Source organism: Phascolarctos cinereus, unplaced genomic scaffold, assembly GCF_003287225.1.
Source record: "Phascolarctos cinereus isolate Bilbo 61053 unplaced genomic scaffold, phaCin_HiC Scaffold_5;HRSCAF=322, whole genome shotgun sequence".
Lineage (NCBI taxonomy): Eukaryota > Metazoa > Chordata > Mammalia > Diprotodontia > Phascolarctidae > Phascolarctos > Phascolarctos cinereus.
In genome coordinates, this window is record NW_027555958.1 from 168,146,691 (window position 1) to 168,435,048 (window position 288,358).

General features: G+C 35.6%; 2 protein-coding genes and 1 long non-coding RNA gene across 5 annotated transcripts; 2 read left to right on the forward strand and 1 right to left on the reverse strand.

Annotated features, from left to right (window-relative positions):
- Positions 1–17,541: 17,541 nt before the first annotated feature.
- Positions 17,542–106,261, reverse strand: MANEA (mannosidase endo-alpha). Of its 2 annotated transcripts, XM_020998284.2 has the most exons (5): positions 106,164–106,261; positions 74,260–74,845; positions 43,586–43,695; positions 30,431–30,507; positions 17,542–27,139 (listed from the first exon to the last, which is right to left on the reverse strand). In XM_020998284.2, the coding sequence occupies exons 2-5, from the start codon at positions 74,804–74,806 to the stop codon at positions 26,503–26,505; spliced, it is 1,371 nt and encodes a 456-aa protein (XP_020853943.1). In that variant the 5' UTR covers positions 74,807–74,845; positions 106,164–106,261; the 3' UTR covers positions 17,542–26,502. The 2 variants fall into 2 exon arrangements, with proteins under 2 accessions (XP_020853943.1, XP_078011358.1); XM_078155232.1 differs by lacking the exon at positions 74,260–74,845 and having other exon boundaries at positions 106,164–106,247.
- A 9-nt stretch (positions 106,262–106,270) lies between these two features.
- On the forward strand, positions 106,271–108,445 carry LOC110216465 (phosphoglycerate kinase 1-like). 2 transcript variants are annotated; one of them, XM_020998285.2, is made up of 2 exons: positions 106,271–106,393; positions 106,852–108,445. In XM_020998285.2, the coding sequence occupies exon 2, from the start codon at positions 106,917–106,919 to the stop codon at positions 108,168–108,170; it is 1,254 nt and encodes a 417-aa protein (XP_020853944.1). In that variant the 5' UTR covers positions 106,271–106,393; positions 106,852–106,916; the 3' UTR covers positions 108,171–108,445. The 2 variants fall into 2 exon arrangements, with proteins under 2 accessions (XP_020853944.1, XP_078011359.1); XM_078155233.1 differs by having other exon boundaries at positions 106,855–108,445.
- A 17,362-nt stretch (positions 108,446–125,807) lies between these two features.
- Positions 125,808–198,278, forward strand: LOC110216509 (uncharacterized). Its single transcript, XR_002326792.2, has 3 exons — positions 125,808–126,416; positions 144,840–145,018; positions 197,196–198,278. It is a non-coding gene; the product is annotated as an uncharacterized LOC110216509 (long non-coding RNA).
- The last annotated feature ends 90,080 nt before the right edge of the window (positions 198,279–288,358 follow it).

Here is a 288,358-nt window from a genome sequence, read left to right on the forward strand (position 1 = left end):
ATCAGTAAAACAACCGACCTGGAAAATTGACTCAGGAGAGATAACTTAAAAATTATTGTACTACCTGAAAATCATGATGAAAAAAAGAGCCTGGACAGAACCAGAAGGGAAAATAACCATAGAAAGAATCCACCGATCCCAAATTGACAATGCCAAGGAATATAACAGCAAAATTCCAAAATTACCAGATGAAAGAGAAGGTGCTGCAAGCAGCCAGAAAGAAACCATTTAAATATCATGGAACCACAGTCAGGATTACACAGGACCTTGCAGCTTCTACATTAAAAGACCGCAGGGCATGGAATATGATATTCCATAAGGCAAAGGAGCTTGGAATGCAGCCAAGGATCAATTATCCAGCAAAAATGAGCATCATTTTTCAAGGGAGGAGGTGGATATTCAACGAAATAGGAGACTTCCAAACTTTTCTGATAAAAAGACCAGAGCTCAACAAAAAATTTGCTCTTCCAGTACAGGACTCAAGAAGGACTTAAAAAGGTAAATGGGACAGAAGGATACAATATGTTGTTAATAAGGGGGGGGGCTGTTTAAACCCCTACAAGGGGAATATGAGACTTGCAACCCTTGAGAACTGTATTGTTATTACACCTTGTTAAAGGAGTATACATAAAGAGGGTGGATATTAGTTGACTTTGATTAATGATAAAAAAAAATCTAATCAAGTGGGTTAAATGAATCCAAGTAAATGGATTAGTCTGATCTTAGAAAATGTACTGAGAAAGGAGGAGGCAGACAAGGGTAAATTACATTACAGAAAAAGACACAAAATCCTATTACAGCAGAGAGAAGGTTTATGGCCACTGTGCATGCTACAGTATCTTGGAGTCACAGGTGAGAGTTGGGTGAAAGGTGCTCATGAAAGATTGATGAGCAAGACCTCACTCCAGAGGTGCTAGTCCTCCCTGAACAACTCCATCTCCTCAGAAAAGATAGACAGGCCTGGATTAGACAATAATATAGCTGGATGGGTTTGAAACTGATTGAATGGGTAGACTGAAAAAGCAGTTGTTAATGGTTCAATGCCATTGTGGCAAAATTTTTCCAGTGGAGCAACCCCAGAGACCTATGATTGGCATTGTAATAGTTAATATTTACATCAATGATTTGGGTAAAGGCATAGATGACATACTCATCAAATTTGATGATGGCACTAAACTGTAAAGAAAATCTAATATTCTGGAAGACAGAATCAGAATCCAAAAAAAAAAAATCTTGATAAATTGAAGCTTTGGGCTTAATATAACAAGAACAAATTTGAAAGAGATAAATAAAAAGCAAAATAATCAACTTCACAAATACAGGATGGGGAAAGCATAGTTAGAAAATTTTTTTTTCTGAAAAAGGAGCAAGGGATTTTGGTGTGCTGCATGTTCAATATGAGCAATATGATATGGAAGCCAAAAAAAATGCCAACTTGAGCATCATTGGGAGAGGCATTGTCTCCAGGTGATGCTCCCTCTAAATTTGACACTGATCAGACCACTTATGGAGTATTATGTTCAGTTCTGTGTGTCATAATTTAAGAAGAACATTGATAAGCTAGAGGGCATTCATTGAAGAGCAATGAGTATGGCAAAGGTCCTTAAGTCCATACCATATTATGATTACTTGAAGAAACTGGATATGTTTAATCTGAAGATCAAATGACTCAGAGCAGATATGATTGCTGTCTTCGTGTATCTGAAGGGCTGTCACATGGAAGAAGAACCAGATTTGTTCTGTTTGGCTCCAGAGAACAGAACCGTGAGTGATAGGTGGAAATTTCAAAGAGGAAAATGTAGGCTTGACATCAAGAAAAACTTTCTGACAACTGGAGCTTGCTCACTTATGCAATGGTCTCTTTGAGAGGTGGGAGGCTCCCTCTCATTGTAAGTCACCAAGCAGAGTTTGGATGGCCACTTGTCATGTGTGTCATAGCTGGAATTCCTTTGGGGTATTAGTTCGACTAGATGGCTGCTAAGGTCCTTTCCAAATCCCCAGTTTTATGATTCTGTGAACTGGGAATAGGGTATCCTTATTTTCGAATATTTGTTAGTTTGTTTACTGTAATAGAGGCCACTCATAAATGCAGCAGAAAACAGATACTCTTTGGCTTATTCACCTATCTCAGCATAAAATACCCACTTATCCTTAGATCCTCTATGCCCCAATAGAACGTAAACTTCTCAAGGAGAGCAACTATTTTATTTATGTCTTTGTACCTCTAATACCCACTGTAGTGCCTGGTACACTTTGGGTACTTAATAAAATTGTATTGAATTGAATATTCACAAATCACTTCACCCAAGATGAGAGTTCATTGTACTGAAAGTACCACAGATTAACTAGAAAAAAAACCCATGGTGATATTGAGGAAATATATTAACAATATGCACTCCTAACACCCATAGCCCAAGAAAGCCAATGTATTTCATCCCAAATCTCCAGCAAAGACACCCATTCAATCACAAGGAAGGTAGCAACAGAGTTGGAAAAAAGGGAGATTTATGAAGTATTTTTCAGGAACACTTAAGAACAAATTGGTACATACTGAAAGTAAATTTGCCACCAAGAAAAATATTTTGCATAAAAAGCCTTTTGTAATGCTTCCAGTCTGGAGGAGAACCAAGCTGACTGGCAACACTTTTGATAGGGTAGGAAATCTTGTGAAATTATCTAACCAGTTATTTTTCCTCAGCAAGAACCTTGGCATCTAAATGGAAAAGGACCAGCTGTTGGGAATATTTTTATAAACCTTAGCAAAATCCATTATAATCCTTCACAGAATCAAACCTGTGTTCCTTTGGTAAATTTGAGATGCCTCTAGTGGTGAATATAGGTAGGGCTCCCAGACTCATGAGTGCACAAAGACCATGTGACTATGAAGGACATATTGTACCAGGAAATAGTCACTGCTTTCTTTATTTCAGCAAGGTGACAGGCTCAAGAGCTACATTTGATGTTCCCCAGTCAAATGCAAAATAATACAGTAAAGCAGATCTCTGAAAGGGAAATCTAATACCATGGAAACACAGAATTTAAGCTTCCTGAGGATGGAGACTTTTTTTTTTCTTTCAGTTTTTCCATCTCCAGCACCTTGCACAGTACCATACATATATTATTGTGGTGGTGTTGTTCAGTAATTTCAGATACTCTATGACCTTATTTGGGGTTTTCTTGGCAAAGATACTGGAGTGATTTGCCATTTGCTTCTCCAGCTCATTTTACAGATAAGAAACTAAGATAAACAGGGTTCAGTGACTTGCCCAGGGTCAGAGAGCTGAGGCCAGATTTGAACTCATGAAAAGTCTTTCTGACTTCAGGCCTGGCATGCTATCCAATGTGTCACCTTGCTGCCATACATATAGTCAGTACTTAAAAAACATTAAGTTGAATGAAATTAAATTGAGTGCAAGACACATAGGATACATAAGAAAGGAGGAGCCTAGTTTCTAAATTCAGTGGTGTGGATTCCCAGGAAGCTTAGCTAAAGTGATAGTTACTATACAACATCCAACATTTTGAGTTGTTCTCTGAGAGAGATATTCAAGCTGTACTGACAAGGAGTTATGTTAAGACAAGCAAGCAAGGCTTTGAGCTCCATACTGTTTCTTTATATTTGTAGCTGTGTGTGCTAGCACTGGAAGGTTGAAGCTAAGGTTTGACCCTACTGGACATAGATGTGTTAATGAGGGGATTGTTTGCTTATCTGCAACATGTGTGCTTTCAGTCCCCGGACAGTATGATTTCTACAACCTGGCAGTTCAGCACCACAAACAGTGTCTGGCAGCTGGCAGCAAATACCAAACTGCTTTAGTGATTAATTTTTGCAGCAAGTCTAAGCAGTGACAGGCAGTGCTTATTCTTTCCCAGGGATACATTCTCCAAAACGTCAGCCTGTGGTTTGGACAAGAATACTGACTCCAGGAAGGCAGATCCACACTTGATATGCCAGGAGATATGCCTAAGAAGTAAGGAATCAGTGGATAGAGCACCAGCCCTGGAGTCAGGAGGATCTGAGTTCAAATTCGGCCTCAGATACTTGACATTTACTAGCTGTGTGACTCTGGGCAAGTCACTTAACCCCACTGCATAGTTAAAAAAAAAAAAGAAAGAAGTAAGGAATCTGGGTTTATTTAACTAACAACAGAACTTATGTGTTTGTCTTAGTCATGGTTCTACAACTTTAAGTACAACTGATACTCAGATTTAGAAGGTTTAAGTAAACAACACCTTTAATAAAAACATCTGATAACCCCCAAGTAAAAGTAAAAGGTAATCCATTCGGTGATTAAAAAAAAAAGTAGCCTGGGAAAGTAAAAAAAAAAAAAAGATAAAAGCCACCATCCCAGAAATTAAAAATAATTTGGCAAGAGGGAAGTTCAGAACTCCTCCACAAAAATCCTAAAACTAGTTTTTTCATATATTCTTGCCCAAAGGATCTATCACTGCATCCCAAATCAATCACCTTGGGGCAAAGTTTTCTTCCGTAGTTTTTTTTCCTCCAGTATTATGGAAATTTGTGAAGTTAACTCAGCTTCCCCAATTCCACCAGTATTCTGGCCCACAAGTCTCAATCTTATTACTTTTAGCTTCCAGTAACATTCAAGCTGTACTGACAAGTAGGTACATCAAGAAAAGCAGCAAGACTTTGAACTTCATGTTGTTTCTTTGGCAGCCAGGGTCATAATCATCAACTTCACAGTACAATCTCACCTGCCAGGGGATAAAAACAGTAAACCCCCTCTTCCCAGCTAGGCTCTGTACACAACCGGTTATGACTCACCTAGGGTAGCTTATAGTCCATGGGCCCAAATGCTCCTCAGCTGCTTCTCGCCTGCCTAGATGTGGCTGTTGCCTACACTTGTACCCAGCCATATGGCTAAGCCCTATAAACTAGGGTGCTACTGACCTTTCCATGATCCCACTAAGAGATGAGATGCTGCCTACAGGCAAGGGGTCATTAACAATGTAGGACTGTCTGCTATTGGAGCTGCTTCCCCTATTATCCTGTATTGCCAGTGCTACCCAAACTACTTTCTCCTGAATAAAATGTCACTGCCTTTTTCACCACCTGGGCTCTAGACTGAGGGCCAGGGCACCACTACTCCTTTATTATCTACATTTTTTTTCCCAAAGAAAGGCAATTTCACCATATCTCATCTTCCCAATTTTCCTAGTTTGTGGTTTCACATCTGCAGTCGTGTATCACTAAGAGCCCAAGGATTCAAATAAATGATCCCTTTAATAAAAGCATCCTACAACCCTCAGATAATAGGTAACCACCCACAAGATGTTTAAAATTAAGCTTAGGAAAGCAAAAGCTGGTAAAAAGCTACTAGCAATGAAATGGAAAAGTAACTGTCAAGAAAGTTCTCTGGGTTCTCAGGAAGTCTCCCACCAAAGTCCTGAACCTGTGAATATTCTTCTTGCCCAAAGTGCTTACAGCTGAGTCCCAAAACAAACCAACAGGGGTGCAGGGATGGGGAGGGGGTGCAAAGTTAACTTAAACTGCCCTGGGTCTACTCTATAGCTTCTTTTCTCACAATAGCTGTCTTGGCTCAACATTACACAGTGGGGAGCCACAAGTAACACAGAGTACAATACAGAATATGAAGCCATTATATTTCACTGAACAGAGAAGAGATCATATCTGTACCTTAGGCGCATCACTTTGGTAGCTCTGTGGAGGATGGATTGGGGTGGTAGGACGCTTGAGACACAGGGACCAGCTGGATTACACAGGAAAGAGGTAATGAGGGCCTAAACTGGGGTGGTGGTTTTGTGAGAGGAGAGGAGTTAATAGATAAGAGGTGTTGTTGAGGTAAATCAGTACTGATTCTAATTATGTTCATCATAAGATATATTGATCCACAGGGCACATTGAGTACTGGAGAAATAAGGTTAATATTTAACATGTGACTCATGAATTCTTAGAAATGATTTTAAAATGTCAATATTTACTCTTTGGTTCTGTTTTTAAAACTGTGCTAAATTTAATAAAATACTTAGTGGAAAAAACCCAGGGATTATGCAAATAACTGAGAAGCTGCTTCTAATTTTATTGAAATCAGCAACCAAACTTTTATTATTCTGTAACAAAGTTTATGTACTGAAACGTCCCTGAATCTGGTATTTGCTGTGTTAAACAAAAAAAAACAAACAATGACCTTATGCTCTTAACCTTATAAAATAAAACCTGAACTTCGTTAATGTTGTTTTACAAAATTCCAGAGTCAGAAGGGACCTTAAAAATTATAAAGTCCTGCCAGTAGTTGAATAGTAATTTCTTCTGCAACATCCCTGACAAAGTGTTGATCCAGCCTTCTCTTAAATGTCCAGGACTGGGAAGTCACTACTTCATGGGACAGTTCCCTCTCTAACCATCCCTCAGAAGACATGATAGGAATGGCCATGGAATCTGGGGGAATGGGGAAACAAAGAAAGAGAGGCAATAAAAGAGAACTACTGATGGAGTTGAAGGGGATCTAAAAAACACCAATAACACACATTTATCCAATACTTTGATGTTTAGAAAGCACTTTATATAAATGGTTTTGAGTCTCCAAATCATTCTTTTCCCTAGGTAGTATGAAAAGCAGGCATGACAGAATATGAGCTTACTGAGGGAAAGGGCTGCTTCATTTTTTTTTTTCCATATCACCAGCATCTAGCCTATAGTGTGGTACATAATAGGTACTTAATAAATGATTTTTGATTAATTACTTGATGGACTAGTGGCAAGAGCAACAGATTTGGAACAAGTCATGCTGCCTCCATGAACTCTTAAAGAGTAGGGACAACCTTACTTTTCAATTCATATTCCCCAAATTTGGCACATGGCTTAATACTTTTTTTCATTCATGCAGGTAGGCATGGATTTGAATCCTAGTTCTTTTACTTATTAGCTGTGTGACTTTGGAAATAATTTAATTTCCTTAGACTTTAGTTCACTCATCTATAAAATAAAGGGATTAGATGTCTAAGGTCCTTTTCAACCAAATTGTTCATATTACCAAATCGTTACCAGATCATTCATATCTCCATTTTATAGCTGGGGAAACTGAGGCTCAAAGAGATTAAATGATTGAATTTAAGGCCCCGTGACTAACTGGCACAATCAGCTTGTAAGTCCATATATTCTGACTCCAAGTCCAATTTTCTTCACACTAATAGTAAGGGAATTATAAACTGATCACTCTTCAAGTAAGTTTGCAAAGCTGTTTGATTTTAAGATAAAGTACTTTTCCCCCAGTGTGTAAACTTTTGAAAGTGAGGAAAGTAAGCTTTTTTGGAAACATCATTGAATCTTTCGGGTCACTAACATGCTGCATTAATCATTTAACAAAGTGTACCCTAGTGGGCTGGGAATGTTAATGAACCTTTCTCAGAGTAGTGGCCTTCCTCTCAGGGTGCTGCAGTGAAGGAATCTGACAGCACTACGTTGTAGAGGTAACCTTTGCTGCTCAGGGGAATGAGTGAATTTGGGTATGCTTAGAAGCATAAATTTTGATCTAACCTCGAAATATCATGTGCCTCCTAACTCAAGAAAGTTTACAGTGAAAATTTATACTGTCATTATGTCACCAAATAGAATAATGGACTGGTACAGCTGGAAGAGACTTTCAGGATCATCTCATCCAGGGGTCTGTGAACTTGTGAACTATACACAAACACAGATTGTTCTCTGACTCTTTGAATTGGTTTACCTCTGCCTGCTTCTGAGCAAATATTTGTTCAAATGGTAATATATACGTGTATATTAATATATATACATACATAATCACTTTATTTCAAACAAATTAGTTTCCTTTGAAATTCTATGTATTTTACCCTATACATTTAAAAACATTATTCATAGACTTCACCAGACTACCAGAGCTGTCCATGGCACACAAAAAGGTAAAAAGCCATGATCTAGTTCAAGATTCTCATTTTACAGGTGGGGAAACTGAGGCCTGGATTGATGAAATAATTTGCCTGTGGTCATGTGGCTGGCTAATGGTCAGGACTAGAATTCAGGTCTCTTGGCTTTTAGGTTGTTGGTCTTTCTATCCTCAGCTTTATCTCACCTTATTTCTTTGTAAAATACAAACACAAAAACCCAACAATATTTTTACTTTATATCACCTTTATTTCTAAATATATATATTTATCCTCCCTTACTAAGTGAATTATCACTTCTAACACAGAATAATAAAAAGTAAACATCAGTTTATGAAAATAAACTAACACATCAAACAAATTTGTTAGTAAATGCAATGTTTCTTGTCCCCTCACAATGTTCCATAGTACTTCGCTTGTTCAAAGAAGAAAAACATCAGCTTATTTCGCAATTGCATTTGGGTGATATGATTTTTGTTGTTGTTCAGTCATTTTTCAGTTATGTCCAACTCTTTATGATCCCATTCGGGGTTTTCTTGGAAAAGATACTAGAGTGGCTTGCCATTTCTTTCTCCAGCCCATTTTATCGATGAGGAAACTGGGACAAACAAGCTTAAGTGACTTGCCCAGGGTCGCACAGCTAGTAAGTGTCTGAGGCTAGATTTGAACTCAGGAAGATGAGTCTTCCTGACTCCAGTCCCAGCACTCTGTCCACTGAGCCACCCAGCTACCCACGTGATGTAGTATTGAATGACTAAGATTAATTGAAGTGAGAGTGGATACCTCAACAAATACTTTATTCATTAATTCTTTCCTTGCCTATTTGTTGGCATGTTTCTATGTTCTTAGGGAATATATCCTTGAGGTTGGCTTTAGCTGAATCCTAAAAATTTTTATATGTGGTTTTAGCATTATCAGTTTTTCAAATTAAATATTATTTCTAGGATTTATTTTTGATACACTCATTATTTAGGATTGAATATTTTAATACATTTCTATTGATAATTTGTTTTCACATCACTTAAATATGCCCATGTATTTTTCCTCCTCTCCTTACTCCTCCCAAAGAGCCATCTGATATAGCAAAATTAAAGAAAAAAAAGAGGAAGAGGAAGAGGAAAAAAGCAATTAGCAAAACTGATCAATATATGAAAATAACAAAAATATATGCAATATTTCATACCCATGGACCTCCCACCACTGCAATTGTTTCAGGGGGAGGGTCTCACATTTCTTCATTAAGGCCTTGCTTATTCTTTTGCAACATTCACTTTTGATTGCTTTGTCATCATTATTCTTTCCATTTACATTAAGTCATTGTGTATATTGTTTTATTTGTTCCGCTTACTTCCCTCTGTATCAGTTCATGTAAGCCCATATTTCTACGTATTCACATATGTTATTTCTTAAAGTACAGTAATATTCTATTTCATTCATGTACCACAATTTGTTAGGCCATCCTTCAATTGATAAACATTTCTAGTTCTTTGTTACTACAAAAAATGCAATCCTAAATATCCTCATATATATGAGGACCTTCTTTTTATCAGTAGCTTCATTGCAACATACGATTAATAGTGGAGTCTCTCAATTAAATGGTATGGATATTTGAGTCATGTTATTAGGATATCTGTAAGTGCCTTTCTCAAATGATTGCATTAATTCATAATCCCACCAATGGACTAGCATGCCAATCTTCCCAAAACAGAGACAGATTGTGGCACATTGGATAGAGTGGTAGGCCTAGAATTAGGAAAAATGAGTTCAGAGACACTTAGAAGCTATGTGACTCTGGGCAAGTCACTTAACATTATGCTCAGAGGAATAATAGAAAACAAACTAGCATGAATATTTATCTTAAATGCTCCAAATGCCTTAACATCTAAATTAATAAAGGAAAAATTAACTGAATTACATAAAAGCATAGATGTTTCAGTTTCCTTCTACCTCACAGGGTTGTTGTGAGGATCAAATGAGATGACATTACAGCCTGGCACCTCACAGGTACTATACAAATACTTATCACCCTTCCCTTCCCCTTCACCATTGACTATTCTTATCTCTCTAATCTAATAATTTGCTGGGTGTGAAGTGAAACTTTAACATCGTTTTGATTTCCATTTCTCTCATTATTAAATGCTGGGAGAATTCTTATACATGGTTGTTTGTTAATAGTTTCCAACTCTTTTAAGAACTGTTTGTTCATATATATCGACCACTTTTCTATTGGGGAATGGTTTTTGGTCACATTTGCATATATTTATTATCTATATAACTTGCATAACAAAATCCAATTTGATAAATTTGCTGCAACTTTTTTTCTATTTGATTATTTGCATCCTTTTCCTTATCTTAGAATTTAATTATTAAGTCTCCGTTTAGGTCTATGCCTTTTGTCTGTGCTCTCCAAACATTGCTATTTTTATTGGATCATGATCTATAAACAATATTTGTATTTTGGCTTTTTTTATATTTAATTGTAATATGTGTCCTTGAACTTGGTTAATTTATTAAAATTCCATGAAGTTCTGAAAAAATGTACATTCCTTAGAAATTTAATTCAGAATTCATCATAAGTATGTATTTCAGCTTTCTCAAACAATTTATTCAACTCTATATTTTCCCTTTTAGATCTGTCCAAATCTGACAGAGGGACATCAAAGTGTCCTATTGTCATTATGTTGCCATCTATGCTTTTAAGTGATTCAGTTAATTTTTCCTTTATTAATTTAGATGCTGAAGCATTTGGAACATTTAAGATTAATATTGATACTAGTTTATTTTCTGTCATTACTTTGAGCATAATGTTAATGTCATTCTTTTTCTCTATTTCTATTATGAATTTTTGTACTTGTTTTGTTTGATACCATGATTGCAACTCTTGCTTCTTAGAATTTACCTGAAGCTTGGAACATTTAGTATTTTATGTATGACTTTGTTAGATATTTCTTATTTTTTGGTTTATTATATTTATTTTTCATCATTGAGTTTTTAAAAATTATTTTTGGCACTGGTCAAAAAAAGGAAAAATTGATCAGTAGAGCAGATTAGGTACTAATCAGTGACAATGGTGAATGCCCACTTACCTGTTCCCCACTGAGCAAATTAATTACAAAACAAAACAAAGAAATCTCTCACTATATATCCACATAGTCTGGCAAAACAAATTTCCACATTAACCATATCTGAAAATGTATGTCTTTGCATTTTGTTGTGTTCATCAAGTCAGGAGATGATCAGCATGTTTCATATTCAGTCTTTTCAACTTGTAGTTTATCATTGTGCTGATAAAAGTTCTAAAATCTTTCAATGTTTTCCTCTATAATTTTGTTAAAACTGTATACATTTTTCTCCTACTCCTGCTTAGTTTACTCTACATTAGTTCCTAAAACTCTTCCCATTTTTTTTGAAGCTGACCATTTCATCATTTTCTGTGCCACAGTAATATTCCATTATATTCACATGTAACAATTTGATTGGACGTTCCCTAAAGGAAGATACCCCCTCCCCCTTCCGTTTCCAATTTTTGGCTACTATGAAGAGATGCTGTAATTATTTTTGTACATTTAGATCCTTTTTTTCTTTCTTGGATTTTTAGAGACATAGATCAAGTAGAGGCATAGCTGGCAGGATTCCAAACTCCTTTTCAGAATGGCTAGACCAACCTAACAGCTTTACCAACAGTTCATTGCTGTACCTGTTTTCCTACAGATGCTTCATATTTGTCATTTTCCCTTATGTGATCTTTGCCAGTCTGATAAGTACCAAGTAGAATCTCAAAGTTGTTTTAATTTGCATTTCTCTAATTATTAGAGCTTTAGAGCATTTTCATGTGATTATTGATCCAAATCAAAACTGATAATTTTATCTTGTGTGATTCTATCACTTGTTTAGTTGTAAACTCTTCCCCATCCTTAGATCAAAAAGGGAATTTCTTCCTTGCTCTTTTAATTTGTCTATGACTTGGTCATGTATTAATTTAGAGCTCATCTTAGTATATAATGTGAATTTTTTGGCCTAAACCTAATTTGTGTCAGACTGCTGTCCTGCTGTCCCAAGGTTTGTTTGCTTGTTTGTTTATTTTGAGGGATAGGTAAATAATAAGTCCTTTCCCCAGTTACTGAGGTCTTTGAGTTTATCAAACACTATTTTACTGTATTAATTTGCTTCTTGTCTTCTGTACCTAATCTGTTCTACTGATCAATATCTCCCTTCCCCTCTTTTAAACTAGCATTATATAGTTTTAATAACTACTGCTTTTGTAGTAGAGTTTGAGATCTGGCACTGATAGACTTATATCCTTCTATTTTCTTTTTTCATTATTACCCTTAAAATTCTTGAACTTTTGTTACTTTATGTGAATTATTTATTTTTTTCAAGCTTTTGACACAGCATTGAATAATTAATTTAGTGAACATCACCATTTCTGTTTTATTGGCTTGATCCTATGGGCAGCTATGTTTTCCCAATTATTTAGATATGTTTTTATTTATGCAAAGTATTTTAATTAGATTCATATAGTCCCTAGGTTAAACATGGTAGATACCCTCTCATACTTCTGTAATTATTTTGAAAGTAATTTCTCTTTCTAGGCCTTCCATTTTGGATTTTGTTGGTTATATAGAGGAACACTAAGGGTTTATGGAGATTTATCTTACATTCTGCAACTTTTTGAATTATTTCAATTAACTTTTAGTTGATTCTCTAAGTACACCATCACCTATTTGCAAAAAGTGATTCTTTTCTCTTTGCCAGTGCTTATTCTCTTAATTTCTTTTCCTTTTTTCCCCCCTTCTTTTTTGGTCTTATTGTTATAGCTAGTATTTCTACCACAATATTAAATTGCTATGATAATGGTGAACTTTACCCCTGATCTTGCTGGACATACCTCCTAACTTTCTTCCATTATATAATATTTACTCATGGACTTAGATTATTCATATGTACTTATGTATATTAATATTACACATATGTTATAGCCATGATTTTTAGAGTTTTTAAGAGAAATGAATACTGGATTATTAAATTCTTTTGTCATCTATTGCTGTAACTGCATGGTTTTTTATTATTTACATTATTGTTATGGTCTAGATATTGCTTGTTAGTAACAGATTGTGGGATTTCATTTTCTTATCCAATCTGTCATTCCCTTCCATTTTATTGGATTGTCTAATCCATTCACATTTAAATTTATGAGTAAGGTTTATATTTTCCTTCTGGTGTGCTACTTTTATTATTTTTTTTCTCAATTTTTTTTAATCTTTTTCTCTTAAGGCATTATGCTTTCCCTATAATTATTTTTGCTAATCTATGTAAAGGAAACTTTATTCCTACAGCTTCTTCCCCCCCCCCCATGCCCTCAACCACCTGCCCCCACCTTTGTCCCCTCTGGGCCTAGCTTAGAGTTTTACATACCTTAGAGCTTTTCTTTCTTCCTTTTATTTAGTTATCCAACACCTCCCTCCCTTTTCTCTGTTAATGAAGATCCCCCATTTTCCCCCTTTCAACTTGTTAGTTTTTTTCATTTTCTGCTATCTCTATTTATATATATCTACTTTATTCTAGTCTTTCTCTTCCTTTCTGCCTAAATATATTCTTTGATTGATAGTCTTTCTCTCTCTTTGTCTCTCTCTCTCTCTGTTTCTTTGTGTTCTTCATGAAATTAATGCTTCTAAAGTAACAAATTTGAGTTTCCTCTTCTAAACAATTTCTATCTTGTTGCCTTCTAAATCTTTCTCCCTCCCTTTTTTTCTTGTTCTTCACTCTTCAAAGCATCAATTACTATATGTAGCACATAACGCAGACTGTCCCTTGGTAGTATTGTCATCTGGTAAAAAGAATTTCCATGTGTCTTTATGTATGCGTTACAGTTCTACCCTATGTCTTTTCAACATTTTCTTTCCCATTTCTCATGAAGTCTTCTTTCTGGCCTCATGCCCTCTCACCTTTTGGGACGCCAGTTGCCCAGGGACCTTCGCTTTGTCTTCTCCTGAGGCAGAATGGTCTCCTAAGAATTGTTATTCTTGGGAGCAAATGTGTGAATGAGACCTATTGTAAGGTCTCCATCTCCCATTATACAACAGCCACTCCCCAATGGAGTGTTCTTCAGTGGGACCCCTTCCCACCAATGAGTATTGATTGTCCCACTTTTTTCTGGTTTGAATCATTCCCTTTACCACCACTCCCATTCTTTTGTAGCCTCTCCTTGCTGAAGGATTGTCAAGTTATTTTCCCTTTTGTTTACCATTGATTAGGGTAGATCACATTCTCCTCTATTTTCTTTCTCCTCCTTTCACCTTCTTTGTGTTTACTCCCACAAAAAAATAAGGACAAAAATATGATTCTCCTATAAGGTGGGCTGTTGTGAGTTTTATAGTCTTCGGTATTTCAGGCCTGTTCTTCTATCCCAACTTCCATTTAAGTTTTGCTTTCACCCCTATTTCTTTTTTAGAAAAAAAATCACAAAATGACATTTCTATTATTATTTTTCTTGTTGTGGGATCACAAGTGCTTGTATGTAGTTTTGCTCCGGAAAGGAACAGGGGATTTTCTTCATGTGAGACAGAACAAAGATAGTGGATGAAGGCATCTGAGTGACATGACGGGAAAAGAGAAAGTTCTTGGCAATTGGTCTTTTTTTTTCCCCCAGCAAAATGTCAGGCAATATTCTTATCTGAGAGGGTGAAGGGGAAAGGAGACATAGATTTGAAGAGGGATGAAAAGGTTTGAGAAAAGCCACTGTAGTGAGTGGGATAATGAATCAAGTACAGAAGTCTAAAAAGGATTGACTTGCCACAGTGAGGGCACAGTTAACATTATGTAACATAATTGTGTAGTGGACCTACTCAGCAGGGTTTCATGATTTTCTCCAACGTTATTTGGCAGCCCGTGAATAGCAATGAAGGCAGCAGATGGTGTGAATAATCCAAGGCTGGGGCTTGGCAGGACAAGATAGGTAATAGGACAAAGTAGCAAGGAACTCAGAGGACAGGGTAGGCTTGCTTTGGTACACCAAGGAATTAAGATGGGGTATGAAGGAGATGATAGTCAGTATAGGGGTGATGGCCTGAGAAAGAAGAATCAAAAGACAGGAGATCATAGTGAGAACAAAGAATAAGGTATGGAGTTGCAAGACAGAGTGAGAATTGGAATGATGATGGACTGTGATCAGACACAGGAATCTTGAAATTCACGAACATGGAAATGGAGGTATATTTGTGAGTAACGGCAAGAACAAGGGCATGGCCTCTATGTGTTATTGATGTACTGATGATACTGATATACTGTGATACTAATAAGAGTAGCTCATGGGGAATGAGTAAATTGAGGAATTGGGAAATTAGATGTTTGAGAGAGTATCATTATGTATACTGAAGTCCTTAGTTTAAGGGCAGGAGTCGTGGAGGAAAAACTGTGAGCTAGGAAGGAAGGAGAGTGCCTTGGAGGTCTGTAGACAAAAGCTACCAGAATACTGATTAAGAGATATATATGAACCTCAAAAAAAGGGAGAAATTACTGACCGATAATGGCAGAAAGAATCTGGAAGTGGCAAGAATAAGGAGTATTCAACTCCACTGCCACAACTAGTAAGTTGGGGGGCAAGGTAAGAGTGAAAGTGCAGCCAGTTCTGGAAAAGGGGATATATTTAGGTATGTGTATATATAGACAGATAGTATCATATATAGTACATATAGTATCATGCATCCATCCATCCATCCTTCTTTCTCTCTCTTTCATATAGTTTATCATAAGGACCTTTTGCTTCATTATTGGGGGTATTTAGTTGTAATGTATTATATATTTGGCACCACTCTGTATGTTGCCTGGACCATTTTTCAATCACATATCTAAACTTCTATCATTTGCTCTCCCAAAAACATTGCCTAATGATAATGCATGCTAAATCTCCATTGTAATTCATTGCTTAAAGTTGTTTTTGTTTTTCCTTTTGGTACACAAGGGGCAGTTTTTAGAGATTTGCCTGGAAAAAGCATGAGAGAAGGAACATTTGATCTAGGTTTCAATTAACTTTGTCACTGATTTCTTTGTAACAGGAGAGGCCACAGGGTGTGGTGAGAACTGGACCTAGATTTAGGAGAGCTAAGTTCAAGCACTGGCTGCCATTTAGTACCTCTGTGATTAGAAGGCCTCTTGAGCCCCAGCTTTGTTTTATAAAATTAAGATGAAACTGGCCACGATCATTTCTGTTATGAGACTAAAATGAGACAATATATATGAAATAACTTTGAAAATTATAAAGAACCACCAAAATGTAAGATGGAATTCTAATTCCTTAATAATAGTAACATGGGTAGAAATATGAAAGATTAATGAAGGTCCTTCCTTGTGGCAGCAGAACTGAACCCAGATGTTAAATCATTTCCAATTTCTTGTTTCAGACTGAAAAACCTCAGGAGAAAAAGAGGCAGGAACAATGATTCATGTAAACACATATTACACTTTGTGATAAAATTAAACTATTGATTATAAGCATATGATACTAAGAAGATGTGTACAATACATCAAGTTGTAAGTCCAGCTATTTCTTGTTTATATATAGCAATAGTTTTCAGTTCAATGTTTACTTCCTAAGAAAGAAAAAAAACAAAACTTCAAGGTATAATTTTCAAAGCAAACTTTATAAATAAAAATTTATAATAATGGTATTTACTACGGACTTGAGATTTGAAGTCTAATATTATGTCTCCTTCCTTCCTTTCTTTCTTTCTTTTTTTTTTTTTTATTACTGCTTTACTGTGTGCCTGAGTCTTGTTGGGTTAAATGAGAGAGGTTAAATTTATGGAACAGCAGTATGATTAATCCTGTTTGACCAAAGGAGGCCTCTTTATTTTCTAACTTCATAAAGGAAGTAGTCTCTTCTACTGTTAGTTCCATTACCCTCAACCTACAATTTGCATTTTAACATGAAATCACATTCTCAGACTGACATAAAATGATGAAGATACATTGAAAATTACTGAAGTCAGGTAAGCTTAATAAATATATAAATTAATTTTTAAATGAATGCTATTAAAATTTTTGCTTCATTGTTTTGACAGTTTTTACCAGGTCAAAGTTTCTGGCATAGGTATACCTGGAGGGAAAGGTAAAGTCTTGACTTCAAATTTCAGACAAGTGGCAGGCAACTGATTAGAGACAGCTCAGTATTACCCCTACAGGAGTGGGATCTCCAGATGCTTCACCCAGAGCCGGCACCTATGCTGAGTGGTTACCCTCCTTGCCTGGCACAAAGTGGGCCTAAATGCCTTATGTTCTTACTTGCTGCTGTCAGGATTCAATACCATTTTCCTTCTAAATGATCCCTTCTTTCACTTATATTTTACAGAAAATACAACACACATCAAGATCACGAATCAATAAACCATTTCTAAAATGGTGATTAAGTCATCTTCTAAATTAATTATTCTTTCACAGTCAACTGACAATTCCAATCTTATCAAAGAAAATACACTATACCACTACTTGTTATGTCCCAAGATGACAAAAATCTATGCTTCCTTGGGTTTGAAATCCTAAAGGAAATGAAATATTTTCCTTGACATTCCATACAGTACAATTTCCCTGAGGAAAAAGGAAATTTCAACTGAGTGTTTTCAGAGAAATCTGATTTCATAAAACCCAAGCCACAAGCAACAATTTAATGAAGATATCTCTTTTATTTAGCAAAGGCAGGCATAAATAAAGAACAAAATTCCATTTGCTCAGTAATTACATAACAAATAAAATATATTGGAAAATATTCTTAATCTTGCAGTTTCAAACTCCAGGGATTGTGTTTATTTTTTCTTTTTGCATTTTCTGAGACATGCATAATATAACATTACCATATAATAAATACTTAAACATAGGAATATTCCATGTTTTCTGTGTTACTTATTTTAGTGGTAGAGTGAAACTCAAAGATACATGCTTTCTGGAATGTAATTACATTAATTATAATCTTATTCCATCTAAATTTTAGACTTGTGCACTGGCTGCCTCAAAAATAATAAAAATTTTATTAGACATGATAGCTCACTCAATATAATAATGTATGGTCTGATTATGCCTAGACATTTAACTGAAATATTACATAGTCATGGACTGGGATTGATTTAAACTGTTGTTTTCTGAATTTTATAGGCAGTATAATGTAAAGAGTACTAGATATGGAGTCAGAGGAACCTGAGTTCAATTCTGGTGCTGCTATTTACCTTACTTTCCTCATCTCCCTCGTTCCTAGATGAACTCTGAGGTCCTTTCCAGCTCTAAATCTACAACTCCTACTTATTTTGTAGACCACATTTTTCCTGTTTTCTACCTTCTGGAAGCTTTGAAGTGGCCTTTAACTTAAAGCAAGAGTGTTCTAACCTATTCTTCCTTAAAGACAGAAAAAACTAACACATATAGTAACAAACATTATATATCATAATTCTAAGTGAATCCCTCCCCTACTTTTTTTTGACAATGGTACATCTGATGCAGTATAATGATATAAATACTTCAGTCTGACCACCTCTCAATGGGTCTTGACTTCTAGTTCACTCAGACAAGAATGAAATATCTAACATACTTTTAAAAACAAAATTGGATCATGCAAGTTGAAAATATATGCATTTTATTTGATTTTAGTAAGCTTTGGCTGCAAAAACTACCTGATTTTTTAGCCCTTAAAATATAGATTAGTCATCAATGCCCTAGTTTCAAATAACACTACTGAAAAATGAGACTAAATAAAAACTTTAATGTTTTTAATCATGTGCCTTAGCAAGCACTCTTCCTTGCAAGCTAGAGTATAAAGTAACCAACAGTACTATTAGGTTCCTTTGTCCTTAAGGAAAAATAACTCACCAATGCAATTAAGGCAAAATCACACCTAAAACTGCAAGAACAATACCTTATTTTAAACTCTATAATATTTAGGTGAAATCACTGATACATAACAAGGTGTGAATTACTTTATTTTCTTTTGATCGCTTTTGTTTTTTTAATGCAGAGTTACTGATACCTAAAAGATCTTAGGTTTGGAAGAAGCTAAGTTGTCATTTTAGTATCATAACTACTGCTAAAATGATAGAAATGTGCTGGTTTAAAATGATACATTACTCTTCTAACATGGGAGTGCCCTTTAATCTGAATTGAAATGTTGGAAGTGGAATCACCAGTGCAGGAATGTGTTTATAGGTTCTAGAGGAATAAAGACCAGCATATATGCTTAGTAAAATGGACCAGATTTGTTGAGAAAGTACATGGTAAAGGATTTGCTTGGCATTTAAGATGGTTTATTATAAGTCAGCTTGATGTGAAATGTCAAATCCTGAAAAAAACTTCAGGTCCACTGGATTGATAAAGTTTATCAACAGAAATTAAAAAACTTAAGTCCCAGACATTAGATTTTTTTTCTAAACAACTAATGATAAAATAATTGTGCACAGTGAAACTTGATATGCCTGTCAATATTTGCATATTTAAGTAAGGAGAGTAAATTAAAAGGTATATGCTGTTACTCCTTGGTAATTAATCACCAATCAAAAAGAAACTTATACATAAAAAATAGTATCCCATATCTCATAAGTAGAATACTTATGCCCTGTACTGTTAGTAAGATAAAAAAATGATATAATAAACTAGTTCATCTATACAGTGAAATTCATATTACATATAAACATCAAATCTTTTTTTAAAGCTCTATTTTAAAGGATCTAAGAAATAGTGGTTATAGTAGATTCCAAGGTTATCTTAAAGGGACTAGTAAACATTGTCTGCTATACCAGCAAGTTACCTACAGTAGAAAACCCGACGTGTTAAAAACATGAACAGTTACTAGGAGTGCTATTACAGCCTAATTATGTTAATCTACTATTTTGTATTAAAAGCTAATCTAATGAATTTAAATAAATGAAGTAAATTTCATTATCCTATTCATGTGTCATATAAGAAATCTTAAAACCATGTTGTTTGAAAAACATGCTGCAGAGAATACCTGAGAAATAGTTTATAAACTTAATTTCCTAAGAATCAATGAAACATGACTTGGGAGAAAATATTCACTAAAATCTCTAAGAAGGAAGTACATACTGATTTCCAAGGAAATCTAAACTATTAAACTGGTATCAATTCAGAGTGTGATCATTAGTTCCCTTGAAGAATAACTTTCATTAAAGCTCAGAGCATTTCATAAAACAATTATTATCTGTCAGAGTTCCAGTGGTTATTTCAGCAATGACCAATATTGGTAGTAGCTACTTTAATAAATCCAATCAAAGATGAACAGATGTGACCACACTATATTTTGCAGATGGAAGTTATCTTCTCTTCAGTTTCCACAGCACTTTTTAATTCTCTTATATTCTACTTGGTACTATAGTTATGATTTATTCTTTGTGCCTCACATAGCACTGTCACAGGGCCTCACGTAGCAGGAGTTGGAAAAAATATTTGCTGATTAAAGGAATAAAGTACTAACTAGATAGTATCCTTTCAACTATCTGTTGATTTGATAGGCAGTGTGTGATCCAATGGAAAAAACACTGGATATGAAGAGGAACTGGATTCGAATCATATTTCTGTCACTTATTACCTATTGCATCACCTTGGGTAAATCATTTATTCTCTTGGCCTCAGTTTCCTCATCTATAAGACAAGGGGTTAGCCTAGATAATCTCTAATGTTTCTTCTAGCTCTAAATTCATCATCTTATGATTTAAGAATTTATTTTTTTTGGAAGGGGAACAAAGCAATGAAATTCTTGTTTACTTGATTTTCTTTTTCAAAAAATTAAAAAAAATTTTAACAGATGTTTTTAAAACTTTGGGTTACAATACTTGATTCTCTTAAGAGTATTTAGCCACACCAAGTCATCAACATGGTGACAACTGGGTCACAATAGGATTTTGTGGGGGCCTAATTAACTTTAGGGAAATGGCAAAACTTCAAACTACAAACAAGTTTATATTAAAAACAATCTGACATACTTTCAAGGTTATGAAACTCTACAGTACTGTTTTATTTTAGGTAAATGGCTTACCAGAAAATATTCTTTTTCATTTCTCACTAGCTTATCACTAAAAATCTCAGAGAAGACTAAGAAAATAGAGGTAGCCTTAATCTAAGTGTTACATGCCTTGAAGACTATATACACCAGTAAAAATGAAACATGCTCAGAGATACATTGGAGAACACAGGGGATGAAGATGTGTTAGTTAAAATGAATAGTATGAATTCTCCATAAGAAGTTAAAATTTTGCAGTGGTATTGTGTAAAAAGCACTGAACCTCAATGAGAATTAGGAAAATGTGGCTGTAGTATCGGCTTTGCTACTTATTACCTACATAATCTTGAACAAGACACAATGTTTCATCATCTATAAAATGACAGGAATGAACTAGGTGGTGTCAAAGGTCCCTTTTATGACTGAAATTCATCTTAGTATGACTAATCATCTTAGCATAGCTCCTGTACAGCCAGGGCATGGTTGTAGCTCAGCCTTTTTCAAACTGTTAAAAGCAAAAAAACAAACAAATCAGGGTTTACCCTCCTGAAATATAAAGCAGCTGTGACTAAAGAATTTGAAAAATCCTGCTTTACCTAGTGCTTTGCACAAGTTAGCATGGGACTATATTGTGCAAAATGAAACCAGGCTTTAGATTTTTTTTTTTGCATGAGAAATCACTAGTATTCCCCTCTTCTGCCCTTCCCCTTACTTCAAGTAAGACTATGATATCTGGATGCTGGTCTCCCCTCCCGCCCTTTACACCTCCAAGTTATTTCCTCAGCTTCAAATAATAGTAGTGCCCTTGCTTACAAGTACAACTAAGAACTACAGCAGAAAGTGAAGAGGAAGATACTTGTTACTATGTACAAGCAAAATAATTTATTATGTTTGTGTTACTGTGACCCAAATAAGGAACATAAAGAGAAAATGTACAATATCCCTACAACCCTTGCCTTTGATCCTACTTTATGAATACATGTGTGTGTGTACACACACACACACACACACACACATATATTTATTATTCTAGAATGATCCTCCTGTGGATTGAGTGTTATTTACCATAAATTTTGCACTTTTTGCCATTAAAACTTAATCTCTTTAACAAGGTTTATAAATTCTTTTTATATGAATATAAAGCCCTATCCATTCCCATGTCCACAAAATGTGGTAGGTCTTTCCAAACTGGGAGGACTTCTAGTACAGAAGTTATCACCAGGTTGGTCATGGGGTAATGGGATTTCAATCATCACATCTCTTTTAGACCATTTAACTTCTGAGTCTTAGAATGGGGTTGTGATTTATATGGAAACAGGACACACCAATAATGATGAAGTTATATACCCATGGAAATACTGGAACAAAAATACATGTTCCATAATTTCAAAAAGTGTGAAAACCCCTGTGCTAAGCTACTACAATAATTTAGAAATCTAACTGAAATGACACAAAGGGTTACAGAGCAGAAGCTGCAATGTGGAAGCATTAAGGCATCTTCCAAATATGAAATATATATTTGTATTATACACAGAGCCAATAGCAAATATTTATTTTTTCCAGGGAGGGCACACAAATAGTAGGGTTAAAAACACAGAATTTTAGATTTGAAACTAGATCATATAGTTGAACTCCTTTTTGTAGATAAGCAAACAGAGGTCAGAAAATTAAGTGGGACTTGTCTAATGTCACAGTCAGTGGAAGTGCTAGGACCTGGAGTCATGTCTCCAGCCTCCTTAACACTGACTCTCTTTAGCCTACACTTTGTTTCCTAATTTTCAAATGTGCTATACTGGCTCCACTGAATTTTTTAAATGTCATTGAAATAGGTTTTTTTTAATAGATTAAATAAATGGGTTTACTTAATACATAATTATTTCAATATTATAATAGTTTGTGATAAACTGTCTTAATGGAAGTGCTGGGTGGAATGGGATATTCTATTTAACTGGCTTCTTTTGAAACCTCTTTTTGTTTCAACCCTGTTTATTGAAAATTTAAAAAAAAATTCATTCCCTACCTCTGCCTTAGTGAACAAAATTAAGGAAACACTCTGAAACCTTCTTTGTTGACTGAGAAACCTGCCCTGCCTCAAGGTTATACAGTCAATTCTCAACATTTGTGGTTTAACTTTCATGATTTCAAACATTTGTGTGATGTTATTGGTAACCCCCTTTTTACTTCTGCATTGGCAACCACACACATTAATAGTTATGTGTAGCAGAGAAAAAAAAGAGAGGTACAATGCATGCAAGTTTGTGGAGCTGCTGGTATCCTATTAAGAGCTTCACTGGTCTTGTTCACACTACTGTTGAAGAGTTCCCTGTGCATTTGTTGCATATTTCATTGTTTGCCTTTAAAATTCAAGTTTTGTGTTTGAATTTTGCCTCCAAAGCGTAGAACATGTCTGTTGGGCTCTAAAGCTCAAGTCTATAATTGTATTAGTGAAAAAATAAAAGCATTAGGTAAACTTTGTCCCAGAATGTTGTCTGCGAGTTTGGTGTTAATGAATCAATGATTCATTACACCCATAAAAAGGAAGAAAGTATACCACCCAACACCCTCACACTGCCACCTGACACAGCAGAAGGCAAGGTTCAGATTAAAAAAAGTTTTAGTCTTAAGAATTGTGTTTGCGGTACAGTATTTATAGTACTGCAGACTTCATGTGTAATAAGAACTGAATACTGTCTGAAATCAATGTTAGTTTTTAAATTGAGATGTTGGTGCAAAAGGTCACAGAATTCTAGGGAATTACTAGTGAGAAAAACGTTTTGCATACTACCAATTTTGTTTTGTGTACCTCATTTTATTGGTTATTTCATGGTTAGGAAAAGTACATGTTATAAGAATTAATGTTTTGCTATAAAGAATGGTATGGGGGCAGCTGGGTGGAGCAGTGGATAGAGCACTGACCCTGAAGTCAGGAGGACCTGAGTTCAAATTCGCCCTCAGACACATGACACTTACTAGCTGTGTGACCTTGGACAAGTCACTTAACCCCACTGCCTAACCAATAAATAAATAAATAACTGTATGCAGAAAAGTGTATTGTCAGCAATGTCTGATGAAAGATTAGAGTTTTTGGTGGTTGTGGGAACCTAACTCCCTATTTGTCTTAGGTTCAATGTGTCAACATTTGCATTTATGACTTTCATGTCATTTCATAGGAATGCCACCCCTGTGAAAGTTGAAGATTAACTGTCACTCAGAATATAAAAATTTAATGCATGATCTTGTAGTTGTAGAAAAAATATAGCACAAATTAAACCTGTATTGATAACCTGCAAGTAACTTTAAAAAATTAATACAGAATTTGGATTTGGAGTAGCTTTTTTGGGGGGGAGTGGGGTTAGAGTAATTTCTTTCTCCTAAAGATGGAATTCATAAAGTAATTTCATTTAATGGAAGGTTCTGCTTTATTGGGAGGCACAGTGGTACAGTGAAAGGATTGTTAGATTTGGAGTGAGAAAATGTAAGATCAAGCCACTTAATTTCTCTAAATCTCTGTTTCTGAGCTATAAGATGGGGATAATAACACTTGTACTCCCTACTTCACAGGTCTTCGTGAGGATAAAATGAATAAGGTACGTAAAGCATTCTGCAAACTGTAAAGCATTAGAATAATATCAGCTATCATCATTATTATTGCTACAATTACTATGTTCTTCTAATTTATACAGCAGTCTATTATTTTTTCTGGTGTGATGAAGGCACTGGATACATCCCTATATATCGAAGAAACGTGTAAAAGTGATTAAGCTAGACTACACTGTTGTTCATTTTTCAATTATCTGTGATAACCTCCCTATCATTACCTCCTACTCTACATGCCCAGATAAATCCAGAACAAGCTACCTTGAGGCTCATGATGTGTTTGCCTCTGTATCCAAATGTGTGTTTCTAACTTCTTTTCAAAGACAAATACTGATACTCTGGATGACCTATTGTTTATTGTTTTATTTGATTCTCATCTCTTCTCCCCTATATGAGATTCTACATTTAACTTTAACTGTATTGTTCTGACAGCGGATTCAGTATATTTTGCTGACTGGGGTTATAGTACTAGTTAAGGTTGCATTTTGACATCCTGGTTTTGGTGGTAAGTTAATAGATGAATTTCAATACTATGAGTGATTAATATCTGACAACAGGTTATTCTTAAATAGCAAACATCTACTGTTAATAACCACATATCTCAATATTTAAGTGTTTTAATTCTCAGATTAAAGGTGCTATGAAAGTGCCAAGTACTAAGTTGCAGATATATTTCTATATATTAAAAGGATTAACACTATTCTTGTTCTTACCACAATAAAACTAAACTTGGGTAAAAGTAAAATTGTCAAAATAAAATTAATCCAAATTCTTTACTCAGTTTTTTCTATGTACATTTAAATAATTTTATACAGTATCATATCAATCTGTATATAGGCCATTTCCTAAAATGGACTGTGCCTTTAAAATTAGAGTTGAAAATAAAATAATATATACATAAATGCTGACTACAGGCTGTACTCAAGTTTTACATGAATTAGATATGTGGGAAAAAAAGAAGTCTTACATTCAGACTAATTTAAAATCTCAATGCTGAATTCAATCCCTAAGGAACAAGAATAATAAAACATGATAGATACCACAGTCTAGGAAAAAAATGATTTTTTGGTACTATTTGCACCGCTTTAAAAAACACATCTACATGCATATCTATACATATAGATGTATATATGACAGAGATAAACTTATATATGGTATTTTACTAATCATTTTATATCTAAAATTCAGGATATTAAAGACCCCAAATAAAACCTTTTCTGCCACAGAGAAGGCATTTACGACTTGCATAGCATACAGTATAGCATAGGTACTTAGAAAATGGCAAAATGACAATATACATCGAGCTATGCAGAAAGGGCCCTTTATCTTTAACAATGATTTAGTAATGCTAACTTATGGAACAGATTATGTGTATGTTGTATCTTATAGAAATGTTTTTGCTATTTTTGGTTCCAGTAACCAATAGCCTCAATTCTTAAGAAGGAATGAAGTTAGCCAGCCGAGTGACTGGAGGGAAATGGCTTTCAAAACTGAAAAAGGAAACACATACATTAACAATTCTTTTATAGTACCTTGCTTTTTTCTACCACAGTGATTTCTACCACAGACAAACCAAAACTGGTTTCTGTGTCCAGGAAGTAAGTAGCCTCTAATTAGATGCTAATTACTTTCTGCACAATGGGCTATAAAATAAAAATTAAACTGTCATAAAAGCTAAATTTCATTTTCAGACCTAAATGATACAAACTATGCTAATATTGTACATAAGTGTTTCACAAATTATCTTAGGTTAGTTAAATCTAATTTACAGAATATAAAAAATTGCACAGCTTTTTTTCTCAAATACTTTCAAAATACAACCTCCAAGAAGTTGACAGTAACAATATTGCTATTTCAACCTTTTACAAAAGTCAATATTCATTCTAATAAAGATACAAGAATAATGCATGTTGACTTAAAGATTTGTTCTGTAGACCTGACAAAATATTGTGCATAATCTGATATGTTGGACTGTTTTTATTATGACTACACTTTGGACTAAGTATGTTAAAACGGCTAGTGGATTCATTTCACGCAAGCCACTGTTCCTTTTCCTTACTGTATTTTTCGGACCATTTACGAGTGAGTTCCAGATAAATACCTGGTTTGTGAGGCTGGTAATCAAGGTATACTATGCGTTCAGTTTTCTTGGGAACTGCTTTTTCAATCTGAGTTCCTTCGTGCCACTCATTAAAGGAGGTGATGGAAATAACATCAGGATGCACTTGAAAAGCAGCACTGAAAGCAGTTTCAAAGTACTTCCCATTGACTCGGTTCCGAGTGTTGTGGTTGTTCCAGGGTCGGACTTTGGTGTCTATGTATCCTGGCCCCACACTCGGGATAAACAGTAAGCTGTTGCTGTCACAAAAGGCTTTTAGATCTGCCCAGTTGTGATGTGATGAGCCATAAGAGAAGCCATTTGTGGCAAAGTATGTGTAAATTCCATCAAAACCACTTCTCTGGATTTCCTGTTTGTGTCTTTCTTCTACAAGAAGAGCAATAAACAATCCATCATAGGGAGTGTTACGAATACTCAGGGGCCCTGAGGCAGTTAGAAGATTGGCCCAGGTTTCTGGCTTCGTGAAATAAGAATCATACACATAAAACATGGGCAAGACTCTGCCACTGTTGGTCTTATACCTGTAAAAAGCCGGATGGCTTCCATATCTAGAAAACAAACATATACAATACTAATGTAAATAGTCAGAAATAACTAATGAGAGAAAAGTATTTTTTTCTTACCAACCTGATTACCAGGGCATTTTAAAGCCAATGTTCTTATCTTTCATCCAAAAGCTGCTACATCATTATATTTTAAATTTTTCATAGAGTCAAATTAGATCTCAGATATATCAATAAATAACAAAATTATACATAAATAATCCTTAAGCAAACATGGAAACTAAAATTGCTAATATTTTAAAATACTCTACTAGGGCTGATTAGGTTCTTTGTAAGAGCATGATATATCCATTATATCCTCTTATCCTTTGAGGAGAAATAGAAATTTCTTTTTCCCTGCACTTGGAGTGATTTTAAATGATTACACTATAAATCCTTCAATTTGTACCACAGCAGTCAATATACCATGTTGTGATGCATTTTTTGAAAAGGTAGAATTGTTAGTAGTACACTAATCTGAAGACAAAAACATTGAAAAATGTTCTTCCAAAAGGAGAAGTCTAAAGAACTTACTAAATAAATTAAATGATAAAGCCAGTTGTAGCTTTCTTGCATTCATTTTGTTGTTGTTTAGTTGTTTCAGTTATGTCCAACTGTTAGAGGGCCCATTTGGGGCTTTCTGGGCAGATACTAGAGTGGTTTGCCATTTCCTTCTCCAGCTCATTTTACAGATGAGAAACTGAGACAAATAGGGTTAAGAGACTTACCCAGAGTCACACAGCTTGTATGTGAGCCCAGATCTGCCTTCAGGCCCAGTACTCCACTGTGCCACCTAACTGCCCCATTGCTTGGACTGATACTATAACTGAATGTTTTAGTCCTTCTGAAATGTTTTACTTTGTCATTTGTGAGATGGTTCACAAATTATAATGGAAAATTAATTAAATAGCAAATAATTTTGTTGCAGACTGTGAAAACAACTTCAAATCTTATTTTTAAAATAATTTTTATTTTTCAACATTTACTTCCACAAACTTATACATTCCTAATAAACATATTTTCACATTAGTCATGTTGTAAAGAAGAATTAGAACCAACAGGAGGAACCACAAGAAAGAAGAAACAAAACAACACAGAAGAAAAAAAAAAGAGCAAATAGTATGCTTTGGATCTGCATTCAGACTCCATAGTTCGTTCTCTGGATGTGGATAGCATTTTCTATCATGAGTCTTTTGGAGATGTTTTAGACCCTTGCACTGCTGAGAAGAGCTAAATCTATCAAAGTTAGTGATCTCATAATGTGGCTGTTCCTGTGTACAATATTCTCCTGGTTCTACTTCACTTACATACAAGTCTTCCCAGGTTTTTCTGAAGTCTGCCTGCTCATCATTTCTTGTAGCACAATAGTATTCCATTACATTCATATACCACAATTTGTTCAGCCATTCCCCAATTGATGGGCATCTACTCAATTTCCAATTCTTTGCTTCCATAGAAAGAGCTGCTTTAAAGATTTTTGTACATGTGGGTCCTTTTCCCATTTTTGTGATCTCTTTGGGATACAGCCCTAGAAGTGCTATTGCTGGGTCAAAGGGTATGCACATTTTTATAGTTCTTTGGGCACAGTTCCAAATTGCTCTCCAGAATGGTTGGATCAGTTCACAACTCCATAAACAATGTATTAGTGTTCCAATTTTCCCACATCTTCTCCAACATTTATCACTTTCCTGTTTTGTGATAGCCAATCAGAGTTGTTTTGATTTGCATTTCTCTAATCAATAGTGATTTAGAGATTTTTTTATATGACTATAGGTAGCTTTCATTTCTTCATCTGAAAACTGCCTGTTCATATCCTTTGACCATTTATCAACTGGGAAATGACTTATATTCTTACAAATTTGACTTATTCTCCTCTATATTTTAGAAATGAGGCCCTCATCAGAGACACTGGTTGTAAGAATTATTTCCCAGTTCTCTGCTTCCCTCTTCATCTTGGTTGCATTGGCTTTTGTTTGTGCAGAAACTTTTCAATTTAATGTCATCAAAATTATCCATTTTGTATTTCATAATGTTCTCTATCTCTTGTTTGGTCATAAATTCTTCTGTTCTCCATAAATCTGACATGTAAACTATTCCTTGTGGTCTCATTTTGCTTATAGTATCAGCCTTTATATCTAAATTATGAACACATTTTGACTTTATTTTGGCATATGGTATAAGATGTTGGTCTATGCCTAGTTTCTGCCATATTCTTTTCCAGTCTTCCCAGCAGTTTTTATCAAATAGTAAGTTCTTATCCAAGAAGATGGGGTCTTTGGGTTTACCAAACAGTAAATTACTATAGTCATTGACTGCTGTGTCTTGTGTACTTCATTGATCCACCACTCTATTTCTTAGCCAGTACCAAGTAGTTTTGATGATTGCTACTTTATAATGCAATTTAAGATCTGGTATGACTAGGCCACCTTCCCTAGCATTTCTTTTCATTAGTTCCCTTGATATTCTGGACCTTTTGTTCCTCCAGATGAATCTGGTTATTATTTTTTCTAGCTCTATAAAGTAATTTTTTGGTAGTTTGATTGGTATGGCACTGAGTAAGTAAATTTAGGTAGCACTGTCATTTTTATTATATTAGCTTGGCCTACCCAGTAGCAACTGATGTTTTTCCAATTATTTACATCTGACTTTAATTGTGTGAAAAGTAATTTGTAATTGTGTACATATAGTTCCTGGTTTTGTTTCAGCAGGTAGATTCCTAAATATTTTACAATATCTATAGTAACTTTAAATGGAATTTCTCTATCTCTTGCTGTTGGGCTTTGTTAGTAATATATAGAAATGCCAATGATTTATGTGAGTTTATTTTATATCCTGCAACTTTGCTAAAGTTATTATTTCAAGTAGTTTTTTACTTGATTCTCTAAGTATATCATCATATCATCTGCAAAGAGTGATAGCTTTGTTTCTTCTTTGCCTATTCTAATACCTTTAATTTCTTTTTCTTCTCTTATTGCTAAAGCTAATGTTTCTAGTACCATATCAAATAACAGTGGTGATAATGGACATCCTTATTTTATCCTCAACCTTTTTGGAAATGCTTCTAGCTTATCCCCATTACATATAATGCTTGCTGATGGTTTTAGGTAGATGCTACTTATCATTTGAAGGAAGACTCCATTTATTCCTATGCCTCTAGTGTTTTTAATAGGAATGGGTGTTGCATTTTGTCATAAGGTTTTCCTGCATCTATAACTTCAAATATCATTAAGTAATATTAGCTTGTTATAAGAGAAGGTAAAAGAGCAAACAATAATAATAATTATTAAAGAAACTCACTTGTCTATAATGTACTTGATACTTTTGTGCATACTGTGATCATCTCGATTTTTATATGGTTCAATGTGGAAAGTAACCTAAAAAAAAAACCAGTAAGAATATTATGGGGGGTAAAATGGAAAATTTCTATTAAGTCCAGAATAGCTCAAAGTCTATCTCACATCAGGTATAAGTTAATTGATATTTTCAGTCATAGCTTTCAATGAACGGTATTGAACCCGAGTGTGAAATACAGCATTAACTGTAACCAATTACAGCATTAAATTAGCAGCAGGTTAACTTGCTTTGTATGCTATGCTGATACATAAAACCTGGATCTTTATGAGGGAATTTGGTCTACTTTGAAAAAGTTTCAGCCACAGGACACTTCAATGGAAAGCTTGTTTGCAACACTGAAAACAAGAAACAAGACTAATGTAAATAGTATGTATGCCTACAACTTATGCTAAAATCCAGTGGTTAGACTATCAATTGTATAGGAGGTATACCAGTATTGTAGAGGTATTCTCCTAGTACCATAGTCACTGATATCACATACATCTTAAATGTCTAAACTGTATTAAGGAAAAATCTGTAGGGTAGTTTTCAGTATCCTGAGGCTACTGTAAATAATATAGTAGGAAAAAGAAATGAAAATAACAGAATTGCTCTATACAGAGGATTCTAGGTTATTTAACTAAACAAAGCTTATCCATTTACCTGCCAATAAAACTGATTATGGCTGAGGAAAACTTTTTATATTTCATTTCTGTCTAACAATGCAGAGTAAATGCTTTATGAGATATTTCTCTGAAGATAAATCAAGTCATGAAAAACAGATTTTTAAAACACAGAATGTAAAGATGTTCACTTTCACTTAATATTTTATGGACACATCACTAGCAATAAAAAAACACTTAAAACAGTCTAATATACCATATTTCACTGTTTTGAATTTTAGGCCCCAGGCTCTTATGAAAAAATGTCTCCTACAAACTTCAGATCATTCCAATGTAAAACTCTCTTGTTTTCAATTGCCCAATTAAAGTAAACAGTATTTTACATTAGTCAGTGCTACTAGTTTTCACATAAGTAATTTTACAGCTAGACAGCATTTAATGAAAACAACATTATGCTACAGTTATGAATGAAACATAGTTAAATTATAAAGGAAAGAATTTTTTTCTGTTCATCATGAACCAAGGTCAGATAGTTGTAGCTAGAATTATTAACTTCCCCAGTTGCTATATTTTTTAAACTTTAATCTAACAGATTATATTTGATAAAGGCACAGCTAAAAACCTTGAATTTTTCCATTAGAATTAATTCAATATTTTCTATGTATGATGATGTTTATTGTAGCCAAAAAAACAAAATCAATTTCATTTACATTGTGATTTATTTCAGAGAATCTATAATTTGCAAGGGACCTCAGAAGTAATCCGGTCCAAACTCAACCTAAAGAAGGAGCCTCTTTCAACATCCCTGAAGTGGCCAGCATGGGTCAAACTGTTGAAAATTGCTTGGTTTTTAAAGTAGAGGGCCTCAATTTGGACAATACCATGAGAAGAGGAAGCATAAAGGTAGCATGGATAGTAAGTCAACAACCATTTATTAAGTGCCTACCACGTGTCAGATACTATGTACGCACTGAGAATACAAAGAATGATTAAAAAAAATAGTTCTTACCCTCAAGAAGATGACAGTTTAACTAAGGAGACAACATGCAAACAATTGCATATAAGCCAGACTAATTCCTTAAAAATTAAAATGGGTGAAATGGAAGCTAATGACTCCATGATAACTTAAGAAACAAGAAAACAAACCAAAGGAATGAAAAAATAGAAAATAATGTGAAAATATTTCATTGGAAAAACAACTGACCTGGAAAATAGATCAAGGAGAGATCATTAAAGACTTATTAGACTACCCAAAAGCCACAATTAAAAAAAAAAAGAACCTAGATATCATATTCCAAGAAATTATAATGGAATCCTGCCCAATATTTTAGATCCAGAGGATAAAATAGAAATTAAAAGAATTGGAGGCGGAGCCAAGATGGCAGAGTAAAAGCAGTGACTTGCTTGAGCTCTCCTCCAAACCCCTGCAAATACTCATAAAAAATGGCTCTAAACAAATTCTGAAGCAGCAGAACCCACAAAAAGACAGAGTGAAACAAACTTCCTGCCCAAGACAACCTGGATGATTGATCAGAAAGGTGTATCGCACAGGGCGGGGAGTGCAGCGCAGCGTGGGCGCGCAGGCCCTTGCGAACCTGGAGCAGGCCTCAGAGGACTGAATCTCTGGCAGCTGTGGAGGTTTCCAGACTCCTCAATCCACCAATGCCAAAGACAACTTGGAAGGTCAGTGGGAAAAGTCTGTTTCTGTCGGTGCTGAGAAAGGAAGGTAGGGTTTCAGCTCCATTCCCCAAGAACCTGGCGCTGGGGGGGGGGCAGCTGCTTCCCGAGCTTCCAGTCCATAGACTGAGGGGGAACCCAGTGGCTGATCAGAGAGGGATTGCAGGGATCTCTTTGCCAGTGCTGAGGTAGGAATCTCTTGCTTTGCCCGTGTTTGGATCTGGGCCACAGTTCTGGGCGGCAGTGCTGGGGTGAGGAGGAGCGCTGGCTTGGTGGAGCTTGTAGTGATTGTAGAGAGAGGAGCCCCTCCGCACAGTTACAGGACAGAAAGGAGTACTTGTAGTCGCAGGCCAGGAAAGGAGTAAACACCTTGCCCCTTATCATACCACCTTGGAAGAACTGAAAATTTACAGGGCCCTACAAGTATCTCGGAAAACAGCTGTACAACCCCACCCCAAGCTCGGGACAGTACATTCTCCACATTGGAAGCAGATTTGTACCTTAACAAAGAGTTTAAAACTCAAGTAATTGGCTGGGATCATGAGCAAGCAGCGCAAAAAGAGTCAAACTGTATTATCTTACTTTGGTGGAAAAGAAGATCAAAATATACAACCAGAAGAAGACAACAAAGTCAAAGCTCCTACATCCAAAGCCTCCAAGAAAACTATGAATCAGTCCCAGGCCTTGGAAGAGTTCAAAAGGGATTTTGAGAAGCAAGTAAGGGAAGCAGAGGAAAAACTGGGAAGAGAAATGAGAGTGATGCAAGAAAATCATGAAAAACAAGTCAACAGCTTGCTAAAGGAGACCCAAAAAAATACTGAAGAAATTAAAAGAATCCACTAATCACCTTCTGAAAGAGATCCCAAAATGAAAATTCTCAGGAATATTATAGGCAAATTTGAGCTCCCATGTCAAGGAGAAAATATTGTAAGGAATCTGGAAAAACTAATTCAAATATCATGGAGTCACAGTCAGTTCTTTTGTTTTTACTTGGAGGGTTTTTCTGATGGGTTTGAGACCTGTTGGGTACCCTCAACCTGGTTAGCTTGTCTGCTAAACCAGTTTTACCAGTTTGCAGCCACTACTTGCCACAGCTTCTTAGAGCTACAGGAGGGAGTTGGTTGAAATGTAGACCCCAAAGGTAGATGAGTAGACCTGAAAAGGGCTCAGCAATCCATTACACCAGAGGAGCTAGTTCTCCCTGAACACCCCACATACCCGTAAGATCAGCAAATAGCTGAGCTGGTATTTGAACCTAGGTTCTCCATATTTAGCATTTATTTTCTATGATGACAACTCATGCTTCATTGGGACTAGAGAAACCCATATGTGGTAAATGATTAATAAGTCTTGGAATTGCTTTGCACTTCAAAACTGAAGATCCTGTAGGTTCAGCTCATATTCTTGAGATTTGAGCAGGTCTATAAACAAAGCATTGTTGGTCTTCAGCTCAGTGTAGAATTTCATTTAAAATGAGGGATATGGTAGATATTCATCTTACCTAAGTCAGAGAAGCATTTTGCTTATAATTACTTCTTGTTCAAATGCTTAAGGACTCGGTTGAAACTTGGAGTTTCAGCTTTCCACGACAACATATAACATTTATTCTTAGTCTCTTGAATCCTAATTATCCAACAAGTGCTACCTGATTTTCAGAAGAGGAAAAGCCAAAGAACATTTTTCTCAGACATTAGATGTCTTAACAACTCTGAGACACAGAATAAGCATTTAGTTTTTAGTTTCTAAATAGCAATTTTGACCTCATGTGAAGAATTTAAGATTCCATTATTATCAAAAAGGAAATATGAATATATCATGTAGAACTTTTCAATTTATAACTTGTAGCCTGTGTAGTTTGCTACAGAGTAGGAACACTAAACCAAAACATGAAGAGACTTTAAGGTATACTTTACTTAACCAGTCTCATCAAAGAAAGAATTATCTTGTATAAGTAAATTTTCTAAATAGTTTCCAAGTAAACTCTTTTTTTTTTTGTGACTTGCCCAGGGTCACACATCTAGTGAGTCTTATGTGTCTGTGGCTGGATTTGAACTCAGGTCCTCCTGACTCCAGGGCCCATGCTGTATACACTGTGCCACCTAGCTGCCCACTGTGCCACCTAGCTGCCCAAGGTAAACTCTTTAAGTATGAACATTTTGATGAAAATCTTAGATTGAAAAAGCTGCCTACAAAGAATTGGAAATTGAGGGGACGCCCATCAATTGGGGAATGCCTGAATAAAGTGTGGTGTATGAATGTAATGGAATACTATTGTGCAAAAGAAATGTTTATGAGCAGGTAGACTTCAGAAAAACCTGGAAAGACTTGTATGGACTGATGCTGAGTGAAATGAGCAGAACCAGGAGAACATTATACACAGTAACAGCCACGCTGTGCAATGACTAAATTTGATAGACTTAGCTCTTCTCAGCAATACAAAGATCTAAGATACCTCCAAAAGACTCAGAATGGAAAATGCTATCCACATGCAGAGAAAGAACTATGGAGTCTGAATGCAGATTGAAGCATACTATTTGCTCTTTTTTTCTTCTGTTTTATTTTGTTTCTTCTGTCTTCTGCTTCCTTCTATTGATTCTCATTCTTCTTTACAACAAGATTAATGTGAAAATATATTTAACAGGAATGTATATGTACAGCCTTTATCACATTACATGCCAACTTGGGGAGGGAGGTGGGGAGGGATGGGAGAAAATTTAAAACTCAAAAGCTTATGGAAGTGAATGTTGAAAACTAAAAATAAATTAATTGAAAAAAAGCTGCCTACACTTGTTGCCTCAAGTTTTTCACTTCCCATGGACTTCTTAACTTCTTATAGCATTATGACTTTACTACCTGATGTTGTGTAGTGAGGAAGCTAGAGGATAGAGCCCTGGGTCTGGAGGCAGAAAGATCTGAGTTCAAATCTTGCCTCAAATCCTTACTCGCTGTTTGATTCTGAGCAAATTATTTAACCTCTGTCTGTCTCTGTCTCCTCACTTGTAAAATTAGGGGTATTAGCACCTACCTCACAGCACTGTTGTGAGGATCAAATGAGAAAATATTTGTAAAGTGCTTAGCACAGTGTCTGGCACATAGTAGATGCTTAATAAATGCTTATTCTTCTCCTTCCCTATTCCAGTGATCCCTTTATTACTCAGTCCGGTGACTTTTTCTGAGTCCTAATTCTGCTTTTCCTACCCATAGTCTTGGGTACTTTTGACTACCCCATCCTTCTGAATACTTTCTCCTTGAATTTTTATGGCATTATTTTATATATTACATATTATTCGATTCTGTTCAAACTTCAAATTCACTCTTTTAATCTCTGTAATACACTCTTGGGTTTTGCTTTCTTATCCATTCTGTTATATTCCTCAATTTTATGGGTAAATACATTCATTGTTAGGTTTATTTTTCTTTCCATCAAATCCTATTATAATATTTATTCTCTTTGTCTCCCTGAACCTCTACCCTATTCTTTATAAGAAAAAAGAACTGAGACAGAAAAAAGGAATGAATTCAATACCAGTAATTCAACTAGTAATTGACTCTAATAATTCAATGCCAAATGAAACTGTCTGATTTCAATGCTAAAATCTTCCCCTCTTCACACAGACCTATCATTGATTATTTTCTTCTCCCTCCTTTTAACTGATCTTTGTAAGTAGTACTACCCTGGGAAACATTTTTCTTTTTCCTTGTGACTATTGTTTGTTCACTTCTATAATTTTCTTCTTAAACCTCTCTCATCTCACATCCACACTGCTGCTTATTATATTTTTAAACTTTTTTTCCCCAATCTTTCATGTTCATGAAATGTCTGCTTCCTCTACTTGTCTATAACATTTTTTATTGCACCACTTCTGAAAAACAGTAAGTTCTGAGTCTTCTTCCTCATTTCTCTTTCCCAGTATTTTTCTCTATACCCTCCTATCTTCTCTGTTTTAAGAAACACACATATACAGAACCAAAATTTGTCTTTCTTTGTTCTGATTTTGCCTCCTTAAAGATGGTAGAGTTTGGAAAGACAATATTGCCTTTTGACCTCCGACACAGTAGAGGAACAGGGCTGAGGTGTACAGGGATGAGAACATGAGATCTGGTGGCAGAGGAGAAGGTGTAGGCAGTGCGTAGCCATAGAAAATGCAGTACCTTTGGGCTAAGCCTCACTCTTAAATGGCAGAAGGTAATTCAGTTCTTTTTAAGTGTTAGAAAACAGGTTAATCTTTTGATTAAAGCATTTGATTATCATTTATCTCTTTCAAGTTGCTCAAACATATTTGTCTTCCTAGATTTCCCTTGTATCCTGTGTTTCTGTTTTAAAGATTCTCCTCAGCTGTGTTTTCCCAAGAGGAATACATGGGAGTCAGTGATTTGAATAAAAGTCCCTTTTCCTCTCTATAGGATTGAGATATGCTGATTAAATTATTTTTGGTTAGAGTTCTTTTCCTTTAGCCTTTGGTATTACAAGCTTTCCTTTCCTTTCTTTTATTTGCTGAATAATCTTGTTTGATACTGACTAGGTCTCTTAGGTACTAGGGACTTTTGGATTTGGAAGTTTTAGAATTTTGGAATCAAGTTTCATGCGGTGTTACATTTTGAATTCTTTCAAAGGGTAATCTGGGAATTCTGTTTATTATCACTTTATCCTTCTGATATGTACTTTGCCCTACAGCCCAGTGTGTAGCTAACATATCAGTTCTTAAAAGTTCAGCTAGGGACTAAACTATCCCATTCAAATCTGAAATCTTTGCTTAAGTTGCTAGCTGTACTACTATACTGTAAAAGACTTATGGAACCTCAGACCTCAAGATCAAATTAAATGATCTTTTCTCAATCCTCATCTTTCTCTGTCTCATTTGCTATTATTGATCACTGACTCCTTATAGATACTCTCCTCTTTGGATTTTTTTTTTTTTTTGCTTTTTGGTGAGGCAGTTGGGGTTAAGTGACTTGTCCAGGGTCACACAGCGAGTAAGTGTCAAGTGTCTAAGGCCAGATGTGAACTCAGGCCCTCCTGACTTCAAGGGCAGTATTCTATCCACTGCACCACCTAGCTGACCCACCTCTTTGGATTTTCACAATATTGATATTGTTCTCTCCTGATTCTCCTCCTGTCTCTTCACCCACTCCTTTGTATACTTTGTTGGCTCATCATCCATGTCACATCCACTAACCGTGGAGGTACCCTAAAAGCTTTGTTCTCAGCTTTCTTCTCTTTTCACACTATACCATCTCATTTCATGATCTCATCAGCACCCATGGGTTCAATTATCTGAAGATGACTCCCAAATTTATACATTCAGCCCTGGCTAGAGTTCCAATCACCAACAGTCTCTTGGACATCTTGAACTGGATATCAAATTCCAAATGTCCAAAATTATCATTTTGTTAGAACTGTTCAGGGTATGGCCATCCTCTCAGTCACCGAAGATCTTAACCTAGATTTCATCCTTGACTCCTTACTCTCATTCACCCCACATATTCAATCTGTTGTCAAATCTTCTATCTCTTTCTTTATAGACAGTCACAGTTCTAGCTCAGACCCTCTCACCTAGTGAGATAGCAATAGACTGAAATAGCCTTATAATTGATATTCTTGCCTCAAATCCTTACTCTAACCCATCTTCCACTTGGCTGTCAAGGTGATTTTTCTAAAGTACAGATACGACCATATTATCCTCCTAATCAATGAGCTCCAGTGGCTTTCTATTACCTTCTTGATTAAATAAAACTTCCTTTGGTTGGCATTTAAAGTTTAAGACTTGTTTTTTTTTTTCACATTTTATTCTGCTCAATGTATTCCAATACCTAAATGCAATTTAGTACTTGCAGTTCCTCATACACAGTACTCCATCTTCTGTCTCTGTACCTTTATATTGGATCATTATACATCTGGAATGCTTTACCTTTAATGCTCAGCTCAATCTCATCTTCCACAGGACATTTTTCCATTCCCTCCACCCCCTACCTCTTTAAGTGCTATTAGTCCCTTCTCTCAAATTATTTTCTTTTTACTCTGTATGTATCTTGTATGTACCTAAATATTTACATGTTGTCTCCACCATTAGAATAAACTCCTCCTTGAGGGTGGTGACTTTTTTAGTTTTTGTCTCCTTAGTGCTTAGTACACTGCATGGCACATAGTAGTCACTTAATAAACATCTGTTGCAATTTAACGGTACTTGTTTCCTAACACTTAAAAGGAATCATTTACAGGACTCTTAAGAGTTAGGCTTAGCCCAAAAGTACTTCATTCCCTATGGCTACACACTGCCTACACCTTCTCCTCTGCCACCAAATCTCCTTTTCTCACCCCCATACACCCCAGTCCTATTCCTCTACTATCCAGCTTTCTCTACCTCTTACATTGTCCCCGCTGAAATCTTTTCCATCGCTAACCAACTTTACCTTAAATCTCTTTTTCTCATGCCTTTTCTAATTACTAGCATTCCGAACTGGTTTTTATATACACACACATATACATGTGTGTGTGCATATATGTTATGTATGTATATGTTTATGTACATTTCTGGCCCATCCTTTTAAATTCTGGTTTTAAACTCTGGTTTAAATTCTGGTCTCTCACATCTCTTTGTCCTGTGGGCTTCTCAAATTCAACACGTCCAAAATAGAACTCATTATCTTTCCCCCCCAAACCTAATTTCTTACTAACTTCTCTATTTCTAGTAAAGGGTCAACTCCATTTTAATCACCCAAGTTTCTAACCCTGAAGTCATCCTTGAGTCCTCATTGTCATACCACATATTTTGTTGATTCTACCTTTCTAACATATTCACATCCATCATCTTCTTCCATGTACATAGCCACTTCACTAGTTCAGGTTCCTATCAAATCTCACCTTTGCTTCTCTACTTTACTAGGCTCCTAATTGCCTATACTCCAAAAACCTATTTTTGATAGGAATATCACAAAATGATATTCCTAAAAAGCACACATTTCATTATCTCACTCGCTAAACTCCGGTGGCTAATCATTACTACTAGAATCAAATACAAACTCCTACAGTTGGCATTTAAAGCCCTTCTCAATCTTGCTTCAATTCATCTTTCCAGGCTTTCTATATATTACTCTGGTTCATGAACTTCATGGACTAAACAAAGTGGCTTTCTTGCAGTTCATTATACATGCCAATTGATTGCACATTTGTTGTCTTTGTACCTTTGCAAAGATTTTCTCCCATGCCCAGAATACATGCTCCCTTCTTTACCTCTGACTCTTAAGAATCCCCATTTTTCTTCAAACATCAGTTCCTAATCTTCAAAGCATACCTCTTACATATGGTCTTTCCTGATTCCCTCACAAGTGTTCTTCCATTACCTTATATTTACTTTACATATGCTCATTTTGTATGTAAATTGGTACATGCTATTTTCATCTTTAGACTCTAAGTTCCTTGAAGATATGGATGGTCTCATTTATGATTTGCAACCACAACACACAGTACAGTGCCTGGCACATAACAGGTGCTTAATAAATTCTTGTTGATTGAATAATTGGTTTCACTACTTCTGTGAAGTTTTCTTTTATGGACTTGGGCAAGTTATGAAACCTGTTTGCCTCAATTTTTTCAACTGTGGAATGGAAATAATAGCACCTACTTCGTAGGGTTGTTGTTAGGATCAAATGAGGCAATATTTGTAAAACACTCAGCACAGTGCCTGACAAACAGCAGGGTCTCTTATGAATGTCAACTATTATTATTTCTTAAAATATGGCAGAAGCTTCCTGTTTTATCAATGCTTTCTTAAATGATCTCTTCTGATTCTGTTTTTTAGTTCTACCATTTTTGACATTACATATCTCATATATTCTTTAAATTCTCCAAGCATTTGGCTTTGTTCTAAATATGTCTTGTATTAATTTTACAGTGATGTTTATTCCATTCTATTTTTCATGATGTACTTTTTTTGAGTAACTTTTTTGCCTGCTATTCTTTCCTTTTTCATGTCCCTCCAAGAAAACAAATTTCATTCTTTATCACTTACTAAAACTCTTCATTTTTTCCAATTATTTTTTGGTCACAGTAGTCAATCCTGAAATAGGGCAGCTGTGAAGGCTGGATAATAACAGGTTTTTGGCTCTGTTCCATTTAGAGCTATTGGTGTGTGAACACCACGACAGGGAATATGATCTTCAATGGGATGAATGAATCTAGGATCCTACTCTTTTGTGTCCTTATCTAGTGCTCCAAAATTCTATTTGGGATAGCTAAGCTGGAATCTATTGTTCTTACTGGTCATCCCTGCAAAAAATGAGAATCAATACCACACCACACACCATCATCCATTTCAGTCTGTGAATACAGTCCAAGGTCATGCCTTGCTCTCTGCCTTGGTACTAGATTGGGATGCTAACCTTTCTGATCACTGCCTTTGATATAAGTTCCTTCTCTTTGATTGTCTCTTCCTTCTTTAATCTTTCCTCCATCTCCAGCAGAAAGCCCTTTTCTTCAAGGTCAAATTCATGACATGTCCCTCCTCCATGAAGCACTCTTTCATCACAAATGTACCCTTTCCCTCTTCAAACTTCTCATAACAGTTTGCCTAAGTCTCTCTTTTGCACTTCTCATTTTACCATGTACCATAGTTGAGTACTTATTCTCCCCTTTCAACTCGACTGTAAATTCCATAAGAGCAAGACTTGTATCAAATCTATATTTATATATTTGATCTTTCTTATAGAAAGTGCTTATTATTTGTTGAATATGAATTTGTGCACAAAGGAGTAAAGTAAAATCCATTTACATTTCCACCAAAAAAAACCAAACCAAAAACTGTACTTAGGCTATCAGGGGCATTCAAATTGAGAAATTGGGTAAGTGGCTCAGCAATGAAGTGCCTATGGGGCCTCCAGGTGGGAATGGGCTAAATAAATGAAAGACGGCACCACAAAGCTGCAAAAAATATCAAGGGAGAAGTGTCTAAGAATATCATCATCCCTTCCTCTCTCCCCTTTTCCATCTCTAGCACTGCAATTGTAAATTGGCCTTAGAAAGAAGGGAGAAGTGAAGTCTAAGTGCTAGGGAAGGATCAGCAACAAGGAGAGTTCCAACAGCCTTTCACAGGTAGTCATACAGGCACAAAAGCTGTAGATAAGGCAGATGCACATAAATAGGGACAGATCTAGCAACAGATATTATAACAAGGTTGTAGAGTTTATGTAAATTTCATAATAATGTAACATAGGCACAAAGCTAGTTCGTTTATGCTAATTATTCCACAGACTAAATATACATTTAATAAACTTCCTCAGAATTACATATATGACAACAGGACCAGTATGATTAAAATATATCATGATTTTAACTCACCAATAACATTTTATAAAAAAAAAAAGGAAGATAAAAAAATACTTAAAACTGTAGATGTCATTTTCTATACCACATGTCAAATCAGAACTAACATATTTTATATATATCTTGCAAGTTAAATTTTTTTTAAATTGGATTTTGGAGTAAGCTTTACACATATCTAGTCCCAAACATCCACTTATATTCTTGCTATTAGAGAAAAAAAGGTTGCAGAATGTAAGTACTCATAATATTTGTGGACATGGCTAAGGAAAATTTATAGGCAGAAATAATAATTTTAATGAAACCAGACTTTTTTCACCTGGTTGCAGGACTGGCATAGCCAAATATCTGGCAGAGAATTTTTTGTCTTAGGGCCAAGAGTTCTTCAACTTTTTTGTGTCATTTTCCTTTGTGTCATTTCCTTTGGGGAAGCCTCTGGACTTCTCAGAATGTTTTAAATGCATAAAACAAAATACACAGGATTATAAAGAAAAATAACTAATGAAATGATTATAAATAGAAATAACTAATATATATATATATTAATCAGCATATGTATATGTGTATGTGGGTATATGCACACACATATACATACATGTACACACACATACATATATGCACACACACACACACCATATACATTGTAAGTTAATAATCTCTATCCTAGAGCTACTTCTGGGCTTTCAAATATTAGGAAAGTATATTCAAGTTCGGTATATATATATATCATTTGAGTAAAAAATTATCCTAACTAGAAATATAATTTTCCCATTTTTATGGGAGTTAATTTCCTTTTGATATTAAATTAGTGTCACAAAATCTTAAGAAACTCACATAAACAATTTTTATAGTTCGAAGAGAAAAATAAGGACAAAATATCTAAAATCAATCAATTTCTATTTCTGATCCCCATAAGTTCAGTAGTCTTGTACAACTCTTTGTGACTACATTTGGGCTTTTCTTGCCAAGGATACTGTAGTAGTTTGCCATTTCCTTCTCCAGCTCATTTTACAGATAGAGAACTGAGACAAACAGGGTGAAGGGACTTGTGCGGTGTCACACAGCTAGTAAGTGTCTGAGGCCAGATTCGAGATCAGGAAGATGAGTTTTCCTGACCCCAGGCCTGGCACTCTATTCACTGTGCTACCTAGCTGCCCTTCTATCCCCATAATAAAGCCAAATTTTCATCTTTCATTAATTTTCACCTACTTTGTTGCTAAAATGTTTGTGATTATCCATAAGGACATATATACATGTAAAAATTATTTGAAAAAATATTCATCATCTCAAATACATACAAAAAACCAAAAGATGTGAAATTTAGCTCCAAATTATATTTCCCTATGAACAGAAAACATTTGTAGCAAAATGATATAAAGTCACATTTTGCAATATAAATCAAGATTCTAATTGGAATGGTTATAAAATTTATCTACTTCCTGGGCTATAATTATTATCTTGCTTATTCAAAATAATTACTTATCTAAATCTTGGTGAAAATACCTTTAGATTATATTTATGAGCATTATCCAAAATAGCAGGCACCAACTCATCTGTAGATTCCCCATTATTATCAGCTGAACCACGTGGGTACCATGACAAGGCTACCACACCTAAGAGACAAAGGGAAAAAAAAAGAGAGAGAAAGAGATGACAGTTGGTACTGCATCAACTGAAAGTAGTAATTTCTTTTAATAGTTTAATAATCAACATTCAAGAGGAAATGCTATTTTGAAAGCAGTACTAGAAGATCAGTCTTCATAGAGAATATGACTGTACAAAAGGAAACCATCCACTAGTAGAAGATGTTATATGGATCTACATATTGAAGATCTTTTATTAAAGTTCAATTACTTTTATATATACTCATATACACAAAATGCAGGTTGAATTACCTGATATTATTGAAAGCTGTGTGCAATAATTTACTTAAAAAAATATATTTTCATATGATGATGCTTCACTGTCTCATTAATGACACTGAGTGAATATACGGTAAGTACAAAACACTTTAAAACAGACATGGAAAGAAACCAGGAGATGATGGTGATTGCCATGGTTAAAGCTATAGAGAAGTGAAAAAAAAAAGCAATGAGGACTCAGAAAAGATCGTAAGAAGTTCAGGTTAGTCTGAAACAACCTACTATCTCTCTGATCTAAGGCGTGTCAGAGCAGATGTCTCTTATGATTCCTTTAAAATTCTGTTTAGAGAGCGAATTCTCTAAAGAATTTAAGTAAAAGCAAAATGAACAAAAGATGTTTCACAAGTCAATGATAGCCAAAAGAATACTCCTTGTCCTCTAATTTTCATTATATAATGTTTATTATATAACTCCACAATTCCAAAATACTTTTAATATAACACCCAAATCTACATTTATTCTTTAAAATCCCACTATTGAGCTGTTACTAAGGAACTTAATGTCCTGTATATGACGAGCACTACTCTGACCTAGCTAAGTGAGGTTTCTTCTTAGATCAAATACATGATGCTGGGTGTCCATCACATAGTCAGCTCCTCCACAGGGATGTTACTGGGACCTCCCCTTGCTGACAGTAGCACAAACTCAACTACATTCGGTTTTTCTGTTGCTTCAAAATTCATTTTGCTACTATGTTGTGACTTCTGTTGTCATAGTATTCTCAGCCCTCAGTTTACAGCTATTAAACATTTTACTGTTTTAATACCAATTTACATTTTTTTTTAATCTAGCATCAATTTCAGGAAAGCATGTTTACTTTGTGTTATGAGTTTTGAGGCTTAATTTTGGGAAAAAAGTTCACTTTCCATTATATTTTGAGAGGAAGGGGCACAAGTGTAAAACAATGGCCTAGTTGTTATTAATTTACTCTGGAACCTAAGGGGTATCTATAAATATACCTAGTGGAAAAGTTCCTTTGATATTCAAAAGCTATTTAGAAATATAAGCTTATCTTCATTTAGTTAAAGACTTAGAGTACATTCCTTGGAGATTTATCAATAAATATGCCTTTGTAAAAAACTGATAAATGATTAGTTGTATTTGGTACCACAAAGTACATGAAATTATAAACTTGCAATTGGCATTGATTTAATTACTCTAAGTATTATGATTATTTTAAATGAAATTCTTTTATTGTAGGTTGGCTTTCTTGGGATAATACACAATGAGAAACAAGGAAACAAAAATCCTTCAAGAAAAATTGACAAGAATAAATGACTACTTATTCTACTTCAATTGATCTTATCAAGTTTCTTCCTAGCTGCATGCTCTGAATAAACTATTCTTGCCAAATATCATGGCAGTCAAGGAAAATGGAAATCTGCTCTGGCAGCAACGTTGTCAAGGTTTACTGGAGTTGTTAAAATATCATAGAACACAATTTAACTGTGAGAACATGTTAAGAGGCTTGGGATTGAGAGCTGGGAGTTGGAATCTTCTATTTGAAGTAGCTTAAAGTTCCTAAACACTGCTTTCTAAAGTCTAATGATAGTAAAACAAGGTAGGTTCTTCAAGTGAGGGAGAGACAGTTTTCAAGTTTTTTTTTTTATGAGAATCCAGAAAAGTATTATGTTTAGAGAAAATAATTATATTGTAAGAAGTGATAAAAAGGGATAGTTTCAAAGAAACTTGGGAAGACTTGTGTGAACTAATGAAGGGTAAAATAAGCAGAATCAGGAGAAAAATTTATACAGTAATAACATTTATAAAGAAACGGAACTTTGAAAGACAAGAACGTCAAAGGATACGAACAGGCAGATTTCAAAGGAAAAAAAAAATCCAAGCTATCTACAAACCTATGGACAAAGATGACAAGAAAAGAAGGCCAAATGTTAGAGTAGTTATGTTAAATCAGGCACACTAGTGTACTGTTGGTGAAGCTGTAAATTAGCTCAGTCATTTTGGAAAGCAATTTGAAACTATGCCCTAAAAGATACTCTTTGACCCACTACTGATCCATATTCCAAAGAAACCAAAGAAAGAGGAAAAGGATCAACTTACACAAATATATAATAGCTTTTTGTTGTAGTAAAAATTTTAGTAACAAAGGGAGTGTCTATCACCAGGGGAGTGGTTAAACAAACTGTTATATATGAATCTAATGGGATATTATACCATAAAGAATGATGACATGAACAGTTTCAGAGAAGAATGGAAAGACCAATGAACTAATACATCTCAAAAATAAGCAGAACCAGGAGATCATTTCATAAAATAATAACATTATTAAAAAAATACTGAAAGGCTTTAGAACTCTGGTCAATACAATAATAAATAAGTATAAAAGAATGATGGTGAAACAAACCACTCTCTCCCAGAGAGGTGATGAACAAAAAAAGCAGAAACACGTATTTCTGGACATGGTCAATATGGCAATTTGTTTTGCCAATCTATGAATGTAGTTTTGAGGTTTTTATTTTTCATCCCTGTTCCCCCTTCAGTTCAAGGAAGGGGATGGTAGGAGGGGCGAAGTAATTAAAAAAAATGTGAGAGTTTGTAGTAGAGACAGAGATTTGTAGATGGTGATAAAATGGTCTCTGAAGAGAGAAGAAATGAAATAAATTAGCATCAATGAAACATTTAAATATGCACAGAAGTTCATGATTGGACAAAGACATACTATACAGTATTGTAGTAGTTTCATATATAATCCTCTTTTCTATTCTTATTTATATATTACACTGTTAGTGTTTGTTGATGTCTATTAGCTTTGCAATAAAAACTGTATCAATTGAAACTGTTTTTAAAGATTTAAAAACTCTGATCAATGAAATGATGAATGAAAACTACATTGAATCAATGAAGATGCATGGTACCTATCCTACCTTACAGAGAAGTGATATAGTCAAGATGCAGAATGAAATAATATATTTCTGGCCATGGCCAGTGTGGGTTTTGTTCTGCTTGACTATGCATATTTTTGCAAGAGTTTTTGTTTTCTTTTTCCCCCCAATGGCGTGGATGTAAAGGATGGGGTGGGTGTAAAGGATGAGGTGGGAAGAAAAAAGAGAAAAAGAGAAACGACATTAATAGAAGGTCAGTCATAGACTAGGAGGCCTACTTTGAAAATTATATACTTAATTTAAAAAAAATTGGATTCCATTCTTGAAAGACCAATAAAACCTTTTTTTAATCATTGAAAAATTATACGTGTATGTATGTACACATATATGTAGTATGTGTGACTATAATATCAATATTCTCCTTGATACAGAGGCATATCTTTTTAATAATTAATATTCTTCCAGTGCATCTGTCCATGGCATCAATTTTGTAATATTATAACCCACTAAGAATTTGAGTTGTAAGTCATGTAAGGGTGAAAGATGCTTGAGTAAAAATGAATAGGCTGCAACATTATCATTAAGTAGTTAGCATAGAAGGAGTAGTTTAAAGAATGCTCTGAGAGAGATAGATGGCAAGTTTTAATTCTAAATCAATCAATCAATCGGGGGGCAGCTAGGTGGAGCAGTGGATAGAGTTCTGGACTTGGAGTCAGGAGGACTTGAGTTCAAATCCGGCATCAGATACATGATACTTACTAGCTATGTGACCCTAGGCAAGTCACTTAACCCTGACTGCCCCATCAAAAAACAAAAAAAACCCTAAATCAATCAATGAATCTATCTATCAAATGCCATACATGTAAATTCACAAAGGAAAAAACTAAATTATGAAAAGACATAGCAAACTTATAATTATAGGAAACTTTAATGTTCCTCTTTCAAAGCAGGACAAATAAGACAGATAAACAAAAGAGAAAATATTGAAATGAATCACCTGTTGGAGATGTTAGAGCTGAAAGGCTTAAGGCATTTTCAGAATGGGAACATTAAAGAGTATACACTTTTTTCTTAAAAAAAAAGTGATATAAATGAAATGAAAGCGCTTGAGAAAAGAAGTGGAAAGGAAATGAGAAGTATGGAGGAGAGATTTGGAGAGAATTAACAGCTTAGCACAAAAGACAGAAAATGTTACCCAAGCAACATGCTCCCTAAAAATCAGAATGGATCAAACAGAAGTTAATGACTTCAGGAAACAATAAACTATTAAAACAAAGTCAAAATATTGAAAAAAAAGTATGGCATGTCATATAAAAACAAATGACCTGGAAAACTGATCAAGGAGAAATCATTCAAAAAACACTGAGTTACCTGAAAACTATGATTTATTTATTTTTTATTTTTTATTTTTTGGGGGGGAGGGCAATTGGGGTTAAGTGACTTGCTCAGAGTCACACAGCTAGTTAGTGTCAAGTGTTTGATCTGAGGCCAGATTTGAACACTCAGGTCTTCCTGACTTCAGGGCTGGTGTTCTATCCACTGCGCCACCTAGCTGCCCCAAAAACTATGATTTTAAAAAAGCCTTAATATTTCTGAAAATCATAAATGAAAAATTTTCATATTTTTAGAATAAGAGCACAAATTGTCAATATAAAGAACCCACTGGTTACCTCCTAGAACAAAGGTCAGTAAACTATAAGGGGCCAAATCCAATCTACTGCATGTTTTGTACAGCCCAGGAGCTAAGAATGATTTTTTTATATTTTTAAATACAAGTAAACTTTATCTTAAAATGTAAAAACACATTCTCACCCTTTTTTTTGGCGCTTTTTCCTGATGAAAAGACCAGAGCTAAATAGGAAATTTGATTTTTGATTTTCAAACACAAGACTCAAGGGTAGCATAAAAAAGCAAAAAATTAAAGAGAATTCATAAGGGACTCAATAACATTAAACTGTTAACGTTTCTATATGGAAATAAGATACTTGTAACTCCTAAGAAATTTATTATTATTATTCTGGCAGTTAGAAGAATTCTACATATGTGTGAACTATCACGGGATTATCTCAAAAAATATTAAGGGGTGAGAAAAAAGGATGTACTGGGATAAGGGGAAAGGTGAGAAAGAACAGGGAAAAATATCCCCCATAAGAGAGGCAGCACAAGGAAGATGGGGGGATTGGCAATATTTGAACCTCACTTTCATCAGAGAGAATAACATACAAATAACAAATTATAGAAACGACCAATAATTTAACTAAAGAGAATGACAACAATAAGACAACATATCAAAATTTATGGATGCAGTTAAAGTAGAACTTATGGAAAAATTTATATTTTTAAATGCTTATATCAATAATAGAGAAAGAACAGATCAATAAATTGGGTATGCAATAAAAAAAACACTAGAAAAAGTGCAAATTAAAAATCCACAATGAAACACCAAATTAGAAATTCTGAAAATTAAAGACCAATAAAATTGAAAGTATAAAATAAAACAAACAAAAAAAAATAAAATTGATAAACAGTTGATTAAAAAAATAAAGAAGAAAAACCAAAATACTAGTATCAAAAATGAAAAAGATGAATTCACCACCAATGAAGATGAAATTAAAGCAATGATTAGGAGTTATTTTGCCCAATTATATGGCAGTAAAACTGACAATCTAAGTGAAATGGATGAATATTTCTAAAAATATAAATAGGAAACAGAATACCTAACTAACTCTATCCTAGAAACAGAAACTGAACAAGCCATCAATGAACTCCCTAAGGGGGGGGGGGGGGAAACCAAGTTCAGGGAAAGATGGATTTACAAGTGTATTCTGCCAAACATTTAAAGAACACTTAATTCCAATACTATATAAACTATTTGAGACAACAGATGAAGGAGTCTTACCAAATTCCTTTCATGATATAAATACGGTGCTAATACCTAAACTAGGAAGAGCCAAAACAGGGAAAGAAAACTACAGACCAATTTCCCTAATGAATACTGATGCAAAATTTTTAAATAAAATGCTAGCAATGAGATTACAGCAACATATCACAAGAAAAGAAAAAAAAAATACAGCAATATATCAGAAAGATCACACACTATGAGCAGAAAGGATTTATGCCAGAAATGCAGGGCTAGTTCAATAGTAGGAAAACTATCAGGATAAGTGACCATATCAATAATAAATACAACAAAAATAATATGATTATCTCAATAGATGCAGAAAAAGCTTTAGACAAAATACAACACTCATTCCTATTAAACACTAGAAAGTATTGGAATAAATGGAGCTTTCCTTGATTGATAAGTAGTATCGATCTAAAACTATCAGCAAGCATTATCTGTATTTGGAACAAGCTAGAAGCCTTTCCAATACAATCGGGGTGGAGCAAGGATGCCCATTGTCATGACTATCATTTAATATTGTACCAGAAATGCTAGCTATAGCAATAAAGGAAGAAAAAGAATTGAAGGAATTATAATAGGCAATATGGAAATAAAACTATCACTCTTTGCAGATCATTTGATGATATACTTAAGAGAATCCTGGAGAATCAACTAAAAAATCAGCTGAAACAATTAACAACCTTGTCAAAGTTTCAGGACATAAAATAAAGCCACTTTAATAAATTATCAGCCTTTCAAATACCAACAGAGTCCAGCAAAAAATAAGATAGAAAAAGAAATTCTATTTAAAAGACCTGCAGACAGCATAAAATACCAAGGAGTCTATGTGACAAGACAAACCCAGGAACTATATGAACACAATTACAAAACATTTTTCACATAAAGTCAGATCTAAACAACTGGAAAAATATTAATTGTTACGTGTACACTGAGCCTATATAATAAAATGACAGTTTTACATACATTTATGCAGTGCCATACCAAACTACCAAAAAATTATTTTACAGAGCTAGAAAAAATGTCAAAATTCATCTGGAAGAACAAAAGGTCAAGGGTATCAAAGGAATCGGTAATTAAAAAATGTGAAGGAAAGTAGCCCTAGCAGTACCAGATCTCAAGCTGTATTACAAAGTGGTAATCTTCAAAACAATCTGGTATTGGCTAAGAAGTAGAGTGGTGGATCAGTAGAATAGATTAGGTACACAGTAGTAAATGACCAGAGTAATCAAGTGTTTGATAAATCCAAAGATCCAAACTTTGGAGACAAATACTCACTATTTGAAAAAAATTGCTGAGAAGGCTTTAGAATAGGCAATGAAGAAACAAACTCCTTACAGATGATGTGATGGTATACTTAGAGAATCCTAAAGAATCAACTAAAAAAACTACTTGAAATAACTAATTTTAGCAAAGTTGCAAGATATAAAATAAACCCACATAAATCATCAGCATTTCTATATATTACCAACAAAGCCCAGAAGCAAGAGATAGAAAGAGAAATTCCATTTAAAGTAACTGTAGACAATCTAAAATATTTGGTAGTCTATTTGCTAAGACAAACCCAGGAACTATATGAGCACATGTACAAAACTGCTTTTTCACACAAATAAAGTCAGATCTAAATGACAGGAAAAATATCGATTGCTCATGGGTAGGCCAAGCTAATACAATAAAAATGACAATTCTACCTAAATTAATTTACTTATTTAGTGCCATGCCAATTAAATTACCAAAAAAATAATTTCATAGAGCTAGATAAAATAATAACAAAATTCATCTTCTGGAAGAACAAAAGGTCCAGAATATCAAGGGAAATAATGAAAAAAAAAATGCAAGGGAAAGTAACCTACCAGATCTAAAACTGTATTATAAAGCAGAAATCATCAAAACCACTTGGTACTGGCTAACAGAGCAGTGGATCAGTGGAACACGTTAGGTATGCAAGACAGTTGTCAATGACTATAGTAATTTACTCTTTGAAAAAAACCAAAGATTCCAGCTTCTGTGATAAGAACTCATTATTTAATAAAAACTGTTGGAAAACTGGAAAACAGTATGACAGAAACCAGGCATAGAGCATCTTACTCCATATACCAAGATAAAGTCAAAATGGGTACATGATTTAGACATAAAGGGTGAGACTATAAGCAAGTGAGGAGAGCAAGGAATAATTTACCTGTCAAATCTATGGAGAAGGGAAGAAAGAATTTATGACCAAACAAGATAGAGAACATTATGAAATACAAAATGGATAATTTTGATTACATTAAATTGGAAAGTTTCTACACAAAATCAATGTAAACACGGTAAGAAGGGAAGCAGAAAGCTGGGGAACAATTTTCACATCCAGTGTCTCTGATAAAGACATCATTTATAAAATATAGAGAGAACTGAGTCAAATTTATAAGAATACAAGTCATTCCCCAACTGATAAATGTTCAAAGGATATGAACAGGCAGTGTTCAGCTGAAAAAAATTAAAGCTATCTCTAGTCATATGAAAATATGCTCTAAATAACTATTGATTAAATGAAAATCAAAACAACAAGTTACCACATCACACCTATCAGATTGGCCAACATGACAAAACAGGAAAATGATAAATGTTGGAGAAGATGTGGGGAAATCGGAACACTAATGCATTGTTGGTGGAGTTGTGAACTGATCCAACCATTCTGAAGAGCAATTTGGAACTATGCCCAAAGGGCTATGAAACTGTGCATACCAATCAGAACACTACTAGGTCTGTATCCCAAAAAGATCACAAAAATAGGAAAGGGCTCATATGTACAAAAATATTTATAGCAGGTCTTTTTGTGGTGGCCAAGAATTGGAAATTGAGGGGATGCCCATCAATTGGGAAATGGCTAACAAGTTATGGTATGTGAATATAATGGAATACTATTGTTCCATAAGAAATGATGAGCAGGTAGATTTCAGAAAAAACCTGGAAAGACTTACATGAACTGAGGCTGAGTGACGTGAGTAGAATGAAGAGAATGTTGTATACAGTAACAGCAACACTGGGCAATGACCAACTTCGACAGACCTAGCTCTTCTCAGTAACACAATGATCTAAAACAATTCCAAAAGACTCATGATGGAAAATGCTATCCACATGCAAAGAGAGATTTATGGAGTCTGAATGAAGATCCAAGAATACTATTTTCTCTTTTTTTGTTTTTCTTTCTTGTGGTTTTTCCCTTTTGTTCTGATTCTTCTTTCACAGCATGACTAATGTGGAAATATGTTTAATATGATTATACATGTATAACCTATATCAGAGTGTATGACTTTTTGGGGAGGAATAAAGAGAGGGAGGGGGAAAATTTAGCACTCAAAATCTTATAAAAGAGTTGAAAACTAAAAATAAATAAATTAATCCAAAAATTGCTGGGAAAACTGGAAAGCAGTTTGGAATAGAACAATATTTCATATCACATGCCAAGACAAGGTCAAAATAGGTACATGACTTAGATATAAACAGTGATATTATAAGAAAATTAGGGAAGTACGGAAAAATTTATCTTTCATATCTAAGGATAAGTGAACGATTTGTGACCAAAAATTAAGAAACAGAGAGGATCATAAGATATAGAATTAATAATTTTGATTAATTTAAATAAAAAGTTTTTACAGAAACAAAATTAATGTAGCCAAGATTAGAAAAAAAGCAGGAAACTAGGAAAAAAATGTTTACAAGTTTCTCTGATAAAGTCTCTAATTCCCAAATATACAGAAGAACGAGTCAAATTTATAAGACCTCGAGTCCTTTCACAATTTATAAATGGTCAAAGGATATGTACAGGCAATTCCAGAAGAAATAATCACAGCTATCTAGAGTCACATGAAAAAAAAATGCTCTAAAATCACTATTGACCAGAGAAATGAAAATTAAAACAACTCTGAGGTACCACAGAGGAACTCAAAGAAAATAAGCATAAATATATCAAAGGATCACATAAAATGCCTTATTAGAATAAGTCTGAATTATCTGGCTATAGCCTTTGAAGAATTGCATCTAATCAAACACATGCCTGAAGATGAACCTTCCCCATGGCATCCCTGAGGATCAGAGTCTACTTACATACCTTCCCCAGGATGGGGCACCCCATTTTTATTTGAGATCCTCTTCTTTTAGAGAGGACAGTAAGAAGATAGTTAGGAAGCTTTTTTTTTCTCCCACATCCAGAGCTGAAATCTGCCCCTGCAAATTCTACTCATTATTCTTAGTTCTATTGTTGTACCGAGAAATCAGCAAGCGAGACCCAGATGTAATTTAAAATGTGGATTCATTAGCACGCGGCTGCCAGGGGTATGCACAGCCAAATCAAGCAGCCCCAATCAGGGGTCGAGCTAGGGTTTATATGGAAAAGAGTATGGGAAAGAAATGCTAGGAACACTGATGAGGTAATCCAAAGGTGCAGGTGTCTTTGGGGGCTATGGATGGGAAAGTGCAGGGAATATACCGGACAGGGAGGGGGATGGATCTTTGGAGTCTGGCAGAAGGAAGAGTTCTTGGGCTGGTCAAGGACACCCCTCTCCCTCTGTCTTGGTGAGACAATGCTCTGCAACAAAGGAAAGCTTTCTCACAACTAAGGAATTGGGAGGCTTCCAGAGACATGATCTGAGGGCTGGGGCCTGAGCAGCCAGATAAAGGTCGTGCTGAGGCCCACGTATGAATAACTGCTAGGCACAGTGTCCTTGGGCTGGGAAGTGGTTGTCAGAGATAATGTTTTTGAGACTAGGGAGACATTTGGGGCACAAGTATAAGCACAAGCACCCAAGCACCACATCATTACAGGTCAGGGATCACACGAACCAGACCAGGTGTCCTGGTCTCTGGTGTAAACATAATTATCTAAAGCAATTATATTGCAAGCTTTCTTATCCATTTGCATTGGGCTATGCTGAGCTATGCAAGAGTACATTTCACTATTGTTTAGATTTAGGAGGAAAGAGGTCTGGGGCAAGATTAAGCACCAATTTTTACTTTCCATGGCTTAAAGGGACCTACTACCTAAATGGCAAAATAATGTTCTGCATTACACTATACACTGAAGCCAAGCCAAGCAGAGTTTCTTTTTCTGCATGAAAATCCTTTAAGTCCTTAAGACTGAGGACAGTCATCAGTCATCACATCCTTACTAAACCTTCAATTTTCCAGGTCAAACATCCTCAGATCCTTTAACAAATCCTGCTATAGCATAGTTGACAAGTCCCTTCCCCTTCCTCACTCCTCTCCTTTGGACATGCTCACGTTTATCAACAATGGGAAAAAAAAGAAACATTTCCTCTGTTTCTTTTTTATAATAGTATATTTAATGTTTTTCAAAGATTCAACATTTTTTTCACTAAAAATGAACAAATTCCTATGAAATCTGGGAATATACTGTCTACATTCTTATAAAACTTTTATTTGGTCTGAGATAGATAAATAGCTTTTTCTAGACCTTATGCAATCTATTTTAATTGTATTCACTTGCTAATTGGCTCCCTTGGCTCTTTTACAATTCTAGTGAAATTTACTGATTTGCTATTGTACTCAAGTGCTGTAAAATTTTCTTAGATCCTAAGAGTTAGAAAAATTCACTGGCATACAATTTCTAAGGGAAAAATAGAATGAAGTCTTGGGGTTAAGGTAACGTATCTCTAGCTTCTCTAATTTTAACATAATTAGAGATCATATATATGTATATATATATACACACACATATATACACATACACACATATATACATATATACATATAGACACATGCATATATGTATATATGTATATATGTGTGTATGTGTATATATTTGACAATACCCTATAATGCTATAGGTTATCACACTCAGGGATCAATTTTAGCCCCAGAGGTCATTTTACCCTTCTTCTCAGTGAAGTTAAACTTCACTAACAAGAAACAATGTTTACTATGTTTTTACTATCTCTTAACCAACAACTCAGTCAAATATTTACTGAGTGCAATTAACTATGATCTGAACAACAGGGAGAAACTCCCATAAATCACTGTGCTTGCTATCAAAGGGCAAACAGTACTGTTCAAAGTTAGCATCTTGAAGTTCTGCTTGGGGAACCAAGATGATGGAGTAAGTAGGAAGTCGCTCTGACCCTCTCCTACTGACCTCTGAAAACCCAGAATTTCGCTCCAGGAAAAAATCCTGGAACAGCTTAACCAGCTGAAAGCCAGGATGCAGCAGTCTTGTAGCCCAGGAAGTTTGAGGGATTAACAGAAAAGGACCCTCTTGCTTTGGTGAAGGAGGGGCAGTACAGAACGGGAGGTGGCCCACCCAGCAAGCTAGCAGAAAGCTCCACTTCAGCATACCAGGGGGAGATCCTGAACCCCAGAGTGGTGGAGCAGGCAAGCACCAACACCAGGACCCCTGAGTGCCTCAGTATGGGCAGGGGAACTGGTGGAAACCAGTCTGGAAAACTGAGTTCTATTGCAGCCAAGTTCCTGGTGCCTCTGCATAACTCTGGGAAGCATAACTCCAAGAGGGAAAGCTCCATGCTGAGAGACATCCTGCAGCAGGGAAACATCCCTGTGCAAGGCCTGAATAAGCAGGAGCCGAAGTAAGTAATGCAAGGCCTAGGTGAGCAGGAGCCAAAGAAAGCTCAAAGCCCAGGTGAGCAGGTATCCTCCAGGGGCAAGATTCCCCACCCCTACCCCTAGAGTTCCAGTGTTGTTGATTCCAGCCCAACACCAGGTAAGCCACCAGACTTACTTCCAACTGCCAGTACCCTGAGGCCCAGCACACAAAGCTGTGACTAGGCCCTGGCCCCCAGCACAAGAAGCTTGGGTCAGTGGTCCCTGCTCTCTAGCAGGAGAGCTAAATTTTTTTTAAAAGTCAGGAAATAAGCAAGCACCATGAGCAACACGACTAATGTGAAAACATGTTTAATAGGAATGTATATGTACAGCCTATATCAGATTGCAATGCCATCATGTGGAGGGAGGCAAGAAGGGTGGGGGGGAAATTTAAAATTCAAAAGCTTATGGAAGTGATTTTTGAAAACTACAAATAATTTTTAAAAAAGGAAGAAAAGGAAGGAAAAAAAGTTAGCATCCTGTTCAAGAACTTAACAAATATTTAAGTGCCCATTATGCATAAAATATTGTTCTAAGCACTAGAGATATAAAGACTAAAAAGAAGCAACCTCTTTCTACTCAAGGAATTTTAACTCTACTAGGGAGATGGAATACACACACATACACACATATGAATAAATATACGGTAATTTGAGGAAGGAGCATTAACAACGGGTGACATCAGGTAAAACTTCATCACAGAGGGTGAGGATGAGGTGGGGGAAACTCAGTCAGAGGAAAGAATTAAGGATGACTGTTTAGTGATGAACCTGGGTGAACTGGAGGATGACAGTGCCCTCCCCACAAACAGGGAAGATTGTAGGAGGGGAAGATTAAGAGAAAAAGATGGTTATATAGGGAATGTTTGTTATATGTGTGTCTCTTACACCTGGCATACAGTAGATGATTAATAATACTTATTGATTGCCTGCTTGTTTTATACGGACCTTACACACCATTTAATCCCTCCATTTTACAGATGAGGAAACTGATACCTATAAAGGGAGACTAGCCTACCACAGGCATCACTGGTAGTAACTAGGATTCACACTCAGGTCCTTTGATTTTAAGTCCAATTCTATATAAGGCTACCTTAGTACCATTTTAGACAAATTTGATACAGTGCTGTAGGGCCTATTGTAGCCCTCAGGAAATGACCTACTACTTGTTCTTTCATTGATGTTGCTCTACTATGTAACTGAATGAAATCCTCTGAATAAATGTTCATCTATTTACTGAACTACAGAATACTTTAAAAACAGGAGACTGTCTCAAGCCTATTAAGATTTAGGCTTAGAATTTAAGGCTATAAGTCTAAGAGCACTCTTGTCCTTTGGTATCTCAATCTTTGTGAAGGAAGTTATCAGTTCTGTGAAAGTTTCTTGGAGTTGATGTACGAAAGAAGGCATGATAAATCTACAGTCAGCCACCGGCTGTTAGACTCTCTCTTCACTTCCTCTTTTTTCTACTTCATCTTTCCCCACTCCCCTAATCAATACAATGCTCAAAGATTTTAAAAAGTACATCTGGCAGTAGAAGAAACAAATTAGTTCCTTTCTAACTAAGCGCTCACTGAGAAGCCCTGGGAAGCACAAAATACTGGTAAGGCTTCCTTAATACACATCAAGGATGGGCCCCATGGTGTTAAAAAAGGAAAAGTCAGGGGTCATCTTTATTGCCGCACTCCCATAACTTGATCTGATACTGTAAACATCCATCTAGAGGGCTACTGGAAGACCATCTCAAGATGCAGACTTGGACAATTAAAGCATCCCTCATCTCCAGCCCTTCAGAAGCTATAGAGAAAAATCTTACATATATTACTTGAATATGTAAATTTTGTGCATGGGCTTTCTTTCTCTTCTTGTTATAAACACTGATTGATAACAAAATCACTATTCAGACAAGAGTTTGCTGTTAATTGGTAGGAAGTAAAATGAGTAGAAGAAATATCATGAATTCAGGTGATAATGTGGCATCCAGGTAGAGCGGTCCAGGAATTTAAGGCAAAAATCAGAAGTGGATATAGAGATTTGGGAGTAATCCACAGAGGTGATAATCAAACTACTGAATGCTGATGAAATTACCAAAGGAAAGAGTATATAGAGGGAGGTGAAAAGGGTGTAAGATAGAGGCTTAGGGAAACCTATGCTTAGGGGGCTGACAACAAATGATCAAATAGCAAAGACTACTAAGTAGTGTTCATAAAAGTAGGAGAAAAATAGAGGGGGACAAAAACAAAACAAGCAAACAAACAAAAAAACACTGTCAAGATGAATACGGAATAAAAGTTACAGGATTTAGTATGCAAGGATCTGTAGCAAGTAACCTTGGAGAGAACAATTTCATTAGAGTAACAGTTATAACCAGATAGTTAAGGATTAAGAAATGAGTGAAGAGAAAGGAAGTGGAAATAGGGAGAATATAACTGAATTAGTATATCCTTCCTTGGGCCTTGGCAGTGAAAAGGAAGAAAGACCCCAAATAGTACAGCTTGTGGGGATAGTAGCTAAACAATTATACCCAAGTCTCTCATTATGTGGTAGAAATGCTAATATACAATGAGAAGGAACTAAATAGACAACAAATCCACAAGATAGTCAATTGTGAATTATTTAAAGAAATAGTATTAATTATTGATAATTCATAGCAATGGATTAAAGAGATCCTGTGGAAACCTGGAAAAACTTTTATGAAATGATTCAGAGTGAAGTGAGCAGAGGTAGGAGACAAATTTATATAAGAAACAACATAGTAAAGAAAAAACAACTTCCATTGTCTTAAAAACTCTGATCAATAAGAATATCCACAATTTGAGAGTACTGAAGGCAAAGCGTATGTTACATATGCTATATCTATCCATATACTTCTCCTGACAGAGAACCAATGGAATGAATAAACAAATAAGACATACATTTTGGGACATGGCCAATGTGGAAATTTGTTTTGTTTCACCATGCATATTTGTTACAAATTTTTGGTTCTCCGTCTACTCCTCATCTCCCCACCATGAAAGGGTAAGGAGAGGAGAGGCACTGGGAATACGATCCCTTCTTTTCTTAACAAAAAAGAGGAGACAATTGAAATATGCCCAGAAAGAACCAAAGATAAGTAGGAAGCTTTGAAAATTAATTGTTGAATTTACTATATACTTAAATGGAAAAGTAAGCTCTACATAATAAAGATAACCATTTCATATATAATCTCCTCCTTTTGTTCTACAATGCATATGGAAATGCTTGCTTTATTTCATGTTTGTTTAGTTTGGAATAAAAAAAAATTTTAAAAAGCACACTGGGGATAAAAAGTTAATACTATAATTTGTCATCACTACCTAAAGACTGTACCCCTTGTTATATTTCCCCCCTTTTTCTGGTAAAAAAAATGCTTGAAAATGTAATAAACCATTACTGTAAGCAATGTTCTGCTTAGAGTCAAATACACATAAAAGGTACAAAGCAGCAAAAGTTCAACTTGAGGGTATCTTCTGTGAGTATATGACCTACAAAGCAGATATAAAATGTCCAACAATGGAGTCACAGAATCAAAAACTTGTAAGTGATCTCAAAGGTAATTTTGTCCTAAGATCAGTTCAAAGCAGAAACTTTCTCTACAACATATTGACAAATGGCCATTCAGTCTCAAGTTGAATAAGGAGACCTGAGGTGCTGTTCTATCTCTGATACTAATGTGACCTTATAAAAGTCATTTGGGGTTCTAATATCATTTCTCAGATGGGTTAGATGATATCTATGGTGTCTTATTAAAAAAAAATCTGCCTTCTTGTGATTTCTATTAATCATCTTAATCTAATCCTTTTCTGGCATTAAAATTTAAATATATGAATAAAAATCCACATTTTTCTTCCCCAGGGCAAAAATAAAGTATATTGGCAGGAATTAAAGAGTAATCAGTGAGTAATATCTAGCATGTATATAGCACATTAAAATTTACAAAGTGCTTCGTATAACATATTCACATATGAAGCTTATAACAACTCTATAAGGTAGGGAAAAGTATTTTTACTTCCATTTTATGGATGAGAAAACACAGGTCTATAGATTTTTAAGCTGAAAAGGACCCTCAGAGGTTATCTAGTCCAACTCCATTATTGTACAGATGAGGTAACTTAGGCCCAGAGAGCTTGACTTGCCCAAGGTAACACTGGGATTAAATGGCAGAGTGGAATTAAACTCAGATTTCTTACTCCCAGTTCAACACCTGAAGTTCCATGCCCTTTTTTGCTATTCATTCTCCATTTCTTTCCCTGCTAACTTTGTTAAGAGTAAAAAGTCTTTCCTAATTAAAAAAAGGATTCTAGGTTAGGAGTTTGGTAAGGGTATCTTTTTGAAAGCTACTTCTCTGCCTAGTTATTACCTTACTTCTCCTAGAATTGAGTGAATCCCTATGTAGGATATATATTCAGTCATTTGAGGGTTGGCCACTCTTTTAATTTATTTATTTACTTATTTTTAGTTTTCAACATTCATTTCCACAAGATTTTGAGTTTCAAATTTTCTCCCTATATCATCCCTCCCCCCACCCCAAGATTGCATGCATTCTGTATACCCCCTCCCCTAATCTGCCCTCCCTTCTATCTCTCTCCCCTCCTTCTCTTATCTCCTTCCCCTTCTATTTTCCTGTAGGGCAGGATAGATTTCTATACCCCATTTCCTGTATTTCTTATTTCCCAGTTGCTGTGAAAACAATTTTTTTAAACATTTGGATAATAATTCTACCTAAACTTCAATTGCAAAAGTTCTCTCATTTTTTTTATATTACCTATAGGGAGTATGTTTCATGGACTATAGGCCACCTAAGCTCTACAGTACCACAAACCTAACTGCTATTAAAACATCTTAACCCCTCCATCAAACTATTAAAGTCAATATTAAAAATTAATTTAAAAAATTCCTCCCTCAGTATTCTATTCTAATATAGTTCACTGTGCTAAGGAGGTGACTAACCCTAGTTTCTCAAAGACTAAGATAACAGAGCACAAACACTAGTAGGTCCTACCTAGGTAGAAAGGCTTTGCATACGGACCTGCTATGGTTGTTGTCTAAGGACCAGCTCAGTTTGGAGAAGCTTATCACCTAGTTAAAATGCAGTGGGATAAATGTGTCTAACACAGTAACTCTCCATATCATCTGCTATGAGACAGAAGTTGTTGGAATATGTATTACAGAAGAAAAACTCACACTGACAAAAATCATAAGTCACTTAAGTATTAAGGGAGCAGTAAAAATGGCTTCTACCATAAACCTGCCTCTAGATATTCTTGAGAAGCTATTTCTCATAAAATAAGTCATCAAAGTAATAGATGATCTCACATCTTTGAAATGAGTTATCAATGACAATTCATAAAGGAACAGTAATTCAAGAGATCTGTAGGCTTTAGATAGGTCCACCTCCAAAAAATTTTGGAAAATCAATAACTAATACCCTATAAAATTGAATCAAGAAGAATCAATTATAACAATAAAAAAAAATGAATGAAATTTGCCATCTAAAGAAGTAGATCACTTCTGCAGACGTGAGAGAGGAGAGCTAGGATTGAGTCAGGGCTTAGCAGAGGACCTGGCACAGAACAGGTACTTAGTAAAAATTTACTGATCAATCAATCTGATCATTGCAAATAATTAGATCTATGCCCTTAGATTTTAATTATTAGGACCTTAATTTTATTATCTATAAAATGAAGGCATTGTAATAGGTAATATCAAAAGTCCTTTCAAATTCTAATAATCAATGAATTTAGGATTTATAAATGTATTGTTAATGAGGCTAGGGTGCTTTCCAAATCTTAAAGAACTAATGATCTCCCAAATTCCACTAGGGAGAAACAAATCTAAATATAAATAGAAAAAAACCCTCATAATCTTAGAAAATATAATATTAATGATAAATACAAAAAGGGCAATAGTTAATAGTCACTTCAGGCTAAGTCACTTGCCTAGGGTCACAAAGCTAGTAAATGTTTGAGGCCACATTTGGACTCAGATCTTCCTGACTTGAGGTTCAGTTCTCTATCGGCACCACCTAACTGCCTTTACAGCCTTGTATCACACTACCCCCTCACAGGGCTGTTGTATGATGAAAGCACTTTATAAATTTCCAAGCACTACATAAATGTGAATTAGTAGTAGTAGCAGCAGTAGGGGAATCAAAATATACACAAATGGATATAATACAAATTAATAACATTTTAATTTATAAATCAGCCTCCTGTGAGTTTGATTTACATGAATTGGTTTCTCAGAATCTGCTCACCTGGATGCATCTTTTCTGAATTTGCAAAGCTGAGGACTAGACCCTGGATTTGTGAGGACCCTACCAAGGAAAAGGATCTGTGAGGTTCAATCTAAGCTACCAACCAGTCACTCACAAATACTATCTTAGCTACAGAAGTCATTGATTCCCTTTGAAAATAACATCTTTGGTTATCTTCCTTTCTCTCCACTTGTTCCCTCTCCTGACTGACCCATCTTCTTCTCTAGCAGTAATAGTCTCTTTTTCTACCTCTTTTACTGATTTTACTAATTTTCTTACTGATATTATGGTTTTTACCCACCCCCATTACTGTCCTCATCTTGTTAAAGCCTGGGGAAATTTGTCATTAACAGTAGTAGAATTATAGCTAATGGCTTATGCAAGGCTAATGGAATCATTTGCTAAGTATCCAACACCCATGAAATCATTCATATTCTTACATTTTTATGACTTGCTGGTTCACTGAGTAAGGAATGTATCTACCTTTATATTCCATGCAATGTTTAGCTAATGTTCAATAAATATTTATTACCAATAAAATAACAGTAGTGATATATACTAATTATGATAGTCCACTTTTATTACTCAGAAGTAAAATTTATGAGTATGATAACTAGGCTGGTGATGATTATCAACAAAGATATTAAGAGACCCACAGATTAAGATTATAAGCAGGATCTGCCTCTCCAAAATAGAATCTTGTGCAGCACCTGAATATACGTACCTAACATATTAGATCAAAACATCAAAGTTAATCTAAATACTTTCATACTTCAAAAGATGGAATAAGTGATGAGAGAAACTGCTAATTTGTATGAAATTCTGACCAGCAAGGAAGTGGCTGACAAAGCAGAAATGACAAAAACCTTGGGAAGAAATTATCTCACTGTCTTAAGAATTTATAGTGCATAAAATGAGAGATAGGAATAGTAGGACAGATAACTTATCTTTGGGGAAAGCAGATGTCAGAGTTCAGAGAAAGGCTAGGCCCTCAAATGGCCCTTGAAGAATAACAGCTCAAGGGGAATGGGATCCCTTCTAGAATGATATCCTGATAATATGAATGGAAAAGATTCTGACAAGGAAAAATGGGGAGCTACATAAAGAAAATGATGCAGATAGAGAGAACCCATCAACTAACTCAGGTTTTTTTAAAAAAAATGTGTACCAAAAGGAGATAAGCAAAAGGAATAAAATGAATACAAAGAATGGTACGCTTCTGTAAAAATGTCTGAACAACCAAAGCTGAGGCTTACAAAAAATGAAAAGAACAACCAAAAAAGTCTTTTTTAAGCTAGATTAGGTTCAAGAGAAAGATCACGGGGATAAGATAACTACTTGCAAAATAAATGAGGGAAATAATGTTAATCAAGGACAAAGAGAGAATACAATCATTCAATTTTGTATCTATAATTCAATTTAACAAACAGTGAGAATGTACTCTATACAAAGCTGTATGCTAAGTTGTCAAGTACTGAGGATATAAAAATAGATGACACTGGCCCTACTTTCAAAGAATTTACAATCTAATGAAGGAGAGAACAAGTGTACACAATAGTACAAATGAAAGATTTTCTCTCTCAAGGAGAATAATACCCAGATAGTAATGCATGTAATAAATATGGTTAACAGGGAATTAAGACCCAAGATAAGAAGACTAGATTCCCAAGGACACAGGAATGAGTGTATAATGAGGAAGATGAGGCAGTAAGTGTAAATGAGTTTAGCAGTAAAAGGCAGAAGAGATATGATAGCTTGAGGGATTATCAGGGACAAATGAAAGTCACTGTTATCCCTTTTTAATGCTAGGGAAGACCTGAGCATAATATATGTAGGCAGAGGTAAAGCAACCAGCAGTCAGTGAGAGAAAGAATATGAATGACTGGACAAGTTACAAAAAAGATTCGATGGGACAAAGGCTCATTCCAGAAAAGAGGGCTCAGCTGATGTGAGGATGATAGTCCCATTGTACTCTACCTGAAATGGAAAACTCGAATCCATGCCACTGGAATATTAGCTGAAAGGACTAGAGACATTTATCTTTCAGAATATGACAGGGGCTAGCATGGTCACTGTTCTCAAGTATTTGAAGGATTGTCATTTGGAAGAAAAACTGGACATGTTATATTTGATTCACAGCAATACATACATTTTATAAAGAAAGATTTACGGGATATTAAGAAAATCTCCATATTCACAAGAGCTCTCCAGAAATGGAATGGGCAGTCTTGGGAGGCTGTGAGTTTCTCATCACTGGAAGCCTTTAAGTGAAGGAAAGATGACAACTTCTAGGTTTTACATAGAGATTGTTGGTCACACATAGCTTGGTCTACCCTTTACTTGGTGTCTCTTTCAATTTTGAGATTCTATATTTCCATATGTTAATTCTCACACTCTGCCTAGAATTGTAGTTTCCCATAAGTTTATATCTTCCATTAGATTGTAATCTCCTTAAAGGCCACATTTTATTTACCTTTTTATCACCCTCCCCACACTTCTCTTACAGAAGGGTAATCAATAAGTATCCATTGCATGAATGAATGAACAAATGGAGAAAAGCAACCAAAAATAGTGTTTCTTAACCAGGTTTTCAGGGAAAAAAAATTCCTAACGAACGCAAAAGAAATCCCTTTGTGTGGCATTTAAAACACTTCATATCCTAGCCACAATCAAAAAGTATTTAATAATCACCTACATGTGCTAGGGATCATGCTAGGCACTGGAGATCTAAGTACAAAGAATGAAATAATTCCTCTTCATTATGGGTTTACATTTTAATGAAGGTAGACAACAAGTATACATTACACACACACACACACACACACACACACACACACACACAGAGAATATAAATAAAAATTATTAAATATAAAGTAGTTAGAGAGGGAGGGCAATAGCAATTTGAGGAAACAGGAAAGGTTTGTTGCAGAGGTTAGTACCCAGCTTGTACCTTAAAAGAAAAGAGAGGGACTCATTTTATGAGGCATAGGTAAGGAAGGAAGACAGGAATACAGAACTAGACTACGAATACAGAACAGCCTATGTCAAAAGTATGGACAGGAGATGCAATATCAGTGAGGAAAAAAAAGGGTCAGTTTGACTAAATGTTAGAGAGCAAGAGCAACTGAACAATGCCCAATATGACTGAAAAAAAAGTGGGGAATAAGTTGTATAGGCTGTAAAAAAGGAGTATAAAAATAGTACATATTTTATCCTAGAGACAGTAGGGAGCCAGTAGAGTTGAGTGAGTTAGGTAAATTACAGTCAAATCTGTGCTTAAGGAAAATTACTTTGGTAGCAGTATGTAGCATAGACTGGAGTGGACAGAGGCCTCAGGGAGTCCAATTAAGGGGCTGCTGCAATAATCTAGGGGAGAGGTTATAAAGTCCTGAACCAAAGTGGCAGCTGAGTGAGTATGGAGGAGGTACATTCCAGAGATGTTGTGAAGGTTGAAAAAAACAAGATTTAGAAATTGACTGTTCTTCAGTCTCACTGTGTACTTCACGCACTCTACAATTTAGCCTTTTACTGTTTCTCATAATCAGAACTCTTTTTTTCCACCATTTCTGTGTCATTGCACTGCTATGCCCCATCATGCCTGGAATGTACTTCCTACCACATCTCTGGAAATACCTTACTTCCTCCAAATCTGAGTTCAAATGCCACCTCCAACATGACCCTGATTTACCCAGTTGCTAGTCCTTTCTTCATCTAATTATCATCTTGTATCTATTTTGCATATACCAATATATGCAAATATATTTCCTAATAGGCTATAAACTCCTCAAGGGAAGGAAAAGTGTTGCTTTTGCCCTCGTATTCCCAGAGAGTGTCAGGCACAAAGTAGCCACTTAATAAATATTTGTTGATTGAGCAATTGATTGATTGAATGTAGTGTTCCGGGAGATAGGTGGATATCTGAAAAGTTGTATGCAAAGCAGCAGAGACATTTAGCCATAAATAGCATAATTTCCCCCTATTTATCACATTAATGTTTCTCTCAGAAAATAAATCTGAAACACCGGATAGCTAAGCCCTATGAACTAGCACACAAAATTTTGGAGAAAAGCTCCTAGAAGGGATATCATCAAATGCATTCTCTTGACACTGAAAGGAATATCAGGATCCAAAGCATAGGTAAAAAGGCATGAGACTCTTCACTGTGAACTCCTTGAAAAGCCCCATTTAATGCTGCATCATGCATCAGACTGGGAAGACTATGAGTTCTCATAGCACAGACAACAATGTGAAACGCTAAAGTTTTAAACTTACCTGAGAGGCAGCGGTATATCTTACCTAACGAATACATAAATAAATATAAGCTTATCACAAACGCAATTATTCCACAAGAGAACTTTAAGGACAGCATCAAATTAGGTGACATTTAATAAGTGACATTTAAACTTGAAAATGTAGTTCATCTAATTATATTTTCCATTTCTACCAATTCATTTCATGGTTTTCAAAGTCACTAGGTCCAGAAATTAGAATTCTGACCTTTTGAAAGAAGCGATATGATGATTTTAGCAAGTAATCCAAGGCTGATTTCTAGTTACAGTTTTTGAAAGTAGGAACTATGACGGACAAAAGAAACAAAGAGGAAAAGTTAAATTTTTTAAAATTATAAAGTAGAAATATTGAAGCTTTTCTAATTAAATAAAAAATAGCATTTTACTGATAACACTGGAATCATAACATGACAGTACAAAAGATGATGCAACACATGTTTCTAACCCTTTTGATATGAGAATCAAGGGGTTTCAAAACAGCTATTACTAATAGCAAGGCTACAACACAATGGATACCACATTAGACTTGAAGCCAGAAAAAGTAATCCTACCTCTAACACTTACTATCTGCATGATCATGAACAAGTCATTTCATCTAAGCTTCAGTTTCCTAATGTGTAAAAAGAGGAAGTTGATGTGTAAAAAGAGGAAGCTGGAATCAATGACCTCGAAAACCCCTTTCAATTCTAAACATATATTTTATGATTCTATGACAAGGAAATAATTCAAAGATGCAGAAGCTGGAAAGTAGCTCCAGAGATTATTTTTGCCCCCCACAGTCAAGTAGGTAAAATATTATCTCCATTTTAAAGATGAGGTAACTGAGACCCAGAGAGGTTAAAGGGTCACAGTAAGTGGTAGAACAGTCTAGGAAAGAGCTATTATTTTGGTAAGATAATTATTGAATCTAAAGTTATTATAATTTTAAATGATTTATTTTAAACTAGTTCAACGTAACATTGATGCTTACAATTTACCCACTAAACTTTGTATAGAAACACACAAGATTGTGAAACACAGAGTTTTCAAGTTTGAAAGCAAAATATTAAGCTGATCTTTGTTATATTCATGCTGAAAGAAACTCTGCAATAGTACAATATAATTAATTCATATTACCATTCAATGTAAGGATCAAATGAAGTATATTTCTATCCAAGAAAACCGCACTTTGAAAAGCTTTCCGCCAAGGCCTTTTGCACTTCCAAGAATGTCTATTACAATCAGGTACCATTTGACCATCTGGATCTAGAGCCAAACTTCCTAGAGAATGAAGTCAAGTGGTCCTTAGGAAGCATTTACTAACACTAAGGCTAGTGGAGGTGACAGAATTCTAACTGAGCTGAAATCCTAAAAAATGATGCTGTTAAATTGCTACACTCAGGGGCAGCTAGGTGGCGCAGTAGACAGAGCACCAGCCCTGGATTCAGGAGGACCTGAGTTCAAATCCAGCCTCAGACACATAACACTTACTAGCTGTGTGACCCTGGGCAAGTCACTTAACCCCATTGTCTAGCCAAAAAAAAAAAATTATAATAAAGTGCTACACTCAATATGGCAGAAAATTTGGAAAATACAATAGTGGCCACTGGGTTGGAAAAGATCAGTTTACTTCCCAATCCCAAAGGCAATGCAAGGAATATTCAAATTACCAAACAACTGTGCTCACTTCACAGGCCAGCAAGGTTATGCTTAAGATTCTGTAAGCCAGGGTTCAGAAATATTGAGAATTACCAGAAGAGCAGAATGGTTTTCAAAGAGGCAGAGGAACTAGAGACCAAATTGCCAACATATAATGGATTATGGAGAAAGCAAGGGAATTCCAGGAAAAAAACAAACAAACAAAAATCTATGCCTGCTTTATCACTATACTGAAGCCTATGACTATGTGAATCACAACAAAATATGGCAAGTCCTCAAAGACGGGAGTACCGGATCATCTTACTTGTCTCCTGAGGAACTTTTATTTGGGCCAAGAAGCAACAGCTAGAACCGAACACGGAACAAGTGATTGGTTTAAGATTAGAAAAGGAGTGCAGCAAGGCTGTATGTTGTGACTTTGCTTATTTAACTTATATACAGAGTACATCACGTGAGATGAATCAAAAGTTTGAATTAAGGTTGCCAGGAGAAATATCAACAGATATTGACAATACCACTGTGATGGTTGAAAGTGAAGAGAAATTAAGAAGCCTCAATAAGGGTGAAAGAGGAGAGTCTAAAATGTGGCTTAAAGCTTAACATCAAAAAAGTAAGATCTTGGCAACTGGTCCCATCACTTTCTGGCAAACAGAGAAGAAATAGAAGCAGTGCCAGATTTTATACTCTTGGGCTTAAAGATCACTGCAGATGGCAACTGCAGCTATGAAATTAAAAGATGCTCCTTGGAATGAAAGCTATAGCAAATTTGGACAGCATACCAAAAAGCAGAGATACTACCTTATTCACAAAGGTCGGTATAATAAAAGTTTGGTTTTTCCAGAAGCAATGAATGGCTGTGAGTTGGACTATAAGGAAAGCTGAGTGCTACAGAATTAATGCTTTTAAATTGTGATGGTGGAGAAGACTTTTGAGAGTCCCTAGGCACAAGGAGGTCAAATCAGTTAATACTTAAATTAATTCGGAGTATTCATTTAGAAGGTCAATACTGAAGCTGAAGCTTAAATACTTTTGGCCACATAATAAGAAGATGGGATTTACTGGAAAAGACCCTGATGTGGGAAAGATTGAAGGCAAAAGGAAAAGGGGACAGCAGAGCATGAGATGGATAGATAATATCATGGAAACAACATGAACCTGGACAGACTTTGCGAGACAGTGAAGGATAGCAGGGCTTGGCATGCTATAGTCCATAGGGTCACGAAGAGTTGGACATGACTGAACAACAATAACCATCTGGATCTTAGTGACCTCACATCACTCCATTTTACTGTGCTGCTGTAGTAAGGGCAAGTTCCATGGTTCAGAATGATGAGTCCCTGGTTTAGGCAAGTAAGAGAATGTAGCAGCAATAGGGAGGGACTAAAAATATCTGTCCAGAAAAAAAAAAATTAGGATATTTAAACAAGATGAATCACAGAGCTAAGGAGTGGTATTTGGACTGAAAACAGGGTCAATGCCAAAATCAAAAGCCAGGAGGCTGAGTAAGAAGGTCAAGGGTCAAGCTTAAAGGTTCAATATACAGGTGAACAACATGGATCAATTTGTCAGTTAATGGTCAAAATGCTATACTGAATGTTTTAGAGGCTTGGAAAGTTTTTTAATGAGTGTGCCTGAGGGGACAGCTCCACCCTTGAACTTTCTCTAAATTCAACTCTATTAGTTAGATTCCACTGCCATTGCTATTGCTGCCATTTCTGTCCATAATCATGTTATTAAGAAACAGGGTCTCTATTAGAATAAATATAACCATGGAGAGCAGTAGCAACAGATAAGTTGGTGAAAATCCTTGGGTCTCTAGGACAGGGGAGGAGGCAACAGTATTTGCCACTACAAAGATTATAAAGTCTCAGGTATCTGGAAAGACCTAATTTAAGCTTTTATAGTACCAAATTTGATAGATTAGGAAATGGTTGAGATAGAAATAACTGCACTGCAGACAAAGTATTTGAGTAAATTATGCTCATATGCTTTGGAAAAACAAAAAAGTTGGGGCAGCTAGGTGGCACAGTGGATAGAGTACTGGCCCTGAAGTCAGGAGGACCTGAGTTCAAATCCAGCCTCAGACCAAACACTTGACACTTACTAGCTGTGAGACCCTGGGCAAGTCACTTAACCCCAAATGCCTAAAAAAAAAAATCATCCATCTATTAGTCAATAAACATTTATCTAAAAGCAACAGACTGGCCCTATGAATATACAAAACCTAAATTTTTTCTCGTCAAAAAATGAAAATATAAAATAATCTTTCCAGAAAAAGCATTGTTTAGTTTGTATAAAAATCAAAGTAAGACTAAGCATTTTCTCAATCCAACTTGGTGCTCACAGCCCAAAGAAACAGAGCCCAAAGTGATCTATAATGAAGAGAGCTCTACATGACTGCTACTCTTTGTAACACGGAAAATAATTTTTTTCCCCAAAGCATTTGTGCTATCCAAAATTAATAAGATTAACTGTTTCATGACATAGCATGTACAGTACTTCAAAATCATATTAGTTAGATCCTGGGAAAGAGTGATTTTTTTTTAATTTTTTAATTAACTTGTCCACAGACTGAGACTCAGCAATCTTTCCACATGGGATCCAATTCTGCGTCCTTTGCAGTGTTAATGCATACAAAACAAAGATCTTTGTTCCTTATCCTCTTATCTTAACTCTATGGGGATTTTTGGTTCTTTTAAATTATAAGAATATCTTTTCAAAATGAGTGGCTAAACTAGGGGTTTTCAATATTTTGCTGTTGTTGTCATGGATTGCTTTGGCAGTGTGGTAAGGCCTATGGCCCCCATCTCAACAATCATGCTTGAAAATGCATAATATAATATACACAGGATTACAAAGGACACCAATTACATCAAATTAGTTATCAAAATATTAAAAACTGTAAGTTGCCAAATCTCAGGTTAAGAACTCCTGTTCTATATAAGGATTAAAATGTTAGAAAAAACCATGCCTTGTAAAAAGGTTGGTTTGTTTTTATAAAAGGTTTTCCTCTATAAATTATTCCAAAACATATCACCTCTTCTTCTTCTTCCCCTTCTCCATCCCAAAAAGAAACCTGATATAAATTAATATGTTCTTGCAGGACAGAGTAGAGGACTATTAAAACATCATCACTTAAGAACTTCCTTAAGACATTGTTAAGGAAGTGGGAAATTTTAAAAAAACTTAAAAGGAATTAAATTTGGATATGTGGAAAATTCTTTATAATATGGTAGTCATTGAAAACAACCAGTTTAAGAAAATATTTTAAATTTTAAATTTTTAAATTTTAAAAAAAATTTAAAATTAAAAAAAAGTATATGTGGTGTCTTGTAGACATTAATGTATCTCTTCTAAGGCTATAAGGCTAGGAATATATTAAATTCACTACTTCTGAAAACCAGCAGGTTTAGGTTTATCTAAGTTCCTGTTGGCCTAGTTCCCCTCCTATCAGTTGTTGGTACCTCAGAAATGGACAAACTCCCTCCCTTGTTCCTACCTATTTGGTTAGAAGCAACAAGAAGAGATGTAAGAGCTCAGAAAATAAAGGGGAAAAAATTACTTTTTTTTCATTTTAGAATGATGAAAAAAATAAAGCTTGAGTGATAAAATGCTAAAAATCTTTGTGACAAACCATTATTATACAGCTACCTAGCCAAAATTTAGTCTAATAATGAGATCTGGATGTAATTACATTATCAGACTGTATATTGAAGAAGTAGTAAAGAACAACCCACAAGATGCATTTCTGTTTCTACATAACATTGCTATTTTCATGTCAGGTTATGACAATTTAAAAGATTTTTACTGCTTATACCCTAATACGGGGCTCAAAGTTCAGGCTCCAGATTACCATAGTGAATAGAAATTTAATCCTGATATCCTGAATTTTTAACAGCAATAATTATAAGATAGTAAAATATGAACAGACAGATTCAAGTTCCAATATTAAGCCATATGCATTAGGGTACTCAAAGTATTCTAATAGTATGAGATCCTCTTAAAACCTAGAAGAACCAGCTGTCCTGTTCATCAAAGGGATAAAACAGGAGTTACCTAGATCTACTGCTTTCACCACCCAGGGCTGCTGTTGCTTGTAGACATGAGATGGAGTTAGTACTATGTCCCAAGTACTGAAATGGCCAAGCCACGGCATAAGGCATAGTGGTAATGGTGAATAAGAGTAGGGGAAATCACAGATCTTTGCAAGCCTGTTAAAAACCATATTTCACATTATAGAGAACTCAAGCTTATTTCTTCACCACCTGCTGCTCTCCAACAAAAACAACAACAAAAACTCCCCAAAATAAAAACTCAATCATTTTCATTTCCTAAACATCTCAGCAGTCCTGACTTCCCCATGCCATTTTTAGTACTGAATGTGAGGATTCTATCATTTGCTACTCATGTTCTCCCAAGCTGGTAAATCAGAAAGAGTGTATAAACTTCCCAGGGCCTCCCTAACTTTATCCTGGAAAATCACATACTGAGTTCATAAAGCTCCCTTTTCTTAAGTGTTTTTAATAGATGTTCATCATCTCAAAATATTTAATTGGTGATATTACAATACTATAACAATTCTGGGACAGATAGGTCAATATTTGAGTAGGCTACATCTGCCTGGAATGTGGTTAATGCTTCTCATAATTAATTCCTACTTTACTTTGGAACCCCCATTTCTCTAAGAGTTCCAAGTTGTTTCTCCTTCCACTTAAGCAATCACTTAAAGTAAGGTAAATCCCTAAGTTTTATGGATTTTATCTTAGAGAATGATGAAGTAAAAATTGAGATTTCCATAGCAGACAAATTAAAGAACAATTATTTATTTTGCAAAAAGGTTTTCAATAGGATTCCTTTGAAAAGCATCTAATGTATTCAAAAGGAATACTTGAAACAACCTGAATTGGAACAGTTTAAATTCATGTTAGAAAACTTTTTTTTTCTGGTTACTGTCAACTTGCTACATTTGATCTTACTAGATCAAGTTAAAAAGGGCAGCATTAGCTAATTTGAAATTTATCACTCCTACCTTCCCTAGGGCACTATTAAATAATTTTTGAAACAGACAAAATGAAAGGAGAAAAAGGAAAAAAAAAACGGAAAAGAAATAGAAGAGCCTGTATAATTAATTAACAGCACTGTTGAAAGGTAGTTTTCCCTGGGTTTTGAGAAAACTGACTAAAAGCCAAAAGGTTTCAATTTGGGTTATGGTCATAACAACAAACAGCAATTCACACTTTAAGGGTTTACAAGGGGCTTTAATCACAAAAGCCCTGAGAAGGAGGTAATGGAAGTATTATCTCTCCATAAGATATCACAGGATCAGGAATTTATTGAGAGGGTGCTTAGAAATTATCTAGTTTAACGTCTTAATTATACAGACCCAGGCAGAAGAAGGGATCTGCCTAAAATGAAATAGCTGACAGCACTGGATTTTGAACTGGTTCCTTCCTATAATTCCAAATCTAGTGTTCTTTCCACTGTACCATGAGAAACTTAAGCGACATTAAATGATTTGCCCAACGTTATTTTGAGAACTGGAATTAAAACCCCGGTTTCCAGTATCTAGATCTAGAAATCTTCCTACTACTCCATCGCTACCTTTAGGCACCAAGATGCCTTATAAAGTAGAATATGATTACTAAGATCTAAAGTCTAAATTATCAATGGACTGACACAAACAAATCAAAATAACAAATAAAAAAGTCATTACCAATTGAAGCTGAGCGCATTTGCTTCATATGAGTTTCTATGATGTAAGGGTCTCTGGAGCTGTAAGTTCCCAACTCAGGGTAAAAGTTGGACCCAATGTCATCTGGAGGAATGTGGTCGCCCTCTGGATAATTTTTAGCAATTTTGGGATCCCAGTGTGGTAAGATGGGATGGTTCCAATGTAAATATTTACCATCAAATTGTGGATTTCCATACCAACTATAGTAAAATACATGAAAATTATAATTAGGGGATGGAAGCTTTTCCATGTTTATCTCAGGCACCACAGGAAATTTTAGGCTACTGGCAGCAACACTCTTTATATTCTTGCTGTTTGTTATACTATCATCCCTGGCACTATTTGGCATGTCAGGCTTAGTTTCCAAGTGTACTTTGCGTTGGCGAAGTTCTGGTAGAAGATCAAGTCCAAATGGATCCCCAAAAACAGCTCTATCAGGTCTCAGAGTTTTCAAAGCCATCATCAGGGAGCAAATAAATAAAACAAAAAGTGACAAAATGATGCATGTTCTTCTTCGAAATCTTGCCATGATGACATTATTTTAGAATCCAAAGAGACAAATGTCCAGCTGCAATTTATTAAAGAAAAAAAATTAGCAAATAGTATTAACGATACTCTCCTATATAATCTAAATTTAAAAATATATACTTTAATATTCACAGCACTAAGAAACTCATGAAAAAATGTGTTAATACTAATTTTAAGTAGTAATTTTGATGAAAGTCCGAGACTTACATTTTAATACGAATTGTAAAAATAGTCTGGAGTTGTCAATTTCATTTAAATGCTAATTAAATTTAGTAAGGATAAAGTCAAGTCTATTTAACTTTTTATATATAAATTACTACTAAGACAGAAGGAATCTTATTATCTATGTGTGCTAAAATTTCCCAAGTATTATTTTTAACAGGAAGATCTAATAATTAATTAACAGAAACTACCTACAGGTTAATTAAGTTTGTATTCAAAACCCACATCAAAAGGGATTACTCTGTATCTTTCTTCTAAAGAAGTCTTCACATTCTATAAATGAATGTAATCAAAGGAAAAGATAGCGTTTAATAAAAAGGGAAAAAAAGGTGAAAGGTATTAGTTCCTGATTTCTTACTACCAAGTTTTGAAGTCTCAAAGAAAAGTATTCCTAAGAAATGACAATAATTAAATGTTCACAATTTAAAAGTTTTTACAAATAATTTTTCAGCATGAAGCTTAAAGTTCCAAGAGTTATTACAGGGAATAAAAAAAAGTTAGCTGATAGCAAACCATTTTGGTTTTTGCTGTAGAAATTTACAAAAAGTATATTTACTCACGGGCTATCTAGGACTTACTATATATGTTCTAAACAAAGGAAGTTAGATTAGATGCCTTTAAGTCTTGCTTACTTAGAAAATTTAGATAGACAAACAACTAATGGAAGGTACAGACTCTTCAATTAATAAATTTCCCATACCCTTAATCTCCACAAAATTTCTCAGCATTCTTCTTGTTCTTATTCTTCTCTCTCTCTTTCTCCCAGCAATCTCAAAGAAAGACTTTTTATATCTCATTCCACTACCTCCATGACCTTGTTAAACCTCACTCTTCTAAAAGAACCTTCAGACTCTATCCACTCACTCTTCCCAGTTGCTGGCAAATGTGTAGCATTTTTCCAGGAAACAAACAAACAAACAAACAAAAAACTAGGCCTTCAATTGACTAGTCTACACAATCAAGTACTATTCCATCTTTCTATTCTTTGGGAAAAGCTATCCATAGCTAATGCTATGACTTTTTCCCAACTTTTGTCCTTGTGACTGGTTTTCAATGAATCACTCTCACTAAGATCACTAGTTATACTTCCTTATAGCCAAATAAAATAGTTTACTCCCCCCAGTCCTTGTCCCCTCGATGTCTCCATAGCATATATTACTGACCACCATCTTTCCTGCCTCCTTTGCATTCTGCATCACCACATTCTCTTGATTTTCTTCGCCACTTCTCTAAATGTTCATTTGCTCTTCAAAACTTTTTTCAGGCTATTAAGTTGCTATCCTTAACATTTTCTTTCGCTGTTGCTTAGCAATCTTACTTGCTACTACTGTTCCAACTATCAGTTCTATAAGTAGAATTGTATGCAATATAATATGTCCAAAAGCAAGTTTATTATTTTTCCCCAAAAAAACTATCCTTTTTATAAGCTGACTATTTCTGTCAGTAGAACCACCCAGGTTCCCATGTTTTAAATTTTGGTGTTATCTATAACTCCTTCCTCTTCTCTCATCTCTCATGTAAAGTTAAATTTAAGTCATTTGTTCTACCTTCATACTGATACTATCCTAATATAAGGCCTTATTACTATTTTCCTTAACAATTACAATTGCTTCTTTTTTTTAAATTTAGTATTTTAATTACAATAGCTTCTTAACAGGTCTTCATACCTTCATTCTCTCCACTGTCCATTCCTAATAATATGTTAAGACATATTTTCCTTAGCTATATAGATGGTCATAGAGCTTATTCTGCTCAAAACTCTTCAATTTTGCTTACAAGTTTAAACTCATTACCTAGAATTCTTGTATCATATTTTCCATGATCTAGGAAATCTGTACTACTCAAAGTTCTCTGTACATGCCCTGTACTTTTCCCTGGATGTTTATGATATTTCCTGTGTTGTTCCTAATGTTCTCTATTGTTGAAGTCTTGTTGATAAATTTAATTAAGAAACAACTGATCAGCAAACATTTATTTAGCACTGGGACACTCTTTGTCAGAGATTGGGGAAAAGAGAAGAGTTGAAATTAAGGAGGTTAGAGGTAAAGAGAAAAGGAAAAAAAGATCTCAGATGGAATGGCCTCAGTAAAGTAAGAGGCAAAGTCATCAGCTGAGACAAAGGTGGAAAACAAAGTGTGAGAGCCTTGAGGAGGAGGGAATGTTTTGGAAGAGCTTCCATGGGGAGTGAGATATGGAATCATTTAAGGAAGAGATTGGATAACATGACTTTGTAAGTTACCAAGTCAGTACAGTAATGAGATTTTTTTCTACCTTCTTTTATCAGATGAGGTGGATAATAGGAGCAATCCAGAGTTTAGTTTAGTTCCGAGAAGAGATGCGTAGCCATAGGACAGAGGCAAAGGATTTGAGAATAGAAAACAGTGAAGAGTTGAAATGGCTTACTAGTAGGCTGAGAGAAAAGTGAAGTTAGGGCTTCAGAAAGCACTGCAGGGTAGAGAGAGTTAAGGTCTCACTGAAGGTGAAGAATTAGGAAAAATGAGGCATAGAGAAAGGTAGAATGATAAATGTCTATGGTCAGATGGGGAGAATATCAGATTTTCTAATTGGAAGTGGAACACACTGGTAATGATGAAATCTATTGTGTAACCATCCCTATGTGTGGTTAAAGTAGTCTGAAGGAGTGGGTCAAGGGAATGAAGAATAATGTTTTCCAAGTGCTTTAAGTATTTTCATTCTCCATAGTCATGGGCTTCCATTTAATGACACTATTGCCTCATCTCTCTTTCCCAATTTGTTTCTTCTATCACAGAAGTCCTTTACACTACAGTACCAAATTTGTTTAGCTATTCCCCAATGATGAGCACCTAGTTTGTTTCTATTTCTTAGCTACCAAAAAAAAAAAAGACTGCTAGGAATATTCTGATGTACAAAATATTTACAGTAGAACGGTTTTGGTAGCAAAGGACAGGAAAATACAAATGGGGACCCACTGATTAGAGAATGACAGAACAAACTGTAATATATGAATGTAATGGACTACTACTGCATCATAAGAAATATGAAGAATTCAGATAAACTTGGGAAGAATAATATAAAGTGATACAGGGAGACATAAGCAGAACAAACAGAACAACTAATCAATGACAATAATAATGTTAAAGTTAACCTAGTAAAATTTCAGGACTCTGGTAATGCAGTCACTAATAAGACTAGGTAATAAAAGATGCCTCTTGCTTCTCAGCAGGCAAGTGATGAATAATGAAGGTACAAAATAATGCATGAGTTTTTAGACATTTCTTTTACTTGATTGCATTTTTTTTTGAAGAGGCAGTTTGGGTGTGTGTGTGTGGGAATCCTTAAAAAGATACAGTAATACAAAAAGAAAGAACAATACAATTTTTAAAGGACAACAATCACTACCATCACCACCACCACAAGAAGCCCATAACTATAGAGAATGAAAATGTCTAAAGCAGTTGGAAGGCATTATTCCTCATTTTACCATTAACTTATATTGTCTTCCAAATTTTCTACCCCTATCTTATGCTTGGTCTCATTTTCTTAAGTTCATCCTAAGCATAATTAGATATGTAGTTTGTAGGTAAGTTTCAGGATTTCATTATATCACTGTAGTAGTTCAGTGGTTTGGAGAAATGTTTTATTACTACTAGTAGTAGTATAAAAGGTTTATTATTACTATTAATAAAGTTTATTTAATTCTCTCACCTAAATTTTAAGGATCTTACTATACAGAATATCCCAAAAGTCTTAATGAAGATTTAAGCTTATTAGCTTAAAACTATTAGAAGAGGTGGGCAGGGTTGGAGAAGGACATAGGTAGGGTTAAGGTTAGGGAAGATAGAAATCCTCATGAGAGGAGGTTAGGGATAGTTTTCTCTTAAATGATTAATTATGAGTTTAGAAAAAGAATAAGGGGAGAAACAGAAAAGGCCATAGCTGTAATCCTGGGTAGCAAATGAACAGTGAAGCTCACAGTTTCCAAGAGGTATTACTGAAAGAGCTCACTCAGGCCTTGGTCTGCTCTTCCTTTTCTGTAGCTAGCAGGACAGGGTCATATCTTCAGCTATTGGCTCTTGGTTCCTCAGCTGCTCCATTCAGATGGTTTTTCCCTTGGCCTATACCCTCATCTTTCCTTTTTCCTTCCTGTGTCTGTGCTTATAGATTGTAGTAATTTTAGGAGTTTAAGCTTTAATGCTTAAAACTCCACAGACTTTTGAAGGAGGACTCTACATATACGAGGCAGTTAGGTGGAACAGCAGATAGAGCACTGGGGCCTACAGTCAGGAAGACCTGAGTTCAAATGTAACTACATACACTAGCTCTGTGACCTTGGGCAAGTGATTTGGATAAGTCACTTAACCTGTTTGCCTCAGTTTCCTCAACTATAAAATGGGGATAATAACAGAACCTACTTCACAAGACTGTTAATGAGGATCAAACGAGATAATATTTTTACAGTGTTTACCACAGTATCTAGATGCTATAGAAATGCTTCTTCCCTTCCCTTTCTCCCTATACAGGTATATTTTCAAACTCTCCAAAATGTATTACCATGTTTGGGCTCCCCTTACTGTCATCACCAATATAATCATTATATAAGTGAACAAATTATAAATACAACTTAAAGGTTATCCTATTCTGAGTAGGTAAAATGTTAATAATTCATCAACAATTAGGCATATGCCAATAATCACTTGAGAAATGAACATATTTCTCTTTAAAGTCAGGCAGTTGAAGCACTAATCTTAGAATCAATCAGTATTTTCCTCTACCCGCCTGTGCTTGTTTACTAGCCAGAGGATTCTAAAAAACATAACACAGGGCGTTAGTATTAAATGTTTACTTTATATCCAGAATATGTAATAAATAATCCAGAAATAATACAAAGTATTAAAAATATTAACACCTATGGCGTTTAGTTTATCAGTCATTTATTGAGTATATTCTATGTGCCCAACACTATGCAAAGTGCGGTAAAGGGATATTAAAAACCATGCAAGACATGTCCTGGTGATCTAAGAGTTTGTCTCAGTGGTGTCCAATTTTCATGACCCCTTTGGGGTTTTCTTGGCAAAGATACTTAAGTGATTTGCCATGTCCTTCTCCAGCACATTTTACAGATGAGGAAACATACACACAAAATAATTTCAAAATTTAAAACATTACAAAATAAAATACACTATAATTTATATAGAAGTTGAGAGAAGTGAGAGATGAACCAAAGCTAGTGTAGTTGAAGTTAAGATGATCCTTAAAGGATGGACAGGCATTAGGGATTAAAGAGGGCATCCCGGGTAGGAAGCAGAAAACAATATAAACAAAGCCATAAATACAATAACATTCATGAGGTATGGAGGAGAAAATGCTAACAGAAATGGAAGAACATCATTACAGAGGGGGAAACAGAAACAAACAAACAAACAAACAAAAAAACCAGAGGGGGGAACAGGGTTTGATAACTTACAGGGATAGGTGGAAGCATGGAGAGCCTTGAAAGTCAGATGGATACATTTTGACTTGCTATGACACGCAATGTGAGACATCATGGCAGAGTAGATAGAAAACTAACTTTCTAATTAAATTGAGTTGATGGCAGGTAAAGGAATAGTAGATAGAGTTCTGGACTCAATCTGGAAGACCTGAGTTCAAATCTACTCTCAGACAGTTAAGTAGCTCCTGTATACCCCCATCAATTACCCTCTGTTTGACTCTCAACTGTAAAATGGGCATAATAATAACAATACTTACTTCAAAGGATAGTCCTGAGGAGAAAATGAGATAAGAAATGTAAAGTACTTTGCAAATCTTAAATCTCTATGTAAATACTAGGTATTCTATGCTATGCTATGCTATGCTATGCTATGCTATGCTATGCTATGCTATGCTATGCTACGCTATTCTATTCTACTCTACTCTATTTTATTGGAGTCAGATTCAAGTCTCACCTAACATAGCCATATACTGGCTGTAAGTCACTTAACTTCTAAGACTATCAGTTTCAGGAAAGATGCAAATGTGTATTGGAAAAGAGATTTTCTTCATCAGGAATTCCCTATGCTAATGAAATCAGAGATTCAGGTCACTTGTGATTACTTAGGAAAGGGCACTTGAGCACCCAAAGAAGAAATTAAGTAGTTTTAGGAGATTAAATGACTATTTTCTGTTAAGAATAGAATGCTAACCCTAAGCCATATTGTTTTATAGTGTGATCTTTTTCTGGTTTAAGATAGCTATAGTGGTATAATGAGGTCCCCAGCTATTATGGTTTTATTATTTCTTTCTTTCTGTAATTCATCTTTTGCTTTAAATAGTTGGATGCTATGCCCTTTGGTGCTTATATATGAAGTACTGATGTTAATTCATTTCCTGTCATGTCTTTAATGACAATGCAGTTGCCATGTTTATCTCTTAGGCAAGTCTATTTTTGCTGTGGATTTGTTTGACATTATAATTGCTAACTGCTATTCCAGCTTTCTTTCTTTCTTTCTTTCTTTCTTTCTTTCTTTCTTTCTTTCTTTCTTTTCTTTGTTTGTTTGTTTCTTTCTTTCTTTCTTACAGTTAAAATAACAGATCTTGCTTCAATTCTTTATTTTATATCTGGGTGAATCATTATCGTTCCAGTGAGTTTCTTATAATCAAAATTTGGTTGGATTCTGACTTCTAATCTGTTCTGCTATCCTGATCCATTTTATGGGAAAGTTCTACACGCAGTTACAAACTGTTAATTCTGTATTTCCCTCAATCTTTTCCTCTCAATTATTTCCTCTCTTTTCCCCTTTACAAAGAAGAAAAGAATGGTGAAAGTGGAGTCTATCAATACTACTGATCTGTTTGAAGCAATCTGCTTCCGTTGCCCTTTATTTCTTCTCTTCGCCTTACCATGAACCCAATTACAAGTTTTTAGCATTTCTTTTAAGCTTCATCATCCATTCTCTGAAGGTGGAGTTTATTTTCCTTATGACCAATTCTCCCCTAGACCTACCCTCTTTCTTATTCCTTCTTCTCCTCCCACTTCTCCCAGGTCCCTATAGATGTGAGAATATTGCACCAAATTTTGTGTGTACGTGTGTGTATGCTGGTATGCTTGTATTTTGAGGTTACGGAGCCCACTTCCACAAATATTTCCTCCTTGTTTGTATAGCTTCTATTTACATACTCTAATTATATGAAATTGTAAACCTTCTCTCTCCCATTTTCCATTGTATATTCATTTTTTCCTTCCCTTATCTTTCTGCTTTTAAGTTGATCAAAACATAGCAAAACCCACTATCTTACTAAATTCTCTCTATGACCCTTGACAACATTAGGGTTTAAACTTAGGTCTTCCAGCTAGGTGGCACAGTAGAAAAAGTGCTTGGCCTAGAGGCTGGAAGACTCAACTTCCTGAATTCAAAGCTGGCCTCAACATTTACTACCTGTGTGATCCAGGGCAAATCACTTAACCCTGTTTGCCTCAGTTTTCTTATCTGTAACAATGTGCTAGAAAAAACAAAACAAACAAACAAACAAAAAAACCCCCACAAACCCAAATGGGGTCATGAAGAGTTGGACACGACTGAAAACCAACGAACAACAACAACAACAACTTTCTGAGTCCAGGCCTAGCACTCTACCCATTGAACCATTAAGGATCTAGTAAGGGCCAGGCAATATGCTAAATTCTGGGGCTACAAAGAAAAGCAAAAGACAGGACCTGCTCTCAAGGAGCTCAAGGGGTCAACAGCAAAGAACTATTTGTAAACAAATTCTGTATAAGATAATTTGAGATAATTAACACAGGGAAGGCATTAGAATTAAGGGGGATGAGGAAAGGCTTCCTGTGGGATTTTTACTGGGATTTTAAGTAAACCAGGGAAGCCTGGGGACAGAGATGTAGTGGGAGCAAATTCCTGGCATAAAATTAGTAAAAATGCCCTGAGCTTGGAGATGCAGTTTCTAGCGTGAGCAGTAGCAAGAAGTACAGTGTTACTGCATCCCAGGATACAAGAGACAGTGTAAGAATATTGGAAAGGTGTGCCTGTGGTAGGGGAGGAAGGTTGTGAAGGGCTCTAAATGACCAACACAATTTCACATTTGATTCTGGAGATGATAGGGAGCCATTGGAGTTTATTAAGCAGGGGAGGGGGAGAAAGAGGAGAAGGGTGGGGAGAAGAGCAGGGTTAATATTCACTTTAGGAAGCTCGCTTTTATAGCTGAATGAAAGATGGACTAGAGTGGAGAGAGACTTGTGGTAGGGAGAACAAACAATAGGCTATTGCAATAGCCCAAGTATGAGGTAATGAGGATCTGCAGCAGGGTGGTGAAGTATCAGAGGAGAAAAGGGGTTTGTGAGAGATGTTATGAAGGCAAAATCGACAGGCTTTAGGTACACATTGGATACAGCAGGTGAGAGCAAGGAATCAAGGATAACACCTAGGTTGCAAGCCTGAGTGACTGGGAGAATGGTCATACCCTCAACAGCAACATGGAAGTTTAAAAGGGGGAAGGATTTCGGGGGAAAGATAATGAGTTCAGTTTTGGACATGTTGAATTTAACACCTTTGGGACATTCAGTTCAAGATTTCTGACAGACAGTTGGAGATGTGAGACTGGAGGTCATAAGAGAGATTAGGGCTGGATAAGTAGATCTGGGAATCATCAGCTCAGAGATGATATTTAAATCCATGAGGGCTGATGAGACCACCAAATGAAATAGTGTAGAGGAAGAAGAGATGATGATCCAGGAGAGAGCCCTGAGGGATCCCCACATTAGAAGATGGGAGCTGGAAGAAGATGCAGTAAGGAAGACTGGGAAAGAGCAATTAGATAAGTAGAAAAACCAGGAGCATAGAGAGCAAAGAGTATCAAAGGAGAAGGAGGTGACTGGCAATGTCAAAGGCTACAGAGATCAAGAAACATGAAGACTGAGAAAGGTAATTAAATTTGGCAATAAAAAGATCATTGGTAACTTTGGAGAGAGTAGCTTGGGTTGAATGATGAGGTCAGAAGCCAAAATGTTGAGAGTTAAAAGGGTGAGCATAAAGGAAGTAGATTGTAGATGGCCTTCTCAAGGAGTTTAACCACAAAAGAGAGAAGAGAAATAGGATGATAGCTAGTGGAGAAGAAAGGAACAAGTGAGGGTGTTTTGGGGATGGGGAGACATGAGTATGTGTATGGACGGTAGAGAAGTAGCCAGTAGACAAGGAAAGATCAAAAATAAGAGAGTAGGGATGATAGAGGGGGTAATATGCTGGAAAAGATAGGATGGAATGGGACCACTTTGTAGAACAAACAGTATGTGGAAAACTGGAAAGGTAAGAAGGGACCAAATTACAAAGAGCTTTAAGTGTCAAATGGGGGAATTTATATTTGATCTTGGAAACTACCAGAAGTCACTGAGTGAGCAAGGGTGACAAAATCAAGTCGTTGCTTTAGAAAAACCCAAAAACAACAACAACAACAACAGAAACACCCTGGTACCTGGTTGAAGAGAGATGAGGAGTTTTTAAAAAGTTGTTATGTAGTCTCTTATAGTCTTTTTGCTACTCTTCTCCCCTTCCCCTGCCCAGTAAACTCCAATGGCTCCCTAACATCTCCTCCTATTCAGGAGGAAAATATTATTTTCCTTGATGCATTTAAGGCCCAGATGAAATTTAATTTAAAAAATTGTACTAGGTCCAATAAGCATATCCTCTAGCTTCATTTCACAGCATAAGAAGACCAGTGAGTATAAAGGTGAGGTACTTCACCATGGAGTCAAGATAGGGAAAGGAAATATATGCAGCCAGTATAGATGGAGGTCATGGTGGGGATAAAGAACATGGTTAGGGAATTTAGGGAATGGGGAACAACAGAATCATAAACAATTATGATCAGATAGTTTGTGAACAAGGAAATTCAACATATATAAGTGATAGTGTACCTGAGATGGATTGGAGGAGTAGCTCATAGGAAGTGAATAGATTTAACAACTGGAAATTTAGGATATTTTAAGGAGTATCAATATGTACGTTAAAGTCCCCTAAATAAAGACAAAAGATGGAAAAGAGAGAAAACTATAAGCCAGGCACTGAAATGACAGAGGAAGGAAGGAAAATATACTTGGAGATGATAGAGAAGAGTCATTAAGATCTCCACTGGGTCATAAATTTAGATGGTATGAACTCCAAACAAGAAGATGTTTCGTGGTGGTGGTGGTGGTGGTAGTGGTAGAAGGAGAGTCTGAAAGTGGCAATGAGAAGCAAAGAGCATTTGCATTCCCTGCCATAAAGAGTGAGAAAAAATGTAGCTGGTACTGAAGAAAATGGTGAAGGAACTGGTATCATCAGGAGGAAGCCGGGTCTCAGTGAGTCCCAGAAGACAAGCACTTCACTAGAAACCTTATTCCTCCAAGCTAACACTGAATATTCTTTGGGTTTGGCCACTCAACCAGATCTGAATGCATCTATTATCATTAGTCCATTTCTTTTCATATTACCTACAAATATAGGATATATTTGTATAAATATAGGACTTTGCCTAATATAGTGTTTATCAAATTTCTCTGATTTAACAGCCCAATTATTTTGTTATGCTGGCTCTTAAAAAATTTTACTTCCTGTCCTAAATGATCCCACACCATCCATACATTTTAAATTTTTTCCACGAATCAAAGCCATGCTTACTAATCTAAGATTTGCTGGTTCTACTGTCTGGTGTTGTTGTTGCTGCATTTTTTTTTTGGTGGAATATCTGTACATCTCAAATCCTGCAGCAAGGCCTCTCTTATTGTTCATGATTTTTCAAACATCAGTGAGAATGGCTCAGAAATTACCCTGCTTGCTCTTTCAGCATCTTGAATATAGTCTGTCCATATCTAATGACTTTAGCTGAGGGTGGCTAAAGTTAATTGAGGGCAGCTAAGGGGTTCTCTTATAGTCATTTCCCTTAACATTGTTTCTAATATCCTGGTAACTATTTTTGTTCTATTCCAAAGGTCATTCCCCTTTACAGAAAAAAAAAATAATGATAAAATCTGGAGTTAAACAGTTCAGTCTTCTGTCACCTATTATCCTCAACTTATTCACCCCAAATCGTAGTCCTATCCCTTCTCACACTTCCAACATGGATTAAAGAGTCATTTTTATTGTCCTAGGATTTCATCACCAGCCTAACATTCTGAGCTTTAGCACTCCAGACAGTATTCTTAAGAGATTTTGACTGTATTTTGTATTCACATTCAATTACCTTTGATTTTTTTTCCCATTTTTTCTATACATCTTTTTAAAATACAAGCTGTGTTATTGAGATTACCAAGGAGTGCAAATGGGTCTCTTTATATTGCACTTTCTTTTCTTCAACATAGGAAATTGCATTTGTCATCAGAATTCCACTTTTTAGATTCACCATCTCTCTTAGATCAATTCCTATATCATCATCATCATCATCATCATCATCATCATGTCACGGGATATTATCCACTCTTTTTCAGTGACAGTCCTGGTCAGCCTGGTGTATCACAGAATAGAAGTGACACAGACTACTGAAAGATCCAAGCATGAGTCAAACACCTGAACACGGACATGAGAAAGCTTGCTCTTCCTCATTTGATTCAGCATTTTATATGTTCATTTTTATAAACTGACTGCATTTAAATATTTATCTGCCTATGTGTCATACCTTATATTAGACTGAAAGGTCTTTGAGGGCCAGGACTTCATCTTCTTCTTCGTTTCCCCTTCAGAATTAAGCAATTTGCTTCTCTAAAAATCTGAAAAATTCCTATATTCTTTACCTCAAAAAGCAGTTGTGAGTGTAACCCCTAAAGGTAATAGTGTATATTACAATGATGGTGATGATGACCATGATGACAATTATGACAATTATGATGATTTAGACAAATACCTGAAGAATAAAAAGAAAATCTAAAATCTGCCCTCACAAATTTTAGGTTACATGTCAGACTGTGACCAACTTTTTTCTCCTTAACCATCAAGTTAAAATGAAATGTTTACATTTCATTCCATGGTGTCATAATACCTCAGTCATGAGTTCTTCCTTATTGGTCAGTATTGGTTTAAAACAGCAGCATATTCTCATTTCCTCTACCTTTAAGAAAATAAAATCATCAAGACAAGCTGAGAATTTAAGTCACTGCTCAGAAAGGGATCCAGTACATGGCAGTTAAATACTCCATCACTTGCCCCTTGTTTGTTAAACTTATCATCTATTTCCTCCTTCTGGCCAACTGATCAGTAGTATACTACTAAAATAATAATTACTTAAATTTTTTTTTCTGTCTGTTGATCCCCACCAATCTTTCCATCATGCTCACCACCCCCACATCTAGTCATGAATTTCTATATGAGTATACTACACTACTTCTTAACATGCAATGCTACTCTCTCACTCATTTTATCAAATCTGGTCCTTATATACTCTTCTTAGCCATGTTCTAATAAAAAAAAAAATTCAACTAAAGCCCCAGTGATACTTGTGAGATAGAATTTATTTGCTTGTGTTAATCTTTTGTGCATCTTATTACCCACATTTTGCACTTTTGTTTACAGATATCAAAGCCATGCATTTTACTGCTGCTCCTATTCCCAGATACTGGCTTCTGTGCTATTGTTTCTGATAATGTTGTGAAATATGATTTGCAAATGTATTTGCAGTTTTCTTTTTTCCTGTTATCTCAGTTAAAAGTCCTCTTGATCAGATTTGTAATTCTCTAAAAAAATTTTTTTTATTGTTCTTCATTAGACAGACCCCATTTCTAGTCCATAAAAATCCTATATAAAAAGGCATGGCCCAGAAATCAAAATCTTTCTCTCAGGTATTTTCTCAACCAGCTGTTTACTTCTCAAACCAGCCTTTCCCTTCTAAATTCACTATCTTCAAGCAGTAGCTTGAAAATCCTTCATAACCACTAGCAATGCATTGTAAATTCCTGGCAGTTTCATTTTCCCAGTTTGGCTCTAGAAAGACAAGGATCTGCACCTAACCAGCTTCCCTTGAAACTTCTAATGAGCTTTTAGATGAGGTTCATTTCCAAAATCTAGAATGAGAAGATACCAGTTGACATTTCTATCTCCTCAAGCTTTACTGCAAAGATTAAATGGTAACATCTGATCTCTTTACTTCTTTTTTGAAGTCCTTAAAAATTTCAAAAAAAATGTTCAAAGAAATCCACAACTTTTCCAATAGAGCTAGAATTGTGATAACTATTTCCTGAGAGTAATTTTTCTAATTTATTTTTATATACCTAACCAGGGTCTGTTAAGTGTTTATTCCTCACTGAAAGAGAAGCATGGTATATAAAGAGTTGCAAGCTATAAAAGTTGCCATGGAAGGGAAGAAGTTTCATATTATATTTATTTACCTATCCATATAAGGTAGGCACTTTACAGAGAAACTGAGATAGGATCTTACTTGCAACAGCCAATTTAAAAGTATTTAGTATCATGAATAACATGTATTTTATTAATATGAATTAGGTTTTATTTCACTTTTTTTTTCTTTTTTGGGAATTGGGGTTAAGTGATTTGCCCAAGGTCACACAGCTAGTAAGTGTCAAGTGTTTGGTGTGAGGCTGGATTTAACTCAGGTCCTCCTGACTTCAGGGCCACTGAGCCACCAAGCTGCCCCAATATGAATTAGTTTCATTCAAAACTCTCCCTCAATTATGCCATAAGAAATGCAGACAGAAAAATATTAATTAACCTAATCAGACCATCTTTTATTTAGATAAAGGACATGACACACTACCACAAGTTTTCTCATCTCTAATATTCACTCTTACTTGTCTCTTGCATTTGGCACATCACAGTGAAGTCAGTGGATAATGAATGTTTTTACTTCTAAATAATGTTTTTTGAAAGTACAAAAGTTATAAATATATAGAAAGAGGTCCTTTAATTTTTTAAATTAACTAAAGCAATATTATAACCATTCTCACAAGTTTTCAACTAATATTACATAAAAAACCTGTGATGAGTTGGTGCAGCTGACATGGTTTATTGTCTACCAGCAGTTGATATTTTAATGTCCTTATTGATTTGGGACCATATTCAGGATGCATATTAAATCAAATAATGTGACTTTTTTCTTGTTTGGCAGGAAAAAAAAACCCTCTCATTCTAATGTGACAACCTCTAAAATGATCACCATCACAATATTTACTGTCCTTTATACTTCCTGACTTGCCAGGATCATCTAACACTAACACTAAAGACCACTACTTTCTTCTAGACAACCTCTTCTCCCTTGACTTCTAAAATACAATGCTCATTATTCTCCTCTGTGAGAACTGATTTTTCTCTCTGGTATTGACAACTAATTATTGCATTAGGATCAAGGTTCTTCCCTTTTTCTAGTTCTTCATCCAGAAGCCAACCAGTGTGGGAAATCTTTCTAAAAGACTTACCCAGCCAGGATGGCAGAGATCCAATCAAAGACAGTAAAAGAAATTCTAAGTTTAAGTCTATAGGGTGCATTCCTGGTCGCAGTGTTTGCTCATACAGATCTGGGAAGAGTTGATTCTCCCTTCTGTCAAGACAGGTGATAGGGAAATTGATAAGTCTCTTTGACCAAGATCTGAGTAATAAAAGTCATGTACCCCAAGACCCTCACTGTAACATAGCTCATCCTCCCATTGAAATATTTACCTTCTCATTAATTATTAACCAGTTTCACAACATCTGTAGAGTTGATTGCCACCTTCAAGAACATCTACTCTTTCATGAGCATATAAACTGTGAGTACACCACCATGAGGGGTCAAAGAGAGACACCCAAATGACCATCTTTTTATTAAAAAACATGATGGCCTTACTAATAAAATGATGAAATTACCCAGAAACTGTGTCTCTCTAACTTTTTAAATGCCACACCTCTATGTCTCTCATTGTTCTTTCACTACACCCTTTGGGGTCTCAGCATTCTCTCCCTTAAATGTAGGCACTATTTAGACAAGACTCTGTCTTTGGTCCTCTGTCCTTTACTCTCTCTGTTTTTCTTGTCATGCTCTTCTGTAGTGACCTCCAATATGTAAGAGTCCCAAATCTATCCCCATCTTCTCGAATGAGCTACAGACTCTCATCTCTGCTATATATCACCAGCAATATATTTCACTGGCATCTATAATTTAATATTTTAAAAACTAAAGCATTATCTTTTCCCTAACATCTGCTACTTGAATCTTCCCTATTTTTGTTAATGATGCCAACATTCTTCTAGGCTTCAAAATTTGATTAGTTCTTCCATTCCCTTACTACCTATATCCATCCAATAATTGTCCAAGACTTGCCCATTTTAAGACCTAAAAATTTTGTCCATCCTCCTGGTTATAATTTCTATCATGATTACTATAGTTCCCTTCCAAATGGTCTACTTGTTTTCAATCTCTCCTTACTTTTAAAATCTATTTTATGTACAATTGCCAAGAATTTTCTTATTGCACAGGCTGATCATCTTACTTCCCTGCTTAAAAAAACAAAACAAACAAACAAAAACCAAACAAAAAAAAATAAAATAAAAAACCCAAACCCCAAACCTTTCATTCAATGTCAAAGAAAACTCAAACTCCTTAAATCATCTTTAGGAGCCTTTATGACCCAGTTTCAAAATTCCATAATTGGCTTATCTTATAATATTGCCCTTCACACTTTACAATCCTACCAAATTAAATTACTTTAAACAGTTCCCTGACATTGTCCAGTAAAGTTTTGTTTCCATTATCTGAAAACAGAGAATTTCAGAGTTGGAAGGGACCACATTGACTATTTAGTGCAATGTATTCCCAAAAAAGAATTTCCTTTTACAACATACCCAAAAAGTGAGCAATCCCTTCGCTTTACAAACTGAGGCTGACTATTCCACTTTCAAATACTCTTTAATTGTTAAGATTTTTCTTTACATTAAGGCTAGGTTTAACTCTACAAATTACCCATCTTAATAGTGCTGCCCTCTGGGGCCAAACAGAACAGGTTTAAGAGGCTTCTAAGTAAGGGGAGCCTTTTAAATACTTAAGAACTATCTTTTGTTCCCCTCCCCTTTCCACCCTGGCCCTAATGGAGTCTTCTATCTTCAGTATAAAACAAACCCAGTGGTTTCAACCAGTCCTCATACAGCATGAAATTCAAAGACCTTCACCATTTTGGTCACCCTTCTCTAGACATTCTCTAGCTTAGTTTATTAATGTCCTTCCTAAACTGTGATTACTAAAACTAAACACAGTACTACAAATATGGTAAGAACAAAACAAAGGGAAAAATCACCTTCTAGATTCTAGAAGCCATGAATCTTAATGCAGCCCAAATTTTATTAGCTTTTTTAGTTGCTCTAACATCCTAATGACTAACAAATTTTCCAGCCTACAAAAACATTCCTTTCTTTCCCAGTTAAGCTGCTATCTAAGCATTCCTCTTCCATCTTCTTGTGAAGTCAACACTTTAAATCCAAGTATGACTTTATGTTAATCCCTGTTAATTTCATCTAAATTGGGTTTAAGATCTTTTTTGCATCCTGATTGTCATACTGTAAGACAAATACCCCCCAGTTTCACAACATCTGTAGATTTTAATAAGGATGCAATATATGTTGTCTAAGTCACTGAAAAAAAATGCCCAAGCCAGCTCCCTGTGACATTCCACTAGACACCTTCCAAGTTGGCAATGACTATTCTTTGAACACAGCCATTCAATCAGTTCCAAACTTATCCTATTATACTACCATATAGCCCACATTTTGATATCTTTTCCATAAGAAGAGTATAAAAGATTCTATTGAATCTTTTCATATTATATCCTTCCTAAATTTGAACACTATCTAAGAAGGCCTTTCTAACTACCATACTACACTTATGACATAAGGAGCCTGCAGTCCACTAAAACTCCACTGTCTTTTTCAGTCTCTTTCATGTATTCTCCATGTTGAACTTGTGAAACAGATTTTAAACTCAAGTTTAACACTTTACATTTATATTCATTAAATTTCATCTTTGTTAGAGTCAGCTCAATATTTCAGCCTGTTAAAAATCTTTCTGTATCCTGACTCTGCCACGCAATATATGATTAGCTAGCCTTCTTGGCTTTGTGCCATAGGCAAATTTGATAAGCATGTCATTTATGTCTTTATCCAAATCACTGATAAAAATGTCATATGGCACAAGTCTGAGCACAGATACTTGAGGCACTCTATTTTAAATTTCTTTCCAAGCTAACATTGAAACATTAATAATTATTCTTCACATTTGGACATTCAATCAACTCTGGATCCATCTAATTTTAGTATGATCTAGCTCATTTCTTTTCCATTAGAGTATGGAGTCTTAATCAAATAAATGCTTTGCTAAAATCTAGGTAAATGATACCAGCAGCATTCCCCAATATACCGATTTAACAATGCTTTAAAAAAAAAAAAGGAAATAAGTATTAGTTATTCTTGAAGAAGCCACAGTGACTCTGGTCACTATTCCCTTTCCAAGATATTTTTAAACAATACATCCTAAATACATCTTAAAATTTCATCAGAAATTGAAGACAAGCTCACTAGCCTATGTTTGTATACTCTATTGTCTCTCTTAAAAAAAAAAAAGGAACTTTTGCCCTTCTCCAGTCCTGTGATACCTCTCGTCTCAATGATCTTTCAAATATAACTCACAGTGATTCAGTAACATACCATCAAAATTCTTGTCATTTCTTTTAGTATCCAAAAATGACGTTCATCTGGGCTAGGGAACTTCATTTCATCAACAGCAGCTTGGTACTCTCAATCTCCCTACTATATGTTTTATATTCCCAGCAGAATATAAGGTCTTTGAGAACAGGAATGATTTTGGTTTTGTGTCTGTATTCCAAGCCTTTAGAAGGGCATATGCACAGAGCATATGCTCAATGCATACTTTGGAATTTAAAAAAAAAAAGATATTCACACAAATTGAGAAGAATTGGGGTGGATGACAGCTACTGCACTGGGATACTATAAGAATGTAATGGTCTAGGAATCATGGTGGCCTGGCTCTGGTTTACTACTTCAATAAAAGAATACATGGAAAACAACCAATGAAAAAATAACTTTAGTAAGTGAATGTAAAACAGCATTCATTAAGCACTTAAAATGTGCCACCATCTATATTACCTGTTAGAGACACAAATACAAAAATGAGACAGTAACTACCATGAAGGAGCCTAAATTGTAATGAGAGAGAACACCCATAAATGGGAGTGGTGACCAGAAAAGGGAATGACTGAAGAAATCACAAGTATGGTGAATCTATCCATAGGGCAATTAATTGATATATCCTTTCCAAGAGTAGCACTGATTTGATTACAGAGCCCTGAGCAAGAGGTAAAAATAAAAACAATCAACAAAAACAAAAACAAACTAATGGGAAACTGCCTGAGGAGAAGGAGAGGGAAGAAGAAGAGGGAGAGGGAAAAGGGAGAGGGAGAAGAAAAATGGCAAGATGGCCAGACAGCTGGATGGTATGTGAAAGGGTGTATGCTGAGGCATGCTAGATAGAGGGTAATTGAGTCTGTACATGCTCACTCACAGGGAAACCTTGATGCCTGAAGAGGACAGAGAGGACTTCCTTCTTACTCCTCCCACCTATCTCCTAGCCTGGCCTGACTGCAGGGACAGAAGAAAAAAGTTATTCCAATAGTTCCCCCCACAGGATCCTGTTAACTGAGCTGTCTAACACCCAGGGAAGACATCACCCTGAGGCAGAACCTCTAGTAATGCTAGTAACCTTTAGTTAGTACCTGCCTTCCAGGGTTGTTGTAAGGAGAAAATAAGATAATCTTTGTAAAGCATTTAGCATGGTGTCTGGGACCCAGTAAGTATTTAGTAAATTCCTTCATCCCTCCCCCATTCCTTCCCTTCCTTCCCATCCCAATGATGCTTAACCCAGGGTTTGTCATTATTCAAATCTCATTCTCTATCCCCACAGCCAACTCTCTTATTCCAATTCTCTTCAATCCAATCTCTACAATAATGCACTCTGAAACACCCCCAACCTTTCCACTGAGGTCTCTGGAATACATGCTCAGTAAATAACAAACTTTCATCTTAAATCTTCTCCTTTCTTAGTGCTTCCATATTCTGGCTCTCACTGAGAGCTGGCTCCCTCCTGATGACACACACTAGCCAGCCACCCTTCCTAGTATTGACTGTACTTTCATTCATACGAGATGGGGAAGTTGTAATACTGCTTGCTTCCCCTTTGCCATTTCCAAACTCTCTCTCTATGTTTAGCACTCAGTGACTTCTACTGAGGTTCACTAAGTCACGAACCACCCAGTCAAAATTCTGGTAGCTGTTGTCTACCAATCTCCAGGACACTCTCCTTCTTTCCTCAACTAGTTCTGGGACTGGTTCACAGTCCATCTCTCCTCTCCAACTCCTGGCCTTATATTAGGAGACTTCCCTCACACACCCTTCCCTGCCAATTGCCCCAACTGTACTTTTTCCACGGCCTACTCCTCCACTCCACCTCAACTACACACAAACACAGTTACACTTATAATCTCCCCATCACCAACAAATGTTCCCCTTCCATATTTATGAATTAACCTGCTGTCATTACACTTCTCCCTTTGCCTTGCAATCTCAAACTATGTTCCTCATCCTTCCTGTGACCTCCAATCACTTTACTCTTTAGTTCTTTGCCACGCCATCATCAAACCACTTGCTAAATTCTCCTCCTTTATTCCTTAGTGAGCCAGTTCAAGTATACACTGTCCTCTTCTCTTGAATCTCTTGTTGCTTAATTGTAATGCTGATCTTACCCTGCCAAGCCTTAGTTAGCCTCCAGTCAATCTCACCATCTGACTTCATTTCTGTTGAATAAAGCTAGAGAAAAGTCACAAAACTCCTGACTGGATTCACTAAAAATTTATGTTGCGTAATCTCAACTGCTCACTGAAGCAAGGCAATCCTTTTTATACCTCTCTGATTAACTCACTATCTCATTCACCAAAGTGGCATTTTCTCCTACCATCTCAACTGAGAAGTCTGCTTTATATTTCATTAAAAAAAAAACCTGAGATTATTTGCTAAGAGTTTCCTCTTCTCTCCTCTTCCGCCTAAATATACTTTCCCTAGATGCCTTCTGATACTTTTGTTTCCACCAATACTCTCCCACATAATGAGCTGGTCATTTTCCTTGGCAAACTCCTCTCCACCTGCACAAGTGAACCCATTCTATCCCATCTTTTGTAGCAAATTACTCTCTCTATCATCTCCACTCTCTCATTTATCTTCCATCTTTCTCTTTGAACTTTTGCATAATAAAATTATCAAAACCAGGAGGAAAATTTAAATAATAACAAACCATAAAAACAAACAAAAAAAAACTTTAAAAGATTTAACTTTGACCAATGCAGAGATCAGCCACCATTATCCAGTATCAATATAAAGCAGCTACCTGCCTCCTGATAGAAAGGTGATAGCCTCAAGGTACAGAATGAGACATATATTTTTGGAAATGGCTAATGTAGGACTTTATTTTGGGTGATTGTGCCTATTTGTTACAAGGGTGTCTTCCCTCTATTATCCCCCATAAAACAAATGCTTGCTAATTGAAATAATTAATTATTATAATTTTTATATATAAGTATATATTATATACTATTATATATTATATATTTACATATAATTATAATTATTATGAAATTAATTTTTTAAAAAAGTTGTGAGGGGCAGAGTAGGGAAAACCTATGGTTTTTAAGTTAAAAGAATATAGCAAGGCTTGCTCTTTCCCTGGAGAATGCCAGGCATTTCATGAGTCAGAAGTATAAGACAGTTAACAGTGCCTGGGAAACTATGTGGGAAAGCAGTGTTCATTCCAAGCACACATACACTTGAGTGATATCAGTACGTGGTTATGATGCCAGTACAGTGGATAACTGGACTTACAGGAACAGTATGACAACATCTTTGGAAAATCTCAAAAGCCCTGTATCAGAAGCATTAGTTGCTTCTCCACTATTTCCCCTGGCCACAAGGGCTCCCTATATTGTATAGTTGTACGACAGATATACTGTACATCTGTGTTCCCTATGTATTACATATGTTCAATAAATGCCTCCGCTTGTTTTTCTTTTTTTAAGAGTGGAGATTATTTGATGATTTCCTGAATGATTTTAATGGGGCTCTCACACTTTTACTTCTTCCTACATATGGACTCTGCAGTCTTTGCTGTCAGATTCGTGTCTTCCAGAATACAGGCCATTCACTTACAGTTGGTAGAAAACAGTGGGTAGCAGCCAATGTCCCTCCATCATCCCCTGGATGTAGCCTGTGCTTGGTTCCACTCAACCTCCTTGAGACCCCGTCAAGACAGGGAGAGCTCTATGCTCCTTGCCTGCAGGAAGCAGTTTCAGAGGCCAAGATATCTGTCCCTTACCCCAAAAGAATTTGAGTCCCATTTGTTTGAGGGGGGAATGATGGGGATGGGATCTGGACCCCTAAAAGGAAAAGACCATGTCTTGGGATCTGCACCCCAAAATTGAAAAACCCAGGACTTCCCCACCTCACCAAATCTCTGGCATTGACTAGAGGCTATAATCCTATCAACTGGCCTTTCATTGTGGCTACACCTAATCTCCCAATTCAGTTTGGTTACCTCCCAATTGCCCCTGGACACTTCCCACCTTTAATCCTATTTAGACTCCATTCTCCCTTGGCCAAGTGGTCCAGGTCTCTGGTCTTCTATTCACCCCAACTTCCTGATCACTCCCATCAAGATCTTCCTTAGACCCCTTGTACCCCTCCCCCAGTCACCTCAAACAACTTGGTCACTCCTAAATCCCTCCCACAGTCTTTCTGTATATACGGTCCATCTTGTCTCCAATAAGGTGCTCAGATTCTTAAAATCTAGCCAAATGCTCATATTCTTAAAATGTAGCCAATAGCTCACTAATGTTCAGACTCCTTAAGAGTCTGCCCAATATGACGGCTGTTCTAATAAACCTTGTCTTTGGCTGAAAAAAGAAAAAAAAAAGGTTAACAAATCTGGAGGCAGCTAGGTGGTGCAGTGTATAGAGCACCGGCCAGGGAGTCAAGAGGACCTATGTTCAACTGCAGCCTCAGACACTTGACACTTACTAGCTGTGCGTCCAGGGGCAAATCACTTAACCCCATTGCTTAGTCAAAAAAGAAAAAAAAAAGACTAACAAATCTGATAAGCCATAAGCTAGCTTGATCAAAAAAGTGAGGGAAACAAACTACCAAAATTTAAAAAAGAGAACAGGTTAAATTCAATGAAAACAGTGAATGTATGTTTTTATTTAGTTATTTATTATTTAGTTTTTAAAAATCAAACTACTAAATACAACTAAAGGTCCAAAAAACAGAACAGGAAATAGTTTATAAAACATCCTAATTAACAAAGTAATAGAGAAAATAAATGAAACTCAGAAACTCAGAAATATAAATTGAGCAAGCCATAAAGTTACCAAAGTAAACAAACCCTGTTCCAAACAGAATTAAAAGTGAATGTTATCAAATGTTTAAGAGCAATTAAAAGCTATATTACTAAAATTCTCAATAATTTCTAGAGGACATTCTAATGAACTCCTTTTAAGGGACAAATGGGGTTCTATTATTCAAGACAAGGGAAGGCAAAAAAAAGCAAAGCGAACTACAGACTCATTTTACTAATACTAATGCAATAAATAAACAAGTAACTGAAATCTTTGCAAAGAGGATAAAGCTTACATTTGAAGCAACCAACTGTGTATCAGTATGGCCTCCAAAGGACTATCAGAACAACTGTTCACTGAAGCACTTTACCTAGCTGTTGCTACTAGCCTCTGTAGTGCATGGCCTCTTTATAAAGAAAGAGACCCCATAATCTGAAACTAACAGCAATTCCTGAGAGAGAAGAACTGAAGTTTGAGATGGCTAAGGCAGGAACCCCAGCTCTGAACCATCCAAGAAGCTAGGCCTAGATAATGAAAGCTTTACAAGATCATAGCCTTCTTTTGCACTGTTATCTTTCCAAGACCACAAGTGATGGGACCATCTCCAGTCATCCTGATCTATATCTTGCCCCTGAACCCAGAGGGCTTTGGAAGAGAAAGTGAGGATGGTGACTTTGCACAGCCCTCTTTCACTTAAATCCAATTCACTTGCATGTCATTACATCACCTTTCTGATGTCATGGTTCTCTTCGAGAATGAAGGATAAAAAACAACCACAAGTGATAAATATGCCATATATCTCTGAGTCCCTAATAACTAGCTTCAGGAATCCCTCAAAACATTCAATTTCAGAAACCTAAGTGAGTCAACAAACTCTGAGACGACAAAAAAAGCCTTTCACATATATCATGTATACAAGCTATTATGTTAGGTAACAAGCATGTCCCTCGGAGGCTGGGAGCAGTTTCTGCTGCTACACACCCAAATCCTCTATACTTGCTCTTTCACTGCCATTAAGTCACAGAGGTAAGCTTGACTTTCTGAACCTCTGGAACTGGGTTTCAATGAACCCTTTCCTTTCTTAAATTCAAATGAGATGTGGTCAGGATTAAAAAAAACAAAACAGAACACTGACTAAGGAAATAAATAAAACAAAAATAATATACAAATGCATAAGATTATCAAGACAAGGGAGAGTCTATTAAAAGCCTTTCATTTATCCCTATCCAACCCTTTCCCTTGACTGTGAAGTCCTAGGACAGATTCTAATTTCTATTATGTCTGTATTGAAGTAGCTAGCATGCTCAATGAGTCACAGAAAAGGCTAATTCTTTCTTGTGAAGCTCAAGTTTTTACCTGTTAAACAGCTACTTAAGCAAGGCTTAGGCCAAACTTGTTAAAACTAAACCTAACTCCAGTTCATTTGATTTTTACTGATTTATTTTTACATAATTTAGATTTCCCCCATACTCCTTTCTGTCCCTCCTCCCAGAAGTTCACTACATATAACATTACTTATAACAAAGTTTTAAGAAAAAAATCTAGGGGTTGCTAGATGGCACAGTGGATAGAGCACCAGCCCTGAAGTCAGGAGGACTTGAGTTCAAATGTGCCCTCAGACCACACCTACTAGCTGTGTGACCTTGGCAAGTTACTTAACCCCAATTGCCAAAATACTAATTAAGACATTGAAAAAAATCTAACATGAGATTCAACGTTACACATCAGCGGATCCCAACCTCTGCAAAGGCAGGGAAGGAGGAGACAGTCTGTTATCATACTTCTTCTTTGGGACCAAACTTTTTTTTAAAAATAATTTAACAACTTTTGTTAAAGATTTCCCAATTACAGTTAAATCTGGTTTTCCTGAGCCTGAGTTTGATGCCTCTTATGTACCATATACTGTTCTAAATCATTCATTTTGCAGCATTCCACCAAATTTTTTGACACTCTCTGTATTCTTCTCTGTATCACTTTTTAAAACACAGTAATATTCCATTACATTTAAGTCTACAATTTGTTTAGCCATCACCCAAACAATAGATGGGCATTTATTTTGTTTCCTACTTCCTCTCTACTACAAAAAGTGCTACTGTAAATATTTTGGTTACATAATTTTAAACTCAGGACCATGAAAAATGTCAGGCAAAAATGTGTGTATTAATGTTAAAAAACAAACAAACCTCGTACATTTTAATTTTCATTTCTAAAAATGGGAAAGACTGATTATCTACTAGATGCTATTACTATTAATAAGAATTATTCTAAAACTTCAAAATATCTCATTTCATCAGCTTAGGCTTTTCCTCCAGTGTTTCCATGGCCAAAAATTATTCAACATTTGGTGGTCAACCTTCCAGTGCTCATACACTGTCTATACTTTTTCTAGCTTGGTAGGACCTATCAAAATTCACATTTTCTTAGTATGATTTTTGGGAGTCCAGGGTCATCACTGCACCATGGTGACTCCTCTTCTTTCTTCAATGTACTTGGCCTATAAATTTTCTCTCCTCTCTAATTTCTGCCCTCATATACATATTGCTTCCCCCTCAAATACCATAATAAAGGAATGAAAATTATAGCTGGCATTTACAGAATATTTTATTATTTTCCAAGGGGTTTCTACAGAAAAACCCTACAAGGCAAGTAGTATGATGATTATTATGTTTATTTTACAGAAAAGGAAAATAACTTGTCTCAGATCACACAACCAACATGTTTCAATCCCAATGAATTACAAGTCCAAGGTTATTTCCACTACTGTGTGTATACAATGCTCCTTTATCTATACTTTGTTAGTATCTTCCTTAAAATAATAGCTCATATTTATACATCACTCTCAAGTTTACAAATCATTTCTATGCCAAACCTTTCTTGCCCTATATACTTTGCAAGTACTCCCCCAATAAAAGAAACAGAGTTTCAGAGAAATGATTTGCTCAAGGTCAGAGAACTAGATAGCATTAGAGTCTACATTCTAATTCGAGTCACTCCAAACTTCAAATTCAGGACTCTTTGCATTATACCACCATATTGCCTCTCTAACAATATGAAGTTCTTTCACATTACCACCTAGTGGTAAATTATAAACTGCTTACTAGCATATGCCACGCTAAATTGCTCTTTGTATCCCTAACTAACATAATGCCTTACACATAAGTTGTGGTCAATAATTTTTAAGTGAATAGACTATGTATTAAATACTGTTTTTGTCTAAACTTTCCCCAAAAAGCATAATCAAAGGAACAGTGTACAGTTTCTAAAATTCTCAAAAGAATTAGTATTCTAACCTTAATAAAAGGATCTGTTTGGTAAAACTTGGATTCAGTCAAAAGCTTGCACTCAAAGACCCAGAAGGCCACATGTGGCCTTGAGGCCACAGGTTCCCCACCCCTGGCTAAGCCAAACATTAAGGTTGTTACATCTGTATTTTGTTTTTATACTCCATTTTTCTCCCAGGAACTTTAATGGTTTTACAATATAATTCAACAATATTTACTTGAAAAAACACATCTTGAACACACAACTATAGAGACCTGGCCTAGGTACTGAGGGATTTATAAGTAAAGGAACTTAAAATTTAGTAAAGAAGATATATTCAGATAAATATAGAATTTAAGTTAGAATATAAGTGTACAACAATATACAATATTATATATGTATATGACATAACAATAATATAAGATATATGATATGATATGATATGATATGATATGATATGATATGATATGATATGATATGATATGATATGATATAGTACAAAAATATGCTAAAAGAGGAGAAGTGCCTAAAGAGATAAAGGGAAGTCTCACTAAAGATTTGGCACTTAAGCTGGATAGACAGAATTTCAATAGAAGGGAGAAAAGAAAATGATGTGGGGTGTAGCCTATAAAGATAATCCCATTTCACAAAAGGAAATTGAAAATACCTGTAAGCAGCAAACTTTCCTTTATTTTAAATCTTCTCCATCTACTAGCTTTTATTGATTTGGCTTCCCCAAGATGACACAGCCTCCCTGGCCACCCTTTCTAGTACCAGAAGCACTTTCACTTCCTCTCCTCAGTTCTGCAGAAGAGTTGGAATACTCTGTTCCTCATTGCCAATTCCAGATTCTTCTCCCTTTCCTCACCACTCAGTAACCTCTCTTCCTTTGAGGTTCATGCTATGCATATCTACCAACTAATCAAAATCCAGGAGGCAGACAGGTGGTGCAGTGCATAGAGCACCAGCCCTGGAGTCAGGAGGACATGAGTTCAAATCTGAACTCGGACACTTGACACTTACTAGCTGTGTGACCCTGGGCAGGTCACTTAACCCCTCACCAAAAAACATAAAAATAATAATAATAAAAAAATCCAAGTAGCTGTTGTCTACAGACCCCAGGTGATTCGACTTCCTTCTTCAAAGTACTTGGGTTACAAATTTTCTCTCTTCCCCAATTCCTGCCCTCACATACATAATGATTCTTCCTCAAATATCCTAACCACTCGGTTCCTTATCCTACTTACCTCCCATGAACTACTCCTCCACTCCACCTCAGCCACACAAAAAGGTCAAAACTTTGAACTTGTCATCATCCACAAATGTACCACTTTCGTATTCAAGAATTCTGAAATCTCCTTATCTGACCATAATTTATTAGTTTTTCACATCTCCTTCTGCCTTCATTACTCTTCATCTACACTGTGACCTCCAATCTCTTGACTTCCCAATTCTTTCCAAGGTCTTCTTTCCTGTACTAGTCAGTCCTCTTGTCCCCATCTTGACTCCTTGGTGAAGCAATTCAAATCAACACTGCCCTCCTTTTATGACTCCCTAGTCACCTTATAATATCTTGGATTCAGCCTGGCCAAGCCTCAGCCTGGAATCACTTTTATTACTGGCTCCAACACATGTGCTACTGAGCAAAGGTGAAGAAAATCCCACAACCTTCCCACTGGGTCCACTAAAAATTTATTTAAATTGTAATCCTATATACCTCACTTATAAACTCACTAGCCCATTCTCCATAGTGGCTCTTGTAAATCTTTTCATCCTTCCTCAAACCTCCCATGGCTCTACTTCCCCCCACTTTCTCAGCTAAAAACCAAGCCTCTTATTTTACAGAAAAAAAAAATTGAGGCCATTCTCACCATTAACTCTATCTTCTTCATTTTCCATCATTCTGGTGCCTTCTGCTACCTTCTTCTCCTTCACCTCTGTTTCAGAGCTGGCCTTACTCCTTACCAAGGCTGTAACACCCTCTACTTATTCAAGGATCCCATTTGATTTTCTCTCCTCCAACAAACTGCCTCTTCTGTCATCCTCACTCTTTCACTTACTTATTTTCAGTATTTCCTTCTCTACTGGTTTATTTCCTACTGACTACAAACATACACATGTCTCCTCCTACCCTAAAAAAATCCTCACTTGATCATTAGATCACCTGATAACTACTCTTCTGACGTTTGTAGCCAGACTTCTTGAAAAGGCCACCTACAGTAGTAAGTACCACTCTCTTAACTCCTTGCAATCTGAATTTTGACTTTCATTCCACTAGAACTGCTATCGCCAAAGTTACTAATGATCTTGTAGCTGCTAAATCCAATGGCCTTTTCTAAATTCTCATTCTTCTTTCCCATAGCCAATTCAAAAATTTTCTAACACATATGACTAAGTTTGAAGTCTTGGCAAGTTTTGCAACTTAAACAATTGATAATAAAAACTATTATTTTTAAGATGTGTAATGTTATTTTTTTTGTACTGCCATCATTTTGAATCCTAAGTAATGTGTAACTACATGGACTGAGAGACTAGTTTTTAAAAGCTATAACAAAAGTAATTTAAATTTCATTTTTGAGACAAAATAAACGCTTCAAAATAGAATTATTTTTATGCAATGGTTTCAAACTTTTTTTTTTCCAGTGGCATGGATTTTATTACTATGACAAGGACTTGAAGGGATGAGAGCAAGGTAAACATTCCCTAACTGATGATGTTGATGACAACTGGCACTGGTGGAGAGCTTGTGGAGAATAAGGCTTTAAAGTTTATTTTTATTAAAAAAATGACGTTTCCACTACTTAAATCAAGGACAATAATCACAGCCCTTAGGAAAGCCTGACTTTCTATAATACAGTATTGAGGTCTTAATGACACAAAATTTACAGTCATGCTTACATTAAAATTTTATGAAGAATTATTACACAGAGACTGTTGGTTAGCCAAAAACTAAAGGCTTTGGACCATCCATCCCATTTTATCCTGCAACACAATAGGAAAAATCCAGAACTTAAATAAGGTCAACATCAATGTAACTAATAGTGTCTTATTTTTATGGAATAGGAAAATCCCTAATATTTGTGCTATAATAGTAAAGCTGATATTTTCTAGTCTTGTTTCAAACATGTTTTTTAAACACTTTACTTAAATCTTAATCACCCCCATTCTGTTCTTATGTTTTGAATGCTTATATAAGAAAAACACAATTTTTAAAAATTCGGGTTGTTTTTTTTTTTTCAATACTGAAATAAACCTAGATAGATGCCAGTAGTTTTGTATACACCATATTTAATATCTTAGCCCAACTCTTTTTCAGTTTATTTTTAAAATAGAAACTAGAACCCTGGCCAAATTATAGATGAACACTCTCAGAGTTGGAAGGTACCTCAGAGGTAATCTAGTCCTATCTATTCCTAAATATTCTATTCTTCATAATCAACAAGTGGTCTCCTAGCCATTTTGAAAAACAATAAACAAAAAAACCTTCACTAAGTATTTCCAGAAGCAATCTCTCCCTACTTCTGGAATTGTTAGAGAATTTTTCCTCATCTTGAATTATAATTTATCTCAATACAACTTTTAGTGATTACCCCTGGATCTGTGCTATTACTATGGGGCTAAAAGACTGTATGCAATTGCTTTTCCAAATGACCCTGGCTTCAGATATTTGAAAAAACCCCATTCCCTCGAAATTAACATATTTGAATTAGCTCATAGGACCACAAATTTGGAGAAGGAAGGGGCTTCAGAAGTTTTCTCAACCCTATATTTTACAAGTAGAAAACAGGTCCAGAAATGACTTGCCAAAAATCAAGACAAGTATAAGTACCTGAACTGGGACTAGAACCCAGGTTTTCTAACTCTAAACCTATCACTCTTTCCACTCCATCATGTTTGATTTCTAGGGTCCCTTCTAAGCTGTAAATCCTGTGTAATTTTCAAGTCCTAATACTGGGTGAGATATTAATTTTAGGATTTAAAATCACTTATCCAGATCATTATCACCTTTTTTGGTTCACTGAAAAAACCTAAACAAACTGGTTGAGTCCTCACTTAATGGAGTTTATTTCTTATTTTAATGACATTTATTAACTCCTTTGTTTCTAAAATGAAAAGGTTGTGAATTGCACTTGATTTCCCCCTCCTCAATCTCTCAAGCTTCTAGTTTGTTCCTTCCTATGCATTTTTCTCATTCCAACAGATATAACATTTCTGTAGACGCCTATCCCCCCATTAGATATAAGTTCCTAGAGAACAAGACCTTAACTGTCCCATCCACAGTGCCTTGCACATTCTTGCTGCTTGATAAATGTTAGTGGCTTGTTCTGCACAATTTTCAATTTGGTACTCTTAGCACATAGTGCTAATTGAGAGACTTTCAACTTTGATAGTACAGGAAAATTTTCATCCCTTGTATTCCTCAAACTACCAACATACTATTTCAAGAGAAATTCTGATCTAGGATGGGGGATTTGTTGCTACAGATTTTGAGGGAGGAAAACAGGCTCATGCTAGCCACAAGAAACAGGCAGTGGGCCATAACCTTTCCCTCTCTTCACTGGGGAATTCTCAACTTAGGAACAAGATTCCCAGAGTTGGTCACCTAATGATTTCAAAACTGAATACTATGGGGATGCTATCTCAAATCCCCAATTAGCTAAAGTCATATATAACTGCAATAACACAGAGATATTTCTCAGAAGGGGAAAGGCAGTAACAACTCAAAACTGAGTTTCAGAAAGGGGTAGGAAGACTAGGTGTGCCTTAGGGAGGTGAAAGGTTGCTACAGAAGTGAGCATGGGAGGGAGGGAACTAAGAGAGAGCAAAGAGAAAAGGAGGGAGGAAGCAGGAAGATTTCAGTTGAAGATAAGGAATAGCTCTCTTAACAATTCCAAAAGTTGAAGATATTTAGTTGCCTATCACTAACGTTTTTCAAACTGGAATGAAAGAAGAGAAGACAAGAGGAAGGAAAGAAAAGAAGGAAAAACAAAAGACGGGTAAGAAGGAATGGAAGAAAGGAGGAAGGGAAAAGAATTAAAGTAAAGGAATGGGAAAAAGGAGGAAAGGGTATCAAGGGAGGAGGAAGGGAAAGGATTAGAAATTAAAGAAATGAGGGAAGAATTAAAGGAAAGGAAGAAAGTGAAAGAACGTCAAGAAAGAAGGGAGAAGAGGAAAGAATAAAAGGAGGGAGGAAAGGATAGAAAGATTAAAGGAAAGAAAAGAGGAAATGAGAGAAAGAAGTAGGAAGGATAGGAGCAAAGGCTAGGAAAGATGAGAGAAAGGAGGAAAGGATGACAGTTCCGGAGATCAAGGAAGAAGTCCGAGCTGGCAAGGGCGCGGGGTTTGCGGGGTTCGGCCCAGGCTCCCCCAGCCGCCTTGGTGGGGGGGAGGGCTAGGACCTCGGGAGCAGCTAGGCGATTGGGCAGCAGCTCGGCACAACATGCTGACTACAAAGCGCCGGAGGTCACTGCGCCCCAACCTTGGGCAGCTCAAAGTCTCCACTACTCACCCGTTTGGAGGTAGAGAGAAATCGCCTACGCCAGCAGAAGAGCTACGGAGCGCGGGAGGCAGCAGCCCCAGCGAGAAGCCCTTCGCGCGGGACTAAGCCTCCGCCCCGCCCCCACTGCCTTCCAGGGCACGCGCACGACCAGGCCCTGGCCCCACCTCCCACCTAGACCCCGCCTCCTCGTGGGAGTCCGCGGGAACGCGCTCTGCTGGATCAGCGTCCGTGCAAGGAGCGTAAGTGTGGTTGGCAGGGTGGTGGCGCGGTGAAATTGTGTGTTTGTGTGTATAGGCCCGTGGGGAGGTGGGGAGGAGGGAAGGCAGAGCTGGGTTAATGATGCGAGTTCCCTCCGCGAGCCGTGCCCGCCGGGCTTGAGTCCCGCGCGAGCCCGCGCAGGGTGAACGGCTGCCGGGTTACGGTTGGGCCGGCTCCAGGCTCCGGGCTCCGGGCTCTGGTGGGAACTGGCCTCCGCCTCCGCGGGTTCAGTACCCGCCGCTGCCTCCCGAAGAGCCCGAGCTCCTGTGGGTGCCTGCACGCAGTCCTTCCCACAGCAGGACCCCGCCTGAACAACTTCTTTCGTGTTTCTCATCACATTGTTGCTATTTGTAGAACACACATGCATATTTTGACCTTAGAAACAAAGTTAATAGAAAGCCAAAAAAGCTGTTGACTGTGTTTTACTTTTCTTTTGAAGTAGGTTGCAGCAGAACCAGCAGAAGCAGCCCCGTGGGCCTTCCATCTCCCAGTGCCCCCGAGAAGATGTCTCTTTCCCAAAAGCTCACCTTGGACAAGGTAGATGTGAATGGAAAGCGGGTTGTGATGAGGGTGGACTTCAATGTGCCCATGAAGAACAACCAGATCACCAACAACCAGAGGATCAAGGCCGCCATCCCTAGCATCAAATACTGCTTGGACCATGGCTGCAAGTCGGTTGTGCTCTTGAGCCACTTGGGCCGTCCCGATGGCATTCCCATGCCAGACAAATTTTCTTTGGAGCCTGTGGCGACCGAGCTCAAATCCTTACTTGGCAAAAATGTTGAGTTCCTGAAGGACTGTGTGGGACCTGATGTGGAGATAGCCTGTGCTAACCCTGCGCCTGGTTCATTGTTCCTACTGGAGAATCTCCGCTTCCATGTGGAAGAGGAAGGGAAAGGCAAAGATGCATCTGGGGCAAAGATCACTGCAGATCCAGCCAAAGTAGAAGCTTTCCGGGCTTCCCTTTCCAAGCTGGGGGATGTCTATGTCAATGATGCTTTTGGTACAGCTCACCGGGCCCACAGCTCCATGGTTGGAGTCAACCTTCCCCAGAGAGCATGTGGTTTCCTAATGAAGAAGGAGCTAGAGTATTTTGCTAAAGCCCTGGAGAATCCAGTGCGACCTTTCTTGGCCATCTTGGGTGGAGCTAAAGTTGCAGACAAGATTCAGCTGATCAACAACATGCTAGATAAAGTCTGTGAAATGATAATTGGTGGTGGGATGGCTTTCACCTTCCTTAAGGTTGCCTCCAACATGGAGATTGGCAATTCTCTATTTGATGAAGAGGGATCCAAGATTGTTAAAGACCTGATGGCTAAGGCTGAGAAGAAGGGTGTGAAGATAACCCTACCTGTTGACTTTGTCACTGCAGATAAATTTGATGAGCATGCGAATGCTGGTGAAGCCACCGTGCAGTCTGGCATACCTGCTGGGTGGATGGGTTTGGACTGTGGTCCTGAAAGCAGCAAGAAATTTGCTGAAGTTGTGGCCCGGGCCAAGCTAATTGTGTGGAATGGTCCTGTTGGAGTATTTGAGTGGGAAACCTTTGCACAGGGAACAAAAAAGCTAATGGACAGTGTGGTAGAGGCCACCACTAAGGGCTGCATCACAATCATTGGTGGTGGGGATACTGCCACTTGCTGTGCCAAATGGAACACTGAAGATAAGGTCAGCCATGTGAGCACTGGAGGTGGTGCCAGTCTAGAGCTTCTGGAAGGCAAAGTCCTCCCTGGGGTGGCTGCCCTGAGCAATATCTAATGCATGCAGTTTTCTACCTATTGGTTCCCAAAAAAAGTCCTTAAGACTGTGGGACTCTACTTTAACTTCTTCAGTGTTTCTAAACACATCTTTGTGGTTTGTAGAATGTGTGTGTGTATTTTGACCTTACAAAGTTAAAAGAAAGTAAAAACAAATGTTGACCGTGTTCTGTTACTCTTTTGAAATATGTTGTGCCATTCAGCTTTGTTAGTATATTAGTGACTCTTTTTGTCACTGCAGTATGAAAACAAAATAAAACATTGTTTTTCCCCCCACTGTTGTGATTTGTAGAATATGTATGTGTTATATATTTTATCTTTATAACTGAAAAAGTTAAAAGTGCTATTACTCATATTCTCTTTCAAAGCTGTACAGTTCAGCATTGTTAGTATTGTAGCAGCTATTTTTATCATTACCCATGGTATAGAAACAAGACTTGACCTCTTAGAATCCAGATCAGCCACAGCTGAGCTTCAGCTCCTCTGGGCTTAGAACCGATCTGCTGTGTATTTGGTTCTGCAGCTGTGTGTTTGGTTCTGCAGCACTGCAGTGTTAACTTCTTTTCCAGCTCCTGCTTGAGGTCTCCCTTTATTCCCTTTATGCTCCTTATTTTGCAGGGACATTGAGGGACTCCCCTAATGAACTTAAAATCAGCTTTATCTCTAAATTTTGGGTTCTTTAGAAGGATACAAGTGATGTAGGTATGTCATCTGCTCTTTTCCATGTCAATTTAAAATTTGATGTTAGAGGGACTGAGGTGATGACCTCGACCAAGGGTGGCCGATTCCACAGAGATGGAACAATAGGACTTTTTGCTGTTAGGTTTCTTCATTTTGCAGCCAAGTGCACAGTTTTCCCCCCCCCATAAAATAAGCCAATAAACAAAATAACACAAAATTCATTTATAAGAAAACATCGAGTTTTTTTTTATCCTGTGTAATTAATTATGTATTAACATGATTATTTTTAAGTTTTGGTGGTTAAAATAAACCTGATTCGAAATGAGGAAAAAAAATTTTGTCTATTACCTGTATATGTGTGCTATATACAAAATTTTCCTTGTAATAGCTACCTTCCAATATTGACAAATGTACCAATATCATCAGATTTTTAACATTGATGAAGATATTTTGTTTGATCACTTGAAAATGTACGATATTGCTTAAGGCTTCTTTTAAAATGAATCATCAACAAAAATAATAATTATAAATAAAATATTAATATTTATTCTCTTTATTAAGTTACATGTATTATATACTCCAACATACTTGTTTTTACTATATATATTTGGCATTAATAAAGAGCTCCAGGCTTTAGCAGGTACTCATATAATCTCATGTGATACAAGCTGATGAGATAGGCTATTTTATCCCCTTGCCCAAGTCAACACACCTAATAAATGTCCAAGGTAGAATTTAAAACTATTGTTTGTTTTTTTCTGACTGCTAATGAATTGCCATCTACTGTATTGCCTCCATAGATCACATCTCACTGACAAAGGTATCCAGCAGTACAGGACTGTAATCCAATCATGCTATCCATCCTATCTCTGGCTTTCCCATAAATCTACCACCAGGTGTCACCCTATATATGGAGGGGGCGGGGGGGGGGAGAAGGCGGGCGTAGAGTGGTAGGACTAGTGGATCATGAAGGATGCCCATCAGTTAATCCTTACTCTTCCTATGAAATCGCCCAATTTTTTTTGTTATACATTTTTGGTTGCATTCTTTTATCCTGCTATTTCTGTGTAATTTTTCATTTACAGTATATTGGAACCTCACTATCTTTGCTCCTTTCCATTGCGCTTCCGGAAAATCTTAATTTCATTTATTTGGAGATTGAAGTATTCCTTGATTTTCAGATATACAGCAATACCAGAAGAATATTAACATTAAAGAAATATAGGCCTTTGCTTCAGATAGAAGCTAGGGATGATTGAAAGAACTGTAGTACTTTCTAAAGGCAATCTAGCCAAATCCATCTAATTTTATAATAATGTATCTTAGGGAATGGGAATTGAATTTCAATGGCATTTCATAAATACCTTCTAATAACTGAATTATCTAAAGATTTCTATTTGAAGAAATTACTGTGATGTGTTTAGCAAAGGATCTATAGTAATAATGGCTCATCTAGTTTATACAAAACTGGCATAGTGAGTATCAAGCCAACCTTGCAGTTAGGCAAACCTGCATTCAAATCTTGCCTCTGATGTATAGTACCTATGTAATCATGAGCAAGTCACTTAACCTCTCGTATACCGGTCATCTCAGGCTGTAAATCATAGAACAGGTGCCAAGATACATTAGGAAAGAGAGCTTCCCATTACAATGAAATGGAACCAGTCTAGAAATAGTTAAGAGATTTACCTAGATTATAATTCATTAAATTTATTCAATGCTTTTACCCCCAAAGTGATTGTCAACTATATTGCTTGCTTTCATACTAACCCTGCGAGGTAAGAAAGGATTATTTTCTCTTTAAATCCCAGCTCTGACATTAGGTATAAGACCACAAGTCCTTTAATTTTATTTGCACTATGCGACTGCCTAGAGTTAATTTTCAAAGCCATAGGATGGAAGATTTTTGAGCTGAAAGGGATTCCATAGGTCATCTGTCATTTTGTAGAGAAGTTAACAAAGACCCAGACAAATTAAGTTAATTGCCAAGGTCACAAGGGTAGCAAGTAACAGAGCTGGAATTTGGACTCAGGTCATCTGACTCTAAATCCAGTGCTCTTTCTACTATGCTACACTGTCTCCCTATGTGAATCCCCACATAGAGAGCTAAGTGGCAAGGCAAGAAGGCCTGCATCCACAGGGTACTTTCATCTCTTCATTCTCTTTTTTTCCTTCCCTTGGCTGCTTGACTACTCACATGGCTTGGACGAGATAGAAGACACAAATTCTTATTTTTTCAATTAAAATGGAGGCCCACTGGACCTCACCATCTGCCATACTGCTGCCTCCAACTGTCTAGGCCATAACATCTACTATGTCTCATATCTTTCATGGCCAACTCATTGTCACATCTGACCTACTTGAAGCATGCATGGGTCTTGCCAATAGTTCCTTTCTTGAGCAATTAGGACTTCTGCGTTTTTTCCATCTGCCCTGCAGCTGAATTTACTTTTATATATTGTCTTCCCCAATTACAGTATAAGCTCCTTTGGAGTTTAGCTTTTTCTAGTTGTATCTTCAGGGTTTAGCAAGTGATTGTCACATAGTAAGCATTTAATAAATGTTTTCATTCATAGGTTATCAATCTGTGATAATTGAAAGAGAAGTCTCATACGAGGAGAATTTTCACTTTTAGAGATCATTATGCTGAAGAAATCATAAATCCTTCAAGTATTTATAAAATAAGATAACAGAACTATAGAATATCAGAACTAGAAGGAACTTAATTAGCATTGCTTTTCAATAGATGATATACAAGAATAATGTCCCCACTTAATTTATAAACTGGAATTAATACTAAGTTTTGAGATGGTCTGTACTTCGTATACAAAACATTTCTTATATGAGGATACCTCACCTAACATCATAAATCAATTCTATGAGACCTTGATTTTAAGGAATGCTCTTGGTCAACTATTACAACAATACTATAAATGGAAGATAAGTTCCTAGATGACCAAAGCTGTAAGTATGAAACTTAAAATCAGAGATTCAGCACGATGACAGGGTGGAACAGGAACTGGTTGGGGATGGGGAGGGGTTGGATATCTGAGAAGACAAGTGGTATGGACTAGGCTCATCAAATTATCAGGCTTATCAATCTCCCCTGAGATTATAGCTGGTCACCAATGAAATTGGGATTGGGTTTGGGATAAGGCAAGAGCAGCAATAGTCGGCTTAAGGATAAGAATCAGAAGGAATGGGAATAGGGGTCATCTTCCCCCAGAAATCCTTTGATTTATAGATAACTTTCAAATGAGTTTGGACATTAATTTAAAAAAGGAATAGAATCAGTTGCCTAAGATATGAATTTTTGTCTTTAATCTACAACATTAATCATTATTCTCTGAATTGTTTATTTTGGACCAAGTACAAAGAATAATAACAAAGGAATGAAAAGAAAAACATTATACATAAAATGAATAATGTTATTGCCATTTCCTTTTAAGTGAACATTGCTATTATTGATGCCATTAAAAAGGTCAATAAGAAAAAAAAATAAGCTGAGTTTCAACTAAGGATACAATATATTAGTACTTTGATGGAGCTATGATTTCATCAATTCCAGTTTATGTTGTTCTCAGTAAATTTTATACCCCAAATATACTCTGCAATTCAGTGACACTGGCCTCCATGCTATTCCTTGAACAAGACATTCCATCTCATGACTCTAGGCATTTTCACTGGCGACAGTGAAATTCCATTCCTGGAATGCTCTCCCCCTTATCTCCACCCCCTGGCTTCCATGGTTTCCTTCAATTCCCAGCTAAAATCTTTCCTTCTACAGGAACTTTCCTATCCTCCCTTAATGCTAGTGTCTTCCCTTTATCACTTATTTCCAATTTATCTTGTATATAACTTGCTTTTATGTGGATTTTTGCATATTGCTCTCTCATTAGACTGTGAGCTTCTTGAAAATAGGGATTGTCTTTTGTCTTTCTTTGTATCCCCAGCCCTTAGCACAGTGTTCGGTACATAGTAGGTTCTTAATACTTATTTACTGACAAACTCATTCCCTTGAGCACCAGTCCTTATAACTGGATTCTTTCTCACCACTTCTAGAGCTAACCCACTTAATGATAGTTGCTTGCCTGTATAGATTTTCTTCTCATTACCTACAGCCAGAATCCTCAACATTCTACTCCACTTACCAGCTAACATGTGTATATTGCTGACCCTCTCATAATAATAGTCTTCTTGATCTATTTGGGTCGTCTTCCTATCTCTTTCTTCTTGGACCTCCCTTAATTCTTTGCCTTTTCTCTGTGAGTTTGTCTAGTATCTAGATGTTGAGTCTACTATAGAATAGACTCTGATTATCCTTTTCATAAAATGATGATTCCTGAAAGTACATTCCAAGTCTAATTCCTATGAACTAATTGTAGGGAAGAATTGTAGTACAATTGTATAAGTGTTGACTGGAATCAGAGGACCTGAGTTTAAATTTGACCTAGGCTAATGATCTATGAGAGTTTGAACAAACCCTTTAACCTCCCTAGATTTCAGTCTTCCCTTTTGTAAAATGAAGAAGCTAAATTATGTGGCTTTTGAGAGTCATTATAGGTCTTGATCTATGATCCTTTGTAGTACTGAAACTTAAAGGTTTGTGGCTAGACTATGTGGCTTGCTGTGTGACCACAGGAAAGTTATTTCTCCATAAAATTTGATGTTCTCAGTAGGTCATCAATTTTTCTAACTTTAAAATTAAGGAATTTGACTAAACAATCTCCAAGGAATCTTCCAACATGTTTGTTCTATAAGCATATAATTCTAGTTAGGAGGAGAATCAGGATGAAAGGGGGAAAATCGAGTTTATCAGGGTCAGGGGATTTTTTAGGAGAGATGAGAATTGAGAACTTTCTAGTTTGAGGAAAAAGAGGTAGGGAAGAGGGAAAAATTGAAGAAGCAAGGGTAATTTATAGAATAAGGTCCTGGCATTAGGCATGAAGAAATTGTATCAAGAGTAAAAGTAGAAGAATTAAGAGAAAATGTGAGTTGGAGAGCAGAACCTTGATCTTTTCCATAAAATAATCAAGGTTATCTGCTGTGAGGGAGGAAGGTAGAGATTAGGGACTAAAGTGTATAGCAGATGTAAGAGTAAGTGAACAACAAATAATGCCAAGATTTGCTAAGTGGCCATAATATCCTAGGAAATATTAAATAGTATATAGTTGTAATGGACCCAGTAAAAGCTTTGTGGCTTTTCCCAGCAATGCTTAACATCTGAAGAATAGGAGTAGAAAAAACAAAACAAGTCTGACCTATTGTTCAGAAATGATATGGAAGAACACCAAGAGGGAAGGAATTCAAGGGCTTTCATTTTTAGTAAGCTTGAATGGGAGGACATTAATTGACAATTTAAGTTGATGGAGAACATAAATGTTACATGTAAAGACTGCTAGAAATTGTCCACAGTGAGTATTCACTTTACCATTTGCATTTTAATTAGTTTATAGATCTTAGCTTGCTCTTAAAAGCCCAGGTAATAATAGGCAGATATCCAAAGCAAAGGTGAACTGGGTGACAGCTAACTCCTGGATAGAGACAGACATTTGAGTAACAGGTATAAGGCAGCTGTAAAGATTGATATAAATTTTTGCTCACTAAAAAGTCTCAAGGCCAAGCCATATATATCAGAAGAAGATGTAACACTAGTTATTAACTTCCTTGCAAGTTCCCTTGAGTTAAATACCTTTGAAAATCCAAATTTACTTAATGCAATCTACTGGTGCTATTTGGTAATTTTTTATGCTTTCTAATAAATGATAAGAACTAAATTAAAGTGTGCTGAAGGGAGCTATTAGCTTAGCACAGATCTAGTTCATAGAGTAAAACCAACTCTGATTAAGGACAATTAGTATGCAATTATGATCCGATAATCATAACTATCACTAAATGAATACTTTTGCATACATCTGTGAGGAACCAGCAACCTCTCAAATGTGCAGACAGCATCACTGGAACCTATGCTTCTGGAAGCCTTTTATTGTATTACTGCAGTATTTTCTATTGGGAGTTACTATTAATTTCAGCCCCAGAAGGATTCAGCAATTCATTAGCTTAAGGATCAACCTCTACCGAATGGAACTTGAACCACTTGCGCTACAGTACTAATATTTGCTGACAACTTTTTGAGAAAAATTTGAAAAAGGTACACTTTCTTCAAAGGCAGGCTTTTTCCTTGTTTCTACACTTGGAAGGTATAGTATCTGAATATGTCAAATGACTTGGTCATAACATGGGCCATCTTTGCAAGAATCTGAATGGCTTTTACTCTCTCCTCTGGTGATTTTTTTAATGCACTTGTTTTGTTTTGTTTTATTTGGTTTGGTTTTTGGTTTTTGTTTTTGTGTTTGTGTCTCTAGAGCCTAGAATATTACCTGGTATATTATAGACAGTGAATAAATGCTAACTATTTGGTTAGCTGTATATGAACTATAGAGTTATGGGGCAAAACAATGATTTTGTAAGTTGGTATACAAATATTTCAGATACTTTAGAGCTAACCTAATCAGTCTTCTCAGTGATTTCAGCCCATTGCCATTACATCAAATCTCATATATAAATACAGAATTCCCTATGAAAAAAAATTAACATAAAGGGTCTGTATTTCTGAATTATATAACTGTGTTTAGATATTATGCCCATGGATTTCATGACATTGTATTTGATTCATTTCTGTACAGTGACAGCTACCCATGTATACCTAGATTCTTTATACTAATCAGTGACAGATTTCTTTACTTCTGTATCAGGAGATAAATGATCCTATACAAACCCTCTTCTTTAATGGCTTATCAAGGCATGGAGGTAATACTTGCTTATGAAAGACTATACAAGCAGATAAAAAGCTCTGGTACATAGTATGTAGGTGAAAAAGCTTCATATACTGCTATAGCAATGGACTGTGCTGTGTATCTGTAATCTAAGGATCATCCTTACTGTGTGAGAAAGACATCAACAGAAGGTTGACCACTTGTTGATGAATTTCAACCATTGGAGTCTTTGAAGCAAAATAAAATTATTAGACCCCAAAGAACCTTAGAGATCCTCTAGTCCAGTTCTTAACCTTTGCTGTGCCATAAACTCCTGTGGTAATCTAGTGAAGCCTATTCACTCCATCTCAGAATGTTTTTAAATGCATAAAATAAAATACGTAGGATTACAAGGGGAAAATTATATTGAAATGAAGCTATCAAAATGGTTTTTTAATAAATTAATGGACAAACCCCCTAGGTCCAATTTTCTCTCTGACTAGTAGTATTATCTAACATTTACAGTGTTACTTTAAGGTTTACAAAATGCTCTCCTCCCAATAACAATTTGAGTTAGATAAAGCAAGTATTATTGTACTTATTTTGCAGACGTGGATACTGAGGTAAAAAGAGATTAAGTGACTAGATCAACATAACACATAGAAGGTGGCAAAGACAGAAGTCTTATATATCTTCTGATTCTGAATCTAGCACTTTTTCATCCACACCATACATAATGTGACTATGAGCTAGGTAAACAAGGAGTAAAATTTTGCCTTGAAGTAAATATTATCTATCAGTAAAAATAATTTTTACTTAAAATCCAGCTGTAACTTAAGTGAGGCATGAGCTAGGCTTTTAATGAAATTCAGAAATCTGCCAACCAGTATAAAGTTAAAAAAGATGCATTGCAATTATAACCTACTGCTTGAAGTTTAATTTCAATAAACACCTTGTTTGCAATAAAATGTTTTCTGAAATTACTTTAAAAAAGTGATTCCTTAAATCAGAAGTCAAATCAAAGAAGATTGTGGAAATTTAAAATTGAAGCATCAGGACCACCTGCTGTTTGACTCACAAAAATCTAATTGTGCACCAAGATATTTTTGTCAAGTGCCTAATGTAAAACATCACGTTACTGTCATAGTGATCAGGGAGAACATACTTCTTTATGATTTTCAACTGCTTGGCATTCAAAAATCAAAGGTAAAATTATTAACATATTCATCTGACTACTTGAGCTATTACAATCTGCTGTATTTTTCATAATTAAGTAGCTGGTATTTATTTTCCTTAAGTTCAATTATATTAAAATACATTTTATTTATGCCTTCTGTTTTTATATCCCAATCATATCTAGATATATTCAGAGCATTGAAAGTATTCCTTTCCTCACCCCATATATAACAAAGAAAAAGTTAAGTACAACAAATGAATGTGGTGACTGGGCCTGACTTAGTTTACATTTTGAACCACCTCAGCTGAGAAAATCAAAGGAACATAGCATCCTAGACTTAAGAGTTTGAGGGGACATTTACAGATTAGGAAATTGAGGCCTATAGAAGTCAAATGACTGGCTTAAGGACATACAAAAATGAACAGAGGTAAGAAGATGGTATGTTTTAAATTTTTTGTCTGGGACTAAAATTTGGTCATTATGATCATTCAGGTTATTGTTATTGTTATTTTCGTTTGTATAATTAGATGTAGTAATTGTATTTATCTTCTGGTTCTGCTTAATTCACTAAATCATTTCATATGTTTTCCCAAATTCACTGAAATCTTCATATTTGCCATTTCTTAGTTTGTAATATTCTATTACATTAATATACCATAGTTTGTCCATCCCTTCTCCAATCAAAGAATACCTGTTTTGTTTCAAGGGAAACAAAAAGAGCAAGTATACATATTTGGCATATATGGAGGTTTTCCGTCTGTATTTGACCTTTTTGACATATGTCCAGTAGTGAAATCTCTGGGTCAAAGTTTACAAAGAGCTTAATCATTACTCTTGCATAATTACAAAATACAGAATGGTTAGATCAGTTCACAACTCTATCGATAGTGTATGCCCATCTTCCCACAGCCGCTCCAACTCCAATGATTTCTATCTTTTCCAATTTATTGAAACTTCCATATTATTTTAATTTAAGTTTCTCTTATAAATTGTGATTTAAAGCATCTTTTTATATGGTCCTTCCCATAATTCTTTTGAAAACTGTTCATATCCTTGGATTCCTTACCTTAGAGGGAAAAATTGTTGGTCTTATATAATAGGTTTAATTTCCTATGCATTTTTATATGAAATTTCAGTTGATGATATTTGTTGTAAAGGTTTCCTCCTTTTCAGTTTTTCTTTTTATTCCAGGTGCCTTTATTTTTTTTGCCAAATCTTTAATTTTATAGTGTTGAAATTAGCTATTTTGCCTTTCTGATAATCTATATCCCAGTATTTTTGATGATTACTGCTGTATACTTTGAGGTCTAGGAAGGGTATACCACCCCATTCCTACTTTGATCATTATTTCTCTAGGCATTTTATTCTTCCAAGTGAAACTTGTTACAATTTGTATGATTTTAAAGTAACCTTTTACTAGTTTGATTAATATAGCTTTAAAAATGTAAAATAATTTAGATAATATCATTGTTCTTATTATATTGGCATAACCCAAACATGAACAATTGAATATTTCTTGAATTGTTTTACCTTTATATTTGTAAAGTGTTTTGCAATTGTACTTATACAATTCCTGAGGTGTTAAAAAATTAGTTAACCTGTACATATCACGAATTTTTTGGGTTTTTTTTGGAATGACATTTTTCTTTTGATTATCTCTTCATGGTTTTTGTTAACATATAGTATGTGGATAATTTTTGTGAATTTAAATACTACCACTTTATTAAAATTATCTAAGGAACTGATCAGAATTCATAATGAGGCATTTCCCAAGTGATAAATAGTCAGAAGTTATAAACAGGCAGTTATCAAGGAAAGAAATTGAAAATATCTATAGCCACATGAAAAAATGTTTCAAATCACTAATAGTTAGAAAATGCAAATTAAAACAACACTGAAGTTCATCTTCATACTCATTAGAATGGCAAAGTTAGTTGGGGAAAAAAAAGAAAATGACAAATGTTGAAAGGGCAGGGAAAAAACAAACATACACCCGTTGATGCACTCTTTGTAGAGCTGTGAATTGGTATAGCTATTCTGGAAAGCAGTTTGCAATTATACCCCCCAAATTACAAAACTGTGCAATTTTTGACCCAGAAATACCACTACTGGGCTTCTATCCCAAGGAGATTAAGGAAAGGGGGAGAAGGCCTATATATACAAAACATGTTTATAGAGCTCTTTTTGTGGTGGCAAAAAAGCCCTAGAAATTAAGGGAATGTCCATAAACTGAGGAATAGCTGAATAAATTGTGAATATGAACATAATGGAATACTATTGTACTATGAAAAAATGAAGGGGGCAGTTTCAGAGGCTCTAGGGAGAACTTGTATGGACTGATGCAGAGCAAAATGAACAGAATCAGGAGAATGATTTATACTATAGCACCAACATTTTAAAAATTAATAATTTTGAAAGACTTAAGAACTCTGATCAACACAATGAATGATCATGATTCCAGAGAACCAATGATGAAGAATGCTACCTATCTCCTGACAGAGAGGTAAGGGACTAAATACACAGAATGAGACACATTTTTTGAAATGGCGAATGTGGGAATTTGTTTTGCTTGATTTGCTTGTTATAATTTGTTTCTTTTTTCATTGAGGGGGTGAGAGGGAAAAAATATATGCTAGATAATTTAAAAATTAATAATTAAAAAAAGCGAAAGTTAAGGTAGTGATACGCAATGGACTTTAGACACATGCCAGAAACTTGCTCACTAATAATAATAATAATAATAATAATAATAACTTGTATCTCTGTAATAATAATAATAATAACAATAATAACTCGTATTTCTGCAACACCTGATGGCAAGAGAGGATTTTAAAGACTAAGGTCACACACTGGAGCCTCAAAGCAGTGCTGAGAAGATAGGAATGATGTGATATTCCTTAATTTATATGAGAATGTAGCAGATCCTCAGAGAAGTTAAGCCAGGTACTGAAATTCGTACGGCATGTAAGTGACAGAATCAGGACCGCAACCTAGGGATACAGATTTAAAGCCCAGGAATTTTGATACACTATCATTCTATCTCTTCACTCTACTGTGATATGATTTAGGCCCTCCCTTATTAGCTCTATACAATTGTTCCAAAGTTCAGTCCTCCCTAAATTAATGTTATTTGCTGAAGCAGAATTGCAGAATTAAGGTGAGTAAACATGCCCAAGAACTGACAAATAGATGTGCTTAACTTTAAAAAAAATTAAAACTATTAATCTCAATTAGTTTCTTCCTTGATTTTCTGGGGTTTCCTAAGTGAACCATCATGCCACCTGCAATAGTGACAATTTAGTCCCTTCTTTGATGATGTTTTTACTTTAATTTCCCTCTCTTATCTTTAATACTTGATGTTTTGTAACTAGAAGGAGCAGTGGATGTAGGGCTGAACCTGAAGTTAGGAGGATCTGAGGTTCAAATCTGGCCTCAGACACTTCCTTGATTTGTGACCCTGGGCAATTTACTTGACCTCAATTTCCACATATGGGGATAGGAATAGCACCTACCTCCCAAAGTTGTTGTGAGATAATGAGATAATAATTGTATAAAGCGCTATGCACAGTGCCCAGAATATAGCAAACTCTATATAAACATTATCTACTATTACAATTTTCAATAAAATGAGTGCTGTATTTTTGAAGACTTTTTATGCATCAAGTAATAAGATAATTTTTAAAATTTTGTTGATTTATTTTATTTTATATCACCTTGACTTCCAAATATATCCAACCCTCTCCCCACCTTACACACACACACACACACACACACACACACACACACATTCTAATAAAGAATAAAAAAAGAAATGCTTTGGCAAAACTAACCAATACCTCAACTTTAATTGTCAGTATATGCAATATTGGACATCCATAGTACTCCCTACTCTACTTTTCTGGATCATCATATATATATTCTACCTCCTAACTGGTTATACAGTGTAAAGAATAAGAGAGTTTCTATTCTTGTCTACTCTGCCTTGGTTAGAATGTATCTCGAGAATTGTATCCATACCATATTGTAGGAAGTATATTGTCAGACTTGATCAAATACAGAAGAATAGGTTGTGAATAGTAAGGATTTTAAGCTGCGACAATTTTTTGAAGAAATTGATAATGTTTACTGTGGAGAAAAAAGACAAAATAAAAATGACCACTGTCTTCCAGGGTATGGTGAGTTTTGGACCTTTCCTTCACTTTCCAAAACCAGATTTGAGGTTTGTCCACAGGGATATGGGTGCAGCTGGTATATAGGGGGAGGAAAAAATCACTGTTAGTAAGAGTACAAGGGTAACAGGAAGAAAAGAAAACGACTAATGAGGATTTTTTGCTCTCATCACCAGGAGATGTTTTTAAGGATTAGGGAACTATCAATATTTACCAACCTCACCTGAGTAACTACCACATAGTATGCTATGGAGATTAGAAGACAGAGTGAGAGAGAAATAAAGATAAACATCAGTGCCTCTAATCCTTACCTCTTTTATATTCCTTAGTTATCTGAGGGCCAAGACTAGATTTTTAAGAAAAACACTCATAAATGAGCCTCCTGAGTGACTAAGAAGATTTACATACATCTTTGTGATTAATGCTATTAAATCAAGAATTTCTTTTGCTTTTCTCTTTTTAACATTTTCCCTATAATAATTGTGAGCTACATTCTAATAAGTTCAGAATCAGCTTCATCACACTGTGAATACTATATATAAAAGTTGTTCCAAATTTCAGAGGTGAGTCCTATAGGCTAAGAAAGTGATACAATCTCTCAGCCCAAAGTATACCTTTGTCATTTGGGTGATGAGAGTTTATTATAAAGATTACAAGTTTTTGAAGGCCTGTTATGTAGAGAAGGGATTAGATTGTTCTTCTTGGCCCCAGAGGACAGAACTAATAGCAATGGATAGATATTGCAATGAGTTTTTTTCTCCCTTGACATTGAGGAAGAATTCTAACAAAGTTTTCTGAAATCAGCCAATTTGCTTTGAAGGTAGGGCGGTCCCCACCACTGGAGGTGTCTAAGGAGGAGACTGCTTGTCAAGGATGTTATGAGGTAATGCCTGTTCATTAGTGGGTTGGACTAGATGACCTCTGAGATTCCTTCCACCACTGAGATTCAGAATCACACAATCACAGAATCAGAATAAAATAATTTTAATCTATGGAATTTCAGACTTGTTCAGTGCATATCCCCAAAGGAATCCTTTCTACAATAACCTTGACAAGTGGTCATCTAGCCTTTGTTTGAAGATCTGCATTGAAGGTGAATCCACTATCTCTCAAGGCACTCCATTCTACTTTTGGATAGTTTTGAAAGAATTTTTTTCTGTCATTTATACTCCTCTTAATCTAGCCCAAGATTGAATTACATTTTTCTTAAATTACCTTTTCTTACATTGTTGGCTCATATTGAGCCAGTTGCAGTTGATTCAAACCTCCAGGCCTTTTTTCTATAAATTGCTATCTAACTCTGAATTCCCAGTATCTCATCTGTGAAGTTGTTTGTTTTCATCCAAGCATAATACTTTATATTTTATCTTTGTTGTATTTCATCTTATTAGATATTGCCTAGTGCTCTAGACTGTTAATATTTTTTTGGAGGGGAGGCATCTTGACATTATCATCTAGTGAGTTATGTTTGTGTTATCTTGTAAAGTTGATAAATATGTCATCTATCCCTTTATCTAGGACATTAGAAAATGTTAAAAAGGAAAGAATGAAGCACTGAGCCTTAGAGCACTTCAATGAAGATTTCAAGGTGACATCAAAGTATTAATCACTCTTCTTTGTGTTCAGTCACTCAATCAATTTTAAATCTATAATCTAACCTACCTCTCTTCATCTTGTCAATAGGAAGGGCATATTAAATTTTACCAAATGATATGCTAAAATCTATGTAAATTACAACTCCATTCTCCCTGACTTAGCAGTCTAGAGACAATCAAAAGGGATGCTTAACACTTTTCTTGTTGTCAATATTCAATGATTATTAGATGAAAGGTATAATGAAAAATATGCCTTTATTTGTCTTCTATGATTCTGATGAATGCTTTGTAACACATATTTTCTGATGGGAGATTTCAAGGATGTATTTTCTTCTATTATGTTAAAAATTTAAATAAAAAAGTAATAGGACACAAATATATTTTATACATATATGTACATATATCCTGCTACTTATTCATATAGCTATATATATCTGTGTGTATATATGTATATATATGTGTGTTTATATACATACATATATACATATATATGCACATATACATATACACACACCTATCTGTCTAGGTGGCACAGTGTGCAAGACTTGGAGTCAGGAAGATTCATCTTCCTGAGTTCAAATGTGTGTGTGTGTGTGTGTACACAATACATACATATATACATACATAATACATACATACATACATATGTATGTATACACACACATACATACATACACATATACACATATGTGTGTGAATGTGTTCTGTGTAACTCTGGGCAAGCCACTTAACTTCTGCAACTTCTGTTTGCCTCTGTTTCAGCAACTGCAAAATGAGGATAATAATAGCACCTACTTTGAATGGTTTTGAGGGATATATGAGATAATATTTGTGAAAAGTGCTTAGCATTGTATCTGGCACATAGTCAGTGTTATATAAATGCTTAATTTTCCCCTCTTTCACCTTTATGCCTCTCAGTTTATGACCATAAAGTAAGGGTAAGTATTCATGCAATGCTTTACAGTTTGTAAAGCACTATATACACATGTGCATATATAATTCCATTTGCTAAGGATCTAGTTTTTTGTAGAAAATCAGCTGCAACAACCTTATTTGTATATCATAATACTTTCGTTGAGTATATATTCAATATCTGATTCTTATTAAGCGTGTATAGAAATTAAAATATAGTATATGAGTGCTAGTCACCAATCCCTTCTTGGTTGCTTTAAAAAAACAGCCTCATTTCTAAAATGTATAGAGAATTGAATCAAATTTGTAAGAATACAAGTCATTCCCCAATCAATAAATAGTCAAAGGATATGAATAGGCAGTTTTCAGAGGAAGAAATTAAAGGTATCTATTGACATATGAAAAAATGCCCTAAACCACTATTGATTAGAGAAATGCAAATCAAAACAACAAGTTACCACATCACACCTATCAGATTGGCCAACATGACAAAATAGGAAAATGATAAATGTTGGAGAAGATGTGCCAAATTCCAACACTACTACATTGTTGGTAGAGTTGTGAATTGATCCAACCATTCTGGAGAGTAATTTGCAACTATGTCCAAAGGGCTATAAAACTGTGCTTACCCTTTGATCTAGAAATACCACTACTAGGTCTGTATCCCCAAAAGATCATAAAAATCCAAAAAAGACCCACATGTACAAAAATATTTATAGCAGTTCTTTTTGTTGTGACAAAGAATCAGAAATTGAGGGTATGCTCATCAGTTGAGGAATGGCTAAACAAGTAATGGTATATGAATGTAATTGAATACTATTGTTCCATGAGAAATTATGAGCAGGTGGATTTCAGAAAAACCTGGGACTTATATGAACTCATGAACTGATGCTGAGTGCAGTGAGGAGAACCAGGAGAATGCTGTACACAGTAACAGCAACATTGTGTGATGACTGACTTTGATAGACTTAGCTCTTCTCGGCAATGCAATTATCTAAGACAATTCCTAAAGAATCATGGTGGAAAATGCTATCCACACGCAGAGAAAGAACTATGGAGTCTGAATGCAAATAGAAGCATACTATTTTCTCTTTTTTTTTTCCTTGTGGTTTTTCCCTTTTGTTTTGAATCTTCTTTCACAACATGAATAAGGTGGAAATATATTAAATATGACTGTATATGTATAACCTATATCAGATTGCATACCTTCTGGGGGAACGTGGAGGGGAGGGAAGGAGAAAAAAAAATTTGTAACTCAAAATTTTATAAAAGCGAAAAAAGTTGAAAACTTCTTTACATGCAATTTGAAAAAAATAAAATACTATTAAGTGGGGAAAAAACAACTAAACTTCATTCCTGATCTTTGCCAGTCTTTCAGAATATTATTATATTAGAAATGCCTTTAAGCTCTCTATCCATGAATATCTTTACAGTTGTAGCATTTCTTCTGTTTGTTCTTGCTTAGCTCTGGCAGCTTTCTCTGACTTTGCCTTAAGTGGCAGTAAAAATTCTTTGTTCACCATAGTGTCCCAGCTATATATAGAAATGGTAGAATCCAAATATGGTGATTCCATTATAATTACTGATGAGAATAGAAGATGCTAGTAAATTCTAATTCATTTTCTCTTCATTTGTTGCATTCCATATGGTTTCACCTACAAGTGATTTTGGTATAATATAGCTTAGCTGCGATGATGCACATTGAATTTCCTATTGGCTTGTTTCTCCTCAAATGCTTTTTGTTCTTTTGCGAGGCTATCCTACTTTAAAAAATTTGTAACCTCAACCAGCATTATTCTTGGCTTCCACATCTTTCCATTTAGCAAAGAGATTAAATGTTTATTGACTAGAAGTGTTTCTTTGGGGGAAAAAAAAAGACCTCACTGTTGCCTCAGCTTTGCATTAATTAAACTTCTCTAAGCCTTGGTAAAGGCTTGGTAAAGTCCTGTGGTACAAGGCAGCAATTTTCGAAGTGTAGTATAATCCTTTGAGGGGGATCCATTAGGACAAAAATTCTTTCATAACAATACTAACATATTTTAATTTCTAATATATTAAACATCTAGATATAACCCTCATAAGCAAAAGCTGTTTGAAGAGTCTTCAATAATTTTTAAAAGTGTAAAAGGGTCTGTCTTGAGAATAAAAAGTTTGAGAACTACTAGTGTAATGGATAGAGAGAGCCCTTAAATCGAGATCTCTGACACATACTTCCTGCGTGATCTTGGGAAAGTAATTCAGATTCTCGGTGTGCCAGTCAACTCACTAAGACTCTAAGTTTCAAAACAGGCACTAATGTGCATTCATTAATGGACAGTTTCGTCTCAGGGAGTTCCCTATTCTGGTGAAATTAAAGTTTCAGCAAACAAAAGAAGTAGTGGTCAAAAGAAGTAGGAGGAGTGATCCCATTTTCATTTTTCAGTATTGACAGCTTATTTAAACTGGTCAGGTCACAACTGTGGCAATCTAATTTGGTGCCTTTTCATTTGTATGCATGTTCCTCTCCTGGTCTCTTTTACTTTTGTTCTTACCAGCTGATGTTCTGCCTGCACACTTAACGCTGATCTTGAAATCTGTAACCAGTTTGTTTCTCTTTGCTTAGTTACAGATATTTTCATTTGTGGGTGCATATGTGTGTGATTGTGTTGGGTGCATCTAGCACTTCTCTTCTTTGTAGTATCTAAGTTTAACAATCTTGAATTGAATTGTCTATAACTAGCAGAACTCTGCCATCCTCTATACCTACTTTAAGGTTGAAGTATTCTGAGCATAAAAGTGGAATTTGACATAGCTTTGGAAGATCACATTTATCAGGTTCTCCGTTGAACTTAGTCTTCTAAATACTCTGCACTGGAGTTGATTGTAAGCTATAATCTTGTCTGCTGGCATTCATCATGAGCTCTGCAAGGTGAAACGAGAAAGTGCTTAAAAGAAATGATTCTTTTCCCTCACCCTTGGGTAAGTAATAAAACCAATTCTGCTAGCTTCTTTATTCACCTTTCTGAGGAGAACTTGTGATGTGTCTTTGCACTTAGCTGCAATTTCTTTATGCATTTTCATTTGATTTATAACCAAAATGTTAATAGGACTAGGCTTCAGAGTTCCTCCAGGAATGTGTCAAAGCATTAGTAATGGGATAGAGATTTCCTACTAAGTACCGACATTTAAATTAATGCTTGATGATTGTGTGATTCTTAGCATACTTTGTCTGTTTCTGAAAGGCTGCTACTCTCACTTTGTAAGCAGAAGTCAGTTGCCTGAGACTAAGGATCATTTTAAATATGATATTTTTATTATAAACATAATGGTTCAATAAAAGCAAATAAGAAAAATAGCAAAATAAAGGGTATAATATTAAATAAAATCCTTAGCATTGGAAAGATATCAAAATAAATTTAAAAAAAAGCAAAGAATATGTTTTAATACTATGTTCCCTTAACTTTATGCTTCTTCTAGCTTTCCTTCCTTCCTTCCTTTTTTTACTTCCCCTTTTCTGTTTCTGTTACCTTGCATAACATGCCTCTCTTAACGTAGCTAAAGATTACATTAGCCTTTTTGACTGTTGTATTGTTCTGATTATTCATGCAGTCCAACATATTCTTTGCTTTTTCCACTGTCTTTTCCAGATCTCCATCATATCTAGTGCATTTAGTTCTATAGTTTTTTATCTTTTGTTGTTTCAATCAGATATTAAAAATGGAGTATTAAAGTCTCCCACTATCTTTAATTCTTTTTTTTTTTGTTAAAAGTCTAAAACTTTTCTTCTATAAATTACTGCAAAATCACTAAGTTCTTGTAAGAGTGTACATGTGCATGTGTGTGTATGTACATGTGTGGATATATATGTATATAACTGATACACTTTAATTTTGTATAAATGCTTTTAGTATAATATTATGCCTTGTTTGTTTGAAATTCAGTTTTACTTGGTATCAAAACTGTGCCTCCTGCTTTTGTGTTTAGTCAGTAGCATGGCAAATTGTAGATTACTCTTTCATTTTGAATTAAGTTTTTGTGGTTTAAATGTGTTTTCTGTAAGTAGAAATTGTTAGATTGGGCTTTTTAATCCATTATATGAACATTTTTATTTTATTGAGGAGTTTACTTCACTTTCATTTAGTGTCATATTTGTTATTTTGGTCTTTTCTTCAATCATTCTATAGGAAAGGTGCACACGGATTCTTATTCTTATTTCTATAATTAATAAGAACAAATTTCCTCTGCCATATTAATAACCAATAGATTACTTTTATTCAGATTGCATTTTGGGATAACTCTGATTTCTATCCCCCCCCCAACATCTCTCCTATTATTTTACTTTTCTTTTTATTCCCTTCTGTTTCTTTGGAAAAAGCTTTTGAAACCATTAGATATTTAGATACTATAACACCCTGAAAATTCTCACTTTTTGTTTGAAAATGTTTTAATTTGTTTTAAATACTTAACTTTGTTTTTCTAGGAAACATTTGGTAAAATACTTTTTTTTTTGAAGTGGATAGGTCTTTATGCAAACTTTTCATACTCTTTTTGCTTTTCAAAGTTTTTTTTTTCTTTCCCCATCCCCATGCTGGGTTTTGCTGGTAGATTCTGAGTTTGTAGACCATCTCTCTGAGTTATATAAACGCTGTATTTCCATTTATGCGATTCTCTCTTGTCCTTGAAAATTCAATTATGCTATTAATTAGTAATTATTGTTCATTCATAGATGATTTTTGTATTACTTGTACTAATACTTAACAGAGTATTATTGCAGTTTATTATTGCCTAGGTATATTAAATCTGGGGTTTTTCTTCAGTAGTGTAATGTGCATTCTTTCTATTTGTATTTTTTGGTTGTTTCCAACAATTCTTGAAAATTTTATTTCCATGAAACATTGTGTCCAGATTCTTTAGCTTTTTCTAAATTATCTGAAATATTAGTAATCCTGACTACTATATCATAAGTCTTTTCAGCCTATCATCTGCATCTGAGTGATTTGTAATAGTTTAGATGATTCAAAGATTTTTTTTTGAGTCAATATTTTTAGACACAAATCCATTTTACATTGTAGTTTGCCTGTTTTGGGCTGCTTTTTTTTTTTTTTAAGTTTTTCTATTGTTTTCCCAGTATTAGTCCTTTTGATTTATGTTTGCTTAGTTTTTTAAAAAAGCATTTTAAAATTCTCATTTGTTTGACTTCTAAGATTAAAAAATCAAGTTCTTATTTTGATATTTTGATTATTTTTAGCAATGTCATTCTTTGCTTAATTTTATTAATCTATTTTTGTTTATTTGAGAATACCTTGTATGGTTTCTTTCACTATTTCCTTTACCTATGATACTGTAGCTTCCATTTATCAATTTACTCTCTTTAATCTAAGGTATCAGTCGTGGATCAGGCTCCAAAGATCACTTTTATGTGTTTCTTGGATTTCCACAGTCTCTCTCCCCTTCCTTCCAAAAGTATTAACATGGGATAGACATTTTTAATGAGTTCTGTGCACTTAGCTAGAGTGGATCTTGATGGCAGATACATCATCTACTCAAAGCCTTTATGGCTTTGTGGCACTTGCAAGAGTTTGTGCCTTTACAAATAATGCTTGCTGATGGTTTTATGTAAATGCTTTTTATCACTTTAAAGGAAAAATCTATTTATACCTATACTTCCAAGTTTAATAGAAATGAGGGTTCTACTTTATCAAAAAGTTTTTATGCATCTGTTGATGTAATCATGTGATTTTTGTCACTTTTATTATTGATATAATCAATTATGTTAATAATTTTCCTTATGTTAAACCAGTCTCCCTAACATAGTCTTACATAGCATCGCCTTCACACCAAAATGAGATATCACAGTCATATTTTACTGGAGCGCTATAAAACTAAGTTGGGTAAAATACCATTCTAGTATTTGTTGTAAGCTCTAACTGTTGGAACAAAGAAAAAAAGCAAAACAAAAAGAACTAAAAAGAGTAAAAACAGCAATATTGAACCACAAAACTTATTGGCATATACACATAACAAATGTTTTAATTTTTTCCCTTAGGAGTAATTCGTGTTTGTATTGTCAAAATTCCATTTTTAAATAACCATCATTTCTTGAATTATCTTTGCTTTTACCTGCTTTTGTTAGCCACAGGATCATACCTATTATTTCTTTGAGCTTTTTGAAATCAGTTCCTCTAAATTCTAGCATACACATCTGACCATTATCAGCATCTCTATCTTTGGCTAATATATATTTTCAGATGTTGTGATCTTTTCCTCCCAAGTTTTCTATTGCTTTCACTTCACCAATCAATTACCATTGTTGGTACTCTAGAGCTGAGTTGAGTATCAGCTTCCCTTATTGAATTCACAAATTTATGAGAAATAAGTTATTGATATTTCTTTTTCTAGGATGATTAACTTAGTGTGTTTTTTCAATACAGTGCCTTTTATATAGTAGCTGCTCAGTAAATATTTGTTGAATCTGAATTAGTACAATTAGTAATCGGACTAACAAATATTGCTGCTTCATTATATAAAATTAGTCTTTTTTAACAGTATTTTATTTTTTCCCCAATTACATGTCAAGGCAATTTTTAGCATTCATTTTTACAAGATTTTGAGTCCTAAATTTTTTCCCTCCCTTCTTCCTAAAATGGTAGACAATTTTATATGGGTTATACATGTGCTATCATGGATAACATATTTCCATAGTAGTCACAGTTGTGTAAGAAGAAACACATCTAAAGGGAAAAAATGCAAAAAAGAATTAAGTGAAAAAAATACATTTTGATCTGCATTCAGAGCCTGTCAATTTTTTATTCGAATGTGGATGCATTTTCCTTTGTGAGTCCTCTGGTATTTGTCTTGGATCAATGTGTTGCTGAGAAAAGCTGAGTCATTCATAGTTGATTATCACATAATGTTGCTGATATTGTGTACAGTGTTTTCCTGGTTATGCTCATTTCATTTTGCATCAGTTCATACAAGTCTTTCAATAATTTTCTAAAAACTGTGTTCCCCTCAGTTTCCAATATTTTGCCACCATGAAAAGGGCTGCTATAAATATTTTTTGTACATGTAGGTCCTTTTCCATTTTTTATGATCTCTTTGGGATATAGACCTAGTAGTGCGATTACTGGGTCAAAGGGTATTCACAGTTTTAGAGCCCTTTGGGCATAGTTCCAAATTACTCTGTAGAATGATTGAATCAGTTCACAACTCCACCAACAATGTATTAGTGTTCCAATTTTCCCACATCTTCTCCAACATTTATCATTTTCCTTTTTTGTTATATTAGCCAATCAGATAGGTGTGATGTGGTACCTCAGAGTTGTGTTAATTTGCACTTCTCAATTAAAAATGATTTAGAACACTTCTTCATATGCCTATACATAGCTTTGATTCTCTCATCTTAAAACTGCCTATTCATATCCTTTGGCCATTTATCAATTGGGGAATGGCTTGTACTCTTATAAATTCAATTCCATATATATGTGAGAAATGAGGACTTTATCAGAGACGTTTGCTGTATAGATTGTTTCCCACCTTTCTGCATTCCTTCTAATCTTGGTTATATTGGTTTTGTTTGTGTAAAAGCTTTTTAATTTAATATGCTAAAATATCTATTTTACATTTCAAAATGCTCTCTATCTCTTGTTTGGTCATAAACTTGCAAATCACTTGACTTCTCCTTTAAGAATTTGGATACTATAACACTTGATGCATATGTGTTTAGTATTGATATTACTTCATTACCTATGGTACCTTTTAGCAAAATGTATTTTCCTTCGTTATCTCTTTTAATTAAGTCTATTTTTGCTTTTGATTTGTCTAAGATCAGGATTTCTGTCCCTGTGCTTTTTTTTTTCTTCAAGTGAAGCATGATAGTTTTTCTCTAGCTCATTACCTTTACTCTGGGTGTGTCTCTCTGTTCAAGTGTGTTTCTTGTAAAGGACATATTGCAGGATTCTGAGTTTTGATCTACTCTGCTATCTGCTTCCATTTTATGGGACAGTTCTTCCCATTCACATTCAAAGTTATAATTATCAGCTGTATATTTCCCTCCATCCTATTTTTCCTCCTGCTTGTCCCCTCTCTCCTTTCCCCTTTCCCTTCTCACCAGTGTTTTGTTTTTGTCTACCACCTCCCCTGATCTGCTCTCCCTTCTGTCAGTTCTCCCTCTCCCCCCTTATTTAATCTCCTCTTCTTCTTCCCTGTCAGGTAAGATAAATTTCTTTATTCTACTGGTTGGATATATTATTCCCTCTTGGAACCAATAATGATGAGAACAAGGTTTAAGTGATGTCCGTTTCCCACACTCCCATCTTCCTCTCCACTGTTACAGATCTTTTGCACCTCTTCATGTGAAATAATTGGCAACATTCTATATCTCCTTTCCTTCTGTACCTAGTGTACTCCTCTTTCTCATTCCTTATTTATTTTTTATTTCATTCTCTCAAATTCACTTTATATCCTTACCCTCTTTCTATGTATATTCCTTCTAGCTGCATTTTTAGTGGTACAATTTTTAAGAATTACAAATATTACCTTCCAATATAGGGATGTAAACAGTTCAACTCCATTGAATCCATTATGTTTTCTTTTTGCTTTTTACCTTTTTAGGCTTCTTTTGGGTTTTGATATTGGAGATCCAATTTTTTGTTCAATTCTAGTCTTCTTGTGGAAACTTGAAATCCTTTTATTTCATTGAATGATCATTTTTTCCCCTTGAAGTATTATGCTTAATTTCACTGGATAGGTGATTATTGGTTGTAGTCCTAACTCCTTTGCCTTCTGGAATATCATGTTTCATGGCCTCTAGTCCTTTAATCTTGTAGCTGCTTAATCTTGCGTAATCCTGATTGTGGTTCTCCAATATTTGAGTTGTTTCTCTCTGGCTACTTGCAATATTTTCCCCTTACCTGATAGTTCTACAATTTGGCCAAAATGCTCCTCAGAGTTTTCATTTTGAGATTTTTTTCCTGAGGTGATTGGTGGATTTTTTTCAATGTCTATTTTTCCCTCTGGTTCCAGGATATCAGGGCAGTTTTCCTTGATAATTTCTTGAAAGATGCTGTCCAGGTCTTCCTTTTGATTATGGCTTTCAGGTAGTTCAATGATTCTGACATTGTGTCTCCTGGATGTATTTTCCAGGTCAGTTGTTTTTGCCATAAAATATTGTATATTTTCTTCTATTTTTTCATTCTTTTGAATTTGTTTGATTGATCCTTGATGTTTCATAGAGTCATTAGCTTCCAGTTGCCCAATTCTAACTTTTAATAAGTTGTTTCCCTCAGTTAACTTTTTGTACTTCCTTTTCCATTTGACAAATTCTATGCTTTAAGGAGCTGTTTTCTTTTTCCGACTGTTGGCTCTTCCTAATTCTCTTTCATCATTCACACTTCTTTTCCCAATTTTTCTTCTGCCTCTCTTATATGATTTTAAGCTCCTTTTTGAGTTCTTCCATGAATTCTTTCTGGGCTTGAGACTTCCTGTTTTCTTTGGGGTTTTGCCCATAGGTGTTTTGACATTGTTGTCCTCTTCTGAATTTGTGTCTTGATCTTCCTTATCACTATAATAACTTTCTATAATCAGATTCTTTTTTGGTTGTTTTTTGCTCATTTTTTTTTGCTTTTTTCCTTTCTTTTAAATTTGAGCTCTGCTTCTGCGGTGGAAGGGGCACTGTCTCAGGCTTTTTCTGCCAGTGGCTGCAGGCCCTGGCTATTTACCTAGGCTGCATTGATGTTGTACTGAGGCGCATGGGGGACCCTCATCTCTGGTGCTGCACTGAGGGTGTGGGGCGAGGGTGTCTGGTGGTACTCAAGGTCACAGGGGTCTGGCAGCTTACCTTGTGCTGAGCTAGGATCTAACTGCTGGTGTCTGGCATGTGCTGAGGCCTGTGGGGGTGTTTCTGCACTTTTCTGAGGCTACATGGAAGCATATGAGTGTCTGGCTGCTGGGATTTGCTGATGGCAGTTACTGGAGCTGGAGTTTGACCATTCTCTTGGCTATTCTGAGGCATGTGGGGGAGGAGGGGTCCTAGTATTGGCATTTGCCTACACCACTGCACTGGGGCTCAGGATCTGCTGGTTTGCTGAGGTGGGACTTGCTGTTGGCTTTCTGGGATGCTTCTTGTCCTGGACTGTGCTCCTCTTTTACCTGAGTGAGAAAGACCTTTCTTGGGGTTCCTCCTAATTTTTGGGAGTAAGAGATTATTTCACCCCATCTTTTTTGTTGGTTCTGCTGTTCCAAGATTTGGTTTGGGGGGGGGACAACATCAGTGCAGCCTAGGTAAATAGCCAGGGTCTACAGCCACTGTCAGAAAAAGCCTGAGACAGTGCCCCTTCCACCGCAGAGGCAGAGCTCAAATTTAAAAGAAAGGAAAAAAGCAAAAAATATGGTTGTTTGGAAGTGAATATGGGAGAGTTATGGTGATTTACTGCTTACTCTGTCATCTTGGCTCCTGGAAGTCCTCCTGCTCAAAATTAGTCTTTTGAGTAGAGAATAATTTCCCCATAATTAAGAAACATCTTTCTTATCTGGTGCAATCTGCTTTCAGCATTTACGTTTTCCATTATTACACTGTAATTTGCATTTGTATCCTGACTCACTACAACAGCTTTAAGAAGCATTCATTCATTAATTTGTTCATTAAACAAACAGGGTTATTGAAATAGTCTTGTTGAAAGAATGTTGGCCTGAGAGTTGAGATGTATAACTGCTTCTGTACCTAACTCACTCTTTTAACTTGAATTTTAAGTTCAGTTAAAATTAACTTCACTTTGCAGGGACTCAGTTTTTTCCAATGTAAAATGAACCTGATGGACTAGAAGATTTCTAAAGTACCTTGAAGTTCTAACATTCTATTTGTTGAGGTGAAAGAACATTTTAGATTAGTAACACTGAAAGACAGAAGGAAGGCAAGTGAAAAGGTCAGTATTTGAAGTTTTGAATTCTGAGAGAATCTATGGGTAAATTTATTGCAAGGCATATTTCTGTGAATAGATTCAATCTATTATGTCTTGGAATTGTCCTATTCCCCACTGAGATCCAAATGATTCAGAGACAGATATTAATACTAACAATTGTGTTTGTGTACAAGTAGTTGCCCTCAAATCCCAAAGGATCTTATTTTTCTAATTTCATAAATCACACATTTTAGACAAAAAAATTTAAAGTCAAACTACTTCTCTTTATAACCTTACCCTAAAACTTTGATTTAAGTGTTTATGAGGATACCTTCAAATGAAATGCCAAAAAATATTATGTCCATTGACTTAGGTGAAAGTATCAATTTTAATACTTATTATACTAGCATTTACAAGTGTCAGTCAAAGTTTGCAAGCTTCTAGTCTGTATTGGAAGCCAGGTTCCAGCCATTGCAACAAAAATTTAAAAAAAAATCTGCTGACTGGCATACTGTTGATCTAGGAAGCTGCTTTCAGTTTTGCCTGGTGTCAAGTTTGTCCATGGACCCTACCCAGGACTCAGTGCCCTAGATTCTTGGATTTGCCTCTGTCTTGACTCTCCATTCCCTTCATATTCACTGATTGCTGGTTTGTTGAAATTCTCTGCTCACTTTTAGAGATCCATCCTCTCACTTTGCTTGCTGTGGGTCCTGTCTGCTATTCTTTAAGGCCATATAGCTCTATTCTGTTAAAGGCTGGTTCATCTACTTATGCATTCTTCCATCAACATCTTGTTTTCTCATTTCTAGAGAATTCCAGATGAACATCCCAATGATTATAAGGAACATAACAAAAGAAATATGAAGAACATGGAAGCCTGGGTTGTTTTTTTTTTTTTCCTGCAAGGTGGCCTGCATTTCCTTTAGCTACAACAATTAACCAATGCTCCTCTGATTATTTTTGAAAAGTTAAAATGATAGCTTTGTAATTTCCCCCCCTATACTTATGAGATATCTTACAATAATAGCTCCTGTGGAGAACCAATATAATTTAGTGAAACTAAACAACATAAATTTATTTCCCAATGTAAAATAAACAGATTTGCCAGATACACAGAGGCTTCACTTTTGTTCTGAAATATATGATCTGGTTCACTTCCTAACTCTTCTGACTGTTCCTTCTCTGTAGTTCTTTTTCTCTTTCCCAGCTCATGAAATGGTGTTTGTGTTCTACAAAGCTCTATACTTGGTGTACCTCATTGATAGATAAATCTTTCTATACATTAGCTTCAATTGCATCACTCTCCTATTAAAAACTATAAAATAATGACATATGCATGTATATATGTATATACACACATGTGTGTGTGCATGTTCACAAACACATGGAGTGATATATATTTCTATCAGTCAGACCTATGATATCATTAATATAGAGAGCTCCTAGTGGGGAAAGTCCTTCCACTAACACAACTAATCATGTTACTTATACTCTTAGAGAATTTCTTGAGGCTTTGAGAGGTTGAGTGATTTGCCCATGGTCACTCTGTCAGTATGTGTCGAGTGTAAGGCTAGGAGCTCTGTTGAACTTCCTGGCTCTGAATTGACCCCATCTGTTCACTAATTCATTCTCTCTCTCTCTCTCTCTCTCTCTCTCTCTCTCTCTCTCTCTCTCTCTCTCTCTCTCTCTCTCCCTCTCTCTCCTCTCTCTCCTCTCTCTCTCTCTCTCTCTCTCTCTCTCTCTCTCTCTCTCTCTCTCTGTCTCCTCTCTTTTTCTCTCCCATAGGAAGGACAGTGTGGCACAGTGCCAACAGCAATAAAATGTGAGCCGGAGGATACAACCTGTATCACTTATGACCTGTGTAACTTTTAGCAATTATTTAATGTCTCTGGTCTCAGTTTTCTAACAAGTAAAATGAAGAGACTTGAGTTAGACAATCTGTAAGATCCCTTCCAGCTCTAAATATATGATATCAAGTCTTTATCCACTATATGTACCACAGAGTTTCTCATCTATAATCTGTACATATGAGAAGCTTAGGTTCAAAATCATTAAGTGACCTGTCCAAGGTAACAGAGTTAAGTAAAATTCTAGTGCTCTTTTCTCTATACAGCACTTATCTTATGGCAACAATATAATGTATCCTGACAAAGCATTTACAGAACCAAGTTGAAAGTCAGCAATCAAAATCCTCCCTGCTGTTAAGGAATATTGCTTAGATAAAATGTCATTCCCCAAATCACTTCTCTTGCTCTGTGAATATTAATGGAAAACTGCCTAGCTACCTTGGGTTTCAAGTATCAACACAACCCAAGGGGTCATAAAGTCTTTCTCATATCAATAATGGTGATTATTTGTTTGGTGGTTGCATGGAAAATAATTTCAGTGGCAGAGAAAACTATAAGCAAGATGAACTAATACAGTATGCATTAAATTGTAAATGAGAAAAATGAAGGTGGTGAAAATGAAAAAGCAGGGAGTAAGAAGAATGTACAGGAATAGAAAATATGGCTGACAGATAAAGTGTTTTATTATGACTCAGTAAAAAACTAAAAAAAAAATCAATTGAGTGAGAATCTTACATGTAGAATGCCATAGAAGCCCCTAGTTTTTATCAGGTGAATTCAAGAGGAAGTTTTATGTAGAAGAGATAAAGCAATTCCATCTATCTCTATGGTTTAGAGCACCAAGAATCCATGTAAGGTAAAAACCCAATGAACTAACAGCAAATGAGGCTAATGTCTAATTCCTAATGCATTTAGCACTTGTCTCCCACACTCCCTGCTACATGTGTAAGGATTCAAAAGCTTGCCCATATACTTGCCACCAAACTCAACTCTATCTTTCTCTCCTTCCATTGCCTCAAAAAAACCAAAAGGAAGAAACTTGTCCTGGCTGAGACAGCAATATGGTGGCATTATACTGCAACAGACTTCTGAGAACTGAAGAACAGAGGGAACTGGGACAGGACAGATATTGTGTGGCTATGGGGGCACTCCACTAAGCCTGAGGGGAAAATGACCAGTATGCAGCTGGACAAGTTCTATTCCCTGTTCCTTATCACCACACCAGAAGTGATTTGGGGCAGTGACTGGAACAATGGATTATGAATTTCCCAGCGTGGGAGGGAGCTGAGGTAGTTTCAAGGCTCAGAGAAAACACCATCAAAGGAGAAGGAGTCAGAAAATGAGGAATAAAGGAAAAACATTAAAATTACCAAAGATCTCAGGAGGAATAAAAGTCAAACACCTTGAGTGTAAGCAGATAAACAAATAAGATGTTACTAGTAGAAGGGAATAAGGCCTCCAGATCAGCTAAAAATGTTGAAACATTTATGAATAAATATTGCAAGAAAGAGGAAAATGAATCAACAACTAATATGGATTCCAGAAGCTCATAAAACTATAGCAGGATGGTCCTGAGTGTTTAAAACAGAATTAAAAAATTGTGAAAGCAAAATTTATGGCATCTACAGCCAACGTAATTGGCAGAATAAAAAAAAATCAATTCATTGTGGTGAGTCTCATAAAAGAAACCAAAGAAGGAATAACTGGTTGGGAATACAACTACACACAAATGAAGGACAATCTGGAATAAAAGAAAAGCAATGATGTTAAAACACTATCACATTACAAGCGGAACATACTGATCTTGAGGACAGGATGTGGAGAGACAACATAACAACAGATATTATACAAGAAAGCTGGCCAGACCTTCTGAACACAGATAACAGAGTACTCATTGAATGAATCCCCAAATCCACTCTCGAAAAACAAGCAAGCTGTTCTGCAAATTCAAGAACACATAATGGTTAAATTTAATAATTCTAATGTCAAATTCTGCAAGTAACTTGGTGAAAGGCCTTCAAACATAATGAGAGGAAATTTGAATAACATAAGACTATTCTATAGACACTAGAAACTGTAGAAGGGAATGGAATAATGTATTATGAAGAGTAAAAGAGATTGATATGCAATTCAAGGTGATGTATCCTGTAAACCTGAACCTAAACATAAATGGAAAAAAGATAGATATTCATTAGAGCAAGTCCAAAGTATTTCTAGAAAGAAAACCAGACCTGAACAAAAGATTTGTTTTGCAAATGTTTCAGACAATAAATAAAAGAAAGGTAAACAAATACAGCAACTAAAGGCAAACAAAATAACAAAGGAGAGACCCTGAAGAGATTTCTTTCTAAAAGTACACAAAAAGACAAGAGTGAGAGCAGAAAGCAAAAAAAAAAAAGAGTGTAGAAAACATGGAGGATAAATCCTCACAACACTGCTTACAGGTGAATTAATGAGTTTATTTTGTGAGACAAAAGGAGAAGCAGGACATGTAGAATAGATAAAGGGGAATATGAGATGTACTCTAATAAAGTCAAAAGCTAAAAATGAAGTAAAAAATAACTCCTGTCAATCAGGAAGAAGAAAGCCTCCAAGAAAATGGTCAAGTAGACAAAGGAAGAGATTTGAATGGAGGAAAGGAAGTAAATATTATTTAAGCAGTAGATGGGGATACCAATAATAAACACTCCCATGGAGAAGAAATAGTCTATTAAAAGTGATAGGGTTGTTACAACAGATGTAATGTGTAGTGATTTGGTATTTAGAGAGACCACTAAGCCTGTAGCTAGGGGATAAGAGGAATAAGAGCCTTGGGGATAATTGACACCCAGAGGAATGGGAGGCATGGATTCAGGGCAGAGATTGTATGGCAAATAGGGAAAAAATGACCGGTAGGAAGGCAAATGTTAATAATGACTTGCCTAATAAGAAACATAGGAGAATTCCTACCATTGCAGCAATATTTTGTCTATCACTTGTAGTATTTCTAAGACTAAGGTACATCATAAAATTGGGATCTAGAAAATGATACCCACAAGACAATGACAAAGAAACAATTTAGAAGATAAAATCCAAAATAAGTACCTGAGACATTTTAATTCCATGAGAAATACTAAAAATATAGAAGGACTAATTAATTATGATCAATTAATTAAATAATAAAAGTCTAGAATAGACAGATAGGAAAGACAGATGAAAAAGAGAATGAAGAAAATAAATCCTTTTTAGCAAAAAGTACAGAAAATGTTAAGAAAACAAATTGAAGGGGAAATGAAAAAAGGGGATTTTACCTGACTAAATGGGAGAGGAAAAGAAGAAAGAATAAATTACTAGATAAAAGGAAGAAGAAAAAGGGAATTAATAAGTTAAAAAAACCTCCAAACTAGGAAAAGGGATATTAAATGGGCAAAAGTAGAACTCAAGGATGAGGGGAAGAGAACCAGTGTAAGTAAGTAGGGTAAGCTAAAATAATGAAGAAATAAAGTAGAGTGTTTGTAAAGGAAGAAGAGGAGAAACTCTAATTTATTTTTTTGGGAGAAAAAACAATACTAGAGACAAATGAAGAAAATATAAACCTAAGTCTCATAACTTTAAATATTATTAGATTAAACACAATCCAATAAAATGCAGAAAGAGTGACAGATTGGATAAGAAAACAAAAATCCACAATCTGATACTTCAGAGAAATACATCAAAAAAAAGACTTGTACAAAAAAAAGAGAGACTAGAAATACTTTTTTTTTTCACAATGCATCAAGTGAATAAAAAAAGAGCAGTCACTATCATGCCGTCAGACAAAACAAAAAACAAATAATTAGAACATAAAGAGATAAGCAAGAAAATTTACATTATACTGAAAGAAACCACAAACAACAAACCAATATCAAAATTAAACTTACATGTACCAAATGTCTTAGCACCTAAATTTATTGAGGGAAAATTAACTGAACTACCAGGAAACATAGAAAGTAATACAGTAGTAGAAAAAGGGTTTAATGTCCTCCTCTCCATTTTGGATAATTTTGACTGAAAGATAAACAAAAAGAAATACATAATTGAATGAATTGCAAAGACAAAAACAAAAACAACCCAACAACCTAGTGTTAAAGACTCATGGTATTTTCTAAATTTGCTGGGTGAAGAATATTTCTCAGAATCATACGGAACTTTTCCAAAAATCAACTACATACTAGGACATAGCAATATTGCCATTTTTCTTTTCAAAGGATAAACACGTCCTTTCATAATACAATAAAAACAGTAATCTTAAAACTGTAGCAAATATGATTAAAACAAAGAGGGTAGAAAATTTAATTTGTTTGAATTCAAAAATTCAAACAAAGTAGCAAAGTGAAACCACAATAAAACCAGAAATAAAATTGTCAGAACATACCATGCACAGCTGTATGCTTAGAAAACTGAAAAGGAAGTAGAGCAATACCTTAAAAAATATTAAATACCCAAACTAGCAGAAGATCAAATAGAAAAAAAAATTAAATAGTTATCAAGGAAGTCACAAAGTTGGGAAAAAGCCACATTTCCTGATAGATTCATAGGAGAATTCTATAAAACTTAAACAAACATTAGTACCAATACAATAAAAATTATTCTCAAAAATTTAGAGAGTACCCTACAAAATTCTTTTTAGGAAACAAACATAATCCTAGTACCTAAAGTATAAAACAATAAAGTACAGAAGGTGAACTATAAGCCAGCATCATTAGTCAATATGGATTCAAAAATTAAAAAAAAAATCCTGAAATACAGATTACAGTGATTCATCAAAAAAGTCATTTATCATAACTAAGTTGGATTTATACCATAGTCCAAGGATCTTTCAACATTAAGAAAATAATCAGCTTATGCATATAAAACCAAAAACCTTCCAACCGCATGATTATTTCAACGGATGCAAAAAAGCTTTTGACAAAGTACAAAAGTTATTTATTTATGCTAAAATCTCTACAAAGTACAGGAATGGAAGGACCTTTCATAAATAGGTGTCTGTCTAAAACTGAGAGCAAACAAAATATGCAATGGGTTATTCACTAGAACCTTTTGCACGAAAACAGTAGTAAAGCAAGGATGCCTGTTCTTCCATTATTACTTGATATATCTCTGGAAATGCTAGCAACAACAATGAGATAATGTGATGTGATAGTCTACTAAGAAAATACTGGGGAATCACCAAAAAATACTAATTGAGATAATCAGTAGCTTCAGCAAAATTGAAAGCTTCAAAATAAACCCTTAGATATCAATAGCAGTTCAGGATAGTAATTTTCAAAATGAGGCAACCGTAGAAAGGGAAATCTTATTCCAAATAATTACAAAATGTATATAATACCTAGGACTCAATCTACCAGAGCACAAAAATATTTGTAATGATTTAATTACAAAGTACTCCACCAAGAAATAAAGAACTACTTTAAATAGGTGGAAAAATATTCAGTGCTCATGGTTGGATCATGCAATAGAATAAAAATGGTAATAGTACCATAATTAACTTGTACTTTTAATGATATACCAATCAGATTATCAAAGGGATACTTTATAGAACTTGATAAAATAATGACTAAATTCATTTGGACAATAAAAGATCTAGAATATCAAAGCAAATGACAAAAACAGAGGTAGGAATGGAGAATAGCAGTTTTAGGCTTAAAATACAGTATAAAGCAGCAGTCCTCAAAACCATCTGGCATTGGTTAAAAAATAGAATGGTAAATCAATGGAACAGACTAGACAAGGGAGAATCAGAACTAATGGACTCAATAAACTTAATTATTTAGAAAGAACTTCTCTTTTTTAACACAAAAATTTTATTTTAAACATTCACTTAAAAAAATTGAGTTCCAGATGATCTCCCTCCCTTCTGTTCCTCCCTTGCCCATTGAGAAGGCAAGCAATATGATACCAGTTAAACATGTGAGGTCACACAAAACATATTTCCTTAATAGCCATGTTGCAAAACGAGAGAGACAACAATAAAAAGCAAGAATCATAAAGAAAGTGAAAAAGTATGCTTCAATCTGTCCTCAGTCCTCAGGAAGAACTCATTAGTTCTCTCTGGAGGCAAATAGCATTTTTCATCATGGGTCTTCTGGAATTATCTTAGATCGTTATCTTGATCAGAGTTGCTAAGTCTTTCATGGTTTACTATATTGCTGTTGCTGTGTATAATGTTCTGCTTTTGTTCACTTCTCTTTGCGTCAGTTCATATAAGTCTTCCCTGGCTTTTCTGCAACCATCCTGCTCATTATTTCTTATAGCACAATAGTAGTATTCCATAATATTTATACACCATAACTTATTTAGTCATTTCCTAATTAATGGGCATCTCCTCAGTTTCCAATTCTTTGCCACCACAAAAAGAGCTGCTATAAATATTGGGATACAGACTTAGTAATGGTATTGCTGGATCAAAAATTACGCATAGTTTTGTAGATTCTGTTCCTCAGGGCCCCTGCCTACTTCCTTGAAAATGTTACTTTCTGCTCTGAAAAGCTGACATGGAAGTGGATATTGAGAGACGCATCCTTGACCCAGTGCTAGCAAAGGATTCCGTTGTTGTCTCTTTCTGACCAGTTTCTGGATCCCCTTACCAATTTTGGCTTAAGAACTTCTGAAGCTGCTGCTGCTGCAGTTGCTGCCTCCCAGGCCTGCTCTTGGTGTTGCCACCATGTAGGCTTCAGGCCAGCCCACACCCCTGTGTCACAGACCTCTCCTGCTGACCTCCTAAGTTATCTTGGACTTGAAAAAAATGCCTAGCCTTAACCTTTTGTTGGTTGTGCCACTCTGGAATTTGATTCAAGGCCTTATTTTAAAGTTGCCTGGAGGGGATATTGGGAGAACTTGGTTGCTTCCTCTACTCTGCCACCTTGGTTCCAAAACTTCCTTTTTGATAAAATAGTGCTGGGAAAACTGAAAAGTAGTCTGGCAGCAATTAGACTTAGGCCAATATCTTATACCATATTCCACAATACATTCTAAATGCATATGTGACCTCAATATTATAAGATCATATAATTTTAAATCATCAGAAGAGAAACACATCATAAGCCTCTCATAGCTTTAAGTAGAAGTTATATTCTTAATCAAACAGAGATAGAGGCAGAAGATAAAGTAGATAACTTTGATTACATGAAACTGAAAAGTCTGTGTCCAAACAAAATTAATGTATAGGAAAGGAAGCACTAGAATGGGAAAAAAATCTGTGTGAGTTAGGGACAAATCATTTAACTTTTTTTAACCATTAGTTTCCTCATTTGAAATAAGGGATAATAATACCTATAACATGTACATTACTATGTTGTTAAAAGAACTAAATGGGGCATTTTCAAATAAATAATTTTATAAAATAAATATTTTATGTATTTAAAGCACTATATAAGTGTCAGTCAATATTACTATAACATGGTAGGAACAGTTGCCCTTCCTCTATCCCTTTCCAGAGCTGTCTCCAAGCTGCTCTTGGTCAATATTCATAGCCTGGCCCACCTGCCCCATAAAAAGAGAGTAGTGGACAAAACAACTGAAATGGAGATGGAGTACTCCTCTTAACTCTCAATGACTAAGTAGAAGTTGCTGACAGTGAGAAGCACACTAATTGGATCCTGGAGAAGGGAGACAATAATTAGGCCAGGTTTGCCATAATGGTGCCAAGTATGGGAAATGGAGAGAGTCTCAAGCCATGTAAGTAAAAGATAATTTCTATAGCTCCTAAAAAGGCCCTTCAATTGTGGAGTAGGACTGTGGGACACCATATAAAGGAAGAGGAAGGGCTATGAAAGATATGTAGCATTGTCAGCTAGGATTTCAAATAATCCCTCCATGTTTTGTTCAGCTGTAAGAGCTATTACCAGTTCCTAGGGAGGAGCAACTGTAGAAAGCAGCTTTGAAAAGACAGTGGAACATATGTTGAATAGATTAAAAAAAAAGAGAAGGATATATACATATGTATATAAACATACATATATACATGCATGTGTGTGTGTGTGTGTGTGTGTGTGTGTGTGTATAGCTTGGCACCTAGTAGGCACTTAGTAAATTTTGATTAATTGATTGAACAAGAGCTGGGAAGAATCATGGAATCATAGAATTTAGTTGGAAAAGATCTAAGCAGCCATCTACTGCAATCCATACCTGTAAAGAATACCCACTATAACACATTTTAAAAGTGGTTGTTCATCCTCTGATTGAAGACATCCTTTAAAAACCACCACCTCTCAAAGTAGCCCTTTCCATGTTTTGACAGCTATAGTTATTAGGAATTTTCCCTTCAAATCAAACCTAAATTTGCCTCTTTGCACTTCTACCCATTGATGTTGGTTTTCTCAGGTCAAACAACAACAATAATGACTAGCATTTACATAGCACTTTAAGGTTGGCAAAGTACTTAATAAATATTAACTCATTTCTTCCTCACAACAACCCTGGAAAGTGGTACAATTATTATTTCCATTTTACAGACAGGGAAACCAACGCATACAGTGCTTAAGTGACTTGCCTAGGTGCTAAGTGCATGAGGTACAAGTCTTCTCATCTCCATGTCCAATGCACTATCCACTGCACTACTTTGCTGCCTCATCACATTATAGCCGTTCAGGTACTTAAAGACAACTATTACATCTCATCTAATTCTTCTCTTATTCAAGCTAAACGTCCACCAGTTCTTAACATGGAAGAGGAGGATAAAAGATGCTCACTAGCACAGACACTGACAAGTAGACTAATGAAGAATCTTTGGATAAACTGAGAGCTGAATAGAAGGAATTAATGAAGTAGAACCAAAGACAGCAACAATTGAGAGAAGAACTATTATGCTGGACTAGAGGTGAGGCCAAAAACCATAACAAGATGGAAGCACAGATACTTGTCAGGAGTAGAGCTCTTGGTGAACAATGGGAAAAGAGATATCATAGTATAGAATGGGACCTTAGTCTTTTACTAGGGCCACACCCAGGGTGGGTGAGTGGCCTTGTGAGTCATAGCTCTCTGAAGTTGGAAAACTCCCTGAAAGGGAGTGAGGGCCTATCTTGATCCTCTGTGGGCTCAGGTATAATCTTTACTGCATTGCAGTAAACCATTGCATCATTTCCTGTTTGATTCCTCATGAATTCGAATGGTTGTAGGAGAGATTGTTGATATCATGAGGAATAATGAAATAAGAGATGATTTAAGGGTCCCCAAATGTAGCTGGTCCCTTGGACACAAGGTTTATATTTCTTATTAGTTACAATTGTTTTTTTTCTTGGTTCATGGCTCCTGCCACTGGCACGAAAGTGAGAACCTCATAGAGACTTGTAGAATTTTTCCTTGTCTTCTATTAAAATTTTATGCACTAGACTCTGATCTGGGTTAGTTATATAGTCTTCCAAGAAACTTAGGAGTATCTTAACATGAAGTAGTTATTTCACCATGTTTTGGTAGAATAGTAGGAGTTAAAGCTTGGTTGATGTTCAGATTTTTTTTTTCTGGCTCGGATTTTTTAGAGTTCTTTTCTAATTCAGAGCACTAATCCTTGTTTTTTTTTTATTATTATTAAGATTTAATATCCTAGCTAAGTGTGGGAGGGTGTTATTACCCCAAGCCAATAGCTGATGATATTTTTGGCTGCAACCACTCACAAAGACAATTGCCTTGCCTTCCCTTCTCTTTTCTTCTTTCTTTTTGAGACTGGATCCACCCACTTCCCTAAAGCTGGACAGGCAATAGCCTTTCACTGGTCCAACCCAATTGATGATTGTTACAGGAGCTTTGCCCTACCCTTGTTTCTAACCTGAACTGATTAACTGCTTGTTAGGTAACATGGTATTCCCCTTCTTCCGTGGGCTTACCTACCATGTTGATACTGGATTTCATGTGTAAATCTCATTGTCTTTAGTCCTTTAGCAGCTCAGGACTGGCAAACTCAAGTGATTGATCCACCAGCATCAGATATTATAAGGAATGCGCCACCACACCCAGCATGAACACCATTTCCAAAGTATGGACGAGTTATGATCTGCATTGGCAGAAAAAATACCCATGCTAAAGGAAGTAGGCATTTGTTCAATGTATCCACGTCTCAAGGATATATTTTAATCCTCCACTAAATTATCACATATTACAAATCAATGACTCTGAATGAAGTTTAAGTCTGCTAGCATTTACATATTTAAGTTTATACTTACTGATAAGGCAAGACTGCCAAAATAGAAAATCTATATAAATATTTTGGAAATTCACCTGTATGCCTTCATTTCTTCGTGTAGGAAAGAGTTTTTCTGTATACAATATTTCTACAGAAGATTTCTTTAAAAACTTTGCATTCTTTTGTGCAAAGTGGGAGTAACCTGGTCAAAAACCTAATGAATGGCTACCTGTAGTACAGAATAGCTGGCCTCCATGGCCTCAAACAATGTTGCAATATCCTATTCCTTTCCAACTTCACTAGGCACACAATACATTCTGTTGAGATGTAATAGCTTCTCTGTCTCCATCAGGAATACTGTTGGGTTTTCTCAATGATATTTTCAATTTAGTAGGTAATTCAATCTCCTCTGCATAGATTCCACTGGCTTAGACCCCAGAGAGTCTTTGTTTTCAAATACTACACTTACAATGTTGCCTAATATGATTGTGAACAATTCATCATATATTTAATAACAACAATATTTTTCATCTAGCATGGGCTTTAAAGAGATTTCCCCACTAGTTCTAGAAGTATCCCTATGAGGGAGCAGGCTATTACATTATGATCTTCATTTGAGAAATGAGGAAACTCTGATACAGAGGGTGGTGAAGGTCATGTAAGCCATTGACTGAGTGGGAAATAAAATTTCAAAGTGAAGACTCCAGAGCTATTATTCCTCCAATCACCAAATCATACAGTTTTCCTTTTGATATATTTGAGATGCTAAACATTCAGGGAAGAAGGCCCATGTCTACTCCCATATAAAAAGTGGCATCATTTGTAATCTAAACTCTTCAAGTAATATTGATGCTATATGAGAATGATGAAACTGACTGACTTTTCAGGTGTACTTAGTTTAAGCAAACAATAGGAAAATTCACAAACAGAATGTAGTTAAATTATGGTAATGACCTCTCTCTTTCTCTGTCTCTATCTCCATCTCTGTCTGTCTCTGTCTGTGTCTCTCTCTGTCTCTGTTTCTGTCTCTGTCTCTCTCTCTTTGTCTCTGTCTCTCCTTATCTCAGCCCTTATCTCATTCTAGCTGTAAGTGCAGCTATTGTTCACTGGCCTATTACATTTCTGATGCCACGAACATGTTGACCTGTTTCATTTCTGACCTGGCTTTAGGCAGCCTGGTGGAGTACTGCTCCCAGGGGCTTACTATTTTGGTGCCAGATAATATGGAAACCTGATCAGCTTTAGCCTACTATGATTCAGAATTCCTGAACTCAAATTATCTACCAGCCTTAGCCTCCATGTGCCGCCATGCCCAGCCAATAATTATTTCCTTTACAAAAGTATTTACTGTAGAATTCTTTTGAATAAAGAATTTCACATCATTTCATTCTATTTGATTTACAAAAAATTATTTACACTAATTTTGTGTAAACAAATTTATTACAGAGAAGAAAATATCCATATTAAATAACAAGGAAACTGCATTACTCACTGACTGTTAAAGTTGTTTGGTTACAAATATTATTTATTTGTCTTTCTTTGGAGTCTTAAACTGGGTGATAATACATTTAAATAAAAAAAAAACTGCTTAAGTTTGTGCATATTTCCAGGCTGCTAATTGAAACTATTTGCTGGCTTCTATGAATGTAATGAAATATTTAACTAACCTAATTCTCTTATAATGTTAATACCAATCAATTAGAAAATCATGATTACCCAGTTTTGAAGCACTTAAAAGTAAATTGATGTATCTTACAAATACATTTACAAACTAATTGGCTCAAGGCATTACTTTAAATTAGTTTAGCTCCTTTTCTTGCTAGCATAAGAAGACCTTCAACCTGTTTTTGTCATATCAGCTCTTTCCCTTTTTGGTATGAAAAAGAACTTTTTTCTCCCAAATAATGAACCAAATACATTTGGCCTGTGGTGACTTATTTTTACATTGCTTTTTCAAGTTGCCAGTTGGGCTGAATGGAACAGAAATTGAAAAAGGTGGGTACATCCTATCTACATGCAGACCCATACATTATTGTTTAATCACTGTCCATCTGTGCTGAAAATAGCTAATAATAATAACTAATAGTTACATAGCACTTCAAAGTTTATAAAACTTTTTACATGTATTATCTCATTTGATCCTCAATAGCACTTACTTCATAGGTGCTATTGAGAATCAAATGAGATAATATATGTAACATATGAAGTAGGTGCTATTATTGTCCCTATTTTACAGTTGGGCAAACTAAGCCTAAGAAAGGTTAAATGACTTGCCCAGATTCACATAGCTAGTAAATGTCTGAGGCAGGATTTAAACTCAGGTCTTCCTTACTCCAAGTCTAGCATTATAGCCTCTGTGTCACCTAGATGCCCAGATCTACGTGGAAAATTACAGCTCAGTTGTCAAAACTCTGGCATTGGGAATTACCACTCTATAAGGTAAAAACAAAACAAAACAAAACCACATCCTACCTATCTGACAAATGATAATAGTAACAATTTATAATTATACTGCATTTAATTGCCACAATGCACTCTTGGTAACTGATCCCATGAGTGAGGTAAGTAGTGCCAGAATAATATTCCTGTTTCTAGTCAAAGAAACTGAGGATCAAAGAAGTTGAGTCATTTGCTCCAAGTCATAAAGCTACTAAAGGGTAGAGCTGGAATTCAGAGCACATATTATAAGTTCCTTCAGCATTCTGCTATACATTTCAGAGAAATCTGGCTTCATATTTCACATTTAATTATTGAAGTATTTTATTCGGTTACAAGCACAAAATTAATGAGGAAAAGGAATTTCTATTTTCAAGATGGTTTTACCATCATTTTCTGACAAGCTAGTGGGTGACGTATTTAAATTTATTTTTCTTTGAAAGGGATCCTAACCATAGATACGGAAAGAACTTTTATGATATTTAATGGAGCTAAAATAACTGTTTTCCTGATAATGTGCATATATGGACATAATGAAGTCTCAAGATTTAACTTCCTATAAAATGTTTTAATATAATTTTAATGTAATTTAATATTTTATATTATTTTTAAAATTTTAAGTCAATTAAATGCATATTTATTTAGAAAGAAGTGAATAATTATTTACTAAGTACTTACTATGCGCCAGGCACCATGCAATTTCTAATACTATCTACTTTGATCCTTATAACAATTTTGTGAGGTAGGTGTTATTATTATTCCCATTTTACAGTTGCAAAAACTGAGGTTTGCTTACTATGTGTTATTCAGAATGTCTAATTTCCTAGAAGAGAGATAGGAGTAAAAGATACCGGTGATTAACAGCTAATTAGTTGGGCCCTAAGAGAATGAACACACTTATGGCAAAAAGAGTATGGTCCAAATTGTGGTCCAAAAGAATAATCAAGAAGCCAAGGGGCTTCAAGCCCTTCCCTCCACCCACACAGCTACAAACCTGGTTCAGGTGCTATCACTTCTTGACTATATTATCACAATTACCATCTAAATGATATCTGTGTATTAAGCTTCTCCCTGCTTCAATCCATCTTTCATTCAGCTCTCAATGTGATTTTTCTAAACCATAGATCTGATCTTAACATCCTCTACTTAGTGATTCCCCCTGCTCCTTATTGCCTCTATGAACAAATAAAAACTCCTCTATTTGAGACTTAAAACTCTTCAAAACTTGGCCACTTCCCAGCTTTCCAGTTATGTTACATTTCTCTCCCTTCCATTCACTCTCTGATGTAGTAAAGTTGACCATCTTGAAGTTTCTCTAATATGATGCTCCATCTCTCAGCTATATATTGGATAGTCTCTCACAACTGGACTGCCCTGCCTCCTCACCTCTACCTCTTATTTTCCTTAATGTTTCAGTTTAAATTCTCCCTTATACAGACGACCTTTCCAATTCCCTCTGAAGTCCCTACTCCTCATCTCCAACTTCTAGGACCTTCCTTCTGAGGTTATCTTTGATCTATACTATATATATATTGGGCACCTAGTGGTTTATATGTTATCTCTCCCATTAGAATGGGAGCTCCTTAAGGCCAGTACTGAGTTTTGCCTCTTTTGTGTGTATGTATGTGCCCCTAAGAGCTTAGCAAAATATACATAGTAAGGACCAAATAAATGCATTCTGGTTATTCACAGGACATAGCAAGTATTAGGATATAAGGGAGTGAATAAGAGTGAACATCCTAGGACAACTTCTGGAAAGATGATATTGCTCTCTCAGCAGAAATACGGAAATTATTAAGAGAAACAGATTTGGAATTGTGGCAGGAAGGACTGAATATATTGAATTATATTTTGAACATGCTGAGTTTGACTTGCTTATGAAGCATCCTGGGGAACACAGTCAGGAGATGATGTTGGACTAGAGGTCAGGAAAGAGAGTAGGGCCAGATATATTCAGGTAGGGATTTGAGAATCATTGCCATGCAAATTATAGTTGACTCCATGACAGCCAATAAGATCACAAAGAGAGACAATGTGGAAAGAGAGGAATGTCCAGGATTGAACGTTAGGGCTATGTCCAGAGTTAACAGGAAGAAAATAGATTAGGAAATAATGAGAGACACTGAAAATGAACAGCTAGGCAGTAGTTGGGTGGCACAGTGGCAACAATATTGTACTTGAAGTCAGGAAGTTTTGAGTACAATACTGCCCAGAGAATTACTAGCTGTGTCATCCTCCACAAGTCATTTAATTACTCTCAACCTCAGTTTCCCTATCTGTAAAAATGAGGATAATAATAGCTCCAATCTCATAGTGTTGTTGTGAGGATCAGGTTGCTTTGCAACCTTAAAGCATTTTAGAAATGTTAGTTATCATTGTGAGGAGGTAGAAAAGCAAGAGAGAACAATGAAAAAAAAACAGAAGAGATTATCTAAGAAAAAGTGGTCAATAATGTCAATTTTTTTTTTCAGAGGAGTAAAGAGGGATAAAGGAATGAACATATAAATAACTATTAATAGATATCTCTTACCTTTGGAGAGAGCAGTTTTAATTGAATGATGAGGTCAAAAGCAGGATTGTAGTAGGTTGAAAAGAGAGGAAATGGCAACAAATTTTAAAAAATACTTATTTTCTAGGAGTTTGACAATGAAATGAAAGAGAAATACAGGATGATAGTTCAGGGGAATGGTAAGGTCAAGCAGGAGGTTTTTTTTTCTCTGTTTTAAATTTTTAAATTTTCTTTTTTCCAATTGTATGTAAAAATAATTTTAGCATTAATTTAAAAAAATTTTGGGTTCCAAATTCTTTCCCTCCCTTCCTCTCCTCCCCCCAAAACACATTTACATATTAGCCCTGTTGTGAAAGAAAACACAGAACCCCTCCTCAAAAAAAAAAGGAACTAAAGAAAAATAAAGTAAAAAAAATGTATACTTCAATCTGCATTCAGCTCACCAGTTCTTTCTCTGGAGGTGGATAGCATTTTTCATCATAAGTTCTTATGAACTGTCTTGGATTAGTGTATTGCTGAGAATAGCTAAGTTGTTCACAGTTGGTCATTGTACAATATTGCTATTACTATGTACAGTGTTCTCATTCTGCTCACTTAAGTTTGCATCAATTTATGTGAGTCTTTCCAAGTCTTTCTGAAAGCATCCCACTCATCATTTCTTACAGAACAATAGTATTCCATCACGTCATATACCACAACTAGTTTAGCCACACCTCAATTTATGGGCATCCCCATAATTTCAAATTCTCTACTGCCACAAAGAGATACACTATAAATATTTTTTGTAATGTAGGTCTTTTTTCTTTGATTTTTCTCTGGGGATACAGATCTAGTACAGGTATGTGCTGGTATACACAGTTTTATAGTTCTTTGGGTATAGTTCCAAATTGCTCTCCCAAATGGTTGGATCAGTTCACACCTTTACCAATAGTATATTAGTGTTCCAATTTTTCCACATCCCCTTCAACATTTGTCATTTTCCTTCCTGTAATGTTAGTCAATTTAATAGGTATGAGGTAGTACCTTAGAGTTGTTTTAATTTGAATTTCTCTAATTAATAGTGATTTAGAGCACTTTTTCATATGCCTATAGATAGTTTTGATTTCTTCTTCCAAAAACTGCCTGTTCATATCCTTCTGGAGAATGACTCATTCTCATAAATTTGGCTTTGTTTTCTATATATTTGAGAAATGAAGCCCTTATCAGTGAAAGTTCCTATAAAAATCTCCCCCCCCCTTTCTAGCTTATTTCTAATTTTGGCTGCATTGCTTTTGTTTGTGCAAACCCTTTTTAATTTAATGTAATCAAAAGTATCTATTTTACAACCCATAATGCTCTCTTTTGGTCATAAATTCTTCCCATATTCATATATCTGAAAGGTGAAATTTTCCACAGTCCCTTAATTTGCTTATGATATAACCCTTTATGTCTAAATCATGCACCCTTTTTGATTTTATCTTAGTGTGTTGTCAGATGTTGGCCTATACTTAGTTTCTGCTGAGCTGTTTTCCAGTTTTCCAAATAGTTTTGTCAAATATTGAGTTTTTGTCCCCAAAACTTGAAATTTTGCATTTATCCAACACTAAATCACTATGGTCATTTACTACTGTGTATTGTGTACTTAATCTATTCCATTGATCCACTACTCTATTTCTTAGCAAGTACCAGATTGTTTTGATGATTGCCACTTTGCAATACAGTTTGAGATCTTGTACTGCTAGGCCACACTAGACATTTTTTTTCATTGATTTCCTTGATATTCTGACCTTTTGTTTTTCAGATGAATTTTGTTAATATTTTTTCCAGCTCTTTAAAATAATTTTTGGTAGTTTGATTGCCATGGCACTTAATAACTAAATTAATATAGATAGAATTGTCATTTTTGTTATGTCAACTTGGCTTACCCATAAGTAAATTAATATTTCTTCAATTGTTTAAATCTGACATTTTTGTGTGAAAAGTGCTTTCTAATTGTGTTCACATAGTTCCTGGGTTTGTCTTGGCAGGTAAACTCCCAAGTTTTTTATATTGTCTGCAGTTATTTTAAAGGAAATTTCTCTTTCTATCTCTTGCTGCTAGACTTTGTTAGTAATATATAAAAATATTGATGATAATGCTTGCTGATAGTTTTAGGTAGATACTATTTATCATTTTGAGGAAAGCTCCAGAATGAATGTCATATTTTGTCAAAAGCTTTTTTCTGCATCCATTGAACTAATCATGTGATTTTTGTTTTGTTAATGATGTGGTCTTTTATACTGATAGTTTTCCTAATATTGAACTAGTCCTGCATTCCTGCTACAGATTCCACTGGGTCACAGTGTATGATCTTTGTGATATATTGCTGTAATCTTTTTGCTAGTATTTTATTTAAAATGCTTGCATCAATATTATTAGGGGAATTGGTCAATAGTTCTCTTTCTCTGTTTTCACTCTTCCTGCTTAGATATCAGTACCATATATGTGTCATAAAGGAATTTGGTAAGACTCGTTCTTTACCTATTTTTAAATAATTTATGTAATATTAGAATTAAGTGTTCTTGAAATGTTTCGTAGTGTCTGGTTGTGTACCCATCTGGTCTTGGTGATTTTTTCTTAGGCAACTCATTGATGGCTTATTCAATTTTTTTTTTCTAAAATAGAATTATTTAAATATTCTATTTCCTCTTCTGTTAATCTGGGCAGTTTATATGTTTGTATTTATTCATCCATTTTACTTAGATTGTTAGGTTAATTGGCACATAATTGGGTAAAATAGTTCCTAATAATGACTTTAATTTCCTCTTCATTAGTGGTGAATTCACTCTTTTATTTTTTGATACTGGTGATCTGTTTTTCCTCTTTTTTTAAAAAAAATCAAATTAACTAATGGCTTATCTATTTTATTGTTCTTTTTCATAAAACCAGTTCCCAATTTTATTTATTAGGTCAGTGTTTTCTTACTTACACTTTCATTAATCTCTCCTTTGATTTTCAGGTTTTCCAATTTGTTGTTTAATTAGATATTTTTAATTTGTTCTTTTTCTTTTTCTTTTTGGTTGTATGACCAATTTATTGATTTGCTCTTTCTCTATTTTATTAATGTAAGCGTTAAGCAATACAAATTTTCCTAAGTTCAGTTTTGGCTGTTTCCCTTAATTTTGGTTTTTTGTCACATTGTTGTGATTCTCTTTAATGAAACAATTATTTCCATGATTTGTTCTTTGGTCCCTCATTCCTGAGGACAAGATTATTTCATTTCCAATTAATTTTATTCTATCTTTCTGTGGCCCTTTATTGAACATATTTTTAATTGCACTATGATTTAAAAAGGATGCATTTAATATTTCTACTTTTCTGCATTTGCTTGTCAGGTTTTTTGCCCTAATACATGGCCAATTTTTGCATAGGTTCCACGTGCCACTGAGCAAAATGTATATTCCTTTTTATTCCCATTCAATTTTCTCAAGAGGTCTATCATATCTAACTTTTCTAAAATTCTAGTCATTTCTTTAATTTCTTATTTTTTTAATTTGATTTATCTAGTTCTGAGAAGAGAAGGTTTAGGTCTCCTGCCAGTATAGTTTAACTTTCTATTTACTCTTGTAATTCATTAAACTTTCATCAATTTGGATGCTATACCATTTGGTACATACATGTTTTCTATTAATATTACTTTGTCATCTGTGACACTTTAAGTAAGATGCAATTTCTTTCATTGTTTCTTTTAACTAGATCTATTTTTGCTTTTGCTTTGTCTGAGATCATGATTGTTTTCCCTGCTTTTTATCTTTTAACTTCAGTTAAAGCATAGATTCTGCTATAGCTCCTTACGTTTCTCTGCTTCAAATGTGTTTCTTGTAAATAACATACTGTTAGATTCTAGTTTTCATTGCTATCCACTTTTGTTTTATGGGTGAGTTCATCTTATTCACATTCACAGTTACTAACTGTGTATTTTCCTCCATCCTGTTTCCTCCCCTTTATCCTTCTCTCTTGCCTTTCACTTTGTTCCCCCTCAAAAATCTATTTTAATTCTGGTCGCTGCCTTTTACAATCTACCTTCCATTCTATTCACTTCCCCCTTCTTTTACCATCCTCCCCTTTTACTTGCCTGTAGGAAAAGACATATTTCTATGCCCAACTGAGTGCATATGTTATTTACTCTTTGAAGCAATTCTGATGATAGTAAAGTTCAAGTGTTGCTCATTACCCCATCACTCCTTCCAGTGCAAAAAACTCTTACTTTCACATGTCTTTTATGTGAGATAATTTACTCCATTCTACCTCTTCCTCCCCCTTTACCTAGTACTTTCTCTTTCTTGCCACTTAATTTTATTCTTTTGACATCATCTCATCATAGTCAACTTACATGCATATCCTCTGTGTATGTATACTTCTAACTGCCTAATAATGATAAAGTTCTTAGGAATTACAAATGTCTTCCTCTGTAAGATTGTAAACAGTTTAACTTTATTGAATCCTTCATGCTTTCTCTTTCATGCTTACCTTTTTACATTTATCTTGAGTCTTGTATTTTAAAGTCAAATTTTATATTCGCTTCTGGTGTTTTCATCAGGAATACTTGAAATTCCTTCATTTCATTAAATATCTGCTTTTTCCCTTGAAGGATTATACTCAGGTTTGCTGGGTAGGTTATTCTCAGTTGTAATACTATCTTCTTTGCCACACCCCGCCCAGAATATTACAGTGCAAGTCTTCCAATGCTTTAATGTAGAAGCTGCTAAGTCTTGTGTTATCTTGACTGTGACAGGCTCCATAACAAATGGATTGTTTGTTTCTGGCTTCTTGCAATATTTTCTCCTTGATCTGGGAGCTCTGGAATTTGACTCTAATATTCCTGGGAGTTTTTATTTTGTGATCTCTTTCAGTAAGTGCTAGATAGGTTCTTTCAATTTCTATTTTACTTTCTGGTTCTAGGATATTACAGCAATTTTCCATGATAATTTCTTGACATCTAGGCTCCTTTTATGAACATGGTTTTCAGGTGGTCATTAATTCTTAAATTATCTCTTCTGGAAGTATTTTCCAGGTCAGTTGTTTTTCCAATGCAATATTTCAAATTTTCTTCTATTTTTTTCATTCCTTAGATTTTGTTTTATTGTTTCTTGATGTCTCATAGAATCATTAGCCTCCACTTGCTCAATTCTAATTTTTAAAGATTTATTTTTTAACGAGCTTTTGTTCCTTCTTTTCCATTTGGCCAATTCTGCTTTTTAAAAAGTTCTTATTTTTAGTGGATTTTTGTGCCTCTTTTAGCATTTGTCTAATTCTGTTTTTTAAGGTATTATTTTCTTCAGTATTTTTATACTACCTTTATCAAGCTGTTGGCTCTCTTTTTATAAGTTTCTTGTATCATTTTCATTTCTTTCCTATTTTTCCTCTATCTGTATTATTTGATTTTTAGAATTATTTTTGAGCTCTTCTAGGTATTCTTTTTGTATCTGTGACCAATTCATATTTTTCTTTGAAGTTTTGCAGTTATGGAGCTAGGTGGTACAGTGGATAGAGCACAGGCCCTGAAGTCAGGAGGACCTGAGTTCAAATCCGGCCTCAGACTAAACACTTGACATTTACTAGCTGTGTGACCCTGGGCAAGTCACTTAACCCTAACTGCCTAAAAAAAAAGAAAAAAGAAATTTTGCAGTTAGCTGATTTAACTTTGTTATTTTCTTCTTAGCTTGCGTGTTGATTGTCCCTGTCACCATAGTAACTTTTTGTTTGCTAATTTTCTAGACTATTTCTTGACTTTTAACTTTATGTTAAAGTTGGGTTCTGCTCCCAGGGCAGAAGGTACATTGTCCCAGGCTTCAGGGTTTTGTTTTTTTTCCTGCTGTTTTCAAAGCGAATTTTGGAGTTTTGTAAAGTTTTTGTTTTTTCCAAGTTTCTATGATCTAAGAAGTGTGGTCAGTGCTCTCCTGTCCTGTTCTTTAATTGGTGAGAGACCACAAACACTCTTCTCTGCCCTGGAACTGTGATAAGGGTCCTTGATTCCTTGCAACTGCAACTGCTTTTCCTCCTTATGACTTTAGAATTGTGACTTGGGCTCCTCCTGTTCTGGGGTTGCAAGTATAGTGTTCCTTTCTGCCTTTGACCTGAAACTAGTGCCCTTGCTTCCCTGTGAGTGATTTTACTACCTTGGAACTGTGACCAGAGTCACTGCCCCCCCCCCCCCCCCCCGCAGTACAAGGGCTAGTATTCTAGTGCTCCTCTTCACCCTGGAACTATGACACAGAACTATGTATGGGTAATACAACTGATTTCTGCACCCAGTGCCAGTAAAGTTCCCCCTGTAATTTCCTTCTGACCAGTTGTCTGACCTCCTTACTATCTCTGGGCTGAGAGCTCCTGTAGCTGCAGTTGCTTTCAGGCCTTCTGCTGGCTTGCTGGGGTATAGCTTGCACTTCTCTGTGCTCCAGGCCTGACCACCACTCCAGTGAAATAAATCTTTTTTGCTGACCTCCTAAGTTGTCTTAGGCTGGAAAATTGTTTTGCTCTGACCTTTCATAGGTTTTGCTGTTCTGGAATTTGATTTGAGGCATTATTTTAAAGTTGTTTGGAGGGGAATTTGGGGAAGCCCTGGTGAATCACCACTTTTACTTCTCCATTTTGGCTATGCCTCTCAAAGCAGGAGATTTTTAAATGATGGCAGAGAACTGGACATTTATGATAGCATAGAAGCAAAAAGAGGATCAGAAAAAACTGCAAATGAGAGAGGGAGAGAGAGAGAGAGAGAGAGAGAGAGAGAGAGAGAGAGAGAGAGAGAGAGAAAGAGAGAGTTCAATGGAATATCCATAGATCAATGAAATTATAGGTCTACATCTTCTCCCTTTATTTTACTGGTAGCTACTGTTAAAATTATATTTTCAAAATTCTGAATTTTATACTTTAAATACATCCATATTTATATTTATCTACAGCATCTATATCTATGTGTATAATCTATATACATACTTATAATATCTCTTATTTCATGCCTGTCTATCTGTAGCAATCTATATAGACAAATATTACTCCATCTCCTTCCCACCCAAAGTAAATTTCCCCAATATTTTAGGAAGAGGATATGAGATTATTCTATTAAAATATCAGCATTGTACAAGAAAATAATACATATAGATGAAGGCATTTACTTGGATGTACATAGACCACAGATGCTTCCATTATTCACCCACAAGTTCTTTAACAGTTTCTAAAACCACACAATTAAAAAGATCTAGAAAAATGTCTTAGAACAGTTCCACCATTCTGTCTGGGTCATTCCCATGGGAGTGATTAGGCTCCAATGTGTTCAGATAAAGTTTTTTTGAATAAAGCTAAACTCTCTAAGTAAATCAAAACCCATTCCTCTTGGAATGTGATAGACCAAGAATCAGGTCAGTTCTAGAGAAGCTTCCTTATGGTGGCTCTGTTTCAGTATGGGAGTCCCAAGCAGAGCAGAGCATTTTTGGCACCTGGAGAACATGTCTCAAACTCTCATAGTATGCCTGGGGAAAGCATCTTGAAACTCACCCTTGAATTAACTGTTTAAAAACAAATGTAATTGACTCCAGTGAAGAGATCCTGGGGTACTAGGCCAGGTGGGAAGAGATTTCTAGACACTGTGATGAAGGAGAAAGAGCAGGCTTCACCATTAGGAGAGGAAACATCTGGCAAAGTCCTATTTTAACTAGCTATTCTTCCTAAGTTCTAAGACTAGTTGTTTCAAGCTGCTAAAGGAATATAAATTCTTTTTGCACCCTCTAAACTCTGGTGCCCTGGAGGGAAAAGAGTTATCTCTTTCTGGTTATAGCTTTGCTCCCTAAGTTATCCTGGTTTTGACTGGCAGTCTGGGACAAGCTGGTTTGCATCTGACTAGGAACACACAACACAGGGAGTGTGTTGCAGGGGAAAGTGTACCACACTGTGAGCATATAACGAGCATAGATAATGATCTTCTATCTATTGACTGTTGAATTGTGGACAAGTCAACCTCTCTGTGCCACAGTTTCATCTTCTACTAAATGAAAAGGTTGGACTGGATAACTTCTGGGTATCTTTTCCATGTCTAGATCTATGATCTATCGTACTGTGGGCATATAAATATCCCCTTGTTTCTGTCAACCTTGTTTTCTAGACGGAAAATTGACCCCCAACCCTTCATTTTTCTATATAGCATAGATTTAGACCCATTTTATTCAATGTAAAATAAGTGGATCACAAGCTATATACTTTCTTTTGGCTCATGTTTTCCTGATTACTTTTACTTTTAGGGAGCGATGCTACTCGTGGAGGCTTGCAGTGATTGATTTTATTTATAGAAGTGCTACAGCACAACTTAATGGTGAAGACAAGCTTTGACAGTCTAATGATTGATTTGTAAATGACAAAGAATCAAAAGATAATTGGTTTGATTTCCAATAAAGACCAAGTTTGGGGGAAGTTATTAAGTCCAGTGTAAAGTAAAGAATATTGGATATACAGATGCCAAACTAGTATCTTCAATAAATGCTTTTATTTCCCTGTTTAGCTATATCACCTTTTGCCTAAAAGAAAAGACTGGTTTATATTAATTCCACTAAAAGGAAACTGGTAGGCTAAGGCTCAGCAATGCTGAAAGAGATGACTTGCTTTTTAAAAAGAAATCTTAAAAATATATTCCACATATTAAAATGAGACTTTCATTCCCTCTCCCTACTGGTTACTGAAACAAAGCTGGATTCCTGCCAACAGAGGTCTGTGGGAGTTGAGTGACAAATTTATCAAGAATCAGGTAAAAAGGTCAAGGATGTGTTGACTGATAAATGACAAGGAGACTTCCAGTACCAGGAACAAGTTTGATACAGAAGAATGTGCTCTTAGACTGTATATTAGATTGAGCAGTTTATCCATGAAATGAACAGGCTTAATGAGAACCCATCAGAGTTTGGAGGATATTAGAAATATATTACTAGGACAGAAGCTGTCTTTGGGATAGAAGTCATTATAGGTCAAATATATCCATTTTTTAAAAGTTATAGTCGCATTAACAAGTATACAAGTAACCTTTAATTCAATCTGTCAACAATATTGAAATGCCTACAGTATGTATGGAAGCAAAAAAAATGACTTACAGAGATGCAATTTTAGAACGGAAAATGATCTTGTAGTTGAGATTTAAAGGGCAACCAATGGGAGGGCAGAAATAGAAATAAAATTGGATATGAGCAGTTGGTATTTGAGGGGCCATGTCCCTTGATGGACAGGAAAGTTGGATGGAAAGTTTCATAGTTTCATAAATGAAGTGTCCTCAGGACTCATCTTAGACATTTCCATTTTGTAGATGAGAAAAATGAGGCCTTGGATGTTGCACTACTTGCTTCAGATAGTAACTTGAAAAACCAGAACTTGATCCCAGGTTCATTATTTTCATACCCCAACATTCTTCTGGTCCAAAAGTTATACTTGTTTGGTATAATACTGTCCTTTGGAGATTTTCAAATAATTTGAGGTGACATAATGATTGGCTCCAGTGACTAGTTAGTTGTGTCTGCAAAACAATGGCAGCCTCAGAGTTAATTTCATCTCTCTTATTCTCTCTCCAACACCTCAGTCTTTTGTTTAAATATACCTTAGACAGAGGAAAAAGTCTCTCTATTATATGGTCTAGCAACAGACTATGGGTGCACCCTTTTGACTGAGTCCAAGTTTTACAGAACAAATAAATCCTTTTATTAAGGGGATTTGTTCTGTGAGGTTTTGATTCAGTCAAAGGGCCACACTTGAAGACCTAGAGGGCCACGCATGGTCTGGAGGACGCAGGTTCCTATCCCTGGTTCTAGCTACTTATCTCATGTCCATCCTAAGGCAGAGATAATCTCAGTGAAGAAGTGCAAAAAGTAATTAGCACATAAACTTGTAATTTTGAAGCAATGGGTCCCATAGTATTAGCAAGAATTGATATAGTACTTTAAGATTTAGAAAGTTGTTCCAACATATTATCTCATCTGGTGCACACATCAAGCCTGTGAGGTAGGTGCTATTATTGTCTTCATTTTACAGATGAGGAAACTATGCCGAAGAAGGACTAAGTCACTTGCCCAGAGCCATAGAACTAATAAGGAAGATTTGGACTCAGGTCTGCCTAACTCTAAACTTAGTATTCTAGCCCCTACACCAAGATGCTTCTCTTGTTTCCTGTACTCACATCTCCCAGAGGGGGTCAAGTTACAGTCAATCACTAGACCTGAGTGAAAGTCCTTCTAGGGAAAGGAGAGGTGTGGTCCAATCTAGGATCCAAGGGAGAGAATAAGCCAGAACCTAGGCCCTATCTAGAACTAGATGCTCACGTCCAAGGGGTTAAATTGAATTTGGGGATGGGATGCCAGGTCTGAGTCAGGGAAGTCTTTATGGAAATCAGCAGTGATCAAAATATGGTGATAGAAAAATGACTGACACATCTTTCCCCCTTAAAACTCTACTCTTTTATTGAAGTGGCACATTTTTGATCTCCTATTTTGATCTGTTAACCTATGCTGCTACTGTGTGGGCACCAAACGCTCTCATTACCTTGTCTTATCGGTGATGATATGAGAATAGACTTTTTTAAAATCAGCCTTATTTCAGTCATATTGGGCACAGTTTGGTTCCATTCAGTCATCTGTCGTCACATGCCATTGTAATTTTTTATATAGGTAAGATAATGCCCCTTTCATTTGTGAACAGTTTAGGAGCAGAGAAAGGCAGAAAAAGTCTTTGTGTACAGAAAATTAATGAAATCAACTCGTAAAGAAAAATAGTCTTTTGGGGAGAGACATAGCCTGTTCTGAAGATTTACACAATGCTTCTCAGATGAATGTATTGAGAGGATCTGACTGAGGTAAAGATGGCTCGCATGGCATTGTGATCTATCCGATCAAGTGAGGTAGTCAGATTAGTAGCTAAAGCACTGAAGATGGAATCGGGGGAAAAAAAGCATTTATTAAGCACTCACTAGATGCCAGACACTGGCTAAGTGCTGTACAAATATTTTCTCACTTTGCCTTTACAGAAATCCTGCGACATAGGTGCTAATATTATCCCCATTTTACAGTTGAGTAAACTGACACTAACAAAAGTTAAGTGACTTGCTTAAGGTCATTCAGGTAATGTCTTAGGCTGTATTTGAACTCAGGTCTTCCTGACCTGAGGCCTGGTATTCTATCCATTTTGCTTTGTTTATTGTACCACCTTGCTGCCTCAGGGTTTCAATCTTAAGTCAAATACTTACTAGTTGTGTGGCCATGGGGAAGTCACTTAACCTCTCTCAGACTCAGTTTCCTGCTGTGTAAAATGGGGTTGGGGTAACAATAGCATGTACTTTACAGGGTTGTTATGAGTTTTAAATGGGATAACGTGCTTTGTAAACTTTAGAATTTATATAAATGTTAGCTAGTATTATTATTATTTGTATGTGTATTTTTAGAATTTTAAAGTTTATAAGTGTCAAAATTATAAACTAAATAACTGCGTAAGGATTAGGTGAAAATTTTCAAAAAAAAATTGTAGGGTTCACACCTAACAGAAAGGTAGATTTCTTGAATTTTACCTCATAAGGTAAAAATGAATCACTGGCCACCTGAAGACTTTAATTTGAGGCATTAAAAATGTATAAGAAGACAGCAGGAGAAGAATCTATAAGAAGGAAAAAAGAAGAAGCAGGGGAGTAAGCTGACTGGAAGAAGAATCAAAAGAAGCCAGAAACAGAAGACTTAGAAGGCTTCCAGCTGAGACAGATGACTGACTCTTCAATTGCTTTTCTGGGAACTTACTGATTAGAAGAGAGTCATTGCTTTGTGACTGGGCTGGAGAAAGGCTGGAGCAATTGCTGGAAGCCCATTGGAAAAGGACTGAATCCTGTAGTGTGAACAGCTATTGGGGCTTATTACTTTCAGATGCCATGTATAGCCTGAGAAAAGGAAACCTCTCAGGGGTGATATGTTTCCTTCTACTGCCTTTTCTGGTCTAAAATTGAGAAATAGAAGAAGAAAGACAGGCTTTGCATCTGCTTTGCTGGGAGCTGTGCTTTGCTCTGAGAAGAGGCTTGTTTCTAGTTGGACAAAGCAGACTCTCTCCTCTTTGCAAATCTGAATAGCTTGGCAGTTCTCCAACTTTAGGAAGCTACTTGTCACCACAGTAGTCTAATACTTTCTCATTGCCCTGTAAACAGTGGCTGTGAGAACTTGCCAGTTTCATTGGATTGAGAGAAGAGGAGTAACTTTGTCCAGCAAAAAAGCAGTAAGGACCAAAATGGAAGTAATTAATGGAGAAGTAGCTTTAAGTGGTACTGATTTTTCCTGAAGAGACCAAGGAAATCTATAGTCTTGAGATAGGAGATGTTTTAAGCATATGGATTTTCTCATTCATGTGCTGCCCTGCTAGATTTCTGCAAGTGTGTCTCTACTTCCCCCGTGATACTGTGTGTATTTGTGAAATAATGTGACTGAAATTTTTGGGTGGATTGTTAAGGTTTTCCTACTTTGGTCTAATGAGTAAATATTATGACTAATCTTGTTTTTGTCCTATCACTAAGTAAATGATTTATGTTTAAGTGTTGATGATCAGACTGATTGATTTTATTTAAATTTTATGTAGCACAGGAGCTAGAGAGATGAATAATAGTAAGACTATATACCAACCATACCACGATTACCTCTAGGAATTAGAAAGTTTGAGTTGTAGTAATATATGATACTGTCCCTCACAAAAAGAAAAAGGAACTTTGGGAAAAAATAACCAGATGTGCTAGGGTAAAGGCAAGTTGGGATTTAGAAGCCAACTTAGAGAGAAAAAAGAAGAGTGTGGGCCATGATGAGCATATCATATGTGCAATGCTTATAAGCAATAGTAACTGCATGTAGGCCCAAGCCCATGCCTTGGCTAAATGCATATCAGATAATCATGAAATGTTATTTTAGAAAAGAACTAATAAAAGAAACCATTAATTGATATCATTTAAAAGAGGGAGAGCACAGGAAAACTAAATCATCTTTCTATGGAGAAATTAATTTTCTTTTATTTGATGCTAGAGAAAAAAATACAAATGTTAAATCCCAGCTGTTACATTAGAGCCTTTCTCCTATATGGTATGCTGAAGGCCTATTTCTGGAGCATAATAACTAAAATTCACACACTGTTCAAAAATTAACAAAATGTTTTGCTTTACCTCATTTGAACCTCACAATTACTGCTTTAGGTGGGTACTACAGATGTTATCACTTTCATTTTATAGAAGACGAAATAGGCTCAGAAAGGCAGTGTGACTTGTCTATAGTCACACTGCTAGCATGTGAGAGGCATGATTAAAAATCAGGTCATCCTACCTACAAGCTCAGTGTTTCATCTCCTATTCCATGGTTCTTGAACAATTGTCTTAGAAGACAAACTATGGTAAGCAATCTGTTCAATGCCTTGGGTTCAAGCATAACTCTACCTATTTCTAGGCTTGCAAATTGTCCTGGGGAATAACAACAATACTCTAAAAAGTGGACAATGATCTGAGATGTCATAGATGTGAATCTTCCTCCCTCCCTCCAGTGGCAAAAACCCCAATCCACCCATCCATGCTTGCTTATTTAGAGTCACTGTTATTTACATACTCTGTAAACTCACTAAAGAGGGATACAACACAAATGATGGGCTTTTGTTCCTGGGAGACATTTTTGGCAATTATATAGTTTTGCAATTTCTTTTTCATTTAAATTTTTTTTTTTTGGGGGAGTGTATTTGCTTGAACTATAAAAGTGGTGATATGGAGCGTCTTTGTTTTACCCCTGATCTTATTAGAAAGGCTTCTCATGCCATTCCATTACAGGTTAATATTGGTTATTGATTTTAGACAGATAATACTTAACATATTAATGAAATTAATGAAATTTATTTTCCTGCTTTGTTATTTCATTTTATTTTAACAAAAATGTGTTATGTTTTGTTGGGGGCCTTTTCTGAAACTATTTATGTAAGCGTGGGATTTTAGTACTTTTGTTATTAACACAATCTATTATATTTAAAGTTTTCCCCTTTTCTATAAACTCGATACTCCTGGTAGAAATTTAAGCTGGTCAAAATGTAAAATCTTTTTAATATGTTTCTGTTGCCTCTGTCAATATATTACTTAATATTTTGTGTCAATATTTGTTAAGAAATTTATTCTATACTTTTCTTATTCTGTGTTGTCTCATTTCTACCTTGGCTTAGTTATCAAAATATTTGCATTTAAAAAGCAATTTATTAGGATCCGTTTTTCTGTTTTCCTTGTTAAAAGTTTATGCAATACCAGAATGAATGCTTGTTTAAATGTCTGACAGGATTCACCTGCAAATTTATTTGGGTCTGGATTTTATCCTCAGATAAAGCTGCTTGTTTTCTAATTATTCTATTAATCTGAATACTTCATATTTTTCATAATAGTCAACCATTTCAATTATCAGTTTGGGTATGTAATTTAGAAAAAATAATAGTTTCTTGTGTTTTCTTCATGTGTTACAAATTGTCTTTTCTTTTTAATATTGGCAAACTAGTTATCTTCTCCTGTATTCTCCATCTTTTAAATAAAATTAGCAAATAGTTAATTTAATTAGTATTTTAAAAAATAAGGTACCACTTTCATTTATCAATGTAAAGATTTTTATTTTTACTTTCAATTTTGTTAATTTGTTTTGAACATTACACTTTCTTTTTTTGGGAGGTGTTTGTTCTTTTTTCTAGTATTTAATTTTATGTATGTCTAATTGATCATTCTCTTCTTTCACTCTTTTGATACAATAGCTTAGAGATGTCATTTTGCCTGTGTGGATTGCTTTGACTACAATCCAATAGTTTTGGTATTATTTCTCATTATTATAATTTTCTTTGGTGAAATAAGTTGTTTATTACTTTTATGATGGTTTTTTTTGATTCATCAATTCTTTCGTATTAAATTATTTATTCTCCAGTTAAGTTTGAAGCTTATCTTCAATTTCTTTTTAGTGTTGATCATTCTTATTCTACTTGGTTTATAAAGAATGTGCTTAATATTTCCATTTTCTGCATTTTTTGAGGTTTCTAGTCCTCAGTGCAGGATAAATTTTGAGAGGTATCATTTGTAGATAAGAAATATGTCTATTTTTTATTCCTATTGAGTAATTGTCAGATTTAGTATATATGAGTTTTCTAAAGTTGAATTTGGGTCTTTTAACTTATTTCTTGTTTATCTTTTTGTTAGATGTGTCTAGGCCTAGAATGGGAATATTGAAGTACTTAGCTTATAGTTTTGTTATCTCTCCCTTTAATTTTTTGGATGCTGTGCCATTCAATTCACATTATATATAATATATATATATATATATATATATATATATATATATATATATATATATATATATATATATATATATATATATATATAACGTATTGATATTATTTCTGCTTAAGTGTCTTTAAGCACAGTATCTATTCCCTATTTGATGTTCTCATGTCTCTGAGATCATCATTGTCACCTCTATTTTTCTTTTTAGTTTAACTGAAGTCTAAAAAGTTTTGTTTTAGCCTCTCACTTGAACCCTTTGTGTGAATCTTTATGTTTCAAGTATATTTCTTATAAGCAACATTCTTGTAAACAAACATCATATTTTGATATCTAATCTACTCTTCTATAATCTGTTTTAGGGTGAGTTCATCCCATTGATGTTTACAGTTGTGATTGTTAATTGTGTATTTACTTTTATCATACCCTATTATAATTTTTCTGCTTCTTGCCCCTTTAATTAATAATGAAGAATAAGATCAAGTAAAAGGGAAGGAATGTGATCAACATTAGTAATCTATAATTGAAGGGGTCTTTTTCACATCACTGACCTACCTCTCCTTATCTCAGATCACCGATAGTTACACTTTCTTTCCTTCCAGTCTTTCAATTAAAATTCACCATTTGAAGCCCATTTGATTATTTCTTCCCCACCTTTACTTTGTTTCTTAAAATCCCTTCTTGCTGCTCCTTGTTGTTGACTCTTGAGTTTAATCCAGTTCTCTACCAAATTTTGCGTATGTTAAAGTATTGTTTGTTTAGGTAAAAGTAAGGTTCGGGTAATGCCTACTCCACACTCTCTTCCCTCCATGTCTATATTTTCTTTTCTCTCCAATTATGAAAAATAGCCCAAATTCCTTCCTCATTTCTTCCTTGTGTATTCCTTTCCCTACTCTTTTTATTTCCTCTCATAAAACTATAAAAATGGAATAAAAACCTCCCCCTTACCTTATTTGACATCCTTTGTATTTTTGAAGATATTAGGATTCTTGTCTCCTGTCTGCCTGTTCAAATGTGAATGTTTTATTATCGTTTCACCGCATCCAATTGCTCATGTATATTTGTCTTTTAATGTTTTTCTTGACTCCTGTGTTTGAACTTCAAAGTTTTTTCTCAGCTTTGGTCTTCCCATCAGGATTCCCTGAAAGTCCTGTATTCCATTAAAAAATCATATCTCTCTTTCCCCTCATTTCCCCCAGTAAAATTATACTGGCTTTTGAGCTTAATTATTCTTGGTTTTAAGTCTTTATCTTTTACCCTTTAAAATTTAATTCCAAGATTTTTCCTCCTTCATTGCAACTGTGCTAAGTCTGGTGCAATCCTATGGTTCTTTGATACTTGAAGTCTTTCTGACTGCTTGCAATATATATATATATATATATATTTGACATGGAAGCTCTGTATTTAATAATGATATTTATGGGCATTTTTATTTATGGTTTCTTTCAGGAAGCAATAGGTGTATTCTTTATACTAATTTTCTATCTGCTTCTAAAAGATCTAGAAGGTTTTCATTTATAATTTCCTGAAATATGGCATCTAGATTTTATTTTGGTCATAGATTTCATGGAATCCAATGGTTCTTAAAATATTTCCCCTTGGTCTTTTTTGCAGGTCAGTTGTTTTTGATAATAGCTACCTTATATCATTGTTGTTTCCTTGAGCCATTCAATTCTATTCTTTCCATTGTGATTTTTTAAGGAATCCACTCTTAGGCTAACATTTTCCAGCTTCTCTACTAAACTATTTATTCTTATTCCAATTTTTTTCTCTATCACTCTGATTTCATTTTTCATCTCTTGCTTCATTTCTTCTAGGTATTGTAATTTTTGTGACCAGGACTTTTTTCCCCTGCTTGCATTGTTGTGGGGTTACTCTCTTCTTTTTGGTTTTCGTTTAGGATGTCTTTTGAATCACAACAATTTTATTCATGTTTAGTATCTCCTTCTGATATATTTACTCCTATCTGTAGTCCTCATTTTTGATCTGGCACTTTGCTTTAGGGTCAGCCTCTGCCTCCTTTCACATCTTTGCATCATCAGGCTCTATTTTATCCTAATGTTGATTTACAATTTTCCTTGTGTGATTGAAAGTAAAGGACTAGCAGTTCTCAGACTACTCTCAGTTATTGTGGGACAGAGTGTTTTTGTCTTCCCCATCATCTCCACTCCAAGCCTTCTAGTTCAGAGCCATATTTTCTAGAGCACTATGCACTTCCAAACCCACTCAAGCTTTCCTATCAAATCATTAGGGCATTCTAGACTTCTTCCCTGTCTTCTCTTTCCCCCTACCATACAGAGAGCACTGCAATCTTCAGATGCCCTTATTCTCTCTGGTCAAAGTGTTAGCACCAAGGTATAGTAAATAGAGACTGGTGTATATGAGTACAAAGTCACATTACTTGCTATTTTCTAGTCTTTTCCTCAGGTATCTGACTAAGAAACTAAAGCTTGTACGTGTTTGAAAAATGATCAATATAATTTCAATATACTGAAAGACCTTTATTCACATAACATCAACTTGTCTTAAATAGGACACTTATAAAATAAGAATAGGGAGTAGGACTGGGCCTTTGATTTCAGTGATACAAAGAACTCTTGGATAATAAACTCCCTTTGTCAGTACAAGCTGTCACCATCTTTATAACTAATATTCTTGGAGAATGATCTAGAACAGGGGTTGATAAACTAAAGTGAGGGCTATATCAACCTGCTGCCTATTTTTAAAAATGCTTCTTATGTTTTTAGATACAATAAAATAACAAATACAAAAAAAACCTTTACGTATTTAAAAATCTAATAAAGCATTCTCAGCTCCAGATCACACAAGTAGCATACCAAATATGGCCATAGCTCATAGTTTGCTGACCCCTGGCCTAGAATACTGGGGGGTTAAGTGACTTGCTTAGGGTCACATAGTTAGTGTCAAAGGACTTGAACCCAAGGTTTTTCCAAGGCCAGCTATATATCCACCATACTATGTAGCCTCTCCAGACAACAGACAGCACACTTCATATAACGCAAAAAATGTTGTGAAACAGATAAGTAGGCAATAAATGAATACATTTTAGTGGGCACAATTTGGCTCAGCTAAGAAAGATTTTGGGTTTTACTCAATCATATGCCAAAGACAAAGCAATAGAAATGAAGTTCAATTGACCTTTCTTGGAAGTATTTTATAAAAGGATCATTGTTCAAATAATTCAAAATATCCATTGTGGCACTTACTTTCTTTTAAATTATTTCTTTTTAATTAACAAGCATTTCCCCCCCTCTCCTCCAAGATCCCCAACTCAGTTGAATAAACAGAGTATAACACTCACTAACTTGTCCTTTTCTGCTTCTGTGTCAGGCAGATTACATTTCACCTCTCTCCCAGGGTTCTCTGGTACTCTTAAAGAGCTGTTTTTGGTGTCCAGGCTTTCTGTAAATGTCTTCAGCATTCCCAGTGGTATTCCCCCAAGTGTAAGAGGGTCCTCTGCACCACATTTTCATTTAGCCACTAACAATTGGATTAGCTTTCATAAGGAATTATTTACTCAATGGTGTAATAACAAACACAAATTTACAGTAACAGATAGCAGATGTAATATTCCTTCGCTCTTACACCACCACAGTCTCTGGGGAATGGGGATGGGATTTGGTTCACAGCTTAATTCAATCTCTATAGAGGACATAGTTCCAATTCCAAGTCCAAAATCCTGCTTGGGCTTGAGTTCTACAGATATTGGATTCTCTGGGCTTCCTGCCAGATTGGTTGGCTGCAACTATACTGCCTATAATCCTGACTCCAAGGTCAGCATGACTTTAACTCCTGGGTCTGGTGGGGATCACTGCAAGCACTGGAAACTGAGGACAAACAAAATAGAACAAACAGTCTAGGCCCATTTTTCAGAGGTGCAGTAAAGGATGGGGCAGAGGAGGAAAGTCCTTCCCCTCTCACCAGTTTAGTGCATAGTGCCAGTACTGTGGGTAAACTGTGATCTTTACCTTCTAGAAGCAGAGGAAGGTATGAACAGGAAAGAATGAAAGCCAGAATAAATGACCGTCTCAGTCTCCTATGTTCCAGTTAAACAGTCAATCAAAAGGAGGCTACAACCATGTGGTAGGGGACAAAGAATATCTCCATCTTAGAAGATGTGGACATGTCCAGGCAGACTGCTTTAGGAATGTCTCCATTTTAGAAAATCTGAGTTTGCTCCAAAATCCTGTTACAAAAGAAAAATAAAACCTTTATAACAATGTGTAGTCTCTTGTAGCAAATTTCCTCATTGACCATATCCCAAAATGGATAAAAATGAAAATTAAATACACTTCATTGATTCCTGATTATTTCTTGAGCAACTATGTCTTTTTTCTTTTAGTGAGGAATTTTTTTTTGTGTAAAGTGTATTGCTAATTAACTTATAGCCCATAAAGTTCCTTGACAAAGTTACAAAGGCTTTGAAAAACCTTGAATGCATATTTGACTGAATCCTCATTACTGTTGACAAGCTCTAATTTTTGCTTGACAATGATATTTAAAAAGATTCCCTAAAAATACCCCACTTATATTTTCTTCAAAAAGAATTGAATTAGCCATTAATTAATTCACCTGAATCTTTTCTCTTGTCACACATAATTATTCTGTCAAGTAGGTAAATATCCACCTCCGATTCTCTCTGTGTGGCATGCACCAGTAAGGATGTGGGTACTTGAATTTCTGTCAGATCAAGTGGCACAGCTCCCATTAACTGTGTTTACAGTGTGTGCACCTCATTCCAAAGAATGCTAGATTCAAAATGTGTTTAGTAGTAAATAGAAGGATGTCTATGATGGCTTTTACATATAAATGTGAGTTGTCTTTGAAGCTCTTCACATATCTAGTGCTAATGAGAATTCTAGCATAAAAAATGAGAATATGCATCTTTAATCTATTCTTTTGTTTTCCACCAATGACACCTATAACATAGGAATAACATCTGATGCTAAAAAATACTTATCAAAATGAAACAGGGAAGCCTGAGTCTGTCTGTCTGTCTTTCTCAATGAACATTTATTAAATACCTACTACGCCTAGCACTGTTCTAGGCACTGAGGATACAAGGACAAAAATGAAACAGTCTCTACATTTGAGGAACTTACATTCCATCAGGGCAGGCAAAATATACATATAATATATACAAATTATCTGTTGTTTGCCCTGATAGAATGTAAGCTTCTTGAGGGTAGATTGCCTAATTTTTGTCTTTGTCTCCCCAGCATCTTGCATAACAGACCCTTAATAAATGCTTATTGATTGATTTGTTTGCTAGACAAAATTTAAATACCTTTATATTTCTAAATCTATGATTATCTGATCCTATGTATCTGTAGGGCTTTTATATGGAAGAGAATAGATTAATTTTCTATAACTCTTGAAGTCAGAATTAAGGTAAATATGTGGAAATTATAGGGAAACATATTTTGGCTCAATATAAAGAAGAAATTACTAAGAGTCATTCAAAAATGAATGACATATCTAATCAGATAGTCCTTTGTCCCTGAAGGTATTTAAATAGGGGCTGAGTAACCATCTTTTGGGGATGTTGTCGAGAAAAATCTTTGTTTTATGTGGTCAAGTGGTTTGCTGTGAGATTCTACAATTATATAATTCTAACTTGCCCATTCTCTAAAAAAAAATAGAGTCAACCTTTTCTCATTTGTTTAATATATTCTCTCATAATGAAATCCTTCATTCTTTTCAATTTTAGAAACAAAGAAAAAGGCATAGAAACAGTAAGTTGGCCAAGATAAAGTTTAGTTAATGTAAGTAGAGAAATGGGACCTAAAGCTCTTAGCATTTAGTTCAATGATTTAAAAATGCTCCTTTGGATTCTTTAAGCTTTAACTTTTAAAAATGTTCATTATCATGAATTTGAAGATATCCTATGAGAATTGCAGGAAAACACGTAAAAATATGCATCTTAGATAAAAGCAACACAATGTCTCTGAATAAAAGCTAAGCCTAATTCATAACTGATAAAACAACTTTCAAAAATAATTTGAGAATTCCATTTGGAGCAATACATAATTATCTGCAGCCTAGGTTCTAAAAGTTTACATTTACTCATGTCCTAATTTTATAGAGAAACATATATAAACTAAAATGGGCCTAAATTTTTCTCAAGTATAGACAAGACCAATAGAAGATTACTTAATTAGGAAAAAAATAACCTTCTAGAAAGAAATTGCATTTCATTTTTAATAAAAACTCTTATCAATTTTTTTCTTCAAAGCTTCTTCATCCTATTATTTGTCAAAGTACACAGAGTAATCAGGTGCAGCTACAAAATACTTGAAACTGCTTTCTCTTGAAATCCATTACATTAATAGTCTAAAGAAAATAGGTCCCTTTCTCTACTTAAGTCAATGGACTGGAAAATCATTACCAAACTCTATTAGATATATTTTCTGCTGTTGGGTATTGAAAACCTTCCTTTAAGCCTATGACTTGATTAGGTCATTTGACTTATTTCCTTTTCTTTTTTTGGAGTGGTGGGGTGGGGTTATTCTCCCCCCGCCCATGTGGAATTAGACTGCAGTGTTTTCTTTAGAACATTCTGGAATGTATACAAGGATGCATTCTTCAGTGTGTCTGGGAAATTAAATTGAAGGGTGCTTATTATATATTTTTCATTGATAAGGTCTATGTTTTTACAGGAACAATATCTAAAGGGAATATTTCTGCTATATAGAACTGTATACAGGCATTCATTGAGTTAGCAACATCTGCTTTACTAATATACCATGTATGCAGTGATTATATTACTCATTCCTGGTATAACCTTCTTTATGTACTCCCAATAACAATTAGGCTATACTTGAATAATAGTACCAACTGATTCCTGATATAGGGACTGATCAATCTGATTCAAAGTTTCTTCTCTACCATGTATTTTTGTCCCCTCACAGGACGATTATACTTACACACAAGCTTTCTCTTGTTTCATTGTCTTTCACAGCTCATTGCTAATTCAGGTTCTCTCTCTTTCCGTCTCTCTCTTTCTTTCACCCCCCCCACCTCCCCACACCTATTTCTTCTTTCCTTCTCCCTTTTATTAATTTTTTAAAATTTCCTCAGGACAATCTCTCTTCCTCTACTTCCCTCATTTTCTCTTCTTTTCTCTACCATTTCATTCCATTTAATAACAAAAAAGTACCGTAATTATTACTTAAAGGTGGAAGTAGTATTAGTAGTAGCTGCAGTAAGAGACAGAAAAACCTTAAGTTTTGAAGTGAATTTAACATAATAGAGTTTCTGAAGCCTTTGAAATTGTTCAGGCATTTCTTTCTGAATATTTATGAAATTGTTTTTTAAATCTTCTTTTAAAAAAGTCTTCATTTTCCTTAAATATATATGTATATGCACATAGATGTACATACATATATAGTACATATATATTAATACATGTCTAAACTTCAATATTTTTTATTCATTTAAAATTATTTAATGTTGATTATTGGCTTTTCATCAAAATATTTGCAATATTTTTCTTATAAAAGTAGAGTTTTAATTATGTTCTGGGTTAAGTAGGCTTTAGAAGGTAGAGATAGGTACAGCTTGTCCTAGTACATTGCTGGAAGCCCAAGTTTTAGCTTATGCTACCAACAGACTTTTGCTTTCTCCCTTGATCTTTGGCCTCTCTTTGCTATCCTAAAGGGGCCCCAAGCCCAGTCTCCATGCTACAAAGCTTTGCTTGGGCCTTCCTGGCTGGAACACCTCCCCAGTGACTGAAGGCTTCTGTCTTTTTTCTATGATGTCCTTGCCCAGAAAAGTGACTCCTTGTGCATTCTCCTTGGATTGCAGGATCATCACTTGGCTTGGTGATCTTCCTTGATTTTTGCTGGAGTAGTGGGAAAGAGCAGGGCTATACTGCTTCCTTTAAACCACTGTCTTTTCCAGTTTCCTTATTGTTAGCCTGGAACTTTAATCTGAAAGTGAATCTGTGATTTCATTCACTTGGAAATTTTCTTCTGTGATACAAATAGCAATCCATCCATGCCTGCCTATGCCATGTGACTCCTACCATAAGTTTGACATAGGTAGTTCCCCTTTTGGAGGTAACGAAAAAGAATTTTTTTTCATAGGGACTTCATATGTTTTCATCTTCCAAATATATTGAGAATAGACTTCTCAATGCCTTCAAAATAGTGTTGCCTGCACCATTGTCTGCCCTCTTTCCATATACTTGATATAGCCCAATTATCGTCCCACTTTTTTTTTCACTCACTTGTGGAGTGCTTTGCGGAACTATTATGTAGTGATGGCTTTGTTGGAAATGCCCAGATCACCTAACATGGAGTCCCTCTCCTTCTAGGAAAAGGTATTTCGCATTCCCCTACCATGTGGGTGGGAATAGCTTTTTCCATTTGCTTCATAATCAGTAGAGGTTGTATCTTTAATAACTACAAGAACTGGGACACTCTTTTTCCTATAATTTTTGGTGGGGGTGAAGATCCAAATTCACCCTTAGCATGGGTGTAATGAACTAAACTGGTGAAGTGGGAATGTTCCCATTACTTCCCCTTTTAGGTCCCATGGCCCCAAGAAATGGGCTTGAGTTTGTTTGGTCTGTTTAATTTGTTCTTTTCAGTTCTGGGCACAAGCAGTGGAATCCCTACTTGACTCAAAACTGACATATGGCAACTTTGGACCCAAGATTATAGACTAGTTCTGTAGCCAAGCAATCCAGCAGGGAAGCCCTGAGTAGCCACGGTGCCTGGGACTTAAGCTTGTGGGCAAATTTTATGTTGGTAATTTGGGACTCCATTATATAGGAACCAAGATAAACTGTGAACCTAGCTTCCTTCCCCTTCCAGAGACTGAGGTGGTGCAGGGGTGAGGGATTATTCTCCCTAGGGGTTGGGGGTATGTTTGTATTTTTATTCTTCCTATACCTTTAATGTAAAGCTATTCCAATCACAAAGCAGTTAAATGGAATTGGGTTTCAGGGGACCCCTACATTTGGGAGAACACTATTGGTAAGTGTTAGAGTTAATGTCAGAGAACCTAGCTACCCACACACATTGTTAAGTATACTTGGAAAATGGTGGGGCAAAGGAGAGGTAAAATATGACATACTTGTCCTTAAGGCAATGGGGGCTAGGGTAACCACTGATATGATTATGATGGAATATATAAGTCATGGCTCCTCCATCACTGATGAATAAAGGAATAATGTAGAAACATATCGACAGATCTTTTCCAGTTTTCATTAGTCCATTTTTCTTTCAGTCTCATCTAAAATTATCCTTGTTGTTGTTCAGTTGTTTCAGTTATGTCTGACTCTTTTTGACCCCATTTTTGGGTTTTTCTTGACAAAGGTGCTGGAGTTGTTTGTCATTTATTTCTCTAGCTTATTTTACAGATGAGGAAACTGAGGCAAACAGGGTTAAGTGACTTACCAAGGGTCACACAGTTAGTAAGTGTCTGAGGCCTGATTTAAACTCAGGAAGATGAGTCTTTCTGACTCTAGGCTTAGTACTCTATCCACTGTATCGCTTAGCCTCCTTAAATTGTCCTTAGCAGGATACAATTTTGGTTAGTGCATTCCTTGACCGAGGTTTGTGTAAATATGTATTTCTCTTTGCTGCTTCTTACTTTTTTAAGAGATAGCACTACTAATAACCCCTTTTGTAATATTATATATTATGTTACTTGTATTACATAGTATATGAATATTATAACCAATATGTTATTATATATAGTTATGTTATACATAATTTTATATGATATAACAGATTACTTATATAACACATATTTATATTATAATGAATATATTATATTACTTACGTATATAATATTACAAAAGGGGTTATTATCATATATATTACAAAAGGAGTTATTAGTATTGTGTGTATATGTATGTATATATGTACGTGTGTACATATGTATATGTATGTATAAGCTTGTATTCTATATAGTGTTATCCTTGACTAATATATCATTATACTTGGCAATGAGGTCAAGTGTTTGCTAGTTGAAGCAGTTTCTAGGCTCTTTAGCTTTCTTCATTGGGGTGATTAATGTTTATCAGTTAAAATTCCTTGGGAAATGGTGCCAGTCTAAGCTACTCTTTTGGTCCTTTTACATTTTGGGGAAAATGATATATTTGAAAAAATAGTCCTGGTTAGAATTGCCTCAATTACGCTATTTCTTTTTTTATTTTTCTTCTAATTTGATGTTGATTTTGATCTTTATTTTTATAAGACTTTCTGACTGTAAATAAAAACTGATTTGTAAATGATTCACACTTGGGTAACCGGTGGTTTGTTGCCTGTTAAAATATAACGTTTCACTTTTTTGGATGTTATTTTATGCTTGCTGTGTCAGGCGCCATGTGATACTTTTGAAGAAAATATTCATGCTATGTGGGTGTAAAGTTTCTATATTATCCAAGAACCTCCAATTTCTCTCTTTCTATCTTTTTTCCCTCCATAACCTTCCACCCACCAACAGATTTTTCACTATCCTCCCCTAAGCTCAACTTAAAAAACAAAACAAAACAACAAACCTGTTCTCAAGTACTGTGTTATTTGTTGGTGACTGGACAAAGATTTCATATTTGTGGTAGTAACAGCTAAACTATTATTTATAGATAATGTTAAAAATTGTGTGCAGCATTATATCACATCATTCCAGTCTTACAGATGTGCCCATATAAAAAATTAGGGCAATCTTCAGAGAGTATTTGTGATAGGCATAAATCTATCTCATCAGCTCTCCATTAAAAGGAGACTGTGGGCTCAGATTCTTAGAATCTAGTCAATACCTCACAGACTTTCAGATTCCTTAAGAGTGTGGCTAATACGGCAAATCTTTAATAAACTTTGTCTTTGGCTGAAAAAAAATAAAAAGGGGACTATGCATTTTATCTCTGAATGATTGGAAAAGTAGGGTGGATCAACATAGAGGACACACAGAATTACTTGCAGCAGGAAAGAAATAGAGACTTCCCAGAGGTCATTGTCCTTGTTGTTTGTCTTTCTTTCTCAAAGAGGACCATGACATCAGGGAGATAATGCCATGACATGCAAATGAATTGGATTTAAGTGAGGGAGGGCTGTGCAAAGTCACCAGCCTCACTTTCTCCTCTGGAGCCATCTGGGTCTAGTGGCAGAACAGGTCAACTGGAGATGGCCCTGGATGCAGTGGGAGACCTTGGCCCTTTTAAGCTAAGGTCTTTAAAAGGTCTCAATCTGACTGAGGAAATGCCCAATTAGTGGTTAAGGCTAGGTAAGAAATGATGCAGAGAATGGCCTTTTTGACCTAGTTAAAACAATCAACTGGTAGGGGAAGACCCTCAGGGTTTCTGGCCAAAACAGAAACAATTGTTATTTACATTCACTCTGAGCCAATCAGGGCCCAAACAATGACCAAGTTGAGCTTGGCTTGGCACCTACTGTTAGCTCATCAATGAGAACCAGAATAATTTGGTTTAAGGCACAGTTCTTAAGAAAGAAATGTAGCCTGTAAACCCCAAGATATCTTGGGGGGGTTCCAGCAATCAAATTTTACATTCCTTTGGGTAGAGGCTTTCAGGTAAGGGTATGATACCCAGTGTGCTCAGAGGGAAGGGAAGGAAGGGAAAGAAAAAAAAGACAGGAAGGAAGGAAGAAAGAAAGGAAAGAAGGAGTGAAGGAAGGAGAAAAAGGAAGGAATTAATGAAGGAAAGAAGAACTGTGTTGCCTAACTGGCAAGTTCCAGCTGAGTCCCCAGTGGGTCATCTCCTATCACTACTCACAAAGATTGTTGTTTGTCCTTTATTCTAAAAGAGGACCATTACATCAGGAAGGTGATGCTATGATATTCAAGTGAATGGAATTGCTTAGAGAAGCCCTCATCATGATGCAAGCTTCCTACAAGAAGAGGAACAGAAGCAAGGAGAAAAAAACAATCAGGTTATAGAAGGTGGTGAAACTGGAGGAAGCTAAACGACAAAATCAATTCAATGCATGGACAAAATTGTCAACCAAAATCCAGTCATGACAGAATATTTCCTAAGATCTTCTCTACCCTGGATTATGAGTATTTAAGAGAGGTTTCACAAGCTTTCCCAGGGGAGCTGTGGAGGCAGTAAGAGCAGTTTTCAAACTCAAAGATGCTTATATTGAAAGCAGTGCCAATTTCAATTATAGTTCCATTCATAAAGGAGGAAAGAAGAGAGACAAGATAGAGGAAAGGAAATTTTCTTTCTTTTTTAAAATTTTATTAATTTATTTTGAAATATCGACAATCACTTCCATATGCTTTTGAGTTTAAAATTGTCCTCCCCCTTCCTTCCCATCACCCTCTCCAAGATGGCACACAATATCATATAGGCTATACATTTACATTGCTATTAAACATCTTTTCACATTAGTGAAGTTGTAAGTAAAAATTAAAACCAATAGAAGGAACCATTAGAAAGAGGAAACAAAACTCAACAGAAGAGAAAAAAAATGATAGTGATTCAACTTCCATAGTTCTTTCTTTAGATGTGGATAGCATTTTCCATCACGACGCCTCTGGGGATGTCTGAGATCCTTGTATTGTTGAGAAGGGTTAAGTTTATCAACATTAGTCATCGCACAATGTGGCTGTTATTGTGTACAAAGTTCTCTTGGTTCTGTTCACTTCACTCAGTATCAGACCATACAAGTCTTTCCAGGTTTTTCTGAAGTCAGCCTGTTCATCATTTCTTATAGCACAATAGTATTTTCATATACCACAACTTGCTCAGTCATTCCTCAATGATGGGCCTCCTCTCAATTTCCAATTCTTTGCCACCACAAAAAGAGCTGCTATGCATGTTTTTGTACATGTGGGTCCTTTTACCATTTGTATGGTATCTTTGGGATATAGCCCTAGAAGTGCTATTGCACTTCAAAGGGTATGCACATTTTTATAGCCCTTTGGGCATAGTGAGGAAAGGTAATTTTCCTCAGCTAACAAATACTTTGGGGAGAGAGGGAAGTCTTTTTGACATTTCAGACTCAGGAGTCTTAGAGATGTAGTTTCTTCTGTCTGCTCTGATGGGAATTGGGTATAGACTTGCTCTCATCCAGGAATGGGTGTTGAGATGTGTTTTGCTAATTGTTTTAATCCTGATTAAATGTTTTCTTTTTAAAAATCCTTGTTCCATATCTAGTCTGCTAGTGAAGTGTGGACAATTTTAGAAGGTCCCTCTTTAGTTGGGGTAGGGATTTGAAGCAGCTGAAGTATACTTAGAAACAAAATTACCCTTTACCAAATTCTTAAATTTGTTTAAGTCTAGCGTAGAGTGGAACATAGGTATCATATAAATAATGTATTTTGTACCAAAATAAATAAACAAATACAAAGCAGTAGTCCATTATGAAGTTGGGATGTCTATTCCTTAAGGCTCCTTCTCAAGAATGAAATGCGAACTGGCAGGTTATGCGCTATTCTTCATGTGTCTGATTAACTATCCAAACTATTATGCAATCTTCAAAAGATTTCTGAGCCCTCTGTGTCAGATTTTACATTTGTAAAATGTTCTGCATTCCTGCAATATTATGAGGATGAAATGATTCTTGCCTATGTAAAGAATGATGAAAAAATGACTTTGTATAGTGTTAGTCAATTTGCCAACAAGCATTGAATATATACTATGCCCCAGACATTGTGCCAAGCACAATACTAATACAATACTAGGAATACTAATAAAATCACATGACCTTTGCCTCAAGGGGCTTACATTAAAATGGGAGAGATAACATGCACACAACTATTCTCTCTCCCTCTCTCTCTCTTTTTATATATGTATGTTTTATATATGTAATGTTACATATTAGGTATGCAATATAGTATTATATATGTGCATGTATTTGTGGAGATAGCCTCAGAGGAAGGCACTAGTATGGGGGCCAGAATAGAGAGAGGAATGTTTTTCAGGGAAAGATAATGAGTTCAGTTTTAGACATGTTGACTTTAAGATGCCTCCAGGACATCCAGTTTGAGATGACCAACAGATAGTTATTAATGAGAGACTAAAGCTTGAGAGAAAGGTTAGAAGTGGACAAATAGATATGAGAATCATTTACATATGCATGATAATTGAGCTTCTGGGAGCTAATAAGATCACCAAATGAGGTATAATAGAGGAGGAAAAGAAAAGGTTGCAGGGGAAAGCCTTGGGGAACACAAATGGTTAGTGGGCATGTCCTGGAGGAAGAGTTGACAGAGAAGACTGAGAAACAGTTGTCAGACCTAAGAGAAGAATCAGAAGAGATCAGTGCCACAAAAACTAAAGGAGAGTATCAAGGAGAAAAGGATGATTGACAGGGTCAAAGATTGTAGTGAGGGCAGTGGGAAAGATTGAGAAAAGAAAATTAAAATTTTCAGTTTAGATCATTGGTAACTTTTGAAACAGCAGTTCAGTTGAATAATAAGGTTAGAAGCTGGAATGCAGAAGGTTTGGAAGAGAATATGAAGAGAAGGAATGTAGGCAAAGAGTGTATATGGCATTCTTAAGGAGTTTCTACATAAAAGTGAAGAAAGTTGTAGGATGACAGTTGGCCAGTATATTTGAATTGATTGAGGGTGTTTTAAAGGGTGGGGTTCACATGGATATGTTTGTAGGCAGCTGAGAAGCACATAGAGAGAAATTGAAGATTAGAGAGAGTGAGGATGGTAAAAGGGGAAATATGCTAGAGAAGAAGCAATGTAGCAGGATCAAAGGAACATGGAGAGGTATTTTGCCTTAGCAAGGAGGATTGCTTCTTTGTATGAGACGAGATAGAGTGGATGGTGAGAGAAGATATCTTAGCAATGTCCGATGAAGATGGGGAAAGAAAGACTTTGGCCTCTGGCTAATGGTTTCAATTTAGGGGATAAAGTATGGGGAAACACTCTCAGATGAAAGGGAGCATGGATGGGATACTGTGAGATGCGCTTAGTAATTACATAGGAAATACTCCATAAATAGAAGAGACAGTACTAAATGATGGGCATTGTACTCAATTAGAAGCTCTTGACTCTAAACTCTACCATTAATTCCCTGTGTGAACTTTGCCAAATCACTTTGTCTCTCTGGGTCTATTAACCTTTTCTGCAAAATGAGAGAATACTGGTGTTATGGTGACTCTCTGGAATCAATGGACCTGACCTGGAGTTTAGTGGACCTAAATTCCTATATGACTTTGGAGAAATCATTTTTTGGGTCACAGTTTCCTCATCTCTAAAATGAGAAGAGTGAACTTGATGGTCTCTATGATACCTTTTAGCTCATGATTTTTGATTCTATGACAGCATTATCTCTAACACACAGTCATTGAATTTAACAATTTCATTAGCAAAAAAAAAATGGAAAAGAGGCATTAGAAAAGAACATGAAATGTGAGGGAAAGATAATTTGAAGAATGTCTGTATGAATGAGTGGATTAAAAAGTATAATCCAAGATGATTATAATCCAAGAAATTGGGGTAGGTATTGGCACAGTAAAGTAAAGCAGTTCAAGCAGTAACTCCAACTGACGTATCATGCAAAGCTAAGCTTAATCGATGAAAATTGATATATGCCCATCAAAAAAAAAAGCATTTGAAACATTCTTGCAAAAAACCTCCAGAACTGAGCAAATTATTTAATTTGCTCCCAAAACAAGAGATATACAAGAAAGCTAAATAAGTACTATTTGTACCAGTACTAAATAAGTACTATAATGAAGAGATTCATTGATGAACTTAATTTTGTTATGATTAATTTGAAAAAGAAAGGAAAGAAGGAAGAAAAGAAAGGAAAAATGAAGGAAGAAAAGGAGGAATAGAAGGAAGAAGAAAGGAAAGAAGGAGGGAATGAAAGGAAGAAGGAAATAAGGGAAGAAAGAAGGAAGGAAAGAAAGGGAGGAAGGGAGAAAGGGAAAGAGGAAGGAGGCATGAAAAGGAAGAAGGAAGGGAAAAGGGAAAGGAGAAAGGAAGGAAGAAAGAAAGCTAGGGAGAAAAGGAAGATGGAAGGGAGAAAGGGATGGAAGAAGGAAGGGAGGGAGGAAGAATTCTACTAAACTTTTCTAATGTCTTATCTTCCTTGGCCTATATACCTAGCAGTGGGATCTCTGGGGCAAACGGTATGGGTATTTTAATCACTTTCCTAACAAAACTCTGAAGTGTTTTTTTAGAATAGTCTGATTCCCAGCTCTACCAAAACCTAAAGAAAAGTCTCATAAAACAATGACATAATCAAAGCAGCACATTTTGTGCTAGTGAAGAATGGAAAAATGGGTACCCATCAATGAGGCAAATATTGAAACAAATTATGGTTCTTTAATGGAATATTAGTTCACTGAAAATTATGATTATTAAGATTTCAGTAATGCATGGGAAGATTTTTGTGAGTTGATACATGCTGAAGTAGACAGAACAGGGAAAACTATGCATACATATATACACATATGTGATCTCTCTCTGTCTCTCTCTTTCTTTATCTCTCTTTCCAAATATGAAGGAAGGATAATTTGAAGAATGCATGTCTTCTATATGTATATGTTTTCTACTCTGAGAATATAAATGGAAATAACAACAACAACAACAACAAAACCCTCTTAGGCTGGACCTTGTTTGTTCAAATGACCAAGCTTGGTCCTGAAGAAGATTTCAGTAAGTGCCACTTTTATTTCCTCTTTGCAGAGGTGGGGAACTCAGAGTACAGAATATAACACATACTGTTAAGATTCCATTAATGTTTTAATTGCTTTTCATGGAATTTAAATTTTCTTTTAAAAAAATCTTTGTTAAAAAGGATGGCTGACCATGTGGGGAAGAAGGGCTATATTTAGAATAGTAGGCAAAGCAAAAGAAAAAAATATTGATTTAAAGAAAAGGAAAAAAAAAGAAATACAAGAAAGGGAAGAAACATGGAACATGTGACATGTGGAAGACAGAATGAGGAATTAAAGAGGAATAAAAAGAGAAGATAGATGATGTAAAGGACTAAGTAAAATTTAAAAAAATAGAACACAGTTTAAAAGTAGGAACATAGTACTAAAGTGTAAAACACTAGTTATCACTGGGATTCTGATTTAAAAAATAAACTGCATATTTTTAGCATAAAACAAGCATGAATTAATGTAAGGAAATGATGAGTATTGTGTTTTCATGGATTAGGCTTGGGGTAGCAAGACACTTTTAGGGAAAGAGAGCCATGTGACAGGCAAGACAAACCATCTCCACTTCTTTATCTACCACCTGTGCTCAGACCTGGTAGGGAGAGCCCATTTCCAGCCTAGATTCTAAAATGATCAATAGAGGAGAAGTTACTGAGAAGAGGTCCTTATTACTATGACAATGTTTTTATCTTTAGATAAAATTATCTTTAGAAAGATAACCTGATACTCAAAAAGATCACATTTGGGGCGAAATAAAATGCCAACCACTGTCACCAATGGGCAGACAAGTCCAAGTTGGGAGTATTATTACCCCCCAGAAAATAGGTTCTGCTTCTGACTCAGGCTTCACAACAATCATCCTAGAAAACAACCTCATGGGAGCTAAGGTTTGGCATTTGTATCTGCAAGTGCTATAACCACAGCTGCTGAAGATCTGGCAAAGATATTTCTTACTACGTAAGTCCATGGTACTGGTTCAACATCAGAAATGATATCACTAATGGATAGAACACTGGCCCAGGAGTCAGGAAGACCTGAGTTCAAATCTGGCCTCAGACACATAATATTAAGTAACTGTGTGACTCTGGGCAAGTCACTTAACCCCAATTGCCTCAGCAAAAAAAATTATATTACTTTATCATTGGAAATGACATTAGAATGATGCATTGCCATCTGTGTTAGCTCCACATTTTAAGGTCATAAGACCTTTCCATCTGTAGTGAAGATAAAACCTTCTATGTCTGTTGTCTCCTCTGTTAGAATGTGAACACCTTGAAAACAGGGGTATCTTACCTTCCTATTTGTATCTCTGGAGTTTAGCCCCATGAACTTAGTAAATATTTTTGATTCATTCATACATCTACACATTCATATATTCATCCATCCATCCATTCCTTACATTGGGAAACAAAAGAAGAGATCTACCTAGTGCTGGGATAGAGAACTAGCCTTTGAACCAAGAAGACCTAGGTTCTAGTCTTACTTCTAAAATATACTAATTGTGTGACCCTGGGCAAGTCACCTAACCTCTCACTGCTCTAGGCAACGCTATAAGGCTATAAATTGCAGAGATGCCAACCTGTATTAGCAGAGAAAGTCCCTTCTCTGATGCTTTCCTTGCCAAAGGACAACACACACACACACACACACACACACACACACACACACACACACAGAGTTCCAATTTAGTCCTTATCCTAATTTGTAATGCAGATGTTAGAAAGATATAAAGATATATGAGATTTTAGTTGAGAGATGTATGATCACAAATGTCAATTATAGAAGAGAAAGATAAGATTTATTAATGTATAACAATTACAAAAGAAATGTGACAGGAAGGAGTTGCTTAAGAAAAGGACTCCTTTCCTGAATACAAATGGAACATAAGAAGGACATTTTATTTACAATTTAGGGAATATAACAGAGCTAAAAGTTGTGGAAAAGTGACAAGAAAACACAATTTAGAAAGTGGTTTTTATGAATACAGTACTATAACATTACTTGCTCAGATAAACATACTAACACTTAGAAAGCTACTTACAGAAAAGAGGAGTGGACCAGTAGGATTGGTAAGATTTCAGTGCTAAAAAGAATGGAAAACCATGTGTTGTAAAATGAAAGGTACTTTCCCTGATAGTGATATGGTAAATCCCCCAAAATAATTCCTTAAAAGTTGGGTCACATAGAGGATGAATAAATTCCTATTAGATAGGGAGGAATTTAAAACATAAAGAGAAAGAAAGCTGTTTCCTCTGAAGGATTCCAGATAGCAGTGTGGAATATATAATATGCAAATTCTATGAAGAAAGCTCTCAAGGGAAAGAGTAAAACCAAATTATTTAAAGAATGTAATAAGCATTCTTATCTGCAGAAGACATTGACGGAGAGCACAAGTGGGAAAAAAGAGGCAAAGAAATTGGAACAGAAATGACAAAAATCAAAGAACAGAAAATAGAAGTCTATATAGAGAGAACCAACATGTTGAGGAATAAAAGTGATGGTTAAATAAGAATAAAATTCACTTTAGATGACTTAGAATACACAAGATGAGAGAGATTGTTTTATTTATTATAGATGTATCCTCAGCACCTTGCACAGTTCCTGGAACATGGGAAATGCTTAATTAATGCTTATTATTTAGTGGTAAACCTGAAGAGATTAGAAAGTATGGAAGGAGAAAACATGGAAGATAATACCTTCTAAAACTTTCAGTATCCAGAAAAGGGAAAATAAGATGGTCTATGATGTGAACTAATAATAGGTAATTAAATGGATGAAGAAACAAATGACTGCTAGAGTCATCACAGCTTAAGAAGAGAGCTGTGTGATTAAAGTGGTGAAGAGTGAATGAACCCCTAGATCTCACTGTTCCATTCATTTCAAAGTGGGGATGATGTTGAGAGTGCTCCATCTGACAGGGCTAAGTGGAGCCCACTACCTGGTGATGAAGGCTTACAGGAAGGGACAGCATGAGGTTTCCTAGTTTGCAGGAGTCTGGATGGGTTATGATAATGGACAGATACTCAGTTTTAAAGTTCAGACATGCCTATTCAGCTTTTGAATCCAACACTTTATTCCTACTCTTTGCTACTTCCTATGAAATCTTTCTTGTTCTCCTGTGCAACTCAATTCCTTCTGGTGTTTATACCCTCTCCCTCTCGAATTATTTTATGAGTACTTTGTATTTACTTACTCGTGTATATGTTATATCCCTTCAGCAGAATATTAGCTCCTTTGAGCTCAGAGACTGTTTCATTTTTTACTTTTGATCCCTGGTAGCTAGCCTATGATATGTACTTAAAATAAATGTTTGTTGAATTGATCCTCAAGCTACAATCCTATTGATTTGATTACTGTAACCTGAGCAAAAGTTGTGAAGTGTGTCTAGGGATAGAGTGACAAAATGGCCGGTGTGGATGGCCATGAGTTACGAAGCATGGTCTCAGGTCTGCGGACATCTGATTTGCTGTACATATGAGTTTTTTTCTTCTTCTGACTATCTCACTAAATGGCAACCGCAGCCCCAGGACAGTAGTCCCAGTGTGGAGAACATTGGCTTTTCCAGGCATGATTGCAGGACTTTGATGTTCCAGAGGTTTTATCAGCAGAAAAAATGGCAAAAAATGGGTTGGGTGAATAATTTTTGGGGTACAAAACATAATTGTGGGTTTTCTAGAGTTGTTTCACCTTTGGGTGATGACCCTCTGTAATTTAGCCAGGCTAATATTTAGAAGACACATACCCAAACTTCTCTACTCTAATATAGAGTATCTTTTTTATTTTAATTGGGAAATTTAAGGAGAAAGAATGGAGCAAAATGTTAATAGCAATAGACTGGTCATATTATGAAATTGGTACACATTCATTTGCTTTTGTAGGGCAACTCAGATTGGGGAATTATTCCATGATTCAGGAATATCATGGCTACATTGTAGTGATTCCATGGAATCTTTCCAAATTTCAGAGTGTCTTTCCCAGGATTCTGATTTTTGGAGAGGAACCAGAAGAAGTACATATGTCTTTTTAAATTCTCTCTGGGTGACTTGTACATCATGGATATGACTGATTATGTTTACATGTTATATGTATAAAGTTTGAAAAGGCCTTTGTTTAAAGCCTTTGTGGTTCTACCAGAACTTATACTCATTTGAATAGCTTTGAAGAACTTCAGGTCACCTGTATAATAGATGACCTTTGTAGAGAAAATCAATAGAAGATAAAAAGGGACATAGCAATGATAATGTGAAGGGTGAAGAACAGAAGCCAAATCCCTTAAAAGGAAAACTAGAAATTATTGTACAGAGAAATATGCAAGAGGCAAAAAATGTGTAAAATGGAAATTAGTTTATTTGAGAATGATATAGAAAGCTCCTTAAGAAGCTATAGGAAATAGGAGTAGGACAAAATGAAGATTCTTGTTACTCAGTCAACATTTTAGTACCTCTAATTAGCATCATATTGTTACATTGGGGTTCTCAATCATCTTTAAAGATTAATGGGGAAGAGTCTCAGAAATGTGCACCTATGGTGTCTCAAACTATGTCTTAGCATCATATACTGGCCTAATGGCAGAAAGCTTACTATTGGGAGAGTCAGTTGAAGCAGTATACAACACACAAATATAATCAACCATAAGTATAATAACCAGATGCTCAGAGAGAAGGAAGATCAGACCCATATGCTTCCCATGGACACTTCCCAAGAATCAGTAGCCTAGGAGTGACATTCCTATCTTAGGAAAATTTTGCTGGTGTCATTATAATGTAGCCATGGTGTTACTCAATCATGGAACAATGCCTAGACCTGAGTTACCCTCCAAAAGGAGCCGAAACTGAATGAGGTTTCATAAGTGAGCAGTCTGTTTCTATCAGCATTTAGCTCCATTATTTCTCCTTAAACTTCTGAATAAATGCATTTCCATTATGTCCATAATGGCTGTACCCCTTAGGTCTGCTCTGAGTGGCTTGGCACTGTTCTTTACTATAGTGTTGACTCAGTTCATAGTAGGTGATTTCATTTTTCTTGCTTTCCCTAGCCATGGTGCTGATATCCACTGTTAACCACTAAAGTAGCTATAGAGATAAGTAAGACTTTTTTTTTGTCTTATCATATAGGTTTTATTCTAGCATGAATGATAACATATATTCAAATAAATAAAATACAAACCAAAAAATTATACATGCATACAAAACTACAAGAATCAATGGTATCTTTTTAAAACTAAATCGAATTTATGTAAATGTGAAGTTCTATGAACTCTCTTAAAATTTTCTCACTGTCTCCAGATGCTATGACTTTCAATTTATTGACTTTACCTTTTAGCCTTTTTAACTAGTCAGTTAACAGACTTTTAAAAAAAATCTGTTGTTTCTCAACCCTTGCTGGAGGGTTTTTTAGGGAGTGGTGGGAAATGGCAAAATAAAAAGAATGTACCATAGTGATATAAGGAAGTGCCTTTATTTGACCAGAAACCACTACGTGTGCTGTGAAGGCCTAGTTAGAATCTTGAAATGCTTGTCCTGTTGGATTCAAGAGGTACCAATGATTGAGGTTAGTACTCCAGCCAGCGTGATAAAAATGCTTCCATGAATCTAAGAAATAGACAGGGTGATGTAGGGTTGTAGGTTATCCCTACTTGAACACATCAAGTTGATCAAATTGATACAGAGGGGAGCAGAGTAAGTGGTGCTGCTTCATTTTTTGGTATCACAAGAAGGAAAGATATGCTGAAATAAATCAGAAATTTCAATATCTCACCTGCTGAAAGTGCTTCAGTACAGATGGTGCTGACCATGAAGGCAGGTAAAACCCCAGTTTTATGAGGGCTTTGAAACAGACTGACAATATGAATATATTCATTGTGTACCAATGCTATGGATAACATAAAAAAATTGGAAGTGTATCATCAGTAACAGATAAAGGTTTTTATCATCAGTACCTTCAGTTTCAAGTTATAAAACAACTATTGTTGATCACTGCAAAGCAATAATAAAACTGTCATACCTAAGCCTAGATTAGATGATGAAATAAAAGATGTAACCAAACAATTGCTAAAATATGAAGAGGGAAAAGATCAAGACACTAAACATCTCCATTTAATGTAAAGCACAAAGTTCATACCTAATTAAAACATGACAAAATGAAACTAAACTTTCAAATGATTTTGAAAGAGAGATGGATATATTTAAAAGAAAATTCCAAAAGCCTCTGAATCTAAGTAACAGACTATTTATATCAAAATGGGCTAATTTTAAAAGCTTGTATCTACTGTAGTTGCAATGAATGAACATATCCTCACAATATTTGACAGAAAGTATAAAAGTAGTTTATGACTACATAGTTACACAGTAGTATAGATAGCATTTGTTGACAGTAAGAGCTAAAGAAGAAAAGTTTTAGTAATCAAGGAATAAGGAAGTTCATAAAGCACTTATATGGCAAAAGATTCTTGAGAGAGCTATTGGAGAACTGCAGAAAGGCATCAGAAGACTTCATTAATATCTAACTGGTACATGAGTTAGAAAACTTGAATGCCAGATTGTTAAATTAAAGGCAACAGAATAAAAGCATGTGGAAAAGAACCCACAAAAGAAAAGCATAGCAAAAATCCTAGATACACTTAATCATTAATTGAAAGCAAAAGTTAAAAGGTTAAGGTGACATGAGAAGTTAACACAGAACAAAGAGCAAAATAAAACATTCAACCTAAAAAAACAAAACCTACTATAGAGGCTTGAGAAGTAAAGAAATCTAGGACAAGACAGACTCCCTGAAGAAGGAGGATATTAACATTTTCTTTTCATCAGTATGAACATAAGAAGTCAGACACAATGAAAATATAAGTTGGGTTAAATTAAAAACATGAAGACTACACATCATTAACATAATAAATAATAAAACAGTGCATCAAGGGAAATAATTAAAACTATATCGTTTCTGAAAAACTGAAAAGTAGTGTTGGATAATATCCATAATTATTGGCTCAAATGCATCACAATGGTTGATGAGTTACCAAAAAGATATTTTACTCAATCCCTCTTAGATGTAAGCTTAAGTGCACCATTATTAATGCACGATGTCACATGTCCATTATTAAAAGATAAGAACACCAGTGGCCTCTCCAAATATAGACCAATTTGATGGGTTTTTTTTAAATTATAGAATACATTCAGAACTTGTATTGCATTCCCCAAGTAAAATATATAAACAGTACCAAGAAGGCAATATATTAAATAAGAAGAAAAAGCAGTGAGCTGAAAAAAAAATGCCAGGGAGTAAAAAGAGCAATTTACTATCAATTTAGTAATTACTGAACAGGTTGCAAGAAAGCTTCACAAACTATATACTGCTTTTGTTGATCATCACAAAACCTTTGAGTCAGTTCTGCACTAATGGCTTATTCATTTGCTATAAAGATATAAAATTGAATGAAGTATATAAAAGATATTAGGATATTTGATGTCCTTATGGAACACAATTTGCTGCTTAAAATGTTCCCTTAACACAATTTTGTAAAGAATAATTCATATAAAGAATAAAATTTTCAGAGTAACAGCTTAAGTCCATTATGCTGCTACCATAAATCCATTATCATTTATTCTAAATAGAACTAAATATTGCTTCTAAATAAAAAATGCCAAGCTAAAATTTTTATTAAACCTTTTAATGCATATGGATGACATATGGCTTTACCTACTCACAAATTCAACAGATCTTTCATGTCCTGGAATTTTTCTCCAATGATCTCAAACTGTCATTCAGATTTGATGAATAAAACATTTATTTTAACGTATATCAAAGAATGGTAGGAACTTAAGGCTTTGAGCTTATATCCACAGGGTACATTGAGTCAATAGATTAAAGTAATAACTACAAATACTTTTGTCTCCTTCTGGGAAGACACATTAATCATAAAGATTTCAAGGAGAAGGCTGTTCCTGAATACATTAAGAGATTTAATGACATTCAGAAACAAAAATTTAATAGTAAGAAAGTAGTTAAAGCAGTGAACACCTGTGAAATACCATTTTTGAGATATACTTTCAAAATTATAAAACAAATCTTGATAAACTTGGCAGGTAATGTGATTAAAAAAAAACTTGTGCAATATTAAGAAAAAATAAAAACATCATCTGATGTGATTATAGAAAAATTAGCAATTGAGCACAACATAAAGGAGGAAGAGAAATGATAGAAAGGCTAAGTAACAGAAATACTTTGGAATAAGCAGCCATTACTTCCCTGGAGTAATAGTAAAAGTTAACAGAAACACTTAATTGAATTTACTGAGTATAACTGAAGGTAGCTTACCCCTCTTATTGGAAACTATGATATAACCAAAATCTAAGAGCAGAATCAAAAGAACCTTCAAGACCAATACCCATATGACTATAGTTTCTGGTAGAAATTATGGTGATCTTGAGTTACCATCATAAAGCCCTCCATTTCCATAAAAATTCATGTGATAGCCATTGTTTGTGACAAATGGAGAGGATTTTAAAGTCAGTGCAAGGCAGTGGCATTGCCACCAGAAACTATAGGACTATCCATATGGAACTCAGCCTTAGTGATCAGTGTAGATTATTCAAGGCAGCTGTGGAAACAGTGTAACATAATACTGTGAAGCTTGTAAATACTTAGTCCTGGCTAGGCATGTTGACACAGTCCTATAATCCCTGCTACTAGAGGAGTCTGAAGCTAGTGGATTGCTTGAGTTTGGGAGGTCTCAGTTTCAGTAGGGCTAAAGCCAATCAAGTGTTGGCATTAAATCCGGCCTCAATATGTTGAGTCCCTAGATTAGGGTATAGGAAACTGACTGCTCAAGTCGGTGTAAACCAGCACAGGTTGAGAAGAGAGCAAATCAAAGCTTTCTGTGGATCTGGGCCTATGCGTAGTTGCCACAATGCTGGTTTGGGCAAGATAGGAAGATCCAGTCTCATAAGAAAAAAATATCACTTAATACGAAGACATCATTTGGTAGCTAGAACATTTTTAACGGGTGATTCCAAATACTCACATCTTCCAATCTATATGGAATAAACATTTTTCAAAGGTTAGAGATCCGGCCAAAGGGATAAAAAAAAAAATCACACGGGAGCACAAGGAGCTACATATTGTCCTTGTCTTTTTTTTTTTTGCTGCTGGATTTGTATCAAGGATATTTTCAGTGATCTTGAAGAGGATGAGCTTAAATCCTAATACTCTTCTTCATCAACTACAGGCAGTCATTTTATGTATCTGTGTAGCATTCTATAGATCATTCAATATAAATTAATAATAGCAGAATACTATTGTATTGTCCTGGAAGCATTTCTAACTAAACCTCATAAAATATGAAAAGACACTTGTGTACACCTTTGCATGTATTCTCATTTGAGCCTCATCACTTTCCTCTCAAGTACATTCTATTGGTACTATTATCTTTATATATAGACAACCATATATGTCTATGGTCACACATCACTATTCTGGAGGTGAGATTTTAACCCAAGTCTTCCTGACTCCTAGTTCATCGCTCTATTGGCTCTGCTATATTTCAGAATATTTTAAAATAATATTTTGAGAGATATTTCTTAGAACACCAAAATTATGGAAATATTTTTATGTACCTCACTACTGAAAGTGAAGAACACTTTCTTTACTTAAACTGAGGTTTTCAGTTTATCGCACTCATACAAAACAGCTATATATTCCCTTAGTAATGGCACAGAGAGAATAAATTCTTCACCATGACAATACTTGTCTGACATTGTCTAGAAAAGGAATGAACCAAAGAATAAAAGAGGAAAAGCCCTACCAAACACTTTCCTATTTTCCAAAGAATTTAGAAAATGTAACAAGGAAGAAATCAAGAAGAAGGGGCATCTTCTTAGGAGAACAAAGATAACTCCCTGGGTGGTTTCCAGTGACCTTATCTATTCCCAATGTAATTGGATAGCCAAAATTCTGAGAAAAATGGACTTTTATAAAAAAAATTACTTTGCCTGTAAAAGTTAGCAGCAGAGTGCTTTTATCCCCCTTTCATTTTTTTTTCTGTCTAGAGTACAAACACAACAGAGTCAGCCTGGGTGTACCTACAAGTGTGAGAATTTTGTGATCAGACATTCCAGAGAGTTAAGGAAATTTCCTGAGCAGTAGAAATTTTACAGAAATGAAAAGATGACACCTCCCTCCATGGCCCCTGTAGCTAGGAGGAGCAGTATCAAGTTACTTAAAGCAGTGAGGAGAAGATCTTCATTGACTCTGCCCTCCAACAAACACAATGGATGCTGACTCTTGTCCAACTATCTACTGAGGTACTGAGTCCTAGACAACATGCACATGTTGCTATCTGCCCTAATTCGATGCACGTGTACACACGAGAGAACTCATTCTACCTCTTATTTTTCCTTGGGAGCAATAATCAAACAAATACTACTATTGCCATTGAACATGACCTGACAATCTACAAACTGCGGTTTTACTCATAAATCCTGTGACTTCTTAGAATGAAAATCCCTTCCTTGGCTACCAGTCCCCTAACTGGTGATATATTCACTGATTAAAACATAAGCTCCTGGAGGGAAGAGGCTGTCTCACTTTTGTATCCATATCCCTACCATAAGTGTATGCAACAGAGTAAGCATTTAATAACTATTTGTCCATTGAATCATTAGACAAGAAGTCTCTGTGGGCTATTGCTCCCCTGGGTATTGCACCTCTAGATACGTGGTCCCTGTTGGATGCTGGTGCTGAACATATGGCAGGGGAGTGTCTCTGCTTCTAGATTCTGGTTTCTTCTGAAACCATTGGCTACAGTGATATCTTTTTCTAATTAAAAAAATGGTCCCTATCTTGTTTATTTAGTTCAAAAACCTAAGGTTTTGTTATAGCTCTTTAGAAAAGCACCCTGACCTTAGCCATTAGAGCAACTAAACCCATGTGACTAGGGGAGAGATGGGGTAAACAAAACCTCAGTATTTTCCTGGTTATTAAGTCACTTGCTTGCTTTCCCACAGATTCTTTGCTAGAAGACAATTCACTGCAATGGAGATCATTTGCTTTAAGTGACAATGCCTTTAGTACCTAAAGTCCTTTTAGCTAGCCAGTGTTTAATCTTTTCTTTGGATTAAACTTCCTGGGCTAGGGTCTTGAATCTCTCTCTCTCTCTCAGAGGTAGTTTATGATTCCATTCCCTCCACCCCCTGATTTTAATACCTGAAGTCCAGCCTACTTATGGTCATTATCCATTTAATTACTATTTTCCCCCAAAATGCCAAATATTTCTGGGGATGGGATACTCCAGTTTTCCAGTTCCAAATATTTCCCATTCTCCCATGCAGATGAGAGGTCTAGGAAAAGGCACATAGGCAAAGCTAAGCCCAGGGGACTCAGAACACTGTTACCTTTAAGCATCTTACCATAGTCTTGGCCTTTTATTTGCATATATGGTCAGAAAAGCTCAAAATGTCTGTAACTTCACACTTATAAATAGAATACTATGTTTTCTGTGGCTGGGTGTATAGGCTGCCACATATCCAGATGAAAGCTGGGCAATTCAAAAACAGGAAAATCAAATCAAACCAAACCAAATGCATATAAATAGCTGAGTAAACTTTTCACTGAGTATGCAAGGACTTTCTTCTTGTGTAGACCCAATCCACAGGCATTTGTATTGTTAACAGGAAGGAACTGTTCTTTAAACTGTGGATGGCCAGAGCTGAACAGAGCATGCTGGATACAATAGAGTCAGGAATTAAACAGAAGTTTAATTTCAAAGTGAGGGAAATGACTTGCAAGCAAGGACACTTGTGCTGGAGCCCTGCCCTTAGTGGTGGTGAGGGACTAGAGGCAATGTGGGAAGATCTCAGTACTTATACCAATGGCTAAATAGTGAGCTGTAGCCCTAACAATGAGGGGTAACAGCAACTATGGGTCAAATTTTATTCATAGCAGGGCTTCATGAATGCAACATGGGTACTTGTCCGGTGCTTGTCCAAAATCAGAGAACACCTGGTGCTGGTCAAAGTATATGATTTTGCCAGAGGGTGAGATCATCCAGAGCATGAGCCCAAAGGATTGTTGTTATGCTAAGCTTGCTTGTGAGGCCTTAGCTCTGTGAAACACCATGTCTCCCAATATCTTGACAGTACTAAACCATAACAAAGACCATTTTTCTTGGGAACCTTAGGTGGTATCCTTAAGCAGATTTCACAGTAAGAATAAAACAAAATGAAAGCTGAAGTCAGTGATGAGAAGTGCAATTCTGAGCCTCCTAACAGCAGGAAGCATATTGTTGAGCATCAAGCATACAGAATAGCAACAGTGTCAAAGACCATGAAGCAGTTTCTACCTTTTCTCAACATTGCTTTATTAGTGAGAAGTGAAAATTCGGCATTTACACTTTGTTTAAATATTAAAGTTAAAAGTCTCTTTTTAAACCATAAAATCTTCCTCTTGAACTTTTAAAAATGTATTCACTGTAATTTTGAAAAACTATACCATCTTTCTGTTGATATATTTTTTTAAAGTGGTCTAGAGCTCTGATTTCCTTTGTGTATGGAATTCCCTACAAAGAAACTTTTCTACAGATGCAGATAAGCTGCTGTTGTTCAACTCTGAGTCTTGCAGTACTATTTTGGGTACTGAGAAGTTAAATGACTTGGCCAAGGTGTTTGGCCAGTATATGTCCAAGGTCTTGAAGCCAGGTATCCCTAACTCTGACAGGCTCTGTATCTACTACACCATTCCGTGCTGCCACCTCTATAGATTTTAAAAATCTCTAATACTTTCATGAGAATCAAGTGGTACATTATTAGGTGGAGAGTTGGCTTTCAAATCAGGAAAATTTGGATTCAAGTCCTAATTCTGAAACATCCTAGCTATATGACCAGGAAAAAGTAAATTCCTTAACTTCTCAGTGCTTCATGTAGCTCTCTCTAAAAATTAAGTACAGAGGAATTTTTGTCTACAGTTGTGGAGGGAATTTACTACACTGATGGAATTACAGAGTTAAAGTCTTCATCCATACCTCAATATAACTTTTTTATGTTCCTTTCAAAATTAACAAATAAAATTGTTTTCCTCTCTCACATGATAATCATTTTATTCTCTTTCTTAGTTAAATGCTTGACAATCCTCGGAGAGAGACTTCCAAATGCTTTCTATCAATCAATCAATCAATCAATCAATTAACATACATTTAGGAGGGAAATAATATACACAAGACACAATGTAATGTGCTGCTAATACAAAGAAAAGAATGAAAAGCCCCTGATCTCAGAAAGCTTCATGCTAAAGGAAGAGACAATATGTACATTCACTAGCATATAAGGGATAAATTCACAATAACTACAAGGCTGTGTAGTTATATGATTAAAGAATAGCATTTCTAAGGTTCAGTCCCTAATAAGGTTTAGTCATAAGGAAAGTAAAAAGCTGAAGCCTTTCCTGTTTTCTGAATGACAAAAAAAGAAGAAAGCTTTTTGGTTAAATACTTGAAAGTAAGAAAATAGAGCACACAAAGTGATGGTTGTTAAAATATAAATCTTGCATGAAAGAAAAATGCATTGTATATTGATTTAATGCTTGTTTTATAGTTTTAAAACACTTTTAAAAAACTTTTGCATTTGGAAATGATGACTTGACAAAGAAGTGGAAATACAATTTCAACTTTTTTTTAACACGTAAGGAAAATATATTCATTGGCACCTATGAGGAAGATGATGTAGAATCTATTGTTAAATTGGTTGAATGCACATAAATCTCCCTGAGATGTGATATATAAATAATGTGTGGTCTATGGCAGGGTTTGTGCCTATATATTCTTGATGCTTCAAAAATAGATAATGTTTAATTTTATATCAATCTTTCTATTAATGTTATAAAAATGAATGCATTTTCATTGGTTTATAATTTTTGTACTTTGGAGTTGTTGTTTGTCCTTCATTTTTGAAGAAGACCAATGATATCATCAGGTGATATCTTGATTTGTGCATGAATTGGATTTCCGGCAGAGTTGCATAAAGTGATCAGCTTCCCTCTTTTTTCTAGAGTCATGGAAGTCCAGTGCCACTATAAAAGCCAGAGAGATTGGTGATGGCCCAGAATGCAGTGGATGACTGGACCCTTTGATGTACAATCAAGCTGTAAGCACTCCTCTGAGCCTTTTTGCTTCAGCCGCCTTCATGGCCATCAGAACAAATTGTTCTCATTTATCCATTCTTCCAGGCAAAGTCTTCACATGTTTGGGGCAGACATCCCGCTAACTCACAGGTCTATGAGTTTGAAGTCTGTTATTCACTCTCAACCTGGTTTAGCTTGTCTACTGAGACAGTTTTACCTGGCTGTGGGTGGGGCACTTGCTACAATACTTTGGAGTTAGAAACATATTGGCCTCCAATATGAATGGATTCCAATGAGGTTAGGTGACTTGACCAAGTTCATATACATAGTAAATAAGAAAGTCAAACTTAATATCCAGGTCTCACAATCTAATGCTCTTTCCACTACACCACAATCAAGTAAAGAGGCACTAAGGAATAACTCAGGAGGTAGAACCTGCACTGGGCTTTGAAGAATAAGGAGAATTGCAATGGGTGGAAATATGGAAGAAATCCATTTACAAATGGGGATTGATCTATGCAGAGGCAGAGAGGCAAGGGATTCTGGGACCAGTTCTTCTGAAACAGTGTGCATGAAGGGATCAATATGAAAAGGCTAGAAACATGGATTGGAGCTAGATTGTGGAGGGTCTTGAGTACTTAACAAAGGAGTTTGTACTTTAATCTCTATTCATCTGGGATCCATGTCAAATGGAAACACAAATAAAGCAAACAACTTGTCCTGGCAACTCAAGACTTTTAAGAAATCTAGTAAAAGCAGGGGTGGGGAGAGGGAAGAAAAAAAAAGAAATTTACATGATAATTGTATTGTGTATTTGAAAGGAATAGCAAATTGTGCATAGTAGATTTGCAGCTTCATGTACAATCATCTTTTTTATTGTACTGTTATGGAAATGCTTTTTTTATTCCATAAATTAAAAAAATTGAGTAAAAGTCAGAAATCAGGCATTATTCTATTATTCTTATCTATTGTGTCTTTCGCCCATTAATGTATTTGGTCAAGCAGAGAATATGGAAATTTAAGCTTATCTTTATAGATCATAAAATAACAATTTACCAAAATGTAGTGGTCATGTTTTATTTCTTCTTTGGTTCCAAAATGCCTCACATGCAAGTCCTTGTTGTTTGTAGGTAATAGAATGTAATCCCATTAAGGCCAGGGTCTCTTTCATTTTTTTTTTATATACTCCACACCTAGTACAGTGTTTCACATATAGTAGGCACTTAATAAATGCCCATTCAATTTAAAGAATTGACACCAACATATTCAGATAAAAAGGGAGAAAAAAATCAGCCAAATTAATCCTTTACTTTGCCTATCACAAGTTTAAACTTCAAGGTGACTCGCTGATTATTTTGTTTTTCATTTACTTCATTGAATTGTCCAGTTACTTAGGAAAGTAGGCTATTTTGGTGGTCCTTTTAATAGATACACTGTCAGTCAGTCATTATTATGAAAGTCTTCTTGTTTCTAAGGAGTACATAGCACTGTTCAGAAGTCTTTTGCCATTCATGGTTTCTGAATGTGGAATTGTTTAAACTAATGTGCCCATCTCACAATTCAATAAATCCGATAAGCAGCTTAAGCATTTACAATGTGCCAGGCACTTTGCTAAATTCTGAGAATACAGTTAATAAAAAGAGAGTCTCTGTCCTTGAGGTTACAATCTAATAGGAGGAGACAACACAAAAAAGGAGACAGGGAAGGGAAGGACACCAGGGTTTATCTGGCATGGGGACATCTTGTTCCATGAAATTGAAAAAAAAAACATGTCAGGGCAGCAAATGCAAAGGGCAGTGAATCTAAAAGTCCAGTTTCTCTATAAAGGAAAGAATCAGGAGGAATTTGGTATTCTATTCTCCAACCCTCCAACAAGAGGGAAGGAGAACCTGAGGGGAATGGCGAAAGTCAAGGCTTAAGTTAACAGAGGTGATGAAAGTAGAGGTGACAAGTTTAACTTGGGAGGGGCAACTTGTTCCTCAGAGTTGAAAAAAAAACGTCAGGGTAGCAGATGCAGAGTAGAGATACCATCATATTGTGGAATCTAAAGAGTTCATGCTATGTCAAAATATAGAAAATAATGGAAATACCTTACTAAAGAGATTATAGAACCCATTGATCTCAAAAGAGGAGCAAGACTCTTGAGAAGGTAGTTGTATGATCACATCTGAATTCATGGGAGCGGTATGATAAAATGGAAACAGTTCCTTTGAAGGCAGAAGATCTAGATTAAAATCTCACTTTTGATGCTTATTAGCTGTGTGATCTTGGACCAAATATTTAACCTCCTTGCTCCTCAGTTTTCTGACATGCATAATGCTAATACTGGACTAGATAGCACCTGAAATCCCCTTCAGTTCTCCATCTGTGACCATGAATTAAAATTTTACTGTAAAATTATTCTTTTTCATAAAGCTTCCATCATTTTGTCCTTAAATATTTTGGGATATTTCTAGATTATTGTATCTTGTAAATAACTAATCTAATGTGTACCTCAAAGTTCTAGGTCATGGTCCACCCAATATGAAAGAGATACATATTAAATTCTCAGTCCTTAATGTTACTTTTAATTTCTTTTCATTGAACCAATGCTAAACCCCCAAACTCGCTAAAATGTTAGTATTTCAGCAGAGAGTAGGATGGAGCAGTTTTCTAAGATTTCAACATTCGTTCTGAAGGAAGAAACATTTCTTATACATAAAACCACATCCATAAAATTTACTAGCCAACAATTTTTGTTAGCATAAAGCTCTGCTTCCACCATTATATCTGATAGATAAATTGTTTTTATGGATGTTAACCTTCTATGATTTGAAAGAAATTCTACTTTGGCAGGTAAGATAAGACATTATAAATAGGGATTTTATACCTTGGCTCTATTCTCAAAAGAAGAAATGCTTTTTTTAAAAAAAGACAGAGATACAGAAGGATAATTACAATCTTGACCAGTGGCAATTACATTATGAATTCACTTTGGTTTCTGGAGAATTGCAGGATCAGAGTTAATTTGCATCGTCACTTGGAGACTTTTGATCTTCCCTTCCTTCTTTGCTCTAGGGTTCTCATATCATTTCTGAAGCTCTCTTAACATTGACATTTCTAATGCTTCTGTTTTCCAGAAATCCATAGCTATGATCCATTTTCAGTATACCTTGAAGGCATTTATTTTGCCTGTGTATTTTGTTGCTATCCAACATTATCTCACTGTATAAGAACTGCTTAGAAAACCTGCATTATAGCCATAGAATGATCAGTTGAAGGAAATGAGGCATTCAGCCTGCAGAAGAGAAGACTTAGGAAGGACATAATAACTGTTTTCACATAAGTGAAGGGCTGTAATATTCAAGAGAGATTAAAATTATTCTGCTCGTCCAAAGAGATACAGTTGGATGTGTAAAATAGAGAAGTTAGGTTTGGGTAAGAAAAGCAATTTTTCTAATAATTAAAGATGTCCAAAAGTGGAATAGGTCATATTGGAAAGATACGGGTTCCTCTAGGAACTAATGCTAAGTGTGACATCATCTGTGGCAGATTGAAGTCTTACATACATATGGATATTACCATCACTGTGAGTTTGGGTTTACTCTGTACTTGAGATGGTACCTATAATTTATAGTGTCTACCAGGCTAGCAAAAGGCATTGTTTTCTGAAAAGGGAAGCCAGTAATTCTTGTTGATGTCAGCAATGGAACAGACAGGCAGCAGGAAACTCCTTTGAATAGAAGTATGACCAAAAATTGCATATCTTGGTGCTAGGGTCTGTTCCTCAATTATGTAGAAGGAGTGGGGAAATGGGAGCTAATCCTTCATATAGTACCAAGTACTGTGTTAAGCACTGACAAATATCATCTTATTTGATCCTCATAACAACTTTTTGAGGTAGGTGCTGTTATTATCTTCATTTACAGTTGAGGAAACTGAGGCAAACAGAGCTTAAATGACTTTCCCATGGTCACAGAGCCAGTAAGTGTCTAAGCCTGGATTTGAGCTCAGATATTTCTGACTCCAGGCCCAGTGTTCTCAATGTGACACTAGCTGATTCAGTGCTTCAATGAGAAGACAATAGAGAAGATAGCTTATAACTGACTTCATGGGCACACTTTTCTAATAAGTGCTAGTGGATCTGCTAATCAGTCACATTTCTGAACAGATTAATGTCTTTTTTTAAAAAAAAATCTCAGAACAATTTGACTTGCTAAATATTTTAGGCTCTTCATGATTATAACAAGGAGGTAATTGTTAAAAGTAAGTGATTCAATGACAATCAAAATTACCATCTTATGATCCAGATGCAGAATTTTCGGGAACTAATGATGATTGATAGTTGCACATGTGAAATTAGGTTGAACGAATAGTTGAAGACTGATTCATTTTCCATGCGCTTGTTCTGTAAACCAAAATATGTAATTGAAGGGGAGTATTTTCTATTGAGAATCACTGTTGTTGCAAATGTCTCCTCTAAGAATTCAAGTCCTTTCTTATTCTTGTTACCAACAAGGGCTTGGGCATCAGTGACTCCACCTTTAAAGTATTCAGGCAGCTTGAGTGGCATCTTAAATATAACCATCTGTTAAATGATTTTCTGGAATCCATTTACGAAATCAATTTAGTGCTGTGCACACTGTAATTTTTGAAGTGTTTTCCATCTCAGGAAAATGTTAATTTTATTTTGGATATTTATGCATGAAATATTTTATGATTGTATCATTCTGTTAGGGAATGTGCTGTTGCCATCTTGCCATTATCCATCAAAAATGAAGATGTCTATCATTTCAGTGGATTTTTTTAAATGACTTAACTCATTAACAGTATTGATTTTTAATAATACAGTATCATTCAGGTTATTTATAAATTTTTGGAAATGCATTGACTTAAGACAGACAGAAAATATGCAAACAAGACATTTCCATTTGAAAATATTACTTCAAAGTATTCCCTATTCGATGACAATGTGCAGACATTTAGTCACTTATTACTCTACTTGCAATGTAGAAAATGTTAATTGTTTTGTAAATAATAAACAGGATGAAGGTTCCCGCAAAAGAGTGAAGCAGGTGATGCTTGTCTTTGATACCTCTCATATAATAAGTTAATACCTATTTCTCATCTCACATTCCTCCCAGTTCCTCATGGTACTATGATACTCAAAGCATCCTACTTACATCTATTATCTTCCATGCTCAAAATAATTCATGTGCTCCCCTCTTACTGCCTGTCCAAAGTTACCTGTGTTCCAATCTCCCTCAACTAGACATGTTGGTAAGCTATTGAATTATTGATACTTCAAAGGGGATTTGTTTATTCAATTAAGCAAGCACTCAGCAATTATTTAGCAAGAACATACTATTTACAAGGCATAATACCAGATGACAGGATACGTGGACAAAAATTAAAGTCTCTGACCTCAAAGAGTTTACTTTTAATTGGTTAAGATAACATGTATGAATGTGTATATGCTCAGGTGTTTGTGTGTTTTCAAAGGTAATCTTTGAAGGGAAAGCACTAACAGCTTGTTGGAGAAGGGGAACAGGCAAAGCATCATGTAGATATAAAGTGATATGAGTTGAGCTATGAATTAAACTGGGGAATAGTTTCTAAGAGGGAGAAGTGACAAGAATATGTTTCAGGTAAAAGAAATGGACTATGCAAAGTAATGGACATTGGATATGTAGTGTTGCATGTGAGAGAGCAAGAAGTTCTAGTTTACTATGTTATTCTAACATTGTAACAGGAAGGAGGGGGAGAGAGAGAGAGAGAGAGAGAAAGAGAGAGAGAGAGAGAGAGAGAGGATTTAATCAAATTGCTCACTCTTGACTGGTGAACCTAAACACAATATACAAACTAGCAGGGCCAAATGAGGCTAGAGAATATTTTCTTAACTCTCCATAAAAGTCATATTATACTGGCATATAATACCAACTGAATGAAATACTGAATGAAAGTATCATTACTTCCAAGAAACTATCATAACTTCCAGGGTTAATATTAAACTCTTGTAATACCAACCCTGGAAGTAATGATAGTCTTATTAAAAAACTAAAATCAAATCATCTTATGAATGATTTATTAGCCATAACTCATGTTTATGTTGTTGTTATTCTTCAGTTGTTTCAATTGTGTCTGACTCTATCGACCCCATTTTTTTTGGTTGTTGGTTTTTTTTTTTGCAAGGATACTGGAATCATTTGCCATTTCCTTCTCTAGCTCATTTTACAGGTAAGAAACTGAGTCAAACTGGGTTAAGTGATTCATGTTTACAGTTTATTTTATTATCACAAAGAGCTTTTATAAACATTTTATCTTTTCTTCTGTTCAATAGCTTTATTATCTCCTTCTCAGAGAGGAGGAAACAGAGACCAGAATAGTTAAGGTGACATGCCAAAATCTACACAGTGTAATTCAAACTCAGGTCTTCTGATTGAAGACATTACTCTTTCCCACCACACCATGCTATTTCTCTAAATAGATGGCTATTGTATAATTTTGATTTTGAATTCATTTCAGAAATTTTGTTTTCTCTATAATTTTCCATAACTAATACATTTTTTGTTGTTGCTCTTAAGTCATTTTCAGTTGTGTCTGACTCAGTGACCCCATTTGGAGTTTTCTTGGCAAAGATACTGAAGAGGTTTGTCATTTCCTTCTCTAGCTCATTTTACAGGTGAGGTATTGAGGCAAACAGGGTTAAGTGATTTGCCTGGGGTCATACAGCTAGTAAGGGTCTAAGGCTGGATTTAAACTCATGAAGATGGCTGTCTGGTTCTAAGCCCAGTGCTCTATCCAGTACACCATCTAGCTGCCCTAACATATATTTTCATGTAATTCTTGGAAATTATATTTATATTATATAATACAAATGAGTCTACAAATACGACATATGACCAGTATATATTGATAATGGTTTCCATCAACACTATTATCTAAATCATTTACTGTTCAGAAGCAAAGTGCTTGTGGAAGCATATGAACTACTTTATACATTTATTAATTAAAAAAATTTTCTGCTATTTTTCAGGTAGCAGAAATAAAATAGAATATTAGAATAGTATTAAATAAGCTCAGAACTTGGAGGGTTATTAGAAGTCACCTAGTCCACATATGCCTTAGCAGTATTTTTAGAATATCTTCTTAGCAATTTTCAGGTAGATTTATTTTGCCTTCAAAGGAATGCTGGTTTTGAAATATTCCAGTAACCTGACTCAGAGCAGAAAGAAACACAGTGGGCAAATCAATGCTTCCCTGAAGCAATTGTGGGGAAAGAAGCAGGATTCAGAATCTTCACCTATTTTTTTCTCCATAAGAAAGTTGGAGGATAACAGGTATTTTTTTTTCACAATTGTAAATTTTATTTTATTTTATTTTTTTAAAATTTATTTATTTTTAGTTTTCAACATTTACTTCCATAAGATTTTGAGTTCCAAATTTTCACCCCATCTCACCCTTCCCCTCACCCCCCAGATGGCACGCATTCTGAAAATCCCTTCCCCTAGTCTGCCCCGCTTTCTTTCTCTCCACACCCTTCTCTTATCCCCTTCCCCTTCTGCTTTCCTATAGGGCAGGATAGATTTCTGTACCCCATTTCCTGTATTTCTTATTTCCCAGTTGCATGTGAAAACATTTTTTTAAAATATGTGATTTTAAAACTTTGGATTCCAAATTTTCTCCCTTCTTCCCTCCCCACCCACTCTCATTGAAAAGGCATGCAACTCAATATGGATTATACATGTGCAGTTATGCAAAACACTTCCATAGTAGTCATGTTTTAAGAAACTAACTCTACTTCCCTTAATCCCATCCTGCCTCCCGCATTTTTTCTATTTTTTCTTTTGACCCTGTCCCTCCTCAGAAGTGTTCGTTTCTGATTACCCCCTTTCCCAATCTGCCCTCCTCTCTATCATTCCCCTGCTCTTTTGTCCTCTTCTCCCCTTATTTTTCTGTAGGGTAAGACAGATTTCCATACCCAATTGAGTGTGTATGTTATTCCTTCCTTAAGCCAAATCCTGTGAGAATAAGTTTCCCTCATTCCCTCTCACCTTCCCCTGTTTCCCCTCCACTGTAAGAGCCTTTTCTTTTGTTTTTTTATTGTGAGATAATTTACCCTGTTCTACCTCTCTCTTTCTCCTTCTCCCAGTATAATCATCTCTCACCCCTTATTTTTATTCTCCAGATATGACCCCTTCATCTTCAACTCACCCTGTGCCCTCTATCTGTCTATCTATATATATTTCTACATATATACATACATATAATTTTTTCCCTCCAACTACCCTAATACTGACAAGGGTCTCATGAGTTACAAATATCATCTTTCCATGCAGGAATGTAAACAGTTCAACCTTAATAAGTCCCTTTGTGATTTCTCTTTCCTGTTTACCTCTTCATGTTCCACTTGACTCTTGTATTCGAAAGTCAAATTTTCTATTCAGTTCTGGTCTTTTCATCAAGAATGCTTGAAAGTCCTCTATTTCACTGAATGACTATTTTTTTCCCTTGAAGGATTATACTCAGTTTTGCTGGGTATCTGATTCTTGGTTGTAGTCCTATCTCCTTTGCCCTCCAGAAGGTCCCTTAATGTAGAAGCGGCTAAATCTTGTATCATCCTGATTGTGTTTCCACAATACTTGAATTGTTTCTTTCTGGCTGCTTGCAATATTTTCTCCTTGACCTGGGAACTCTGGAATTTGGCAACAATATTCCTAGGAGTTTTCCTGTGGGGATCTCTTTCAGAGGAGATGGTGGATTCTTTCAATTTCTATTTTGCCCTCTGGTTCTAAAATATCAGGGCAGTTTTCCTTGATAATTTCTTGAAAATGATATGTCTAGGCTCTTTTTTTGATCATGGCTTTCAGATAGTCCAATAATTTTTAAATTCTCTCTCCTGGATCTATTTTCCAGTCAGTTGTTTTTCCAATGAGATATTTCACATTTTTCTAATTTTTCATTCTTTTGTATTTGTTTTACAGTGTCTTGATTTCTCATAAAGTCACTAGCTTCCAATTGCTCTATTCTATTTTTTAAGGAAGTATTTTCTTCAGTAAACTTTTGGACTTCCTTTTCCATTTGGCCAATTTTGCTTTTTAGGGCATTTTCCATTTCATTTGCTTTTTGGATTCTTCTCCTCATTGGCTTTTTGGACCTCTTTTTTAAGGTGTTATTTTCTTCAGTATTTTTTTGGGTCTCCTTTAGTATCACTCTCAGTTTTTCCTCTACTTCTCTTACTTGCTTCTCAAAATTCTTTTTGAGCTCTTCCATGGCCTAGGAACAATTCATATTTTTCTTGGAGGCTTTGGATGTAGGAGCTTTGACTTTGTTGTCTTCTTCTCGTTGTGTGTTTTGATCTTCTTTGTCACCAAAGTAAGATAATATAGTCTGACTGTTTTTGTCCTGCTTGCTCATGATCCTGGCCAATTACTAGAGTCATAAACTCTTAGTTAAGTTAGGAGTCTGTTTCCAGTGTGGAGAATGTACTGTCCCAAGCTTCAGGGGTTTTGTGTAGCTGTTTTCAGAGATACTTCTAGGGACCTGTAAAGGTGCTATGATCAAGGGTGAGGTGTTTACTCCTTTCCTGGACTGAGCTCTGGTCTATAAGTGACCAGAAGCACTCTTTTCTGCCTTGGAACTGTGAGGAAGATTTCCTCTCTACATCCACTAAATCGCCACCACAGCAGTGCTCCTCCTTGCCCCAGGAGCTCCCCTGCACTGTGACCCAGATCCAAGCATGGGCAAAAAAAGAGATTCCTGCCTCAGCACTGGCAAAGAGATCCCTGCAATCACTCCTGATCAGCCACTCGATTCCCCCTCAGGAAGCTCGGGAGGCAGCTGCTGCCCACAGGCTGCACTCTTGGAGAACTGCAGGTCAGACCCTGCGCTCCTGTCTCAGCACCGCAGAAACAGACTTTTCCCACTGACCTCCTAAGTTGTCTTTGGCATTCCTGGGTTGAGAAGTCTGGAATCCATCACAGCTGCCTGTGATTCAGTCCTCTGAGGTCTGCTCCAGGTTCACTGAGGCCTTTGGGGCCATGCTGCATTGTGCTTCTCTCCCAGCCTGATGATATATACCTTTCTGATCAACCATCCAGGTTGTCTTGGGCTGGAAATTTGTTTCACTCTGTCTTTTTGTGGGTTCTGCTGCTTTAGAATTTGTTTAGAGCCATTTTTTATAGGTATTTGGAGGGTTTAGGGGAAAGCTCAAGCAAGTCACTGCTTTCACTCTGCCATCTTAGCTCCCCCCCCCAACAGGTATTTACTAGCCACCTAGTTATTCTATTCTAAATTCTTCAAAATTAGAGTTCCCCCCCCCCATTTTTGATGTTTGCATCCTGATACATAGTAGTTGATTAATTAAATGCTTGTTAATTTATTATTCATTCATCACTTTAATTTTTGTCCCTTTCTAAGAGTGCATCAATGCTCAGTAAAATAGATCGAAAGGATGAAATCATAAAACTCACTTTTTCCTTGTTATGTATCAATCTTGTGTGTATTTTTCACTGGGCTGTCTTGTTGGTAATTATTTCAGAAAGTTTCAGTATAAATTCTAGAGCAGTGTGCAATTCCAGAACAATGTACTGGCTGGGGCAATGAAGACATTCATACAGAATGCAAGCAGACAAGTAAGCTTCTCATCTTGTTCTAGCTTATCTTTCTTTGGTAGTATCCTTTACTTTAGAGGTGTCAAACATACTGCTGGCAACATGCTGGAGTTGTGGCTTAGACTAGATTAAATATTTAGCAAAATAAATTAAAAATACTATTAAACATTTATAATGTCATTTTGTGATTTTTCTAAGTCAACATGTGGCTTGCAAGCATCCTTACGTATGACTTAGTGGCCTCCCTTTTATATATTTGATACCACTGCTCTACACTATTTCTCCTACACAAATCCCCGTGTATTTGTCACCTGTTCATGCCCACAACACACCTCTCTTGCATTAATAACTCAATACCTTAAGGGTTTGGGATTTGTTGTTGTAGAAAATCCCTCCATCAACATGGATCCAAACTCTCTTACGCCTTACTAAGTCAAAGTAATACAAGATATATAACAGTAATGTACACAGGAAAGGCAAATTTAGGGATGCGCTTTATAGTCTAATGGACATTAACACACGAGCAGTTTGGTTTCTATGTGCCTCTGAATGAATCAGTAGGCTTACTGAAGACATGTATGATTGAGAAATTACAAAAAGATTCTAGCAATGGGAAAATCATAAATAGAAAATATTTTATATCAACAGGCTGTGTTAGAAGAAGTGATTCTATGTAGAATAAGAATTTTAAAAGTGGGTGGGCTAATTTCCTTGCATTGAAGAAATGAATGTTTTGACTTCACACATAATTTAAGAAAGTAAAATCTGTCATATTCCCTGAGGAAAAAAAGGGGTTTTATATTTGGTAGTTTGGATAAAGAAATGGCAAGGAAGAAGCAAGATTGCATTTTTATCTTGTCCTCTGTGTACAATAATTTCTTTAAATTTCCATCTAAGCAGTATTTCACAGATGGAGGGCTTACCTACCAGTCTTTATGTTATGAAACACTAAAATGTAATAGTCATTCTAAAAAAAAAACCCTAACAACCTTCTGACTGATTTGTGGCTCACAACTTTTGTTTCCGTGTTGAGCAGATGATTAAGTTTTAATTCAATATAATTCAACTCAACTAATTTCAATAAACATTTATTAAACACCCACCATGTTTATTTTGTGAGCAACAGGGAAAATGCAAAGTTTAGATAAGATAGTCCTTGTTCTCATAAAGCTTACAGTTTAGTGGGGGATTAAAACACATATAATTATAAAAACATTATGGGATGAGTACATCAGAGAAGTGCAAACTTAATGTGATATGAGGTCTTGCTTTGGTGTTTGTATGTGGGGTGGGAGAGTTAATTAGTGTTTAGGTAGGTGACAGTACATTTAAAGGAAAAACAATTTGAAGGCCATGAAAGTGTGTTTTTGTGCTTGATATCTTTGTCTATCTCAGTCCTCTGGATCCTGTGTGAGATTGGATATAATAGTATTAGTGTGCATCATTGTAAAATTTCAGAATTGGAAGAGATGCCTGCAATTGTTTTGTCCAACCAATACTGGAAAGGAAAAATATGCATTCTACAACATATCCAATAAGTGGTCATCAAGACTTTGCTAGGGCTACAAATGCAAAAGCAAGACAGACCCTACTTCTAAAAAAATGCGTATTTTGCAAAGGGGATGCAACACTGTTTTTTTAAGTAAATAAAGGATAGTGGCCAAATAAATACACAGTAATGGGCCATTATCAACTTGGGGAATCAGGAGAGGCCCCTTTCAGGAGGTGGCACTTGAGCTGAGCCCTGAAAGGATCTAAGCTTTCCTGAGGTGGAACTCAGGAAGAAGAGCTCCATAGACTTGGGAGATAGCCAGCTCAAAGGCACAGAAATGGAAAATGCAGCATTTTCCAGGGAACAACCAGTTGATAATTTTGACTGGAGTGCAGAAGTCCAGTTCATTGCTGACTTTCTTTGCTTAGCGATAATAACAAATGCAGGCAAAACCCATTGATTCAGAATTTTCCATTCAACAAACTTTTATTAATGAATTGCTTGCTCTGTGCTGGTTGTTTGGGATAACACCTGCCCTGAAGGAGTTTACGTTTTTGGAGGAGGGGGAAGCAGGTAGGACGCACATGCACCGAGACAGGTAAAATACAAGTTAATTTGAGGGGAGAATGAGCCCTAACAACCAGAAGGTTCAGAAAAGCTTCTTGAAGAAGATAGCAGAAAGCCTGTGCCATAACTAGCAACAATGATTCTGAAAGATGGAGGGAAGCAGGGAGTGCTTTACTAGCATGCATGGGGGAGGAACTGTGTGAAAGCAGAGTCAAGGAATTCTTTATTATGTCATATAGTCATTCCTTTTCTTACTTCAGATGGAAATTCTTTAGACTACAAGGTGAAGTAGCAGAGTATAGCAGAAAGGGCATTGGTTCAGGAGTTGGAGGAACTAGGTTCAAACCTTTTCTCTGATGCCTACCTAATCTATGTGATTTTGGGCAAGTCACATAATCTTGTGAGGCCTCTGTTTCTTCTTCTATAAAATTAGGGGGGTTAGACTGGATGACTTCTGAAATCCCTTCCAGCTCTAGATCTAGAATAATCTACAATCTAGAATAATCCAGCTCTAGATGTAGCAAAATCATAGGAAATTTCTTCCTTAGTTGTACTATCTGTGGAATATATTTATCTTACAAGTTTATGCTGAAAATTAAAATTAAAAAAGTTTCTTTGTCAATGATAAATTTTCTATGTGACATCAACATGAGGTTGTGGAGTTTTGCCTAAAAATGTAAAACAGTGAGACAGACCATTTTCTCGAACTGTGTACTCACTATGTAAAATATGATGAAAGCTTGGCTAATAAACTACACAGTACATTTAATCTCACAAGTCACAAAATTCCAAATGAGAAAATGCACACTACATTTAACCTCACAGGCTAGAAAACTCCAAATGAGTTCCTGTACATTGGCACTGATGGGGTACAGAAATGCTTTGCTCAGGGTATGTTCAGTGTTCAATTTCACTTTTACTTTTCTGGTGAAAATATTTACATTTTTTCTTTTTTTAAAAAAATTTATTTCTCCCTATGTGTAGCTCACAGCTTTTATTTCCATGTTGAATAGATGATTAGTGGAGTAGTATTAGAGTTGAACAATTGGCTTCAGGGAGAGAATATTAGATTTGGAGTCAGAAGGCTTGGGTATGATAACTGGTTTATTTATTATATGAGACACCTTGGGAAAGCCACTTCCCATTTCTAGATTTCACGTTCCTCATTGTAAAATGAAAAGGTTGGACTAGATGATCTCTCAGTTTCCTCACTCTGAGCCTGCAAAATTTGAGTGAAAAACTAATTCTAAGCAATTTCTAACATCTGAATTTATGGAATAGCAATTCCATACAGAGGAAGCATTTACCAGGTCAGTCAATCTACTACCTCCATTCAACTATCACCTCTGAGACTCTGGTAGATACAGCTTAGTACCCTGCTTTCAGAAGCTCTAGAGAGAGGAGTGCTCCCTGTGCCATCTGTTTTCTTTCAGGTTCAGCCTCTGCAGCCATCACACAGAGAAGTAACTCTAAGAAGAAGAGATTGGCTGACTTAAATACAACCACCATCACCTTCCAAAAAGCTCTCACCTATGGATAAATAAGGCCAAGAGCCTTGGGATCAATAGCATCTCTCCCTCCCTCCTATGCATACTACAGGCCTTGCTTAGAACTTATTTATCAAGATGATACCAGAGGAGTTTAGGTCATCAACTGACATACCATCTTCTCTGAGTTCCCAACAAAAATTAATCAACCAAAGCTCACAAGGTGTGAAGCCTGAAAAACTGGTGTCTGGGTATTGGTCTATTAATTATTCATTTGCACACTAGTTCTCAAATATCCTTTATTCTAAGGAGCACAGAATCTATTTCCTAGCCACTGAGTTTCTAGGTATAAATTTCCTAGTCACAGCCACCTATGTTTCTAGGTATAAAGACAAACTTTATTGAACTTGCAGTGCATAATGATCTTACAATAAAACAAGTAGTTTATTTGATTAGGTGCAAAAGCAAAGATAAGAAATAAACACTTCTCAGCTAGCATTTTAATGATGCAGACCCTATACTTCTCATATTATTCTCAAAAGCAATACTTTTACAGAATTCAGTAAAACAGCAAATGTCAGTACTTAAACATTAATGAATAAACAAATGTAAAAGTCTGCTAAAAAATAATCTCAAATGGAACTGATTTGTAAGAGAAGTGCAACCCTGAAAACTACCTGTATAATTATAGCCTAAAACAAAGAAAAAAATAGCCAATTTCTAGAAGATTTCCCAAACTAAGACCTCCAAAAAGTGAAAGTCTCAGGTGAAGAATCAAGGGTCCCTGAAAATTTGAAGGCTCTATTATTAGCCCAGATGAGCCTTCACATGTGTTGAATTTAGTCTGACCCACTATTCCAGAGTCAGGTGGCTACATCTCTTCCTAAGAGTTCTAGGGGTATCCTTAGGGGATTGTGGTTTCTTCTCTTCTTTAATGCTAGACTAAAGTCACAATAACTTGTGTTTACTTCATTGTTAGACACCAATGGCTTACCAGCACAACCATTCCATTTAACCACTTATCAATTAGCTTTTACAAAGGCATATTTACCTCAAAGCTATAACAAGAATGGAAGTACAAACATTTCCCCAACAATTCAGAAGCACACTCTTCCCTATGCTATCATAGTTTCTAAGGACAGAGGGCTTAGACTTAGTACACATGGATATATTCCCAGGCCTCTGTATTGGCACCTTTTCTCTCTGTCTCTCAAAATATCTATCTAATACCAATCTATTGGTTCCTTTCCCACAATCTCTAAACAAGCCCAAGTGTCAACTCCCTTTTAAAAAACCCACTCAAGTTCCCACCATCATGCCTATGACCTATCATCCCTCCTGGGGTCAGCTAAAGGCTTTAAAAAGTCATTCCTATGCTTATTCAATGTGCATGGCTTTTTCATGGAATTTTGATAAAATGTCAAAGCATGCTACCCACCACCTTAGAGAAGGATGATGGACTCAGGGTACAGAATGAGACATATTTTTTGACATGGCAAATGCAGACATTTACTTTGCTTAACTATTTTTATTTTTTACAAAGCTATTGTTTTTCTTCTTTTTTCAGATTTTTTTTGGGGGTAGAAAGGAGAGAAAATTAATGCTTGTTTATTGAAATAAAATTTCAAAGAAATAGAAAAAGAGTAAGGAAGAAGCATTTATTTAGTGCCTACTATGTGCCAAGTACTGTACTAGGCATTTTAGAACACTATTTTTATATCAGAATTTTAATTACCTGGATGTCTGCCAAAGATGTCTATTTGTAAAAAGTGAAATTCACCTTCCAGTAGGTACATGAAATGATTACCTACTATTCTGATCCTTACCAATGAAGAGTAAATAAATGGTTGATGAATTAGAAATGGTGGAAGCCTAAAGATATGGTCAATATTGACTCCTCAGAGTTTCTGATAGATGAAGAAGGGGAATTTCAGCATGTATTTGAAATGTTTCTTACATTGTAGGAGAACAAATTCCTTTTCTCAGAGATAAGATTGAGGTTCTAAAAATAGAAGCTTATCTACAGAAGATTGTAAATGTAATGGCCATGCCATTACAATGGATTCCAATGAGAAAGAAAATGAGACTGAAATGTCTTTAGAGGGCAAATATTTGAATTCATATTTCAAAAAGACATGCACAGAATGTGGAAAAGTTTCAGATAACTGAGGACAAATGGCAAAGTCTTATAAGAGTAATATAAGCAATGATAAATCATATTGTGATTTCAAGCTTACAATAGAAGGTGAAGAAAATATAAGAAGGTTCTCTTCCCCATCCCCGTAGGGTCCCATGCTAATGACAAGAGTAAGAGCAAGAGAAAAGATAGTAGTTCCATCTTGCTTACCATGCAAAGGAAGAAAGTAACATGACAGAGATAGAATCAGTAAATAAAAATTTTGCATCAGTTTTTTCAACAAAGGAAAACAATTTTCTGTCTGGGAAGTATAGAGCAAAAATGGTTAACAGGGAGTTGACTAAAACAGTAGTCAAATAAAGAGGTGGTTAGAGAAAACTTTCCTACTCACAATGAATTTAAGTTCCCTGGATTTGGCTAAGTACATTCCAGTGTGCTTAATGACATTTTACTCTTAAGCCATTGATGACTGTAAGGAATCCTAAAGAAAAGGGTTAGAATCATCAATTAGTGTCAGTTTCCAAAAATGTGATGAAAAGTACTGTGTTAGACATTGGGAAAGTGAACCTTAGTTATAGACATGGAGATGAGGATCTAAAATCATAGTATCATAAATTTTGAGCTAGAAGGAACCTTTAAGGTCGTGGAGTCCAACTTCTTCATTTTACCAATAAACTGACCTCCAATAAGGTTAAATTACTTGTCCATGGTCACATGGCTAATAAGTTTCTGAAATAACATTCAAATCTGTCTTTCTGACTCTAAGTCCAGTACTCTATTGATTACACCACATGACCATACTGTGTGAAACAAAAAGCAGAAGCAAAGTCAGGAATACAAGAAATCAAAAACAAGTTGATAAGCCAAGGTCAAGGACACTAGAAAGGAGAATGAGCATAGGGTTAAGAGAAGAGGAAGCATCATAATTCATATTCAGCCTAGAACACATTGAGAAAAAAAAACAAGCAGAAAATCAACAGGAAGATGAGTGTCTGGAAGTTTTTAATGCAGCACCATCTTTCCTTCTCTAATAGGTCTGGTTTAATAAGTTAAATTCTCTTTTCATTTCTTGTTTTTCTGCAGAATTTTGTAGCTTTGATTATGCTTCAATTATGTACTTTATTCAACCTGTTCTCTTTCACTTGCATTAAATGTGTTGATGGACCATGAAGGAGGAGCATTCCTCATCATGTTCTGATTTTCATAAAAAAAGAGAAGATGGATTGTCCAAACTAAAGGCCAATGAGCCTAGCAAATGCCTGGTACAATTCTTGAATCTATTATTTAAGGGATATTTTGTGAGCACTTAGATATGGAAGCAATGAACACCATGAGCCAGCATTAATTTCATTAAGAATATGATCTGCCTGGCTAAATTAATTTTCTATTTTGATAGGTTCACTAGAAAAATAGAGTAAGAAGATAGCAAAGGCACAGCATATTTTGATTTTAGCAAATATTTGAAAAGTCTGTTGTGAAATCCTAGTGGTGGTCAAAAATTGGAAACTATGGGGAAGTCTATCAATTAAAGAATGGCTGAATAAGTTAAAATATATGACTGTAATAGAGTACTACTGTGCTGTAAGAAATGACAAAATAGATGATTTCAAAAAGATATGGAAATATATGAACTGATGCAGGGTAAAATGAACAGAATCAAAGCAATAATTTAAACTCTATTACCAATGTTATAAAAGTGAACAAGTTTGAGGACTTTTATAAACTTGCAAAGAATGAAATAGTAGGAACCAGAAAATTTATATGACATTACGCTGTAAACATAAAAAGCTCTGAAAGTTATAAAAATTGCAAGCAATTCAATGATCATTCATGATTACAGAGGAGAAGTGATGAAACATGCTATTCATGACAAAGAGGAGATGATTTTGAAAAAGACCTGCACAACTTGGCTGTAGGTAAGGGCCAAAATTAAAATAAGCTAAACTTCTTTGGGCTGTAGATAGGTTTTTAGTGGCTCACTTTCCAAGTAAAGATATAATTAATGATTAAACTATTTTGCAAATAAACCATATCAAAAAGGGAAATTTCGATTAATTCAATTAATTACACTTATTACTTAAGCTTTTTATTTATCATGAAATCACATTAATGCTAAAAATTACTTTCCTAAGTGGTATTAGTTTTAATACATTTTTAGGTTTTTTAATTGTTTACATTTAATTAATGGGATGTATTATACTTCTTGTCAGCAATCTGTTTATCGTACTCAGGAATCATATTTGAAATCAATTTCTTTAGAAATATGAAAACTAACCTTAGTAGCTGCCCCATTTTCTGAGTTTACTTTCTTGAAAAACCATTGTTCCCACTGAGATTTTTCAACAATTTGGTTGCTTTAATTTGTTTTTTAATTGGCATCCAATTTGCTTAAGTCAAGATGTTTTGATTTGAAATACTGACAGAGATTATATTTCTTCAGTATAGCTATTATTTCTTAAGCAAACAAGGCACGCCATTTTGTCTCCCATGTAAGTAAACAAGTATCTATTGGTGCACTCCAGATTAAATACTCTATATTCTCATTTGATCTTCCATTTTTTATCACCCATTTTACATCACCCATTTTACAAAGTTACCCCAAAAACTTTAATGTTAGAACCAAAAAATCTCCACAGCAATTGCTCACATGCAAAGAAATATTGAACTGAATGTCTGACCTGGGACAGAGTGCCCGACACTCATGTGACATGGAGGGTGGCCATGCAGTGAGGGAGGGGAAGAAGCCCTCCTGTTATTGCTGCTTATCAAATAGCAGGCATCAGCTACGTTGGCATGTGGCTGCACTCACTTTGTCCCTGTTCAACACTAGTAATGACCGAAAACACAGCAAAAAGATACACTCTCAATGATGGATGGCTGCCACTGGTCATGTGACAAACAAAAAAGAGTGTGCAGTAGCAACCCACTCACCAACTTACATGATGGGCACAAAAATTACTAGTGGAAGGTGGAAATGTTGCATGAATATTCAAAGGAGGTTACTATATTATTAGTTTTACTTAAATGTTTTACTCTGTTAAAAGAAGTCTCTCACAAAGTGGAGTATTTTGTAAATGTAGTGAAAAACCCCCCATCAAAAACAGCAACTGTTGCTTGACTCACTCATCTAGCAGAGTCAGTAATAAGTTGAGGGCTTGAGAATTCTGGACCTGGTATGAGGATCTCAGCTCCTTTTTTAGCTTGAGGTCATGGACTTGAGAATAGACATGCTCACATGGCCTGTGCTTTTTTTTTTTCATTTTCAGTTGTTCTGTCACAGGTTTGATTATTTCTTGTGGACTCATTCATCTTTCTGGAGTAGGGTGAGCAAACCCAATGGCCAATCCAAACAAGGAAAAGCCTGTAGCCTTCCATACTTGACAAAAGCACTCATCTGCTTTGGCTGTTACGTAGCTTCCCATGAAAAAGTTTTTCTCCTGCTCTCTTTCCCTATATCCTAAGCCCCACTGCTCTTTGCAACAGGGGTAAAGTGAAGGTCAGACAGATTGAAAGGGGAGATATTGTATGTGGTGTGAGGCTGAATTTGATCATTTCTGAGCTTCCATGGAACTCTAAGATTCTGTGATTTTGACTTTAAGAAAAGAAGGATGGCTAGATTGCAAGCTCCTTGAAAGTAGGGATTATTATTATTTTTTTCTGCCTACCTCCAGGTCCCTAGCACAGTGATTGGTACATGGTAGGCAACTGAAATGCATGTTAATTAAAAGAAAGTTAAAGAGACATTTCTTATAAGAAGATAATGTAGGAAATTGACTTTGGCATTGTATGCTCATTTAAGAGATGTGTGACTAATAAATAAAATTGTAAGCTCTTTGAGAACATTGTTATATTTATTTTTGCATCTCCAGTTCTTAGCAAAATGCCTTGCCATTATTTAATCACATAATAAATATTTTTGAATTGGAAATAAAACCAAAAACAACAAAATATAGAGATGTGCACTCCATGAGGGTGGAATTTGGTGGCTTTAGAAGTTATTTGATTACTATTCACAAAAAGTAATTAATGGATTGGTCTCAATGTGGAGGTGAATATTTACAATAATGCAATATAGCTTTCCTTGTCTTTTTCTGGTCAAGATTTCCATTAATGACATAAAGTCATAGATGGCATACTTGCCAAATTTTTGAATGATATGAGCCTGAGATATACCTAATACCTTTGATTATATAGAATTATGATTTCCCTTTAAAAAGTTTAGTGAAAGGTCAAAATCTAATACAATGAAATTTAATAAGGGTAAGTATAATCTACACAATTACTGAGCGAAAGAGACATGACTGGACAGTAGTTTGTGTGCAAAAGACTTAGAGGTTTTAGAGGAATACAAATTTATCATGAGTCAAAAATGATTTAATAGCCCCCCAAATTAATGTCAACTAAGGCTGCCTAAATGGATGCTTAATATCCGGAATGAACAGAATACTACAGTACTTTGTCTAGTCGGTTCACAACTGGAATATTATCCTCTGTTCTGGGCTCTATGTTTTAGATTGGGTACTGATGATCTGGTGCTTTCTAGAGGAGGTGCACCCAGGAGAATAAGGAAACTAAAATCATTTGAAAAAAACTGAAGTTGTTTAGTCTGGAAAAGAGAACTCTAAGCTGTCTTCAAACATCTGAATGATTATCATATTGAAATGGGATTAGAGTTTTTCTCCTTGGCTTCTACAATGAGAAATAGTACAAATACAAGAAATATATAAGGGAGCGTACTTTTGATTCCATGTGACAAAAAAAAAAAACACCTTAATAACAGTAAGGGCCATCCTTGAATAGAAAGTATGGCTTCCCTGGCTTTTTTTCAAGTCTCTGCTAACATTCTGCCCTCTATAGGAAACCTTTCCCAATTCCCATTAATGCTAATGTCTTCCTTCTATTGATTATTTCCTATTTATTCTATGTACAGCTTGCTCATAAATAGTTGTTTTTATGCTGTCTCTCTAATTAGATTGTGAGGTCCTCAAGGGATAAGACTATCTTTTGCCTTTTACTGTGTCTCTAGCATTCAGCACAGTGTTGCTTGGTTGTTTTCCTTCATCCTCAAAGAGGAGCAAAATGATATCACTATGTGAGGGCCAATGTAGTGTGCCCAACTATGGCTAATCAGCCCAATACAATCTTGCAAGGCTCTACCACAAGTGGGGCACAAATAGTCAATATGAATATTTGAAGTGGAGATGTGTCTACATTTGTGCATCTCACGATTTTTTTGAGCTACTGTAATTCTGCCTTTGCTTATAGAGCACAGTGCTTTCTTTGATGTCAACATGCCATGCTTGGCAGTCCTGTGCCAGTGTCTCCCATGCCTCAAAATTGATTCCAAAGTTCTTCAGAGACACCTTGAAAATGTCCTTGTATTTTTTCTTCTGACCTCCATGGGAGTGTTTGCCTTGTGTGAGTTCTCCGTAAAATAGTCCTTTAGGCAAATTCACCTTTGACATCAGAACAATACAGCAAATAACTCATTGAAGTTACACTCTCTGCAATAGAGTTCAAATGTTTGGCAGTTCAGCTCAAGAAAGGACCTCAGAGTCCAGTAACTTATCTTGTCCAGTGATCTTCAGAATGTTACTAAGACAATTCAAATGGGAGCAATTCAGTTTCCTGGGATGGCACCAGTATACTGTCTAGGTTTCATAGGCATGCAACAATGAGATCAACACAATGGCTCTGTAGACTTTCAGTTTGGTAGGCATTCCCATACCTCTTCCTTCCCACATTTTTCTTTGGAGCTAGCTCTGGCAATGCATGCATCAACCTCATCATCTATGTGTACATCCCTGCAAAGTATATTGCCAAGGCAAGTGAACATATCCACTGAATTCAAAATTTCTCCATTTTGTGTAAACAATGGTTCTACATATGGATGGTGTGGTGCTAGTTAGCGGAGAACCTCTACTTTTTTTGAGGGTATTAATTGTTACACCAAAATTAGCTCAAGCAACAGAGAATCAATCCATACTTTGTTGTATCTCAGCTTCAGGCTTCATTGAGTGAATAATCTCTGTGAACAAAAAGTCATGCACCAAATCTCTTTCCACTTTAGTCTTAACTTGTAGCTTTTTCAAGTTGAATAATTTACCATCAGTATGGTAGCTGACCTTAGTGATATTTTCATCCTCCTTGAAGGTCTCTGACAACATCACTGATTACATCATGCTAGAAAGCATGGGGGTGAGCACATGGTCCTGCTTCAATCCATTGGTGACTGTGAAAGCTCAAGAATATTGTTCATTATCCAGAATCCATGCAAGAATGCCATCATGAAATTGAGGTACAACACTGATGAACTTCTCCAGGCAACCAGATTTTGTCATGATCTTTCACAAGCCCTCATGACTGACAATACCAAAGGCCTTGGTCAGATCGATGAACATTGTGTGTATACCTCTGTTCTGCTCTTGGCATTTCTCCTGGAGGCAGGCAGCAAACACCACATCAACTATTCCTCAATCCTTTCTGAATTCATACTGGCATGGGTAGATGATCACCTTCTAGGTGAAGGATCAATTTATTAAAAAGAACTCTGGCAAGACTCTTTCTTGCTGGCAATGACAGAGAGAGAGAGAGAAGAGAGAGAGAGAGAGAGAGAGAGAGAGAGAGAGAGAGATTTTCACAGGACAACCTGTTTTCTTTTCTGTTATATAAATATTATAGAGATGGACAATGGGGGCATCCTTGAACTCCTGGGGGATAACCTCTTCTTGCCATATAACCCAGAAAATTTCAGTAAGCTTATGCATAAGTAGTGAACCCCCTGCCTTTTAAATCTCAGCTGGAATAGAAGCAGTGCCGGGTGCTTTGCCACAGGAGAGGAGCCTAATGGCATTCAAAAACTCTTTTTCAGTTGGATGTTTAGCTAGAGAGGGATTGACTTCAACCTCAGGTAAATGGTCAATGGTTCATGACATTGGTTCATGACAGCCTGTTGAGAATGATATGGAAGTGTCCAGCCAATCTCTCCAGGATAATTTCTTTATCACTAATCAGCATGGCTCCATCAGCACTGAGTCATTGATATGGGTCTTTGACCCATAAATAACCTTCAGGACATCATAAAAACACTTTGGAATGTTACCATCAGTGTAAAACTGAATTTCACCTGCCTTCTTGCTGAGCCAAGAATTCTGAATCTCTCTAAGCTTTGCTTGCACTTTACTTTTGATGGAGTTAATTGCTGCCTACTTAGAGATAGATGAACTATCCTGCTGGTAAACCCTATGTAGTTCTTGTTTTTCATTTAACAGCTTCTGAATTTCCCCTTCATTTTCATTAAATCAGTCTTGATGTTTGAAAGTGTTGGGGCCCAGATGAGTAAGTGAAATTCTGCATACTGAATCTCTGAAAGCTGCTCACTCATTTTCTACTCCACTGTTGCCAACTGTGTGTTGGCTCAGCTTTCCTTCCAAGTTAACAACAAGCTGTTCATGCTTAGAGGAACACTCTAATCTTTTGACATTAAGTCTTCTGGTAGTCATCTTACCTTGGAACCACACCTTTTGTTGAATGAGAATGTTTAGCTTGGAAAGGATAAGTCTAAGATTAGTCCAGAACTCTGAGCCACACATTGCCTTCATCACTCTCACATTCTGTTTGTCTCTTCTCCTCACAATGCCATAGCCTATTAAATGCCTATATTTGCTGTGAGGGTGCATCCATTAAGTTTTATTGTGTTTAGGTAATGTGTTAGTGATGAGAAGATTATGAAATGCATGAATCTTCAGTAATAAGTGACTATATGGTTCTGACTCCATTCTTCCCAAGGACTCCATGTCATGTCTGATAATCAGTGCCTACTATGATGTGAAGTCATCTAGAATTATAAGCTCATCGTCTTTTGACATATTGATGATGAGAATCTTTAGGTCTTGATAAAATTTTTATTTTACTTCATCAAGGTTCATCATGGTGGGAATATACACAATGATGATGGTGGCATGGTTCTTTCTTGCAAATGGCAATTGTATTGTCATAAGCCTGTCATTCATTCCTTTAGGAAGACATTAAAAGCTTGTTGACTAGATTAATTTTGATCACGAAATCTATTCCATTTTCACAGCACTCCCCATGACTGAAATCATACCAAAAAAACATGTATCCACCTTTGATTTTAGTAAACTGTTATTAATGTGTGAGCCTTATTTCACTCAGTGCTGCTATTTGGATGTGATACCTGCTAAGTTCTCTTGTAACAATACCTCTTCATCTTTCAGGTCTACTGGGTTTCTTGTTGTCCATAAGTGTTTACATATTCCATATACCAATGCCAAGTGGAATCATTTTCACAAACTTTTTTTTGTGAAAAACAACAACAACAACAACAACAACAACAACAACAACAACAACAACAACACATATTTTTGTGTTTGGACCACAAGGCAAGATCCCTTGCTATGGCAAGCAGACCAGCATTAGGTTAGGTAAAGCAGACAATTTTTAGGGCACCTTTTATAGCCTTTTCCTTAAACCAGGAGGTGAGCAGTTTGGTCCTTAAAACAAAGGCTTCTCAGACACCCATGGGGCTGCCAAATCTCACTGCTGCTTCAGTGCTGTGAGAAGAAGACTCTATTACTGGGCCCACCTATGTGCAGGGTTGTGACTACAGCTCCTATTTCATCACTTGTCCATTGCTACAGGGCTTTGAAGTAGATAAAAATGGTAGAAGATGATGTCTTTTGACTCATGTATAAATTGTATTTAAGTAAGTCAGAGTTGTGTGAACTTGTTGGCCTTACTCTCTCTTCCAAAATCATTGAAGTCTAGTTGCAAGACAAAAGTCAAGATCACTGGTGATGGCTCATGAGGCAGTAGATATAGTGGTGTATTTAATGTCTAACCAAGCTCTAAGTGATCCACGGTGCTTTTTTCAGCCACCTTCGTGGCCATTGGAATAAATTGTTCTCATCTGTCTATTCTTCAAGGGGAAGTCTTCATGTGGTTAGGGTAGATACTCCCTAACTCACCAATGTGGTTGAGACCCCTTGTTTATGCTCAACTTGGGCCTGTCTACTGAAACAATTTACCAGGATGTGGCTGCTGTACATGCTACAGTTTCTTGGAGACACAGGTGAGAATTGTGTGAATCAGATGGACCCCAAAGGTGGAAAACAGCCCTGCAAAGGCCTCAGCAGCCCTTGCCCTAGAGGTACTAGTCTTCCTTGAAGACCCATACACCCCTAGCACAGTGTAATACATATTATTACATATAGTAGGTACTTAATACACATAATATATGCTTAATAAATGTTGAGTGAGACTGACTGACTGGGGATCATAAGTTTCCTAATATTTGAGGTTTTCAAGCATAGGCTAGATAACCACTGCTTGTTGATGTTAAGATTATAGATACAGTTTAGATTTTGGTTTGGTATTATACTGTATCTTTTTCTGAATGTGATCCATATCCATAGTTTCTATCCTAAAGCATAGGCCCAGAACAGAGCAGAATATTCTAGATGTGATTGATTGAAGCAGAATATAGCAGGACTGAATCATCCCTCATTTTAGACACTAAGCATCCATTCTAGAACCCAATTTATCATCAGCTTTTATTTTGATTCCACATCACATTGAGGCCCTTTCAGCTCCCTCTCTTTTCCAGTGTAGTGTAATCCTGTTATTCTATCAATGTCTCTATGGGGAATTGCCCTAGGGTCTTTCTAAGCATGGCAGTTTTTGTTCAGGAAAGGGGCAGAGAGTCTCTTTTCTCAACTGAACTTGTCTTAAAAATTATTCAAAGGCACATTTTATGATTCTTGCTTCAGGTACATATATTGGTAGTATTTGGTTCTGATTCTGTAATAATATTCTGGAAAAATTGTGTTATATACTATTATAACTCAGATTGGTTTATAGGCCATACATATCATGCACCTGAATTGGGAAAATAAAGGACAATGAGAACTATGGGCAGATCTAGATAAGTGCTGCTTCTGAATTGCATCATTGCACTTATTCTTTTTTGCATACCTAAAGATGCCTACTATTAGTCATCAGGTATCTATAAAAGTATAGTGACCTCTATTAGATAAAGGCAGTTGATATGGTCAGGGTATATGATACCATAGAGATTAGATCTCATAGATCCAGAAGTGACATGGGATCTTATATCAGTGCTTAATATTCATCTAGTAATCTATTTAAAAGAAACATTTAACTAAATCTTAAACTCTTAACAAATTTCTGCACTATAGTCCAAACCCTGTTATGTATTCTATATACTTTTGTTTTGGTGTAATGAAGTGTAAAAAGCAGAATGCATTGTAGCATTCTCCATCTTTCTAGTATATTTCTCCTTTGTTGCTTCAGGCCATGAGAAACATGAGGATACATTTTAATATTACTGTCAAAAAAATTCTTCCAGGAGCTTTCCCTCTTCCATAGCATCAAGTAATTTTTTAGTGGATAATTCTTGTTAAGAAAGCAACATATGAATGATTTGGGGTAAAATCTCTAAGTCTGACAACTGATATACATTTTTATTAGACCTCAGGACATTATAGACATGAGTCAAAAATATCTACTTCAATCTTTCTGACAATGAGCTTCAAATATTTATGAAATCTTAGTATGTAGTCAAAAGCACTTCTTTTTGACTCAGTTGGCAGCTGAAGATGTAATGGCAACATACTACCCAAAAATGAAGAAAATTAGAAGACAGAGTCACAGCAGAATGAATCATTTTTTTTAAAGACAATTGGGGTTAAAGGACTTGCCCAGGGTCACACAGCTAGTAAGTGTCAAGTGTTCGGTCTGAGGCCGGATTTGAACTCAGGTGTTCCTGACTTCAGGGCTGGTGCTCTATCTACTGCACCACCTAGCTGGCCCAGAATAAATCATTTTTGATAACCAGAGTTAGGACCTGTTATGAAAAAAATTATACTAAAAAGCCAAATTGAGCATTGATTGATGATAAAATTCTGTACAAACCAAAATGAAGTTAAATTATTTTTAAAAAGTCATTTGAAAATTCAATTGTTAGTGTTAATATTTTTGGATATACTTAGACATTTCCCACAGCCCAATAGGTGTTGATATTCACTTGCTATGTAGAAAAACTGCGTTTGCTACTTTAGGCTGAAACTGACTTCCAATCTCACAACAATATATTTTTATTGTTATGACTCTATCTATAGACCTACATACACACCAAAGGATCATACAATCATGATTTAAAGATTAAAAAGGATTTTAGAAGCCATCCAAACCCCTCATTTTTCAGGTGAGGAAAAAGTTATTTTATTAGGAACTCTCCTTCTCTCTCTCCCTCATAGTCCAACATATAAGCAATCATAATGCAAAGACCTTTGGCATCTTGTCTTATCAATGACAGGTAAGATGTTTTCAAAATTCAATCAAGAAACTACAGAATAAGATGAACCTGTTGGATTCTCTTTATTTGAGAATAGTTCAAGGCAGAGCTCAGATACCAGAGAAAAGGCAAGGACTCACCTGAGCTATTCCCCAAGCCCCTCCAAACACCTTTAAATAATGCCTCAAAGCAAATTCTAGAGTGGCAGAACCCACAAAAGGATGGAGTTTGGCAAAAGAGGCACAAAAATACTGAAGAAAAGCCACCTTAAAAACAGAATTGTCCAAATGGTAAAAGAGGCACAAAAATCCACTGAAGAGAACTGCTTAAAAAGCAAAATTGACCAAATGGGACAAAAGAGTATAAAACTCATTGAAGACAATATTCCTTAAAAATTAGAATTGGGAAAGCGGAAGCTAATGACTCCATGAGACATTAAGAAACAGTAAAACAAAGTCAAAAGAATAATAAAAAAGGAAATGTAGAATATCTCATCAAAGAAACAACTGAAATGGAAAATAGATTGAGGAAAGATAATTTAAGAATTATTGGACTACCTAAAAGTCATGATAAAATAAAAATCTAGACATCATACTTCAAAAAATTATTAAGGAATACTGCCTTGATATTCTAGAATCAGAGGGTAGAATAGAAATTGAAAGAATCTACTGATCACTTCCTGAAAGAAATCCCAAAATGAAAATCCCTAGGAATAGTATAGTCAAATTCCAGAGCTCCAAGGTCAAGGAGAATGCAAGCAGCTAGAAAGAAACAATAAAAAATAATGAAGCCACAATCAGGATCACACAAGAGTTAGCAGATTTTACAAAAAAGGAGCAGAAGTCGTGGAATATAATACTCTGGAAGGCAAAGGAGCTAAGATTACAACCAAGAATAACATACTATAAAAAACTGAGTATAATCCTTCTGGGGAAAATGGATATTTAATGAAATAGAGGATTTTCAAGCATTCCTGATAAAAAGACCAGAACTGAATACAAGACTCAAGAAAAACACAAAAAAGTAACCATGAAAGAGAAATCACAAGGTTCTCAATAAGGTTAAGCTGTTAAATTCTTATCTGGGAAGATGATACTTGTAACTCCACTAAACGAAGGGTATTGGTATGAGTTGGCTATGATGGGATGACTTAAAAAAAATGAATGGATGAGAAAGAAGAATATAATGGGAGAAGAGGAAAGGGAAAGATGGAAAATTATTTAACACAAGAGACATGCAAGGAAGAGCTTTTATAATGGAGAGGAAATAGGGGGATGGCTGGTAACATGAACCTCACTTTCATCAGGATTGGTGCAAAAAGTGAACAAAATACAGTCATGAATCCTTTTTTGTGAGGCAATTAAGTGACTTGCCCAGGGTCACACAGATAGTAAGAGTCAAGAGTCTGGTCTGAGGCTGGATTTGAACTATGGTCCTCATGACTCCAGGGCCAGAGTTCTATTTGCTGTGCCACCTAGTTGCTCCTATGAATATTTTTATAACAGCTGAGGAAACAAATTTTGAGCTATGTGATTTATTTGTAAGCTATGCAGTTTTGTTTCTACTAGAACTTGTTAGATTTTATAAAGGCTGGTTTTGATTTCTCTTAATTAATGTAGGAACAACAAGACTGATTGATCATAGCACAAGCCCCTTCTTGTGAAGCTGTAATAAGGTCTAAGACCATAGGACTTTGTAAGACCATCTGTACTAATGAATCTACCTTAGTTTGGAAGGAGATGTGATGGACTCACTTCTGGTTTGGGTGAGTTTCTCAATTTCAAGGGAGACGTTCCTAGCAGCCTCCTCCAATGCAAAGACCCTAATATATGGAATCAGAGACCACTGGAACTTCCTCCTCTTTCCATGTCATTTTGCAGGGTTTTAGAATGTAACTACATCTTTTTTTTTCTAGTAGTTTTATTTTCCACTAGTCCTTATGTTGAGATTAAAGACTGATGCTGATGTGGCCAAATAACTGACCCCACACATCCCAAATCAATTAGGGAGAAAAGAGGAGTAAGCCCCATCACCACAGATGAAGAACAGCCCAGGAGTCACTGATTGCCAAGAGGCTTCAGATCAAGTGGATAGCCATTTTTCCAGATAGTTAAAGTGGACCTGGCTATCCCAGCAGGGTCTTAGCAGGATGATAGCCAATAAATACCCCAAGTGCCTTCACTAAAGGTGCCTGCTGTGAAGCCCTTAAAGTCCATGTTGACAAGAAAAATATAATTTCATTTCATCTTGGTTGGATGGGGGGATACCCAAAAAAGCATTTGAAAAGGAGATATGTGTAATTCCCACCTTGGTCTGATGCTTAGATAAAATAAAGCCAGAAGAAGTTCATCAGACCTCTTTAGATCGGTTTCAGCACACAGCTAGTGGCTGTAAGCTAGGGGACTAAACCTTACAAAAGAAGACAAGGATACTGCAGCCATGAGTATTACAAGTCAAAATTTCCTACTTCCTTCAATACACTAAAAGTTAAACAAATGTATATAAACAAAGTCAAAATCTCATACATCTTTTAAGGAGACAGAACATGTTAAATATTCCCTATAGGTAAACTGAGTCAGGTTACAGATTAAACCACTTAGAGGGTTCACCTCATACTAATTAGAGAGAAGAGATTTACATATTTACATATCAACAAGATCATCTTGAAAACCCAGTAAACATAAACACCCTGAAACATAAGACCAAAATGATAATAATGATGATTAAGTCTTCTTGTAACCTGGTAACCCACTCCCAATGTTCATTTAATCAGAAAATTTCATCTTAAGCCCCAGATGTCCTATGGAAACATCTTCTTTGGAAATTCTGAAATAGGTCTAATCCTCAGGGCATCTCTGCAGGGGCTTCTCTTACAAGATCTACTTCTATGGTCCCAAGTCACTTGCAGAGATTCCTAGGTAATTCTGCTCAAATCTTGCAGTAACAAGACTTAATACATTAGATACAATGTCATAAGTTTGCTTTTTAGTAACTGGAGCTTCACATATCCAGTGAATAGTTGGTTCAAAATCTCAAGAAAACTTGCTGGCTATTATAAAAGTTTCCAGTGTGATAGGTCTATTTTGCTTATTAATCTCTAAAGCAAAATAAAATTTTGGATTCTAAAGTCTGTTATTACTACATTGGTTCAAAGATGTTACTTCAATATATACCACTTATTAATAGATACAATTTCATAATTTTCATAAGTGGTAGCCAAAGGTTCTTAGGTAAAACTCACTATTTACTATAAGCAAACCTTTAAGTTTTCCTAGATTGACTAGGAGTGGTCCTAATGTTTTAAACTTCAACATGTGGTCAGGAAGGCTGATAAAATCTTATGTGCAAGACCAAGTAGAAAGTACTAAAGGAACCACACAGATAAGGATAACTTAAGGGGTCTGTGTTACTTTTAAAGAAAATATAGCCCTTTCAATATTTAATAGTTTTCACACATTTTTGCCACATTATTTTAATGGCTAATTTCACAATCTAAAAAAACCAGATTAAAAGAGAAGTTGCTTTTCTAATAGCATTTCTGATATAATGGTTTACCAAATTTCACAGTATGAGAAAATTTAGAAAAATAATAATAGCATATGCAATATTATAAATTTGAAACATTAAGTAAAAACTTATTAATAGTTGGGTGATATCAACTGAGTTGAATGCATTTCCAAATAATCTTACAGAGAAAAATCTCTCATCTTATCACCTTTAGTATTTTATATTAATCACATCTAACAGCCAGTATAGAGCTACCCAGTATGAAGTAATTCAATTAAAGCTAATTTAATTAATTAACCAAGCTAATTAAAGTAATTCAATTAAAGATGTAATAATAAGAACAATAGTTAGCATTTATATATTGCATACTATATGCCAGGCACTGTGTTAAGCATGTTGCAACCTCACAACAGCCCTAGGAGGTGAATGTTATTATCATCATCCCTCTAAAAATTAGGAAACTGAGGTAAATAGAGGTGACTTAACTTGAATAAAGTCACACAACCAATGTACTTCTGAGATTAGATTTCAAATCAGATTTTCTGATCCATGTAGTTAATGCCAAATAGCAAATGCATTTGGTATTTAATTCTGGTTTACACATTTATCCTAATAGGAGAACATATCTCACTGTAAATGAGACCACTTAATTTAGCTTCAAGATAAAATTCAATCAAATCATGTTTGGGTTTACAATTTTAAATGGTCATATATTGAATCTCAATTTTTTTTCCAAGGGCCATTTGCTACCAGCACTTTGAAATATAGAGCCTACTACTTTCAGTTACTCTACTGCCAAAAATTTAAAGTAGCATTCTTGTATTTTTCACTTCCTCTTTTAGAGTCCATGAGGATTTTGAGAAATACAAATTCAGTGCTACAATTGTATTTCTATATTTCCATATAATAAGGAACAACCAAATAAAGTTTCTAATTTCTATATATCAATGAGATTAAAACCCTTCAATTCTCACTTTCCCAAACACTAAAACCCTTTACATTAAAAACCTTTATTCACACTGTCAGTGCAAATGACAACTTCCTGAACTTTTCCCCCATTTTTTCTTATCCCTACTTTCTTAAACTTTCTCTCTACCTTTATTTTTATATCCTTCCCATGAATTTTGATTGAAGTCCTTCAAAACTTGACTTTTCTTGTTCCCTTCCCATTGAATTTCTCCTTTTTTTTAGCGTGTTTTGTTATACAATACCAAATAATTACAATATTTTATTCTTTGGTTTTTTTTTAAAGCTTATAAATTAATGGTATATCCCAATTTCTTTAGTGACTTTGCTTTTATCTAGGCAATTATATTCTGTTATATAATTTCACAGAAGAAAACATTGAGTAAAACATTATCCCAAATTGAATTTTATTTACTTGTTAAGTTGCTCACTGATTTAAATAAGCTTATCTCTTTTTCTGGTCAAGAGAAGTGTTAATAATAGACAATTTCTAAGTACCAGATACATTCAAATTGCAAACCCATTTTTCTTCACTTTGAAACTTAACTGATACTACTTTCAAATTATCTTTAGTTCCTTTTTTTTTTCTTTAGTCAGTGAAATAACCTTCCTCCCTTGCACAAAAACAATAAATCTGTCACTCTCCAGGGGAAAAAAAAAGTAATGAAAAAGTCAAAGTGCTCTTTCCATGTAACTTTCATAAAGTTTTTTTTAATTATTATTTAATTATTATTTTATTCTAATTTTCCTTGAAATAAATTCTACAGAGTGGTATCTCAAAACTCACTAAGATATTGCAGGACTTATCAAAACCATAATTTGGAAATTCATAGTAGAGAAATGATATTACTTTCACAAATTTAATTTCAAATTAGTTTACCATGCCACAAATTTCTATGGTCTAGGAACAAACAAAGATTACCCTCCTTTTTAATCTATATTTTCTTTTCTGTCTCCCGTACTTAAGCAGAGTTGCAAAGACACACACACACACACACACACACACACACACACAGACAGGGAGAGAGAAAGAGAGAGAGAGAGAGAGAGAGAGAGAGAGAGAGAGAGAGACAGAGAGAGAGAGAGAGAGAGAGAGAGACAGAGACAGAGAGACAGAGAGACAGAGAGACAGAGAGACAGAGACAGAGACAGAAATAGAGACAGAGTTTTTTTTTGAAGGCTTTAAAAGTTCTGCAGAAAAATTTTTTCTCTTTGTGCCCTTTTCCCTTTGGCTAATCAGACCACAGGAAAAGGTTAATTTAATACACCAAGACACAAACACAGACAACACAAGACAGACACATATTCCCACATGGCTTAGGTTGGGCTTGCAAATCTCTCCTCATCTTTAATTTACAATACTTGAAGGTATTGAATCAAGGCCAAAGAAAATTATCAGCTGAATCTCTCAAAGATTTAGATCAAATTTCTCATAACATAATAGAACACTTCTTGGTCACTCCTACCTCAACTAGAAGCTTACCCTGGTCCCATGCTGTAAGAAATTTTTCTGTGGGGGAGGAGTCCTTTCAGCATGCTATTATCAGATCCAATTATTCCATTAAAGGGACTTCCCCAACAGTGTGAAGACTTATTCTTAGTTTAGAAGAACTGAGATGGAGGGAAGTCTGACCTCTGGAGTAGCTTTCTTTTTTTGTGTGAGGCAATTGGGATTAAGTGACTTGTCACACAGCTAGTAAGCGTCAAGTGTCTAAGGCTGGATTTGAACTTAGGTACTTCTGACCCCAGGGACAGTGCTCTATCCACTACAACTACCTAACTGTCACCAGGGTAGCTTTCTATGGAAAAATTCTCAGTGGGAAAATAAACCAGAGTGCTCTAAGGAGTTTCATGTAGAAGCTCTCCCCAGGAGACTTCTTGGCTTCCCTTGCCAAACTTGTAATGAGTAGTTTATAATAACTGAAGAAACAAAATCTGATCTTTGCAATTAATGTGTAAGCCATGCAGTTGCAGAACAAATCTGGTGCAGGGTCCCCTCAGTAGGCCCCTGAAAAGAGATTTAAATTTTTTTCTATATAGTTACTATTTTAATGCCATGATTTTTAGATTTAGGGACTATTCAGAGTTTGGAGACTCTAGTTGGTTGCATCTATCAGAATCCTGCAGCAATAAATATAGTAGTATTTATTATTATATAGTAATAATGGAGTATTATGGTAATAAAACGATAAATAATAAAATGAAATGATGTTACAGGAAAATTAAACTTAATTAAGGAAAACAAAATTTAACTCCAGTAGCTGTGCAATATTTTAGCAATGAGACAAAATAGTGTCAGTTTGGTTTTCTCAATACATACTCATTAAAGTACACAAATGTATAGTACCCAACAGGGAAGTAAGAGGGGAAAGAAATAAGAAAAGGGTGGGGTGATAGTAGGGAGGACATATTAAGGGAGGTAGCAATGTGAAGCAAAACTTTTGAGGAAAGAAAGTAATGACAGAGAGAGAGAGAGAGAGAGAGAGAGAGAGAGAGAGAGAGAGAGAGAGAGAGAGAGAGAGAAGAGGGAGAGGGAGAGAAAGAGAGAGGGAGAGGGATAGAAAGAGAAGGAGAGAGGGGAGGATGGAAGCACATAGTAATCATAACTATATTCAGCAGAAGAGAATAAGAAGAGGTAGCAATAATACACAAAAGAACTATAGAAGAAAGATTTTAACATCACCAGTAATCATGATGGTATGGTTATTTATCTACAGTCAGAAATCCTGGAGAAAGAAGCCAAGTGGGTCTTAGGAAGCATTGCTAACAATAAGATTATACATATTTGAGTATGTAATTAGATGTAGAAACAAACATAAGAGTGTGGGAATCTGGCATTACTTGATCTTCATTTTTACCAAACTGGCCAGAAAATGGCAGAATATACCCTCAGAGTTTGACATAGGAAATCATTCAACTCAACAGGGACACAGATAGGAATAGGAAAAGGGGCAAGGAGTGCATAAAAGGAAGGGTAGATTCAACATGGAATTAAGACATAAGCAAAATAAATGCTAAACTTGGAGAGGGGATAGTGAAGAGAAAGTTAAAGAAAAAAATCAACAGTTTGAAATTAACAGGGAGCAAGTAACAGAGAGGATAAAAATATAAGAGAATAAGATAGATGGAAATAAAAAATTAACCATAATAACCATGAATGCGAATGAAATGAATGCTCTTGTAAAATATTAGAGGTTAACAAAATGGATTAGAAAGCAAAATCTAGCAATACGTTGTTTACAAAAGCAAAACAAAACAAAACAAAAAAACAGCAACAACCTTGAAACAAAAGACTCACAGAGAGTTAAAATAAGGGGTTGGAGCAAAATTATTATGCTTCAGTTAAATACAAATTTATTATGCCTTAGTTAAAAAGCAAGCTTAACAATTATGATTTCAAAGAACGCAACAGAAAAAATTAAGAGAGATGAAAAAGAAAATTACATTTTGCTTAAGAGTTACATAGACAATAAATTGACTTCAGTATTTAAATATATGCACTGAAAGGCATTGTTTCTAAATGCTTAAGCAAAAAAAAAATGAAATAAAATGCATGGAAAAAAATAATAAGATTGTAATAGTGGGGGATGTCGATTCACAATTATCAGACCTAGATAAATCTAACAAAAAATTAAACAAGAAAGAAATTAAGGACCTGAATAGAATTTCAGAAATATGAGATATGAGAGACCTCTGGGGATTAGTCAATGGAAATAGAAAGTAGCATGTATATTTCTCTGCTATGTATGGCATCTTTACATAAAATCATAAATATCATACACATCAATTATCACAATACAATAAATTATATTAAATAAAAGGCTGGTCACCTGGAGAATAAAAAACTTACTCCTAAAATTTGGTGGATTAATGAGTAAATCATAGAAATAATGTTTCTTTCTAAAAAAAAGATAACAATAATAATAAAACATTCCACAAATTTTCAGACGTAACCAAAGCAGACTTCAGGGAATACTTTACATCTCTAAATAATTTTCCCAACAAAAAAGAAAAGAAACAGATCAATGAATTGTTATTCAATGAAAAATAAAGTAAACCAAAAATTTTAAAAAGGCCAATCAGAAATACTGAAAGTCAATGAATAAATGAATGAATTAAAAAAAAACATTTAAGTAAAACTAGTAGCTGTTTTCTAAGGAAAAGGTATAAAAATAGATAAACCACTAGCTAAATTGATTAAAAAAAAGACAACCAAATTACTTTTATCAAAGATGAAACAGGAGAATTAATAATGAATGAAGAAGAAATAAAGGGAATCACTGGAAACTATTTTGCTCAACTATATGCCAATAAAAATGACATTGAATGAATGGATGAATGAATGAATGAATGAATGAGTGAATAACTAGTTTAAGTGAGAGGAAATGAGGGCCTACATTAGGGTAGTGGTGGTGTCAAAGAGGGTTTAGTAGGGAGATATTGCAAATATGAAATTGGCAGGCCTTGGCAACAGATTGGATATAGAGGTTGAAAGACAATAAGGAATCAAGGATAAGACTAGGCTGTAAGCATCAATGACTGGGAGGATGGTGGTACTATCAAAAATAATAGGGACATTTGGAAGGAAGAGAATTTGGAAGTAAAGATAGTAAGTTCAGTTTTGTACATGTTGAGTTTAAGATGTCTACAATATATCCTGTTGGAGATGTTCAAAAGGTTGGAGATAAAATATTGGAAATCATCCAATAGGTTATAGCTAGATAAGTAGATTTGGGAATTATCAGCAAAGAGATGATGATTGAATATGTGGAAGCTGATGATATCACCAAGTGAAATAGTTTAGAGGGAAGAAAGAAGAGAAAAAGGTCCAGGACAGTATCCTGTGAGATAGTCACAGTTAGAGGGTATGACCTGGATAAATATTTATCAAAGGAGATTGAGAAGTAAGTGTCAGATAAATAAGAAGAAATGAGAAAATGCAACTCCTTGAGAATGACCTAATTTTTTTTTTAGTGAAATATGAAACAAGATTTTCAGAGGAGAGGGGGAGGAGAGGCGGGAGGCTTGGAAAGTTTGAGGAGAACTGAAAAGGTTTGGAAGAGCAGCTGAGGTGAATGGAATAGTGATTTAAAATGATTGCTTTGCAACAATGACGGCCCATTTGGTGTTATGTAACATGAAGCTGCCCACAGAGCAACTCCACTAACTTCAAACTCAACATCCTTGACCTAAGTTTATGATCATTTCTCTAGAACTTTCTGACTTTCATATTTTTGTTAGTAGCACTACTGGTTACAATGTTTAAAAGCTTGTTATTATCTTTGATTTTGTCTGTTGCTTTCTCATTTTACTCTCCAGTGAGTTGTCAAGTGCTCCTGCTTCTGATTTCATAAGCTCTTTCCCATGTATTTCATTACTATGCTTACTACTACCTCAGTAGCTCTCATCAGCACCTGTTAGGAGGAGAGCATTAGTTTCCTAACTCGTCTGCCTATTTCTGCTTTTTCTCTATCTTCCACTATTTCCAGAATGATTTTCACTTTGCACAGATCTAATCATGCCACTTATGGATTCAAAACTCAATACCTAATTATTATCTACTGAACTAGGCCCAAACTCCTGACCTTGAAATTCAAATGCCTCCATAAAATACCACCATCTTATTTTTATATTATTGTCTCACACTATTCCCCTCGTTATATTCTATAAGCCAGTCAAAATGGGCCTAGCCATTCCTATACAAGCACAGAATTGTCCATCTTCTATGCTTTTATCCATGTTAATTCCTAAGACTAAAGTGCTTTCTTTCTTGAAATTCTACTTGTCTTTTGAGACCTAGTGCGAATATATTCTCCATGAGTCCTGCAAAGATTTCTATGCATTTCCCCTTACACCCTTCCATTAGTAATGACCTACCCTATCCCAGATCTCACATAATATTTTGTTTGTGTTTGTCATGCATTTATCATATATCTTTTTATTATAGTTACTTGCATGTCAGTCATACTGATGTACTAAATCGTGATAGAAGAGACTTTATCCTATTTAATCTTTGTATCTCCCCTTAAGTTTAGCAAAGTACCGTACATATAATGGGCTTTAAAAATGAATATTTTTGTAGTTTTTTAATTGTTGCAATTTCCCAAAGGAATGCTTGAAGGTTGCAAACCAGGATTCTACAATCTTCAGTGATAGGCATCATCTCTCTCCTATCCATGTGTATCCATTAAAGTTTTCTTGATTGGGACTTAAACGTTTGTGTCTGGATCCTAGAGTAGCATATTGCTTCTGTCTTTTCTGAGATAGTAGGGATCTTGGTTTAAGACTAGGTTTGTTGTCCTGTGTATAGTTAGAAGGAAAATGCCTGTTTACCTTATGTCATCACATTAGGGACAGAGTGTAAACAGTAATTTGAATGTACTAAATACACAATTAAAAATACTTACATATACTTATGCATATATATGTATAAATGTATGTGTATATATGTATGTATACACACATACATATACACATACACATGTATATGTAGGTATATACGTATTTATACATATACATATATGCACACACACATACAGTATTCCTTCAAGGTATATTTTTATATTGTCCATTATCACCATCAAAGGGTTCTTAACATAAGGTCTTGTCTGATCTGAGAAACAGATCTGATGTGAAGTACATGGATATATAGTGATTGCATGTATATACACATATATACATTGTGTATATGGAGATATAAATATTTGTATGTATAAGAAGTTGAGTTAGACCATATGTGTATATATAACCGGTAACTGCTTTTTCTCTATGATTCTTGCTCTGAGGTGTCTCTTTTCCTGTCTTATCAGTATAGCACTCAGGGAAGAATTCAGCATGCTTAAAATGACTCTAAAGGTCTTCATTTAATTTGGATTTTCAATAGTCCAGGGCAACTTTTAAAGCTCATTTTATTATTACTGCAATGATACATGAAGACAAAACTTTCTGAAGGCATAGTGGATGATATCTGTTTCAATCCTTGAGGCATCTTCACATAAACTTTTCTTTCCAGCATATAATGAAAGGAAGAAGAAACAAGGATACTATGAGAAATGAGTACAATCTGCTTTATAATATTTTAGAAGAGAAACAGGTATAATGGCATTCAAAAGAATAGCAAATAAGTAGTAGTAGCTTACATTGTAGTAGCTTACAGTGAAATAACAGTTAAAGACTTACAAAGCTGTTTCATCAGACCAATCTATAAGAAAGGTAGCACAAGAAATGCTGTCTCTGAAATCAGAGACCCTATAATCAAATTCTGCATCTGACTCTTTACTTCCTTTGGCAATCTAGTGAAGCCTATTTAGCCTTTCTCAGATAGTGTTTTTAAATGCATAAAATAACATGCAAAGGATTACAAACACAATTATTTATATTGAAATAGATACTTATACACATAGATAATTGCATTTAAATAAAATTATAATAGCTGATATTTATATAGCACTTATATAGCACAGACATTGTGCTAAGTGCCTTAGAATTATTAGTGCATTTGATAATTGGTTAAATATGTATATAGACAATACATATGGGGTGTAGGGTGTATTCGCAGAAGACTACTACCTCTGGTATGAGGGCTGCTTTCCACCTTTGGTGTCTACCTAATCCACCTAACTCTCATCTGTGGCTCCAAAAAGCTGTAGTATGTGCAGTGGCCACATGCTGCTAAACCGTTTTGGCAGACAGGTGAAACCAGGTTGAGGGTAACTGAGGGATCTCAAACCCAGTGGTGAGTAGCCAGGGTGTCTATCCCCAAGCACGTGAAGACTTCCCCTGGTGAAATGGGTGGATGAGAACAATTTGTTCCAATAGCGATGACTGTAGCTAAAGCAGGTACTGTGGAGTGCTTAGAGCTTGGTTAGACATCAAAGATGCCAAGTCATCCACTGCATCTCAAGCCATCACCAATTGTCTTGACTATATCCTGCCACTGGACTGTGATGACTCTGAAAGACTGAGTGAGGCCAACAATTTCATGCAACTCCGCCTCACTTAAATCTAATTTATGCATGAATCAAAACGTATCACTCATACCACTTTACCATTTTTACCTACATCAAAGGCCTGTGGCAAAAGGCAAGTGATGAAGCAGCAAGTACAGATGCAGTGGGAGCTGTAGTCACAATCCTGCACACAAGTGGCCCAGGACATAGGATTGTAATCTCACTGGAAGCAGCAGTGAGATTTGGCAGCCCCCTCAGTGTCTGAGAAGCCTCCTTGTATGAGGAAGGAGCTAGAAAAGGTGCCCTAAAATTGTTTGCTGAACCAACCCTGGCCTGATTACCCCAGCAGGCAGGGATCCCACTTTACAGTCAAAACACACAGACACACAAAAGTGCACAACTCCTAAAAAGATGATTTCACTCACTATCAGTTAATGGAATGTGCATATACTTATAGATGACACAAAATCCAGTAGACCTGAAAGACAAATAGCTCTTGTTGTGAGAGAACTCAGCAGGTATCACATCCAAATAGCAGCTGTTAGTGAAACAAGGCTGGCAAATGAAGGCCAGATTACTGAAGTTGAAGCTGGATTCATGTTTTTTTCTAGAGTGGTCATGGTGAAGGGGAGCACCATGAAGCTGGCATAAGTTTTGCAATCAAAACTAATCTAGTCAACAAGCTTGTATGCCAACCAAAAGGAATGAATGACTGTCTAATGACAATACTATTTCTACTTGCAGGAAAATGCCATTCTACCATCATCAGTGCCTATGCTCCCACAATGATGAATCCTGATGAGGTCAAAGGAAAATTTTATAAAGACCTGGAGACCTTTTTCATCAGTATGCCAAAAGAGGATAAGCTTTAATTCTAGGTGACTTTAATACTAGTTGGCTCAGTCTAATAGACATAGCAGAGAGTTCTTGAGAGAAATGGAGTTGAAAACAGCAACAGCAATGGTCACTTACTATTGAAGACTTGTGCATCTCATGACCTTCTCATCACCAACACTGTCTTCTGTTTACCTAAAAACAATAAAACTTCATAGATGCACCCTTGCAGCAAACATTGACATTTAATAGACAATGTCATCATAAGGAGAAGAGACAGACAAGATGTGAGAGTGACAAAGGCAATGTGTGGTGGAGTGCTGGACTGATCAAAGATATTCACTCCATGCTAAATATTCACATTCGACAAAAGCTGCAGCCACAAGGCAAAATGACTGCCAGAAGACTTAATGTCAACAGATTAGAGTGCTTTGAGTGGGAACAGTTTGTTGCTAAATTGGAAGAAAAGTTGAGCCAACATTCTGTTGGCAACGGTGGAGAAGACAAGAAGTGGGCAGCTTTCAGAGATTTGGTGCACATCGCTGCATTTGCTCATCTGGGTCAGAACACTCGCAAACATCAAGAGTGGTTTGAAAAAAATGATGGGAAAATTCAGAAGCTACTAAATGAAAAATAAGAACTCCACAGGGTTTACCAGCAGGATAGTTCATCCATTTGTAAGAAGGCAACATTTAGGTCCCATCAAAAGTAAAGTACAAGCAAAGCTTAGAGAGATGCAAGATTCTTGGTTTAGTTAGAAAGCAGATGAAATTCAGTTTTATGCTGACAGTAACAATCCAAAGCACTTTTATGATGCCCTGAAGGCTATTTAGGGGCCAAAAACATATGGTACATCTCAACTACTCAGTGCTGATGGAGCCACGTTGATTAGTGATAAAGAAATGACCCTGGAGAGATGGGCTAAACACTTCCATGGTGTTCTCAACAGACTGTCATAAATCAATACTGAAGCCATTGACCATTTACCTCATGTTGAAGTCAATCCCTCTCTAACTGAAGTTCCAACTGAAGAAAAGGCTTTGAATGCCATTAGGCTTCTTTTATGTGGCAAAACATCTAATGCTGATTTTATTCCAGCTGAGATTTACAAGGTGTGTGTGTGTGGGGGGGGGTCCATTGCTCATACAAAAGCTGACTGAAATTTTCCGGGTTATATGGCAAAAGGAGGTTTATTCTTCAGGAGTTCAAGGATGCCTCCATCGTCCATCTCTACAAAGGTAAAGAAATAGATTGTCCTGTGACAATCTCTGGGGAAGTGGGAGGAGTGTCTTTCTCTTAGTCATTGCTGGCAAGATTTGTGCCAGAGTCCTTTTTAATAGGCTGATCCTTCACTTGGAAGATGGTCATTTACCTGAGAGCCAATGTGGCTTCAGATAGTGCTGAGGTTGATGTATGCATTGCTAGAACTAGCTCTGAAGCAAAATGTGGGAGAGAAGAGGTATTAGACTGACTACCAAACTTAAAGTCTACAGTCATTGTGCTGACCTCATTGTTGTATGCCTGTGAAACCTGGGCAGTATAACAGTGCCATGCCAGGCAACTGAATCATTTCCCTTTTAATTGTCTTAGGAAGATTCTTAAAATCATCTGGCAGATTAAGACACCAGACACTGAAGTCCTTTCACAGACTAAACTGCCAAGTATTCAAACTCTACTGCACAGAGTATAACTCTAATGGTCTGGACACATAGTTCAAATGCCAAAAGTATGCTTCCCTAAAAGACTAATTTATGGAGAACTCACATAAGGCAAGTGCTCACATGATGGTCAGAAAAAGTGATACAAGGGCACTCTCAAGATCTCTCTTAAGAACTTTGGAATTGATTGCATGATATGGGAGACACTGGCACAGCCCCAGCCATCATGGCATGCCCCTATCAGAGAAGGTACTGTATTCTATGAACAAAGCAGAATTGAAGTAGCTCAAAAGAAATGTGAGATTCACAATTTTAGAGAACCCACAGCAGATGTTCACATGGACTATTTGTGCCTGACCTGTGGTAAAACATTCTGAGCTCATATTGGTCTGATCATCCACAGTTGGACACACTGTAACTTGATTCTAATGATGTCATTTTGGTCCTCTTCCAGAATGAAGGACAATAAACAGCTAATCAATGTCTATACATATGCACATATGCATGGTCCTCAGATCAGATCAGATCCTAAGTTAAGAACCCTGGTTAGAGGCTGTATACTAATGTACCTTGAAGAAATTGTTTTATGTGTGTTTGTAAAGTCTTTTAAAAATATTTTAAGTTTGGTACAGTCAGTTTATATTTAACAGTTTCCATGATCCCCTTTAAGAGGTATTTCTTGTCTGAGACAGGGAAGGAAAAATAACACGTGCCAATTATCCTTATTAGAAACAACAAAGTTATTGTGTAGTAACTAAACATTTATGAGAAAAGTCGGGGAAAGGATGCCAAGCAGAGTGTTTAATGGAGCAACAACAGAAAATTAGGGTAGTGCTACTAAAAGCTGTTACCTTGGTAACCATATCTTGTGTTGACGTTAAGGGTCACTGAGATCTAAAGGAAATGCACAGGCATTACCAACTAGTAAGATTTTCACCCTCTTTTAGTTTGAGTGCCTACAGAAACAGCAGGGGAAAGACTGAAGAAGTATTTTTAAAACCCAGGTCCCTCAGAGCAGAAAAACATTTTGTAGAAAAACCCTGAAGAAAAGAACTGGGCAGGGTTCCTCAATGAATGTGCAGGTAAATCATTTAGGCATAGCAGCAAGAATCAATTAATATTTCCTTCTCTTAGATTTCAGAGAACTGAGGACTGTGATGTCTGTCTTCAGTAAGGTAAAGTAGCAAAAGAAGACTGATGAGTTCTCAGATCAGAGTGATAACTGTCTTTTGTTACCTGGAAACTCTGAAAGGATATGAAAGTGATTAAGTAAAGTAGTGATGAAAAACAGTTTAAATTAGTCAGAAGGTACCTATACATGCCTATATCATTCTTTTCCTTCATATTTTACCTCAAATGGTATTTTCTCTTTGAATTAATATACAGATTGGGAAATCAGTCTTATAAATATGGATTTTGTAGAAAAGAGAATACTGATCGAATTGTAAGTTGGAGCCCATCTTTGAGTTAGCCAGGGAAGGGAATATTGTCCTTTGTCCTTCATATCTTAACTTGTACCATTGTTACTTGTTCCCTATTGCAGCTCCAGGCATAAAGTCCTGGAATCTGTTTCTAGGGGATAAGCTTTCTACAAATTCTTCCTTATTTCATGACAAATGTGAAAATACATTGGGACAGATGGAACAGATCCTTAGTTTTTTTTTTCTTTCCAACCTCTCCACATTTTCTTATAACCTTTAACAAATTATCAGCTTTTGGTGCAGTATACACTTAAAGACTGTCATGCACGCAATGCTAGAGTGCATACCTGTTCTTGTGTTTGATCTTCAGATTTCCTCTTTTGGGTAACTTTAAATACAGAAACTCTACCCATGAATGTAGATTGGCAACTCATCCATATAAGAGAACTACCTAGGGGTACTTAGAAATTAGGCAACTTTCCCATGATTACCCAACTAGCATTTGTCAGGGACAGAATTAGAATATAGGTCTTCCTGGTGCCAAAGTGGTCCTTTGGGTCTATTATGCAACACTACCTTTGATAATATTAGCTCTGTCAAAAAGAATGTTGTTCAGATTCATTGAGGGAAAAATCGGAAAATTCTAGCTCTGCTTCCTTAATTTTTTTCAGTGTACTTTCCTTGCTCATGACAGTGGGGAATAAGTAAATAAAGAAAGAAGGGGCATGTTTTTCATTCAATGTCTGCTTAATAATTTTCACTTTATGAGGCTAATAAAGCTAGGTCAGGTTTATAGTATGACATCCATGGAATACATTAGGGAAGATAAAATAATTCTACCTCACATTTCTGTTTTAAAGCCTACAAAACATTTTTGTCTTGACAATGCTGTGATGTATATAATAAGAGAGGAAGGATGGGTTTAAATCAAACTCCAGACATTTATTTTCTAGGTAACCAGAAGAGTTATTTAACTTCTATGAATGTCAGTTTCTTCATTTGTAAAATGAGATAATAGTACCATTTTCTCATAAGTGGTTGTGAATATCAAATGAGATGATATATGCAAAGTTCATTTTGAACAAAACTGCATTATATAAAATGTGCACTACTATTATCTCCATTTTGTGGATAATGCAACCAAGATTCTGAGAGATTAAATTATATACCAGTCACATAGCCCGTAAGTATCTGAGAAAAAAAAATTAAACCTAGATCTCCTGACTTGAAGTCTGCCACAATAACCATCGAACCATGATGCCTCTCATGCCTGTGATTTTTGAACAAATCCATCTGATGGAATGGGACATTGCACTGCTACACATGTGGCCTCCTTCAGTTCATATGGCATTCTCTTTTCTCAAATTGACTGATGAGCCTATCCTGTCTTTCCTGAAAATAGAAGTTGTCTTGATGACTTGGTTCTGAAATGTCATTCTTCTTTCCTGAACAAGTCCTAAAATGGTTTGTGATTCAGCTCTAATATCAAAAAACACTTGGGGGATCCTAAAAGGTAAAAAATAATCTATAAATTAGAAAAAAACCCTACTTGCTATATTAATTGCATTAACATGACTGAAGGAGGCAATTAATCATTTGTGAATAATTAACTCAGAAAGTGGCTTAATCACTATTTTGCTAACAGTCTATTAATTTCCAATCTGATGGGTACAGCACATCTCACAAAAATATGAAGAGAGAGAAAAGTGGCATTTGCTAAGAAAAAAAATAAAAGGATTATTGAATGTTGAAATGAGCAGCAGCTGGCTGATAAAAATGCTTCTCAAATATATAGAAATAAGCATTTCTAATTGACAGGTGATATATGGGCACATAGATCTTATGTTTACCTATTTTGTTTTATGGTCATCAAAACAAGTGAATGGTCTGTCAACCACACACAAAAAAAACCTGTTTTTTAAGCTTTGGGCAATAACAGTTATCAAAATTGCTTTAAAATTAATGTTCATTGAAAATGACCCTCCTAATTTAATTATTTTGATTGAATTTTCATCCCATTTTGTTCTTTACCTGTCATTTAAACACTGAAGTATGTCAATAAATGTATTCTCAAAAGCATTTATTCTCCATTTATTGTGGTTTTAATTGCAGACATTTTTTGCAAACACTTAATGATTTGCCAGAGTAAGAAGGTTTTATTAGGTCACACAAAATTGTGTGCTATATTTTATAAACCATATTGAATACATGTAAAAAGCAATTAGGAACAAAATGAATTATCCTGCCCCAGCATACTGAAGAAGCAAAATACTTTCATTATTAAAACAAAACAAAACAAAACAAAAATGACTGTCATTCTCAAGGTTGCATCAACCCACTTGAGATGAGCATTTAATTCATGAAAGTAGTCTTCAAGTTCCAGTTTTTAAAAGGGAGGAAACATGAAGACCTAAATAAAGCACCAGTTGGAATTCGGGACATACATGCTGTGAGATGAAGCTGGGTTACTTTCCCCTTGAAGAAGAAAAAAAAGGGTGGGATTTGAGTTAGTGTAAAGGATCCTTAAGCACCCACTAAACCTGGAATCTTACAGTAATATTTCATTTACCTCATTCTTCACCAAATACTCTAATTATAAGATAAGTGTTGACTTAGATTGCCAGATAATCATTCACTTAAAGAAATTTTGACCTGGGAGGGATCTTTGTCTTTAATCTCAACCTTCTCAATCCATAAATGAGGGACAATGCCCAGGCAAGCGAAGTTACTTCTTTGGAATTATGTGGAATGAAGGCACCTGGGCCCAGATTCTAGACATTTTCCAGCGTTTGAAACATTTCCTTTTCTCTACTCCCATGATAAAACTTTTTTTTTTTTTGTGGTGGTCTATTGCCACAAGACTAGACTTCTTCCTATGTGAAAGCTGGCTTCTCTAAGGCAGCACTATAACTTATAAGGCCCAGTTGAGATATGTTTGTCTCCAAACTGATACTAATTGTGACAATTTCAGGCATTGTAGAAACTCAATTACACAGGTACTTTCAGTCAAGACGCTTCTTAAAGCATTGTATGTAAGGAAGCAGTTATGTAGTTTACCTTTCACTGAGACCAATCCTATGTTTTCCCATATTCTTAATGCCTTGATAAAATAGTTCTGGCACCAGAGAGACTGCAATGCTAGTTGGGCTACTATGAACTACAGTCACGTCAGGGCAATTCTGATTTGGCTTAATAAATGCTGCAGGAGAATTGAGAAAAATTGCTTGAGTCTGGATATGCTCTAGGAAAGCCACTTATACCAATTGATAAGGCCTATATTCCCCTATTAAATAGGATTTAAAATTGTTTAAATAGTGTTTTGTGTTTATGTTTACTCTCTTGTTGCAACCACTTTCTATAGCAAGAAGAAAAAAGCCCCACACTGGCATTTTTCTGGCATACACTGAGTTAATAGAGCCTCAGACTAGATTTCTTCACAGACTAGTGCCTATTGTGACTTAAAAAGGCCTAATTATATCCCTGGATTTCTCCTGCAATTCACAGACTAATAAATAAGTCCCCAGCCATGGATTCCTGCTTTCCTAGAACATAGGACCAAATCTTTTGTTTTCTGTAGGAAGAAAATCCAAGGAGTACTATAGACTTATAAAGGACTAGTGAGGTTAAAGATCCATATAAATTCTGGAGCCCATCTTGTTCTGTGACCCTAAGTGGCTCTTTGTTATAAATATTCCATCCACAGAATCATGATAGATGGTCTAAAGATCACTAGTGTCAGAGCAGGCTCTAAGACTTTTATATAGGTCTGCTTCTAATTACTTATGATGGGAAGAGATTTGTGGCATCTATTCCTTGGGTATACCTGAGTTGTGGAAACACATGGTCAACACATTTCCAGTTTCCCTTCTTTTCTACCCTATTACAACATTGTAAGGGCATGACTAGTTGTGCCTATTCAATCTGTCTTTTGTTGGCAGCACCTAGAAGCCCCTTCCTTCTGTTTCTTCATTAGTTCCTTGACATGATCAATACAGGAAAGAGAAACTAAAACCTATGTTGACAAAACAAAGCTTTTTGAGATTTCTAGGTTCTAAGTCTTCTCTCTCCCAGCAGTAGTATTTCCTCTCTCATCATCTGTTGAATAGTGGGCCTCTTTGTGTACGTGGAGGGGATAGTGGGAATATTTTTCCTTGTTATTTTCCTTACTATTCTGTTTAATTGTGTGTCTTTGTAAATTAAAGCATACTGTGGTCTGATTGGGCAGAAGGGGTACATTGGATGAAGGCTCATGACGTTGGGTTTTGAAGAGGTGCTGACCCAAAGAGTGCCTAGAATTGGGTCTATAAGGAGGTAATTTTGCAAAGACTATGAGCTATCAATCTAATAGCCATCTCTCATCACAAGAGCTGGAGTAATGATAGAATTCTATATGATAGTTCCAAAGGTCTCAGTTCAGGATTCTTGTACACCCAACATTCAGCTGATGCAGTCACAAAGGACAGGATAGGTTACAGCTTTTATATTAATGACATCACTAAATAAAACATAGACTCTTATTCAACTAATATTTGTCTGTTATTCCTGACTTCATGATGTTTTTAATGACATTATTTCAACAAACTTTTATATTATTTCAGCAGAATGTCATAGTTGTATATTTTGTATACATTTACATAGTTCACGACATATTTTTCCATACATTATCTCTTTTGATGCTGACAAAAAATAGTGTCACCTACAGTTCTCATATTGTTATTGTAATAGTTTATAATCTTCTCCTCCTCCTTTTTCTTCTTATTCATTATAATATCCATTTTAAAGATGAAGAAACAGACTCAGAAATTTTCATGATTTCCCCAAAGTCACACAGCCAATAATCCACAAAGATGAGACTTGAACCCAGGTGTTTTGGTTTCATAGTTGATATTCTTTCTGCTGTCCCATGCTGTGATCAGATTATTCCTTTCTTGCCTTGCATATATCTAGGTTGAGTTGAAATGAAGAAAAATAAAACAGCAATTTTTATTTTTTATACTTTTGAGGGAAAGAAAATCAATTTCCAAAGTTAGGGTGAGTTAGTTAACAAAAATTGTGTCTATTTTCACTCTAATAATCCTTACCAATCTTTTCTTACTTTTTTGTGAGCCTGAATCCAATTACTATGAATACACATAAATACATAATATGGAATATATAATGGAGAGATGAAAATGTAAACAAAACTTAACAGAAAAAATACAAAAGTGGCAACCATCTCTGAATCTAAATTTCTGCAGCTAAGTGGTGTAGATGATAGAGTAGTGGTCCTGGAGCTGGGAAGACCTTAGTTCAAATTTAGCCTCCTATAATTACTGGCTGTATGACTCTGGGAAAATCACTGAAACTTTGTTTGCCTTAGTGTTCTTAACTGTAAAATGGGTATAATATTAGCATCTACTATAAGATAATAATTCTAAAGCATTTAGCACAATGCCTGGCACATAGTGGGTATGTTATTATTATTATTATTATTATTATTATTATTATTATTATTATTATTAAACCTCCAGCTGAAATCACACCAACAAATCACAAAGGAGGGGACACAGGGAATCAGAACCATTGTGAATGAGTAAATTCATTGCACTAACAATATTTCCTTAACTTGAGTGAACTTGGTTAAGTAATTTTACTTTCCTGGACCTCAGTTTCTTGATGTGAAAAATGAAGATGATTAGACTAGATGATCTCTAAGTTTTCTTCCAGCTCTAAACCTGAAGATCTATGCATTTTCTTACTACCTAATTATTGATGGATGTCAGCAACTAGGTATGGACAGTTTAGAAAACATAATCACAATTATGAAATCACTGTTCCGCTTAAATACTTCAGTTAAGTACTCCCTCCCTCTCCTCTAGCCATTCTGTACTTTCTAAAGCATCAGGTGTTCCTGTTTCCTCCCCTGCTTCATGGGGTGAGCTGTGTTATTTGCCCTGCTGCTGCTTCCAGAGTTACTTCATTTATAGCATTAGAGGATGCCAGATTCAATAATGATAATAACACATTCTGTTTTTTTGCCAGAGGAGCAACTTGGAAAGCAAGACTACAAATAGTGTGAAAAATAGCTTTTGGTCTGGGCTCTTGGTATGTGCTCCCTCCTGAGGATCCTTATGGTCTTTTTTATTACTGCTTTGTCTTTTAGGGTCCAGAGGTGGGTTTTGCTCACTCCAGAATCCCATTTATATTTCCAGATTCAGGAGTGGCCCCATTCCTAGGCAGCATAATTGGCACAGGCAGTGTGATCTGAATGGCAGCCAAGGGCTTCTTTGCCTAAAAAATTCTTCCACACTAATGTCTACTTAGCCTCTAACCACGGCCAATTGTGTCACTACTTAATATTAGACAAAGGTTTGTATTATTGATTACAAGGCATCCTGTAAGGGTAGCACACTATATTGGAAATAGTGGTAGACTTGGGGCACAGTAATTTGAGTTTCACTATTGATTATGACACTCACTATTAATATTGCACTGAATAGAGTAGAGGATGTGGGGTTAGTTAGCAAGACCTGAGTTTAAATTAGGGGTGAGGAACCTGTGGCCTCGAGACCACATGTGGAACTCTAGGTGCTTGGGTGTGGACTTTTGTCTGAGTCCAAGTTTTATAGAACAAGTCCTTTTATTAAGGGGATTTGTTCTGTGAAGTTTGGATTCTGTCAAAGGGCCGCATTTGAGGACCTGGAGGACCACATGTAGCCTTGAGGCTGCAGGTTCCCCACCTCTGTTGTAAATCCTCCTCACACACTGGATAGCTTTGCAACCCTGGGCAAGTAATTTAATATTTCTCAGCTTCAGCTTCCTCATCTGTAAAATTGTAATAATTAGATTATTTACTTCACAGGGTTGTTGTAAGAAAAAAAGTATTACATATTGCCCTCTTTGGAAACCTTAATGTGCTAAGTGTTAGTTGTTTTTATTATTATTGTGCACTTCCAAAACATTGCTTAACTTCTCTGATCTTCAGTTTTTTTATCTGCAAAGTAGAACTGATAATGTTTATACTTCCTACTTTCCAAAGCCATTTTGAAGAAAACTTATGATGGTAAAGTTCTATGCAAAAATCCATCGCTGGTGGAGGGGAGAAAGTGTACAGAGTTGCTTGCCTTTGCTAAATTGACACTGGGACTTTTTTTGGACATTTGTCCTTGTCTAGGCATTACTTGGAAGTAACCCCTTCCCTTTCATACAAACTATTTACCATTTAGGATACCTTTTAATAAAAAATTCCTGTTTATGGATCTGTCAATTATACAGGAACACATACTCCTTGGCAATGATAACACTTTAGAAATTTGAAGCCAGACACCATGGCCCCCACCCCAATCTTCTCTTCTGCAGTATAAGTGTCTGCATTTCCTTATTTCCTTCCATCAAAGCTCATATAACATGGATTCAAGATTTTTTTCAGTGAATCATTGTCTTTCTTAAACTTTGACACTCAGAACTGAACACACAGTATTTCAGATGAGGTATGATGAGAGCAGAGTACAATAGGATTACAATCTTCTTATTGCTGGAGGCTAGGCCTCCCTTAATGCAATCCAGGATCATGTGGACAACTTTTGGCTGTTGCACCAAGCTGCTGACTTGTATTGAACTTGCATCCAATAAAATCCCCAGAAATTTTTGTTTTTGCAGTTCTTTTTAAAATTTTTATTAATTTATTTTGAATTATCAACAATCACTTTCATAAGCTTTTGAGTTTTAATTTTTTCTCCCCCTCCCTCCCCACCTTTCTCCCTTAGATGGCGTGCAATCTGATATAGGCTATACATACACATTCCTATTAAACATAGCTTCACATAAGTGATGTTGTAAGTAAGCATTAGAACCAACAGGAGGAACCAGCAGAAAGAGGAAACAAAACACAAAAGAAGAATAAAAAAGCAAATAGCATGCTTTGATCCGCATTCAAATCCACAGTTCTTTTTTCTTTGTGGATAGCATTTTCCATCACGAGGCATTTGGAGATGTCTTAGATCCTTGTATTGCTGAGAAAGGTTAAGTTTACCAACATTAGTCATTGTACAACGTGGCTGTTATTGTGTACAATGTTCTTCTGGTTCTGCTCACTTCACTCAGCGTCAAGCCATATAAGTCTTTCCAGGTTCTTCTGAAGTCAGCCTGTTTATCATTTCTTATAGCGCAATAGTATTCCATTACATTCATATACCACAACTTGTTCAGCCATTCCCCAATTGATGGGCATTCTCTCAATTTCCAATTCTTTGCCACCACAAAAGGAGCCACTATGAATATTTTTGTACATGTGGGTCCTTTTCCCATCTGTATAATTTCTCTGGGATATAGTCTTAGAAGTGCTATTGCTGGGTCAAAGGGTATGCACATTTTTATAGCCCTTTGGGCATAGTTCCAAATTGCTCATGGTTGGATCATTTCACAACTCCACCAACAATGCATTAGTGTTCCAATTTTCCCATATGTTCTCCAACATTTATCTTTTGTCATGTTGGCCAATCTGATAGGTGTGATGTGGTATCTCAGAGTTGTTTTGATTTGCATTTCTCTAATCAATAGTGATTTAGAACATTTTTTCATATGACTGTAGATGGCTTTAATTTCTTCATCTGAGAACTGCCTGTTTATAGCCTATGACCATTTATCAATTGGGGAATGACATATATTCTATAAATTTGATTTAATTCTCTATATATTTTAGAAATGAGCCCCTTATCAGAGACACTGGTTGTAAAAATTCTTTCCTAATTTTCTACTTTCCTTCTAATCTTGGTTTCAGTGGCTTTGTTTGTGCAAAAAAAAATTCCAATTTAATGTAATCAAAGTTATCCATTTTGCTTTTGGTAATGTTCTCTATCTCCTGTTTGGTCATGAATTTTTCTGCTCTCCATAAATCTGATAGGTAAATTATTCCTTGTTCTCCCATTTTGCTTACAGTATTAGCCTTCATATCTAAATCATGAACCCATTTTGACTTTATTTTGGTATATGGTGTGAGATTTTGATCTATGCCTAGTTTCCGCCATACTCTTTTCCAATTTTACCAGCAGTTTTTGTCAAAGAGTGAGTTCTTATCCCAGACACTGGGGTCTTTAGGTTTACCAAATAATAGATTACTATCAGAACTTTTTTAACCACTGCATATATGTATCCTTGCATCTTCCATCTTGTATTTGCAAAGCTGATATTTAGTAAGTTCAAGGTTTTATGTTTATCCCTATTAGATTTTATACTCTTACAGTTAGCCAGATCTTTGAGTCTATGAAAATCCTTTTGGAATCTGACTCTGTCACCCATTGTGTCAGCTGCACCATACTCCCAATTTTTCCCCCCATATTTATATTTAATGAGCATACCTTCTATGAGCTTTCACCTAGAAGAGAATTTGGATTTGTTCCATTTGGCCACAGATGACAGAAACAATAGATGGCAGTTGTAAAGATGCAAATTTAGACTTGCTGTCAGAAGAAATGTCCTAATTCTTAATATTGCTCAAAAATGGAATGACCTGCCTTAACAGGTATTAAATTGGTTTCCCCTCCTTGGGGTTTTTCAAACTGGCTGATCATTTTTTCAAGTATGTCATGCCAGGACTTCCATTTATTTAAGGGAAGACATATTATTTGGCTACTGAGGTTCCTTTCAATTAACACATTCTACAATTCTGTGATCCATACATTTATCCAAGTGATTGATAAAAAAAAAAGTTAAACAGCACAGAACCAAGCAGATATCACTGTTGTACATTGCTAGAGATTGCCTAAACCATTAATTGAACATTGAACCAATAATAAAAATAATAACAATAACAAACATGTATGCAGTGCTGAAACTTTGCAAAGCACTTTAAATGTGCCAACATTTTTTTTTACCAACCACTATTTAAAAAAAATTTTTTTTTTAGGCAATTGGGGTTAAGTGACTTGCCCAAGGTCACACAGTTAGTGTTAAGTGTTTGGTCTGAGGCAGGATTTGAACTCAGGTCCTCCTGACTTCAGGGCCGGTCTACTCACTGCACCACCTAGCTGCTCCCCCAACCACTTTTTAAGTCCAACCGTGCAACCAGCTCTGAATAGATCTGACTGTATTATTGTCTAATCCATATCTCTTCATCTTAACTATAAGAATAGTATGAGATACTTTAGCAAAATATTTATTAAAATCTAAGTTATTGATATTCACAATATCCTCCTTATTTACTAATATTGTAATTTTATCCAAAAGGAAATGAAATTAATCTGACATAATCTGTTCTTGATGAAGCCATGTTGGCTTCTAGCACTTTGTAACGCCTTCCTACGTATTATGTCCCTTAAAAGTCAATCTGGTGTGGTGGACAGAACTGTAGACGTAGAATCTGGGTACCTGGGTTGGAATCTTGACTCTGTAACTTATTAACTGTGTGACCTTGGTAAGGTCACAAATTCAGTTCTCTCAGCTATGAAATAAAGGGAGTGGATTAGATGATTTTAACACTCCTTTCAGCTAACTTATTTTCATTTTTCAGGGCAAGGGCCAAATTTTTATTTATCTTTATTTTTCCCCTTAACACCTCATATACTGTCTTATGCACAATAGGTATTTAACAAACATTCATTGAATTATCTGTTGCATTGGGGTTGATTGCCTCAATGTAATCTGATGCTTTTTTAAGTACCTATAATATATGAGGCACTGTGCTGCCCATACTGATTTACTTGCTTAGGGAAAGGCCAAAATATAAAATGCATGAGAAATGATTTAATGCTGTGGTTTTTCAACTCTGTAGGACTTAGGTTGCATATTTGGTGGGCAATATATACTCTTGTTACTGTAAATGGTGTCCCAAAAGTCTTAGTTCAGATTTAAGCTTAATAGCTTAAAAAACTTTCTATTGTAAATGTATGACTTTATTTATAGCCTAAACCCATGTACTAAAAAGTCCCATATCCAATAGTAATGATAAGCTTTATAGAAAATTCATTTTCTTTAGAGAGCTAATATTTTTGTTATAATATATGTGAAAATTAATGTAAATTACTAATAAATAATTGCCCAAATTGATCAATATTAGTGACAAATGTGCCTTCATGCAGATGGAAGCACTTTAATGTTAAAAAAAATATATACTAATATGGAAGGTCCTTTCCAGTAATAAATTTTCGTTATTCAAATTATCAGCAGTTTAAATTTTTTTTTCATTTTCATTCACTTAGATACAAGGAATGAAGTCAGAAGGCATGATTTGAGGCCTGTTGCATTTGCTTACTCCACTTACAATAATGGAGAGATCTATTCATTTTAGCTGGTTGAAATAAATAGAATTTTAAGGTTTTTAGGACTGGGAAAGGTGATTCCCAGCATTCCTGGTCTGCTAATTGGTTAAAAAAACATATACAGCCTCAGTAATGAGTCACTTGTGATTTTCCCCCTTCATATTCACTGATGTGTCATCTTGGGCAAAACTAATTAAAAAAATACATTTCAGAAATATTCTTGTCATCATATTCCTTTTGCTTAGAGGCTGCTGCCCCACTGTGGGTGGACAAGGAAATGCTGTATTTAGCCAAATGTTTCCTCATGGTAGACAATTCTTGACCAGAATTCATATATGAATTCTCCTCACATACTATATTATATATTATTTCATTGCTTTTTTTTTTTCGAGAATAGCATGGATAAGTTGAACCACAGACTTAATAAAAACCTATTCCTCTTTGGGTAATACCATAAAATCTCTCATGGTTATGGAGATTTATTCCGAGTTTTCTTGGCATAGATTTTGTGTATGAGCTGTAACTAAGTTGCAAAAATGGAGTAGATAGAAATAAAGTAATTTCTGTCATCATAACCTCCCCTTCATTATTTAGTATTTAATCTATACAATTGGAAAAATGTTAAAAGCAACCCTCCAGCAGCACTTTTGTTCTCCAAGTTTAATTTTTCCTCATGGCTTGACTGATGTGTAGGCAACTGATGCAGCACTTTAGAAGTGTAGCTTGTGAATTAAATTATATCGTTAGTGCTGATTTCATCAGAGATCATTTCACCTAATATTGAAATTGTTAATGGGAATGGTAATGATAATTCAATGAGTAAAAATTAGCCCAATTTCTGTTGCCTTATTTGAGTGTGTCCTCTCTTCAATCATACAGCTTTCTCAGGAATTCTTTTTCCTGAATATATGAGGACAACCAATAGTGGAATAGGAATTTTTGGGTTAAGTTAAAGCTACCTTATCATTCTTGATTTGCAGGACCTTCAAGGCAGTGTCGGAACCCTAACAGTAGCATTCTTCCTACTGTATTATGCTGCTTTCTAACCTACATTTCCAGATTTTCACACTGATCTTCTTCACATACACTATATTCCAAACCATCCAAACTATTGTTAAGTTCCTACTTGATCAAGAAATCCATCTATGGGGAGGAATTCAATCTTACCCACTCTCCAGGACTCTTACCTTTCTTCAAGGTTCCTCCCTGGTGCTGTCTATGAGGTATTCAATGACCTTCCCAAATGAATACTGCTTTCACTGGCCTCAAGTTACCCTGCACTAATTTGTGTGTTCTCTTGCTATTCCACACACAAAGCACTTTGTTTCTTATGTGTATGCTTCTGTATACACTGTCCCTCATGTCTGAAATATACTCATACCTCCAACTTGGCCTCTCAGAATCCCTGATTTTTTCAAACCGAGCTTAATAGTCACCAACATGAAGACTTTCTAGATCTCCCTAGCTGTTATTGCTCTCTCTCCCCAAACTACTATTTACTCATTTTGTACATGTTGTCTATATATTCATAATATATTTAAATATCAATATTCTGTCAATTTTGGATGGCTGGGAGACATGGAACAGATAGCAAAATTATTATCAAATCGAGTGGGGACACACGTTGGATATAAACATATTGTATCACATAACCAATGAGAAAATTTAAAGAACAGAAGTAAAAAGATGTCATCAGGAAAATGTATGAGAGAAAAGAAACATGGGATAGTCACAGGGTAAAGACAAGAGATGACAAGCAGACAGCCTAAGTGCTCCCCTGGTACCTTCAGGATATCAGGGGACAATAAGGAAGGAAGCCAATCAGTGTAGGTGACCTTATATAATATCATGACAAAAAAATCATGCTAGATGAGTAAGAATTGGAACGTTTGTTACCTGTGTCACTGGAGAGAACACTCAAATTGATGAGACAATAGATTCATTTGAATATTTGACATCTGCTCAACAAAATTCCAAGTTGTACCAGAGAAAGAATTATATTAGTAAAACAACAACTACAGCAACTATTCATGGGTTTAAAAATGCATTTGACTATATTTCTTCACACGGCTCTCCAAAAAGTTTGGCTATAATTGTGTTTATTTTTGTAACTATTCCTTTTATGTACTTTTATTTTTAAACAATATTTTTGTATTGTAGAACAGCGCATTTATTTAGAACTAATTCATAATAGCAAGGGACTAAATGTTGTCTAACATGACCTTCATAGACCATATCATTCATTTTTGGTTTAGTTTTTAATTTAATGAATGAGAATAATTTTATATTCAAAAAATGACTCAAAAAATTTCACTTATGAAGGGAAAAAAGATAAAGAAGAAATGAACACATTTACCTCCAAAAGGGCAATAACTCGTTAATAGACACCAGTTATCTTTGAAGTATGTATTATTTAGTGAATTTTTAAAAACTATCACAGAAATTTATACATATACTCATTTCATATTGAATATTAGAACTCCATAATCATGAGTTTCTATCATAATATGTGAATAAGAGTTACGTAAGTTGTTCAAAAGTAACTAAGTCCCATTGAAGTAATATATCCACATAGCAACTAAATCAACGTGTTCGTTTAAAAACAAAACAACTGGTATTTTGTTTTCAGAAATAAAAATCATCACTGCCGAGCAGCCAAATTTCAAAAATACATCTGCACATAAATATTTAGTGCAGAAATACAGACATCATAAGTTATAATTCTTCACATGTTGGATAGGAAAATGAGAATCCAAAGGACAGAGAAATCCATCATAATTGATGTGAGTTGTGAATGATCCTTTTATTAGTTTTCTGAAACAGACTCTAAATTCATTATATATTTTATATAATAATAACACTCTGCTTAATCATATAAACTATCAGGATGATTAAGATAGAACACTTACACTCTAGTTTCAAAGTTTGAATTTTTTAAACCCTGGAAAATTATGAAAAAAATTACCATGAGTACAGCTGTTGCATTACTCTAGCCTATCTGTGTCTGTTAGAAAAGTTGACAAGAATAAGAATAATGATAAGTGGTAAAAGGATATGAACAGGCAGTTTTCCATTGAAGAAAGCAAAACAATTTATAGTCATATGAAAAATACTCTAAATTATTATTGATTAGAGAAATGCACATTAAAACAACACATAGCAGATTGGCTAAAATGATAAAAAGGGAAAGTGACAAATGTTGGAGAGGATGTGGAAAAATCGGGACACCTCATTGTTGTGGAATTGTAAACTGATCCAACCTCTTTGGAGAGCAACCTAGAATTATGCCCAAGTATTATGGCACACAGAGTTAAAATGGAGGGTTGGAGTAGAATTTATTATGCTTCAGATGATGCAAATAAAGGCAGCAGTAGCAATTATGATCTCAGACAGTTATGGCTAAAATACACGTAATTAAAAGACATAAATAGGGTAACTACATTTTGATAAAAGGCACCATAGAGAATGTAGCAATATCAATACTGAACCTATATTCACAAAATACTATAGCATCTAAATTTTTAAAAGAAAAATTAAATGAATCACAGGTGGAGATAGATAATAATACTATAATAATAGGGGGCTTTAATACCACTACTTGGTCTATTTCCAAAGATGCTTAGAGAAAAAGAAAAAAAAGCCTATGTGTTTATAGCAGCTCTCTTTGTGGTGGCAAAGAACTAGAAATTGCAGGGATGCCCATCAATTGGGGAATGGCTGAACAAGTTGTGGTGTATGATTGTGATGGAATAGTACTGTGTTATAAGAAATAATGAGCTCAATGATTTTAGAAAAAAAACATGGAAAGATTTACATGGAATAATGAAGAGTGAAATGAGCAGAACCAAGAGAGCATTGTATGCAGTAATAGCAATATTGTTTTAAGAATGATTTTGAGCAAATAAGTTATTTTGTTTATTATAAATACCCAAATTAACTATAAAGTACATATGAAGAAAGATGCTATCTGTATCCAGAGAAAGAACTGATAAATAGACGTGTAGAATATTTTTTTTTTGATGAGGCAATCAGGGTTAAGTGACTTGCCCAAGGTCACACAGCTAGTAAGTGTCAAGTGTCTGAGACCAGATTTGAACTCAGGTCCTCCTGACTCCAAGGCTGGGGCTTTATCTGATGTATAGAATAATTTAACACATATGTATATATGTATGTGTGTGTATTTGTTTCTAATTGTACCCATCTCTCAGGTAGGGGAGAGGGAAGAAAAAGGAAAAAAAATACATGGTAATTTTATTGTATATCTGAAAGGAATAGTAAGCTGTGCATAGTACATTTTGCAGTTTGTGTGAACTCATCTTTTTATTGTATTGTGTTATGGAACTGCTTGTTTGATTCCATAAATTTTAAATAAAATAAAAAAAGAATAAGAATAGTGGTTGATTTTTTTTGGGGGGATCTTTGTACCAAAATTCTCAGGTAACTGTTTTGCTGCCAAAGATATATAGAATGTTTACATATTTGGGCATATATACATAATTATTTACAGATAGACAGATGATGGATAGATGGATAGATACATAGATGGTAGCTAGGTGGTGCTGTGAATAGAATGCTGGGCCCTGCATATTATGGCATCACCTCCATGATGTCATGGTTGCCTTCCAGAATGAAAGACAAACAACAAGCTCTGTGAGTAGAAATGGGAGCTCCCTGCTGGGGACCCAACTAGAACTGGCCAGTTGGCAACATAGCTCTTTCTTTTTTTCTTTCTTTCTTGTTTGCTTTCTTGCTTGCTTTCTTATTTTCTTTCTTTTCTCTCTGTCCACATAGGGTATCATACTCTTACCTCAGATGTCCCCTTCTGCATGAACTTCCTACACCCCCCTCCACACACCCACCCACCCACACACACACACACACACACACACACACACACACCATATCTAGCAGTTGAAAGTGTTCTCCCCTCAAATTTCCTAATTCGTCTTGATATCCTCTCTACTTACCAAATTATACTTTTTTGTACTCATTTGTGTATATGCATCATCACTCCCCCACCTCTCAAACCAATTAAGCTATAATTTCTTAAGAACAGAAAATGTATAATTTTTCAATTTTGCACCCAGTACTTGGCACAGTATCTTGCCTACAACAGGCACTTAATACTTATTCATTGAATTGAGTTGATTTATTTACATTTTGTTCAATTTTTCCAAAATAAGAATCATTAAAACAATTTAATTAATATACTTGGTTTGCTTGCAGAATTTCTTTTTTTTTTTTTTTTAGTAGTTTGGAATGAGAAGAGGTGGAATCTCATTGAAGATTAAATGCTTTTTCCAAAATCATACAGCTAAGTAAATGCAGAGATAGACTAGAACCCAATATATTTATCAACTCAGTAGAAAGAACACTGGTCTTTTTCAAAGAGCAATGATATTTTATTATTAGGAATCCATTATACACATCTCTTTCTTAAGTAACCTGATTTTCCAAGCCAAACAAGTGACCACATTCAGTATTGGAGAAATGTGCTTTGTGGAGTAATGCTTAAATTAAGTAACCCCCCTAAATTGATTGATAAATACTGCAAATAAATTACTGCTATGCCCTTAGGAACTCATATTATCCTTTTACTAGTCAGCTAACAATATATAGCTCTTTATCTTCTTAAAGAAATGATTGAAAGTCACTTTTACTCAGTCAGACCTTAAGGTTACAATTTTAGCATGACTAATATTCAGAAAGTTTCCTTTATCTGCTCTAATCACTTCCTATTCTCATTCTTAGTAGGTATTTTCTCTTGTTTTATTATCAAGACACCTTGAATTCTAATAATTTGTCATAATAAAAGTCTATTTAGTGAAAAGCATATTCTGTCTTCTCCCTGAATTTTATGTGCCATAAATCACATTTTCAGTGGTCTTAAAGATTCTCCTATCCATGTAAAGGGCACTGTCTCTCACACACATACAAACATTAAAAACATATACACATATAAAAATGTCAGTGATCTGTATAATCCCACACTTGATTCTTTGTCTTTCTGATGTAAAATTATTATAAATATTATAAGCCATTTTAAACCATCATTAGATTAGATATTACCATTATAAAATCTCTCTGTATGTAGAAATATCTTCACCTAGGCCAAAAATAGTTGAGCAGAAAAGGGAAAAAAATGGATAATGTATCAGGATGGTGCAGAGGACAGTCCAACAAAGAGTTTAGTACGGTAGCAGTAAAGAGTGCACACCAATTCGGTGCAGGTTTAGTTTTACTCTACCCCTCATCCCCATCATTGGTCAGCCCTTAAGCCTGGTCCCCTAATTAACTCCAGACCATCACTCCCAAAGTCACCTCACTTTGCCACCCCTTTCTGGAGGGCTGATCTTCTTCCCTGAAGGGTATGGATTATAGGAACACTACAAGGCGAAAGGTACATAGGGAGAAAACATCTTCTTCCCCTGACCCCACCACTGCCAAAACTTTGAGTCAAAACTTGAGCAAAACTCAATTACTATTCTACCAATAAAAAGAATTGTATTTAATAATAACTAACATTTATATGGTGAGTTAAGTTTTGCAAAATACTTTACATATTTTATTTGATGCTTTATAATTATCCTGTGAAGTTGGTGCTTTTATTATTGCCATTATACAGATGAGGAAACTGGTTGAGAGAGGTTAAGTTACTTGTTCATGTTACATAGTTAGTGTATAAGGCAGACTTCAGACTTGGTCTCCCTGACTGATTTTATCACTCCATCCACATTGCCACCCCCCAGCTGCCTCAGAATGCTTATCTGTTTATGGAGATTTACTTAGAATAGTTCATAGCACCCTTGTGAATTTGTTTATTTTTTTGTCCAAAAGGGCTTGGGAAATTAAATATTTAACTAAGGGCACAAACACAAAGAAAAACAAAAATTCACATTAATATGACTGCAATATGATAGTAACCCTCAACTCTTATAGTATAATGTGAGAGAATAAAGCAGTGTTCTAACCACATGACATATGTTGAGTAATAGTTACAAAATGCAAATATCATTTTTATTTTACACATACCCCCCAAAAACAACAACAACAATAACAATAACAACATTAGCTTCAGAGAGATTGTGACTTGATCACTAATGCACAATATTTGAGGCAGTATTCATTCCATATTTCCTATTTTCCTGTAGCCCCTCCAACATTTATCAGTTTTTGTCTCTTGTCATCTTTGCCACTCTGATGGGTGTGAGGTGTTATCTAAAAATTCCTGCAATGTCTATTTCTTTAATTGGTAAAGATTTGGAATAGTCTTCCATATGGCTATTGGTGACCTGGGTTTCTTACTTTGAGAATAATTGCTCATATCTTAGGACCATTTATCAACTGGGAATGACTTTTTAAAATTAATTTTTCACCACCAGACTTTGCTTTTTGAGTACTTATTGCAAATGTAGTTAGGAGGAGATAATTGAAGGGAGAACATCCCTAGAAAAGAGAGCTAGAGAAATCTTAGACTGAAGTGGTTTGCCAGATCATTGTCTCTGGCTAGGACCTTTGAGTTAATAAAACCAAAACCAAAACAAAACAAGAATCAAGAGAATTACAGACTTTTTGGAACAACTTCTCAGTGCAGATGGAGTGTTTATGCTAGAAAACCCATCTTGTCAGCAGAATGGTATGGAAAAGGCAAATAGAAGTGGTTGAACAACTCTGCCACTACTTAAATAATTCCACTCTTGCTTTAAGTGGGAACTTTTCTAGTGACTCCCCCCCCACCTTAATTTGATTTTTATCCCTGCAATGGGAGTTCAATACTATTTAATTTTCTAGTTTGTATTGTTGCTTCCATTGCATCTACTTAACTATATTCCTATGTTAGAGTTTTATATATGAAATATTGCATTTAATAGTGCTAATTTCATCAGTTGTCATTTCCTTTATATGCAATAGCTTTTGCTAATTCTATTGCTAACATGCATATTTTGTTACTGTTATTCAATACATGTCCTGTGGTTAGAACACTACCTTATTATTTCATATCATATTATAAAAGTTGAAGGTTACTTCTATATTGCAAGTTTGTTAATATTGTCATCATGGAGCAAATTTGATGTCCAGATGTGGAATTAATTGCTTGAAAATGTTTGTGGTTTCTTTGAACTAAGAACTCCTAGTGGTGTTTCCTGATTTTAATAGTAGAAACAAAACTCTTGATTTTAAGAATAGACACAAAAATTAAGAATAAAATCATTATGTGAACATTGGAAAAAATGTCCAAATAATAGGGGATTGAAATCACTTAGTAAAGTCCCACATATTAATTGATCATTTAAAAATACCAGATGCACTGAAAGCAAAAGGCAGTAATGAAGAACTGATCTATGATCCCCTATTAAAATTTTGTTAGTAATCCTTTGCATATAACGAATGCTTGGTAGATATTTCATCCATTCATTCATCTATCCCTCCATTCATTTGTAAAGAAGTATCTCAGTGGATAAGATGATGGATCTAGAGTTAGGAAGATCTGAGTTTAAATCCTGCCTCAGACATGTATTTTCTGGGTGATCCTGGCCAAGTCACTTAATTACTGTTGCCTCAGTTTCTTCATCTGTAAAAGTCAGGATAATAATAACACCTATCCCGACATTGTTACAAAGATAAAATGAGATAATATTTGTAAAACCCTTTGCAAACCTTAAAGCACTACATAAATGCTAAATATAGCTATAATGAGAAAGGTATTAGGTAGATAGATTAGATAGATAGGTAGGTAGGTAGGTAGATAGATAGACAGATAGAGCTACATATGATGAGATCATCTAGGACTCAGAGCTGCTCAATTCAGATATAGCATCTGTTAAGGCTGGTCATCATGCCTACAAATTATGGAATCACTCAGTGGGTTGCCTTAGGTCCATCATGCTTTAAAACACCACTGGGACACAGACTGTTAACACTAATTATTACTCTTCCCACATTCCCCCAAATTCCTACTAGGAAGGATAGCTACAACAAAAGCTATTGATAGTTATTGGTAATTTGCCCCTAAAGCAAATTGTAAAATTACTGGGAGACCAATGCCAAACTTCCCCCTCCCCAACTGTGTTCCTCACCATAATTTTCTTCTCTCACCTGCTTTGGATTACACTACATTATCATCATTAACATAAACCACAAGCCCCCAAAGCTCTGCTCATATTGGATTGGGTTTCCTACCATGCTTACTTCATCACTGCTAGTGTCAGAGTCAGGCCGTAGTTAAATGATTTGCCCAGGGTCACATGGCTAGTAAGTGTCTGAGGCCATATTTGAACTCAGGTCTTCCTGACTTCAGGCCTAGTGCTTTATCTACTGCCCTTGAACTGTTGTAGCATAAACAGAAGCAGTTGCAAGGCTATCTCTCTATACATATTGTTTCTCAGGATGATGACTGAGGAAACTGGGCTAGAAGAAACGCTACTCAAAAGTTCTTGGGTTCGGGGACCTGGTATGTTTCAATCATGGTGTGAGATGATATGGTGGTCATGGTGGTGGTAAATTGACTTGCCTAACATGTTACCTCTTTTCTCTCCCTCATGGTGCCCTCCTGTTTTACCTAGGACTGCTTGCCTTTTCTCTGTGTAGCATTTGGTTGACAGTTGCTTGTGATGTCTGAATCCTGTTCCACAGAAGTTGCTTCATCAAATGATGGTTGTGAAGGCTGCTTTGGATGCTGAAATGATGGGGGTGGTGGTATGGGGGAGGTGGTGCTTCAATTCTAAGACCTCCTGTGCCTATCTGCCTGTTGATGGCAGACGGCTAGCTGTTGTTGCTGGTGGTGATGAGGAAGGTGGGTTTCCTCTCAACAATGATTTCTCCTCTCAATAATGGCTGTGGGGGCTGGGATGGAAGCAGGTTTGGTGGTTTCAGAGGCATTACTACTCTTAAAGCTCTTAGATTCAGGTTCCTGGGTTACTTCCATCACTGTCTGAGCAGGGATGGTGGTCATAGTCTTGGTGCTGCACTTGCCTGAAACACAGCATCTCTCATTTCTCCCTCAGGGTGCCTTACTTCAGGAGAGAGTACCTGGGGTGGGGGCAAAAGTAGAGCCAGAGCATAAAGGTGAATAGATCTGTGACACCCATCTTCCTATTCAGATTTAAACTATCAAGGAACGTAACCTTTAATCGTCATAGCTCCTATAGTGCCCAGTTTAACATTTGGCATCTAACAGGTATGCAATCACTCTTTTTTGGTGTTTATTGATCATCAGAATGTTTACTTCAATGATCAAGTAAAGCACTTACAAAGGTCCACTTATGTGGAATTTCCCTCATTTTGTTCCCTTTAGAAATGAAGGAAATTTAAATTTAAGTCAGCATATGGTGTTCTTACTATAAAAAGTTATATAATTTTTCAACTTCCTTAGAATCAATGTTACCATGCAGTAGAATAAACTTTTTTGGAAATGAGTGGAAAAATTGAGACCAAAAAGAGAGAGAGAGAGAGAGAGAGAGAGAGAGAGAGAGAGAGAGAGACAGAGAGACAGAGACAGAGACAGAGACAGAGAGACAGAGAGAGCACAGCACTTAATCCAACTGCTAGCTTTTATATTTGAAGAATGGTTTACTGGAAGTTGAGTGGGTCAGTAATTCAGAGCTCCTTTGTGTAAAATATTCATTCCCAAACTCTGTCACCAGGTGATTTGGACCATTCTTTTGGTCATATCATTTTGGGTTACACCCACTGCCTTTTAGCAGATACTTCATCAGCATTAATACACTTTATTGCTTTGCTTTACATTTGTCAGGTTTCTTTTAGTTCATATCATCAGGTAGAGTGTCTGGGTGGCTAGAGTTTGATACATATTGCCTCCAATTTTGCTTGCTTTGTTTCCTCACTATGACATAAACTCATTATTATGCCCTTTCCCAATTGTTCTATCAATACCAAATACTGACTATATTTTAGCACACTTTGAATGAACAATCATACAAATAGCTCAGTGCCATGGACTGTTGATTTCCCTTACAACTGGACCTATTTGCCCTATATGCTCGACAAATTACTTTCAATTTGAGTAAATAAGGCCGATTCAAAAATTTAGGATTACATTTCTTTTTTTCCCTCTCCTCTTCTGCCGTTTTCTCAGTGATGTTAACATTTACAGAGGAATGGAAAGTTATTTTTAGCCTAATCAGGGACATTGGACACATACATTCTCTCTCTGTCTCTCTGTCTGTCTTTCTGTCTGTCTCTCTCCCCATACATATAAACATACAATGTGCATATACATGTGTATTCTATATATGTGCATATGTGTATATATGCATGTACATGTATGTGTGACTGTGTATGTGTATGTGTATGTACATGTGTATGTGTATGTGCATGTGCATGTGCATGTGCATGTGTATGTGTATATGTATATGTATATGTATATGTATATGTATATGTATATGTATATGTATATGTATATGTATATGTATATGTATATGTATATGTATATGTACATGTATATAATGTTGTGTGACCCTTGGCAAGTCACTTAATCCCATTTGCTTTAGTTTCCTCATCTAGAAAATTAGCTGGAGATGAAAATAGCAAACTACTTCATTATTTTTACCATGAAAACCCCAAATGGGGTCATGAAGAGTAGGACACTACTGAAAACAACTGAACAACAACATTTCTAATAATATAATACATATATATATACATATATATATATATATATTTACATATAACAGTATTGCCTTTAATTTGGAAGTAAAATATATGCAGTTATAAACATTTATGTCATAAACTTAATAGCCAAAGCAAGGAAAAATGATAGGTTCATCAATAGTAGTTATCTTATGATAGAAAATAATTTATTAATTAAATACCTGAAGTGATTAAAGACTCCATAATTAATTTCAAGTGTCAATATAAGGAATGATTTATAAAGACTATCTGTTATGAAATGCACTTGGCCAAGTCATTTCAATCCTTTGGGCCTTGGAACTCTTATTAGTAAATAAGTATTTTCTAACTGATTGCAAAAAAAGAGAGGATTGGGCTAGAGAATCTAGGCATTCCCTTAAAGGTTATATTGTTCTTTGCAAAGAGTACTGGGTTTGGAATCAGAGGGTTTTGAGTTCTCTGTTTTCCCTTAGGCAACTCACTCTGGGCCTCAGTTTCCACTTCTGTAAAATGTACAGATTAGACTAGATGACCTCTAACTTCTTACAGCTCTAAGTCTAGATCTTCATCTATAAAATGAGTATAATAGTATCATTAGTACCTACTTGTCTGAAATGTTTTCAAACCTCAAAATTTTTTTTAAATGTAAAATATTATGAATAAATTAATTTCATCATCTTTTTTCCACGTCAATCTACTATTTGCTTGTCTCTCTATCTCTCTGTCTCTGTCTCTTTGTCTCTGACTCTAAATCTTTGCATCTCTTTCTCTCTGTTTCATCATAAACATTTATTAACCACCCAGTATATACCAGGCATTGTGTTAAGTGCTGTGGACAAAAAGAAAGGTAAAGGACAATTCTTGCTCTTGAGTACCTCAAAATCTAATTGGAGAGACAACAGGCCAACAACTCTGTATAAACCAGTTACATGCAGGATAAATAGGAAATAATCAACAGAAGGAAGGCACTAGAATTAATAGGAATTGGGAAAGTCTTCCTATAGGAAATGAGGTTTTAGTTGGAACTTGAAAACAGCCAGGGAAGTCAATGGGCAGAGATGAGGAGTGAGAGAATTCTAGGCATGGGAGACAGACAAAGAAAATGCCTGTTACCAAGAGATGGAGTGTCTTGTTTGAGGAGCAGCAAGGAAGTCATTGTCATAGGAATGAAGAGCACGATGAAATAAGAGTAGAGGGTGGAGGATTGAAAGGTACAAGAAGACTAGAAAGGTGTGTGTGTGGAGGGGGAGAGGGTTGTGTGCAGGAGATAGGTTATAGAGGACTTTGAAAGCCAGATGGGCTTTCAGACAGAAAATTTGCATCTGGGGAGCCACTGGAACTCATTGAGTAGGAGGGTGACATGAATGGAACTCTGCTTTAGGAAAAAAAAGTACTTTGGTGTCTGAACGGAGAATGGATTGGAGTGGGGGGAGACTTATAGCAAGCAGATCAGCTAACATGCTATTGCAATAGTCCAGGCATGAGTTGGTGAGGGCCTGTACCAGGGTGGTGCCAGTTTCAGAGGAGAAAATGGGGGATATTTGAAAGATGTTACAAAAGTGAAATAGATAGCCTTGGTAATAGATTGGATATGGGAGGTGAGAGAGAATGAGGGGTTGAGGATGACAATTAAGTTGCTAACCTAGGGGACTGAGGGGGGGATGGTACCCTTGACAGCAATATAGATATTTGGAAGGGAGAAAGGTCTTTTTGGGGGGGAGGAGAAGATTATGACTTTAGCGTTGGACATGTTGAGTTTAAGATGTCTACAGAATGATCAGTTCAAGATGTTTAGTACAGAGTTGGAGATGTGAGACTGGAGATCAGCAAGTAGACTAGGCTTGGATAAGGAAATTGAGAACCATCAAAATAAAAATGACTATCTTTCTTCCTTTCTCTGTTTCTGTCTTGGCCTCTTTCTGACTTTCTTTGTCTGTCTCTTTCTCTATCTGTCCCTGTTACATTGTTTATCTCTCTCTTACATGCACATACACATACACATACACAGGCATACAAGTACACAACACACAAACACACACAGAGCCAACAATTCAAAATGAATTTTAAGTTACAAAAACATTGACCGCCTACATAATACAGACTATTATAATTTTGCTGGCTGTGAATTCTGCTTGCTTATTCAAATGGAAGGGTTTTTTTTTTGTATGATCTTTTCAGAAGAACAGTTCTACTGTAGTCAGCAGTAATGAGCATTGAAGAAAAATCTTGTATTAGGAAAAGAAAGAACCTAACATTTTAGCATTTTAAAATATAGCAAAACTTCATTAAATCAGATTTGATTAATTAGGAATTTATGATAATTTATACAAGGTGTCCTATGCTGATGATTCATCATGGCATTGAAATGATGGCTTCTCAAGGAGGAACACAGGTGTTGGAAAGCCTCTTCGAGCTGAAAAGGAGTTTATGATGCTAATATTTGGAATTAGGAAAGGATCTAAGAGATCACCTATTCCAATCTTCATTTATAAATGAGGTAACTGGGAGCCAAGGCAATGAAGTGTATTTTTCAAGGTCACACATAAATTACATAGGAAAGATGAGATTCAAACTCAGGACCTTGGATTCCAAATATACTACTCTTTTCACTATGAGTATAGACCCTTAAATATACTAGGTTCCAAGGTACTAGTTTAGCTAAGTGTGAAGACAGTAATGAACAAACCCTTGGCCCTCGGGACATATGTGTTTGGCTATCATGTTCAATGCTTATGCTTAATGTCATTATTCTAAAAGCTGCTTTTTGAGACTTGGAAATTTTCACATACAGTGAGTATACTCTGCATCTTCCAGTGCCAGGAAGGCTACATCTCCCTCTTAGGATCCTTAGACTAGCCTTTCATGATTTTTTCAGTGGTATATCTTCTCTAATGTCTAATTGCCTTTGGTTATATTCTCTCCCCCATCATTAATCTTAAGTTTTAGTAAGTGGCTCCATTTGGTCAGTAATAATGCTGTCTAATATTTAGCAACAACAAGTTTTTACAGAGGAATATTTACCTCAAATACACAAGCAACAGCATAAGCAGAAACATTTTCCCCAACACCTTCTTTTCTATGTCACCTCAGTCTCTGGTGCAAGTAGGCTTAGGCTTAGTATAGTTTCTACATAACATCAGATCTACCAAGGACATGTCCAAATGCAGCATGACTATTCATGAGTCTTTGTCTCAGCTATGGCTTCTGAAGGTCACTCCCAAAATCACTTGGGGCATTGATTCTGGACTACCTACAAAACCCCCCTGGTATACTAGGATGGTCACTGGGATGCTTAGATGCTTGCTTCTTTGACCTTTTGAAACTCATAAGGTTGCAATTTCCAATCTCTTCACTTGGAGCAGAAAAGAATAAATGCAAAGGCCAAGGACTGAATCCACTTTCATAGAGCCATTTCAGTCTCAGTACAAATGGCACCAAATCTCTGCCATTATATCACTGTCTCACACTAGACACCATTGGTAAAGGAATAAAACCAAGAGGACAGTAGTCAAGAGATTGAATTCAAGAGAATGACTAATGCTAAGTAAGGTTTTTTTGAAGATGCTTCAAGTTTTTGTGATGTAGCCTTTTGAAAAAGATTTCTCTCTTCTATACGGTGGATAGGACAGGACAAGTTACTGAATGTCTACAAATACTCAAGTCTCTTCAACAGGCTCTTTAGCCCCCTCCACTTGGGAAGACAACATCAGAAGTACTCTGCATGCACCCGTACCTGTCACACACAGTAAAGCAGATTGATTAAAGCACTAGGCCTTTATTTGGCTTGCTTTAATTAGCACTAGAAAGGCTTGAGGATTAGTTAGAGACATCAAAGGACATGAGGAACTGGAGGGCCACAGGGAAATTTGGAAAACTGATTTATCTAGTTCACAATCCCTATAGACACAGTTACAGCTAGATATTTGTATTTTCATTATATATTATACATCATACATTAAAATACATGAAAAATATATTCATAAATATGTCATAAATATAATTATTTATCTAGTAGATGGATGCCAAGTCTTAGGTGATATGATTTTTAGATGATGGTAAAGGATATGACATCAATGAACTCTTAAGCAGCTCCCTCTAGACCTAACACCCCTATATTTTACACAACCACTTCTTACAGTTTAGTATTAGGTCATATACATAGTTTCATACAACAGGATTACTCTATTATGTATTTTATTAGGAGGGCTGGGAGAGAACTCTCTCAGATGCATTTGACTGCTTCCTCCCTTCCGATGTCATAGATAAGAGGGATGCCAATAATCTCCATCAAATGGGACATGGAAATTTCTAATCAGAAATGGGAGGTTACAAAAAGGGAACAAAATGAGGATAACAGCAGAGGAGGAAGGATACATTGTTGGAGTTATGAATTGCTCCAAATATTAGGGAAAAAAATCAGATTCATACTAAAAGGTGACTAATATGTCCATTTTATTTGACCCAGACATCATATACTCTCAGGAAGTAGAAGAAAGGTCTCACAGATGCTGTAATAATCATTGTAGTATTTTATGTGGTAGGAAACTGGAAATAAATTAGATGCCAACCAATAAGGGTATGACTAAACAAATTGTGGTACATAAATGTAATAGACTATTACTAAGCTATAACAAACAATGAATATGAAGAAATCAAAAAAGCAGAGGAAGATTTGTATGTACTGAGGCAGATTAATTATGCAGATTCAGGGTAATTTTTACACAAAATTATAACAATGTAACATGAAACTGAACACAGTGTAATTATAGTGACCAAGCTTGGTCCGCAAGAAGAGTTGAAGAAATATACCTTATTCCCCCTTTGCAAAGGTGGGGAATATGAAGGAATAAGTACATTCCATACTAGATTATATGTTAGTTAGTTTCGCTAAAGTGTTATTTAGAAAAAGCATTCTTTGTTATTTTATTTTTAAAAGAAGTTGCTTGCTAGTTAAGGGATGAAAAAGAATACATTTGGAAATGAAGATGGTATAAGAAAATCAATAAAATTTTCAAAATGTTTTTGATTGATTCTGTAGCTATATTAAAGATGGAAAAAATATCCCTTTTATAACTAGTTCTCAAATTTTATCATGAATGAATGTCATGCTTGCCAATTTTAAAGTATCCCCCTTTTCTTCTTTTTGAAAATTGTGACTGCTTTAAATCGAATGGCTTCATATAGTTTTTGCCTTCCTTGCATTAAACTTAAAAGGTCTTGACAATCTTTTGAATGTATCTTCAAGTACCTGAGCTTGAGTTCATTGCTTGTATGCGTCCATTTTAAATTTGAATTGATTAGTGGACCAGGTGAATTGCTTTAGATACCACCCCTTGTCCTCTTTGTTAAAACCAGTTGTGAACGCATCAATAAATTTCATTCCTGAGAGCTTCCTATCCCTTTTGAGTGAACTTCTGTTTTGGAATCTCAGGTTATAACATCCTGCATGTCCTCCCTATGAACTCTTTAAAGCTTATTCTATTAGAGTCTTGGTTACATACCAAACCATGCTTTGAGTTTGCCTCCTTATCTGTCATAAACTCTAAGGTTTCTATAGTCACTGTTTTTAAAGGGGGCCAATATCTCTTCCTTACCAAATATATTGGTCAAATAAGGTACAAAATATTGTAGCATATTGTCCCTTCCTATACCTACTAAAAGATGAAATTTTAAGTAAGGCAAATCAAGAAATAATCAACTTTTATTATTTTTATCCATTTCATACAATCACATTTCCGACCTGGAAGAGACTTCAGCATCAATTTAGTCCAACCTATTCCTAAAAAGGAATAACCATTGTAATGTACCTGGTATGTCATCATTTATCCTCTCCAATGAAGAGGAATCCACTATTTCCTAAGGCAGTCTATTCCACTTATTATATATGTACAATTTTTAGATCTCTTTTTCCTGACATCAAACTTAAATTGTCATCTTTCCAACTTCTCCCCATTGCTCTTGGCTTTGTCCTCTTGTCCCAATTAGAACATTTCAAAGTTATGGAAAGTCCTTTATCACAGAAAGGAAAAACTAAAAGCAAAGTGAGAATATAGTACATATTTTGACAACATAACAAAAAAAATTGAATGAGAATAAATGGACAACCAAAAAAATCCTATAGGAGAATTAGAAAGATAAGTCATGACTTTTTATGGGATGGAAATCATGTATTTAAATGTGAACAATTGTAGAGTAAGTTAAATTAAAGTTATTATTCAATAGTGTTCATAATGAATCATTAAGTAAAATTAATCACTTTCTCTACTTCTAATAGAAAGAAATCTTGAGTGGATGACCAATTGAAGTCATCTCCAGTGGATACTGGGTAGAATTGATTTTTTAAAATGTCAGATTGGTAGTGTGAAATGATTACTTTAGGCTAGACGGATGTTTAAAAGCCAAGACTGTCAAAATTGTTATAATGTAATGTCAACTCTAATAGCATTCTTTAGCTTTTATTAGTAAAGCACTGTAAGAAAATTAGCAATGATTTTTTAGTATTGGCTCTGACTGGCTTGGGACACAGCTTTCATTTTTTCAGTAAATATTACCCCTTCAACAACAAAAATGACTGTTAAAAATATTCCTGAAGCAGTTTTCTTCTCTTTGTGCTCATGCTGCCTGGAAACTTTTGTCAGTTTGTAGGTTTTGTCTGTGTATATTTATGCCTAGCCTGTTCTGTGTGAACTGAAATAGAGCTAGATACATGGGCAGATCTGCGGTTAGGCCTATCTTAGTAGTGAAACCAATTTGTTTTGCTGGAGTAGTCTATTTAGCTGCAGCTGAGATGGGCAATGGGAAGCAATTATCTTGGGTATTGCTTTTCATTTCAAAACCTCAACCTATTTTGGCTACTGGGATGAGCCCAATATAACAACTAATTTGAAATCTCTTCAGGGGATAAAAGAAAGAAAGAAGACCTTGATTCCCAGGCTATGAATTTAAACACACACACACACACACACACACACACACACACACACACACACACACACATATACAATGCAGATTTTCAGAGTTGGAAGAAATCTCAGAGGTCATTTGATACTTGAATGGGGAACTCCACTTACAACAACCCTGCCAAATGATTATCCAGGGTCTGTTTGATGGTTTCTGGTAATGGGGAAGTTTTCTCCTGAGGTAACATATCTAAGTGTCATTGGATTTTAAAAATCACATTAGTATAATTTCAAAATCAAATGCATGTAGGCATATTATTCAGATAATTCAGGGAAAAGTTACTTTATTTTTATTTAAATCAAATCAACAAGCATTTGAGAGATTATTTTGTGCCAGGAGTGGTGCTGAATCTCTACCCTCAAGGAGCTGTCATTCAAATAGGGGAAGAAAACATATAAGAAGAAGTTAAAAAGGTGAGGGAGGAGAAAGTTCCCATGTGGGATCTACACCTGGGGAGTCAGGCATAGAGTCTGGGGAGGAAAAAAAAAAGACATATTTTGGCCTGAGTGTTTTTCTTAAAATTGAGGTTCTGGAAGGGAGTGTCCAGAAGAATGGGTGAAATTGGCAGAGTATACTTGCAGTGTGAGGAGTACAAAAGTGAATGAATTTCAGGACAACGAGGTTTCTGTGTAATGGTATAGAAAGTTAGGAGAATCAAGAGCATAGCCTAGAGAGGAATAAATTTACTTATTAATTACATAATTGATGAAATAGTATATGAGTAGAGACTAAAAAAAATAATTTCAGAACTTTTCTTCATTTGACTTGGTGCTACGTTGTTCTGATATGATACAGAATGCTATCATGGTTAATCACAGCTTCCAGTTCCCTGCCCCATTACCTCCTATTAGCTTGTTTTATAGCTTTTAAATATGTAATTATACACATACTTGCTGTTTCTTCCTACACATGTAATCTCCTTAAAGGCAATATTATGCATTGTAATTGACTATATTTCTATCTTATCTCCCTACTAGATTGTGAACTTTGTGAGGTTGTATGAAGTGTTGTCTACTTATGTCTTGCCTTCCTATCAGGGAACACTGAATACAGTAGGCACTTAATAAATGTTTGTTGAATAGATGACTAATGGGTAAAACTGACTGAAATGGAATCTGCAAATAGAAGGAATATACAGTGACTAGAAATGGCATTTACTACTTTAACAGTAGCTCTGACTAGATGCTTATTTTAACAATTAAGTATCCAACTCTGTATTACAGAGATGAACCCTTTATTTTGGTGGCAGATTAACTGTTAATTTGTCAACTTCCAGTCACTGCACACCAATGGATTGTAGACTTGTTGAGGACAAACGTTATTTTCATCTCTTTTTTTGTATCTCCAACACTTAGCACTATGCCTGGCAAATAGCAGGTACTTAATAAATGTTTATTGACTGACATTTTGAAAAACTCAATTAAAAAAATACTGAGCATTCATTTTTTTCTCCATCCTCCATCTTCATATCTGAAAGAAGGAAAAGAAAAGTAAAGGTACAGAGAAGAAGACAGAAATAGAGGGAGAGAGAGGAGGGAGGGAGGGAGGGAAGGAAAGAGAGAGAGAAAAACAGAGAGAGAGAGAGAGAGAGAAGAGAGAGAGAGAGAGAGAGAGAGAGAGAGAGAGAGAGAGAGAGAGAGAGAGAGAGAGAGAGAACTTTTGTATTGCATAAGTACAGTTAGTCAAAACATACTTCCATATTGGTCATGTCCAAAAATGAATTTCTTATTTTACATATTAGTCCACTATCCCTCTGCCATGATGTAGCAATCCTCTTCTTTATCAGTATTATGGAACCATTGTTGATCATTTAGGTGACCAGAGTTCTAATTTTTGAAAATTATTCATTTTGTATAATTTTTATGTATAAGTTCTAGTTCTTTTTTTTTTTTAGGCTAGGCAATGGGGTTAAGTGACTTGCCTAGGGTCACACAGCTAGTAAGTGTAACGTGTCTGAGGCTGGATTTCAACTCAGGTCTTCCTGAATCCAGGGCTGGTGCTCTCTATCGACTGAGCCACCCAGCTGCCCCAAAGTCGTCCTAGTTCTGCTCACTTCCTTTTGCATTAATTCATATAAGTATTTCCATATCTTTCAGAAATAATCTTTTTCTTTCATTTCTGATCTTATAATAGTGTCCATTACACTTACATATCACAATTTGTTTATCTTTTCTTCAGTTGATAAGCATCCCCTTAGTTGCCTTTTTTTTTGCTACCACTAAAAGTGCTGCTATAAAATATTTTTGTACATATGGGACCATATCCTTTTTCTTTGATCTCTTTTGTATATAGGCCTGCAAGAGATATGGCCATTTAGCAACATTTTATGCATGATTACAAATTGAATTCTAGAATGGTTGGACCCATTGACAACTTCACCAACAACTCATTAATGTATCTACTTTCCCATAGCCCCTTTAATATTTATAATTTTCCTTTTTGTCATCTGTGCCAATCTAATTGGTATGAAACAGAATCTCACAATTGCTTTAATTTTATTTCTGTAATTATTAGTGATTCTCAACATTTAAAAACATATGACTAAGGATAGCCTGAGTTTCTTCTTGAGAAGGGCTTGTTCATATATTTAGATAGTTGATCAAGTAGGAAAATGACAAATTCTTATAACCTTGAATTAATTCTATATAAACAAGGTGTTCCAATAGTCCCAGTGCAGTTTTAAGCTATTAAAGTTTATCTTGGAAATTATTTACATGATATGTGGCATCAGAAAAGAAATGACACCTTTATCATACAATTTTTTTCCACAAAAATAATCCCAGTTGTTTCACTTTTAATTTTATATATATTGAATTTATTTGTGGAAGAACTTTTTAAGTTTTGTGTAATCAACATTATCCAATTTGATTTCTGTGATCTAAGTCTATCCTGTATTTAGTCATAAAAATTTTCCCCATATTCTTCTTTTTTTCTCTAATTTATATATGATGTGACCTTTAATGTGTATGTCATATAGCCATTTGGATTTTATCTTGGTGTGGCACTGGTATGGCACTGAATAAGTAAGCTAATTTATGTATTGTCATTTTTCTTACATTGGCTCAGTTTCTATTGTTTAATAATTTTCAGTCATGTCTGACTCTTCATGACCCCAGTTGGGGTTTTCTTGGGAAAGGTATGAGAGAGGTTTGCCATTTTCCTTCTCCACCTCACTCATTTTACAGATGAGGAAACTGAGGTGAACAGGGATAAGAGACTTGCCCAGGGACACACAACAGGTAAGTATATGAGGCCCAGATTTGAACTCAGGAAGATGAGTCTTCCTAACTCCAGGCACATCATTCTGTTCATTGTGCCATCTAGCTGCCCATTGGCTCAGCTACCCATAACGGTAATTATTATTACCATTTCTTCAACTATTTACACCTGCATTTCTATAAATAATGCTTTATAACTGTGTTCTTATATTTCTTTTGTGTATCTTGATTGATTAATTCACAAATATTTCACGCATTCTGTAGTTATTTTAAAATGAATTTTTAATTGCTTTTTCTAGTGGGTTTTATTGGTGTTATGTAGAGATTCTGATGATTTGTGTGGATTTATTTTATATTATGCAACTTTCCTGAAGTTAAAAATTATATTATTAATTTTTAGTTCATTTTTAGGGTTATTTTAAGTATATTACCATATTATCTACAAAAGTGATAATTTGGTTTCTTCCTTACCTATGCTTATTCCCTCACTTTCTTTTTCTTGTGATATTGCCATACCTAGAATTTATAACACAATGTCAAAAAGAAGTGATGGCAATGTACATTCCTGTTTCACCTGTGATTTTATTGAAAAGAATTATAATTTAATATTAATAAAGAGGATAAAGTAACATATCATAAAGATTACATTATGACAAGGCTGGATATATCCTAAGAATTCAGGTGGTTTAATATTGGGAAAACTATAAGCTTAATTAAACAGATAAATAACAAAACAAAAAAAAAAACAATAGTAGTAGATGTAGAAAAAATCTTTTGACAAACTGCAACACCCCAAAGTGAAACTCATATGTTTTTAAAGATACTAGAAAACATAGGAATAAATGGACCATTCTTTAACATGAAAAATAGTATATGCTGAAAATCAAGTGATAGTATTCTATGTAATAGGGAGAAACTAGAATCCTTTCCAATTAAATTACGGACATGGATGTTCATTTTGATCACTTCTATTTGACATTCCTCTGAGTTTTAATTTTTATGATCCTTTCAGAAGGTGATGGACAGATTTTATTTTCATATTGCACTTTTGTTCTAATATGTCTGGGCAGATTTATTTAATATCAAGAAGTCATTTTTTCTTTAACATTTGCTTCTTTGTTTCATGATTTCTTCTAAAAGAAGGGCCAGCTGAGACTTTTTGTTAGCAGTGAAGTTTCACTTACCTTTCATCTCTAAATTCCTTTTTATGTTTCATCCCTCAAGGAATATAGATCATATCTACCATTTTTCAGTGGAGCAGTGGAGTGAATTGTGAGGTAATTCTGTTGTTGCTTAGTTGAGGGGGGAGTTTCCTTCTACTCCACCATCTTGGTCCCCTCCTATCTGCCTATTTACTGCATATTGGTATGGAGAGTTGACAAGGCATCTATATTTGGCATATATATGTATATAATATATATATACATATTATATACATGTTTATGTGTGTATATACACACATAAACACGAGTATATTTGATAATCAGAGGATCTGGAATGATTTAAATAAAATAATGATGTCACCCTGGGAAGAACTCAATTGAGAAAGCCTTGGGAAACTTTCAACATGATCTATCCTAACCTCATACTTAACTACTGTGCTCTGCTCTGTCATTCATACCAAAGGTTGATATGTCCTCTGAGCACAAGACTAGATACATTTGTCCTTTCCTTCTAAAGTACCTTCCAGTACAGTTTGTACCTTTCCAGGAAAGTGACATTCTAGTATTTTATTTAAATGGATGGAACTCCTGAGCTTCTCTTTTCTTTCTCTTTCAATCAACAATTATGATGTAATTCAGAGTAATTGTCAATGATGTAAATAATAGCTACCTTAGAAAGGAGAGGCCAAAATCAAAAGGAAGCTGAAGTCAAGATTCATGAAATAATAAGCAGTATCATAGGCAGTTAAAAGCAACATTTTCTACAGGCATTACACAGTGCAGATTATATGCTAATGGTGAGTAACAAAGATTGTTCCTTAAAAGTGTCTCAACAAGAAAAGAGTACTAGGAATCAACTCTTGCAACATTTCCCCCAATTTTTCTACTTATGTAAGTAATAAACTAATAGTGTTAGCAAATAGACATATAAATTCTTCAGGAGAGATAGGGACTAAACACATGTTTTTATTGGTACGGGGAGTCACTTTACCAGTTCAGGATAATATACTTTATTCTGGCAATTGTACTTTGGTGTTAGTTTCTTCTTTCTCTAGCTACTGATCCATCTGCCTTTATAAAATGTCTGCTAATGGCCTTGACCTTGGATTCCTTAACTTGAGATTATGAGTGTATCCTGAAACAGTCCTGCCTGAATTTTGGCTATGTACACCTGTCCTTCTGCTGTCCTTTGGTTTAAAAAATCAAGTCCAAACTGAGCCTGAACTACTGGGCTAAAGCCCTGGCTTTGCCCAGAGGACAACTGGTTTAAGTCAATAATCAGCCATGTCACACCTGACCTTGACCTTCAATTTAATTCAATTAGAAACATTTACTGAGTAGGTCATAGGCACAAGGTTCTGTGTTAGATGATGGAGATTTATATGGAATTTAAATAGGCAGCCATCTAATGGAGAGGGAATGGTCCAAAATGAGACAAAATTTTGTTTAGATATTTGTTTGGGACCTGTCCTATAGCATTTCCAAGGGAGAAAGTGATTTCCATCTTTATAGGAACAGGATTAATATTTAGTCTGGGCACTCACACCATTTTCTTATGTGAGAGCTAGAATCATATCTATTTATGAAAGATTTGTAGTTTAGGAATCCTATGCTTTTTATAAAGGTTCAGAATAACAGTCACTTGCTCTTATCTTTCCCAAGGGCAGAGTAGTATTTCACTTACTCTTGGCTAGCAAAAGACAATCATAGAGCAAAACTATTTATTGATGTAATTAATAATTAGAAATTGAAAAAGTATAAGGGTCAACAATGGAATAAACAAGAATAAATAGTATCTCAACTTGGAAATGAGATAAAAATCTCAGTTAAATCAAGGGGAGAATGATTTCAAAAGTCTGTTTTAACAGTGTCTGAGATTGCAAGGTCTAGGAAACAAAGGACATGTTCGGGTGCTAGCTTTCCCTTATGCTTGCAGCCTCTGGAATCATGGCTAGTCATTTTATTGATCAGAGTTCTTAAGTCTTTTCAAGTTGTTTGTTTTCACAGTGTTGTAGCAATTTGTCCTCCTGGTTCTGCTTACTTTATCCTAAATCAATTAATATAACTCCTATCAGATACCTCCAAAATCACTCCTTTCATAATTTCCTTTAGTACCATTAGTGCTTCATTATATGACTGGAACCACTGTTGAAGGATTGACGCAGTACACTGCATTTTCTTATTCAGTATCAGAGGTTCAAAAGTCCCTTATTAATTTTGAGTTACATCATTATCCTATCTAGCATTTATAGAGCACTTTAAGATTTAAAAAGCATTTTAGAATCAGCAAGGGTGGAATTTTAGTAGGACTTTAGGTTGCTTTCTTCAGCAACTTTCAGATGAATGCTGCAGGGTGCTTGTCTGCCTGGGGCCCCTTGCAGTGCTGCTTCCCTTATTTTTGCTGAGGCACTGGAAGACAGGTATGCTGTAGAATGCCGAATGACCAGTATCTCCTCCTGGTGTGCTAAAGTGAGGCTGGGCTACTGCTCTGCTACTCCCCATCTCTCTTCTGGTTCATCTGTTCCAGAGTTTTTTCTGAGGTGCTATTTTCTGGGTTTTCAGAGGTCGATAGGGGAGGGTGAGAATGACTACCTTTTCACTCTGCCATCTTGGCTCCTGGGAAGTGGAAGTCCAACCTTGCTGATTCTAGCCCAACACTAGATAAGCTGTCAGAACCCTCCAGCCTCCAACTGCGAACCAGAAGGAAATCCTCAAGCCCATGTGGTAGAGCAGGCAAACACCATCACCTGGACCTCTGAGTGCCTCAGTGAGGGTGGGGGAACCTGTGGAAACCAGCTTAGAAAACCACCAGGTTTTCTACAGCAAAGGAACCTCCCAGGGCCTAAGCAGATCTAAGGGAGGCAGCACTACAAGGGGCCCCAGGCAGATGAACACCCTGCAGCACCCATCTAAAAGGAGATGAAGAAAGCTAAAGGAAAGGAAAAGCAGGCAACCTAGAATTGCCTGGAAGTTCCAGCCTTGCTGATTCCAGCCCAACACCAGGTAAGCTGCCAGAATCCTACAGCCTACAATTGCCAACATAAGAGGCCCCAGCACACAAAGATAGTGACCAAAACCTAGGCTCCCAACACAAGAAGCTTGGGTTAGTGCCCTCTGCTCCCCAGCAGGAGAGCTCAATCTCTTTAAAGGCCAAGGAATAAAGAAACACTATGAGTAAAAAGAAACGCACCATAGATTCACATTACGAGAAGAGTGAAGATCAAGACAGAAATTCTGAAGAGGACAACATTGTCAACAAACCCACATCTGCAATATCAAAAGGGACTATGAACTGGTCTGAAGCCCAAAAAGCCTTCTTAGAAGAGCTCAAGAAGGATTTTAAAAATCAAATGAGAGAGGTAGAAGAGTCCTTAAAAAATACAATTGGCCAATTGGAAAAAAGTACACTGAAGAAAACAAATCCCTCAAAAATACAATTGGCCAATTGGAGAAGGAAGTAAAAAACTAACAGAAGAAAACAATCTGTTAAAAATTAGAATTGGACAAATGGAAACTAATGACCCTATGAGAGAGCAAGAATCAGTTAAACAGAAACAAAAAAAAAATGAAGAAATAGATGAAAATGTAAAATACCTCATGGGTAAAACAACTGACCTGGAAAATTGATCCAGGACAGAAAACTTAAAAATTATTGGACTACCTGAAAATCATGATGAAAAAAAAAGAGCCAGGATGGTATCTTTCAGGAAATCATAAAGAAAAACTGCCCTGAAGTCCTGGAGCAAGAAGATAAAATAGCCATAGAAAGAATCCACCGTTCAATGCCTGAAAGAGATCCCAAATTGAAAACACCAAGAAATATAATAGCTAAATTCCAAAATTACCAGATGAAAGAGAAAATGCTGCAAGCAGCCACGAAAAAGGAATTTAAATATCATGGAATATATTAGACACACACACAGACATATATATACACACATACATACACACACAGACACACACACACACACACACACACATATATATACACACATACATACACACACACACACACACACACACATACACACACACACACATATATGTACATTCCTGGGAAAGAATTTTTACAACCAGTCTCTCTGATAAGGGGCTCATTTCTAAAATATATAGGGAATTAAGACAAATTTATAAGAATACAAGCCATTCCCCAATTGATAAATGGTCAAAGGATATGAACAGACAGTTCTCAGATGAAGAAATTAAAGCCATCTACAGTCATATGAAAAAATCCTCTAAATCATTAGTGATTAGAGAAATGCAAATCAAAACAGCTCTGAGGTACTACATCACACCTATCAGATTGGCCAACATGACAAAACAGGAAAATGATAAATGCTGGAAAAGATGTGGGAAAATTGGAACACTAATACATTGTTGGTGGAGTTGTGAAATGATTCAACCATTCTGGAGAACAATTTGGAACTCTGCCCAAAGGGCTATAAAAATCTGCATACCCTTTGACCCAGCAATAGCACTTCTAGGGCTTTATCCCAAAGAGATCGTACAAATGGGAAAAAGACCCACATGTACAAAAATATTCATAGCAGCTCTTTTTGTGGTGGAAAAGAATTTGAAATTGAAAGGATGTCCATCAATTGGGGAATGGTTGAGCAAGTTGTGGTATATGAATGTAATGGAATACTATTGTGCCATAAGAAATGATGAACAGGCTGACTTCAGAAAAACCTGGAAAGACTTGTATGGTCTGATGGTGAGTGAAATGAGTAGAACCAAGAGAACTTTGTACAGAATGACAGCCATGTTGTGCGATGACTAACATTGATAAACTTAACCCTTCCCAGAAATACAAGGATCTAAGATATCTCCAGAGGCCTTGTGATGGAAAATGCTATCCACATCCAAAAAAAGAACTACGAAAGTTGAATTGCTATTTTTTTTCCTCTTCTGTTGAGTTTTGTTTCCTCTTTCTGATGGTTCCTCCTATTGGTTTTAATTTTTACTTACAACACTACTAATGTGAAAATATCTTTAATAGGAATGTAAATGTGTAGCCTATATCAGATTGTGTGCCCATCTTAGGGAGGGTGGTGGGGAGGGAGGGGGAGAAAAATTTTAAACTCAAAAGCATATGGAAGTGATTGTTGATGAAACAAAAGAAATAATAAAAGAAAAAAAAATACCAAAAAACACATTTTATAAATAATATCTCATTTAATCTTCAAAACAACCCTGGGAAGGAGGTGCTGTTACTATCCCCACTTTGTAGAAGAGGAAACTGAGGCAGGCAGAGGATAAGTGAGTAGCCTTGGTTTATAGAGTTATTAAGTGTCTGAGGCTCAATTTGTACTCTGGTCTTCCTGACTCCAGGTCCAGTGCCCTATCCCCTGAGTAACCTAGCTTCCTCTGCTTAAGCAACATTCAGTAAGCAGAGAACTGCTAAATACACCAGAGTGGAAAAAAGTGTCCTTTACACAAATATGACAAATGCTATCATACCCTATCCTCAATGACTTATAATGTAGCAAGGAAGACCAAGACATGTACAGAAACACAAATAAGAAAATTATTGAATACCGGAGAGAAATGAAACAGAATGATCTGAGAGATTCCAGGAAGATAGATCACTTCTAGATGGGACGACCAAGAAATGCTTTAGAGAGAAGCCCTTGGAGAGGTAAGAATGAGGTGAATTGAAATGAGAGTATGTGGAACAGCATCAGGCAAAGGAATTTTCTCCTACAACAATGGTGATTTAGAATAGGATACTTAATAAAGGAGGAGGTTGAAGGTTAAGTTACAGAGATTTGTTAGCCATTGGACAAGAACACATAGCAGAGGAAAACTTGAAAATTGAACTCTACGTAGATGGCTTTTAGTGGCTAAAATGCATTGTCCTCCATTTTCCTCTCTTCCCTTGTCTTAACATATTCTTATTTTTAAAATTATCTTCTTTATTACTTACTTGACAAACATGACAAACAGAATCATAGGGTCTAGATATAGAACTGGAAGGGAATTGAGGCCATCTAGTGCAACTGCCTCATTTTACAGATAAAGAAACTGAGGCCCATGTAGATGAAATCATTTGCCCAAGGACACAAGTAGCAAGCAGTAGATGCAAGATTTGAATCCAGATCTTCTGAATCCAGATTCTGTACTCTTTTCACTGAACAGAAAAAGGGTATTACATATGAAAATGAGAACTATCATGTAGTTTGTTTCTTTTAAAATATTAAATTTAACATAAAATTAAAAAAAACTGCCCTACTTACCTATGTTCACTTCTGAATTTCCTTCTGCTTTCTTGAGTGTATGTTTTAGTGTTTAGTCCACAATTTTTCTTTCTTATCTTGTTTGTTTCGCTATTACTACCTCCCTCCATTCCTTTCCAAAAAGAAATCCTCCATTATAACTAATAAATATATTTAAGCAAAACAAATTTATATATTGTCTGTGCTTGAAACTGTATGTCTTATTCTGCATCCTTAGACATCACCTCTCTGTTAATAGATGAGAAACATGTTATTGTTAGTCTTCTGAAATCATGATTAGTCATTGCATTGATCAGAGAATTTAGAAGAAAGTGATTCAAACTCAGAGTATATATTGTAGCAAAGGGCTATTCACAGCTTCTGTTCAAAGAGAAGTCCTTTTCTCTCTCCTTGGAATCCTGATGAATTTTCTCTGATGTCCATCTAGCCCTGATACTCAGGGCTTTTGTAGATTTTTGAAGGTTAACTGTTTTCAACCCTGAAGTGGTCACACTCTCTGAAGCTGCCTTTTCTTGTTTGTCTTGCTTGTCCATCTCCCAGCTGGATGCATCATTTGTCACATCTCATATTTCTTTCGTATCTTCCACAATGTAAAGAACAGTGCTAAACACATAGTAAGTATTGTCATGCTCCTCAATTGATTGTTTGTGAACAAATACTTTTTGGGAAAAAAAATCATTTAAATGTTTATACTACTTGGTTATTGCAGAAAATGTGTAAAACTTCACTAAAGAATCAATGTTTCATTTTTCTTTAAATTGGGAGTCTTAATTGTTGAGATCGAGAAAAAAATGTTGGTATTTAGGTGAAAAATAAGAAAGAAAAACCTAATTAACCTCTCAAGTGAAAAAATGTTATAAGGTAGAGCAGCTACAAACATCTTAGGAGTAAGGCTTTTTAAAAGCAGCAGCTGAATCTTTCCTTTGAAATAATATCACTCGGGGAGCTCCTTTAAGTCTTTCAAAAAAAACCACATCATATTTTGATTCATGGTCATGAGCAATGAGAGTACAATCTCACAATATGACCTATTTTAGAGTCTCTGTGAAATGAGTGCAGTTGCTAATAGGATCACTCATCAAATTCTAAAGGACACTGATGAGCTAATGAATCAGAAGGAAAAATGGTTCCATTGTTGTGTTACTGTAATGACTTTAGTTCCTTTATATTCAAAAGTAAACATAACTTGGGAACAAATGATGGAATAACAAAGGGCTCCAAAAATCATTAAAAAAAAAAGAATAATTAGCTTGAAGCTCCACTCAATCCAAATCAAGTATCTAATTGTAGTTGAATTGAATTGACTGATGGTGAGGAAATATGCAAACCAATTTGGCTAGATGGCCAAGCAAATTAACCAAACTCTTTGTGTCTCCTGTTTATCACCTATAAAATGTAGTTACTTTTACTCATTTTCAATCCTCTTCATGAGAACATTTTAATCTGGGTTTTACAATCCCTCAAACTAATATACTTCATTCCTTAGTGACTGAGATAGAACAAATTGATTGTGCCTTTTGTCATGATTCTTGAGGATGGGAGACCAAGGTGAACAATTATTATTATTATTATTATTATTATTATTATTATATTAGTAGTAGTAGTAGTAGTAGTAATAGTAGTAGTAGTAGTAGTAGTGGCAGCAGCAGCAGTAGCTAGGATTTATATAGTGCTTTAAGTCCTTCAAAGTGATTTACAATTTCAATTGATCCTCATAGCAACAATTTAAGGTAGATGCTATTGTTATTTCCATTTTACAGTTGAGGAAATCAAGGCAGATGAATGTTATATGGCTTGCCCAGGGTCATGTACCTATTAAGTGTGTAAAAATGAATTCCAACTCAGTTTTTCTTGATTCCAGGTCCAGCATCCTATCCACTTCACCATCACTTTCTTTCTTGATTTCTGTGATTCCTAATCACTTGTTGCCCAAGGGGAAAAAAAGAACCCTCTTCCCCTGACACCACTTCCCATTTTTTCATCCCTCTTTATTTCTGACTTATCCCTCCCAAATCTCCATCAGGCTCTGGGCCCCCTTTCTATTTTTCTCTTTCCATTGTTACAAATTTTTATTTTGTTTTATATCTCGTTACTTCATAACTCTTTAGTCTTCTTGCTCACGACCTGGCTCCCCCTATCACCTTAAGGTCCCAAATCACTAGACACCTTCTCCAATTGTGAATGTTCCTTCCCTTTTCCCAACTCCACTCACACACTGGGCCAGGAAAAGGCAAGGTAGACTCCTTGTTTTTCACTGCTTCCTTTATATCTTCATTCTACCATGGTCATTGAGCAACTCCTCTCTCTCTCTCTCTCTCTCTCTGTCTCTCTGTCTCTCTATCTCTCTGTCTCTCTCTCTCTCTGTCTCTCTCTCAGTTTATTCTCTCTGTATTATTCTATTTAGCTCCTACTCATTACCATCCACTGACCTTCATGGTGAAGTAGATGGTGCTAGATATGATTTAGGAAGATTTGAATTGAAGTCCTAACTTGAACATTTAGTAGTTAAGTGACCTTAGCCAAATCATTTTACTTCTTTTAGCCTCAATTTCTTAATCTATAAAATGATGATAATAATACCTTTACTCTCCAACTTAGAAAGTTGTGAGCCATGAATAAAGACTGGTCAACTATAAATTCATGAGAACTATTCTAAACTTACTCTCACAGCAACATGGTAATCCTTTTATTCATCTCTGATTCAAGACTGAATTTTGGGTTATTTCAAACCTTCTGCCCTTAATCCTTTTATACCACTTTCTCCCTCTTCCTTTTTGCAGAGTACTATTCCTCTGATTCTGTGAAATAGAATGCTATCTTTTATCCTCTGTTCTACACCTCAAAACTTCTCTGTTTTCAACTCTCCTTTGTCTCCTCTTTTGCTCCAGGCTCTGACAAAGGGGTTGTTCTCCTAAATAAGACATTAAAGAGCCTACTATGTGCTCAAGACACAAAAAAAGAGGCAAAAGGCAATCACTGCCTGGAAGGATCTTGCAATCTATGGAAAAGAAAACTAGCAAACAAATACATATAAATAAGTTTTATATAGATATAGATATATGACAAGAAACAAGCAAGAGAGGTAGGCATTAGAATAAACAGACCTTGAGAAAAGCTTCCTGTAGAAGATGACGTTTTAGTTGGGATTTAAAGGAATCCAGGGAAGCCAATACATGGAGATGAGAAGGTAGAGAATTCCAGGCATGAGACACAGCCAGAAAGAATGTTTAGAACTGAGAGATAAATTGTCTTGTCTGTAGAACAGCAAGGAAACCAGTGTAAATGGATAGAGCAGTAGCTGGTCCTAAGTAAGATGTAAAAAGGTGGGAGGAGCTAGATTACAAAGGATTTTGAATGCTAGAGGATTTTGTAATTGATCTTGGAGGCAAGAAAGAGCCACTGGTGTTTGAGGTAATGAAAGTCAGCACCAGAGGAGTAGGGGCAGTGTCAGAGAAGAAAAGGGGGCATATTCAAGAGGTGTTGCAAATTTGAAATTTACAGGCCTTGACAACAGATTGGATATGGGAGGTGAGGAATAGAAGTTGAGGGTGACTTCTAAATTGCAAACCAGAGGGACTGGAAGGATAATGTTGCAGTTTGGAGGGTAGAAGGGCTTGAGAGAAAAGATAATGAGTTCGGTTTTGGACATGTTGAGTTAAATATATCTAATGGACATCCATTTCAAGATTTCTGAAAGGTAGTTGGAGATGTGAGATTGAAGGTCAGCAGAAAGATTAGAACAGGATAGGTAGCTCTGAGTATCATCAGCATAGAGATGGTAATTAAATCCATGGGCACTGATGAAATTGCCAAGTGAAGTAGTATAGAGGCAGAAAGGAGAGCATCCAGGACAGAACTTTATCACCCTCCTACTTCCACTATCCCCAATCTATTGTTTCTCTTTATTTTATCTTCAATATCTTCATATCTAGTGACTCTTTTGCCACTAACAGGGCTAACATCTAAGCCTGCCAACATCATATCTGGTTCCCTCCACTCTAAAAACAAAAACAGAAATTTGTTGGCCCAGCGACTTCTTCGTGGTTTTATCTTATATCCTCTTCTCCATTTCATAACTATCTGTATCTGCACCTATTGCCTCTATTTTTTTCATCTCCTTTACTCTTATAATGTGGTTTCTGTACCCACCATTGGATTGAAAATGTTCTTTCTAAGGTTATTAACAGCTAAATCCAATGACTTTTTCCCCCCAGTCTTTGTTCTTGGACAGCTTTTGACCCAGGTAGGTGGTGCAGTGAACAGAGTGCTTAGTCTGGAGTCAGGGAGGTCTGAGTTGAAATCTGGCCTCAGATACTTAGTAACTGTGTGACCCTTAGCAAGTCACTTAACCTCTGCATGTTTCAGTTTCCTTGATTGTAAAATCAAGTTAGCAATAGCACTTACTTTCCAGGGTTTTTGCGAGAATCAAATCAGATATTTGTAAAGTGCTTAAAAAAGTGCCTGGCATACAATATGTGATTAATAAATGCTTATTCCCTTCTCTTTTCCCACCTCATCCAGACCTTTTGGATCTACCATCGCCACCCTTCACTTCCTTTACAATGCACTCTTGGTTATCCTCCTATCTGTGTGACTACTTCTCAGTTTCCTCTGTTAGAACATCATACTCACTCAGTTCTCCCTCACCTTTCATAGCTGATCATATGATAGAGCTTGGCTAGGCTTCTTCCCCAACATTTCTCTCATCTTTCCTATTCTCTCCATTCCCACAGCCTTTATTCTAGTTTATACCCTCATCATTTCTCACCTAGACAAGTAGAATAGCCTTGTCTAGTCCCTGCTCTTTTCAATCCATCACCCATACAGTTACTAAATTCTCTTTCCTAAAACATGGATCTGACCATATCATTCTCATACTTAAAAAAAAAAATCAATGGCTCCTTTTTTTTTAAATGAAATCAGAGAATATGCCTAAGTGTTGTTTGCAAGCCTTGAACCACTATATAAATATTATCTATTATCATTATATACAAAATCATCAGCCTGGCATTTAAAACACTCCACAATCTAGCTCTTACCTATTTTTCCAATTACTCCACTTCATATACTCTCTGTTGTAATCAAACTGGTCCTAATTATTTCCCATCTGTGGCATTAAATCTGTCCTTTTCATTCTATTGCACAGGGTTTCTCCCATGGCTAAAATGAATTCCCTCTTTGCCTCTAACTCTTAGCATTCCTGCCTTTCTTTGAAGCCCAATTTATTATATGAGAACTCTGCCCAGTTTTTTTTTTAAATGTTTCTCTTCCTTGAAATTACTTTGTACATAACTTCTTTCTACTTACCTGTGGACCCCTTGTAGAATGTTAATTTCTTATATGGATTATATTTCTTTTGTTTTGTATCCCTAGCATTTGGCTCAATGTCCCACACTTAGTAGGTGGTTAATACATACTTGTTAAATTGAATTGAATTCAGTTTAGCTTAATCAAATTCTATAAACATTTATTAAGTGCCTATTGTAAGAACAATATTGTAAATGCTAGAAGAGATATGATGATAAATACAATGGAATCCTTGCCTTCAATGAATATAGAGTTTAGAATAGCTATGGCAAAGATAGAAATAAGTTTAAGTTAAAAATAGAACATGGCAAGTGCGCAAGAGAAGCACAGACAAAGGTACATACTTTCTAAAATAAAGAGGTGATTGTTGGTGCCTTGGTTCCCTGCTTCCCCACTGGATTACATCCTCTTATAGATCAGGTATAAGCTTATCCTTTCAGGAAAACATAATTAGAAATGAAATTGCTCCAGAAGGCTTTTGTCTCTGGCAGAACTGTCTTACCTTTAGTTATGTGCTTGAATGGATCTAGCGTAATTATCAGTTCTCAACATGTAATTGACTACCTCGAGCTTGAACAGCTACATAGGCAGCATTTTCATTTTATTTTTTTCTTTTTCTCGATCAGTGAGGTAAATGTAGCATAACCCACAATCCTTAAAATTGGCACTCTGGCCACAACACTGAATACTTGCATTATTCATTATTTATAATACCTTTACAGAGGACTCTCTGTCAACCAGGATAGTTATGGAATGGATCTGGTCAAATAGTCTTGGCAAATAGAACCTTACTAGGTATTCTGTATAAGAAACACAACTTTCACAGAATTAGAATGCAATGAAATAATCTTCATAATACAATATCAAGGACAAGTTAATCTTTCTTTGATGATTCAGAAGATATTGTAAGATCTCAAAGCACTTGAGCATCATTATTATGAATATCAATTGTGTTACAAAAAGGGTAGGTCAGTAGAGGTTTGCAGCTGATAGAACTTGAAAAATATAACTAACATTCAATAATTGCATGGATCTTTGCTCTCTATAGAGTGAAGAACCCTTCTACACATTATCTAGTCAGTGCCTTGGCATAAATCCTCTATTGAAGATGTATCCAATTTGTTAGAGGCTTTTTTCTGATTTTTTATTTAAATAAAAAAACTTCTTTAGATATTAGCACAGAATTAAAGCTGTCTGTCTGTTATTCAACATTCACTATTTGGCTGTTCTTTCTTCTTTCCTGTCTGATGAACTCCTTTTTATTATTTTTTGTACATAACATTATTGACACTATGCTACAGCATACTTATGTGCACATGACCATTGTCCTGCCATTTTTGTCACTTGTTACTTTATCTTTTTTGATCCTTTGTGTTCTATGATGTTTAGCCATACAGAAA

What these genes read in the sequence shown, in the direction of transcription:
- LOC110216465 (XM_020998285.2), top strand. Translation starts at nt 106,917, where the DNA reads ATGTCTCTTTCCCAAAAGCTCACCTTGGACAAGGTAGATGTGAATGGA.
- MANEA (XM_020998284.2), bottom strand. Translation starts at nt 74,806, where the DNA reads ATGGCAAGATTTCGAAGAAGAACATGCATCATTTTGTCACTTTTTGTT. An exon ending in CTCATAAATATAATCTAAAG is followed by an intron (nt 30,508 to 43,585) that starts GTATTTTCACCA and finishes TTTTTTTTTTAG; the next exon opens with GTTACTTTCCACATTGAACC. An exon ending in ATCAAGTACATTATAGACAA is followed by an intron (nt 27,140 to 30,430) that starts GTGAGTTTCTTT and finishes TTTGTTTTCTAG; the next exon opens with ATATGGAAGCCATCCGGCTT.